Consider the following 288,358-nt stretch of genomic DNA (forward strand, 5'->3'; position numbering starts at 1 on the left):
CTCCTTCCCTCAAAACGACGCTATAGAGCACTGCACACCAGAACAACTAGACACAAGAACAGTTTTTTCCTGAAAGCCATCACTCTGCTAAACAAATAATTCCCTCAACACTGTCCAACTATTTACAAAGTCTGCACTACTATCACTGTTAATCTTCTCATCACTCCTTATCATCCCCTCCCACTTGTGATTGTAGGACTGTAACTTTGTCTCTTGTATCCTTACGATTTACATTGACTGTTTCCTAGTATGATTTGATTGTTGATTGTACCCTAGGACTATCATTAAGTGTTGTACGTTATGATTCTTGATTCTTAACGAATGTATCTTTTCTTTTATGTATACTGAGAGTATTACACCAAGACAAATTCCTTGTGTTTCCAATCACACTTGGCCAATAAAAATATTCTATTCTATTTTGTCATACCTAGGCTTTCTTTTTTTGTTATTTTGTGCCTGAATGCTATTCATTGTATATGGAAGCAGAACTACTGACATGGTACATAAAGTATTGCTTTCCTTTTAATTAATGCACATGGCTGATTTACTTGTCATATTTTGTACATAAATATCCCAGTTGTCCTGTTTGGAAGATATTTGTTTTAAATATACTTGATGGCAACATGTGCAAGGACAAAGGTTCAGACTGTAGTTTTGCAAATAAAAGTAATATGTTTTAATTGACTAAGCAAACTACTAATAATTCACATAAAAGAAAGCAATATAATGATTACTGGGCTATACATAGATTCTTTCCTGCTCTATAAGTTCTTCAGAGTACACCAGTGAAAGAAATCTCCTGTTTCCACATGCAGTACAGAAAACTGCAACAGATTTATATCTGTCTCAAATTGGTTAAAGTGCAATCCTTTTTAGAAAATCCTAAACTATATGTATCTTTAAATGTATGATCTCTTTGTATTAAGATGCTGGCAGAGATTTACTTAAAAATTGTACTATGCATTTTCTTCCCCCCAAAAAATGTAACCCCAAATTTAAACATAGCAGTTGGCCATAAATCATGATACATATGGAACATGTTGGGAAAAAGGCACAATCTCTTTTGAGAATTTCACATTATGGGACAATCCAACACTGAACATGGTTGGTAAAACCTTTGGCTGGAATTTATGGAAAGAAGAAGCAAAAGTTTGGACAGAGGTTTACAGAGTTCAAAAAAGTTAAGAAAGCAGCCATAACCATATGACCAAAATCCCACTCTTTTATATGTGTGTTGTGCTTTGATCACATAGTTGTGATTGCCATCTTATCTTTTTTTGACCCTTCTCCAAATTTGATCCAGGTTTAGAGTAGCTTATTCAGGTAATTTTTTAAAAAAAGTTTGAATTGCCTAATATATCCCTTTGAGACATATGTTGACTTCATTATTTGAACCTGGTTAACTTAGCTACACCTGAGTTTCTACATTATTAATGCAATTAGAAAATTTTTTAAAATGTTTATAACAGTAACAAAGAGTTGGGAGTCAGACAAATTTGTATTTACAAATGAAATTGGGGGAGATATGGGAAACACTCGAGGAAATATGGGAAACTTGCTTAAATAGGGATACTGTCTTGAAATGTTTTAACAAATCAGTGGGATGAAGTTTTGAAAAAAATAAATTAAAATCATGATATGAAGATGAGTTTAATTTGATAGAAGTCTCTTTTTTGAACATTTTAGGGATTATATTGCAAGAATTGGGTGTAACACCTGTATGTTTACATTTTGGCTTATTTTACATTGACACTATTTTAATTTAATATTTGTCAGATTGTAAAAAGGATATTGAAAAGGAAGTTAAAGTTAAAGATGTGACGATGAAGCTAAATTATTTCCTAAAAATTATGGAACATGTAGAAGCAAGAAGAATTTTGAATTTATTGAGAGTGGGGGGACTTTTTTTCCCCTAAATTAAATCCTGGTTGAGATAAATATTTATAATTTATATATTTTATATTGGTCAGACTTTCTGCATTGTAGAAAGTCTGATTAATATGAATTTTTAGTAAACATTTGAATTGTTATTTGAAATAATAATGTGAGCTCTCTCTCTCCACCCTCTTTATTATTTGTGGTATGGTATGATTTTTCTCCTGTTTATTGTTGTTCTGGTTTATTGTTATGGAGAAGATGTATTTTCATGTAAATTTCTATTTCATTATTTTTTTTCACCTTGTTATAGATTAAAAACAATAGAAATAATAAAATCCCAAAATATATTATGTACACAAGTCTATTTCCACCATTTCCTATCACTCTATAAAACTGGTTTTAGGAATTGATGTAAGCAGGTTTTGCCTACAGTTACAAACTTGCTTACTACTGAATAAATCTCATTAGACACAAGACAACTTTTTAAAAATAATGTCAAATAGGAAAGGGTGATTAAATTTTGAATCATTCATGCTGTTCCTCCATGAGCTGGAAATGCCCCTTCATTGAATGAATGCCTTTTTAGACTGAGTTTGAATTAATTCCTTGTAGAATGAAGCATTCCAGACTGATTTGCAGAACATAGATTGAACTAAAAGGTTTTGTAGAAGAGCAGGCAGAGCTGGAGGGTGGAGTTAAAGCCTAAGTTTAGAGTCTTTGCATTGCCAAAGTCCAGCCTATCCTTTGAATTTGTTGACTCTTATCTAGCACCAATTTAGTGCTAACCATCAGTGGACCAGATTCTCATGCATAGGCTTCAATAAATTGTTTATGTTGCAACCTACACGAATGATCCTCTTTCTTTGCACCTGAGAGATTTTAATAAAATCCATCGTAATTTCTAGAAATAGAGCTAGGAAGCAGGAAATCTCTCAATGTTTTTCAATCAAGCCTTTATCAGAAGGGAGCAACTTTGCAATCATTTTGGGTATGTGTGACTCACAAGATGGCTGTCATGAAGAGACTTGCACATTCACATGGTGACTGCCATGATGGGCATGGACAGTCATAACATACTCATTTACAAAAATATAAACTGGTGAGGTTTTCTTGCATCCAACTTTTAGGTTCCGAAGTTCTTTCTACCACTTTAGTATACCTTATTTATTTGTTTTTATCCATCAGATAGGCAGGTTTGAAACAAAGGGCTAAATGCTTACTTTTTAAGAATACCTATTCATAGCATATGATGATATGAAGTATAGTTTACAGCGGAGCCTGGAATATTGCTCTATAGTGACTCCCTTCCCTAATACACAAACAAACACATACACATAATGAAAGATTAGTGGAAATAAACAGGAGATAGTTCGGGGTACATTTTGCAGCTTGCTAGCTTACATCTAAGATTACATCTTAGATTATATTTAAGGGGACACGGTGGCTCAGTGGCTAAGACACTGAGTTTGTTGATCGAAATGTCGGCAGTTCAGTGGTTCGAATCCTTCGTGCGGTGTAACGGGGTGAGCTCCCATTACTTGTCCCAGCTTCTGCCAACCTAGCAGTGTGAAAGCATGTAAAAAATGCAAGTAGAAAAATAGGGACCACCTTTGGTGGGAAGATAACAGCATTCCGTGCACCTTTGGCATTTAGTCATGCCGGCCACATGACTACGGAGACATCTTTGGGCAGCGCTGGCTCTTTGGCTTTGAAATGGAGATGAGTACTGCCCCCTAGAGTTGGGAATGACTAGCACATTGTATGTGAGGGGAACCTTTATCTTTAGCTTACATCTGCCTAAAATTGACTTATGATAAGACACACCCTTTTAGCCTCACCTTCTCCCCATCCCATGCTAATTACTGTAAACAACTGGGTTGTTATAAAGATTACCATGACATAGTGTATGTTGAATAGTCGAAAACACTCTGTAAATCCTAAGTTCAATTATTTGCCCTAGTCATGCACTGGCTGTGAAGTAAGAAATGTTTTAAGGGCTTTAAATGTCTCCCCCATTTTACATGGCTAGATGTAAAATGTCATGCTCTGACTTCTCTGCACTGCCTTGTTGCTCCATTGTGAAACCACTATTTTTTGAGGTCAAAAACAGATGACACCAGCCTTTACTAACTTCCCTCCCATTGTAACTTTGACCTCCAGGTGAGTTTTCCTTTCTGTGCTTTAAAAGACAGTATTTTTTTCCTATGTCCATTTGAGCTGCATCACTTTAGTGCCTTATTGGCTATACCCTGCTGTTCATTTAGCTGCTTCACAAACAAAGAAACAACTCTTCCCTTGAGACAACAGTTGCCCTCTTCTCTAAGAGTTTCTAAGATATTTCCTTTCCCATCATCATTACCACAAGGGCTAAGAGCTTTGCTGAAGATGTTAAAAAGCACCTAGATCAAAACCCAGCTGAATTTGTTGTTAATTACTATTTTCTGTTCTTTAGTTAGCTTTTTTTCTATCTACCTGAGAAGTGTTTTTTTTAAAGATTTTTCAGATCCTTTTCATCTTCCTGATAAATATTATTACATCCTGAATGTAACATATCATGCATACATCTGCTCAGAGTTGCCTCGAACTGTGAGTTGGGGTGGCATATAAATGTAACAAACAAACAAAAAAAGATAAGCCATCTTTTTTTTAAAAAAAATCTCAGCCTAACAGTAGATAGCATACTATACTATGGAAAATGAGCTGAAGGGGCATTCTCTCTGCTGTGCATTAGCAAAACTACAGAGAATGGCCTAGAAGAAAAATATAGAATAGAAAGCAAACAGGGCAGTAGTGCATAAGCCAACAAATACAAGAAAAGACTTTCAAAGGTGGAAAACATGCTCAGAGGCAGTTTGGAGTAGTGATTAAGGTACCAGATTAGAAACTGGGAGACCATGAGTTTTAGTTCTGCCTTGGCACCTAGCCTGCTGGGTGACCTTGGGGCGGTCACTCTCTCTCAGTCCTCCTCAAGTAGTGGTAAAACCCTTCCAAAAAACCTTGCCAGGTTCCAGAGCAAAGACAGAATGACAGGCCCAAGATCATCTAGGAGTCAAGATTGACTTGACGGTATATATACAAAAACTTCCCTCCCTCCCATCTTTTTATCCAGCAAATGTCATTTGTTACTGCCTTCCAAAAATGGTTGTTGCCCTCTAATGAAAATTCATACATCTGGCACTGCAGATAGATCTTAGGAATATAAACTGGAACAGGCACAGCTTCAATATTTGTCACATTCCTCGTATTTTGTTCTTGGCATCTTCTAAATAGGTCAAAAGTTGAGGCTACTTTGTAAAACTTTTGATGGCCTAATAAATGCGCGCATTCAGACAATTCTGAATTTCACGAGTTTTAATATCAGCATTCTTTATTTACTTTGGAAATGGGATTGCAGAATGAGGGTGGGGGAGGGAGTCCTACTCTGCATTTTTCTCCTGCTTGGTGCATCAAAGTTAAAAATCAAATCAATACCATCTCAGTATTAGATGGTGGTGACAGCATGTGGACATCAGTGCTGTAATTAAAAAGCCATTCCGCTCAGTTGGTAAAATGTAATTTTAGCTGTAGTCACTAGCTGTTTCCAAGCAATCTATTTACCCCCAAAATATCCTGAGGCTTGGACCGAAGAGTGTGAAATGATTGAATTTTAGTTATGCCCATACATAACAAATTTTAATTATAACTCAAGACTGTAAAAAAAAAAGTTCTAATAATATTGCATTGAAGTTCCCCTGCTAACTGGCACCCATGATTGGGAAGGAGGCAGAAAATCTATCCATTCTTCTTCTTAGACATTAGCCTTTTTTTTCTGCCAAAAAACAAAAACAAAAAACAAACAAACAAACAAAAACCCTCCAACAAAAATGACTTCTACGAGAATATAAGGTTAAAAATAAACTGTATCCATAGTCAGGATTAGTAACAACAGTGGTTGTTAGATGACAAAAACTTATATATATATATATATAATTTTCTGAGGTTTTCGCGGGTATTTGTATGTGGATCTTTGGTTATTCAGGTTTTCTCCCATGTAAAATTGGAAGTATCTTGGCAACGTTTCGACAAAATCTCATTCGTCATCTTCAGGCTTGTGTCTTCGGCTTTGTGCTTCTTGGAGTAATGTGAGCTTGCAGCTGCTTCTTCCTTTTAACTGCTAGTGGGGGTGTGACTTGATTGGGTGGGGGCTTGGCTGTGTTCTGATTGGGTGGGTGGGTGTTCTCATTGGTTGGGGGTTTGGCTGTGTTCTGATTGGCTGGGGGTGTGTTCTGTTCAGGTGGGGGCTTGGTTGTGCTCAGGTTAGTCTTAGTTGCTGGGGGATTTGAGCTGGTGAGCTGTGATCCTGTTGTTTGGCTTCATGTTCGTGGTCGTGCCACATCTTCATGGTGGGCTTCCGTTTGCTTCATGTATGGGTCGGAGGGGTTTGAAGCGGGTAGTGATGCAGCTGCAGTACGGCTTCTGGTCCGTGGTCATGTCTCATCATCTGTGTGGGTGTGAGTCTGCTTTCTACGTGGAGGTGTGGTGGTAGCATCTTGTGTGGCCCTCGTGGGTGTGGGTCTGGTGTCATTCTTCATGTTAGGTACTCGTTTGTTAGTAAGGGCGGGTTTCCAAATGGCTGGTAGGTGGTAGGTATCATCTCGTTTATTCATGCTGTGTGGGCGTTTTTCTATCTCTATGGCTTCTCTGATTATTCTGTTGTTGAAGTGTTCGGTTTTGGTGATAGTTCTGGTATTTTTAAAGTCAATCTCATGTCCTGTGGCTTTGAGGTGTTGGACCAGGGAAGAGGTCGGTTCTTCTGTTTTGATTGAGTTCTTTGTTCTTCAGTGCATGCACTTATTCTTCTGTTGGTTTGTCCGATGTATGTGGTGGGACAGGCGGTGCATGGGATTTCGTATACTCCTTGGTTTTCTAACTCAATTTTGTCTTTAGGGTTTCTTAGGATGGTGGATAATTTTCTGTTTGTGCAGAATGCTGTCTTAATGTTGTGTTTTTGGAGGATCTTGCTGATTTTGTCTGTAGTGCCTTTTATATATGGGAGGAGGGCTTTGCCGTTCTCTTGTTCTCTGTCTTGGATTTTGGCTGGGGTTTCTTTTTGGATTAGGTGGGCAATCTTCTTTTTTTGGAATCCATTGGCTATTAGTACGCTAGTGAGAGTGTGTAGTTCGGTTTTTAGGTGTTGTTGGCTAAGCATTTTGTTCTGGAGATGAGTGTCTCGGCTACGGAATTGATTTGTGCTGGGTGGTGGTGTGAGAGTGCGTGTAGATAGTGGTTTGTATGTATTTTCTTCTGGTAGATGGTGTGTCCTAGGGAGCCATTGGATTTTTTGTATACTAAGGAAGGGAAGTTGATTGTTAGCTTCTGTTTCCATGGTGAATTGTATTTTGGGGTGTAGGCTGTTGAGGTGTGTGAGGAAGTTGTTCAGTTTTTCTATCCCGTGTGGCCAGATTATGAAGGTGTCATCTACGTATCTGAGCCAGAGTTTGGGTTTGTGATCATATTTTTCTAGACCTTGTGTTTCAAAGTGTTCCATGTAGAGGTTTGCGATGACAGGTGAGAGGGGTGATCCCATGGGTGCTCCTTCTATTTGTTTGTATTTTTGTCTGCTGTAGGTGAAGTATGTATTGGATAGGCAGTGGTTGGTCAGATCTAGGATGTGCTTGGTGGGGTTGTATTTGCTTTGGATGGCTGTCAAGGCTTCTTTTATAGGCACTTGGGTGAAGAGGGATATGACATCAAAGCTCACTAGTAGGTCGCTGGGCTGTAAGTTTTGTTTCTTTATGAACTCAATGAACCGGAATGAGTTTCTTACGTGTGAGTTGATGGATTCAGCATAGGGCTGTAGTTGTTTGGCAAGAAATTTGGCTAGGTTTTGTAGAGGTGAGCCTATGGAGCTGACTATTGGTCTAAGTGGGGTTCCTTCTTTGTGTATCTTGGGGAGACCATAAAGCTTAGGACATCTGGATGATTTCTCTCTGGGTATGATTCTTTGCTGAATTTCTTCGCTGATGGGAGAGGCTTTTATTTTGGATCTGGTGGTTTTTTCTAGGTAGGTGGTGGGGTCTGTGTTTAGGGGTTTGTATGTGGGGTCTTGGAGTAGGTTGGTTAACTTGGTTTGGTAGTCAGATGTGTTCATAACCACTGTTGCGTTGCCCTTGTCTGCTGGTAGGATGCTGGTGTCTTCTTTCAGGTTAAGTAGTGCAGTTTGTTCTTCTTTGGATAAGTTGCTTTTGGGTGGTTTGCTGGTGCAGAGGATGTTGGTGATTTCGAGTCTGATTCTGTTAGCATCATCAGGGTTGGTTTTGGTCAGGCTGGTTTCAACTCCACATATAATGGTTTCTGTGAGGATGTGTTTGGGAGTGACAGCAAAGTTGAATTCTTTCGAAAGGACATTGGTTTCGGCTTCGGTGAGGATCTTGTCTGAGATGTTGTGCACTGTTTGTTTCATGTGTGGTTGTGAGGGGGAAGGAGTTTGTTTCTGGCATTTTTGTAGTTTTCTGAGTTTGTTGGTGTGTGTGTCTGTCTTGAGGGTGGTCTGTGTTTCGGCTCTCCAGACAGCGAGTTGTTTGGATTTGTCCCAAAGTGCGGGGTGAATCTTGTCTCTGAGTCTGAGGTGAAGTGTGAGGAGATCTTTGTTGATTTGGTCTAGGAGGAATCTTTTTGTGTGAAGTTCATTTCTAATTAGGGCGAAGCCAAACAACAGGATCACAGCTCACCAGCTCAAATCCCCCGACAACTAAGACTAACCTGAGCACAACCAAGCCCCCCACATGAACAGAACACCCCCCCAGCCAATCAGAACACAGCCAACCACCCAACCAATCAGAACACAGCCAAACCCCCAACCAATGAGAACACCCCCCTTGTTTTCTGAGGTTCTCACGGGTATTTGTATGTGGATCCTTGGAAGCCATAGAGATAGAAAAACGCCCACACAGCATGAATAAACGAGATGACACCTCCTGCCTACCAGCCATTTGGAAACCCGCCCTCATGAACAGACGAGTACCTAACATGAAGACTGACACCAGACCCACACCCATGAGGGCCACACAAGATGCCACCACCACACTTCCACGTAGAAAGCAGACTCACACCCACACAGAAGATGAGACATGACCACAGACCAGAAGCCGCACTGCAGCTGAATCACTACCCACTTCAAACCCCTCCGAGCCATACATGAAGTGAACTGACACCCACCATGAAGATGCGGTACAACCACGAACTCGAAGCCAAACAGCAGGATCACAGCTCATCAGCTCAAATCCCCCAGCAACTAAGACTAACCTGAGCACAACCAAGCCCCCACCTGAACAGAACACGCCTCCAGCCAATCAGAACACGGCCAACCCCCCAACCAATGAGAACACAGCCAAACCCCCAACCAATGAGAACACCCCCCCACTCAATCAGAACACAGCCAAGCCCCCACCCAATCAAGTCACACCCCCACTAGCAGTTAAAAGGAAGAAGCAGCTGCAAGCTCACATCACTCTGAGAAGCACAGAGTCGAAGACACAAGCCTGAAGATGATGAATGAGACTTCATCGAAACGCGTTGCCTAGATACTTCCAATCTTACGGGAGAAACCCGAATAACCAAAGATATATATATATATATATATATATATATATATATATATATATATATATATATATATATATATATATATTCGGCTTTGTTGGGTATTTTCACGTCATTGTAGTTGCTCTTTTAAAGTTGTAGCAAAGTTTTCAGCAGAATCTCATCTGCCATCATCAGCGCTTCTGTATGGCAGATGAGATTCTGCTGAAACATTGCTACAACTTTAAAAGAACAACTACAATGACGTGGGAAAATACCCGAACAAAGCCGAATGCCATACATGTAAGTACCCACGAAAACTTAAGAAAAAAACACACACACACACACACACACACACACACACACACACACATATGCATTTTTGCCTTAACCCCCTACCCCACTGTTTTCTAGTGTTTCTTTTTGTTCATTTCTGACTACTATTGTGACCTCCAGCATAAATTATTTCCCATAAAAATTTAATTGCCCATTTCATGTTTTTGTTATATTAGCCAACATGGTTAATATATTCCTAACAGAGCAGTTGTATGTAGTGATACTATTTCTAAAGCTCTTGCCAGGTAAAGAAAATTTGTAATAATGAGGGTCTGGATCAAAGGGTTAAGTATTGATCAGAGTTGTCAGGAGCATAATTGAAAAATATCATATAGAACAAGTATTTTCTTAGTTATAAATAGATGTTTAATGTAAGAATTTGTGGTTAGCGCTTGGATTATAAAACATGGTGTCTTGGTCAATTTTCAAGAAAATCTTTTTCTTTCATAAATTGCCTCCAACTCCTTCCACACTGTCTCTTCCATACAAAATGAAACCCTGTTTGCATGGTGTCCTTAGCTGAATCAGGAGTGTGGTGCAAAGTCCCAAACTGAGAAAAATTGGCTGAGTCCAGAGGAAGTTACATTTATTCTGTGTTTGAATTTATATTAATTCCATGTCTCCATGTCAATTTATCTAATGGGTTTAACTGTTCTAATATTCACAACTGAGACCTTGCCATCTATGCTATTTTGCTACTTCGAATTTGAATGTGAACTTAAAATATATTGCTCAGCATCAAAGTGCTTTTCTCAGGTTTTCAAATGTTAATATCTGAAGCTATTACAAATATTTATTTATTTTTCCGAAAGGGGACCAAGAACATAAATCCAAACCTCCACTTCAGAGGTTTAACTTGTGTTAACTTTGTATTCTGCTACAGGCAAAATTTGCAACTCATGGGAGTGCAAGGGAGGATTCATGAAAAACTTACTTCTTCACATCTCCTAATGTTAAATGTACCAATTGATTATGCATAGAACAATACCAAATGCAGATACTACCATGTTTATCTCCGCCCAGTCTCCAGAGACTTTCTTAACACATGAAGAAGGTAGGTTGCAAATGATGTGAAGGACTGGGCTGTTTATCATCAGCAAGAAGGATTCAGGTCTCCAAAAAAAGTTGCTTACTATAGAGCCATTCATTCTCTGTATTTCCAGCTTGTCAGCTTATAATGCAGTTGCGCAGATTTGCCGTGCATATTAATTTTTTTTCTTGGCACTGAAAAAATAGCTCAGATGCCCATTTGAAGATCAAGATGTGATGCTGTTGATTAAATGACAAATGACACATGACATCAATTTTTATTAGAGATTCTCAAGGCAAGCAGTAGCATAAGCAGATTTGCACAGTCTCTGAAATATCCATCCTGCCCATATCTCAAAATGATACAGTAATTGTAAGTCAAGATTTCAGACAAAGCTCAGCTGAGCTGTGCACTTAGCTGTCAATCAAGAAGGATTTTTTTAGACAATGTCTGTGATAATGATCATGTTTTTTTCACCTTATACCTTACACTGAACATTCATAACCTATCCCATGAGTTTACTGAGTAAACAGCTGAGTTATCAGTTCAGCTGCTTGCATCATCATATCGGAAACAATAGCTAATTTTTACAAATCCAGTGATTTCCCAGATCTTCAAAAGGCCTAGTATCTTTGATGCATTAGTTAAAAAAAAAGAATAAAGAAAAACCAAGTATCTTAAAGAAGTATACCTTGAAAAAGAACTAGCTATAGAAACAAGGGTTGATCTGATTGTATGCACTGAAAAATTCCTTGTGTTCTGTCTACCTTACATTGCTATGGAATATTCTATAGTGCTGACACCTTAGGTTAAAACTTTCACATAATCAGATCTCCTCCATGTTTAGTCTAAACAAATGTAAGAAGGACTAAATTGTACCAAAAGACTTGATCTAGATCACAACCCTGTAGCGATCATCTTCATCTAGACCAGAGTGGTCAAATTCATGGTCCGTGGCCTGGATGCGTCACGTGCTGGCCACGCCTACACCTGGTTTAGCAAAGAGGAAAAAGTCACGATACATCATGCGATGTCTCCGTGACAACGCGAGTCTGATCTAAACTCTTGATGTTATTTCTATAGGCCATCTTGATTTCTTCAATTTTCAGTTGTGTTTTCCATTGTGTCATTGATCTTTGCTGAAATCTTTTAATATTTCTACTGATTCCTGTTTTTTCTAGGCATTTGACTATCCAACCATGTGGCAGGGAGTTGAATGCCTTCTAATAATCAATCCAAGCTACATCAAGTTGATCTTCCTTTGACTGCAGTTTTCCCAGATCATCCTATCAAGTAAGAGCTGATCTTTAGTTCAGCTGCTCTTTGAGCAGTTTCATTTCTGCTCAGGTGGATAGAGCTTGTTTTCAACCAGATGTTGTTGAACTACATTAACTATCAGATCAGTTAGCAACTTGAAAATTGTTCGTAAGAAGTAATTGGTCTGTAATTGCCTGTTGCTGCCCTTTTTTCTGGTTCTTTTGTTATCAGATAGGTTTTACTGGATGTCTCTTGCAGTATGTTGTTAAATTGCTTGGCAATGAATGTGGGTGTAGACCAGTCATGTATTTCAACTAAAAACCACAAACTTAAGTTTTAGTGAGACTGATCAATCCTTGCACTTTTATCCACATTTCTGCTATTATTACAATTTGTTTCATTTCAACTTCTTTTTTATTCTTGTCCACCTCCTTTATCCAAGCAGCATTCTTATATTTCTTTGAATTGTCTCATAGCTGAGTCCAGAACTGCACTGTTTCTTCTTTGTTATTTCTGATCCTGGATGTTGTTCTTTTCCCAGCTCTGGTTCATTTTTTCAGGTATGCTCTTCTTGTTTGACTTGATTTGTAATAACAGATCATTATTTCTTTGTTTTTAATCTTTGTGATGGGTAAACACCTTTTATTCCAGTAGTTCTGCCACTGCTGGCCCTGCTTGCTCAGTCAAAGTCCTAAATTGTGTAACCAGAAAATTTGTCACCAGATATCCAGGTACTCCAGCACCTTACATTGGGGGCTGACTGATCCAGTATGAGTGTGTGCATATTTTATCTCACCACAAAGTTTATGGGAGGGACATTTTTTGTCTGATTCCCCTGATGAGACCTATCCAGAATGTTTGAACTTCTGGTATAACTCTCAACTTCCTCAGAACCCCACAACCATACCGAGGTAGTGCCTCACTGAGATATTATTATTACCAATCCAGTTATCAGATTGGCAGATCACCAGGTTCAAGGTTAACTTAAGTCTTCCATCCTTCCGAGGTGGGTAAAATGGGGACCCAGATTGTTGGGGGCAACATGCTGACTGTGTAAACTGCTTAGAGAGGGCTGTAAAAAGCACTGTGAAGTGGTATATACTGTAAGTCTAAGTGCTATTGCTACCAACAACAATTTTATTTTCAGTAGGAGGCCCCTCATCAGCAAAGAGAAGCATTTTATCTGAATGGAAGGATACTCCAAAAAATGTAAAGGAATGGATTCCAGTTATGTTTGTTATGATGTTTGAATTTTCTCTAGGGTGAAAATGAGAAGTTGGAACAATATTTTTTTTTATCATTTCTAGATTTAATTATAAGTTTAAGGATTAAATTAATCTTATTTTATATGGAACTTTATTTTTTTGTTTATCCTAGTTTTCACCCTTTCAGTTTTTAGCACTAGAATATATGCAGATGCTGGCTGCACAGTCACTGGGTGTAATTTTTTTTTGTTAAACTTCATTAATAAAAATAATAAAAGGGTCACCTTGTGGAGATGGGCAGCAAATAAGTTTAATAAATAAATCCCCTCATCTGTAGCTTTTTTCCTTTCATTACTTTCTTTCATTGTAAGTTCTGCCCTGCTGATATTTCCTTCTTTGTGCCTTGTATGTCTTTTTAGCTCAATAAATATTCAGAGTGGCCTCTTAAGACATAGAGTTTAAAGAAAATCTCCAGGCACATTGAAGATGCCTCCTCAATGAAAAAGGATAGAGTTGAATTTGCTAGGCTAGGGCAGGGACAAAGTACCTTCTGGATGCTTTGAACTTCAATTCCCAGTGGTACCATCTAGCATAGCCAATTGCAAAGATTTGTGAGATGGGTATTATTAAACATCTGGAAGACACTAGATTGCCTCTTCTGATCTAGTCAGGCAAGAACAGTAGGTTCTGATAAGCTTCCATTTTGTAACATTTCAGATCCAGATTTCTGGCATGTTTCAAGTATGAATTAAAAAATTGGAATCTCCAATAATGCCCTATCAAAGGATTCATGTTCTTAAAAATGTAAAAATAGTAACAACTGATACTATTAAAGTTGAAGCTGATTAACCAAAAATTGTATTTAGGGTGTACTGGAACTTTCCAAAGAATGTATTTGAAAGGATGGACATCAAGTTTTTTATATTTTGCCCTGATTATATTATAGTAGTGTATTTAGTAGTAAATCAATGATTGTAACTAATTATAAAATTTACTGTAAGGTAAAATTTTGCTCTTTTTTATTTCTTAGTTTAGTGTGTGGTCTCTTTTCCAATTCAATTTCTTTAATGTTATTTTGTTAAATTTGAATGTTAAGAATGTTAAATTAAAAAAAAATGGAGACCTATATATGAGGGAGGATATATGTTTTGAAAACACTGTGACCAACCTTTGAAGCACTTGTGTCTTTCAAGCATTTTTCATATCAGTACATTTTTATTTCACCACTGTGATGTGATTTGGTTTGTTTTCAGAAAGAAGCACTCAAATACCCACTAGGTGGAATGTTTGCTTCTCCAGGGCAAACCAACACATGATAGTTTGTTGATAGCAATTTAGAAAATTACTGTCCAGATTCTTCCAATCTTATGCAGCATTTCTATTCTAGTTTCTGGCTTTCAAAAATAATATATAGAGTTAGTTGTTCCATCAGCGTCATATTTGAAGAAACTCATTTTTACTGGAAGGATGATACTCACAAGTAGACCAAAAGCAGACCTATCTTTCCCTCTTCCCTTTGCTTAAAATAAGCCACAAATCAGAGTTGAAACAATTTTATACCCTAGATAAGTTAGACAGTTCAGTAAATAACAGATGCTTCTGAAGAATAGAATGGTTGTATGGAAGTATGGAAGCCACTACCCCTCAAAGCTTTATTAAACTGTAATTTCAAAAGCTCAAGGACAGCCATCGACTCAGAACAAGTTTCACATAAAGGAAGTGCGACTAAATTGGCAGGCTCGTGGGACTGAGGCTGAACATTTCCTTTCCAGATCACTGGGCTGAATCTGACTAACTACACATTGAAACTATTTAACTCCTGCTCAGTGACCATAGTAGTTTGTCTGTTACACTTCATTTAAGAGTGATCTGTGTTTATTTCACATATAAACCTAAGTACACTTAAATCTACTGCAACTGCATGAGCATGTTTACCCTGGAAGATAAATTAGGCTTTTCCAAATTACTGAAGTCCCACAAAACCCATGGTCAGCATTTGGTCACAGAAAGACATAGAAAAATCTGACTGTAGAATTATGTGTCACTGTTACTTTTGCAGTACCACATCCAAACTATAGCTAAAAGCTATGATCTGCATGTTGCAGAATCAATGTATAGCTTACTTGAATTTATGATTTTTATCCTCTGCAAAACTTCTTTTCTATCTATCTATCTATCTATCTATCTATCTATCTATCTATCTATCTATCTATCTATCTATCTACAGTATCTATCATCTATCTATCATCTATCTATCTCTATCATCTATCATCATCTATTTATCATCATTTTCTTTCTTTCTTTCTTTCTTTCTTTCTTTCTTTCTTTCTTTCTTTCTTTCTTTCTTTCTTTCTTTCTTTCTTTCTTTATCTATCTATCTATCTATCTATCTATCTATCTATCTATCTATCTATCTATCTATCTATCTATCTATCTACAGTATCTATCATCTATCTATCATCTATCTATCTCTATCATCTATCATCATCTATTTATCATCATTTTCTTTCTTTTTATCTATCTATCTATCTATCTATCTATCTATCTATCTATCTATCTATCTATCTATCTATCTATCTACCTACCTACCTACCTATCTATCTATCTATCTATCTATCTATCTATCTATCTATCTATCTATCTATCTATCTATCTATCTATCTATCTATCTATCTATCTATCTATCTACAGTATCTATCTATCATCTATCTATCTCTATCATCTATCTATTTATCATCATTTTCTATCTATCTATCTATCTATCTATCTATCTATCTATCTATCTATCTATCTATCATCTATCTATCTCTATCTATCTATCTATCTATCTATCTATCTATCTATCTATCTATCATTTATCTATCTATCATTTATCTATCATATTTTTGAATCACCCATCTCCCTGAGGGATTCTGTGTGGTGTACAATAAAATATTAAAATATAAATACATTTATATTAAAATAAAATTTTAATATAAAAATTAAAAATTAGGAAATTTAGAATTTAAAAGGAGGCAAGGATGACTTAAATCTGTTCAAAATATTGCTTAAAAGGCAAAGGGCCCCAAAGCTGTGTGCTCTTCTGGGCTCCCTACATGAGGTCATACAGCCATGTTAAACTCCTTTGTGGAAGGCCAGAAAAGAGGAAGCCTGTCTCACACCTGGGAAGGGGACAGAGATGGTATTCAGCAGGTTCTGACCAGTTCTGGATAACTGGTAGCAGAAATTTTTAGTAGTTCGGAGAACCGGCAAATACCACCTCTGACTGGAGATTTTACAGTATCCTTCCCCTGCCATGCCCACCAAACCACGCCCACAGAACCGGAAGTAAAAAAAATTGAATCCCACCACTGGAAGGGGAGAATACTTTTATCAAGTTTTGGGTCTTGTTATGTGATTTGCTGATTCGAGGAAGCAGCCATGGTGGTACAGTGGTTAGGATGCAGTATTGCAGGTTACTTCTGCTACCTGCCGGCTGTCTGCAATTTGGCAGTTCAAATCTCACTAGGCTCAAGCTTGACTCAGTCTTCCATCCTTCCGAGGTGGGTAAAATGAGGAGCCAAACTGTTGGGGGCAATATGCTGTCTCTGTAAACCGCTTAGAGAGGGCTTTTAAGCACTGTGAAGTGGTATATAAGTCTAAGTGCTATTGCTATATGAAAGATCCAGAGGTGCAGAACAATGAGAAAACTGAGAGAAAATAGAGAAAGTCTTTCAAATGGGATAGTCTAAGTCTAAAATGGGAAAACCAAACCCCAAAAAACAGACACCACCTCCATATTTAATAAAGCTATATTGAAATATATCCCCTTACTGTTTTTACAAGGAAAACAAAGTGAAAATGCACAATAAACAGAAGACCATGACAGAGATCTTTCCTTATATTATTAGAACTTAAACATGATTTTATGATGCTACTCTTGAGGCTCTCTCTCCTTAATACTGAACATGCTTTGACATTTTATATTTGCACTACATTTATTTCACTGGTGGAAAATCAGTGATGTGCTAAATAATGGATTATAGTTTATTTTTGATCGATGAATATGTTAAACCACAAATTCTCCATCCCAATTTTTGGAATATTTAAATTTGACCCAAGACAAATTAAAGAAATATATTTTACTTTCATGAATGGACTCAATTTTACTGTAATAGAAAAATATCATTATTATTAATTTACTATGTTTGATCCAGTTTTGTCTAGTAATTAAGGCACTAGGCTAGAAACCGGGAGACACTAAATTGTAGTCCTGCTTTAAGCATGAAAGCCAGCTGGGTGACTTTGGACCAATCCCCCCCCCCCCCCCCCCCCCCCCCCCCCCCCCCCATTCTCTGCCTGCCTCTCCTTAGCTTGGGACGCTCCATTCATCTCACAAGGTTGTTCACCTTCAAGTCAGGGAAGCCCCCCCTTGGCGTTCTTCCTGTGCTGGTGGAGGAGCCGAGAGCAGACAGAGTGAAGAGAGAAGGACACCTGTGTTGCTCCCCTATGTTCATCTATCCTTGATCCCGTCCCTTAGGCTTTAGTATAACACCCATCAGGGGCACCCAAAGTGCGTGTTATATAAAATAGGTGGAATATAGATAAATCATTCTCAATACAGTAAGTATTTTTCAAACTGAAAAACCTGTGTGGCACAGGATTTATATAGGGTGAATCAATTCCCTATTGTTTCCTCAAGTCACATGGCTGTGGTGGAACTAAAATGCCGCAATTTTCCCTTTTCTCTCCCAATTGGTGGAACTCTTGCTTAGCTGAATGGGACTTGTCAATACATTATCTCAATATACACTATCCCATTGGGCTAGGAGTCAGGTATTTAATCCCTAGTCTCTTGACAGAGAAGTTTAGCTGTTCTGCTTCCAGGAAGTCTATTACTTCACAAAGTTGATTGTTCTCATTGGTAAGTTTTGACATGTATACATGCATGCATATGAAGTTTGATCATGTGAATCCAGGTATAGAGATAAGATTCTTGATTTGGTGATAATAATCAGCACACAAAAAAATCACCCGACACATCAGCACAAAAAAAATTCACCCAACACATTAAAAAGCAATATCAGGACACAATAGGTTATGGCACTCCCCATGAAATAAATTGTATACATTGCATTGTTTAGATTTCTGTGTTTGCTTCTCTTCAGAAATGCTGCACGGTGCCTATCATGTTCTCACAGTTTCCTATGCTGATTTACTGAATGTTAGCTTCAGCTTCTTATACAAGGCTCATCTTCTACTTAATATATTTACAATATTCATATCATACATATAATCTATCTAGGATAAAATGTCTAAGTGATGTAAATTATAAAATGATGCACTCAAGATATCATTTTGACTTTAGAAGAAATGTTTTATTTTGCATTCTTGTAAAAGCTTAGGCACCTTCTACTAAAAGCTTTAACTTATTTTTTAAAAAACAAAACAAAAATGATCAGCCTTAAAGAGCCTCATACAATCCTCCAAATCTGCTGGTGGAAATGTTCAAAATACAATCCAAACTGTTCAAACTGATTTCAAGGAGAGATTAAACCCACCTGTTCAACACTTTCCTACTGAAATTAATGGATAGAAAAGCGCTGATCTATGTCCAAATCATATCCCTACCTTTTAGAGATAGTTTGATAAAACAGAGATGGCATTGCATTGGGAAACCCGCTGGCCAAAACTTCAAACTTCCTTTACTTGCTGCAGGAAAATATATAGCTGTGGGAGAGGAGGAGGTATTCTGTAAACTGCATGTCAGCTTTTGATGGCCAATAATTTGTTCTGAATCCAAAGGCTAAACCAAACCTCATGCTGCTCTATGTCAGATGCAATTGGTCCAAAGTCAAAGTTTTACAGCTTAGACAGGGCTCACTTTATCCTTCAGGCCACTACTTAAGATAGCCATGACCCTGAGGAGAACCAGTCAACAAAACAGACAGACAAGAGGATGTGATTTGTATGCATCACAGAGCCTGCCCAAATCACCTCTGACCCACGGGTCAGGCTGCAAATGACAGTGGAGTGCATGCACCTGATCATCCAGCACATTCTCATTAAAAGCCTGGGAAGAAGGTGGCAGTTACACAGTGTTTACACACAGACCAAACATAATCTGGCCAGGAAATGAGAAAGAAACAAAGCAGGGGATGAAGCGGAGGTGGAGGAGAGATCTTGTTTTGATCCAAGGGAAAGATGGGGTTGCCGAGTTATGAAATATCAACCTAAAACTGCCCTCCCCTTTATACAAACAGGTTATTCACCCCTTTTGGAGGGAGGAGTAATATATGCAAAGCCAAAGAAGACAATCAGCAGATTGAAGAGGCAAAGCTTTTGCTGGATGTCATGCTTAAAGCTTTTGAGAAAGATCGGCTATATATTTCAATCACCTCGTATTGTCATCTGCCAAATAAAAAAATAAAATCAATCAATCAACAAACAAATAAATAAATGTATTTGTATGAAAAGAAACCTCTCTGTACATACAGTCATAATAAAGCATAGCTTATCATCCTGAAGGGTTCATTTTTGTATGCACAGGGAACAGTCCAGAGATAAAGCATCTTTAAACATTTCACTTGTCTGCTGCATCATGATGTGGCAGGTTTTACTAGTTTATTCTAGTATATTTAAAAATTTTCACCAGATTTGCCAATGGATATATTTCAAAGCTCTTAAAAATGCCTCTTCAAGCTGCTGCTGCATCTTTGCATTAATTGTGGTAGTGATGCAAGAAGGAGAACATCCACTAATATTTGCAGTATATTCATTTACTGTAGTAAAACTGGCTATAAAGGAACATATTCGCTGATTTCCTGAATCCTTTTGCAAGCATCTATTTCTACAGGCATATAGCTTCATATTACCTTGATAGCAAGAAGACCAACCTGTGGAGGAGGGACAGAAAATCCATGCTCTGGTCAGTTTGTGACCAACACAAGACCTATGTGCTTGGCCAACTGGTCTTCACAAAACATAGATGCCACTCAGGGTTTCAACAATCATGACAGACTGATGATCCCTAAAGCATTGTTATGCAAAGTTCGATAGTGCTTGGGATAGAAGAAACACTATTTTTGAGTTTCTGAACATTTAGGCAGCATTGTACTTTGAGACCAATCAACCTGAAACATATAAATATATTGATGTTGGAATATATGAATTATTCAGTCTTTCTAACATCCACATTTGTTGAAAAGATATCCCAATGACTGCAACATTTTTCCCCCAATGTGTGTGTCTTTGAGTTATTGTTGACTCCTGGAAAGTGACTGGACAGGTCCCTACAGTTTTCTTGGTAAGATTTCAGAAGCATTTTCTTATTTCTGTGCTATGGATTTGTAACGGGAGGAGCTTTGACTTGGGAAAAAATTATCCCTGATAACAAGCTAAAATAAGATATTAATTCCCTCATAATTATCTTTTAAGAATATTCTCAGTTTTCACAATTCAGAATGTCCCTTTCTGAATTCATTGCATACCGGCTATAATGCAACTCTGACAATGTATTTTACGTTAAGGTTGGCTTAGGACATGTGTTACATTGATGTCCCACAGGGAAAATAAAAATTGAGAAAAGAGCAAAGGTTGAAAGGGAGGTGCTAGGGCTTAGGGTTTGTTCTGGTAAAGGAAAGGAATCGTTTCTTTGTGTCCATACAAAATGTTACTCTGGTCATGAAAGGAAGGAGACAGAAGGTTAGTTCTATGGAAAAGTCTGACAGCATCTGACCGGCTCAGCAGGAGAAACACCGGTTATCTCAAATAAGCACCTTCTGTTACAAGAGACAGCTCTTAAACATATGCAAAGCCTTGGAGCCTAGTCTCCCGGGAAAATATCTTAGTGATCAAAGAACTTTAATGAGGAAAAAAAGCATATCTAAACTTTTAAGGAACGGCATACAGTTTGTATTGTAGAGCTTTTTTTAAAAAAATAACAAACAAAGAATACAGAAGCAAGTGACTTAGTCTAACATTAAAATTTGGCAGTAATTCTTACCGTATTTGACATCCCTACATATGAACTATAGTTAGTCAACTGATGATGATCTGCTTGACAGCCCATTGTCCCATTTTCCTTAATATACCACAATATGAACATAGCATATAGAATCTCCAAGAGGACTTATGAGGGATTGCAAAGTTGTTTCTTGGGTTTGCATTGTAATACAACTGATTTAATTCATACTTGTTTCCATATGAGAAATTGAAGAATTCTTCAGTTTTTGTCATTTGCTAAATCTTGTTTTATATTCTCCAGTGGGAACACAAGTGGGATGTGTGCCTGTGCAGAAAAAATCAAGAGGCTGAGTGTCACTCTGGAATTGGAGTCTAACCCTTTCATATATATGTACACATGTACAAGTGACAGGCTTCAAACCTGCTCACTATTGTGGCATTCCCCTTCCTCCCTCAGATGAGAATACGATTTCATTCATTCATTCATTGGAATACGATTTCATTCATTCATTCATTCATTCATTCATTCATTTCTATTCATTTCAATTTTTATAGCCACCCATATCAGTCAATGACTTTGGGCAGTTCCAAAACTATAATCAAACATTTAAAAAATTTTTTACACAGCAACTAAGGTAATTAACAGTTAAACCAAGTTATGGAGTCCTTAACACATTCAATGCTCCAGGCTCAGGAACACAGCTAAGTTTTTTAAAGTCTTAGGAAAGGCTATTAAGTTTAGGAAAAGGCTATCAAGTTTCCCTACTATCCAAAGGGGAGATGTTCCACAGAATAGGGGTACTGCAGAAAAGGCCCATCTTCTAGTCTCCAGCAGGTGACACTCTTTGGCTGATGGGATTTGCAGCATGCCCTGTCTGCTAGATTGAGTAGAGTGAAGACTCTTTGAAAAAGGGGATACCTCAAGTAGCATGTAGTTGGGGTGATGTACATGTTGGAAAAATGACATTCAAGAAGACTATTAGGGAATAGTTTGCTATCAAAAACAAAGACATTTCTCCAAGCTACCTTGTATAGTATCCAAGGCCAACCAATTGTTTTCCCATGAATCAGAAAATCCCATAAGTAATTTTTTTCTTACTCCTGTCACTATAAATACAATAACAGTAATACAATTTGCTTAGTTGTTACATGATCTGATGCCTGAGGCAGTTATCTTATGTTGCCTACTGGTAAAGTCATACGGAAATATATGACTAGAAAAATTGCATATAAAAAGAGACAAAGAGGTCAGGACAGGCACATATACAAGTTTATTCCTATGGTTGAGTTTAAAAAAAGGGAAAACAGGTTAACATAGAAAAGGATAAAACAAATGTTTATTCAAAATCTATGAACACTGGGGAAAGTGAAATACACATTCCTAATGCCTTAAAATCGAATTTGTAATTTTCTCTATTTCTGAGCTGAAGTTCTGTTACCTAAGGTTGCAATTTCTAGCCACATGGGTAATTGAAATAATGGTTTTCTGGCGGTGACAGCATTGCTTAACTGAGTACTCACCAGAGTAGAAAGTCAGGATAAAAATGGAATAAATAAATAATAAAATGTGTTGTGGGGTGTTTTTTTTTTTGTTTTTTTTTTAAAAAAACATGCTTTATCTGTACACAGAATATTGCATCTGGATTGGACAGCATCTCACCAAAGTGTTTTCATCCTTTAGGATTTTATGGCTTGTCATCTCACTTTATGACAGATCACAGTCCTGGATAAATGCCGGACACTTTCTGTAAGTGAGGCAGTACTCTGTGAAATATCAAGCAAATGGTAAAATCAATAAACGGAAGTTACCAAACAACAAAAAAAAAAAAAAAAAAAAAACCCCTCCCAAGTTGGGCTTGGGTGTCAAAATAAAATACTATCTGAGGTGATTTGAGGTATTTTTTTATTGTGTTGGATAGGTTTCTTTGCACAACCCAGACTGGTTGGGGATTAATTCTCATAATGGTATAGGTTTAAAATTTTGACCCTGTGGAATGTTAACTCACAAAGCTTTGGAATAATATCATTTTAAAATCTTGCTTTTTTTAAAGAAACAAAATGCTTTGCTTTTGTAACCTATGTATAAACAAAATATTTATTTATTTATTTATTTGATTTGATTTGTCAATCGCTTACAAGATAATAGGTAAAGGATAAACATAGTTATAAATACAAGAAATGAGTACATATAAGAAAAAATAAAAGAAACAATAGGACAGGGATGGTAGGCACTTTGGTGCGCTTATGCACGCCCCCTATATTTTAATAGTTAATGCCATGTGCTATCAGTATGCCCTGTGTATATAACAAAGAATCATCCAATAAGTTTGGCACCCAGAAAATTTTGGAAGCTAAATGGAGGAACACACTTACAGCTAGCTCTCCTCTTTCCTCCAACGTAACCCTAAATTGGGAAACCTGCAGCTCTCGGTTCAACCAGATGGTCAGTGTTGTTCAACACCAATGTTTGCTAAAAATCAATAAGCTGACTATAACTTCTATTAACATGTTAGCAGCTGCAGCATATTTGTCACAAATTTTACCAGACCTGGTCACTGATATTAGACAGAGTATGGCAGCTGTATATGTTGGGTATATTATGAATGGGAAAACATTGTTAATATACTTTGCAATCTTCTTGCTGGTTCTGCAGAAGTGGAAAGAGCTTCTACAGGAATTTTATGTCTCACAGAATATTCTTCATGAATTTTTCTCCATCTATCTTTAGTTAGGTCTATATGTTGACTCCAGCGAAGGAAAGGACATCACTTGTTCTATGTCAGAAAGTAAAAAAATGTTTGGCTCAAATATGAATTTTGTAAAACTAAATGCTTACTATATTGTGTAAAAAGTTGGACTTGCCTTTCTGCTTTAGCATTAAATGAGCTAAGATCCTAAACTCATTGCAAATTCTTGGCAGGAAGGACAATAAAAGACTTCCTGTATGAATTAAACCTTGTTAGCTTTAACGTACCTCCACTGGTTTCTGGCTTCATTGCTTGATATAGACTTCTGGACTTGCATTGCACCATTTTTGGACTTGCATTGCACCATTTTTATCATTAACTTCCTGGTTCCTATTTTCAGGCTTCTCTTGAATCACACTTGCAGCTGTGTAAGAAAGATGCCTACTACAAGGACTATTGTAAAGTAGCCTTATGAGCCTTGTAGCTTTAGCCTCTTCCTACCTTAGATTTCTGAGCAAATGCAGTGAAATGTTAGCCTTAGGAATTGGTGATACTTCTTATAGAAGCCCATAATCCGCAAAGGTTGACCAATTTATTATTTCACTAGTTAATAACTATATTTTATACTCCTGCATTCCCAAATGACTCATGATGCTGATTAATGAACTATGTTAAAGATAATAAAATTTAAATCAAAGCCTATCAGTTTTATTTGTTCAGAACATTTAACAATTTATTCTCATAAGGCAGATGACTAGCAGCTTAGTTTTTAAATTTACATAGAAGCTGGATGGACATTCTATGAAAATGAATAGAGGTTTGGGCTATTTGTTGCCATAATCTTCATTTACAGTTTACCACATTATTATTATTATTATTTTGCAAAGCTTCAATGCGTAGTTCCTATGAGTAGGACATCTTCCTATCTCACGTTAATACACTGCTCAAAAAAATAAAGGGAACACTTAAACAATACAATGTAACTCCAAGTCAAACACACTTCTGTGAAATCAAACTGTCCACTTAGGTAGCAACACTGATTGACAATCAATTTCACATGCTGTTGTGCAAATGGAATAGACAACAGGTGGAAAGCATAAGCAGTTAGCAAGACATCCCCAATAAAGGAGTGGTTCTGCAGGTGGTGACCACAGACCACTTCTCAGTTCCTATGCTTTCTGGCTGATAGTTTGGTCACTTTTGAATGCTGGCAATGCTTTCACTCTAGTGGTAGCCACACAACCCACACAAGTGGCTCAGGTAGTGCAGCTCATCCAGGCTGGCACATCAATGCGAGCTGTGGCAAGAAGGTTTGCTGTGTCTGTCAGCGTAGTGTCCAGAGCATGGAGGCGCTACCAGGAGACAGGCCAGTACATCAGGAGATGTGGAGGAGGCCATAGGAGGGCAACAACCCAGCATCAAGACCTCTACCTCTGCCTTTGTGCAAGGAGGACAGGAGGAGCACTGCTAGAGCCCTGCAAAATGACCTCCAGCAGGCCACAAATGTACATGTGGCTGCTCAAATGGTCAGAAACAGACTCCATGAGGGTGGTATGAGGGCCCGACCTCCACAGGTGGGGGTTGTGCTTACAGCCCAACACCATGCAGGACGTTTGGCATTTGCCAGAGAGCACCAAGATTGGCAAATTCACCACTGGCACCCTGTGCTCTTCACAGATGAAAGCAGGTTCACACTAAGCACATGTGACAGACGTGACAGGGTCTGGAGACACCATGGAGAATGTTCTGCTGCCTGCAACATTCTCCAGCATGACTGGTTTGGCAGTGGGTCAGTAATGGTGTGGGGTGGCATTTCTTTAGGGGGCCGCACAGCCCTCCATGTGCTTGTCAGAGGTAGCCTGACTGCCATTAGGTACCAAGATGAGATCCTCAGATCCCTTGCTGGTACGGTTGGCCCTGGGTTCCTCCTAATGCAAGACAATGCTAGACCTCATGTGGATGGAGTGTGTCAGCAGTTCCTGCAAGACGAAGGCATTGATGCTATGGACTGGCCCGCCCGTTCCCCAGACCTGAATCCAATTGAGCATATCTGGGACATCATGTCTCCCTCCATCCACGAATGCCATGATGCACCACAGACTGTCCAGGAGTTAGGGGATGCTTTAGTCCAGGTGTGGGAGGAGATCCCTCAGCAGCCCATCCGCCACCTCATCAGGAGCATGCCCAGGTGTTGTAGGGAGGTCATACAGGCACGTGGAGGCCACACACACTACTGAGCCTCATTTTGACTTGTTTTAAGGACATTACATCAAAGTTGGATCAGCCTGTAGTGTTTTTTCCACTTTAATTTTGAGTGTAACTCCAAATCCAGACCTCCATGGGTTGCTAAATTTGATTTCCATTGATAATTTTTGTGTGATTTTGTTGTCAGCACATTCAACTATGTAATGAACAAAGTATTTAATAAGAATATTTCATTCATTTGGATCTAGGATGTCTTATTTTTGTGTTCCCTTTATTTTTTTGAGCAGAGTATCTTGAGGAAACTATAATTCTTAAAATCTTGCATATCTCCAGTGTGTCAGGGTTCCAAGTAACAGCCCAAATGGAATCAAACCTCCAAGGCCAGAGGCTTCATCAAAGTATAGATTTATTAGGCATGTCATATTGCACAGCTGGTGAAAACCCGACTCTGAAGTTCCCAGGTTTTCCCCACTCAATTCAAAGTCCAAAGTTCTTTCCCTCATTACATACAACCATCACATGCCCCAATCAGGTCACATTCCCCATCCCGGGTGATTCCCCTCCAGGCCCTCCCAGGTGCTGCTGAGAGTGTCCTTGGTTCCCAGAAGAAAGAATGTTATTTTGGCTACATGTTCTCCCAACTATCTCTACTCCACCTTCCCTTTTCCACAGCTCCATCCAGCCTCGCTGTGGCAACCCTGAAGATGCTTAAAGATGGCTCCAGGGTTGACACAATATTTCTTACAACTGGTCATGTTAGTTGAGACTGCTGACAGTAATAGGTTGGAAGATCTGGAGAGATACAGGTTAACAAGCTCTGTTTTAACACATGAATGATCTGAATATTTTAACGCTTGAATATTTTAACACTTTTTATCATTGCTTTATTTATTTTCAATCAAAGAAATACTACACAGAAGAAGGACTAATTTCATTCATATACATGACAGATTCACACTTTATCTGCTGTCTTACTCCCCTGACCCAAGTTTACTGTACATTTGGATCTGCTAAAGTTTAATTAGTGGAAAAAAGCAGACAAGATTAATTTTAACATATTTGATAACTATTCTTTATCCCAATTCATGCATTGTTAATATTAAGCAACTAAAGTTATACCCTTATCTTCTCATAAATCATGTTGATTGAATAGGACTTTCTTTTGCAATTGGATTGCACTATGAGCTATAATGCAATCAACACATATACAACTTTAGGTACTCAATAATTTTGCTGTTGTGTCAGATATCGTGTGTCAAAAATTTCATGTGTCAAACCCTGAATATGCTCACCTAATTAGAGAAAAAAAAATAGATCCATAAAAGGAGCCAGTATCATTATTCCTACATAGATTGTGCAAATAATACAGCACAAACTTAAGGAAGTTCCAATTAGATTCTTTCCTGCTTGAAATTGACATACCCAGCTATAAAGCAACAACTAGCATTGTCAATGAGTCTCCCTCTTAGTATTTGTTTTGTAAAGCATTCCATAGTGGGTATTTAGTATTTAGGGAATTTTTTTTCCACAGTTTTTTCCTGGCAGCTTCTATAATACCTTTAGAATTAATTTAAAAAAAAATCCTACAAACCTTTATAATAACACGTTCTTTTAACCTGTCTTGCTAATATACTTTCATATTTTTTAAAAGGATTGCTACTGTTTTACTATAAATAAAAATGTGCAGTGAAAGGAGGAGCATAAGGTAATAAACACTGCAGGAACTACAGATAAAATTAAATAAAACATAGCAACACATAGATGTGCATCAAGTAGGTTTGTACAATTCTCTACTGTTTTTTTTTTAAACAATTAGTTGACAGTATGAAGGTATGCACAAGTACAGCCAGCGCTGAGGCATTCTTATGCATTCCTTCAACCAAAAGTCTTACTTTAACTTTCTCACAATTCTGTTGGTCTAGATGTAATTTTCTAATTTCTTTAAAAAACAAAACAAAACAGCTGGCTTCTGGCTTTCTCAGCATTGCACCTGCAATATTGCCTGCCTCCTGGGAATAATTTCAGCTCATTGGTAAACACAATCATAATGCATCAAAAGTTTCCATTTTCCCTCGCCCCTTTTCACACCCTGACCCCTCCCTTTCCCATAGGCTTCATGCATCCATCTAGGGAATCTTTCACTTTTTGTCCTTTCCTGACCCTTTGGCACCACATTCTACTTTTTTTATTCATGCCATCTGCTTTCAAGGAAGGTAAACCTCTTGCTGTAAAAACAGCTGACCTTCCCAGCCCACCAAACCCCGTTGTAAAAATTACCTTTTTCCTGAGCCTTCCCAATAGTAGCAGCAGTAGTAGTAGTAACTACCACCACCACCATCAACAACAACATCATAACAAGAATCATATTACTTATGCAAGATCTCAATTCAGAGTCTTATTTTTTGGGAGTGGGGAGGCGAGTGTATAATTAACACATTTCTGGCGATTGCCTTCTTTTAACTCACCTCCCCCTCTTTTCCTCCAGATAGTGGTATGATCTGTTTGTCCCTGACAGAAGTGTTTCTAAAGATCTGCTCAAGCCTCACTAAGCAGCTGTACGTTAGGTCATTTTCCCAGGAGTTTTACATGTGGAAAGCTGGGCAGTTAGCAAGGCCTCCGAAAGGACACCATCTGGCCCTGGGGAGGCCTGGAGGGGGAAGGGAGGATCATGACACTTTCAGGGGGACCCACTGGCCCTGATGAACCATAAAGGAATTCAAGCTTAGACAGTGATCCAATTGCAAGTAGCTCAACAGTCTCCTCCATGAAAGCCCAAGTTATCTCATGGCACAATGGACTTTTGTGCCAAGCTGTTTACCAAATAGTGAAAACCTGTTTTGACTCGTGTGCCTGTTCCAGAGTTTGTCTGCTTTTCCAGCAAGATGGAGCAGGAAAGGAGAAGGGCAAACTTGCAAAGCAAATGTCTTTTCCCATTCACACACTCTCTCTCTCCCTGTTTCTTTCTTTGGCTGTGCACAAAGAAGAGAAGAAAAATGTGTTAGATCTTTTGTGGACTAGGAAAAAAACAACAACGGTGGCAAGGTGGGAAGCTAAGACCGTGTATTTTACTGGAGAGGGAAATCCCAGTGTTGCCCTTTATAATTCAGTGTACTGTATATCTCCAAGTTGGTAGGGAGTTTTATTGAGCGGCAGTACAAAATAAAGGCATTTGAGGCTTAATTATGGAAATGAATGAAAGACTCCTTGCTGAGCACAACTCAAAACCTTTCTGCCCCATTGATTTGTTTCAGGCAATGTCTGGTCATCTCAGATTGCACTCTCACTAGCATGTTTGCATATAATTCGCTATACACATATTTATCTCCATCTCACAATAGTAGCACACATGTTTTTAGATCCAAAATTGCTTTGAAGAAATTGGGAGTGCATCTATTTCAGTATGGAAGATTCTCCTTTTATTTTATCTTTTTTCCTCCATTCTCTCTCAGTATACATACATCACAGTCACATATGCATGTTATTCTGTACAGCATCACAGTAAGTTTGCAGAGGGATTAATCCTCTTTTACAGAGGGCTGCCTGGGAGAATACTGTACATCTGTGCTTGTTTACATACTGAATTTATATATTTTTATTTAATTATAGATTTTCTTTACTGTATATTGTTTTATGGTTATTACCTATCATCTATATATCACCTATCATCTATCTGTCTACCTATCATCTATTCAGGTTCAGTTTTGGAGGCATATAAATAATCTGCACTTGAAAACCTTTTATTATAAATATGTGGTCATTCCTTGTTTTGGAATTGCCACTATTGACAGAATAGAACAATTTTTTGGGGGTGTATTACTCTGGACACTTTCAGAAGGAAGAGTGATATAAAAATCAAATCTATTTCTGTATGATTATGTCTGACTAAATTTTGTAATACATATTTATAGCAAATATATTTTAGTTGGTATGCCAAAATTATATGAAAAATTATGAATTTATTGTTCATGAGAGATAAAAGTGGGAGACCTTGGAAATTGAATATATGTGTATGTATTATGTCTATCTATCTATCTATCTATCTATCTATCTATCTATCTATCTATCTATCTATCTATCTATCTATCTGAAACATATTAACAAGAGAGATCAGAGCAGCAAAAAGAAGCTACTTTGAAAAGTTAAGGAATCAGTTCTCAACAAATGAACCAGCAAACATGTGGAAAACTCTTAAAAACATCACTGGCTTCAGCAAACCTCCTTCCCAGGCAGAAGGAAATCAACAACTAGCAGATGACTTGAATGTGTTTTACTGCAGGTTTGAAAGGAAACTACAGCCACCTATCTCCACAACTCACATCCCAAGCACACCAACAACAGCCAAGCCTCCTACAACTGACCCCAATCCATTGGGTTCACAATCTCTGCTGATCACAGAAAAAGAAGTGCAAGATCTATTTCAAAGACAAAAGCCCAGGAAAAGCACCAGGGCCAGACAAGGTAACTCCTTCTTGCTTAAAAGTCTGTGCTGACCAATTGGCCCCCATTTTTACCTGAATCTTCAATAAATCACTAGAGATGTGCTATGTTCCTTCTTGCTTCAAACACTCTACTATCATCCCAATGCCAAAGAAGCCCTTCACCAAGGGACTGAATAACTACAGACCAGTTGCTCTAACATCTGTAGTTATGAAAATCTTTGAAAGGCTAGTGCTGTCCCACCTGAAAACCATCATGGATCTGCTGTTACATCCCATGCAGTTTGCATACCAAGCAAATAGATCAATAGATGATGCTGTTAATATATCTCTGCACTACATCCTACAACACCTTGAATCTCCAATTACCTACGCAAGGGTCCTCTTTGTAGATTTCAGTTCAGCATTCAATACCATCATTCCAAACATTCTTCTAACTAAATTAAACCAGCTAGCAGTACCTGAACACACTTGTAAGTGGATCATAAGCTTCCTAACAGACAGGAAGCAGCAGGTGAAGCTAGGCGGAATCACATCTGATACCTGTACAATTAGCACAGCCCACCCCCAAGGCCGTGTGCTTTCTCCACTTCTCTTCTCCCTATATACCAAAGACTGCATCTCAAAAATACTGAAGTTTGCAGATGACACAACAGTGATTGGTCTCATTCGGGACAATGACAAATCCGCATACAGACAGGAAGTTATACAACTTGACTCGTGGTGTAACCTGAACAATCTGGAACTGAACACACTCAAAACTGTAGAAATGGTGGTAGACTTTAGAAGAAATCCTCCCATACTACCACCTCTTACAATACTAGACAACACAGTATCAACAGTATTCAAATTTCTAGGTTCTATTATATCACATGACCTAAAATGGACACCTAACATCAAAAACATCATCAAAAAAGCCAACAAAGAATGTTCTTTCTGCACAACTCAGAAAGCTCAAACTGCCCAAGGAGTTGCTGATACAGTTCTACAGAGGAATTATTGAGTCTGTCATCTGCACCTCTATAACTATCTGGTTTGGTTCTGCAACCCAACAGGACAGACTTCAGAGGATAATTAGGACTGCAGAAAAAACAATTACTACCCACCTGCCTTCAATCGAGGACCTGTATACTGCACGAGTCAAAAGAGAGCTGTGAAAATATTTGCAGACCCCTCACATCCCGGGCATAAACTGTTTCAACTCCTTCCCCTCAAAATGATGCTATAGAGCATTGCACACCAGAACAACTAGACACAAGAACAGTTTTTTCCCCAAACGCCATCACTCTGCTAAACAAATAGTTCCCTCAACACTGTTCAACTATTTACAAAGTCTGCACTACTATTACTATTAACCTTCTCATCACTCCTTATTACCCATCCCCTCCCACTTATGATTGTATGACTGTAACTTTGTTGCTTGTATCCTTATAATCTATATTAACTGTTTCCTAGTATGATTTGATTCCTTATTGTACCCTATGACTATTATTAAGTGTTGTGCCTTATGATTCTTGACTCTTGTTGAATGTATCTTTTCTTTTATGTATACTGAGAGCATTTGCACCAAGACAAATTCCTTGTGTATCCAATAACACTTGGCCAATAAAGAATTCTATTCTATTCTATTCTATTCTATTCTATTCTATTCTATTCTATTCTATTCTATTCTATTCTATTCTATTCTATTCTATTCTATTCTATTCTATTCTATCCTATCCTATCCTATCTATTCTATTATTCTATTCTATTATTCTATTCTATTCTATTCTATTCTATTCTATTCTATTCTATTCTATTCTATTCTATTCTATTCTATTCTATTCTATTCTATTCTATTCTATTCTATTTATCATCTATTCATATGCAGTTTTCTATTCTATCATCACCTATCTATCAGCTATCTATCATCTATCATCTATATAGCTACCTACCCATTTATCATCTATTCATATGCAGTTTTGGAGGCATATAAATAATCTGCACTTGAAAACCCTTTATTATAAATATATGGCCATTCCTTGTTTTGGAATTGGCACTATTGACACAATAGAAAGATTGATGAATATTAAATCATATGGTCAAGGTTTAATAGCTTCTTTAAAAATTAAGCTGAATTATTTTCACATGTAATATGATGCTTCTTTGTGTCCCATCAAAGGCATAATTTAAAAAGAGACAAATTCTCTGCATGTTGAAATATTATATTCTCCAAGTAGATGGTCATAAAATTTAATGACTTAATCCAAACCCATGGAGGGAATTCATACTAACTGTAGTGAGTGAGCTTAGATTTTTTTTTTTTTTAGTTTCAGATTGAAATGTTAGGCAACTTGTCACTTTTGCCATTTGGAGCTGTCATGCAAGCATATTCACATGATAACTTAGCTCTTGCTAATATAATTTTTTTTTTGCAGTGGTCTTCCTAGAGCTTCTTGATTAGAAAGCCTCCACCTCCTAAAGGTATTGGAAAAGTGGAAGCATTGTGCTATTATTTCCAGGCTGGCAATGTAATACATGTAATGTATGATTTGACACCAATAAGTAACCCTTTTATCCTTGATAAGAAGGCAGAACTTCATGAAACCTGAATGGATGTAGAGAAGGCTGTTCTCCTCTCAGAGATGTGTCCATCTGGGTAATAGTATTACAGAATTCAGGGAATTTATGAGCACCCTTATGATCTACACTGTAACATAGTGGTGACTGTGATAAGGAACCAATAACAGATTGTGCAAGATATTATGCAGTGGTTGATATGAGATTGCAGACTGCATATACAATAAGTTCAGCATCAGGCAATGGGCTTTCTTGAATTCTCTTAACAGTTCTCAATCATTGCCACAAACATCTCTCTTTGCATAACTTCTCATAACTAATATGGCCAAGCTAGGGAAGATAACATCAGTGGTGGTATGGTGATCTGAGAATAGGGAACAAGTGCACAGTCCAAACTTTCTCTGGATTCTATGGAACTAAGCAGTGTCATCAAATGGACAATGCCTAATGGATCCCCTGATTTTTCCCAAAGATACATGGGCAGTTCTGTTCAGTGCTTTATTGACCTCTGGAACATGATGAGATTGAAGGTGTTTGGCAAGATTGTACTTAAATTCCACCCCCCATACACATGCAATCCTCCTTGGCCTGTCAATCCAAGGGAGTTCTTGGTTTAATGAGGAATTCCAGATTAAAATAACATAAGAGGTATCTGGTGCAATGCTGGTACAAAACAAATCAGGTTAAGAACTCAATTTCAAACCTACACTGTGTCTGTAAGTTGTACTTCTCTGTCCTTATTATATCCATGGAGAGCTGCCCAACAGTATTGTTTAAAGCTACTGAAACAGAAACAGTGGCTGCTGAGCTGGTGAAGGATCACTGAGAGATGATGAGAAGCTGGGTGTGGGCAGTATTTAATGCATCCTTGGAAAGAATTATCCACCAGCCTTGAGGGAGGTGACAGCTACTGCTTGACCTATGTATTTTAGGTTTTCTCAGCTTTGACTATCTGCAGAACAAGTCCACTTCCTTAAAATTAACATAATGGGCACATAAATATCACATCACATAGGAAACCTAGAGATTACCTACACACTCCCAGCTTCCACCAGAACATACCACCAAATCCATTCACTATAGCCAGGCTCTTTGCTACAACCACATTTATTCTGAGGCACTTATGTAACTGATAGAATTAAACTGGACATTTAAGAGACTGACTATCCATCTATCAAGATCAATAGATAAATAAATAGAGCCAATATTGTTCTCAGGAAGGACCTATTAAAAGACAGATCATACAAACAGAACACTACTAGTTATCATCTACAGCTCAAACCTCTCAAATACAATTTAATAAGCTATAGCTCACACTGATAATGCATTGCACTTTGTCAGGCATTGGGTGACAGGTCCATATTTACACAACCAGAAGCAGATTCTCACAGGCAATAAGAAACAACAGGACCATGATCCTAACATGAAAACCAGACCTTGCAACAAACCCAGCTGTTTATTTGTCCCACTTACACCAACAGCATAATCACAGGTACATATACTAGATTAGAAGAGCCTTCATAAGCATTTCCTCAAATGTGACACATGTCATCAAATGTCCCTTTGGGTTCTTTATAGGACAAATACTGTGCAAAAGAATTAATGGACACACGTTGGGATTTTAATAATATCACCAAGAGACGAATAGCAGAACTCACATATATCCAAAGATTTTAGAGAATCTTTAAAAAACCACATTTTAATTATTAATTGACAAATACTTATATCCAGTCTCACATATAACCTGCATATGCATAACCAACCTGTCTTCCCTTTCTTATTCCATCTCACCCCAAATTTAAACTCCAAAACAGTCTAGCCCCTGTGAATGAAGTGATAAAGTGAGCTGCAGCTCATGAAAACCTAGGACTTTTAATAAAATGTGTTAGTTGGAGAAAGTGCTACCAGACTCCTAATTTTTCATTACTTTTGTTCCTGCTTGTTGTTTTCAAACTGCTTGAAGTCTGTGTTATATATAGCAATTTGTAAGCCACGAGTCTGGATTGGAGTGGTGTATAAAACAATTAAAGAAACGTGCAAACAATATTTTAAATTAATTTTGTTACATTAATAACTCACCACATGTTGAGAATTCTTTAGCTTCTCTGTCACAAGACCACAATGCTATCTCTCTCAAACTTTGTGAATCCGCACTTTGATAAAGAAGTTTGCTATTTGAGTTAACATAATTTGAAATTTCACCTTATACATGCTTACCTTTTTGTATTCCTTACTCTACAGTTTGTATTCCTTACTCTAGAAAGAATCCTTGGAACTGGTTCACAAACATAGTGTTCCAATAAATACAGTAGAATTGCTCAGAAACAAGTAGAAAACATTGATTCCAAAGCAGTTTGTTGGAAATTTTTCTTGAAATAATTGACCCAATTGTGTGCACTGTGCCACATTAGGATCATCTTTAGAGAGGTATCTGGAAATCCTTGGTCACTTCTAGAGATTTTTGGTACAGAAATAGAATCAAAAGATGTTGAGGGCCTTAAGAATATATCTATATGGGAATTCCTGCACTTAGGGCACTTTTATCCTATTATGAAACAAGATGAAATGGATTTTAAATCCACCCTATGACTACAAAGAGGAAAAAGAGTAGATTTGATATGTAGGACCAAATCAACTACAACTGTGCAATCACCATTCAGCAGAGTAGGAACTAAGCAAGTGTTCTTCTATATTTCAGTGAAAATTACAGGGAAGCTACCTCTATATTTCATGTACTAATATATCTGTTTTATAGCAAAGCTGGTAGTCTAGAAGTACTTTTAAAAACAGGTACAATGAAGCATGCCGGTCTGCTTAGCGCTGCTGTTTTGAATATGCCATCTAAAAAAGCTATGATGGCCAATCCATGGCAGTTAGATCTATACAAAGTGTCAGAGATCTTAAAAAGATTGCAGACATCATAGTGATTTTAAGGCCCTTGACTTCCACACTAACAAGAAGAAAACATCATCCATCACCAATTCCTTGATGTATCAGTATCTAATATGAAACAAACACATTCATGATACTTTTCTGTTAAAACAAGCTACTCTTCTGACTCCTCTGAGAGTTTTTAAGGAAGGACAGCAGCTCATCTCCTAGTTGGGCATAGGTTGGACTAGATGATCTAAAAGGTCCCTTCCAACTCTATTAATCTGTTAATCCTGTCAAGAAGGTTTTTGTGCAATTACACATAGAGTTGGTTTTCTCTGAGTTAAACCTTTTAAACTTTGCTTCTAATGCTCAGGTTAGAAAATTGTCAGTCTGCTTTTAGTTAAAAAGAGCCAGTAACATCAGTACACAAAGAATATCTGTGAAGAGCAGAGCTAAGTGGACATACAGAGGGGAGAGATTGGAGTTTTGAAAAGGAAGGAATGCAGATATATGTGAACAGCTTTTGAAGTCCACAAAGGAATATTCTTTTCAACAACTACTACTGAAAGAGGACAGGGCAAACAGATCAGAATTTTGTTTTAATTCTCAGGTTCACAACCACACAAAAGGTAATTCATCTACACAAACAACAAATGTCTTAAATCGAAAATCACAGATATAGCTTTTGTCATGTAAACACTTTAAATGTTTTGCAATCCAGGGATATGTACTCATTCAGACGTCTTTTTCAGACATTGCAATGAAAAAAATGCTGAGTTCTTTTGGGAAAGAATTACAAAAGGGACTATTCAGGAAGTTGATATATTGCAAAACCATTAATTTAATCCATCATCTGTCTGGTCACTGTTCATACTGGTGCTTTCACGATAAAACATGGTTTCAAGGATTACATGATTCCAAGGGGGATTAAATGCTAATTAAAAATAAAATAGAAATATCAATTGTAGAGATATCCAGCATAACTATTTATCTTTTAAATGGAACAATCAGACAATACAAACTCATCCTGACCCTTTATAGTTTGGATTTACATTTGATATAAATGCAAGGTAGTCACATAACAGATATATTTATGTGTCTCTCTGTGTGTGCCCTGGTTACACATTTGTTTTTTACTTCATAAATACAGAGTGATGTCCTTGAAAAACTAAAGGCCATTGTTAATAGATTTTTTTTCTTTTTGCACCAACTGTGTCTTTCTTAGTCTGCAAGTACACTATTCCCAGAGAGGTCCTTAAAGGGTTGGGATGAACACATTCCATGCAGCCAGTTCAGCTGCAATAATCTCTTTTCTCCTTCAAATCCAAGCCACATATGACAACACTCTTCTTCATTATTTGCCCCCCTTTTGTGTTAAGCAACAGATCCATGCTATTCCAGCAATTAAAAGGCCCAACATTAATTCACATTGAAAAACTCTGAGGAAAATGACATCAGACACCAACTGCTCTGTTGACTAGTTGGTACCTGATACTATATTATTTGTGTTTTATGAAGGAAGCAAATACATAGTTATATAGCGATTTGGAGCTCAAGGTCCTCAAATCAACACCCCACAGGGACTTGGACACGACGTTTGCTATAGTCTAATAATATATTGCTGCTGGAAATGAGAGACGGAAGAGAAGAAATGGATAGTTTTATAACATGACACAAAATGATCATCTGTTTTTAGACAATCTTGAATCCTCCTGAAGGACTCTATCTGCAAAAATACATTTATCCAAGTTCTTCATATAAAGAAATCTCCAGAAGAGAGAAGAGAAAAAGATTGTGAAGTCAGATGCCAGGACATTGGGTTACAGGTGTAGGATATTATACTTGTATAAAAGTTATTTTTATAGTGATTGTAAATATGCCATGAGGTGTACTGATATGTAACTTTCATATTTGTTTTAGCTCAATTGTTAATTTAAATTGTGGTTGGACTTTGCCCTGATGGGGGAATGCATCACAAATAAAATGTTAATTTGCTTTTAATGAGTTTACCAGATCCAGATTTTTGAGGTTCAAATCACTGCTGGAAAAGTTTCAGACTTTGAAGCCGTTTGGTTAGTTCTGTTTCCAAGGGGCAGAAAGGGAAACAATTTGATAAAGCCTATTAGATCTGAGAATTGAGGAAGAAATTTGAAAATGCTGAATGATTTATGGGAAGCTAGTAAAGAGTTGGCAATTTTTCTAGGCTTTGAGGCAGGGTGAAGAATGAGTCCTTGCTAGATGGGGCTTTGGGGGGAGGGAATTACATGATATTTTTGAGGATGCTCATTATGTTTATGTGTCTATATGTACTGGGAATTGGGTGAGCTAAAAAGTGAATGAATACATTTTAAATTATACATTTAAATAAATGAATTGTTCAACTTCCATTCAAATTACTTAACTTTTTGCTAAATTTATTGTCTTGCCAATTGAAAACCAAAATGTCTTAAACTTTCCCCCTTAATAAATTCCTAGCTTTTGCACTTATCTGGACACTTTCCATCTATGCAAACTTACAACGGGCCATGGAAATTGTTCCAAAAGTAAAAATTCTTCCTGTAGTTATTACTTTATTAGAGATGAATATCATTATATCAAACATTTCCATAACAAATATGCACAAAAAGAAACAAGAAGGTTGGATGCTTCTTTTTACATCCATCTAAAATGTAGATATGGCTTAAGCTCAAACTATTGTTGATAGATTTCATGTAATAATATACAGATAGCAATATCTATAACATTTTTAGTGGGCAATATATAGCTCTTGCATTGATTTATTGCCATAGACTCATAAGGCACATTGAGTTGGGAAGGCTTTGTCAGTGTTTATGGTCTCCTGTGAATAGCCTATTCTTAGGCTTTCATTTGGCATTGATTAGTATTGATATATTATTTTCTAGTAAAATGAATGCATGAATGAATGAATCAGTGAGTGAGTGAATGAATGAATGAAGAATAGTTGCACTGACCACCTTAATAAAAATGTGGTAGACCATTCCAGTTCTTTGTCAATCATTCAAAACCTAGTTATATTAATATTGAGGTCATATCCCAAAAATAAATATCACTTATTTACTAAAATATACTTTATGCTACAAATGTATATCTAAATAGCCCTTTCCTAAATAATATGTAAATGATCAAACTTCTACTAGAGAAATATTTTTTCTCTTTCCGTCTGCAACCAACCTTGTTTTAACAGATTATTGCAAATGGACAAATTCTGCTACTTAGATGATATTTTTAGAACTTGAAGAACCAAAGTAATTCTGTTTTGAATTTCCTCAACTTTAGAGAATGCTTAACTGTTTGTAAAGGTGTCAGTAGCAAGCTTTATAGTTGCTTGAAAGCTGCATCTAGAATAGTCTGTCTATTTTCAGTTTTAAAAAGCCTGGCTTGAATGGAACAAACAATTGAAGTGAGAGATTCAACAATTCAATGAAAATTGGGTCATACAAGTTAAATATAACTGCTCTTTTAATATTTTTTTGAAAGAGAAACCTGCTATGTTATAAAGAATGACAATAGGAAACATATATATATATATGGCATGTGTGAAGTACCATGACAACACTATGAAGTTATGAAATGTGATATTTCTGTAATAAATTGTGCATTCAATAAACCTTATTTAGTACTTCAAGATGAGAACTCCACTGAGTTTTCTGAAGCCCAGGCACTTGTTCTAACTAGCAGGGAAGGTTCTTTCATGCTAAGCATGCCATTTTTCTGGTTAAACATCATCATTACAATTTAGCAGAACGTAAGTGCTGCTGTAAGTTTTTCTTAAAAAAAAAACAGTTGTTTAAAATATAGAAAGGTCGTTGCTGTTCAAACTGAGCTGCATTAAGTAACAAATAGAAAATTACTCTTTCTATTCCTATTAGTGCTATTGTTGGTTATTTGTTTTCAGCAGATGGCAGCACCTAGCTGACCTTGGCTGATCTTGAAAAGCAAACCAGGGTCAGGATTGGTTTCTATTTTTAAAAAAATATTATTTATTTCTTAACAAGTACTTATTATTTATTTCTTAATAAGCTTTACCAAAGGAAGCTGCACAATTTCAAAACACAAAAAAGAGAAACAAGAAAAATGAAAACAATGTGCTTGAATTGAGAAGCTTCAAGAAGGAATAATAAGGTTGTAGTCTAGATTGGAAAATGTTAAAAAAAATCAAAGAGGAAGACAATGAAGCAGCAGTTCTGCATGTTGCAAGAAAAACAACAACAAAGCAACAATAAGAACCAAAATTTTTCCAACCATTCACGGGCATTTCTATGTACTGACTAGGACCGTGATGGCGAACCTATGCTATGCATGCTGGAAGTGGTACGCAGAGCCATCTCTCCAGGCATGCCAGCCATCACTCATTGGACTTCTGGATGCCATGTGCATTGTCCAACTGTGTGTGTGCATGCACATTAGAAAGACCAGGTGGCTGATGCACATGTGTGCACTGGGAAGCGAAGATTCTGGTTTCCAGTGCTCCCATGTGCACATACCGGGGAGCTGCTCTTCTGGTTTCCAGCATGCATGCTCCCATTTCAGCAGTCAATGCCTGAAAAGTTTCACCGCCACTGGACTAGGACCTCAAAGGAGATTTTCTTTATACTTACTACTAATAGTACTTAAAAAGGGATGCAAAACATTAACATGGTATTGTTGAACATAATTTACTTGTTGAAATAAAATGTTGACATTTTTCTTCTGCTTCAGCTTCTCCTTTTAGAAAATTCCCAACTACAGATGATTGCCAGTTACATTTTAAAGTCAAAGCCAATAAACATAGAGAAATAATGGAAAATCTTGAATGTCCGGAAGGACACACATAACATCCAAAAACACATCCCAAAGAAAACCCAACATGAGCTCAGTTACCGTACCTCATGACAGCAAAACTAGTTTTGAAACATTATCAGGGTGGCAGTTGTACAGAGCTCATGGGCAGGGGACAACAGAGAAAGCACTTTTCTTAGGTCCTGATAGGAGACGCTGGTTAAGGGTGAAGGTTCATTCTCCAAGCTTGTGGGTTGGCTTCCAAATGTTTCATTACCAGGCTAGGTAACATCTTCAGCAGAGTTAGGGGATATAAAAAATATATTTTTATGGCACTAAAACATTTTTCCTAGGAAACAAATGCCAAAGTACTAATTTTTTTTAATCAATAAAAGAACATGATAGAGGTCTACAAGAAAAGTAGATAAGCCTCAGTTCTCTCAAATTGAATTTATTCCCAATGTGTTAGAACTCTCAGAATTGGTTGGTATTCTACAGGTCAAATGGTATAGTACAGGCCCCAAGTTTCAATAGCTACAATAAGGTTCCCCACTTAAAAAAATAGAAGCGGGGATCACTCACATAATCTATGCCATTATTTTTAGAAGTTGGTTTTAATTTATAGTTTGTAGTTTTATCATTGCTATGAACCAGCTTATGTTTTAAGACATATGAATCAGGTAGATACAATAGATGATGATAGATAGATAGATAGATAGATAGATAGATAGATAGATAGATAGATAGATAGATAGATAGATAGATAGATAGATTTGGGGCAGAGAGAATGGACTACTTTTTTGCATGATGCATAGTAAATGTGTGTTAATCTTTGCTGTCACAGCAAGTGTTAACAGCTAACAACTTAATAGCTTCAACTGCTAGATCAGTACCATTATAGAGTCAAAGACAGAATAATAACCAGGCATTGATTAGAAGGTTTGGAAGAACCTGATGCCTGGGTGCTGCTTCATGATGTATTATGCCAGACAACAGAAGTGTCTGATTTGGCTTTGTGTGGCCTTCATGCCATGTAGCAGGCTTCATTTATGAGCTGTTCCAAAGGGCTGTGAATTTGTGATCATCAAGTTATTGGTGACCAGCAGTGTCCAACAGCCCCAGTGAACATGGCCAGTAATTAGGAATGCCAAGAAGTCTAGTTCAGTAAGATATAAAAGGCAGCCATTTTTCTATCCTAAACTAGATGATTTTGTTCTGCCCCACTGGGTCATTTCAGCTTTCACACAGAGAAAGCCTTATGGTTTGACTTATCATTTTCATAGTTTAATAAAGGAGTTGGGATTAATTATAATCATAATCATCTGGAATAAAAATATCATTTTCTACTGCATACATATTTGTATTTCATGTATAAACCTTTCAACATTCATTTACTGTACTTTCTTTAAAAAAAGAATATCCTTTTGGGCACAAAAAATATCTGGCAAAATTTCCCCACCTCACCCCATATAAACTAAGAACTGGAAGCTTTCTATTTAATTCACACTTAGCTATATCTAGAGTCTTAAAAAGACACGTGTGACTTGTTCATAGCTGACCCTGGCAGACTATGATATTAATAGGTTATTGACTTGCTAGGCCTTAAACAGCCAGAGGAAACATCACTAGCAGTAGCTGCAATGCACTGGAGATTTGTATCATTGATTGGTCTGTTTAACCCATCATCTCCAGGCATTTAAACAATGATATACACTTGACAAACCTAATATTTCATTTTCTGTCTGGGGACCACAAAACAGAAATTTAAGGAGGAGGTGGGGGGAGAGGCAATTGGATAGATACATACCACAACAATGACAAATTGAAGGGGAATTCTAGATAGCTAAGTTTCACACCGTTTTCTAGCACGTAAAGATTGAAAACAAGAAGAACTCCAAGGGGAAGGCATGTGACAATAGAATAGAAATAAAATAATCACATTATTTCTGGCAAAATTATTAGGAATTAATATTTGATCTCATTGTAGTTGACGCACAAAATGGAAGAAATAATTTTCTGTTATTGCAGCTGCAATTTACATGACATATGGGAAACTAAAACTGGGCTTTGGGGAAAGTTGTAGTGGCTTTCCTGTACAAGTGAACGACAATGGAAACCTAATAGACTAAAAAATTATGGAGAACTGTTGGAATGGGGTCAAAGATAAAGCCAAGTATTAATATCTTTCATGTTCCATCTCTTCTCCAGCAGTTACAACACAAGATATTGTCTGGCAAAGTTCGTTAACATTTCTCCACCAAGTAGTCACTAGCTTTGTAAAATATTCTGGCACAGCTACAAAATGGAAATCTTGTACACATTAGGAACATAACTTCTCCTAAGTGGCAGATCTTGCTGAAGCTCCTTCTTCTGACCTTGTGGGGAAAAGGGAGATTAAGGAAACCAGATGCAAGCGAATACCATGTGAATAAAATCAAATTGAAACTATAGGAGTCATGGAGAGATCATTGAGAAAGAGATTTTTAGCCTTATTTCCAGCATGGTTGCAGTTAGATTGCCTTCTCTCTATGTTAGTAAGCATTGCTGAAATTGCAGCTATATGAAATGGCATCTAAACTCTCACATCTAAAATCTTTAACTGGGCAAAATGGTGCATCATAGGGCAAAACCTTTCCAACTGAGGTTATTAAATTGGGTCACTTACACAATACCAGAACCCTCAATCGTGAGAAAATGAAATTTGGGGAAGCTGTGGCTGCTTCAGTGCTGCCACCACACTACAGCAGTCACATGATACTCATTTTCAATGTTCCCTGACAGTTTTCCAGTCATTCCTTCAATCTCTCGTTCGATCCTTCACCCAGAAGTACTCACTTTGGAAAGGAAAGGAAAGGAAAGGAAAGGAAAGGGAGTCACTTTGGAAAGGAAAGGAAAGGGAAGGGAAGGAAAGGAAAGGAAAGGGAAGGGAGTCACTTTGGAAAGGAAAGGAAAGGAAAGGGAAGGGAAGGGAAGGGAAGGGAAGGACTTCCAGTGATCACTTCTGTTTTCCCACAAGAAAATTCAATGGGGAAGCCAGCAGGAGGTCAGTAGACGCTCTTGCTCTGACTGATTTTTTGCTTATCTATAATCATTCTGTTTTTCTGTTTGAGAGAAAATATCTCTGAAACAATAACTTAACATGCCATGGGTTGTCTATTAACATATTCCATGTAGCATGTGTTTGATCCCTAGAATTTAAACTTAAGGAAATATTCAAATTATTTAAATTACTCTCTGAAGTTATTTTGCTCAAATTTCAATATGTTTGTTGCATTCTGCCACTTTGAGTAGCAGAAGATAAAAATTACATATTACATATTGATCTTGACACAAATACTAATTATATGCTTCAACTTCACATATATATTTCTATTGGTATTTCTGACCATAAATAATAGATGAGTTAATTTATAATTTACCATCTAAAATTTTACAACAATTACATGTAGGTTATTTTGATTCAGTATGTTGCACTAAAATTATTCTTACAACATGTAGTACATTCCGAGAGTTCACTAATTTGCAATGGGTGTATATGGTTTCAATGAAAGATTAGTCAAAAGTTTACTTTCAATCTGACATGTATTTTATGAAGTTCTAACTCATGTTTTATGTAAACTATATTTAAATAGGCTAACTGAAGGCATTGATAATATATTGGCATAGACAAGCAGTGATCCTATAACTCAATGTTGCCTTTTTTCCCCCCTCATAATCTGGTTCCTCATTTTACCAATCTCAGAAGGATGGAAGGCTGAGTCAACCTTGAGCTGGTGAGAATTGAACTTCTGGAGTGAGCAGTGAGTTAGTCTGCAGTACTGCATTCTAGTTACTGCGCCAGAACAGGTCTTCAAAGCAATGAAACCATAGAATAGTGGAGAATATTTTCTATGGATATTTTTTGTCTGTCCATTTTGGATAAGAAGAAGTAAAATAAGTGCTTTAAGTTTCTGATAATGCTCAATAGACCTATTTTATTTCAGGCCAACATTGGAAACATCACCAAGTACAGTGTTTGTTGCTTGCACACAAACTGTCAGCTGATTAGATGGAATTTGGTGCATATGAAAATATCAGGAATGAATCTAAACCTTCAGGGATAAATTTAACTCTCCAACACAACCCCAAGTTTTCTGCATTTTTCCACCGTGGTTTGTTGTAATGTGTTTGTGCAGCATAAAAGATAACTTGGCATGTTTTAGTCAGTATTTAGATAAGTTTTTCCTTTTCATATATTCATAATGTCAAGACATTTATCTATTGAATATTATATTAACATATGCATGTGCACATTTGTAATAGACCAAAAAAAGCTACATTACCAAGATGCATGTTAGCCAGTCCTCAGAGAATTTAACAACAAGATAGATTTTGTCAGCCTCAAGATCTCTTCTACACCTTTCCTATTGCTATGCTCACTATTCTCTTTCGGCTGTCATTAGTAAGGGGGGGGGGAGAGGGGGGAGCTGGAGGGGAAGAAAGCTGGAGGTGTTACATTCCTGTGCTGTAGATGAAAAGGAGGAGGGGGAGTATAAATTCTTGTCTTTAACTTTCTATTTCCTTGCCTAGCTTTCTTTCCTTTTGCACAGCTGCAAAGTTTTATCAAAATATGTCAAGGTCAATGGACAGAGGCCTCATCACCACCTGAAGATGCCCACATGATCATATTCAGAACTTTTAATTGGAAGAGTCTTTGGACTTTGGGGGGTGGGAACAATTCCATCCCTTTGTATATGTGATCTGCGCGCCAAATTCTTTAGATTCAGAATCTTCTCTGTAGCTTCCACTTTGAAATTTAGTAAAAGAAAAACCTTTGCTCTAACCATTGGAGTCTGAGTGTTTCTTTCTTGGATTTCGAATGGAGCACAGACTGACAGATTTTTTTTTAAAGAGAAAAGATATTCAGTGTGATTTAAATCTGTATGGTAGTCATAATTCTGTATTTGAATTGTATGGTCATAGCATACTCCAATTTGTCACTTTGCATTCATAGATTTGTAGTTATTCTAAGCATTGTAGGTTCTATTTTATGGGATATTTTATCTCTATCTCATGTTAGCTCCAGATATTAGAATGCCTTGGCTTTTCTGTTTGCTCCATTCATCGTGATTCCTTGCTGTGTCTGCACACCGATTGGCTTACACCGTGCCCTAACTTTTGACTCATCAGGAGTCACTGTCATCATCCATCAATGAGACAGATATGTACATACCTGGAGATCAAGTGAGAAACCAAAGGTGTGAATGGGTATTGGGTGCATTGTTTATTTATTTATTAGGCTTTTAAAAATCCTACTTTTATTACTTTATACATAACTTAAGACAGTGAACATACTTAATACTCCTTCCTTCTTCTATGAGCCATGATGGTGCAGTGGGTTAGAATGTAGTACTGCAGGCTACTTCTGTTGACTGCCATCTGCCTGCAATTTGGCAGGTCAAATCTCACCATGCTTAAGGTTAACTCAGCCTTCCATCCTTCCATGGATGGTAAAATGAGGACCCAGAATGTTGGGGGGGGGAGGGGCAATATGCGACTCTGTAAACTGCTTAGAGAGTGCTGTAAAAGCACTGTGAAGTGGTATATAAGTAAGTGATATTGCTATTATCTCCACAACAGCCCCGTGAGATGAGCTGGGCCGAAAGAGGGTGCCTGGCTCAAAATTGGGTGTCATGCCTAAAGCAAGACTAGAATACACAATGTCTTAGTTTCTAGGCTAGCACTTTCACCACCATATCAAATTGGCTGTCCGCTATTAATGCAGCTGATGGAGCTGCAGATAGTCTTTTCTGAATACCAGTGATGGCACTGATTAGAGTAAAGGGTGAGTAATGTACAACTTAATCCTGATGGCAGCCTAGTTGGATGGATGAGTTGCCTAATCTGGATCACAATGCTGTCATAACCCCTCTAAAAGTTGCTACTGAATTGTAATTTGTAAGGTGGCAGGAATTATGAAATACACAGGAATAATCATAGTTATGCTGTGTTTAAATTTATACCAAATGAAACTTAGGTTCTCCATCCTCCTTGAGCCCCAGTTTATTTTGGCTCTATCCACTTTTTGAAATGTTCCCGTGCTCCAGCTTTCCATTTAAATGAGGCCAAAAAGATTGTACTACACATGCCTTATGTTAATGGCAAGTAGAACTGGGCACGGTGTCAGCCACTTGCCTGTTTATTTCATTTACTTTGAAACCTCCATATCATCTTAGTTTACAAGATGCTTTACAGTGTAATTAAAAGCATAATTAAACACAATTAAAAGCACAGACTGAAACTGCAGTTAAAGCAAAAAAAAAAAAAAAAAAAAGCTCCAGTTCCAATGACTGCAATTTAAATTGAGGCCAGAGTCTAAAAAACAACAGCAGAAATGTTTGTCTGAATGACTACATCTATAAAGTGTTATTTTTCCCTGGGCTTTCTAGGAAAAGAATGGAGGTTGAAACTACAGTATATACATCAGAGAAACCCTCACCCCAATGAGATCTTTCAGAGGTCAATCTGAGAAGTGAATGGGGCTAGTGAGTGGAAACCTGACTCATTTGAACATCCACACACATTTATTTATAGACAATACTACACTTATAATCAGTGGGAAAGGAGGAGACTGTATGTGTTGCCTACTTCTATCACCCAGAAACACACTTATTCATATTTACCAACTTACAGGACACCAAACCAAAATCATACACTTAAATATATTGATTGGAGTGATTGGAGAAGAAGGATGCTTGGCATCCTTCTCAACCATCTAGCATCTGAATATAAATGATCTAGAAGACTACAGCTGCTCAAATCTAGTGTCTCATTGAACATAGTAGCTTTTCTAGAGTAGGCTTGTACTAAAAAGTATAGATGGATAGATGGATAAATATGGTAGAAGATAGAGAGATAACATTTGCAAAGATTCTATATTAGATCTATCCAGTATGAAGGATCTATAGCTACTAGATACTAGCATAGAGTTATAGTTTTGGTGTCTGTATGCTGTAATTTAGTAGTCAGCTACTTTTTTTGTAAAATTCAGGTCAGCACATAGTGCTTCTTCCTTTTTTTTGTTTTTTTGTTTTGCTTCAAGTCAGGATTGACTCCTGGGAACTGCCTGGATTAGTTTTTTATTTAAAAAAATAATAAAAAACTGACCTAGTTCTTGATATTGTTTTTCTGTCTGTCTTTATATGTATCTATCTACCTTTCTCTCGATCACTTTGTGGGGGAGAGGCTAGGAGTCAGTGTTGACTTCTGGTGACTGCCTGAAGAAGTCCCTAAAGTTTTCTTGGAAAGGTTTTTCAAAAGTGGCCTGTCATTGCCTCCTTCCTAGGGCTGAAAAAGAGTGACTGGCCCCAGGTCACCCAGCTGGCTTCATGCCTAAGGAGCAACTCAAAATCACAGTCTCCTGGTTTCTAGCCTGGTGTCTTAATTATTAGACTAAAATGGTTATCATTTATGGTAGCCCTTGTTACATGTATTTTTAATTTCCTATGGCAGCATTTTGTTTGAGTTTCAGGAAGTGCAATGCCAGAAAAAAAAGCTAAGTCTTGAAACATCATTCCATCAGACAATGCTGAAGCTATTTTAAACTAGCACGCAGTCTTCATGGATTTAAAAAAATAATAATTGTGAAATTCCAAGTTTTACTAAAGCCCTTCTTTAACTAAGACTGTAAGAAATATGATAACTCTTTGTTAACTATAACCTGTTGTGGGCTACAAAAAGAAAAAAAGAACAACAAGAAGACCAATAATTACTATAAATGTAGATATACAATGGGAGATACTTTCTGCACATAGCTTCTTTTTCTAAAGGTGAGTTGGAACAGCTGGATCAGTGTTTTAGCAGCATTAGAAATGTGAGAAAAAATATTTTATAAAAGCTCATCACTTGGAGGTACAAAATAGAATTATGAAGACCAGTTGCCACCATGTATTGCCCTGTTGTCACCCAGGGATCTGCTACTCAATCTTTTTTACAATGCCAGAATAAAGGAAGGAAACCTTAGAAAACCGTACAAATGAAGGCAAGCCCATCTTTAGTTGAAAGTTAGTCTAAAAAATATCTAGAGGACTTACTTCCAAGTAGACATAGTAAACAACTGTGGCCAAATAGTATTCAGAAGCAGCCCACTATCTCTCAGCACATATGTTCATTTTCACATCATTTCAGGTGCTGAAATAAGACTATGCTTGGGTTAACGGCAGGGAGGTCAAATAAAGCTACAACCCCCTTGGATGCTGATGTGCCTTTGCCCCAAACCTATGCACTGCTTTATGAGAAATCATTCATGGGTAACAGAGTCCTAGATCACCTGCAGAGAACAAGGGCTCATATAGATGATAAGCTACAATGTGTAGACCATTTCCTTTTCTTACATATATTATGCAAATTGTTTCCTCCATGTGCCACTGCCTTCTTACAAGATGGAAAAAAGAGGCTCAGTTACAGCAGACAAGGCTAGATCCAGCCATTTCTCTGATAATGGAAAGCAGTTGGTGACTGATTTTATTATTCCACCATTGACTTCCTTTAGCTTCCTGATGCACGAACCTGTCATTTAGAGTACTTTCACCCCTTCTGATAATTATTTGTTAGAAGTCTCATTCACTATCTCTTTCTTTGTAGCGTTCCACAACTCTCCTACTCTCCCTCTCTCTATGTTAATCCTCATTTACAGCAATTAATCTTGAAGAATAGCCCTACAGCAATCAGTTGGTATTTCTTATGCGAAGAAGCGCTCATCAGTGTGGGTAAGGAAATGAGCTGCTTTCAGAATGAATTTGGCAACACTCAAAGAATCATTTGACTCCCAGGCGGTGATTTAGAAAGATGGGTAGCCTGTTCTGATTGTCCCCTGCTCCAAGTATTTCTCATCAACTGGGTTGCCTTTTAGGATTCTTTCCATCTTTGCAGATCATAAAGATGTCAGAATCGGACCTCCAATTTCCCAGGTATTTTCTTCTCTCTTGAAAGAGATTTTTGATTCTCTATTTCATTTTAAGGGGACTTTGACATTCCTTTGGGGTTGAGTTTTTGAGCTCATTTTGCAAGGTGCTAGGAGTATTGAGTTTCCTCCACTGCATTTCTCACCATCATACTTCTAAGTTTGAACAAAGGCCCCTTAGGGAGGTCCTTTATGATATCTCCCCTTGGGACTTCATAGATGTGTGGGAAACAAGAGATAACTTTGAGTGTTGGAGAAATATTGTGACAAAGAACATTTACACAAACAACCCTTGAATATTTTATCACCAAGGAAAGAAACCATAAACATTTCACAAATTTTTGCGTCACTATTGAAAAAAAAATACTTTATATAGTGTAAGAGTTAATAGATAGTGTCGTAGTTAAGACATCAGGCTAGAAACTGGGAGACCATGGGTTCAAATTTCACTTTGGGGAGAAAGTTGGCTGGGTGACCTTGGGGACAGCCTTAGCCATAGGAAGCAGGCAATGGCAAACTACTTCTGGAAAACTTTGCAAAACCAGCCAACCTGCAGGCAGTTGCACAGAGTCAATACTGATTCAAAGGTACCAATTAACAATAACAAGAAGTTAAAATTAAATGAGACGTTCTTTGGTATAGCATTAACTCATGTTTAGTTTTCCTCATTGTGTTATACATTCATTCTTATTATTCATTGGTCCCCACTTTTAATTGTGCTATGTGCTTTATTTCTGATTGTATATTATCAAGCTCTAGTGTGAACTGCAACATAGAAGATCAGAACAAGGTCAGATTGAAATATTTATATATGTACTCTCCTGGGGGTTGGTGGTGGTATTTTTAAGATCTATGAGCTGACTATCTTAGTTCCTTAGGCTATTCCGCATAATGTATAACTTTTAAAATTGTTGTCTTCTTTTTATTTTTGATAGATTGTTGTCTTTTTCCTTTTCTTCATCTCAAAACAGATACAAAGGATGCATTCTTAACCTGGGGTTCAGTAATGATTTCCTCTTTGTCAAGCCTAGCACTCACTAATCCTAATAGGTTTGTTCCCAAATCATCATTTATCTGTATCATTTCTACTGCTGACCTCTTAGTCCATTGTACAAAGGTTACTTGAAGTTATAGCTTAGTTTTAATAGAAAACTTTCCACTATTCTAAAATTGTCCCTGCTTTTTATCTCATTTCTATAGCTCTACACCTATGTGGGAGAGATGTTTCCTTAGAGAGGCATACACAGATTCCACATCCTTGTAAATTAGAAGGTAAAGTCTTCCTTTAAAAAAACAAACAGAAAAATGTCTATTATTTCATGCAACAGGGAAGGGAGTGTCCATGAGGTGTGGTTCAAAAAGTGTTATTAAAACTCCACCTGTTCTTTTTTTAACAAAAAGTTTCAAGCACACCATTGTGATCTCCATATTAACTTTAAAACAAACAAAAACAAACCCTCAAGGCTGTGCTTACTCCTACCTTCCTTCCAGTGGGCAGGCAAACCTTAATTGTCAGAAAAAGTTGTAAAGTCTACAGGGTCTGTATGAATTGTGATGAGATTGGAGTTAATCCATGATAACAAGAAGAAAGAAAGAGAAAATGAGAGAGAGAGAGAGAGAAACTGCCACAGCAAAATAATTGTGTAGAGCAGAAAGGCAAAAATGCTTTCCTTTTCCCAAAGGAGTTTTCTAATACACCAGAAGAGCGAGATCTGGACTGTCTCCACTCTCCACCCCAATAATCAACTCAATGATAGCAGTGAACCTTTGGCCTATTCCTAATTGAAATACACCCACATATATTTAGAAAGAAGTGAAATTATGCCCTACTGTGCTTCTCTGCTGGTCTCCTACAGAAATGAGAGCATAAGCACTTGTCAGTAGAGATCAGTTTTTATAAAGATGACGGATGCTTTCCCCCCTCCCTTTTCTTTCCATGGGGAAAGCTTCAGAGAAAGAGCACACAGTGTTACCTGCTCTCATCCACTGCTCATCACTGCCTGGAGTGATCTCTTTGGATAATGGCAGGATTCCTTTCAGACAGTCAGAAAGTGGAAGGAGGAGGCATCTTTGTCTGTATTCTCCCAAGTCACTTTGCTTGTGAACAGGTTTTGACATTCTCCAGCTTCCTGAAGTTCTCAGAGGCCGTTGATTTCAGCAAGAATTGTTTGCAACACAGAAAGCCATCTGAAGGAAAATGGAAGGGAGGGAAGTGTCATTTCTACACCCCCCCCGCCCCGCCCTCCTTTGCATCCTGAAAAGGAAAGATGGTGAATTGATTGTTCTCAAATTGCTGGCAATTTAGTAGGCAATTTTCTATAAAAGTGTTAAATACCTAAAAAAAAAAAAAAAGAAAAAGAAAAAGAGAGGAATTGAACACAAGCATTAAGGAAAAGGCATGTATATTTCAATAAATAAATTACAGTTATTTACTTGTTTCCTTTCTTCCTGGTAGTAAAGATCTGTTCAGAGAGTTCTCATTTGAAGCAAATTGTTTTCTTGTTCCTAGTTTCTGGTTTGCTGGTATTGTGATGGCAGTGCTTCTCAGTGCAAGATTTTCCACCAATTCCCTTTCCGGGCTTAGGCAGGGAAACCAGTTGAAGTCTTAGGGCCAACCATTGTTTCTCAATCCCTGAAAGGTGGAAAGAGCAAACCACTTCCAAAAATATTGCCTAGTCAATTCTATGAATTTATTATTTATCATTATTGTTGTTATTTTCATTGTTATTATTACTGTATGGCCTTGTTACAGTAGTCAGGAGACCACAATGTGATTGCAGAGTAGTACTTTGGCTTGCCAAGATACCGGCTCTGTTGTAGGACACATTTGTGCACTTCTCACAGGAGGGTGAGCTGGCTTTGCACCAGAGACAAAGACAAGCAAATCTTCCTGCAGCATCATCCAAGGTTCCCTTCCTTCTTGGAGCTGCCTCACAAGTGGGTGCTGCAACCAGGAAGGTTTAGAGCTGTCAGGAATCTGACTTTCTGCACAGAGCACTAATTTGTCTCTCCACCAAAGGGGTACCTATCTATGTACTTGCATACAATATGCTTTCGAACTGTTAGGGGGATAGAAGTTGAGGCAAGTGACAGGACCTCATCCTTCCATGCAGTGTTAAGACTTGAACCGCCAGAGCTGAGACTACCTCCAGTGCCATTAAGTCACTAAGCTGCTGTGCCTCTGTACTTGATGGATTGAAGGGGGAAAAAAGTCCCAACAAATCAAACAAAATCCTATGACTGGATCCTTCTGGTTTCGATTTAACGTTAAATTGTATTAAAGAAACTAATCATGCTTGGCATGCACTCTGTCTCTCATATACGTCTCTGTGTATGGTGTAGATATAGAAAGTTACCAAGCTGCAATTAATAATGGAATTAGTTATATGGGGAATGGTATACAGGGAGACACAACTAGAAACAATGCAGATGATGTTAACCATGGTTAATTGAATTAACTTACATTGCTGGGTTTGTATTATATACCAAGAGAGCCCATTTGATGGAGTGGTCAAAGCACCAGACTAGAAACTAGGAGATTAGAGCAGGGGAAGATCATGTGCACTATCCCCAGATCATGAATTGTGTCCCACAAAGCACTCAGATTATTCCCTTAGGATAGAAATAGGTGTTGTAAGCTTTTATATGGCACAATAAATCCATTGCTACCCTTAAATTGTTATAACCTCTAAAAATATCAACGTGGCTCTTTCTAGTAATGTCAATATATCTAAAGACAATCCCCTCTCTCTGAAAATAATAGTACTAAAAAGTGGGGGCCCTAAATATAAAGCAATTGTACTCATGGTCATTATAGAATTGAATAAATGATTTTGGGTGGGCGGGTTTTAAGGTTTTTTAGCAGAGTGAAGGTAAAGTAATTTATATTTCCTAAAAATCCTTGGAGTTGCATTCTCTTGTACAAAAGGAACATGTAATATAGTTTATCATTTTTTTTTCTTAAAAGACCCAGTTAACATCAAGATACAATTTGAAGATTATGGATATATTGGTATCTTAATGAAAGGAGTTTTATAAATTATCTTAACAATTAACAATAACACCCCCTCCTTCTAATAGCTATCCAGAAACAAAACTGTTTCATCACTAAGGACAAAAAAAAGGTTTGAGAAAACTTTCAATTGTTCATATATTTGGATCATTGTGCTTAGAATTTTAGCAAGGATTCCCAAGTGAAATTGCTTTGGCCTAGTAGATAAACCCCAATAGGAAAGTGATCTGTGGCTGCTTTCAATACTATTAACTGCTCGCTCCTCTGATTCTGGGTTACCTGAAATACAGTACATGGGTTTTACCCTGGGAATGCTGTACCAACCCTACTTGTTGTGTTCAAAATATGGTGCTAGGAGGCTATGGCTCAATATCATCCCTATGGTGTTCTACATATATTTAAGGTACAAAGGAGATTGCTGGGAAAAATTAATTCAGAGCTTTGGAGTCAGGTGATGGCATTAAAAATTAAGTGAACTGGGAGAATCAACTAGTGAGTTTTCCTTTAAAAAAGGCAAATTTACTTCAGGTTCTTATTGTTTGTATATAACTAATGAGCATTTACAAGTTTTGTCATTTGCTTGCAGACATTTCATTACCCAGCTTGGTAACAATGGCAAATTTGAAATGAAAATCTACAGAAGAACAGCCCATACTAACCAAATGCCTCCATTACTAAAGTAACAAGTCACTCTCCCACAGAGGAGCTGTGTAAGAACATTATTCAAATGAATAATGTTATTAGCTACAAATGAATAAAGATATTAGCCACATTACATATTGGACATAAACACAATCGAGGGAGTCCAGAGATATTTCACGAGAAGAGTCCTCCACTCCTCTACTTGCAACAGAATACCTTATGCCACCAGACTTGAAATTTTAGGCTTAGACAACTTAGAACTACACTAATTTTCGTCTGACCTAAGCGTAGTACACAAAATTATCCATTGCAATGTCCTACCTGTCAATGACTGCTTCAACTTCAACCACAACAATACACGACCTCATAATATATACAAACTCAAGGTAAACTGCACCAAGCTCGATTGCAGAAAGTATGACTTCAGCAACAGAGTGGTCAATGACTGGAATCCTCTACCTGACTGTGGTTTCTTCCCAAAGCTGCAAAAACTTTAACCTTAGACTGTCTACTGTTGACCTCACCCCATTCCCAAGAGGTCTTTAAGGGCGTGCAAAAGTGCACCAGTGTGCCTACCATCCCTGTCCTAATGCTCCCTTTTATTCTTATCCATTTCATCTATTAATAATCATGTTTATACTTATATCTGTTTTCTAATACATGCTTGACAAATAAAATAAATAAATAAAAATAAATACAAGTGCTCTGATGCAACCCAGGATACCAGAACACCAGGAAAGGAAACGGATTGCCTATTGAACATCTCCTAACAAAATGGTATCCACTCTACTTTATCAAAAATCCCAACCACTCAATCCAGTTCAAAACAACCAACACAAGATATGAAAGGTAGAACAACACTATCATATATCAAAACCATCTCAGAAAGAATAACAGAGTATTACAACTGCACAGCATCACATAGTACAAAACCAACTAAAGCACGCCAAAACATCTTAAGTAAGTCAAAAGACCCAGTGGCCCAAGAAGGAAAAAAACAACAACAACAGAAGTCTTCTATAACAGATAGTATAAGGATTGTAATAGCCATTATTTAAGCAGACAGGCAGAAGGCTCGCAGAGCACATCCCTGAACACCAAGAAGCAGTTGGAGGACACAATGAAAACTTAATCTCACACATGGACAGATTCAATCATCATTTTAACAGAAAACTGTGAGCATCCTAGACCAAAGAAAATCCATAAACTCTAAGGAATTCCATCAAAAGACATATAGACAAATCACATTTACCCACCTTTCAAAACACACAATAAACAAAAAACCCAGAACTCATTTTTATCCACCAGCCTACAATCAAATAAGCAGGGATTAGCACCAGATAAATAATCAAGTGGAAAAAAATATATTAATGAAGGAAAAGATAAAATTATACTCCCACCAATCCTGGAGGGAAAGCTATGGTATATGGTATAAATAGGGAGCAAACTCCACCGTTACCAACTATGATGATGTTACTGGGTTCGGTAATGAAATGTCAGCAAAGCAAACCACCAAGCTCAGAGAGCATCAAGGGCTACAATTCAGCCCTGAGATACCTATATTCTCTTCTATTGTAGCAAATATTTAGTTTGCCATTAGACTGTAACCGGAAATTGCCCCAGCTTGGAGGTTAGTCTGTGGCAGCAAACCAAGGCAATCTGATTAGATTCAATTAGTATTCACTATAAAAATTAGTAACCAAACTATTAATCAAACATTAAATATTGAGAAATGGGGGGTGAACATGAGTTATGAGAAATCATTTATTGGAGGTTTGGGTTTTGTTTGCTTTTTATTTGGAAATGGGGGGTTTGGAGAAAGACCAAGGAAAAACTTGTGAAACCATCTAACAACAATCACTAGATGCCATGAGTTAAGGGATGGCAGATTTATGAGCGTTACTTGTTACCTTAGGCCTGTCATATTTTTTCCCACCTTTATGTTAGTTAATTGCACAGTAACATAAATTAACTTTGGAACACAGAAAAAAAAATTGGGAACTTTATTTATGAATTTCTTGGATTTCTTTACCTCAAGCCAAACAACTAAATTGCTACTTAGCATAAATTATTTATTGGCCTAGACTCGATACCATCCAACACCAGCCCCTGGAGGTATGGGAGATATAAAAGATTTAAAGCTTCTGCACAACCACGTTGGTGCAGCAGCTGTATTGGGCTGCTCTCCAGAAGGGTCCACTTTATTTTCTGATAAACAAAGAGAGCCTAAATTTCAGAGGAAGGCAGGGGAGTTTTCAAGAGGACCAGAGCACTTTGTGTGCATCATATTTTCCCTCTTTTAAGCAAGGCCCTCATGATACTGTCTTGCAGTGATTGTGTTAGAAATTATTCTCATTTATTTCCCATGAAATAAGCCAGATCCTAACAGAACCAATGATAAGATACAGTTTTGACTCCAGCTGACGAAATATAGAATGAACCATTAGTATAAATTTCCTTTGTTTGTTGTCCTTTGTTTGCTGAAAGCTGGCCTGATAACAGTAGGTACAATGTTGATTTTAGAGTCTAGACGTCCATATTGAAATTTTTAGCAGGAGAATTGAAACTGGAGCTGAGACTGAGTAACTCTTAATTAGACACTGTATTTCAGCCGAATGTATCTTACTGAAAAATATAGATAAAAGTCAGTGGTAAAGGAAGACTTATCAATATCATTCCAAGGATCATAGAGCAAAATCAGGAAATTAAACACTGCTTAATAAAAAGCACCAAATTAAAAAAAAAAAAACATAATCACATAAATGCAGTGTAATAATAATAAATCATTGTGGGTTTTTAAAAATTGTACAACTTAGAAAAAATGGCAAAATGATAATTTAGGGAATATACAAGTGTGGACTGAGTTGCCACTTATAGGAGAAACGCTAGGAAAAAAATATTTGTTTTTTTAAACAACAACAAAGAAAATGCTGATATTTGTCAGCATTTTTTCATTTTTCAAAGACTGTACAAAAAAACCATACTTAAATATGCTTACTTCTAAATAGGCATTCTTTCCATTGATGATATATTTATTCAAATCAGAAATTTTGAGAATTTTGAAAGCCAGTATAGAGCGAAGTTCTGATTGATAGGTTTGCTCAAAAGATGCAGATTTGATCAACTTTTATCAACTGTGTATTCTTCAAATATTCCTATTGCAAATTGACATTCTAGACCCATTTTAATTAAGAACCAAATGATGAGTACTAAGATACCACTGTAAAATAATGGGATAAAAAATAATAGAGGCAGGGTGAATCATAGAAAAAGGAATTTCAGGTATATGAGGCAGTGAAAGAAAAAAGATGAATGAAAATACTAGCACAAAGAATAAGATTTTTAATTCATGTAATGCTTTTTTAACAAAAAAATTGTGGATGCTTAGTTAAAGAAAAAAACAATAACTTGTGCTAAATATTAGGCTGTTCCCCAACTTGAGTTTAGGTTTATACTTCTCCAAGTTCCTATCCAGCATTTGCCTCATGTTCTCATACAGAAATCACTCTCCATACACTAAATTTATTAATTATAACTTTGTTCACTGTTGCTAATGAAAGTTTTGTAGTATAGGGAGCCCATTATATCATTGCTATATGTATCAATATCCAACTCTTGCCTTTGACTTCAGGAGGGTGACAAAATAATGATGATGCAAAGTTCTCTAGAAGCACATCTTGTTTAATATTGTGATTATATCTGACATGTCGCTGGAATGTACCATCTTATTTCAAATTTTGTGAAAATAATATTTATTCCATGGCAGAAAGAAACCCACCCATGCAGAATAAATAACACCTTCTCAGTGAAGGCATATAATTAGCTGAAGCCCAAGAAATGATAAACATCTTATCTTGTTGAAACTTTGCTTCATGATTTTCGAATCAGAATAATTCTGTAGAGAAAATGGATTCCTTCCTTCCTCCCTCCCTCCCTCCCTCCCTCCCTCCCTCCTTCCTTCCTTCCTTCCTTCCTTCCTTCCTTCCTCCCTCCCTCCCTCCCTCCCTCCCTCCCTCCCCTTCCCTTCTCCTAGTCTCCCACCCTATTTTTCTCTCTCTTTCTAAAATAATAAAATAAAATAAATTGCAGAGCACTGCAATAATATGGGAAGCATATTATACTTGAAATATATTTCTGTTATTTGCTGCTTGCACATCCAATAGCCACACAAGGTGGCTACTAATAGCAATAGTTTGGATTATTGCTTAATTATAGATGTACTTATGAATCTGAAAGCTCCAACACTTATACCACAATAAAAAACAGCTAATATCCATGGTGTTAATGATATGTTCCCTCCCTCCCTCCCTCCCTCCCTCTGTCTCTGTCTCTCTGTCTCTGTCTCTCTCTGTCTCTGTCTCTGTCTCTGTCTCTCTCTGTCTCTCTGTCTCTCTCTCTCTCTCTCTCTCTCTCTTTCTTTCTTTCTTTCTTTCTTTCTTTCTTTCTTTCTTTCTTTCTAAAATTGGCAATTCTACTACATGTTGTGATAGAATGCATTGGAGGCTGTTTTGCAGAGGCTGCCACAACATATTGTTAATGAGGCAATGGTTTCTTATATCAAAAGATTTCAATACAGCTGGGTTGTGGTCACAATAGATTGACCATTGCTCAATATGACATACTGTTCCATTCATTGGAGGTTTAACAGTTATTGGGTGCATAGACCTGAATACTGTCAGATCAATTTTAAATGTTATTAGAAATTCTGGAAAGTAGAAATGTCATTTCCCTATAATTCTTTCCTTCCTTTTATTTTATTTTCCTATCAAAGTAGAATTTGAGCATCAGATGCCAATACACCTATGCTATGTACTTTCTGTCCTTCCTAGGCCATTCCACAGAAAGAGAAATATGCTCATGAAAAGTTAGAGAGAGAAGAAGACAGCTAAGAGATGGAGGCAAACAAAATTACAAGAAAACACAAAAATCACTTTTTTTGAAGGAGGCAATTTATATGTTGGATAGAACTACAACATATGCTTTACAGCTGGAATAGTGTTCTTTCTAACACTCAAAACTTGCATTTGGGGTGTGTGTATTATAGTTTCTGCACTATTCTTGAGTTAAAATTAAAAAAACATGTAGATCCTTTTCTGGGAGTGAAGATGCCAGGGAAGCCTTTAAATACCTGCTAATTTCCCCCTGTCTAATGCTTCTGAATTTCTTCTTCCTTCACTAATCCTAAGAAATGTAAAGGATGGGGCTTTTGCTACTGAAAGGCCTCTGCTTACAGTCTTTTTACAAAACTCCAATTTCCCCAAACTCAGCAAGGACAAGAAAAGATACCCAATCTCTGCAGCCCCTTCTCTGTTTTCTTATAAGTTTATCTGGAGTAGAAGCCCCTTTGTATGCCAATATCAATATTCAGTGGTGACTCTTGCATTTAAACCCCATTTGAGCTAGATAATTTGGTATCCTAGGCAATGTGATAACCCGGCTTCTTCTATAGCTTGGCTCCATCTTCCAATTTTGTTAGAAATTTCCATAAGATGCCTTTGTTTTATTTAAGTTTTTGATCTTTTCACTTACAGTACAATTTTCAGCTCTAGTCATCCCCCCCCACCATCCCAGCTATTCCTGAATGTGTTCACCCTACTTACACAATAAGTAATTTTAATTATATCGGCTTTGTGGGATAGGATTTAGACTGTAATCTGAAATCTCTTTGGGGACATAAATGTTAAATTGCGGTGACAGTACAGGGAATTGGTTATCCCATCCCTTTGCCAGCATCCGTGCTTTCGTGGTCCTAGCATTATAAGGAGGACACTTAGTCAGGTTTCCCCCTCTCTTTCCCTCTTTGAATATTATAAACTATGTGCTATCAGCAGGCTTCACAAGGATTTGTTTCAAGTAAATTGAGTTTTAAAAATCTGTTGCCTAATCGGTTGCAGATATTTCTTCACTACTTTTAAATCAAATTGATCCATCTATTTTTTTCTCAATTAATTATTGCAATGATTAGTGTAAAAGAAGTTATTAACAATTTAAACCTTTTATATAAAAGTGCTGTAAGATAGAAAATCCTGAAGTCTAACCAATCCAAATTAAATAGTTTTTAATACAAGTTTTTATTTTTTCCTGCTTTCTTTCCTCATTTCCTTCTATCCACCTGTCATTTGAACACAAGATGAAACTTCATTTAGTATGATTTAATTCCAAAGCCCAATGGATTTGAATCTACATCCTTCAGTTGCCTTTTTTTTTCACATGTATTACTTTGACACAAACTCAGCCTCTTAATGTACATGTGCCTAAATTACTTTCCTTCCTTCCTTTCCCTCCCCTCCCCTCTGCAATTTGAAAGTGCTATATAAATGATAAATAGGACTAGGACATGCCAGGGAAAGAGTGTTCTGTAAGAGGAAGATTACATTGTGCTGGATTCACCTGACTGGGGCATTTAGGTTCTATATCTTGCCTCAGATTCTTGTGTCAAGCTAGGCAAAACATTGGCCTTCCTAGGATATTACATCTCCCTCATATTAAGCAGTGATAAATCATCCCATCATGTTTTAGTGGTGTCACTCACTTAACTTCCCCCTCACTTTATTGAATATCATTTTATTGAAGGCATAGGGGATGGGGTCTTCCTGTCAAGATTATTTTCCTTAGTAGTGCTTAAGAATGGAAAGTTTGAGCCAAGGGTCAGAGAAAGGAAGACAATGTTTTTCTTAAGAGCTAGGTGGTTGCAGACCACATGGGAAAGCCTAAGTGCAAGTGTCGGATATTTTTATTTATTTATTTATTTAGAAAATGTATATGGATGCACAACTCATGCATGGTCACCCTGGGTGGCTTACAAAAGAAACAAACTGCAATATAACCTTCCTGGCAGCAACAGTCAAACAAACCATTTGATGAAACCCCTATTTCCCTGTGCCTCCAGGCCTGCTGGCAAACCATGTCTTCAGATTCTTTCAACAGAATATCAAGGTGGAGGACAATCTTATCTCTGCAGGGATGGTATTCCTCATGGGGGGAACCCCCACGTAGAAAGCCTTTCTTCTTGGCTCCACTTGATGTATCTCCTTAATAATGGAGAACACAACATGCTGGGTAGATTTCTATCTATCTATCTATCTATCTATCTATCTATCTATCTATCTATCTATCTATATCTATCTATCTATCTATCTATCTATCTATCTACCTACCTACCTACCTACCTACCTACTTATCTATCTATCTATCTATCTATCTATCTATCTATCTATCTATCTATCTATCTATCATCTAATATTTAAATTAATGCTGTGTTTTAAAACTTGTGGGTTTAAAGTTGAAGAACATTCAAAACAACTGACTAGCATGACAATACAGGGAATGTATCAGGAAGTAAAAATTATGAGGTAAAAGAACTGCTTACATCTTAATGCTGAGGGAATATGCTTCAGCATCCAGCTGTTTTGGGGTCACTTTGGTTTCATGCTGGGAACTATGGCTGGGCTAGGTAGTTTTTGAGGGAAAAAATGTACCTCTGGTCTGCGTTGCTATTCTTTCTACTCCATCCTTATCCCAGATCTCTGATCTGAATGGAGGAGGGCTAAATCAGAAGAGAATGCTAAGATCCTTCAACTCTTTTGGCAGAGTACAGGTAGGTCTTGACTCATGACCACAGCTAGGACCAGAATTTCCATTGCTTGGCAAGGTGTTTGTTAAATGAGATGTACCTGATTTTAAGACCTTTTTATGATTTAAGCAAATTACTGGAGCTGTTAAATGAATGAAGCAACGTTAAGCGAATCTGGATTAATGTTCCCCATTGTCTTTGTTGCAACAGTTGTAACTGCAAGAACAGGTTGTAAGTCACTTTTCTGAGTGATGCTATAACTTCAAATGGTCATTAAGCAAATGATTGCAAGTCAAGAATGACTTGGGGTGAGATGATAATGAGGCTCAGGTTTGTTTTTACTGGAGCTTATAAAGTTATTCCTATGTTCCTAGAGCACCTGGCTTTCTACTTTTGCTTCCTAGGAATCCCTGCTTTATATATTCTTTCTCTTCCTTCAACCTTTTAAAATGATTGGAAGTGGTCTCCTTCAGGCATCCTTAAGTTTATGGTTTTTATTTTTAGTAGTATTGGTCTTGACAGCTGAAGCATTTATCAGAGCATGGAAACTCCTGCAGACCTGAACTTTTGAACATCCCCGAATACCTTCTTTTATCTGTGTCCATGCTGAGTTTAGGAACTATTTACTGCCTTACTGAGCTGGCTTTGGCTTTTATCACAGTTTATTTATCTAATAGATTTTTTTTATTATTATGCTTGCCTTCAACATAGAGTAGGGCAACCGATAAATAACCAGAAGATGACTTTATAAGCAGCAGCACACCCAGCAGGACCTTCCCCAACAACGTTGCTTGATTGTCTATTGTCTTAGCAGGTGAAAAGTCTTATTTGAATAACTAATCTGGATGCATACAGCATTACTGTTCGTTCTGCAGAATGGCAACTAACTAATCCTGCTAAACTGGAAATGGAAATTGATAGCACAGGAATGTATTTTCCACTTATTATTAAACAATACATTTAGAAAGCTGGGATGCCAATGTTTTCTTTTTATCACTCCCCTATCAAAGCAGAAGAGCAACAGCGAATGATATTCATAGAGTCTGGTGCAATACAGATCGAGCTGTATAGTATGAAAAAAAAATGTTAACAGCATAAAGGTGATCTAAAGCATTGGGGCAGATTTTCAAGTAGAAGGAGATGTGGAATGAAGATAACCCTTCCCAATTTGATCAGACCTGTTTCTTTCCCTGGCAAGACATATACTGGGGGTTGATGAGCAAACAGTTCAGGAGAAGTTCAGAAGAATGAAGGGTAGACCCTGACTTGTTAGTTCCTCTCTGCATATATGTCTTTTTCTCTAAACATGCTGGATCGAATTAAACTGCAGCCACAAGGGATGACTTGTAGTTTTGAATAGGTTGCAAAATACATATGCCTTATTATCCAAGGAAGTCTGTTCATACATCCAATGACTAATTATTAGTGGGGAGTATAGACCTCCTCTCTTCAGATACTGTATATTCTTGGATTACACATGGAAACTGGATACAGACATGAAATATTTCCACCAGAGTTGGGTTGTAGGTGCAAAATGAGGTACAGATTTACAAAATCTGCCTCCTTGTGCTTTGTGTGTGTGTGTGTGTGTGTGAAACTTTGGTAAGAAACACAGTTTTAAGCTTGTTTTTTTAATAATATGGAATAATTCTATATTATGTAATAATTAGCAGTGATGTGGCCATTTGTTTTTGGATGAACATTTGATTCCATTACTTAATCCCTCCATTCACTGGAAATTATGAATGACATTTTTAATCACTTGCTGTTTCTCAAAAACAACAAGGACATGAAATAATTGGCATATTTTTTTTTCTCAATTAATTTATCCGACCATGTGAGTAACCAGGATTGGAGTCAGGGGAACCCTTTATAATGGAAGAAAAGCAAGTTCTGGGACTCGATCTCAAAGCAGATAGATAGTTGTGATTTTTTTTCTTTTGTAAAACAATGACAACCACAGATAGAATTACATTATTGCAACGCAGCAGCCTACGATGCAACTGTTTGGAGCAAAGTAAAAAGTTCTTGTATATCCTATTCATTCTCATCATATTCTCTAGTGAGACTTTTCAAATCTCCCTGGCAGCTTTCCTCATTTTATATTGTAGCAGTAATCAACCACATTAAGCAATTCATTAAACAACAGTCTCATTGACCGCAGGGAGTACTGCTGCTAACATTCATCAGGCAACTAGTAACTCTATTGAAACAAATATAGAGCTCTGAAGTGTAAAATAAAACCTTTTGTCTTACTGGTTTGGTCTACAGGCTGCATTGTATGGGCCTTTCACAAACTATCTTTAGATCTTGCTAGCAGGAGCACAAATTTAAACAAGACTGGAAATGGGAAATAGAGGGGTGTGAAGGCTTAGAGGGAGAAAAGAAAAATCCTGGGAAATATTTTTCCCAAAGCTTTCTTGTTTTTGTCTCCCACTCTCATCTGACATATTGGTGGAAAATAATCTGGAAAGGTATAAGACTGTAACAAGCCTAAGGAAATGTTTTCTTTTAAAATCATGAATGGAGAATCAAATTCATGTGAAGCATTAGTACCACTTTATAAAGCCTTACTAAGACCGCACCTAAAATATTGTACCTGGAATATTACATCTAGTCACCAAATTACCCAAAAAAAAATAATAATAATGTTGAGACTTTGGAAAAAGTGCAAAGAAGAGTAAGTATGATGGTTAAGCGCCTGGAGACAAAAACATATGAAGAATGGTTGTAGGAATTGGGTATGGCCAGTCTAGAGAAAAGAAGAACTAGGAATAACATGATAGCAGTATTCTAGTACTTGAGGGGCTGCCAAAAAGAAGAGGGGTCCAATTAATTTTACTAAAGCACCAGAAGGCAAGACAAGAAACAATGGATGGAAACTAATAAAGGAGAGAAGGAACCTAGAATTAAGGAGTGTGATGACTTGGGACGTGGCATGAAGACAACACAGTCATATAATCAATTAGATTTCCTTTATTATCTCCATCTTTGCCCCCAATGTCCAGGTTATCTTCTGGCTGGAGAAAATTTCTCCCAGGAACAATCTTTGGCTGCAGAAAATTAAGTCCAAAACATAAGCAACACAAACTGTAACTTAAAGTCCAAACAAGCCAAACTGAAGTAATTAGTTTGGCAGGCCAGGAGCAAGAATTTCAGACTTGAAGGCATGGGTGAGTTTCTACCAGTTCGCACCTATTTGCTAGAACCAGTTGTTAACATTCTAAGCAGTTCAGAGAACGGTTGTTAGAAGAAATTATTGGCCTAATCCTGTAAGGAAGGCAGGAAGGAAACATTCTGGTGTTGCTTAAAGAAACTGCCTTTCCGTTAACCCTTATTACATTCTTGGCAGGACTAGACTTCCTGTCTCAGAAACTTCTCTGGAGTTTTTTCCCTCCTTTGCTGGTACGTTGCTTGTCTGGAGTGATCATTCAAAGTTAAAATGGCACTGAAAAAAGTGACTTATGACCATTTTTCACACTTACGACTGTTGCAGCATCCCCACAGTCATGAGAGGCCAGGCAAAGAGATGCGTGCCTCGATGTGAGTGATATTGAGTTGGCCAATAACATGACCACCAAGCTACGTCCACTCGGTCACATGACCACCAAGCCATGCCCACCAATTAAGCCACACCCACAGAACCGGTTGTTAAAAAATTTGAATCCCATCCCTGCTTGAAGGCGTTTGGGAAGATGCCAGGTTGGGAAGATGCCAGGAACACAGATAAGCCATGACAACACAGGATAAAGTCACATTTGCTCCCACCAGCCTGCTGCACACAGCCTGCCTTTCTTATCAACTGTCTTCCCAGCTGTGGCTAATGAAGCGAATCAGGGCCCTTTCCTCCCCCATAAGCCATGCAACCCACATTGCTCTCTTCTCCTTTCCACCCTGAATGTCCTAGGATGAAGAGGGGATGGGACTGGTTCTTCTGCTGAACTCCCTCTCCCTTGTTCGATCTCTCCCCTGCTCTGCCTAGACGGACCTTGCCCTTCCCCAGCCTTCTCCACAGCCAACGGAGCCACACTCCCATTCCCTGTCAGCTGTCCGGCTTGCTCCTTGGATTCAGCCTCCGACAGGGGCACGACAAGCAACATCTTCCTAAGAGTGAGGACAATTAACCAGTGGAATTGGTTGCCTTCAGAAATTGTAGGTGTTTCATCAATGGAGGTTTTTAAGAAAAGACTGGGTAGCCACCTATCTGAAATGATATAGGGTCTCCTTGAGCAGGGAGTTGTCCTCCAAGGCCCCTTCCAGCTCTTTTCTGATTGAAAGATAAACTACCTTTATGCTTGTACCCAAGCAGATAAAAATTAAGAAATCTGAATTCCACAGTTTATGATTCCACCTGTAATAAAATTTGAAAGCATTTTGAAGCAAGTGAAATTAGTAACTGTGATTATTGTATAGCTAAATTTTCCCTTTGGATTTCATTAATACATTTCATGCATATCAAATTCTTAAAACTACAAAGTGAACAGTAAAGGATGATGGCACAACATGAAAATTTTGCTTATATCAACTTCCCTCTATACATTCCTGTTTGTTCCTTTGGCTGCAAAATATCCTGCTGTATGCATTTATTCCTCCAGAGCACATAGATTACAACTAACTGATGGATTTTTCATGTGCAGTGTCAATTGTTAGAATAGGCAAATAAATTAGATCTGCATGTCAAAAGGCACAGATTCATGTGATTAAAACAGGCCCTCCTTTGTCCTGGGTTGAGAATATTACAAGGTTCAATTAATAAAAAGCAGCCAAGAGAGGGAATTTTAAACTTGAATACATCCAAAGCAGGTTTTAGACTTTGGCTGAGAACCTTGACCTCTAATTAGAGAAATCTGATATAGTGCATAGAATCAGCCTTCCAGCAAAATGATAAGCCACAAAACAGTATCTCCCAAAAGAATGGGTTTGAGCTCAGGGCTGGAATCAGCTCAGAGAGCTTCTAGAAGTATAAACTGTAGTAAGAGGAACAATTTCCCAAATGATTATTCTGTCTCCCCCATTTGAAATGTTATCTTCAGTTTCTAACATCTCACTGATTTAAAATTGAAGCTTTTAAAAATACAGTCCTTCTCCAAAGAAAGGAAGTTGATTCAGAGTTTATCTAAGGTACCGACAAGGATTGAGCTCGCTATATCACTTGATTTAATTTCTTATGATTTGTATAATTGACTGGTAGGCAATTGAAGCTTCAGGACTGCATCAGAGGTGGTATTCAGCAGTTTCTGACCAGTTCTGGAGAACCAGTAGCGGAAATTTTGAGTAGTTCAGAGAACCGGTCAATACCACCTCTGACTGGAGATTTTACAGTATCCTTCCCCTGCCATGCCAACCAAGCCACGCCCACAGAACCGGTAGTAAAAAAATTTGAATCCCACCACTGGGTTGCATGTAGCTCTCTAAGCTTCTTTGTGTGTGTGTGTGTGTGGCTCCCCAAGCTTCCTATGATTCAAAATTGCTGGTATGGCATCCTACTACACAAAAAGGGGCTCACCAACAGGGAAAAAAGGTTCCACAAAATATCCAGTTCTTTCCACTACATGATACAGTTATGACTGCTTTGCTTTGTCACCCATTTAAGGAAGACTTAGGTTCTTCTCCATATTGCCTGATTCCCAGAATTACCTGGTTAGGAATTATGGAATTTGCTTTATGCATGGCATCACTTTCTTTGATGTTTGAATTCTGAGTAACAGCTTCTGGGAAAAGGGGACCCCTGAACACAGACAGGGAAAAGAAGTAGGTTGTCCTGCTTCGAGGGAATAACTAGCCACATAGGACAAGGAGAATCCACCACAAATGTTTTGTTACAGATTAGACTTCTAAATAATGAATTGTACAGCATAATAAATGCATTGGCATTTATTAGCAGTACCATTCTAAATAAATTACAAAACAGGAATTATTCTGGATAAAACAAGAAGAAGGCAATTGATCTCCTTTACAGAGTTATGTATGCCTGACCTGTTACGGAATTAAATTCATCCTTATGAACCGAAGTATAAACTGGTACCAAGCCTAATATACTAGCATTATGGAGATGAACTACTACTCACAGGTATGTTGCCAAGAAACATATTTATGAATGGCTAATCTTGAGAAACTAAGCCATATACTTGGTTTGGGAGACGACCAGGTGGTTCCAGCATTGGTAGGCAAGATGAGGAAGTTGAAAAACCATTCCTAGAATGTCATAATGGCAAAACATTTCCAAGCTGTAATCTTTATATCAGAAGCCTGATTACTTTTCAACATGGATAAGATCTAGTGTAATAACAAATGAAAGAGACAAACCTATGGATTGTTTCCAGAGCCTGTTTATTTCTCAGTGCTCTCGGTCCAAGGAGGCAGTATACCAAGGAGGAATACTGTCATGTTTTGCCCTTAACCCATCCTTTTTCAAACTGTGTATATCATCTCAATTCACAAAAATGAAATTTCTGAGACTCTGGAGAACTGTATATAGCTCATCCATTTGTGTGGTCTGTGAGATAACCAACAACAAAACACCCCAAACCAAAAACCTCCACTGGACTAAGAGTAGGAATTTATTGTTTATTTAGTAATTCAATTTTGCATTGAAGATGCATATGCTGATTCTATTCACTTCCTGTTTTCTTAATATTTTGGAATATGTATTTCCCAATAGTCAATTTTCCTTTCTGCTGAGCCTTCTCTAATATTAACTATGTCACTGATTTGAAGAATTTGAGAGTTAATTTGTCTAGAATATGTGCAGAAGCAGTTACTGTAGAAGAAAAGCTGCTGTTATATAGATTATCTACATTATTCCTTACATAATCCCTTCTTGATTTTTTTCCTCAAGAGATTTATGCATGGTAACAATAGACAAATAATATTCCCCCCAAAATAAAAAAGAAATCTTCTCTGCTGTTACTGCTTATTAGCATTTGAAGTTGCTCCCTTTTCTCTCCTTTTACCATTGTAAATAATAGTAGCAACTGCAAAATTTGTCTAGTGGAATATGTCTGTGCCTCAAAACAACTATTTGCCTTTCAAAAAGTGACAACTGTCATGAAGCATCTTCTTTTCAAATGAGAATAGACAGAAATTATACTTTGCAATTTGGGACTACAAATGACTTTCTTTTCAAGTCACCTATTTATGATGGTGGAGGAGAACCATTGAATTAACTTAAGAATTGTACTTCCCTGAGGGGAAAAAATACCTAATTCAGTCCATTCTATTAGAGCAGTGCCGGTTGACACCTAAACTGTAGAAAAGCTCAGAGACAAGTCTAATTCCATTCTAAGTAACATCTAAGGTGGTGGGGAAGGAAAAGTGCCCCTCATTTGGCCTTTTTTCCAAATTAAAGGCTAGGTAAGCTGTGAGTTTACAAAGGTAGGCAAAAATTTATAAAGTTTAATGACAGAACTGCTTTATTACCCATATCTTGCATTAAAACATCAAGAAAGCTGATGTGAGAAGTGTGATCATTTATTTATTTGCCTATATATTTAAAATATTTGTTTGGCTGCTCGTTTTAAGTATACATCTCTGAGTGGCTCACAACAACAATAAAAACAAAAGCCTGGAGCCACAACTATCTTCCTCAGATGAATAGAATAGAATAGAATAGAATAGAATAGAATAGAATAGAATAGAATAGAATAGAATAGAATAGAATAGAATAGAATAGAATAGAATATTCTTTACCGGCCAAGTGTGATTGGACATACAAGGAATTTGTCTCCAGTGCATAAGCTCTCCATGTATGTATCCAAAACTATCTATAGCAGGGCTGTCAAACTCCCAGCCCTGGGCCAGATGTGTCATGCACTGGCCATGCCCACATCTGGTAGAGCAAAAGGGAAGAAAGTACTGATACATCACATGATGCCGCCACGATGACATGAGTTTGACACCCCTGATCTATAGGATTTTGCTCTTGTACTTAAATGGGATCCATGGCAGATGCACAAAGGTCATGAAAATAGCTTCAGAAAGATGCAGAAGTCTAAAGTTTCAGATTTGAGAAGGCTGCTCAGATATGGCTTTTCAAATAGCTTTGTTTACCTCTAAAAAGAGATTCATGTGGAACTGTCCTAATTTGAGTCAGATTGTTGATTTGTCTACCTACGAATGAGCAATTGGTTCTGAAATACATGCAGTGTCATCTGACACTGGAGATAGAGTAAAATAGATGGTAGTTCACAATAAAAAATAATAGTGGCTACATCTTTTTTTCACATCTACCTTACTCCCTATTAATTAATTAAAATCCCTGAAGCATTAATTTTCACTCCCTTGTCTTATTCTCTATAAATTACTTTCAAAAATACAATGCTGAGAAATTTATTCTTCAATTAATATCTATTCATTTCTTAACCATTATTTATTTTCGATCTATCCTTAACCAATTCGTAATGTTCACTTGCATTTACAAATTCTGTACTAATATTAATAAATGCACTAATTTTAACAACATTAAGAAGAAAATCTGACTTCTGTATGATATTGTTTTCCATAAAGAGCAGTTACTACCACTAAGGATAGAGAACACTAAATATGTTACTCTTGTATTTGCAGGAGAATCTCTGATTTCCAAATCTCAGAGGGATTAAGAAAGGAGTGTAAAAGGACCAAACTCTAGTCATATATATGAATAGTCTATGGAGAAAGAGGAAAAGCAAAGGGATGTGAAGACTAGCATATAAAAACTAGTAATAAGTTGCTCTGCTATCAAAAGTTAGTGATACTTTACAAGTACAAAAATTTACTTGCAAAAAATTTATTTACAAGCATTTCAAGCTTCAATCAAAGCATTTGGGCTGTTTGAACTGAAAATTTCCATAACTGTAATAATTGAGCTAACCTAGACCATTGTGAGGCACCTCTGTAAGCATTTGCTATTGCTTGTGAAGGACATGCCTCACCATTTCTTTACTGGTTGAATATATATTCTTTATCACACACACAAAAAAAGCATTTTGAGATGTAGTCTCTCAGATACCAGATAGCTTCACTGCTATTATGTATAATTGACTTGGGTACATAACATGTTAATATCTATTGATGTTTGCACTGAGACAATCACAGTTAACTATACCATCTGAGGTCTTTATCTCAGAGATAATAATAAGGTACTCCAGGATTCTACATGCCACTCCCCCCACACCAGATATTTCTTGAAGCACCTGGAATCATTAACCATTAATGTGTTTGATATAATAAACCTGTCAGGTAATTTTTTTTGTGGTCCTTGTATTTAGTTTATCAAGAAAAGGATGACTTAGCTTTTCATTGTGAGACATTGCCACAGTGAAGATAGTTGTTCCTAAATAAGCTATAATTGTATTTAATGACTTCAATGCTATAACCATAATTTGTTTCCATAAATATAGCATTATATCTAGATTTTCTAATAACAATGAGTATGAATTGTTTCTATACAGTTGGAAAATTGTTAGTGGCATCACATAGGGACATATTTTTTTGAAAACTCTTTTATCACCTTCTCCTCTTAGGCGAGGATAAACAAAAGGATGAATGTTTCCTTTTTATTCTATACTTCCTGGTAAAGATGATACTTACAGTCAAAAATAATGATCTTATGCATAATCTTCAGTTTTTTCCCCTTCACAGGTGAAATGTTGTTTGGCAAAGGCATTTTCATGCTAACATGAGGAGCATTTGCAAACCAGATTCTGAAGGCTTCCGTTAGATCTGGTCTTTATCCCAATAGTCTAATGTCTGTTTGCTCCTGTTAGATGAGAATTACTGGTAATTCTTTACCAATAACTGTTAAAAATGAAATGGTATAGTAGATAGCTGTCTACCTCTGTTAGCTTTTTCCGGATATGCTTGCTCCACTTTAGCTTAACGTATTCTATTAAGTATTTTCCATGCTCACTCAAGCTTCAAAATATTGAGAAACTGTGACCGGAAAGGTTGAGCTCTAACAAATAATTCTTACAAAAGAATCTTCTTAGGTGAAGCTGCTGCTAAAGAACACAGGTTCTACAACACTTCCTGTAATCAACCATAGATTAAATTAGGCATTTCAATAATTTAAAATAAAATGCAATGTCCCATTGTTCTTGCAACCTGGTACATGTTCTCCTTCACAAATAACTATTCCTTAAGAGATGCGTAAGAAATGGAGAAATAGAACAACCAAGTAAGATCTCTGTAAAATCTATCGCTGAATCAAAACTCTCAGAAATTTATCAGTCTCATGGAGACACTAATAGCACTAGCACTAGCACTTAGACTTATATACCACTTCATAGTGCTTTACAGCCCTCGCTAAGCAGTTCACAGAATCAGCATCCCCCCCCGATGTGATTCAACCGGTATAACAACCGGTTCAGTGAGCACATGGTTTGTGCACACACACAGCATTTAGAAAAGACAATTTTTAGCTATAATATTTATCTTCTGCTGCAGCCCCAGTGAGTAAAACACTGATGCATGGCAAACTGCTCTGCCATGCGAATCAGCTGTGCTCAAAAACAAGGAAATAAAGCACAGGAAAAGGGCAGGGCTGGGTGGGCGAGGTGAAATGATCACCTGAACTACCAGTTCTCCCGAACCGGTCTAAACCGGTAGAATCCTCCCTGCCCCCCCCCCCCAATCTGGATCCTCGTTTTATCAGAAGGATGAAAGGCTGAGTCAACCCTGAGCTGGTGAGAATTGAATTCCTGGAGTGAACAGTGAGTTAGCCTGTAGTACTGCATTCTAACCACTGCACCACCATGGCTCTTAATCAAGTTTTGTGGAGATTCTAGAATGGTCAAATATCTACAGCTCTGGCTTGTTTCTGTGTACAGATTCATGAGTTCATAAATGACAGCTGGGAGAATGAAATGTAATTCATTAACAGTGAAAAAAAAAGTAAAATGGACAATAATGCTCCTTATTTTTCCATGAATATCCCATGCAGATGTGTTAGAGAAACAGAGTTACATCAGTGGGCTTAAGTTGAACTGTGAGCAATGCATTTAGGGTTGAGAGGAGGGCTCATAAATTGTGCAATCTTCTCCAACTCCTTTTCTTCCATCAGAGGAATACACAGGAAATCTCCTCCTCCTCCTCCTCCTCCTCCTCCTCCTCCTCCTCCTCCTCCTCCTCCTCCTCCTCCTCCTCCTCCTCCTCCTCCTCCTCCTCCTCCTCCTCCTCCTCTCTTCCTCCTCCTCCTCTCTTCTTCCTCCTCCTCCTCTTCCACCACCACCACCACCACCACCACACACACACACACACCCTAAATCATAAACCTCCTCTGCAGTTTCAGCTTTTACCACTGATGCTTGAAACAATATAAAAACCCCTTGGCCTCAAACCAGAGAAGACCTAAATGCTGGAAAGTAAAGATAAATTAAAGTGACAGGGTCTTAGCAGTGGAAATTAGTAGAACTCTTCTAATTGTATGTCTAGTCTGAATGATGGGATACTTAATTCTTACACATCCCAGACAATTGCTTTATACAAACATGAGCTCTGGGAAAAAGGTAGATGCTGCAGACATATGGAGTGTTAGATGGAGTGGAAAAATAAATCAGAGGTTCACACCACAATGTAAAAAAATGTTGTATTTTCTTTGTTACATATATGTTGTTGGGAAGACCATGAATAAAGCCCCTTCGGTCCACTTGTACTCTAAAAAAATGACCTTCAGATTATTATGTGAATAAAAATATGACTCTGGACTATTTCTTGGAAGCTTTAGGCATAAGGATTATATTTCAGTAGTTGGTAGACAGATGCCTAAATATGAAGTCCCAAGAGATGCAGCTCAAAAGGACACTGTTATTCTTATAAGGGTTTCAAATAAAAGGCCTCAGAACTAGCATGGGTTCTTTATATCTATTTAACCTCTTGCCCTAAGAAGCAAAGAGCATCTGGTTAAGTGGAGAGTAAAAGTGCAGCTACTTTTCATTATCAAGGTTTACAGCCAGAATGTGCAGAAGCCATAGCTGCCAAGTCTGGGTTAAATGCCTGTTGCCTTCACTGCCTGAGGCCATCTAGCGTGTTTAGAAATGATTAAGTACTGCAGCCTAGAGAGGACCTGTCCTGAGCGTTCATCTCTGACTTTCAGCCGAAAGGAGAGGCTGGCAGTGACAGAGGCAGATGGATGAGTCTCATTAGTATGGTGAGGCAGCGAACCAGGCTGTCTTCACAGAGCTGTCTAAAAAGAGAGAGAGAGTGCACAAATTAAAATAGGAGCCAAGAAAACCAAGGAGCAAGTGTTTTAACTCTCTGGTACCTGGCATTCTCTGAAGCCATTTATTATAGCTTTCTCCCAGCTGCTAATTTTAAGCTTAAGAAGGAAAGAATTGCATGTTTTTCAGGTTCCCTGTATTGATTTATGTGCATTATTAATAACAAAACAAATGGTTAGATGCTTAGCATTGGAGGGCAATTTTTTGAATAACTAAGTTTCCTAGAGTAAAATAGTATCTCCTACCCTGTTTTCCTAGCTACTCTCTTTCCTATCATCCCTTGTTTAAGGATTTGCCTCAGTTCCCCAAACATGATTCAGTAATTAGTTATATGAATACTTACACCCCACTCCCCCAAAAAGGCTTGTAATGATATTGATGTACTATACATGAAGGAAACATTAGACTGAAGATCATCAGAATTTAGACTCAGAAATATATCTTTCCCCCAAACTCTAAGTCATAATGGTTTCCAATAACTGGATAGTTTTGGTTGTGTTCTTCTAGCATTGTAAGATTATGGTTAGGTTTGTCTCAGCTCCATTTCAAACTGTACATTCTTCAAGAAAGGAGGAAGAAGGTGCATTCAAAAATTGAGCAGTTGATAGCATCTGTCCGTTCCTTTTATTTTGGTCTCAAGGTGATCTCCAACCAATTTAAAGCAAGTATATAGCATCTGCTAATGATAATGAATACTTTAATACTAACTAGCTGAACTGGTGTGATGGGAGAAAATGTTCATAGGCCTAGGGAAGAGAGCTGCCAGAATGTGGCAGTTCAGATTGTTTTGAGAAAAAGGAAGATAGTACATTTGGCTGTGATTAAATCTCATTTAGCTCAAGTACACAGGAGGGAAATGTTTCTTAGATGTATATTTTGCATGTTTTATTCCTTTGTCATTGCTGATAAAGTGTATTATTTTGCAAAGAGCAAATCTACCTAGTTTCATATTTCTGATTTATTGGTGCTGTATATAAGAATTCCTTTCTAGGTTTTATGTTTTAATTCTGTGTGTTTGGGAGTAATGATTATAAAGGCTAATGCCAGTACTAACTAAGAAACTTGCAAAACTTTGAACAATAGCTGCTGTGCTTTTTGTTAAATGGAAATTGCCAAAATATAAAGTAAGGAAACTAATACCCCTCTATCATTTATTTTCAGGTGAAAAGGGGAAGGATTAGAATAAAAGGGCATGCATCACTAAAGTATCCGTAGGCAAAAACTTTGCAAATTTCAGATAGGGGCAGAGGCTACAGAGCTATGGTGAATGAAAAATAGTATAAAGATTTCTCTTTTTCTTGATGTTTTGACAGGGAAATACTAATACCCCACATTTTCTTGTAGTCTTTCCTTTCCCATTCCTGACTTCCTTTTCTTTTGGGATGGGACTCAATTAGGAGTGAGTCAGTTCAACTTTTGTATGTCACTATTTTCAATTGCATAAACCTGGTAGCATTGTTTCTTCTGTGCCAATTAATCTTTACTTAGTTTGGGCTTAACTTAGTTTATTTCATAAGATAGGCTGTCCTTGCAAAACCAAATGAAAAGTCAAACTGAATAATCAAACTAAATCAGATAGTTCTAATGATTCTGCAATGATTCTGAAAGCTTTGTTCAGGCATAGAAGTCTTCTTTCTGAAATGCCCCAGTGAACCAAATTGAATCAATCTGATTTTCTGAATCAGTTTGAATAATTTGATCAAACATCAGAAAACAACTTGCAATTTAAATAGGTTAACTAATCAACCTACTTCTAGTATTTGTTCCAAAACACAGATTTTTGTGATTTCTCCAAACCATGATCAAATTAGTTTTGCAAAGAAAAATGAACCAGGAACAAAGGAACAATTCCACATTATAGCTACTTTGAACTCCTCAATCAATTCACGGATATTATCTACTGTATGTCCAAAGACATTTTTTCTTTATGCGTTTTTTTTATTTTATAGTAATTGAGAGGCAAGAGGGAATCCAATATTGGAAATAGTGAGGAAAAATGTAACTGGTTTGAATGGCTTAGAAATGCAAAGTATAGCAGAAAAAAAATCATAATTCCAATGATTTCTTCATAGTTATCATGAGCTGGTCATATGCAAGTTGCAAATGAAGCAAAAACAACAACAACAACAACCCAGAAAGCTAATTACTTTCCACAATACAATCTTGAGCATATATCCTTCATTTTCAAGCATAAATTTTCAAAGCAATTCCTGGGTCTCATTGATAGAGAACTAGGGAAAATGAGGAATACCTAATGAAGTCATTAAAGGTGAATTTGAAAAGAGATTGCCAAAGATGAAGAGGAGAGTAGGGCAAACTAGATGCCAGAACAAACTGAAGATGGCCAAGAAGAAAAAGAAAAGCCAAAGTCAAGAAAGACAAAAATATTAGGAGACAACTTATTACAACAGTAGAGATTTTGAAAATGGAAGTAGACAGGGAAAAATAAGGAATTTTTTCAAAAAGTCTCAGAACCCAGAAGCGGGTTGCAATCAATAAGTTTATTAAAAGGACACTAATAGACAGATAGTAACTGATTGAATGAAGATCAAAGATGTATTGATATTCAGTACAATAAGATGTCAACACTGAAGATATTTTCTATTTACAACAACCAGAACTAGTAGAAAAATGAAGTTATATCAGCACACTGGTACCTGCCAACTTGGAAGATTATAAGAACTGATGGAATGTCCATGGAAATATAGCAAACAAAGAAAATAATAATAGTCTAACCAAATTGTACCAGCAAATCTAGAGAACAAACAGTAACCAAAGATTAGAGGACGTCAGTCTACATTCTAGTGCAAAAAAGATTTAACAGTGTGTGCAAATTATTGTACAATATCCTTAATTTCATATGCTACCATCCAACATAGATTAGAGCCATACATTAAAAAAATAGGACTTGTTCAAGCTGCTTTTAGAAAAGGTTAAGAAATGCCAGAAATTATTGCTCATTTGCATGTTTGAGAAAGCCAAAAGATACCAGAAAGAAGTCAGAATGTGTTTCATTGATTATAGAAAAATCTCTGATTATTTTGATTACAAGTAAGTACTTAAAAAATGGGAATCCCAGAACATCTCATTTTCCTTATGTGAAACCCAGGTACAGGTCAGGAAGTCACATTAAAGGCAGAATATAGTGAAACAGATGGGTTCCAGGCTATCAAAGGACTGACACAAGGGTTTATACGGTTCACTTATTTATTCACCCTACATGCTGAATATATATTAAAGGAAGCTGGACTGGAAGAAGATGAGTGTGGTTTTAAAACTGGAAGAAAAAACATCAATAACCTGCATTATGCTGATGGCTCTAGTTTGATAGCCAAAAATGTAAAGGATCTGTGAGCTCTGGTAATAAATGTCAAGGGGCACCGTGAAAAATTAGGACTGAAATTAAATATAAATACTAAACTTATGACAACTTGTACAGCGACTAGCTTTGGAACTGACAATGAAGGTATCAAATGGTAGATAGCGCCTGCTTTTTAGGATTAACTATCCATAACAAGGGAAAAAGCAGTAAGAAAATATGTCACATATTAGTATTTGGTAGAAAAAGGACTCCACAATTCATGCTTGAGATGTGTGTGTGTGTGTGTGTGTGTGTGTGTGTGTGTGTGTGTGTATGTATGTATGTATGTATGTATGTATATGTATGTATTCTCTTCTATTGGAATTTGGTAGAACAGTCATGAAGATCTTGGAAAATATATCTAGATGCTGTAATGTTTTATACTTACAAGTACATATATGCTTAGACAATCTTGAACTATGCCGACTAAGACTGGACTTAAGCATAGTATATAAAATCATATGTTACAACATCTTACCAGTCAATGAATATTTCAGCTTTAACAACAACAACACAAAAGCACACAACAGATATAAACTAAATGTAATTCACTCCAAACTCGATTGCAGGAAGTACGATATCAGCAACAGAGTGGTCAATGACTGGAACTCACTACCTGATTCTGTTGTCACCTGCTCAAACTCCCACTCCTTTACTCTTAAACTAACGTCTATTGACCTCACCCCATTCCTAAGAGGTCTATAAGGGGCGTGCATAAGCACACAGTCATGTCGACTGTCCCTGTCCTATTGTCCCCAATTATTAGTTCCTATTTCTTGTATTTAAACTTATGGTTATTCTAGTTTCTGTTATATTGTAAGCTTTTGACGAATAAATAAATAAATAAATAAATAAATAAAGTAAGTTCAAAATAATTTAACCAGTTCCTGTGGTATTCCATGGAAGCAAAAATTGGATCTGAAGAAGCAGAAAGAATACTGATATTATTTGAACTATTGGAGAAGACTCCTTAGAAAGCCACGACGAGCCAATCAACAAATCAACCAAAAGGTCTGACTCAATCAGGCTAGAAATTATTATTCTTTGGACACATTATAGGAAGACCTAGTCCTTTGGAGAAGTGAAGGACTGAAACAGATTCTCATGAAGAAAATCTATGTGGTAACTAGGAACTGAAAACAATTTTATGGTACATAATCAAAAGCCCACACACACCATGATAGGTAAGTAATTTAAGTAATTTCAACATATCAGTAAATGGTTCACACAAGGAAACAATACTATGCAGGATAAACTCTCATTAACTAGTAATGTGGTTGACACTAACTGAGAGTAATTAAGTGTACCATATTTTCACTGAAGTTGATTAGACTGGTATATAATGAGAAAGTTGGTATTTTTTAAATTTTGCAATTGAATTATATGAGCCTGATTTCATTCTCACATTAAGTTGAAGATCAGCAGATATATTAAGCAAACACAGACAGAGATAGTAATCAATGAGGGCATTTTATCTTCCCTACTGGAAAGATTATTTACATAGACATGAAAGTTCATGATCAATAGGGAAGAATATACTTTGCTCAGGGTTGAACCGTGGAGTCCTTAGTGCTTTCTGAGCTTGGTTGTTTGCCTGTTGATGCTTCATTACCCAACTAGTTATCATGATGAAGGGAGGGGTTTGATCCCTGTTTATATACACTAGCTGGCCTTGCCAGTGTTCAGGGGTAGATTTTTTCCCCTTGGTAGTTCCATAAGTAGGATATTGCTTTTGCTTGATTGTTTCTGTGTTATTAATCTCTGCTTATCTGAGGGTTGATTGCTGGAGATATCTGGTGTTTTTCCTTCCTTCTTAAACTTTTAATTATTTCTTCTGAATGGTGTGTAAGTATGACAGCTATGTGTGTCTACAGATAGCAGATTTGTCTGAATGCCTAACTTCCTGGAATTTCCCTGATGTTTTTGGAATTAGCTCAGTCAAGGTAACTCCAAGAATACTCACATTTTCCCAGTTGGAACTATCATTGATTTTGCCCATGTGTTATAAGATTAAGGAGTTTTCATTGTGTCTTCTGACTGCTAGTTAATGTTCAAGGATGCGCTCTGCTAGCCTTCTACCTGTCTATCCTACATAAAAACTGTTACAATCCTTGCACTGTATGTCGTGGATTACTCCTTTTTTTCTTCTTCTTAGATTATTTGGTCTTTTGGGTTTATTTAATTTAATAATATAATTTAATTATAAAATTTATTGACAACCCCCCCCCCCATGGTAAGGGGTTCTTACCATGTGCTGGATGGCTACTTAAAATGTTTTGGTGGGCTTTAGTTGGTTTGTGTGTTACAGAAATGCTGTATGGTTGTAATAGTCCTTTGGTTGTTTCTGAGACTTTTTTGATGTGTGATTGTATTGTAGTGGATCAAATAATCAGAACCTTTTTGATATCCACATGGGTATCTAATTTGTGGAAAGATGTTGTATAGGCAGTCTGTTTCCTTTTTCTGATGTTCTGGTTACTGCAATGAGTTTCTACTCATCTGAATATTGTTCTTATCCAGCTACCCTTGTGGGAGGTTGGGTTATAGACGTACTGCTGTTTAATTTTTTTATTGAGGTCAATGTAGCAGTCTATTTTCTGGCCCCTGTCCACAGAAATTTTTCATGACTGTTATAATTATCACAAATGCTTTCACATAGCAATCGCTTGATATTTCTTCATATCTTGCAAGAGACAACATAATGTTGAGAGAGAAAAACCTCTGGCTTGTTTTCCTTTGACCATATTTTGCTGTTGTTAATGTAAGTTGAGTCCATGTCTTTTGAAAAGTCATGGATTCTCCAGTCTTACTGATGTGGAATGAGATGCTGGCACATTGCTTCATGGTCATTAACTTTGGACATTTTAGTAGCTCTATGATGCTGGAGAAATTAGTATGTTGAAAAGGGCTTCACCAAGGCCAGTTATATCTTTGCAGCACTGCAAACTGAGGCAAAATACAGCTGCTTCAGACTTTTCAAATTTTGCTGTCAAAATTCTTTGCAAAAATTTGTGTTGTTCAAAAAAATTAGGCTGTGAGACCATTTCTATCCTCTTTTGACTGGGAGCGTAAAACAATACTCCTTTTTGCAAGCCATCTTATTAGGTTTTGATGTGTTTGGTGCTTTCAGATGAATGACTTCTAATCCCATCAGTCAAAAACAAAAGGAGGAGGTGGAGGCATGAAGGCATGCAGCTACTTTGTGTTAATTTTTTCCCTTTGGGTATATAGTAGAAAAAAAAGATGAAAAAGATAAAAGTAGAAAAATGGAAGATTTGTAAGTGCTGAGAACTACTTATTCTCTGTGAGCTTAAAATATAGTTGCAGATAACTTCGTATTTCAGGAAAATTACATGGTTGAATCCTTGTTTTTCCCCCATCCCAATATGCTGATGGCTTCTCCTGTTTCCTTTTTTTTTTTTTTGCTTTCCTCTGAAGTTTAATTTCTCATTATTCTATGGTTAATATTATATTTTTTTTAAAAAAGAAATGATTCTCTGCATTTTATCAGAGAACCTGAGCTAGACTAATTCCCCAATGTTGTCTTACAGCCCCTTAGCCATTCCTGGAGCAATATAAAGTTTGTCCTCATTGTTATATCAACACAATCATGGTCAGAAGATCCTTGAAGATGCAAAATGTACAAAAACTAAGAAGAAACAGCCTTACTCTTTGCTAGAGTTCCTTTGAGTCAATTTCAAGAGACTGATTGGAAAGTTCCTAGATTGTGTTTTCCTTATTTATATAAGTAATGGTTTCTTATTTCATTATATTTTACCTACAGGTAGTTCATGTCCTGAGTGGAAATGTAAACATTTTATCTTCAGCCATTTAGATTCAACAAAATCCAATTTGTAATATTATATTTCTTTTCCTTTTAATTCTGAGTTATAGTGGCCATTGTCTTGATCTTAATTTAAAGTCTCTGTCTTCCCAACTCTAAGCTCCAAATATCTTTAAAACAAGCAGACAAAAAAGTTTGAAATTTTTTTATTTTTGTAAGTATGGATTTCATGTTCTTTTAAAGGACTAAAGATGATGATGATGATAATGATGAAAGAAGCACAACAGCCAAGTATCCTTTGGTTTTTTTCCAGTGATGATCACAGGATTGAAGTTTTTCTCAAAATAAAGAAAGCAGCTCAGACTCTGCTCTTTTGTTTGTGTGTGCATTGTCCTATAAATACCATCTGACCTGGTACTTTATATTGTTCAACACCACAGAAGGTAGCAATTTAGCTTTTTTACAATCCATCTTCTACATGTAGTTTTATGCTGCAATTTGCTCAGATTTGGGTGGATGATGATGATGATGATTATTGCATACCACATAATCTCTAGGAAGTCAATTCTACATGGACTGAGGGTGATGAGGATTTTAATTACTTTCATAATGCTTCAGAGATCAGGATCCTCTTCTGGATCACCTGTAATTTAGCAGAGATCTGAAAATGACAAAAAGTCTAAAGTGTGTTATGAAGTTTTGGGAATGGAAATGCTATTGATGTTCCTAAATAAGTTAATATGGTTTTGTGATAGATAATTCCATTTAAATATATGGATATGTTTTTGAATTATATTCCCAAGATTTAGACTGGAGAATTAAATAATGTTTATAGTGAAAAGGCAATGTCACCCTGAATATTCATGGATTTAAGATATTAAGTACCTGTGAATGGTGTCCCTTGGTATAAGGGAAACAATCACCAATATAATTTCATTTGGTCCACATTCAATTCTTTGTTTAAAACTGTGTTTGAAAACTGTCTTTATATTTTCATTTTCTTTGTGGGGTTTTTTTTAACCCCTTTTCGTCTTTTATTTTTTTCCTTGTGTGTGTGTGTGTGTGTGTGTGTGTGTGTGTGAGAGAGAGAGAGAGAGAGAGAGAGAGAGAGAGAGAGAGAGAGAGAGAGGTCAAATTCAGAGCCCATTAGGGCTATTTAAGTTTAAGAAGTGATTTGGAAACACTAGTTTGAAATTTATGTAAGCATAACCCCTTCCTGCTATTCAGTAAAGAAGTCTCCTTCCCTCCCTCTCCCAAGTTTGGTGAAAAAGATGCACTTGCTTTAATAAGTCAATTTATTAAATCTGTTTTATTAGTAATGCAACTATTAGGGTAGCCATCTTATTTTTCAGGCTTGCTCAGAAATCTGAAAAAAAGATGTCTGTTTTATTGTGTAGGGTAATGATATTCTTATGCAAGTTTTGAAACACTTCTTCCAAATATTTTTGAAGTGTAGCCCACCCTAGTGATTCTTCTCTTTTTGTTCTTCTTATGTAGCTTTTATATAATAAGAAAAATGTGGAGGAAATAAATAGAACTATAAATCCAAACATCTCTGATGTTCTTTGATATAGATACAACTGTTCAATATAAAGGGCTTATCTTGACATTCCCCAAGTCACCTGGACTTCTTTAAAAGTTGATGAATGAGGTAGCTCAAATTCAGAGTCATGTCTGGAAGCACACTGAACCACAAAAATTGCAAGTCATGGATAAATTCTTGCTTTATAACAAACAATAAGGAGGAGTCTTAAGGAGATTGTTACTCAAAACAAGGAGCCACATTTTTTAAAAGAGCTAATTTTTTTGCTTCCTCATTGCCAAACAATCCAGGAAAGAAGGGAAAATTTGGAAAGAAGATTGGGCTGATAGAGTTTCTCTGGAGGAAAAGGAAGTTTAATATGACTCCTTCACTCTAAGGAACAAATGGAAACAGCCCCTCTTGTCATGTTTTTCCCTGGCAGGTGTACTGAAAACCACAGGCATGCAGGAAGCTACAAACTTCTCATAAACAGATAAAAAGCTGTTATGGAAGATCCAGTCACTTTCAGGTATCACATTAAAGCTTGACATATTTAATCAATGTTCCAATTCTTTGTGTCTCTTTCTTTTGCCTGTGCTATATAAAGAGATAAACCCAGTTCTCTTTGGGGTGGGAAATACATTTCCACCTCTCTCTTTTTCGATGATAATATCGTTAAATTTCACCATGTGAGAACTAATTTTCATATCAGCTACCCCACTAGCCAGGTGAATGATAAGCCACTGTCTTCTAGCCATTTGAATTCAAATAAAAAACTATCAGCTCCTGTTGGACCTGAACCACAACAATCAGAACAGGATCCATTTTGGTGGGCAGCCCATGTAGCTTGCAGCATATATTACTGTCAGTCATAAGAGCCAAGTAGCTATTGTTACCTTAGGTCAACTAATGGCTTTAGAGGCTCAATATCTAAATAAGTATTTTTTTGAATTCTATGAAATGTTATTTCCATATAACTGTATAGATTTTCAACCTTATCCAACAGGGGTAATTTTTTTAAAGTCCATTTTCCTGAATAACCCTACTACATACTGATACTGAGAAGGTTGAAGCCTTCTCAGCAAGATAAAGCAAGAAACCAAACCAGACAAAGGAAATATTGAAATGATATGTGATTCAGCATCAAAACAAAGATGCTTCTGAGAATGTTGAATTTTAACCTGATTTCTCTGATCAGCATGTTTGTTCCTCTGTGTGTGTGTGTAGGTGGATTCTTTCATAATACAATCACAAACACAGATGTAGGGACAATAGCATAACTTTCCCAGATGATCTACAAATAAAACTCTCTCACACACATACATTATAGAACTATATTGTTAGACAAAAAGAAACTATCAAGTTAGTACCCTAACATAGATTATCACTGCAGCTTGGGAGAACATATTTACTGGAATGTTTGCATTAAAAATTATTTTCAAATTTGTGATTTTTCTCCTTTCATGGACAGTCTATCCCCATAAAAAGTTTATCCTTAACAGTAGGATAGCCCATACATTAATAAAGATTACCTAGTAAGTAATAAGATTTTATTCTCATTGGCCCATGCTAATTGCCAAATATCGATCTTTGGCCTATATAAATATGCCACATGCTTTGAATTCCTTCTTCTCTGGCAGCTTTAATTATATCAAAAGAGGATCCACCTTTTTTGTTCAAGTTGATCTTATTCTTAATCAAGAATACTAGTTCAAGTTGATCTTACTCTTAATCAAGAATACAAGTTTGCCTTCTGACAGGGAATCTTCATCTGGCAGTCAGCAAATACTAATTAACAAGCATAACTGTATTAATTGCATTAGTCCATCACATATTTACTAGGGGGCCTGTATTGCCTATTTGTTAATGCAAATAGTTCTTACCTCTTTTGTGAAGTCAGCTTGCTAAAGTCTTTCTAATGCTAAATAGTAATCAATGCATATAAGATTTCTAAGATTTCTGTTGGGAATTCTGCATAATAGATGGATTCTGTCTTTTGAGGTATGTAGGGCCATTTAGTTTAATTATTCCTTAGAGCTGTACCTATCATATTATCAACTACTACAGAGAATAAAGAACATGCAACTTATTTGTTTAAGAACAAAGAGACATAATCATTTCCTTTAGGAGTCATTAAATTACTATGTTAAATAAAGAGTCATGATCCAATGAGAAACTCCCATTTAAAGTCATTATACTTTTTAGAGCTTCTTCAAAAAGTGTGCTGTTCTCTCTCTCTCTCTCTCTCTCTCTCTCTCTCTCTCTCTCTCTCTCTCTCTCTCTCTCTCTCTCTCTCTCTCTCTCTCTCTCTCAGAATGGTATTCTTGGAAATGGGAAAGTAAACAGGTATGGCTCGAAAGGGTATACTTGCCCTCTTCATGAGCTTTGCCCCCTGTCCTATTCTACAGAGGCCACCTCTAGACCCAAGAGGCACTGCTTTCTCCATATTCATTCATGCCTTAATCTTTCTAATAAGACTGCAAACAAGGATCCTGATTAGTGTCAGTTCTGAAGGCATTTTCATACATAGGCAATAGGCTGCCACTGGCCACAGGGAGACCACCCACTCATTTCACATGGTCTACTCTAACCATCACGTTGTACCAAAGGGGGTAGAATACCATTTAATGGGAGGCAATTATGCATAAAAATGTAGGAATTGAGTTCTGAGCATTCTAAATCAATTAAAGGCCTTTTGAATTAGAGCAACCTCTGGACAGTCTTGGCTGATCATGAAAAAAATGAATATGAAGTTAGGTCTAGTTGGCATTTGGACAGGAAACCACTAGGATATCTCAGGACTGTAGAATAGGGTGGAAATGAAAAAAAAAAAAGAAGATCCTGAAATAAACTGTATTTATTACATTGGCAAGAGAACAACATCAAAGTAATCATGTAGTCACCAGAAACTTAACTATTTCCTGAATGAATGTTTATATTAAATTTAATCCTCTACCTTTTTCCAATTTCAGTTTCCTTTGGTTGGGAAGAATGATACTGTTCACTCATGTTGATGCAACCTTTAGAAAATGGAACAAATAATCAACTTTAAAAAATCATTCATTATGTAAATGTAGACCATGTGCAATTTTAGCAATGGGTATGAGCCATGAACTCTGCTCTCTGATCATTCCTCAGCTACAATGTGTTATAATGCACAGGATTTAACTATCATTGGGTTAATTGGCCTTACAAGGGTTCATTATAAATATTGCTTTCTGAAATAACATTTTGTTCAATGAAGGCAGTTTAACATTAGGGGATGGCTATTGATTGGCCATGGATTGTCAGCACTGATCTCAGGTGCCCCACAGAAAGTTTCCCAGCTCTGCTTTGCAATGCCAGAAACTGAATCCAGAATTTTCTGCATACAAAATATATGCTCTACCCAGTGATGTTTTCAGTGGAAACAGAAGGAAAAACAGACAAGATTTCCTCATGGCAGTGAGATTGCAATCCCACTCCTTTGTACATGTATCAAGGTCACATACTTTTACAAATGGACTAAAACAACCAACTAGACCATGGGTGTCAAACTCATGGCCCATGGGCACAATGTGTCATGTGCTGGCCATGCCCATTTCCCGTTTAGCGAAAGGGGAAAAAGCCACGATACATTGTGTGATGACAATGTGATGGCGCGAGTTTGACACTTCTGAACTAGAATGTTTTGAACACTTCTCATGGATACCACTGGCTTCAATCCACTGAATTATGGCCCAGAGTAGCATCTGATCTGACTATTGATTCTTGATTAAAGTAAAAAAAATGTAAATTCATACTTGAGTAATTTCTTTACTAGCACCAATCTAAACAGCATAAAAGAAAGGAAAAGCTTTCTTATGAACTGTAAGATGTTACAAAAAACACAGGATGGGGGAAAAAGTGAGAAAGTCTCAGAATTAAGACAGGAGTTTCAGACAAGCAGACTCCTGCTTAAAATCTGACTTAAAATGCAGATTGTGAACCGACTGTATTTGTTCACCTGAGTCAAAGTTGCACTGATAAGCATCACCAGGCATTCAGAGACAAAAGAAAAATGGTTTGCTTAGTTTGATTGCTCTGGTTTAAAAATCCATAAATCACAGAAAAACAATGCCTCAAATCAGTGGGAACCCCCCCCCCCCCCCGGTCAGACATTTTGAGGTCTTTGCTTCTGTCCATATCCTACTGAATGCTCTGACCTCCACCAGTAGTTTTGGCCTTTCTATGAGCTATAGCTGTGGACTGACAGTAAAAGTGAGTCAATTTTTTTGAATCAGTGGTGAAAAAATGCACCCAATTGCATGGATTTCATGAGCTCTAATGGGCATTGACTGAGCAAAAGACGAAAGGCCCTATCTAACTATGCTCAGCCCCAGGTACAAAGCCATTAAACAGGAAAGATGCCCCCATTCTTCCTTGTTATGACCCCTTGCAAAAAAACTACAAGATGAGAAGCAGAGTCTGATGAAGGGTTTCCATCCCTCTGGTGCTGAGGGAAATACAACAGATAGGCCAAATCAGATGCTTCATGTCTTTTCTCCTTTATAAAGCCTCAGAAATTATCATCATAGTATTCTTACTTGGTATGAACTTATGCAGAGTACAAGCAGACCAAAAGGAAGATAAAACCACATAACACAACATTGCACATGCACACACATACACAAAACACCCCTCCATATAAAACAATACATTTTACAGACATTATCTAATCCCGATGCCACCAAAGGCTGTCCATATCCTGTACAGGGGCAGAAGACAATTGGGCTCTCCAGAATACTACATCATTGTCTCTAATTTTGAATATAAATGGAAACAGAAGCAATGTCAAAGGTGTTCCCTGCATACACATATTCTCCCCCTCCCTCTCCCCCCCAAAAACTACAATTGTTCAGGAATGACAGGTTTTGTAATTCCTTTCCTTGACACAAAAGGAACTCAGGTTTGTCAGCTGAAAAAAAAAGAGCTGGAAGGAGTCTGACACTTCTGTTTCATTATCTCTTCTATTTCCTGTTGGCATTCATTAAAGTGTCAGCGTTTTGAAGACATTCTGGTACAAATGCACTAAATACATCATAATTTCATTTGTAGTTTACACATGGAATTCTGCCATAGTCCAGAACGTGTGCCTGAGAAGCCTATATGGTGAAATATATTTTTTTTGTCAGTGGGGTTAGTACTGAGGTAGATGTGCTAATTCACAATCATCCAATGGCTGTTTTAAAGTACAGCCTATTTCTCCTAATTGGTGCCTTGATTTGATGATTATATCAAGGCAGGGAACCACAGGAATGACTGCTGCTCTCTTGGAAAGCCATCAGTATTAGTGGCTTCCCATGTAGCTTGAGTGATTTTAACCATGTATTATTCAAAATCACTTCAAGTGTATGGAAAGCCACTCATAAACAGCTTGCTGCATGGAGCCAAGTTTCACAGGGGCAAATTCACCGTTTTAAATAATTTGGTAGTGGTTGCACATTTGCTTATCTCTTTTTGTGGATGAATTTTGCTAATTTGCTGTGATGCTTACATAGGCATCTTAATGTACTTTTAATTTTTTTTTAAAAAAAAGGAATCTAAATTAGTTGAGAATTGAGAATTTTGATCTCTTTCTAACCACTCCTTTTGCATCCATTCTTCTTAGTCTTTTACTTGTGGAGTCCTTGGTACTCCCTGAGCTTGGTTGATTTTTTGTTTGCAGACATTTCATTACCAGTATTGGTGGGGTTATGGTTTTCTCTTTAGGTCCTTGATTTGAGTATTGTTTTCTACTTGTTTCTCTGGTATAAATCTCAGTTTATTTGGCTATAGGCTGCTAGAGTGGATATGTTCTGGTATTGTTGTTTACTGTCTCTTTGTTTCATTTCATTTCTATCTTTTTTTTGTTTCTTTTGAATGGTGTGTAAATGTGGTTTATCTATGTATTTATTGATGGCTGATTTGTCTGAATGCCAAACTTCCAGGAATTCCATAGAATTTTTATATTTAGCTTGTTCTAGGATATTCAGTTTCCACTTGAAACTATTTCTGACTCTGTCCATGTGTGATGAGGCTAAAGAGTTTTCATAGTGTCTTCTGAATGCTAGTAGGTATTCATGAATACACTCTGTTCGTCTTCTGCCTGTCTGCCTATATAGTGGCTGCTGTAGTCGTGTATATTAGAGATGACTCCTGTTTTTCTTTCTTGGGCTATTGGGTCTTTTGGTTTACTTAAGATGTTAAGTTAGTTTGTGTGCTATGGTGGTGCTATATAGTTGTAGTAGTTTTTTTCCTGAGTTGTTTTTGATGAGTAGTAGTATTATCTTTTTCATTATTTGTGTTGGCTGTGCTGCAGTGGGTTGAGTGGTCACATTCTATTGATAAAATTGTGTGAGCATCCATTATATTGAAAGATATTGTATAGGCAGGCAGTCTGTTTCCTTTTTCTGCTGTTCTGTGTTGCTGCAATGCATTTGCACTCATCTGCTGCTCTCTTGGAAAGCCATCAGTTTTACATAAGCCATCACATAAAAAGTAACTTAGATTCCATAAGGATTACATAGACAACTGTGAATGCAACATTTGGTAATATACTTAAAAGCAAACATATTCATATAGAAAGGAAATTGAGAAAAAATGCATGAATGAGATGGTATTAGTGACAATAATTGTCAGCATATTCTCCTCCAAAAAATTACCTTAAGTGATCATCATTCCGAATTTCCTAATCCTTAACAATGAATATCACCATCTGCCCATTACATCAAGGACTGGCATTTGACTTCTATTGATCTCATCATTGTAAAAAAGATACAATCATATAAGATACATGCCAAATCAGATTCCTCATAAATATATGGCCACATTCCCTGTACTTTTCTGGAGATAATTATCATTTTAGAGTGATATTAAAATTACAGGCCTCTTTGCATGCATACACAATCAAAGGTTTTTAACTTGTATTTTTCTTGTCAATTTTTTTTAAAAAAGACATACCAGACAGATATTTGTTCCATGAAGGATTTTTAAAATTTTAAAATATTGCCCAATGTAAATTGTTCAAAATGATAAATATAATCTAATTGAACCCTAATTTATGTCAGTGAAAAAACAGAGCATGTGCTTTCTGTGGCAAATGGGATCAAAAATGCAGAACGTTTGCTGAATTAGAACCTAATTCCTTTATTTCTTTATAGCTGAAATTATATTCCACTTTTCTAAAAAAAAATTATAGTTGATTAAAACTGATCTTCATTAAACTGGCTCCCAAATTGTCTTCTCCCTGTGAGATTCCTAAGTCATTGGAAGATGAGTTTTGTCATCAAAATTCTACTGTGGTAGAAAATAACCCAGCCTTCTAAAGCAGATTTTCCCAAATGAGCTAGATAACAAACTTCAAGAGGTAGGAGATTGGGGGTGGTGGTGTTGACTCTCCTTCATTTCATAGAAATAGTTGAATGGATACATTCCAAAATATTTTATGGAATGAAGCACACCAAACAGATTCCCTTGGATTGTGGCCAGAAAATATAGCATATATCATTTTAAAAAATCTCTAAGAGCATGAAAAGGCAAAAATGGAGGCTTTCAGTGATGTAGTTGAGATCATTTTCACAAACACTTTAGATGCCTGTTAGGCAGCATGAACAACATGATAACAGAAACCCTAGCTTGCTCTAGATACACACATACACACACACATACACACAGAGGGAGAGAGAGAGAGAGATCACAGTTTACAAGAATTTAAACAAAAGTAATTCATTTAATGTTATAGGTTGCCAAAAGATGGCAGTATTGAAAGCCAAGAAGCTCTAATGTGTTCTTTAGTGTCTGTTGTTTCATTTTAGTTGACAGAAAGTAGTTTGAGAAATTTTTTTTGTTGGAACTATGCCTAATGAAGGAAGCTAGAACATTCCTTTTGTTACATATTAAAACCCTCAACCTAAAACCCCAAAGTGTATTCAGTTAAAAGTACGTGGTGACTTGTTACAATTTTCTTGGAAAACAGGAACATGCGCCCAGGGCCAGGCAACAAGTAAATAAGATAGGGACATCCACCCAAAGCAAAGTCCAGAAGCAAAACAAGGTAAGACATCCATTGCATGAAAGAAAATGTCATGTCGACCCTTTAGCTTATAGTTTAGCTTATAGTATGGTTTAAGATAATAAGGGGGAGTTGGGAGGGCTTCTTAGACGTGGCATGCATTGTGTAGGGGTATAAATGTATTGCTTGAATATGGGATTTTGCACTTCATGTTCTCAATCCACTTTGGGAAGGGAAGGGATGTGAAGGCCTGCCTTTGCAAACACATTTTTAATACACTTTCTTTGTTTGTACATCAGAGTTTTCTGTCAAATTAGTGAGTATACATGTTTGAACGTTTTTAAAATCTCACACTAAAACCAGGCTTGAAATTTTGGGCTTGGACAATCTTGAACTATGCCGCCTATGGTTAGACTTAAGCATAGTACACAAAATTATCTGCTACAATGTCCTACCAGTCAATGACTACTTCAGCTTCAACCACAACAATACAAGAACACACAACAGATACAAACTCAATGTTAACCGCTCCAAACTTGATTGCAGAAAGTACGACTTCAGCAGCAGAGTGGTTGAATGCCTGGAATGCACTACCTGATTCTGTTGTTATATCCTCAAACCCCCACTCCTTCAACCTCAAACTATCCGCTATTGACCTCACCCCATTCCTAAGAGGTCTGTAAGGGGCATGAATAAGTGCACCATCGTGCCTCCCGTCCCTGTTCTATTGTCCCCATTTATTTGTACCTATTTCCTGTATTCTTACTCATGTTTATACTTATACCTATTATCTTGTAAGTGATAACAATAAATAAATAAAATAAAATAAAAACTGGAAGCAGGAAGTGCTTGTCACTGGGCTTTAAGCAATGAATCGTGATTGAGCTTTTCCTGAGGACAGTGTATTGCTGGACCAAAATAATTTTATAGATGGTGAATTGGAAAGAATTGATTTGTGTGATCAAAAATGAAATGCATGTCTTGCGACAGAGTTTCATGTGAGAAAAGTTGAAGCAATTGAAATTTGCCGGAAAATTTGCCAGCATGCTGGCAAACGACAGTGAGGAATTTGTGAAAGCCAACAAAACATGGGCTCATCATTTTAACCTAGGAATGAAACATCAATCAATTGAAGATCATCACAAAGCTTCCCCTGAAAAAAATATAATGAAGCTTACACCTCACAACCCACACAAGAGGCTATTCTGAAGTTGGATTTCATCTTCATATGCCACCCACTATATAGTCCAGACTTGGCACCATGCAATTTCTCTTTTCCTAAATTTGAAAGAATACTTTCATATGAATTTGTTTGATCATATTAACAGATAGAAACACTTCTGGATGACAGGATAAAGTTATTTCATAATGGTTTTAAGAAGCTTGTCATCATTAGCAGATGTGTATGGCTAATTATGTGATGATTATTCGGAGAAATAATACTAATAAATAAGAAATAAATACAAATAATAATAGTTTATTTCAAAGATTATTTTCTTGCTTCGTGTATTAAAATATCACTATTTAAACTAAAGTTCTGGAAGTGATAGTATTACTTTTCATTCTATCTCATACCTGATTAATTTTCTTCCAGATAGGTGAGAGAGATCTTCTGCTTCAGATCCTTTGCTTGATCAAGCAAATCCTTTTAATACAAACCATTTCAAATCTTATGAAGGATCAAATTATAAATGATTGCTCTTTTTTCAAGAACTAAAGTGATGCCTGGATAGTTCACAGTGTCCTGGAGATCCAAATGATGAGAAAATAACATAGATAAGAGCTGTCTGGACTTATGCAGTCCTATTTAGCAAATACTATATTTAGACTATTTAGAATGAATGAGCTGGAAGGAACCTTGGAGGTCTTCTATTCCAGCCCACTGTTCAAGCAGGAGAACCTATCCTATTTGAGATGAGTGGCTGCCCAGACCAGGGATGTCAAACTGGCTGCCCATGGGCCGGATGGGTCACACATAGGCCATGTTCACCCCAGCTCCACAAATGGAAAAAACATCATGAAACATCACGCGATGGCAACATGATGGCAATGTGATGTGAGTTTGACACCCGTGGTCTAGACTCTTCGTAAAATTATCCAGTGATGGAACACCCATGATTTCTTCAGGCTTCTGTATTGTGTTCGTCTGTGAGTCAGACTTTCACAGCCATTTCAGTTTTAAATTTGGGGCTAGCCTACTGCTGTGCCAGAATGGTTTTTTCTTCATCCTGATTGGTTGGGAGTCTTGGTCTGTGTTTATTGGTCTTGGAATTTGCTGTGTTCTGCTTGATTGGTGTTTTTAATATCTTCTGTCTGTTTTGTAGCTTTTTTTGTCTTGATTGGCTAGCATAAGCTGAATACCATACATACATACATACATACATACATACATTTGTTTTCTTAAGTTTTCGCGGGTACTTACATGTATGGTATTCAGCTTTGTTCGGGTATTTTCCCACGTCATTATAGTTGTGCTTTTAAAGTTGTAGCAACGTTTCGGCAGAATCTCATCTGCCATCATCAGGCTTCTGTATTGTGTTCGTCTATGAGTCAGACTTTTACAGTTGTTTCAGTTTTAAATTTGGGGCTAGCCTACTGCTGTGCCAGAATGGTTTTTTCTTCATCCTGATTGGTTGGGAGTCTTGGTCTGTGTTTATTGGTCTTGGAGTTTGCTGTGTTCTGCTTGATTGGTGTTTCTAATATCTTCTGTCTGTTTTATGGCTTTTTTGTGTCTTGATTGACTGGCAACATTGTGTTCCTGTATTGGAGGCTTTTAGTGCAGCTTGGCTCCGAGTAAATGGACGGCTATCATTTGTTAGGAAGCTAGGTTTCATCTGGGTGCCTGGTTGGGGTGTGTTTGAGCTGGAGGTATCAGGGGGGATCTGTTTGTGCCCAGGTGTTTGCCTGGCTAGTGGTGTGGAGATTTTTTTGTTTGTGAGTGCAGGCTTCCAAATAATTGACAGTCTGGTGGAATCATCTCTTCTATTCATGCTTTCAGGTCTTTTTTCAATCTCTATGGCTTCTCTGATAATTCTGTAGCTGGGGTTTTCTATAGTGGCTAGGGTTTTGGTGCCATTGAAGTTGATGCTATGACCTGTGGCTTTCATGTGATGGACTAGTGAGGAAGTGTGTTCCAGCTTTTTTACTGCATTTTTGTGTTCATCCAGGCGGGTACTTATTCTTCTATTGGTCTGTCCAATGTATGTGGCCGGGCATGATGCACAGGGGACTTCGTATATGCCTTGGTTTTCCAGGTCAATTTTATCTTTGGGGTTTCTAAGGATGGCTGCTATTTTTCTGTCTGTTTTGAAGGCAGTCTTATTGTGATGCCTGTTAGTATCTTACTGATTTTGTCTGTAGTACCTCTTATGTAGGGCAGGACAGCTGTTCCATACGTCTGTTCATCTTCTAGGTCTCCATTATGTCTCAGTGTGTTTTTGTGGATCAAGCCGGTGATTTTGCTTTTGTGGAAGCCGTTGGCTGTCAGTACTTTAATCAGGGTGCATAGTTCAGTCTTTATGTGTGTCTTGTCTGCCAGATGTTTGGTTCTAGCAATTAGTGTTTTGGCCACAGAGTTTATCTGTGCTGGGTGGTGATGGGATTGGGCGTTGAGGTAGCGGTTGGTGTGTGTTTTCTTCTGGTATATGGTGTGTCCTAGTGTGCCACCTGTTTTTTGGAAACGGAAACAAACAAACAACTACCATTCCTAGATGTACTAATATACAAAAAAAAAAAAAAAAAAAGACTGAACTATGCACCCTGACTAAAGTACTGACAGCCAACGGCTTCCACAAAAGCAAAATCACTGGCTTGATCCACAAAAACACACTGAGACATAATGGAGACCTAGAAGATGAACAAAAGTGGGCAGTAGGTATAAAAATGTTGACTACCCCGATGTAGACTCATTTGGGTTATTTGGGCTATGTTCCCAGAGAACAGACCACATCTGCTTTGCTGGCCATGCCTGCTCCATTTTTTGAACTTGCAGATCTGTGGTGTTTGCCCCTGGTGCTGTCTACTTTTTTGCAGTGAACATTTCTGCCCTGTGGTTTTTTTTGTTCGTAGTGGTTGCTGCCAAGTGGGATGCCTTGGAAACATTTCATCTGAAAGGTCATCTAGGAGGGATATGTTTGTGGTTGTTGGGTGGGAGGTAATGGTAGGCTGAAATGGTCTCTCCCTCCTTGTGAAGGCCATTTGCCTAACCTTCTGTTAGTCCCAAAGAGGAAAAGAATGATGTGACATTTCCCATTTTGGTGTGGGTTCTAACTATTGGCTGGGTTGCCTATATCTGTTGCCTGTGGATTTCCCACTGAAGACCAATTCTCATCTCTGATGAGAACCAGTGAAGGGGCCTGGTGGGTTGAGGTGATCGAAGAGGGAACCTTGAATCAGTTGTTTTTAAAAACTGTGCAGAACAGACTGCTTTTGAAATGTGCGAACCGATATATTTATAATTGGGAAGAGGGCAAGGTCTTCTCTTCTTGAAATAGTCTTCTTCCCTTGATCACATTTTGCTACAAAATTCCAACAGAACTATCTTCAAATAACATTTCAACTAAAGAACTAAAATGCTGCCCCACCATGTTCTAATTTGATACCATTTCAGCAAAACAATTTATTTTAATCAAAGTTTGGAATACCGCATTTAGAATTTTTCTCGGTCTTTTAAAGCATAGCTGCAATTTAATATCTGTTACCTTTCATAACCCTGTCCCCATAATAGCACTTTTTTCAGTAGCTTTTGGGTTACAGCTAAAATATCCAAGACAAGTTTTCCCATGTCCTCTGTGAATATATGTATTCTCTTCCTGAAAATAAATAAACAAATAAATAATAGGAAGCATATTATGTGAGCTCTTCTTTGAGGGAGATAAGTGGTTTAGAAATATTAAATAAATAAATAAATAAATAAATAAATAAATAAATAAATAAATAAATAAAATATTATGAAAGTTGTGGTCCTGGAATTTCATAAAAGCAAGCTCCTTTGTAGTAGTGTGTGAAAAAAAAGAAAAGGGGTGATAAAAGGTAATAATATTAAATATCAAGACATAACATGAACAAAGCCCAAATGACCTATTGTCACGAAGGCTTATTTTACATCAATCTATTTTAGGAGCAAGCTCCACTCCCATCTATCGCCTTGTTTTCCAGCTGAGGAGGAGGCAGCATGAGCTTTGTCATTCATCAGAAATCTTACTTCAAAGGAAGCCCCAGCCACATTTTTGGAACTATAATTTTGTTTGAGAGAGTCAGAATATGGCTGCTGTCTTTTTGCATTTTTTAAATTATGTATGAACTAGAAATATACAGCTTATCATATCAGAAATAAAACCTTTTAAAATCTTCATTGGTTGATAAAAACTGTGGGGTATATTTTATTTTAAAAAGCTTCTTCCTGTTCTCTAAATATTCTATCTTGATGAGTTATACTTTAAAAGATGCATTTAGGTAGAATTTTTTTTTTTTTTTTTTTAAAAGATCAGCAAACTTTTTTTGAGAAGGCAATGATGACTTCACCATAGCACACATTTTCCCCAAACTAGTGTGCACTATGAGTTTAGACCAGGCTTCCAAATCCTATTACAGATTCAATCCTATTAAAACATTCCCAGGTTTAAATCCCCTTTAGAGTTTTTCATAAGAGTGCACCCACCCCTCCTAAGACCCTACATGTGTGGTCAAGAGACCCACGGATAATTGTAAACTCCATGCCTCCCATTAATCTTAGCACAGTCAGATATTAGTGCTTGTAAATCCGTTCCTAAAAAAGGACAATAGCTAAAGCCATCAATAGCCTTTTAATGAGGTAGATTAAAAACAAATGGTAGCCACCAGGAGTAGAGGTAAAGGCAAAAACCCTTTGACAGATTCCTTACACAAAAAGTAGAAGGAATTAGTCCAGGTTCTTCCCTCTTAACTTTTAAATCTGAGGTTTTTCAGAAAATGCATTTCATTCACTTTCAGTTAGAAGAAACAGGAGGAGAGAATGATGTGTGTATGTGTTGTGTAGTGGGTACAACACTAATAATCATATCCAGTTACTGTAGGTGTGGTTGTGGCTATCAAGAACTGTCATAAATTATCTTGGTCCTTACAGGCGCAAACATCAGGGTTTGACAGACTCAAAAAATGCTATTTTACCATTCAGACAGAAAAAAGCAAAAGAAAATATTCTTTTACAGAAGTTTGTTGTTTAACAGAGGAGGAAAGATGATAAGAATCTTTGGTCTAAAGTGGCTATGGTAATATAAATAGCACAAGCACTTAGACTTATATACAGCTTCACAGTGCTTTACACCCCCCTCTAAGCAATTTACAGAGTCAGCATATTGTCCCCAATAATCTGGGTCCTCATTTTACTGATCTCAGAAAGATGGAAGGCTGAGTCAACCTTGAGCCAGTCAGAATTGAACTGCTGGTGGTTGGCAGAATTAGCCTGCAATATTACATTCTAACCACTGTGCCACCATGACTATTATGGTACTATGTTGTGGTATAAACCAGAACCAAAGCCATGGCATAATAACTTATATAGTAAAAGTATTGTGTTATGGCAGAATGAGTGAGTGGATAAAAATAATATTTGAGGTGAGGTAGAGTAGTAGGGTCTTTGGTGCTGTCTGAGCTTAGTTGTTTACTTACAGAAATTTTATTACCAAACAAGGTAACATCACCAGTGCATGAATGAAACCCTTTTCAAAGCACATCATTGCATTTGTATTTCTCCAGTTCCATTCTTGCAACATGGAACTGACAGTCACAAACTCTTTTTTAAGTGCTACCAGCCATAGTTATTTTTTATGAAAAAAGAAAAGTTTTTTTTTATTTAAAAAATGAAGAGATTTAATTTGCTTGGGTTCTTTTAACATTTTGGGGGCTATTATTGTGAAGTTCACCTTTTAAGAACTGTAGAGACTCTGTTTTAGCCTAAGGCTAAAGATAGGGAGTATTTATACTTCTTTTCTGTTCCAGGGCTTTGAGGAAACATCTTTCATTATCACATATTTTGCCATATTTTTTATTCTTTGTGTCCTGATTCATGGATTAAAATATATAGGTTTAAAAACTGAACTCTCATAGCAACAAAAAATACCACTTTTACTAAGTAAATATAATGCTATAGATCTAATTGTGAGAATAAAACCCTTACTTGTTGGCATAGCTATTCAAGAACTAAAAATGCTTTATATAAAGTAGAATACAATTGTCATAAAAGGAGATAACTAATTTCAGTGAGCCCTCAAGCTGCCTATAGTGGTCTAGTAATCTCAACATTCACATTTTAGGCTATAGCTGCCTAAAGTTTCAGTTGCAGACACACACTAAAGTTAAAAAGGGGGAATTATAAAGTCATTGTCAAGATAGTACAATCAAGCCATCATCATCAGCAATATTCTTATCATCTATTCAAGACATTTATATCCTTACTCAAGTCAAACAGAAGTTGCAGATTCCTTTAGAACCCTTGAATGTAAAACCTCAAACATAACCATAAATGGAAATGAGATGTCATCCTTACCTTCAAAATCAAGATAAAGAGTAACACATTTGTTGAATTCCCATCAAAATATAATTTGGATCTGCATTAATTTTGAGCCATTTTGTGTAATACCTCCTAATGCTGGATTGCAGCCTGACAATACCAAACTTGGTAATATATTGTGACCCAGGCTCTGGTCATTTATACTGGAGTGTTAGGGTCTGGATTTGTGACACTCCTCCAAGTATTGTAAGGTTGCTATCATGTCTCCCCTAAGCCTTCTATTTATTAGGCTAAACATATCTAGTTCTCATTGCTGTTCGTCATCAAGATTTAGCCTCCAGATTCCTTATCATTGTTGTTGTTCTTCTCAGCATCTTTTTTATTGTGGTGACTAGAACTATCATGTATCACTCCACTAGTGAAATATAGAACAGTACTTCCCAGGATCACCCTGCTATTCCTTTGTTGATGCAGCCCAAGACTCTGCCTGGCTTTTTTTGGTAGCTGCACTAGACTGCTGACTCATACTTAAATAGTAGTCCACCAATTCACTAGTTCCCTCTCACAGACATTGCTGATGAGCCAGAAACTGCCTTTCATGTACCTGTGCATTTGGCTTTTCTTGCCTAAGTGCAGGACCTTACTTTTCTTGACACTGAACTGCATTTTACTGGTCATGGCCCAATGCTCAAGTCTGTAAAGATTGTTCTGAATCTTGAGTCTATCTTCAAAGTGTTAGCAATTCCTCCCATGAACATCTTGAACTTCCCTTCAATTCTCTCATCTGGGTCATTTATTAAGATATTGAAGAATGCTGGGCAGAACCTTGTGATACCCCAGCGCATGCTTCCCTCCATGTAGATGTACAATAGTTCCATTGAGGACCACATGCTGAGTCTAGTTGTCAGGTCAACTACCAGTCCATCTAGTGTTCTATCTTATCAAGAAATAAATCCATCTAGTGTTCTATCTTATCAGATGCCTGTCTGAACTTGAAGTATAATATATTCACAGCACTTCCTTGGTCCATTAATTTAGTTACTTTGTCAACAAAGGTAATAAGGTTTGTTTGGCCTGGTTTCTTTTTAACAAACTCATTCTGGTTTCTATTAATCATCTTGCTCATTTCTAGGTGCTCACAAATCCACTGATTATCTTTTCCAGGTTTTTCCCAGACATTGATGTCAAGCTGATTGATCTGTAGTTTCCTCTTTTTCCCATTTTTTTGAAGATTGGAATCACATTTAGCTCTTTTCCAGTCCTCCTGCAATTCCTCTATTCTCTGTGCTCTAAAAGATTTTATTCAGTGGTTCTGAGATCATATCTGTGAGCTTCTTCAGTACACTGGGATGTGAACCATCTGGTCGAGGAGATCTGAACTCATCTAAAGCAGATAGGTGTTTTCTTACCAATTCCTTGCTTTTCTTGACCTGTATTCCTGTTCTGTCTCCCATGGTGTTGCCTTTGATAGGGTGGACAATTTTTCCCTTTTGCGTATTGACAGATCCAAGAAAGGAATTAAGCAGTTCTACTTTCTCCTGGCTGCGTGTTATCTTCTTGCCATCTTCGCTGATTAGTGAATTGATCATTTCCTTAATTTTCTTCTTGCTCTTTACTTATTGAAAAAAAAACTTTTTTGTTTTAATATCTTTTTACTTCCTGCTTCCCCACCTTTATAAAGGTTTATATCCCACCTTTATTATTTTTATAAACAATTCAAGTCAGTGAACCTATCCAACATGCCTTTCTCTTCCTGTTTTCCTTACAACAAAAACTCTATGAGGTGGGTTTTTGTTGTGAGGAATGGCTCAAAGTTATCATGGCTAAGGCTGGATTTCAACTCATAGCCTCCCATTTTCTAGCCTATTGCTTTAACTACTAGACCAAACTGGCTAATGCACCACATTTACAATTGCACCATTTAGCTTGCTGATACTAGTTGATGATTCCTTTTTCTTGCTTTGCTTTCAACCCTCTCTTGGCTCTTTACCTTGCTAGCTGGTGAATCAAAAATTAATTCTATTGAGGTCCAGACAGTTTACCCCAAGGTCAGCTTCCACAGGACTTGGGAAAATTTGTCCACAGCAGCCTAACTTTTTCCCAAGTTTCCTTGTAAACCTAACATAACTACTTTTAGGGCCACATTAATTTAAATGAATGGATGTGCTTATGCTTCCTGAGGTCCAAAAAACATCATTCAAATAATTTTTGAGTCATGTAAACCCCTAATGTTTATAGTTACATATGTTGAAGACTAAGCATCGGAAAGACTAGTAGTGTCTGATGGGAACTTGGCTAATGTGTAGAGAACTTTGCCTTTGGGCATGAAATTGGATGAAATGGTATCTGATCACATCCAGCCTTATAATTCTATTATATATTTCACAGATATCTCGCTCATTTGAAAATTGGCTGAGCGACCTAGTAGTCAGCTATGCATAGGGGCCATTGAGATATCTGGTGTGGCAGGAAGGATAAACAAGCAGGGGGTCAAATTAGACTTCAAGAGAATGACCCTAAAGTTGAAAACATTTTCCCCACAAAATCATTCTGACAGATGGGATCAAAAATTATGTTTATGATGATTGACCATTGGTTAATACATATGATTATTTTATACAATCTCTGAAGATATATCAAAGTAGGGAAGAAAACATAAGGTACATTGATATGTGGGTGGTGAGGTTACTTGTCATATATCTAACAGTTTAGCAAAATGTTGCTTGAACTGTGAAATATTAAAGATCCAAGATAAAAATATGCTTCCCAATCTGACCAACTCTATTACGTGCACTATTGAAGGATGAAACCTTTCTCCTAGATCAAAATGATCCTGAAGAATATGGGTAGTTTATATAAGGTTATCTTCATGAAATCTAATAAGTGAATAAGTGATAGAATAAAATATAAAATACACACTCTCACATCACACACACAAATATTAGCTGACTGCATTTTGGATTTTCAGAGACATTAGGATTTAACCACATTTATTGTGAGTGTAGCATTTGTCAAAGTCTTCCATTTCTGTCAAGTTTGCTATGTTACTATATTAACAGTGAATAAATATTGTTTATAAAATTACTTTAACCAAGCTGAGCTATGCATGGAAAAAAGAATTGTGTCTGAATCATGAATGCCAGGACTCAAACATGTCCAACACTGCTAAAAGTCTAGATTGGTCAAAATGTGTCACTGACCTTGATGGTTTCAAGCATGCATAAGAATACACAATCCTTTGCTATTGGTTGGGGCTTATTAGAGTTGTCGTCTAGAAGAGCTGGAGAGCTCCATTGATTTCCTTACACAGAGATGGTGTTTAAACTATGTCAGGAGACACTTATTCCTCCAACAACAGGTTTACTATACTATTGTGCTAGTCTAACTGTTAGATATGTTGCATACACGAAAGGTTATTTGCACTGTGATTAATTTTTTTCAGGAATACATGAAAAAAAAACAGGTTATACCTGTGATTATCATACGTGGCAAAAATGTAGCCTAAATGCTACCATCTTGACAGAAAAACAGAATAGAATAACAGAATAACAGAGTTGGAAGGGACCTTGGAGGTGTACCAGTCCAATCCCCTCCTCAAGCAGGAAACCCTATATTATTTCAAACAAATGGTTGTCCAATCTCTTCTAAAAACCCTCCAGTGTTGGACTGCCCAAGCCATAATTTTGTGTGCCCTTGCATTTCTTCAGTAAAGAAAATGAAGGTGCAATCACATCTTTATAACCGTGGCTTCAGAAGTCTCAGCTCCATTAAAATAGTGACCCTTGATTAAGGGGATGAAAAGGACTTTGAAGATGTTCCTTATTAGATGGGCCAGCCTGGTGAGCTGGATTTGACTTACAGAGCAGAAATTCTCCACCTATGCGATCTTAAAGTACAGTTTGCTGTACAGTAGGCCTTGACTTACAACTGGTCACTTTGTGACTTAGTGAAGTGATGATGGATTCCCCCACCTTCCAAAAGCTTCTTGTGCCCTGGTTTCAAGGTTCTGAAGTTTGCCCCTCTGTTGTAATGCAACTTCATTGTGGCTGCTTGGCAATTGGCTCAGTGGTGGGATTCAATTTTTTTTAACTACCGGTTCTGTGGGCGTGGCTTGGTGGGAGTGGCAGGGGAAGGATACTGTAAAATCTCCAGTCAGAGGTGGTATTTGCCGGTTCTCTGAACTATTCCAAATTTCTGCTACCGGTTCTCCAGAACTGGTCAGAACCTGCTGAATACCACCTCTGAATTGGCTCCCATTTATGGTTGCTGTAGCACCCTATCACATGACCATCCTTTATGATAGTTTTGTCAAAAACTGGCAATTACTTCCAGTTTCTTATAAAAGGAGAATGCCCAATAGCAGACAATGGGTTCATGTAGTAACCACTAAGTTTGCTTAATGGCTGCCACAAAAAAGGCCATAAAATCAGGTCTGGTCATGAGATGACCTGTTTTATGACTATTGTGATTTACAATTGTAATTGCTAGGCTCAATTATGGCTGTAACTTGAGAACTATGTTCAATTAGGCTACAATAATCAGCTGTCTATATTCCTATTTCTGAAAAGACATGTGTGAGATTGTGCTGTTATTTGGGTACTGAAGGGATGGATTGTGGCAGGAAACTTGGATGCCGGCTGCATGAATCAAAATGATGTTCTCATTAGGATCATAGAACAAAGAACTTGTATTTCAACAATAAAAAATTGAAGAGAACAAATGTTTCATGAGTTTCAGTAACTAGGCTCCTGCAAAGGTATTTAGATTTACTTTGATGAGAAGATATGTGCCATGGAGGCAACTCACTTCTCTCCATCAAAGGAAAGAGTGTTGTACAAATCACTCTGGACCAGTCCTGGGGGTGAAAGTTCCTCTCAAGGCATGCAAAAATGGCACAAATTGAGTTTGAGAACTCCTGTAGCATTTGCCTAGCCCCCTAGCCTGGAAATGCCTTGACCTATAGTAACCGACAAGGTTCCTCTCAGCTTTCTGAAAAGCTTGTTTTGTTGAAGAAGGCTGAGATGAGTCATGAAGCAGACCAGTACAAAACTATTATATTCTGGGCATGGGCGCAAGGAACGGAGATGAGGCAGTGAACGGTGAACTTCAACTCTTTATTAACGATCAGGAACAGAGCAAAAACCCTGGGCAGCAGCAGCTCTTTTATAGGGCTGGCTGCTGTCCCATTAACCAATGACTTACGTTAAAACGTTTAAATTGTACCCAATGAGAGGTGTTGTGCTAATAGCCAATCAGGTTGCTCCGTAAGGACCAATCCCAGCTCGCTATCCACGGACCAATCAAAAGTGCAGGATTACGAGCCTGCTTTTCTATCAAGGTTGTCAAGCTTTATTAAAATATGTTTATGTTAGTTCATAACACCCCTCCCCCCTAGGTTCCGTTTGAGGGGTGTGGTGATATAATCGCGTAGATATGCAGGTCGTTTCACCTGCCTGTTTGATTTTCGCTGTTCCACCGGTTTCTGTCTGCAGTCTGATTCCGGTGGAGCGCTTCTAAGGTTTTCTGGTACGGTTGGTTCCGTTTCGGTGCAGGAGGACTCGGCGCAGCTGCCATTGTTGTTATCCCAGTCTCCTAGGGTTACTTCCGGGTTCCGTGGGCTTGCCTCCCTTGTGGTATTTCCCCGCGGCAAGGCTACCCCGCCACCTGATTCTTCTTCAGTTGGCGCGCTTCTTTGGGTTGGTTGCTGGGTTTCCCTGATTACATAATTATCTATTTCGTTTTCGGTCCCCTCGATATCCCCTCCCCCCTCAGTTTGCGAATAAGGGGAGTCGTGGGAAATGGGTGGCAATCTGGAGCGAAGCTGATCTATATGGCGTTTCCATACTCCCCCTTCATTAGTCTGTAGGCGGTAGGATCTGGGGCCGGTGGGTTGGGTAATGGTTGCAGGGACCCACAATGGGTCACCGGAAAAGTTCTTAGCAAACACCAAGTCGCCTACCTTGAATTCGCGGCACTTCCTGCTAGACCTGAAGGGTTTTTCTGGTGAATAAGAAGGATGTAGACGGTCGAGGTGGGAGCGAAGTTTTTCGTCCCATTAACAGTTCGGCAGGAGTTTTATTCGTGACGCTGTGTGGGGTGATGTGTTGAAGAAGCAGGATTCGGTTCAGCTTGTCATCGATGTCCCCAGAATCCATTTTTTGTAGTGTTTTTTTGACGAATTGGACCATTCGCTCCGCCCTTCCGTTGGCTGCAGGGTGCGCTGGCGAGGTGAGCGCATGGCGGATGCCCCGGTCTGCTAGGTACTGTTCAAATGCCAGGGCAGTGAACTGGGGCCCGTTATCAGAAACTAAAACATCTGGTAACCCATGCATTGCGAATAATTTGTTCAGTTTGTTAATGACTGACTCAGTTGTGGTTGTCTTCATTTTATGTATTTCTAGCCAGTTGGAATAGGCATCCACTGTTAGTAGAAAAGTGTGTCCTTTGGTGGGTCCCGCAAAATCAATGTGGATGCGGGACCACGGACCCCGAGGGGTTTCCCACTCGGTTGGCGTCGCTTTAGGTGGGGCGTTGCTGACGTCTTGGCACTTCCGGCACATGGTTACCCAGGCTTCGATCTGTTTGTCGATGCCCGGCCACCACGCGTAGCTCCGTGCGAGTGCCTTCATGCGCACAATGCCCGGATGTCCATCGTGGAGTACTTCTAAAACTGTCTGTTGTAGCCTCTCTGGGACGACGACTCTATCTCCCCAGAGAATGCAGCCCTTCTGAGAGAAAAATTCTGTCTGCCGGTTTTTGAACGGCGCGAAGTTGTCATGGAGTTGGTCGAGTGGCCACCCTCGTTCGACCCAGCTGAGAACTCGTGCTAGGACAGGATCCCGTTTTGTCTCGATGGCGATGTCTCTCGCCGTTAGCGGCGGCGAGTGCAGCATTTCAATTTGGAGCGTCGTGAGGGTTGGAGCTGGGTCGTCGACGGCTTCCGGAAGTGGGGAACGGCTTAAAGCGTCAGCGTGGGGAATGGCTTTCCCCGGGCGATGTTGCAGTAGATAATTGTAGGCAGCTAGGAACTCTGAGTCATTCTTGGTGATAATATATAGGGGGTTGGCTTGTCTCCCGCTATAATACCAAGCAATGGCTTGTGATCCGTAATTATAGTAAATGCTCGTCCATACACGTATTCATGAAAACGCTTCACAGACGATACAACAGCAAGAGCCTCTTTATCGAGTTGGCTATAGTTCCTTTCGGCCCTTGATAATGTTCGTGAGAAAAAGCATAATAGGTGCTTCATTTCCGTTTGGTAATACATGACTTAAAACTGCTCCTACTCCAAACGGTGAAGCGTCGCATGTAATAGTCAAAGGTAAAGTCTCGTTATACTGCATCAATACAGCGTCGGAGGTTAGTAAGTCTTTCACTTGTCGGAAAGCGCGTTCCTCTTGATGTCCCCAGACCCAGGTTGCTCTTTTGTCGAGAAGTCTGTGTAGGGGCTCAGCTACGGTCGCCTTCTGGGGCAAGAAGATGTTGTAAAAGTTAATGAGCCCCAGAAAGGCTTGGAGGTCTGTTCTATTCTTAGGTGTTGGGGCGTTTTTAATTGCTTTTAGCTTGTTATCAGAGGGATGGATTCCTTGACTATCGAGAAGGTATCCAAGGAATTCCACTCTCTCAGTACACAGTTGACATTTATTTTTTTTAACCTTGAGGCCGGCGTCTTTGAATTTCTGGAGAACCATTCTGAGATGCCTTTCTAAAACATCTCTATTCGGGGCGGCAATTAAAACATCATCAAAATATGGCACAACTCCTTTTATGCCTTGTAAAAGTCCCTCCATCAGACTTTGAAAAATTCCCGGGGCCACGCTCACTCCGAATTGGAGTCTATTGCACTTAAAGGCACCTCTGTGCGTAACGATAGTTTGTGCTTCCGCAGTTTCCGCATCTACGGGTAACTGTTGGTATGCCTGCGCTAAATCCAATTTTGCAAATATTTTCCCGCCACCCAGGGAGTGGAGAGGTGTTGGACCACCGGCACCGGGTAAGCACTCTGCTGAAGTGCGCGGTTCAGGGTGGCCCGATAATCCCCACAAATTCTTAACGATCCATCCGGTTTGATGGGTGTTACAATTGGGGTTTCCCAACGGGCGTGGTCGGTTGGTTCTAAAACACCCTGGGCTAATAATTTATCGAGCTGCTCGTCGATCTTTGGTTTGAGTGCAAAAGGCACCCGACGAGGCTTAAGGCGGATGGGAGCTACTTCAGGATTAAGGCTAAACAATATTGGGGTCCCCTTGTACTTGCCTAGCTCTTCTGAAAAAACGTCCTGGAATTCTTGGATGAGAGACTCCTCCCAGTTGTTGCTCTCGGCTCGGTGAACGCCGGCTACCTCGATCCCGAGCGGGGCGAACCATTGTAGGCCTAACAAACTAGGCTGGTCACGATCGACGACGGTCAGCAGTAGTGATGCGGTACGATTTTTGAAGGAGACTTGGACTTGGCTGGAACCGATGACTGGGATTTTGTTGCCCTGGTAATCTTTGAGTATGATTCTTTGGGGGTTGAGATCCTGACGACGGATGGCCGGAATTAGTTGTTGGAGGGTCTTCCAGGATACCATTGAGAGAGATGACCCTGAGTCGACTTCCATTATGCAAGGTTGGTTCTCAATGGTGACCCTTACTCGGATCTTTCTCGCATCTAGGGATGATGCGTGACCGATGGTAATAGTCTGGTGTGTTTCTTCCCATCTAGTTGAGGCGGCAAGTGCTTTATTTCTGTAGTAGTGGTTCTTCCATTGGTGGTTCTGGTGATCTCGGCTCACAGGAAGATTTCCTGTAGACTGGCGGTAGTTATTTTCCTTCCGAATTGGGCTGGAACCTTGCTTGCTTCTACAGACCTTTGCGATGTGGCCTCTCTTTCCACAGGAACGGCAGAGTGCGTCGAGGAATTTGCAATCAGATTGTGGATGGTTTGCCCCACAACCCGCGCATTGACGCAGGAATCGTTGGTTTCGTTGGTCTCGTTCTGACCGGACTCGGTTGACCTCTTCCTCATCACTTTCTGATGGGGATTCTAGGTCCTCATGGTGCGCCGTTGTTGAGTGCCTCTCTGGACGAGGCGAGGTATCATTTGCGAATTGACGGAGCGGTGCGTTGGTGCGGCGCATTCAAGCAGCTGACTTTCTGGTTGCCTCTGCTGCAGTAGCATCTGCGATGGCATCTGCAAGATCAATGTCCCCTTTGGCCATGATCTTGCTCTGTGTCGTGTGGTCATCTAATCCCAGAACTATGCGGTCTCGTAATGCTTCCTCGAGGTTTGAAAACCCACAGAGGCCACCCAAGTTTTGGAGGTCAGCGATGAAGTCTGCAAGGCTTTCGCTTTTCCGTTGGTCCCTCTGGTAAAACTCGTGTCTACGGACAAGCGTTGGCACTGTGGGTGCATAGTGGGCCCGTAGAAGGGGCGCGAGGGTGTCCCAATCCATCGTTTTCACCTCAGCCGGTTTTGCGAGTGCTTTCGCCATCTTAAAGATGGCAGGCCCGCAATGGGTCAGGAACACTGCTCGCTTTTTGCCGGTCGTAGCGTCCTTTAAGTTGTTGGTCTCCAGGAACATCTGGAACCTGTCCATATACGAGTCCCAGTCTTCGTTTGCCGGGTCAAATGGAGCGGGTGGTATGGCACCGCTGGACATATTGCCGTTGTAGGTGCTCCTTCAGCCACGTGCTCTGTTTGTTGCTCTGTAAGTGTTCAGTCAGCTCTGATGTCTCCGCATCCCATCCTTGTCGCCAGTGTTATATTCTGGGTATGGGCACAAGGAACGGAGATGAGGCAGTGAACGGTGAACTTCAACTCTTTATTAACAATCAGGAACAGAGCAAAAACCCTGGGCAGCAGCAGCTCTTTTATAGGGCTGGCTGCTGTCCCATTAACCAATGACTTACGTTAAAACATTTAAATTGTACCCAATGAGAGGTGTTCCGCTAATAGCCAATCAGGTTGCTCCGTAAGGACCAATCCCAGCTCGCTATCCACGGACCAATCAAAAGTGCAGGATTACGAGCCTGCTTTTCTATCAAGGTTGTCAAGCTTTATTAAAATACGTTTATGTTAGTTCATAACAAAAACAACTTCATTTGCTTAAAAGGAAGGGGACCACTCATGGCACACAGCTTCAGAGTGGTACCTTTCTTGAATCTTTGTCAAAATGAAGCACTCCTTCAAAGACTTGCCCAGGGCTATTAATAACATTCAATCTGATAAACATAATGGTCTCTCCTTTTGACAGAATCAACTTAAAACAAAACTGTAAGCAATCTTATGCTTCATTTAGGATTTATAAAAGGCATTTAGTTGATTAATTAGTTAGCTGCTCAGTTCAGAGCTATGAGATTTTATTTTTGCAATGTATCATTCAAAGGAGAACATAATAGAGTCTACAATCATGGAAGGAAGTCCATTTTCCTAATTTCCAAATAGACACAAAAGCTGGCTCAAAGTATGAACCATTCATAATGGCAGTGAATATCTTACTCCTTCAGTAGTAATGTGACAAGACCTGAAGTTATGGGACTTCAAAGACTTAAAATAGCCCCCTGAAATTAATGCTCAATTAGACAAAAGTTATGCTCAGTAGATCTCATGGAAGTAAGTACTCATTATTTATTAACTTAACAGGGGAAGAAGGATACGTGTATGTTTTTTAAATACATTCATCCAGCAGTTGTGATTTGGTAGTAATACCCAGTTTCTCTGTTATACAATTTAAAATTACACTTACGTGGTTTCATGCAATAAGCAAACATAACAAAAAAAACAGATGAAACAGAGTTGAAGCTGAGGTGAGGTGGAGACCCATTTTTCTGACAACTGATTTTACAACATTGTACAACGAAATTAGGTTCTTATGTGTTAATATCTTGACAAATATGAGGAATCGTTTAATTAGTTATATATACAATGTGTTGTTACACATAAAGTTACAATTTTTATTATGAAAAAGTAAATTGCATATTACGATAAATTATAAAGTGAAAATGGCAAAAACAAAATATTAAATGTAATAATTTTATTATTATAATTTTAAAGAGATTTAAATACATTAACCATTGAAGTACATTGATACTAATAAAATTACTGACTAATTGAAATTCAGAATGCTTGTTTAATTGGAATACAAGTATAGTTATGCTCAGTTGTTTAAAAACATAATTATGATGAAGATGTTCAGTATAGAGTATCATCTACCTTCTAAGTACCCAATTTTCAGACTTTATATTTGATTATTATTTGATCGATTGGACCCAAAATGAAAGCTTTACTGAAAAGCAGGAAGGATCATGATATTTCTTATATCATTTTTGGCTAGGAATGTTGATCAATAATTCTATTCTTTATTATAACTTTTTAAAAATATAACCAATCCTTCTTTATAAACAATTATTTTAGGATTATTGAAAGGAGTAAAAGTGTGGCAAAAATGACAAAAGAAATGCAGAAATGAAAAAAGTATAGCTTATTATGACATTTGACTGAAATAACTCAGAAGGACCAAAAATGAGACATCATCAGGCTGAACACAATAATTTTGTTGTTACACATACATAACTATTCAATTTTCTTTGCAAAACCTCTTTTTCCAGGATGTTTTTTTCAATTTGAAAATCTAATCTAGAGAGCCAGTTTTAAACAGTAATTTCCCATATAAGTATAACTGGATATAAACTTGATTACTTCCATGCCCAGGAAAGATCAACTAGGTATCCCCATCTACTGGGAATATGGAGGATGGTTAGAGCAGGTGAACTGAGTAAACTTGGAAGCAAACTTTATCACGTGCGAAATAACTTTCATGGGTTCCATCCTCTTCTCTTCTCTTCTCTTCTCTTCTCTTCTCTTCTCTTCTCTTCTCTTCTCTTCTCTTCTCTTCTCTTCTTCTCTTCTCTTCTCCCCTTTCTCTTTCCCCTTTTCTTTTTGCTTTGGGGTTTGATATGAATTAAGAGATAGCAATGCCTTTCATCTGGAAATCAAGCCTTTTCATTATTTGGGATGGGAAAAATGTTATTCATCAATAATATTTAGGTAAGATATGGTACCTGAAGATAGCAAATTGGGAGACAGTTGTAGTATTTTTATTCATAACGTATTCCCCATACAGAGATACCCTGCTTTATTGCTTCACACATATTTACTAAACTTACTTTTGAATGTTTGTGTTTGGAATCCTGAAATAGATTGATTGGTTGTGTACCATAATGCAGTTGTTGACTCTTTTGGTACATGATGATTCCCAACCTAGTAGGATAATTTGAGTCAAGTCATTTGTGTCCTGAGTGAGAGTTCTGAATTGATTTGTCTGATGATCAAGATATAGCCATAAATCCCAAGCAGTCTGGCAGACCGGGAATGGGTGGCCTGCTACCAAAATACGCATTTATACATACACTGGGATTTTTGAGAATGGCATCACATATGAAAGTTTCTCACAGATTGAGAAATGACTGCTGTTAAAAAAATCTTTCAGTTTCCCTGCATTTTTGTTCCCATTGTTCCCCTCTTTATAATCCATCCTTGTAGCCTATAGAGAAAATGAGCATTTCCACACAAAAATTGCCTTCCAATTCAGAACTGAACTGCCTGGAGACTTCTGCAATTCTACAATATTAGCAACATTCCTCTTTGGTTTCTGTCTCAACTCTGATGCAATTCAGGCCACAATTAAACTAATCTTTTTTGGGGGGGAAGTCTTATGGAGCCAACAGCTGCTTTGCTTAAGTTAGCTGGTACTGTTTGTAGTGGAAGTATTTCAAAAGGAAACTTCTTTACATGCTTTAGGAAGTAAAATGGATTGAATGGATTCCAAAGTCCATCTGACATCTCTCTGGGGCTAACCTGATATATCTTGGAAGATGATTGATGTTTTACTGCCATTTCCAGCACCTATAAATTTATAACACCCTTTCCTGAGAAAACATGTGGACATTATGACCAGCAAAATGAGTGATCATCGCTACTTCTGAGGGTAACAAAGTTCTTATCTACCCTTAATTGCCCTGCCTTTAATCAGCTAAACACTTTAACATTTTTTCACAATGATGATTTTATCTCTCTCAACCATAGCTCTGTTTTCTTAAAATTTTCTAAACTAAAAATGCTTTTAAAAAAGTCTTCTTTTATTAGGAGACCTTTATGAACGCCCGTTCCTCCTATGTTTGCAGCATTGTAGTTTCCTTTTTGAGATGCAGTAACCAGGACTATCTAATCTTTAATTGTTATGTATTTATTTTAACCCAGATTATGGATTTGCGGAATTGTACTTCACTCTGAGTCAGTTGATTGGAATGGCCTCTAATCCCCATAAGGAAGCAAATAAATAAATAAATAAATATTTCCAGTATTGCATTATCATAAGGGCATTATGATATTGGTAATAAATTAGTTTGGAATTCACTCTCTTTATAGCGACACATTTGGCTGATATGGTGAATAATATACTCTTTCTTTCTCTATATCAATTGCTTACTCTGATTGTAGGACACTACAATCAATAGATACATTTTGCCTAGAATAACCCTTAAAGATATAGAAGCCCTGTGACCAGATGTGGTATTCAGCAGGTTTTGACCAGTTCTGAGAACCAGTAGCAGAAATTTTGAGTAGTTTGGAGAACAGGCAAATCCCACCTCTGACTGAAGATTTTACAGTGTCCTTTCCCTGCCATGCCCACCAAGCCACACCCACAGAACTAGTAGTTAAAAAGTTTGAATCCCACCACTGCCTGTGACCATTATATTTCTATCTTTGCTTTCCTTCAAGAGTTAAGCATGTGGCCTTACCAATGAAATAGTTGCAGGAAGAGAAGAAAGCTATCGGGCCAAGGTGATCTATCAAGCATTACAAACTGAATATTGATTTGAATCCCACCTTTCTAAATCTGTATACAGCGCTTATACCATAGCACTAGTTTTTCATGTATCTGCCAGTATTCAAAATTCTACTTTTTGCAGCGAGCGTAGCCATGAATTTTGAAGGATTTATAACCAGCCCTGAGAGCTAACCTGTTAATCTCTAATCTGTAAGAAGCTAAAACCTCACACGAGATGCACTAGAGAGGCATATGCAAAGTTTTGGATTAGGAGAAGCTCTAAACTGCAAAGGGATTAAGAATGGCAAAAGCATTTGTAGAAGATGACACTTCATGTCACAAACAGCAAATAAAGCTTCCTAATTGTAGTAAACCAGTACAAGTTTCCTGATCTATCCTCAAATCCAAACATGCATGTAGGTATATTTCTAACAGAATGTATTTATATTCCTTCTCTTTTAGTGTCTTTCCTTGTCCTCCAGAGGACATTTTCCAACACTGCATTGTGTACCCGTAACAATATTTCTTTGTAAGCATGGAAGAGTCTTTGTGTTCCACCATAAAGAAAATCTCAACGACAACTTTCTGCAACCTTCCTGCCCTCCCCACTCTCACACCCGTACACAAAGACCCTCCTTAATTGTATCACGATTAGGCTGCCCTTCAGCCCCTACTCAAATGAGGACAAGGCTAGTTCTGTATTTCATGGGATAACAATTTATGAGCAATTAAAAATGAAAAGACACAAAGCATTCATCACAGGGGCAGCAAGACCGGCAGAGAAGGTCAAAGGTTCCCACAATGAAGTGTGCACAATATATATATATTTTATTTCTGTTTTACTAAGAAGGAAAACGGGTTAGCTAAAAATTATGGCATACCATCCCTGGTTCAAAAGAGGTGCACTTAATATTTCAAGACATGTTATTCTTGGAGAGATGGGTGATGAAAGTATGATCATCTACACAAGGATAATAAATACAGGAAAAAAAGTTCCGGGTAATATTGGAGAATTCCAAATAATTACAAAAAGCAAAACACAATAGATGAATGAATATTAGCTTACTGCAATGACCGAGAGGAACTCTAAGTTAAAAATTCTCAAGTTCAAATCTTGCCTTAGCCATGAATTCACTAAGGATATGTGGTAAGTCATCGTTTCTCATATTCAGTGGCTTTCTTTAGCAATATGAAGACAATCATATAACAGTGCAATAACCATGACTCCAGTATGGTTTGCCCTCACCCTATTGCTTTTCTGAAAGACCCTAATATGTGATTTTGCCTATGTGACTGGGGATCACAAATGGAGATGGAGCTAATCATGTGGCCGATTTGATTGTGATGTTGTTGACATGGGAGTTCAGGTGTTCATTTGTTTTTTTAAAATGGATTTAATTGTGTAGTGGAATTTTTAAATTTTGTAAGCCCTCTGGAGTCACCTATGTCAAATATCAATTTGTTTAATTAATAAATAACAAATTATTTGGATCAGGGCTATTACTATAATTATACAGAATTCTGATTTGTTGGGATGTAGACTGGATTCCTTGATTGCTGGATTCCTTAACCTCCATTGAAATATCTCCTTAGAATTTAATTCAGGTACACCTCCCATCTGCAAAGAAACTCACTCTAAACTTCATCTCTCTTTGCACTGAACATTATCTTAGAAGAAACCAGAGCAGCAAAGGATTCTCTGTTGCAAATTACAGATGCTAAAAACTGGCCAAGCATATAGTGAGACTTACCTCTGTGGTTATAGAAGAATTTTATAAATTCCACCTTTTAAAATCTCAGTTCTCAGTTTCTACTTATTTTGCCAATAGATTCTGTACTTATCTTATAAAAGGGTGTGTGTGTGGGGGGGTTATTTTCTTGCAAGTAGGCATTGCAGAATTTGCACACTGCACAATTCTGGTCCTCAGGATAGAGTAGAATTGTCTTCTTTAAATACCTGAAATGCATCACTACAGGCCTGATTAATTTATGTTTCATGTATTCATTTATTTTTTACTGGCTTTAATCTAACTTTATTTTACAGAATAGTTGATATTGTTTTAATTGCATTTGCTTTTTGTTTTGGCTAAAAGGTCTGCTTTGATATTGTTCAGATCTTTCTTCTTACATTTATTGCTGTATGAGTGCTGTATATATTATTTATATACTGGGTTCCACAATATGCAATAATTGTGGAACCCAAAAGGAACGTATGCTGAGTATAATTTGAAAATGGCTTGCTTTAGCTGAAAGGGAGGCAGGATTTTGTTCCGTCGATAATATTAATTTCCAAAAGTGAATAGAAAATAATTTATACAAATTCAATGTTCTTAAAATCACCAGTCATAGTTTGATGGCTATTTCTTTGTCTCACAGAACTCTGCTGTCTTGTGGTCTCCTGTGAAAGAAGAACTTTGTGGGTGATCGATCTCAAGTCCTCTCCTTGTCCAGAGAGGAATTACAAACAATCAGTTTACATAAGAGGTGGTATTCTACCGGTTTGGCCCAGTTCACCCGAACTGGTAGCTCCGAGGACCATCTGTGAGTGAACCAGTTCGCTCCAATGACCAGCTGCTGGGCCCTCCCCTCCATCCTGGCTCTATTCTGACCTTTATTTCCTGGTTTTTAAACTCAGCTGCTTCGCGCGGCACAGCAGATTGCTGCGTGTCATCTGTTGAACACACAGAGTGCAGGATTGCAGGAGAAGGTCAATATCAAACCCTCTGTATGCATGCGTCTGCGTGCACATGCACAAAGTTTGCTCACTGAGTCACACCCACAGAACCGGTGGTAAAAAAATTTGAATCCCATCTCTGGTCTACATGTTGATTCTTTATTCTACCATAGCTTTTGGCTTTCATGCAGCTAACTTCAGTTCACTATGTCTTCCTCAGAAATCACTTTCAACAGATGTTAAGTGAATCACTCCAGTTGTTAAGTTCATGACACGATTGCTAAGTAAATCTGGCTTCCCCATTGACTTTGCTTGTCAGTTGGTCACAAAAGGGAATAACATGATCCGTGACACTGCAACCGTCATATCTATGAGTCAGTTGCCAGTCATCTGAATTTTGCTCATGTGAACATGGGGATGCTGCAATGGTCAAAAGTGTGAAAAATGGACATTAGTCACTTTTTTCCAGTGCTGTTGCACCTTTGAACAGTCACTAAATGAACTGGTCTAAGTTGATGACTATCTGTACCAGGAGTGGGATTCAATTTTTTTAACAACTGGTTTTTTGGCTTAGTTGGTGGGCGTGGCTTGGTAGTCATGTTATTGGCTGGGTGTGGCCCACTCAACATCACTCACATCGAGGCACTCATCTCCTCGCCTGGCCTCTCATGACTGTGGGGGTGTTGCAACAGTCGTAAGTGTGAAAAATGATCATGTCACTTTTTTCAGTGCAATTGTAACTTTGAATGGTCACTCCACAGAAGCAAAGTACCAGCAAAGGAGGGGGAAAAAACTCCAGAGATGTTCCAGAGACAGGAAGTCTAATCCTGCCAAGAATGTAATAAGGGTTAACGGAGAGGCAGTTTCTGTAAGCAACACCAGAATGTTTCTTTCCTGCCTTCCTTACAGGATTAGGCCAGTAATTTCTTCTAACAACCAATTCTCTGAACAGCTTAGAATGTTAACAACTGGTTCTAGCGAATAGGTGCGAACTGGTAGAATCCCACCCCTGATCTGTACCTTAGTGTCAGACAGACTGGAATATCCTAGGTATACAAAGAAGAATTTCTTGCCCTAATTAAGGCTGATTTGAGCAGAAATATTGTAATTTAGGCTTGGTTGTAAACCAGAAACCTATGCAGATCTTTGAAAACATGTTGTTGTACAGCTATGGCTAATATACACACGTAACTGCATTCTGTTCTGAACCATGCTTTGAGGTACAGATAATATTTTACCATAATCAAGGCTATTGGTAGATGGGACACTGTGCATAAACCATCTTTCTCAAGAGATAGCTACAGCTAGCATATTGAAGGGGATGAAAGATGGATTTTCTCACTCTGGCCTCCAGCAATTAGCATGATTCTCTGAACACTTTAAACTCCATTTAGAACAGACATGTCAAACTCGATTTCACTGAGGGCCATATCATGGTTGTGTTTGATCTTGGAGGATGGGGAGGAGGTGTGGCCAGCTCAACGTCATTGGCTCTGTTTTCACTGGCAGAGGGTTGTAGGAGGCCATTGTGGCTGTAAATGGAGCCTGGGTGGGCTGTGCATGGCCTCCCTGCATTCCATTTTCACTGGCAGAGGCACTGTGAGCTGGTCCTTCACTGTTTCCAGGGCAACCACATAGACCAGATCCAAACACCCTGCAGGCCGGGTTCAGGCTTGAGTTTGACACCCCTTTAGAACAAGCAAAACCACCCACTTCCTAGAACCTGAAATTTCCTGTTCATTCTCAAAGGCAACTGGAGTGTTGTTTCCTTGAGGAGGAAAAAGAAGAATGGTGCATGGTGGAGAGATGGAAGGGTAGGTTCTGACAGGATGGTGTGTGGGGGTGTGGGGGTGTGGGGGTGTCTGTAGTGGGGAGATGTAAGGATCTGGTTGTTAGCATACACACCCTCAGCATACAGTCACAATTCATAAAGCTTCTTCCGCTAGGGGGGGAAACAAAACAGTCCAGTTGCCTATTGAAAAAGCACCTTTGAGACAGTTATGACCAGGATGACTGAGAATCTCCACAGACATTTCTATCCAGTCACAAGGCCCCAATCTTATGAAGATTGTGTCCCAACTTCCTAGCTACCATTGAAGCTTGCCTAGAATCTCTGTAGTTCTTCCTAAAGCCTAAGTACATGCCTCATTTTTATGGAGGTTTTTTTTAAGGTGCCTGATGTAATTTGTAACTGACAACATGGCTGTAGCATTAAAATGGAAATATTCACTAGAACTACTGGTTTATGCTGTGCTGGATTAGCTAATTGGTCAATGACTCATGAAGCAATCAATGATCACAACCTCTGCCATTTAAGGAGATTCCACAATAGCACAATTCTGTTTCAACCATTGATTGAATTCACTTAAACTCACTTCATCTGCGAGCACTTAATTAAATATTATTTGATTCATAATTACAATTTTATTTTACTTACAGTCAATCCTTATTAATTTTTAAAATTTATCTTTGCATACCACAGACTATTCAGTCAATAATCAGATGGTATGTTGTTCTGTTTAATATCCCAAGGACAATAATGATACAGGCCCACTTTTTAAATGCAAAGTAGCAATGGTACTTTTTACCCTATCTGTCCAATCCTTGGGTATATTCACTCTGCAATTATTTAATTCTAGATGGTTTGTTATAACTTCTCATTCAAAATGAACGAGAAGAAAAAATTATAAAGGATTGTAGAATTTAACACATCTGCAAGTGAATCTTTTTCAACTCAGTGAAATCTGTTTATAGAAAGAAAAGTACATTTACTTCCTTTCTCCATGGCCAGTTCCAGTTGGTATTGTTTGGACCCATTTTTATGGGAAGCCACAGGTTCTGCTGTCTCTGTCTTCTTTTTCAATATCTGTATCAGATCACTAGGCAAGGTCATCTGCTGTTTAGGGATCTGGTATCATGACACCAGGCTAGTCAATTGAGGCCATTGAAGTTCTGTCCTAATACCTGGAGTCAGTGAGTTATGATGGGGAGGAACCATCTCTGACTCAATCCTACCAAGATGAAATATCTGTTGATGTTTGATCTTGGATGCTGTTGACTTTCCTGTTGAAGAGTGGTATGCAACCTGGGGGGGTATGTATATTCCTGGATTCATAGCTCTTCCTCAATGAGCAGGTGGCAGCTGTGGCCACAAAGGGTTTTGCAAATATGGCTTTTGTACCTTTTTGTAGATGGGAGACCCTTCAAATCATCCCTCTCACCTGATCACCTCACAGTTTGACTATTGCAATGTGCTCTGCACGAGCCTGCCTTTCAACCACACCAGGAAGCTTCCACTCAGAGGTGGTATTCAGCAGGTTCTGACCAGTTCTGGAGAACTGGTAGCGAAAATTTTGAGTAGTTCTGAGATCCGGCAGATACCACCTCTGACTGGAGATTTTACAGTATCCTACCCCTGCCACGCCCATCAAGCCATACCCACAGAACTGGTAGTAAAAATATTTGAATCCCACCACTGCTTCCATTACTCCAGGATAGTGGTGAAGGCAGTGATAGGCATGGCTCAATATGCCCATATAACCTCTGCTTTGCAAACTGTATTGGATTCTGGGAGTAATTCAAAATCAATATCTAAAATATCCTATATGGCATAGGGCCGTGATAGTGAACCTATGGCACGCGTGGCAAAGGTGGCACGCAGAGCCCTCTCTGTGGGCATGTAAGCCATCGCCCCAGCTCAGTTCCACCACACATGCACGCATGCCTCCCGCCAGCCAGCTGGTCTTCGGGTCTCTGCCTCGCATGTTCGGGGGCCCCTGCATGTGTGGGGATGCATGCACATGCATGGAAGATGCACAGGGGATGGGGCGCAATTTTGGGATGCATGCGTACATACACTTTGGGCACTCAGTGCCAAAGAGGTTCACCATCACTGGAATAGGGCCTGGTTACTTGAGGAACCCTTTGTCTTCCAGGGTATCTCCCAAGCTGATTCAATTTGCTACAATTGGAGTGCTCTGTGTCCCTTTGACTAAACAATGTCATCTATTTAGATTCTGTAAGCAACTTTGCTCTGTAGTAGAACCTACCCTGTGGATTGAGGTTTTCCCTGAGGTCTGAATTTCTCTCACCCTGCTGATGCTCTGAAACCTTGGCCTTTGCCTAGACCTTTCATGAGGGAGAGAAATTCCCTTTGCATTGGATGGATTTGTTTTGAATTTTTGTTCCTGCCAATTTTTGTCATCCTTGTCGTCTTTTATTTTTGTTTATTGTTATGAGTTTTTTCCCCTTGTGTTTAATGTTTTTACTTAGGAGTTGCCCAGATCTAATAATACATTTTAAAGAAAGTTTTAAAACTTTTGACTCTAAGGTTGGTGTCAGAACAGTTTCTGCATCATTCAACACAACTTGTTTATGAGCTCTCCACAGGACAATCGGGTAGCTGTGTCAGTGGTGGGATCCAAATATTTTTACTATCAGTTCTGTGGGTGTGGCTTGGTGGGCGTGGCAGGAGAAGGATACTGTAAAATCTCCATTCCCTCCCCACATCTGGGGGAAGGATTCTGCAAAATCCACATTCCCACCCCACCTCACTAACCTGCTTTCCAGCTCCGTTCTCCTGTGCAGGGCAACAAAAGAAGACCCAGCCGATCTGCTGGGACCCTGGAGACAGAGAATAGATGGGGGCAGGACCAGTCAGAGGTGGTATTTGCCAGTTTTCTGAACTACTCAAAATTTCCGCTACCAGTTGTCCAGAATTGGTCAGAACCTGCTGAATACCACCTCTGATCTGCGCTATCCTTTTCTTATGTCTGCTATTACCAAAAAAAAAAAAAAAAATGCTGCAGAAAATTTTCAAAATAAATACTGCAAGGCAACTTAAAGGCTAAATGGCTGAATATTGAAATTCACATTTTGGCCTATTTGCATAACCCATTGAAAATGACCGAACTAATAAAAAGAGAACGAAAGTAAGATGACAGGAAACCAATTTTGTAAATTGACTATCCAGTAATAATATCAGAATGAAAAGAAACATGATACAGAAGACATATTTCTTTTACTTAGGATAGCATAACCTGCAAAAATGTGCACAGTGCAATTTTTTTTTTTTTTCAAAATCAAGATACCTCACATTATTTCATTTCTTTATACAGCTAATTCTTCCCTTCTGCGAACATTTGAAAAAGTCTGTTTTCTATATCACTACAACACAAAAGTATAGCTGCATTATGGAGCTTCTGATCTTCAAAATGACTCAAGTCCTTACATTTATATTTTCTGCATTCTGCAAGCAACCCATCTATAGCTTTTCCTCTTTTTAAAAATCCTGCATTAGTTTTCTGTTTTTTGAGGGCTGCAGCTTGATCAAAAAAAGATTAAACAAACCAGCAAGTGTTAATCTGAAGCCATTATGGCAACTTTTTCTGCTCAAATGGCTTGGCAGCATCTATCTGCTAACTTAAATGCAGACAATCACAAGCTTCCAAACTAATTACAGAGTAGAACATTATAAGGGGTACGGGATTTGACAGCTATCATTACTAGGAAAAAAGATGGAATTTATTATGCAAATTGATTGAGCATTCTATCCAATTGAAATCGTATATTAGGAAGGGTAACTCCAGCACTGATCCCTACATATAGATACACCAACAAGTCTAGGAAACTGCTTTACTTCAGTGTTGTCTAACCACTGTTTACTTTGAGCTCAGTAATAGTCTTGTACAGCCATATGTACCACTGAAGATGTTACCTAGTTTGGGTAATGAAACGTCTGCAAGAAAACAACCAAGTTAAGAGAGCACCAAGGATCCCTCATGTATAACACGTACAGACCGCAACTGAGCCCAAAATTTACATTGCTAAGTGAATCACTGCAGTTGTTAAATTAGTAATAAGGTTGTTAAGCAAATATAGTTTCCCCATTGACTTCACTTGACTGCAACTGCAATCACGTGACCATGGGGATGCTACAATGGTCATAAGTGTGAAAATGGACATGTCACTTTTTTCAGTGCCCTTGTAACTTTGAATGATCACTAAATGAACTGTTGTAAGTTGAGGACTGCCTGTAATTTATTTGATTGGGGTTGTGATGATTGTGATGATCTATGAATACGTCCCAAGAAAGATGTGCTTTATTTTTGACATTTTTGACATTTAGGATGTATTTTGTTGGCAGTTTATAAATGGAACTTTTATTAGGGGGTGGTTGTTTTGATAAAATCTAGAATTCTAGCTGATTGAGAATTCCGGATCCATCATTGCAGCTCATCCCTGGCTGTTACTTGTTTGATTCTGCCCAGGTTTTAGGTATATTGGGAGGAAAATATAAATCAGGAATTTCAAAATGATTCATAATTATTTTGATCTTCTACAAAAGAGTCTGGCATATTCCATGCTTATTAAAAAAAGATGGTTGCAACAAATCCTGAGTTAATGTGGAAAAGGGCAACCTTGCGCACCTACTTTTTGCATTGATGGACAAGCCAATAGTCTTTTTCTTTCTCAGTTAATAGCAATGTTCAATTTGTATGAAAACCTTACTCTTGGGATGGAAAAGTTGCACACCAAAGCATACTTACAGCCATCTCTGTGGTCTTCCCCTTCTGAAATAATGTAAATGTTTCATTGAATTGCTATTATGGTTCAAGCTTAATCAGTAGTTAATTAACTCTTTCATCTACTGTTCTGAAGACCACAGAACATTTTAGACCACACACCCACCCCTTGCCCCATTTTATTTTGCCATTGAAAATCAAAAGTCTGGCTAGGTGCTGCCACTACTGCAAAAGCAAAACCAATAGTGTGTGTATCGTTATTTACACAACTTCACTTTTATGTCATCATGGTGTCTGTTGGATGCCTACGTGGCATATGGTCCATTCACATGGTTGAAGAAGTCACTGTCAGAGCTTTTAAGAAAGCTCACTACCACCCAAGTTCAGCTACAGGAAAACAACAAAAGCATTTGACGTAGAGGCCACTTTTTAAAATTATAGTATGTGATGAATCCATATTCCACATCTCTTTGTCTATATGTTACAAATATACTGCATTTATAAAGATACAAATATACTAATTTTAATTTCATCTTCTGTTGTTCCTGCTCAACAAGCAGGCAGCTGAACTATCTATTTTCTTCTAAAAATGCTTCTTCTGTGTTGCAGATTTTTTAGATTCAACAGTTGGGTTGAACCATGAATCCTCTGAAATACAGCATACACTACAGCATACATCATCCACTGATTAGGAATTATAAAAGTTATTGTCCAACATATTGGAAAGGCAACAACTCAGGGAAGGTTTCTTTCAAAGACCAGCAGTACTTAACATTTGTTCAAAGCCTCAGATATGCTTTGCTGTGTGAGAAGAAGATAATAGGTTTGTGGCATCAAAACCTGCAGATGATCCATAGAATGTATCTGAAACTGGAGCCTGGCACACCCAATTTGCCTTGAGGTAGTTTCAAGTGAGAAAATGTACTGTTCTTTAGAAGTCCTTGAGGAAGGGGGATAAATTAGCAGTCCTGCGAGCTACCACTGTTTCATTTGACTTTTATTTAATCACTGCAGACCTCAACATTGGTTTCACTTTATCATGTGATTAATTAAGCAATCGTCTCTTTTTAAAGATTTATTTCCTTTTTGTGGAAAACTGTGGCCAGGCTTTAATAAAATCATAAGCTATAGGATCAATATCCACAAATGTTACAAAAATATTGCAGGTCAGGGAATGAATTTTAAATCAATCATATCATACATACTTCCCCTCCTCACACATCCCCTTAAATTCTTTCTGCTTAACAGAACAGTCAGTTTCTTTTAACATTAAAAGTGTTTTATACTATATAAATAATAGATCCCATTTATAAAATATCATGAATGTGGAAAACTTATCATTTACTGATTGGATTAAATTTTGATTTAAACAATGGAACTTAGTTTTGTTTTATTTGCAACCATTGGCCTACAATAATGTAAAGGAGACATTAAGAATATTTTGATAATGAAAAAAAAATACATAGGATTAATAAAAGCCCAGATATTCTTTTTAAGGGGACTTTTACAAACCCAGTTTGAAGGAGAAGGGAGACAATTATAGCAAAGGGAAAGTAGATCTTGATTCTTCCATAATGAACAATTTTCTCTTAGAAATTGTCCCGTTGCATTATACTGCAAATTAAAGGAGCCATCTATTCCCAGAGTGATAGAAATAATTTTTAGGCTTTTGGGTGGTGACATAATCATAAAATAAAGTCCTCCCTGCCCAAATCCATTTTTTCTTTGACCAATTGTATTTGTATGTTCTCAACTAAAGAGAGAGAGAGAGAGATGAAAAAAAGGGTAGAAGAACAAGAATAAAATACAAAGAATAAGGAGCATGAGAATCAAGTCCATGTATTTTGGATGGCATTTTATTTTAACAGCATCGCCAATTCACTATAGGAGTTGCTTTCATTCCTAAACTTTTCTTAGTTTGGGCAAAGACAATTTCACACATGCTAAAATCTTGAGGAAATCTTTAAAATCAGTCAAGTTGCTAAATTGTTTTAGTAAGTAAGCATCATTCAATCTGTGTTTCATCAAGCATTTCCATGACAAGAAACTTCTCAGTGTAAAATGTCCTCTGATGGATGGCAATTAATTTAACTCTTAAAATATGAAGGCCAGTTGAACAATGCTCTGTGCTATGGATCATTGTAGAGTTAAAACCTTAGAACTTTCATTTGCATCAGGAAAAAAAAAATAGAGATCACTTTAAATTGAAAGGCAATTTTCATAATGTGAGTTTTGTGTTAAGCTGGAAACAAAAAATGTTAACAGTCCCATTGTACATATGTCCTGATTTCATTTGCAGGTATTGTTTGGGCTCCAGAACTAGACTGTAAAATTTCAAACAGAAAAGGTAGAGAAAGGTTAGAGTTCTCAATATATCTTTGTCACTAATCGTTTTCTCTTCCACCCCATCCTCCTCTTCCTCCGTCCCCTCCCCCTCTACCTTCCTCCTTCCTTCTTTTTACAGTGCAGAGCCAAAAGCTTTGTTAAAGTTTATGTTTATCCTTTATTTATTATTTATGTTTATTCTTTTCTCATTCTGGATAAAAAGGAGATGAACTATTTCCCTATGACCATGAAAAACCAAAATGAATTAGGGCTCAGAGGTATGTGCCCATTGTTGAGACATTCTACATTAAAGACCAAATGTTCTTCATCTCAGATCTATCTATCTATCTATCTATCTATCTATCTATCTATCTATCTATCTATCTATCTCTTCAATCCACTCATCCATATCTATCCATTTGTGCAATTATTAAAAACAGGCTTTATACATGTTTTCTGTGTAATTTATGTTGCATTAACATAAATAAATGTCCTAACGATATCAATTTGGAGAGGATTTATATAAGATAAATCCAACATTTTTCAGTTATTAGCTTTGTCTGATTATCTTCACCTATATTTTCAATTGTGGTTACAATGGACATTCACTGTTCAGTAAATTTTGTATCTATCGAGGTTTCTCCAGAAGCTAAATTACCCACTTCATAATATAAAACAATAAAAGTACAAAAATAAATACATATATTAATCAAGAAAAGTAAAATACAGAATTTGAGTTTCCTATTCTTTAAAATTAATAGGTTCAGGTTTTAAGAATGCTCAGGCTCCTTTCATTTTTTAAAAAATGGATGAATTGAACAAAAAATATTTTTTCTGACAAATATTTAAAAATGATTGTCTAATGTGTTTAAGCTGGATATGTTTTAGACATGTCCATTGCTAGTTTCTTATTTGTTAGATAATATTACTGTGCTAAACCAAGTCCTTGAAAATAAATTTATAACAATATGAACATATCTATTTATGAAGGACTTTGACCCTGAATTGTAGAAAAGGAGATTCTGTATTTTTCATACAGTATGTTTGTAGATTATCTGCCTTCAGCTCTGAACTGACTTTGTACTGATAGACAACCAATAAAATTCCATGAGGTTCAGGTTCATGGCTTAAAAACTGACTTGAAACTATTTGTATAATTATAAGATATTATTTATTGATACTGTAGAAAAGTAGTGGAATGATTTAAAAAAATATATGTTTAATTCAGTACTATATCATTGAATGATTGGCTTTCTTTTAAGGTCATTTTTAGTATTGTTTTCTATTTTCTTTACATCCACAGGAAAATCTTAGGACCTTTTTGGTCATAGGATGTTTCCATATGTGAAAGCAAGAGAGGAGAAACAGCATGGCAATGATGAGCCTGTTTCATTATTTGCTACACTGGTTACCAGTTGTCACCTCTAATGCCCTTGATCGCATAGGGACTGGTTATTTAAGAGACCATCTGTCTCTGGTTGTTTCTGCCTGATATCCCCCCCTAGAGATCCAAATAGCTCCCATCCTGATGGTGCTTATTTATTTATTTATTTATTTGTTTGTTTGTTTTGTCAAAAGCTTACAATACAATAGAAATAAGAATAAACATAAGTTTAAATATAAGAAATAGGAACAAATTGGGGACAATATGACAGGAACGGTAGGCACAATTGTGCTCTTATGCACGCCCCTTACAGACCTCTTAGGAATGGGGTGAGGTCAATAGATGTTAATTTGAAGGTAAAGGAGTGGGGGTTTGAGCAGGTGAACACAGAATCAGGTCGTGAGTTCCAGACATTGACTACTCTGTTGCTGAAATCGTACTTCCTACAATCAAGTTTGGAGTGGTTTACATTAAGTTTATATCTGTTGTGTGCTCTTGTGTTGTGGTTAAAGCTGAAATATTCATTAACTGGTAAGACATTGTAACATATGATTTTATATACTATGCTTAAGTCCAATCTTAGCCAGCATAGTTCAAGATTGTCTAAGCCTAGAATCTCAAGTCTGGTGGTGTAGAGTATTCTGTTGCGAACAGAGGAATGTAGTACTCTTCTGGTAAAATACTTCTGGACTCGCTCAATTGTATTTATGTCTGATATACAGTGCGGATTCCAGACAGCAGAGCTGAATTCAAGTATTGGTCTAGCAAAGGTTCAGGAAGCTATTAAAAGTCTGGTTGTTCTCCCAGATTTTGGGGCTCAATAGAAAGTACCCCCAAACCTGGGGATGGGTTTTGGTTTTTATTTTTTGTTTTGCATATATGTTGGTTTTAAGACCATTCATGATTTCCTTTTGTCTTTTGTAGTTTTTACCTTTTTAATTGTAAGACTTGAAGAGTTGTTGGAAATTGGGCAGCCTATAAATTGCATGTGTAAAGAAATGCTTCATGCAATGGAATGTTGCTATATCCTGTTTCTAGTATCCTGTTCCCACTGTGCAATATTTTCCATCTTTTCATTGCTTGCATAACTACCTAACCAAGTCTGTTTTTGAACACCTATGAATTTTAGGTATTGTATACTAAGTATACTTAGATCCATTGTTTAATTGAATATTCACTTATATGAATCGTGATCAAGTTTTATAGAATAAAATGTATTACAAGGTCTGTTAGGAATATAAGTCACCTAACAGGTATTTGGGTTAGAAATATATAAACCAGGATAAACATTTTAGTACTATGTCTTTAAGAGATTGCAAAAACTGCAATTGGGTGTGGTTTTTCAAACAGCCATAAGATGGAGCCAGAAACCTGGATTGTCTTAGTCTTAGTCTCAGAAGAGAATGTGTCTGAGTGAGTATCTCTGTTTCCTTCTGTTGGAAAGTATTGCTGTTCCTCCATTTTTCCTAACTGACTGATATTTTCTGGATTTAATGTAAGTCTGTTACTGAACTGTTTTTTGACACTGGACTTTGATATTTGGATTATCCCTGGATTGAAAACTGACTGATTTACTTGTGAATGACTTTGGATTGCTTATTTTGGACTTTGCTTAAACCTTTCTGGAAGTAAAAGCCTACATTTACTGTACAGTATATCTGTGTACTGTGTGTGTATTTTTCAAATACTTCTCTCAAATACGTCTCCCTGTATGCGCTCATTCTCCTAACGGGGAATTACCTCAACAAGGTCCACTCATTAATGCACTGAGTTTTAAAAGCCAGTACAAAGCAAATGACTGTTAAGAAATAAAGGATATGTTAGTTAAAAACCTAACAGCGAATCAGAAGAAAGAATTAGAGAAGGAAATGGGACTGCAAATCACAAAGAATATTAAATATCTAGGAATTTGGTTAACAGCGAAGTGTTCCTCAATAAAAGATGACAATTATATGAAACTGTTCCATCAAATAAAGAAGGATTTGAAAGTGTGGGGGAAATTACAGTTATCTTTATTAGGAAAAATTGCAACTATTAAAATGAATATTTTACCCAAATTACTCTATTTATTCCAAACAATCCCCATAAAATTGGATAAAAAGTTTTCCACAGATTTAAACAAAATAACTACAAAATTTGTTTAGGCAGGCAAGAAGTCATGGATAAAACTAATTGCATTGCAGGATGTAGAAGTAGAGGTGGCTTTGGACTACCAGCCTGGGAAATTTACTATAAGCAGCAGTTCTGGTATGGTTTAGAGAATGGGTAAATCTAAATAATAGAAGAATCTTAACCCTGGAAGGACACGATTTACAGGCAGGGTGGCATGTCTTCATGGGAATAGTAGAAACAAGTCACATTTGAATTTTTATAAACACAAATTGAGAGATTCCTTGATACAGACTTGGGAAGAGATCAAGAAAAAACATTACATAAAAATCCTGGGTTGGCTATTCACCATGGAGGCAATGATCCACCCCAATACATTAGATATAGGTAAAATGGCTAGGTATAATGAAATTTTAGATAATCAAGGAATATTAAAAACCAATCAGGAATTAAAAGATCAGGGAATAATTAGACTGGTGGCCATATCTTCAGCTACAATCACAATATAAAAAAGATACAGAAGAATATGGATTTGATATTGAATTAAAACAACTAGATAAAATTTTGGTAGGCCCAGAAGAGAAATTAATATCAAGAATATATAACTATTGACTGAAATTCAACATGGAAGAGGAAATAGTAAAAGGACCTATCATAGCATGGGCCAAAAATTTTGGACATAATATTGAACTTGAAGATTGGGAAAAAAATTGGAATAAAAACTATACAATAACAAAGTCTTCTGCGTACAAGGAAAATCAATCTAAGATATTTTATCGTTGGCATTTGGCTCCAACAAGGTTGGCAAAGATGTACTCAAATCTGAACCCAAGTTGCTGGAAATGCAAACAGGGACAAGGTACCTTCTTTCACTTATGGTGGCTATGCCCCAAAGTTAAAAAGTATTGGATTAAAATACAAAAATGGTTATACGAAATTACAAAATGTCAAATAGAATTGAAGCCGGAATTGTTTCTTTTAGGGATAATTAAGGGGAAATATAATAAAAAGATAAAATACATGCTCTTGCATATAACCACAGCAGTGAGAATCGCACTCGCACAGTGTTGGAAAAAGGATACTATACCGTCAGAAGGTCTAGTAATCCAAAATATTTTACATTGTGCGGAAATGGATAAACTCACCCTAGAGTTAAAAGTAAAGGAAGACTTGGAATATTATATTGTTTGGGAAAATTGGTATGAATGGTTGGACAACAGGAATAAGAATTGTAGAGACTAGAAGAAGATATAGAAATGTATACAAATAATTAGAAATGTATGGAAATGTGTATTACAAAGATGCCTCAGTACTGTTAAAGATGATTGAGTTTTATAAAAGTACAATATATATATATATATACACACAGTAGATAGATAGATAGATAGATAGATAGATAGATAGATAGATAGAAAGAAAGAAAGAAAGAAAGAAAGAAAGAAAGAAAGAAAGAAAGAAAGAAAGAAAGAAAGAAAGAAAGAAAGAAAGGATAGACACTGCAGAATAATCTTTGATACTGTTGAGCAAGCTTGGTGAGATTCCAGCCTAGGTTAGAAAGTTGTTTTGACACAATTGTCTAGTCATTATATTTTGGATTATAATCACTTTAAAGCAGGGGTGTCCAACCTTGGCAACTTTAAGACTTGTGGACTTCAACTCCCAGAATTCCTCAGCCAGCAAAGCTGGCTGAGGAATTCTGGGAGTTGAAGTCCACAAGTCTTAAAGTTGCCAAGGTTGGACACCCCTGCTTTAAAGGGAGAAAATAAGAACACTGTGCAGTGAGCTTATTTTGGTGAGGTTTTACCAAGGTACACATGGAACAAAAATCTCAGTTGCCTGCTACAAACTAATCAAACAAGTAGCACTTCCTGCCATGCAATATTAAAGATAAATAGGTGGTGAGAAAAGCAAGTTCTAGTCCCTATACAAGTTTACAATACATCAACATTGAACTTGTTAAAATCCTCACCTCAGAGACTTTATTCTGACACAAAATGGATTGGAAGAATAAATGAATTTATTCGCTCTTCTTTGTTTTAAAAAATTAATGAATGAATGTTTCCAGTTGGAAGATTTTTTTAAAATTAGAGACAGAAGATCCAAGGTAGAAAAATACTAATGTGCTTATATCTAGTCAAGAGTTGTCTGCTGATATATTTTATACTGACTGTTTGCTAAAGAAGGGATTGTAGAAGTGCAATAATTTTTATTTTAAAGCAATCATTTACAAATTTGTTAATATTATTATTTAGTATTATTTAATTAATATTAATCAATATTAGTTGTTAAAATGTGCCTCTGACAGCCAAAATATTTAGTGTCAATCCAAGCTAATCCCTAGTACAGACAAAGCATTTACCATGCTTTAAACTGCACTTCAGCATCTGTATTTGGAAAGATTAGAGAGTTGCTTCATACAAGAACAATATCTATTAAACACTGTTTGGAATACATTATGGGGGAAAGAGCAGAAATCTTGAGCACCAGAAGCATAGGTAACATGACTAGAATGGACTACATGTTGTCCTAACTGTATAGATATCTGAGAATAGTACCACTTGTTTACCAGTCAGGGTTTTTTTTGGCTCAAGAGCAATAAAATATTTCTTTGTTTTCGACATATTCCAGTAGGAATGCAGGAAACCATTGTTATTTCGAGGAGTTTAGTGACATAATTTGATAATTTCCTTCATATGAAGAAAAGCCTAAAGGTTTAGAGCTCATTATGAGCCGATTTGCTTGCTTTTCATTCTTGCTTGCTGAATAAAAGGGGAAGAGGGAGAATCTTTACATACTGTAGCTCAGGGGTGTCAAACACACATCATCACAGTGCTGTCACTTGATGTATCAGGATTTCCCCCTCACTTTGCTAAACTGGGCATGGGCATGGCCAGCACGTGACACATCTGGCTCGCAGTCCGGGAGTTTAACAGCCCTGCTGTAGCTGTTTTCACAGTAAACCTGTGAAAATCTCAGGCTCCCAGTTCCCATTCCAGAATCAGGCACCCACCAGAGGTATTCAGCAGGTTCTGACCAGTTCTGGAGAACCAGTCGCAGAAATTTTGAGTAGTTTGGAGAACCAGCAAATAACACCTCTGACGGGTTCTGCCCCCATCTATTCCCTGCCTCCTGAGTCCCAGCTGATCGGCTGGGTCTTCTTTTGTTGCCCTGCACAGGAGAATGGAGCTGGAAAGCAGGTTAGTGGGGTAGGGAGGGAATGAGGATTTTACAGTAACCTTCCCCTGCCACACTCACTAAATTTCTCCCTTTAAAGTGATTATAATCCAAAATATAATGACTAGACACTAAGCCACATCGACCAAGCCACACTACACCCACCAAGCCATGCCCACAGAACTGGTAGTAAAATATTTTGAATCCTACCACTGCTCTGAATCCAAAACAACCAATTGCCTAGACCTGATCACTGCTCTGACATTCGGCAAAAATAAAATAGAATAGCATAACAGAGTTGGAAGGGACTTTGGAGGTCTTCTAGTCCAACCCCCTGCTCAGGCAGGAAACTCTATGCCATACCAGACAAATGGTTGTCCAATTTCTTCTTAAAAACATGCAGTGTTGGAGCATTCACACTGGAAGATTTTAAGAAGAGATTGGGCAACCACAATAATAGGTGATGAAGCTGGAATTCAGTGACAATACCCTTCTGGGAAAGAAAATCTGCTAGCTTTTAAAACAAAATACAAGATTAAATTATACTCCATGAGCCTTTAATGTCACACCCTTAAATTTAGAAATCAAGCTAAATAAATGCCTCACATCCAATGTCCCATTAAGACAAATAGCAATGTGAAAGATGTGTGCCACCTATATTTCATTGTATATATTCGACCATCTGACATCAAATGTTTTACAGATAACAGATAATCAGAGTTGGAAGGGACCTTGTGGGTCATCTAGTCCAAGTGGGAGACCCTACACCATTTCTGGCAAATGTCAGTCCAATCTCTTCTTGAAAGTCTCTTGAAAGACGCTCCCACAACTTCCAAGGGCAAGGTGTTCCATTGGTTAATTGTTCTCACTGTCAGAAAGTTTCTTCTTATTTCTAGGTTAAATCTCCCCTTGTTCAGTTTCCATCCATTATTCCTTGTCTGGCCTACAGGCACTTTAGAAAATAGCTTCCTCTCTATGGCAGTTCCTCAAATATTGGAAGACTGCTATCATGTCTCTGCTATCATGTTTTTGCTACTTTTGAGTATCAAAGTAGAGTTCTACCATATCTTTAACAGTTCCCAAATTTGATATAAGCATTGCTTCTGAAATTATATAATCAAACTATGATTACTGTAGATTAAAAACCAGGAAATAGGGAAAAGAGTGATTGCAAGCTATTGCAAGAGTGATTGCAAGCTATCAGCTATTGATAACTGTTGTAATACAAGGGAGAATCCTTGAGTAAATAGCAATTAAGACTGTCAGTGGGTGATATTTTTGGGGGGGAGGATTGTAAATGAAATAGATTTGGAATATAAAATGCATATGAATTAAAGTTAATATGAAAAGAAACAGCTGGTGTTAGTGAAGGTTAACTTTTTTTCAGGATAACAGCAAATTTAAGTTAAAGGGATGGTTTTCTTTTACCAACATTTTTTTTTGGGGGGGGGAGGCAATAAATGTTTGTGATAATTGGATTTCCAAGGATAGATGTAAATGCAAAAAGAAGAAAACGGTGTTTTTGAAATAATCTTCATTCTTAATAGCTATTGCAACTGGTTTGAGTTTACAACTTTTTACTGTATCTTCACAAGTCAGTCTAGAGCCCTTTTTGCTGGTGAATTCCATGTGACCCTGAACCAGCAACACATTTATTTTAAAATGACCATCACTTGGCTTTGCTAGGTTTAACTAAACACTTTAAGAAAGATAATTTGACTACAGTGGCTCACCAATACCAATGAGCAAAAAGTAGTTAGGTATAGCAGAATGGCTTAGAGCAGGGGTTGCCAACCTTTTGGACCTCAGGGACCACCAAACTCATAATTTTAAATTCCATGGACCACTCATATGAATTTTGACTGACGGTGGCTTGCTGACATTGGTGGGAAAGTCAGTCCCATGTTTCAGGGCTGCAGTAGTCACAGGACTGGCCCTTTGATCATCCCGGAGCAGCTACTCCTCCACCCAGGTGAACCGGCCTGCCATGGACTGGAGGAGCTGCTCCAGGATGACCAAAGAGCCAGTCTTGTGACTACTGCAGCTCTGGAATATGGGACCGACATTTCCATCAACGTCAGCAAGCCACCCTGGGTGGATTTCCCTCCCCCACTGTTGGTCATACCCAATGGTGGGATTCAATTTTTTTTACTACCGGTTCTGTGGGCATGGTTTGGTGGCTGTGGCAGGGGAAGGATATTGTAAAATTTCCAGTCAGAAGTGGTATTTGCTGGTTCTCCGAAATACTCAAAATTTCTGCTACTGGTTCTCCAGAACTAATCAGAACCTGCTGAACACCACCTCTGGTCTTACCTTCCAGTTCCAGCTCACGTGGCTCTACTCAAGGTAAGGTTTGTGCTCAGCCGAAGGGGGGCCAACGGGTGGGTGGACCATGAGGGCAGATTAGCCTTTTGTTCATGCACAGCCTGGATTAATTGCTTTGGGGGGGACATTTCTCTGCGGACCACCAAAATTTTCTCGTGGACCACCAGTGGTCCCCAGCCCATCTGTTGGCAACTGCTGGCTTAGAGAGTAATCTATACAGCTCCATGAGCAAGATCAGCAGGACAAATAATGAGATGACATCATATCGTTAGTTCTGCCCTTTTGTATTAGAACGATGGTATCACTCATATGTATGCAAGGGGTAGAGTTTGTATCATGATCACACTTTTTAATCATCTTAATGAAAGCTCCAGTGAACATCCATGTATACCTCCCAGTTTATGTGCCAGGCATAAAAATATTAGTGTACAGTATCCATGGTAAAGTTTATGAAATAGTGTGCCTTCCCAGCAGAATGTTTGACAAGTAAATACAATAAATAAAGCCATGCTCTATTCTATTTATCAATGGTGGAAAATATAAATATGGGACATTATTTCATGATAAGATTTCTGTGATACGCCATATTAGATTTTTCTTGCACAGGGTAAATCTGCATGCAATTATTTAGACTTCCATCTTTACCTATTTTTCTGCCTCTTGATTCTTAAGGAAAGCTATACTTTTGCATAAGCAATAGAGGTGCTATTTGTTCAGAGTTTTTAGGGTCATGTTTTATTGTAATTCAGCTGCAATAAACTTAATGAACTACAGTAATTGGTACAATAAAATCGCACACAAGTGCAATATACACTGAGCACAAATACCAAAAGCCCTTGAGCAGCAATAATAATAATAATATGCAGAGATGTTTTAACCAAACAGCCTCTGCTCTTTCATTTGGGAAAATGCTGCAAAATACTTTAAATGGGATCTAGTCCCCTCTGGGGTCAGCCATGGAACTCTCTGCCAGCAGACTTTCAGCCTTAATGGCTTTATTTATGTTGCTTTATTATTTGTTTTATGGAGAATCCTAGCGTTTTATCAAACTATACTCTTCACAGGCATTGGTTATTTTCATTCAAGCAAATCAAGTGCACAGTTGAGGCAAAGTTGAATACATCTAGAGACTTTGGATACAAACTGAACAGAATTCATCATTTACATCACTGTCATTGACTAGATTGGTGAAATAGATAGCACTGGTCCTTTGTGAACTTCCTGCTTTCTTCATTAAATCTCTAACCGTATTTCATTTTTTTTTAATTTCTCCATTATTTTCTCCATTATCTGCAGTTCAGCCATGGTTGATCCTTTGACTGTTATATATTTACCAGCCCTTATAAAATGTAGAATACATATGATAGGTGGTATTCTCTTACTTAACAATTAATGACATGCTTTTAATTGCAGGATCTTGAAAGAGTGCAAGATGTTTCAGGTGGAATCTGAGAATCGCAAATGATCAAGATGCCACTTGATCTGCAAAGCTTGCTGATCCCTGAAATTAATAACTCTGGCAAGTTCATGTTTATGTGAGTTTTCTCTGAGGTCTTTCTACCAGACCATGTGAAAAAAATATAGACTGTTGAGTTGAATTCACTACTGCTGATGAATTCATAAATACATCTGAATATTTTTTTGATCGATATTGCTTTCTTTCTAGATATTTTTGTCATCAAACCTACAGTCCTGATGGGTTCTGATGATTTCCTACCCAAGTACTAATCAGGTCTTGCCTGTTTAGACTTCAAAATCATGTAAGATCAGAGGTGCTGTCCCTAAGCTAACACACCAGCAGAAGATAGATATTTATTATTTGGTTGCAATCTTTTGATCAATTTCAGGATTTTCTTGACAGGTCAAATATGAACCTTTCTTCTTTTCTTAGTCAATCCATAGACAATCATGATTCCATCTGAACTGGCCAATAATTCATAACTTAGAGAATAGGACAACAGAGTTGGAAGGGACCTTGGAGGTCTTCTAGTCCAGCCCCCTGCTTAGGCAGGAAACCATATACCATTTCAGACAAATGGTTGTTCAATCTCTTCTTAAAAACTTCCAGTGTTAGAGCATTCACAATTACTGGTGGCAAGTTGTTCCACTGATTAATTGTCCTAACTGTCAGGAAATTTCTTCTTAGTTCTAGGTTGCTTTTCTCCTTGATTAGTTTCCATCCATTGCTTCTTGTCTTGTCCTCAGGTGCTTTGGAGAACCAAATACAACTCTCTCTCCCTCTCTCATCTATCCATCTACAGTACATCTGACTTCATGTCTTTTCAAACTTAATTTCAAACTATAAATTAACAATGTCAAATGCATACAAAGAAAATTGTGTAAGATGTTTTATAGATGGCATCTTGCACCAGCGCAGTTGGCAAAGATGTTTAAAGACAAATCGGCTAAATGCTGGAAGTGCCACCAGATGCCTGGGTCATATTATCATGGTGGTGGACTTGCCCAAAAGCAAAAAAAATACTGGACAAAAATTCATATGTGGTTGGAAAAAAATGATAAAACAGCATATTGATTTAAAGCTAGAAATATTTATATTGGGGACTCTACCTAAAAAACATTGTATGGAAAATGCATATTTAGTGATTCATATATTAACTGCTTCTAGAATTTTATTTGCACAAAATTGGAAGAGTGAAGAGATACCTACAGATGAGAATGTGATTAGGAAAATATTAGAATGTGCAAAAATGAATAGATTAACATTGGCAATTAAGGAGAAAGAGCAAACTGAATATTATATGATATGGGATCTATTTTATCAATGGTTAAATAACAAAATTAGAAGTTAGAAACAAGGAAACAAAATAAAGAAGCTATGTTAAAAGAGAAGTAAATATTATGACTAGTATGTTGAATATTACTATTTTAATATTGTAGAATTAATATCAATGTAAAAAAATGATGTTGCAATTTTTGATTATTGTTCAGCAAAGATATTCATACCCAGACAACACACTGTTCAATTGAAGATGGAATTATTATATTAAAAATAAAAAAAATATTAAAAAAACTTAATTTCAAAATATTATATAAAGGACAAGAGCTGAAGAAGCTTCTTGGATGAGAAATGAAACATCTTCAAAGAAAAACCAGAAAGTTCAGTTGCCTCTTGAAAAAAAAGCAACTTTGAGACAACCATGACCTAGAATAGATGACTGAGAATCTCCATAGGGAAGGACATTTAGAGTTCATTTGCTAACACAAAAGCATGATGAGAACTGTTCCAGGAAACACATTTGAGAAAGCCAATGCCTTCACAGATGCTATGGTTATTTACATATTTTTCATGTGACATTTACTGAGGTTTTCAGTCAAGATCTTTTATCAACCTGGGTGATTTTCAAGGAGAGTGAATGGATATACATCAGGAACTCTTTCATTGATATGAAAATGCAATCTTTTATTATATATTCTCCTACTAGATGGAGATACATGCAGAAGAGTAAATAAACATAAAGGAACTGCAACATCTTTCACCTTGAGTTTACAATCTTTTGTGTAAGAGAGAGAAAAAGACAAGAAATCAGGCAAACAAGCAAGGAAGATGGTATCAGTTCCACCAAACAGACTTGGGGAATTTGTTTTTTTCGTAAACCTTTCCTGCAGACAACAGGCAAACTGCAGATCAGTGAACTGTTGCAATATCTATTTCAGCCTTTTTCTTATGCTGTGTGAAACAACCCAACATTTCACTGACCCACCCCAACTATGGTTTGGTTCCCTTGCTCAACTGCATCTACCTCAGCATCCAATGAACAATATGGTCTGTTCCAATCTACTGTCAGGTATTAGAAGTAAAACTTTTAAAATTCAGCTGAGGAAAAAAAATGTTCTGGAATGTACAGGAAAATGTAAGATAGCGGTTAGATACTTCAATTTCTTTTTGTCACTGGAATTCATTTCTGGGATAAGAACTATTGATGATGTGATAGACTAGGAAACCCCTGATCAGCAATATATGTGGTTTGCTTGAAAAAATAGCTAAGAATCTGATTTTCAGCAGTAGCTACAATTCTGGAAGGCGCTTTATGAAGGAGGTCAGTTCTAACTCATATGTTTGGATCTATGCTGGTATGCCTGCATGTATTTGTTTTAAATTTTTACTCTACCTTTTTAAAAACAAATCAGTACCTCCAAGTTGCCCACATCAGTGTAAGACATTCAGGCAACCCAGCTGTGCTATATTCCAGCTATGAGTCTGCCAACATTGCTTGGTGCTTGCCAAACTCCTTTAACTTTCTTTAGAATCTTTTCATTATTAAAAATGAAGCTAGTATGCTTAAAGCCAAATATCCACATGTATGTATATGTAACAATGATATGACCTAGAAGAACGGGGCAAACTTGATCTAGATTATTGATTATTATTTATTACTTTTGGTATTATTATTATTAATTACTATTTGTACAGCTGCTTTTGTGATTGAAAGACTAAAACCAGATTTCTAGTCTAGTCCTTTAAAACTAAGGGAAGAAAATAAATCGCCTCCAAATTATACAGCATTTGGTAATTCTCAGCTGAATTGCTCAGCTAAATCTATTGGAAAACATTGTGTTTGAAACAGGGATGAGCTGAAATTATATGAAAGCAATGGAAATTAATTCATAATAGTTTATTCATGCAAGTCAATAATTAAATATATTACCCACCAGCAGTAATATGAATCAGATCCAGATTTTTTCCCCTCGTATTTATAATAGATCCATTAAAATCAGTAGGGCTTGTTAGTCATGGTTCATTAAAAAGCATATCTTTTACTTTTGAGTAAACTTGACATTTAAGTCTTGTTGATTTCAGAAATGTATTTTTGACTCACAAAATACTTTGACAATTTTTTTTAAAGTTATAAGAGTAATACCCATGAAAAATGTCATTGATGAGTAGCTACCCAGCAGCTACCCTCTTGATTGATAGACTATATTTAGATTCTTTCTTTCTTTCTTTCTTTCTTTCTTTCTTTCTTTCTTTCTTTCTTTCTTTCTTTCTTTCTTTCTTTCTTTCTTTCTTTCTTTCTTTCTTTCTTTCTTTCTTTCTTTTTCCTTCCTTCCCTCCCTTCCTCCCTCCTTCCCTCCCTCCCTCCTCCCTCCTTCCCTCCCTCCTCCTGGTTTCTCTCCCTATCTTTCTTCTCTTTTTAAAACAATAAAACAAAATAAATTGCAGAACACTGCAATAGTATTTGAAGTATATTATAGTTGAAACATATTTCTATTCTTTGCTGCTTGGGGCAGACCCATCCAATAGTGACATGAGGTGGCTACTAATAGAAATAGTTTGGGCTAGGGAAAATGATGTGCTTAATTATAGGTGTAATCATGAATTTGCAAGCTCCAACACTCGAACCACAATAAACACAGCTGATATCCATGTTGTTAATGATCTTTTTTTATTATGCAGCATGTTGTTTTAGAGTCTGCATCAGTATTGTTCAAGAGTGATTACAATATTACTAGATATAATTTCCCATTCAAAGGGACACTACATAGCAAAAGAAAGCATTTCCCCCCTCTCTGATTGTCACTGGAATTTTTCATTTCTGTAGACCTGTTTTCCATAAATAGTCTACTAAGAAGTATTGCTTGGGCAAATTGATCCACTTTATTTAATAATGTCAATGGCATTGAATTTCAAATGAATGATGATGGTGTCTCTTTTATCTCATATTAAGTATGACAGTTAATAAAAAGACCTATTGCAGTAGAGGGCAACATTTGACTATCCAATTCACACAATCAGTTTAGCATTGAGATATGTGGGCAAGGAGCAAGGTCTAGATGTAAGTCAAAATAGCGGTTGGCCATACTGGGGTTTAACTCTTTGATAGCCCTACTCGATTCTCTCCTGTTTTCTTTTTTCTTACAGCACAAGCCTCGTGGCAGTTTACATCTCTGGACTGAGAACCAGGCCGTGCCATTTCCTTACCTAAGTCAATGGCTAGGAAGGATTAATTTTCATAGTTGACGCTAAGAGCCCAGAGACAGTGGATGCAGAGATTACAAAGACACAACCTGCAATTTCCTCAGTTTTGCCCTTCTGTCTGATTGCACAAGCCCTTTGATAAAAGCCCTATTTTCCTGCAAATAGATATGTTGGACTATGCTTTAATTGGGTGCTGATTTTTCTTGCTCCTGCACTAAGTGCCCCCAAACTGGATAGAAACCAGCTTTAATCACACAAATCTTGATTTATAGAGGTGAGAATGCATACAAATTCATTTGCAAACATTTGTTCAACGTTTACTTATTAAACCAGCATAGGGGAGAGGCTGCTTCTGTGTTACTCCCAGTTTGTGGAAAGTACCCTTTGGGAATTATATTAGCCTTCAGCCTCTGTGGCTCAGACAAGAAGGCGAGATGAATCTCTTTGACCCAGATTTTTATTATTAATTGCATTCAGTATCAGTTTATATGTATTTTTAAACTTTATCCGGTAATTTGTACTTCAGTTTTTGTTAGCTCTTTTTTCCTTGATTGCATAAAAATGCAGGATCTCTATATCAAAAGCAAATCAACTATAATAACTATAATAAATTCTTTCATAATGTCAAAATGCAATCACCACCTTTTAAAAATATTGTATTTATGCTTTACCTAAAGATAGGCAAGGGATACTTATTTTGTTATAAAACCAACATATAATTATAATGTGCTTATTATCAGGATTTTTATTATATTTCTTCTCACTATAAGTTAGATTTCTATGGCTGTCCAACTCAACAATAATTCTAGATGGCATGCAAATTAAAAATAACACAATACATTAAATAAACACACAAAAATGGTGATTATAACAGGGAATAGATAGGCACTATAAATAAATCCATTATAGTTCACCGCAACTAATTCCAGGAACTGGGCAATAAGCCAAGGCTTCAAGGTCCACTTCAAGGACAATAGGGCTAGGGCTGCTCAAACCTCTGTAGAAATGCTACTTTAGAGGGCAGCAGAGACTTTCTGCTTTGTAAGTCACATCAAATGGCAATGCTTATGAAGTGGAAAGTGAAGCAAGGCAACTTTGTCAGTTCTCATAGGATGGGCAGAAACAATAGAAGAAAAGCAGTCTTTCAGATGAGCAGATAAGCTACATAATGAAGGGTTTGTAAATGACAATCAGAGCCTTGAATTGTACCTGGAAGCCCTTTGGTATCAAAGCACGCTATTACTACTAGTGCTTCTACATTGGGGACTGGCTACAGCTTCCAAGTGATCTTCAAAGGCAACCCCACATGAAGTCTACCTTGCAATAGTCCACACTGCAAGATTACTAAATTATGAGTGTCTGGGAGGAAGGACTTTCACTCCAGAAAAAGGACAAGTGGTATACCAGACACACCTGTGCAACAATTCTGGCCCACTCATCATGTACTCTTCAAGCAGGAACAGTGAGTCAGGAAGATCCCAAATGTCACTCACCATTGCCTGGGGAAGTGAGATCCCATTCAGAACTAAAGATAAAAACTCTTGGTGCCAGAAGACTCCCAAACCCAAAGCTACACAGTTTTGAGAAATGATTAATAAAATTTACCTTAAAATATTATAGATGTCATTATAAATTGGAAAGTCTGTAAGAAAGTGACCAAGGGACTTATTCCATATGCTATTCAAATACTTTTTCTAATAAATGTTTCCAACTAGTTGCACTTTTTAATTTTAAAATTGCCACACTTTTTGACAATGTAGCTTCCCTTCAAATAAAATATTATTTTAAAAAATTGTGTAGGGACCTAAAAGTAGGGCAGATCTTTTGGAAATCCAGGAGCCATTTTTAAAATACTTGGAGATGTATTATTATCATTCTAAATTGCTCATCTTCTCTGATCATCCATAGATGATATTAGTCCTTGCTAGAAATAATACATATTTCTCTTTAGAATTTCTGTTTCTCTATAGAGAAATAGTGTGTAAGCAAACTTCTTCCTGGCTGTGAACTTGCACTTTTAAAAAAAAGGCATCATGATGTCACCGGAATAAGTGAGCTCAACCTTTTTAGCTATGTTAAGGATATTGTACAGGGTTTAGATTGGGTAGATTTAAGTATTTTTAAAAATCTCTGCTAAGCTTAAAATCTAATTTTCTCTGTAACCCCCAAACTCAATCTTGAATATTAAAGAAGAAAACCCCTACTTATTTTGGGAGCCCAAAATAGGTTGTGATGGCAAAGATATCCTGTGTGATGTTTAACCTGCTTTTTTATTGAAAGATTTTTATTTATCCAGACAATTAATGACATGTGTCATCATCCCAAGGCTATATAGGAAAATTAAAAAATTCTTCCTTAGATTTGCCCCAGAAAGCTAGAGAATTAGGATTCACTTTGGCGATTCATCCCATTCCATTCCATGTCCTTCTATGGAGTACTTTCTTATCTTAATGAATCCTATGACCAGCTTCTTCCTTTGTTTCCCAAAGATGCCTGGGCAGAGTCCCATTTTTCCATGGGTGCAAAAGCAGCTCCTGTTTGTAGATTTGAAGGTAAGGGAGATTTCCTGTTCATGCATAAAGGCTTGAACAGGAAAGAATCTCACACTAAATATTTGAACAGGAGAAAGAGATAAATAGGATGAAACATCATCTGCATCCCTTCATCATGAATATTAATGCAATTATGATTCCTGATAGTGTTCTTAACATAGTGGGCCAGTTTTGTCTAGTTGTTAAGGCATCAGGCGAGACACCAGGAAACCATGAGTTCTAGTACCACTTCAGGCACAAAATCCAGCTGGGTGACTTTGGGCCAGTCACTCTTTCTTAGCCCAACTTGCCTCACAGGGTTGTTGTTGTGGAGAAAATAGGAGAAGGAAGGGGTTTTAGGTACATTTGCCACCTTAAGTTACTGATAAAGTAAGAAAGGTACAATAAATAATTAACTATTCTGGATATTATAGTTTTTTTCTGACAAAAATAGAAATAAGAAATGAGATATATGTCGCATTTATTATACATTATACAGACAGTCCCTGAGCTATGACCCCAATTGAGCCCAACATTTTTGTTGCTAAGCAAGACAGATGCTAAATTAGTTTTGTTCCATTTTACGACTTTTCTTGGCCCAATTGTTAAGTTAATCACTGCAGGTGCTAAGTCAGTAACATGGTTGTTAAGTGAATCTGGCTTCTCTATTGACTTTGCTTGTCAGAAGGTCACAAAAGAGGATCCCATGATCCCAAGACACTGCAACCATCACAAATATGAGTCAGTTGCCAAGCATCTGAATTTTAATCATGTGATCATGGGGAATGATGCAGCAGTCATAAGTGTGAACAATGGTCATAAGTCGCTTTTTTCAGTGCTGTTTGAATGGTGACTAAATTAACTGTTTTAAGTTGAGGACTACCTGTACATATATGTATTATATTCTTCTTGGAGCCACAAGTTTGAATAACAAGTCTGTAGCACTAATAATGGTTGAAACTTATGCGATGACATTTGAACAGAGAGTGAAAGAAACATCTGCAGAAAATGTTATCTGAAAGAATCACATATCGTAATGAAAAGAAGAATTCAATAAAAATTTTAGATATTATAGGTTACATTACCTGAATGCCAGGTAATAGGAAGTGTCCATGCCTCTCCATTTCCCAGTTGTAGAAATGATGGCCTGTAAATTCTTGCTGCTTTGGGAAAGGTACAAAATGCATTTGCTTGTTCGCTTTTAGGACCATCCGTGAGGATGGGGGTGGGGATAAAGCTCACGATATATATTCTATCTAAATTAGCCTTTAGATAGCTTGGAGCTCAAGTAAATCATATCCTCCGTTCATTGCCTATTTTAAATAAGTGGCAGTACGATTGGGGGGAGGGAGGAAGGAGCTAATTTAATGCACTTGATTCAGGGAAAGAAAGTCAATTGGAACATTAAATACAAATACAATAGCCTGTTAGCTTTCTGTAAGAAGCTTCTCCTATTAAAAAGCTTTGTTCTGAAGCAGTATGTAGACACACACACCCGCATACACAAACACACACAATGAACGCAGTGCATCTTAGAGCTAAATTTAATATATGCAGGGGTATGATGTTTGCAGTGCATGCATTTCAGCAGGTCCCATTAGTGTGCCTTTCCCCTCCAGTGAAAACAGAATGAACCACAGCCCCTTCTGGTTTGCATAAAGCAAACAAAATTAGATTTGCTTTGCTGAATTGAAACTCGCTTGGGATTGTGCGCCTCTCTCAGGGACAAATTACTTCAAACAATCCCTTTGTACCATAACAAAATCAAAAAATTCAGGCCAATCAACATGGCTCAAAAACCCTTAACACAAGAATTAATAATACAACCTAGTCTATTTTTATTGCTTTGGTGCTACAGATCTTTGTTTTAATGTAATTACGGTTATTTGCTGTCCAAGTGTTAAATAAGCTTGCATATGTTAACCAGGGTGACATAAAACAACTTTTCATATTTGTCTGTCTAAAGCAAATCTCTAGATCATATAAGCCAAGCATAATATTGAACTGAAATGGGATAGCAGTCCTTTCCAGTACAGACAAAAAAATCATCTGTTTTTCTACTTATATAATAATGATTATCCAAAGTACATCCTAGTGAAATCACTGAGGCATATTTCAAAATATGTATGATTAGAACTGGATTTAGCAAAATTTAGCAATCAAAGTTCCCTGCTTTCTAAAATAATTGCAAAAGGATTTGAAACTCTTAATTTCACTACAAAGGATTTATTTGAGCATTACCAAGCTTGCTTTGAGCTCACTTCCAAATATAATTTCAAAATGTAGACAAAGATAACAACTTCCTTCATTCTGCTTATTCTCATCCAAGACTGTGCTTAGCACATGAGTAGTTCAGAAGGTTTTAGATCCTTGATTACTTTTTGCATTACACTGTTTGATCTCCAAACCCACTGTGCAAGATTGTAAAGCTGAATTTGTATTTGTCATGTCCATCATAAAAACTTAGCCTGCTTTAGCCACAGGGGAGATTTTTTTATAACGGCAAGATTTTACATTATTGTTTCTGTCAGTATTATCTCAAAGGTATTATTTGTGGGTACAGTTTTAAAACATGTGTTACACCCTATGATTTTCAGTAGCATAAAAGTCCAACAGTGAACAGTTCTTGGACTTATTCTCAAAGATAACTTCATATATGATTTAAAATATAGAAAGTTGATTATATTATCAGCTCAACAATTTACAGAATTTGTTTATACCTCATGAACAAAGAAACGTCCATTCTCTGTAGCAGCATCTGCCCTCTAGGTTATCCTTAAGATTTAGATAGCCTTTCACTCTGGTGTTGTTTAGAAGAGTCATGAAGACCAAGTTCTTCACCCAAGCTTTTAGTGAGGGAAAGTGAAACACTTGCTTCATTCTGCTTTCTACTTTCTGTGCTTTCTATCTTTACCTTTTATGTTTGGTTGATTTTATTATACTTTCTTTGTATGATTGTTGTGAGTTACCCAAAGTCATTGAGAGTTAGGTGGGGCATATAAGTTTAATAAATAATAATAATACCCCCTTACCATGTGTGATGAGCTTGTGATACTCTGATGATATTGAGAGCTATGCTAGGGAATGGGACAACTTGCTGTGATCAACTCACTATAGCCAACTCTCACAACCAACTCACCATGGGCCAATTTGCCACAGGATAACTGCAGGAAAATATAACAATTATATTTACTTGGAGATTCATTCCATCCATTCTATGTCCTTCTATGGAGTGCTTTCTTATCTTGATGCATCCTATGACCAACTTCTTCCTTTGTTTCCCAAGGATGCCTGGGCAGAGTCCAATTTTTCCATGGTTGCAAAAGCAGCTCCTGTTTGTAGGTTCAAAGGTAAGGGAGAGTTCCTGTTCAAGCACACAGGCAGAGGTAAGAAACTTGCACTAAATATTTGAACAGGAGAAACAGATAAACACCTTACTCCTAATCTAAATAGAATACTAAATTTTGTTATTGGTACTTCTCTATAAAACAGATAACAAAACACAAGATTTATTTTTTTAAAGTTGCATATAGGCAAAAATAAATCTTTTATCCATTACTGGTTCTATGTGTATCATTTACAACCTGTTTCTCTAAAACTGGTTTGAAAAGTTGGATGTTGCTGCCTTGAGTTATTTATAAAAAACACTAAAGGATACAAATAAATAGATATGACATATTCTTTGCCAGTTAGTTGCATACATGCTATTTATCAATTGTGATTGACAAGATACTGTTTGTCTTTCTAAAGAGCAATCCTCCTGACTGAAGTATTATGAGGCTATGAAGTTGCAAATGAATTTAGAGAAGTGACTTCCATTGAGAAAAATATATTGGATAACTTAGTAGCTACATTTTAGGGAAAATAAGATGCAACAAAATGATGTTGTGGTTTTTTTTCCCATTATTTTTATTTTTTTAAAAAGAAAATATGTTATTCTAAGAATTTTTTTAAAAAAATGCAAACTAAAAATATAAAAAAGGAAAAAAGAAAAAGAGAAATATATCTTATTTCAATTATCAATAGGTGGTTTATCAATGAATTCATTACAGTAATATGAACATAAAAATAGCACAGGATCTCTTCCATAGTCATACATATACATAGTCATACATATACATAGTCATGCATTTTAGTTAGCAAAAAAAAAAAAAAAGCCATTTCCAGAATAGAAAGATTACACATTTTCAAAAACCTTTCCATGACATCTGGAATAATAGCACTTTTCCAATTTCTTAATGTTGTGTTTTGTGCTTCTATTTTTCCAAGAAGCAAGTTTAAACAGTCTTTATATGATCCATTATTCCTAAATAGGAAATTATTGTTATTTTCTCAGCAGGAGTCTACCCAAACAGGTAATGTTACCCTTTATTAAAACAATGTCAAGTTTAAATGCTAACTCCTATCTGGCAGGCAGCTTAGAAGCTTGCCTTTAATCTATGTGTCTTCGAAGTATTTCAGTAGGCCTCTCTTGAGTTGATATCAGGGGTGGGATTCAAATTTTTTAACAACCAGTTCTGTGGGCATGGCTTAGGTGGTAGGCATGGCTTGGTGGTCATGTGACTGGGTGGATGTGGCTTGGTGGTCATGTTATTGGCTGGGTGTGGCCAACTCAATATCACTCACATCGAGGCACGCATCTCCTCGCCTGGCCTCTCATGACTGTGGGGATGCTGCAACAGTCGTAAGTGTGAAAATGGTCATAAGTCACTTTTTCAGTGCCATTGTAACTTTGAATGGTCATTCCACACAAGCAAAGTACTAGCAAAGGAGGGGGAAAAAACTCCAGAGAAGTTCCTGAGACAGGAAGTCTAGTCCTGCCAAGAATGTAATAAGGATTAACAGAGAGGCAGTTTCTGTAAGCAACACCAGAATGTTTCCTTCCTGCCTTCCTTACAGGATTAGGCCAGTAATTTCTTCTAACAACCAGTTCTCCAAACTGCTTAGAATGTTAACAACCGGTTCTAGCGAATAGGTGCGAACTGGTAGAATCCCATCCCTGGTTCATATCATGGCATGGCATTGTGTTGCATGATATCATGCACTTTCTATGATTTTGGATCAGGACAGTGCAACGGCAGAGAGTGGTAAGTGTTTTCCATTTATGGGAACATCTGCAAAAAAAGGAAGGCAATATGGAAACAATTGTCTTGGATTTATTAAATAATGGCTGTGTACACATACAAAATTGTTCTGCCTGTGCTTTTATAGCTTTTCTCCTATTGAAATGGTAGCCATGTTGCAGGAATGCAGGAATGCTATTCAAATAACACACCTAACAAACTAAGGAAAATAAATCCTCCAGATTTGGGGGTGTCTATGGAGATTCTCAGTCATCCAGGTCATGATTGTCCCAAAGATGCTTTTTCAAGAGGCAACTGGACTTTCTACTTTTTCTTGGTCAAAGAAGAGAAAGGTAGATGGCAACCTCCATCGTAAGCTTATTTTCATATCATTCCATATGCTGCACAGCAGCTTGAATGGTCTACATGGAAAAACAGTTGCCAATAAGTACTGTATGTATCCATTAAGATTCTGCTTTCATTGTGCCCTCATTTGTGTGTGTAGTGCACACAAGCACTCATACTTAAATGTAAACCGGCTCTAATTTGCTATGAATAGCAGTTAAAAGCATTTACAGATTTCTACTAATTTACTGTTCAAACACCAATCAGCTGTTAAAGGATTCAGAAGACTTCAAAATGTAGCCAGCTTTTTTTTTTAACAGCTTGGAGAGTCGAAAGCTTTTGCATACATTCATGTAGACTTAAATTTGTGTTGAACCAAATTAGATCCCAGGAAATCACAATAATTCATGATTCATTGAGTCTTTCATATATGAAAGTTGTATCCAGCTTCAGTATATATTCTTGGGTTGAGACAGTTCCATCTACAAAATATACAAAGTATTATCCATGGGCAATTACCCACTTCTACTCTCTTTCCAAGCCTGCGCTATTAGCAGCATAAATGATTCATAATATATAATGTCAGATGCAAGGGGCATGTGCTCTGTCACAAATTTAGCTTTTTATAATTACTTTTTATTATTAGGAAGGGCAAAATGACCCTTATTGGTCAGTAAGAGAGTTGTTATTTTGAGTATTCCCTAACTTTTATTCCTTCAGCTTTGCAGTTGGCTTTTAGAGGAAGGGATGTAGAGATTTTTAGAAAACTATAGACTTTGTAAGTTCCAGTATGACCAAAGCTCATCCAGAGAGATGAGAGAGAAGAATATAAGAGAGAAGAATATAAGAGTGTAGCTGTTCTCATACTTTTAAATACTTTTACAAAATATATTTAGAAAATCATATACTTTGAAAGACATAGGATTTCATGGGGGGGAAATGAACTACAGTATATTAAATATATTTTAAATGCATTGTTTAGTTAATGTATTTAAATTCACATTTATCAAAGAATGCATTTAAAATGAGTATACCATGGCTTTACAATTGAGCACAGTGAAAAACACCATGGATGGAAAAAGCCTGACTGACCAATCCTGAGTAGATTAGGGATTGTTTCTGCAGCCCTTCATACCAAAGTCAAATAGGAAAAAAATACAGATAATCCACAAACAGAATTGCGTTTCCCAAATTTTATTTTAGGGATAAGTGACTTATTGAAAATAGCAATTAGTGATGGATTGCAATGTCATTATTTTAAAGCCGTCTCAGTTTTTTCCTATGAATTTTGAATAGGCTTTAGTCTGTGTTCGTTTATCAGTCCATTCACTTGGACAGGATCACACTTATCATGTCATGGAGACAGAGCATACCTTCCTCAAATGAAGCTTAGACCCCGAGAAACTGTGGTAGAGAGGTGAGAGTATGCAACCAATGTATATGCAGTATATAAGCACACAATTGCTACATGCAATATGTAAGAACACAATATTTATGTCTGGACAACTGAGTGATGTGACATTTTCAGCTGCTTCCACCCTTTATTTCTTCACATTTCTTGCAAAGAAATAAAGGAGAGAGTGAAAAAGCAAGTCACTACAGTCATATAGTTGTAACGATTGGTGATGGTGCTGATCAACTTGTCTTACTGGTCACTATGGTTTTCTCTTTTGATCTTCAGTGACTAGAGGGCTTTCAACATTTTCAAAATCTTATGAGCAAACAAACCCATCCTTACGTAGACTAAAATAAAGGTGAGCAAATGGGCATTCCAGAAATATCTTATGACCCCAGAAATGGCAGTGTCTTGCCTGCTCAGTCTTCAGCTGCACCCAATAATAATGTGAAAAGTGTCTCTCTGGGACCCACTTAAAGGTTGCCTTCCTTTGTGTGTGGAAATTGCAACATGATGTTAAATGTATTATGGAGATATTAAAAACTTAGAAAACCACAAACCTTACTTTTTTATTATTTATAAGATACAGGATATCATAAGATTTTGAAAAGTGTACGTGTGCCAAATATTATGGATAGCGTGATCAGATTTAGAAGAGTAAAACTCAGAACACATTAATTTGTATACATTTATATAGCTATTAATATTAATCCAAATACTTGCACAGGTACAATAAATAGGAATTATGGAAATTGTTCCTATGCGGTGATCTGCACAAAGCGTTTGTTATTCATTCTCAAGACCTGACCCATGTTACCACTGGTTAGCAGAGATAGCCATCAGAAACTGGGACATAATCTTGGTTTTCGATGATGGCCTAATACCTTGGATACATCTTTCCAAATTAAGTTTGTACTGGGAAAAGCAGGAAGTCTGGTCGACCTACTTATGGGAAGAGGAGATGATTTTGTCAGCACTCCCTATTGATGTGCTGTTTCAACCTGACAGGTCATTTGACAACCTGTTATAGGGATTAGAGAAAGACATGGATACGTCTTCTCAATTACTCTTCAGATTGAATTGGGGGAGGGGGAGGAGTTGAGAGAGCTCTGAAATTTGTCAGAAAATATTTATTCTGAAAAATAAATAGAAAAATGATATTTTTCTTCAAGGGAGTGTTTTTTCTTGGCAACCACTGTCTCCCCAACCTTCACACACACACAAAAATCTCAAATACTTGAGCATTTTGGGAATGTGTTATGGACCCAAAATGGTCTATTTGCCAATACGATTGCTATTACTGTTACCACCTGGATTACCACCAGAAATTATAACAACGGTGATCATATCAATGTTGTCAGCTTGTTGTTGTTATTATGATTATTTACAATTCCTTGGAAATGTGATTTCACATTTCTATGCAAAGGAGTAGAGGAAGCAGAAGCTACCATCGTGTTGTCTACAGCAACCCTACAGTTTATATTTATGATCTATACAACATTGCAGACAAGTGATTAAATGCCCTTTTGAACATACCCAGTGAAATACCTCTTGTATAGCCCAAGGACATGTGATGAATGTTTTACCTCCCCTGCCAGTCTATTGGAAATAATGAACCTTCTTTTAAAATCAGGCCTCTAGCTCTCCTTGAAGGGATGGCACACAAGAGTTAAATTTTAAAAAATGAACAACAAAAAACAAAACAAAACATGGCTGTGAATTTTATCTGCATTTGGACAGCTTTTTCTTTTATGTTCTTTCTTTTCTTTTCAGAAAAGGTAAGTTTTTCTTCTTTTTATAAAAGCAAAGGCAATTGGAAGATTTTGGAGATTCAATATCAAGACATAAAGCTCCACATACTATCTTCATTATCTTCAAAGGTATGAGAATATAAGCAAATAAATTAAACCACTGGCTAAACATTCAGCAAGATGCTGATGTGGCTATATAGCTAAGCAAGTCACAGAGATAATGCAAATAAACCTCTCAAATGCTAACATACATCGAACTTAAATGTAATTAACAAAAGGTAACAGAAAATAAATAGCACTAGAATGAGTAACTTCTTGGGCCTATATTATCTGCCTTCTACGATATTTAATCCCGGCAGATCTTTGTAGCTAATCGGAGGTTTTTACAAGTTGCAAAAGTATTTACATAGACATGAATTATATGTGCAAATTACCAGTATAAGGCAGAATTGTTGCACCTGTGCTATGCCTTATGGCCTTAGGATGATAGTAGCAGTATTCCCATGTTTTTCTAGTTATTGAATAAACTGTACAATTAAAAGAAAGCCATTTTTACATGGAATTTTTGTTCAGATTAGCTTTCAGTTTCCTCAAGACCATAAACTGGAGAGCTAAAACACGTGCCCCAAGTCTTGCCCCTAAGTAAGAGGAAGCAACATGTCCCAAACTGGGGCTACATCTCCCAACAGCCACTTGTCCTACTAGAAAGCCAGACCAGAGCAGGTAGATGAGAGATAGGACATATTGTTGGACTGGTGAAAATAGTATGTTGTTAAGAACATATCATAGATGACCACACATGGATGGCTACTACTGAAGTAATGTTTTTATTTAAAAATTGGCCAGGATAGACATAACTGTTTACTGGTATATTTTTCTGTGTTTACTGGATTTCTGCAGCAAAGTGAGATTTTGTTCAATGGATGAGATATGCATTGCAACATCACAACACAAACACTGCCCCTTATTCACTTACATGACAAGTCACCTCATAAATATATAAAAGATGTGGAGCTTACACTGTGATCTCGCGGCACACTTGTTAACTTGTTTCCTCTGTCCCCCACTTCCCATGCAATAGCACTCAGACTTATATACCAATTCACACTGCTTTACAGCTCTCTCTAAGCAGTTTACAGAGTCAACATATTGCCCCCCCTCCCATGATGGATCCTCATTTTAATCACCTCAGAAGAATGGAAGGCTGAGTCAACTTTGAACCGGTGAGAATTAAACTGTTGGCAATCAGCAGAATTAGCATGCAATATTGCATTCTAACCACTGCACCAACATGACAGAGTAGTCACAGTTCTCAATTTGCTTCTATGAGGCCCAGAGACATTCTAGGAAGTGAAGATAATGTTGGAGGTTGATGCTATACTTTATTACAAGCCAAACTTCCTGATATTTTTGTAATGTATTTTTTAAAAAAGATCCTTTAGCCAAGGGAGCTAAAGGAGATTTCAGATTCCTGCTCCTGGAATATTAGGAAACTTTTTTTTTTTTTTTGCATAGCCCACAGTATAATTCCCTTATCATTTTCCCTTCAATTTGTAAAAAGTTAGGCAATGGCATTTCTTCTTGGAATATTGTGCTATATTTCCAATACTCTACCCAAAGTCAAGCAAACAAGCATAACACAGATATTTGTGGAATAACTTAATGTTGTTTCTAGCATACACTATAGGAATGAATTTCAGATCTTGTGCAATTATAACTCATGTTAGCAATAGATATTACAATTATGTACTGCATGATTTTCTTAAAGAGTCAAACTTTATGAATATTCTAATTTAACTAGACTGATTTCTAATCTCCCACATTTTATTACTTGGTGGGGTTTAAGTTCAAGCACATCAAATGTGAAAATCTAAAAAGCCAATACTGTAAGATTTAGTAAGTTCATGATGGAAATGGAAATTCAGTGGATATAACTTAATTTGTTCTGTGAATCATCTTAATGTGAATGCCAAAATGGATTTAATTTTTATTGTTGCCAAAGATAGAAGTGTTCTGGATTTAAGTAATTAAAATGTACATTCTGCAAGGATTGGAGTAAAGGAACTGGTACTTAAGGATGCAGGCAGTTATCTATAAGGTATGACTGCCAAATTACATATCGAAGTCTCTATAAAGAGATTTAAAACAAAGGAAACCAAGCCTTCAGCTGATCAGATATATTATAAATAATCAAACTCTATATATGTGATTTCCACCAGTAGTTTTATAACAGATATAGCCATGTCACTAAGTGCCTACTACAGCAGCTTTCCCAACCATCTAAATTGGCTTGCAAAATGCATTCTCACCGAAGTGGTAGTAACACCAACTGAATCCCATCTCTGAACACCAGGCTGAGGAAGGCTGACCTAGAAACTATAGGACCTGCTACACTTGTCATTCCCCCATCATTGGGAATGAGGCTCTTGTTAAAAAAAATGTGGATTATATTTCAATCCGTATAGTCAAGGCTATGGTTTTCCCAGTTGCAAGGTATGGCTGTGAAAGTTGGACCATAAGGAAGGCTGGGTGCCAAAGAATTGAACTACTTTGAACTATGGTGCTGGAGAAGACACCTGTCAGTCCCTTGGATTGCAACGTGATCAAATCGATCAGTCCTAGAGGAGATCAACCCTGACTGCTCTTTAGAAGGCCAGATCCTGAAGATGGAACTCAAATACTTTGGCCACCTAATGAGAAGGAAGGACTCACTGGAGAAGATTCTAATGCTGGGAAAGATTGAGGGCAATAGAAGAAGGGGACGACAGAGAATGAGGTGGCTGGATGGAGTCACTGAAGCAGTCGGTGTGAGCTTATATGGACTCCAGAAGATGGTAGAGGATAGGAAGGCCTGGAGGAATGTTGTCCATGGGATCGTGATGGTCGGACATGACTTTGCATGTCCTAACAACAACAATATAACAACTAACAACAACAATATTTCAATCTGGCATACGTGAAAAACATTGTAGTAATCTGAAATCTGTATACCTTATTGAATGGATGTAACTGCACACTATATGAACTCTATAACTCTATGGAAAACTCATGTCACCTCTTACATTACATCCTTTGATGCTATGTCTCACTGCCTTGGACCCTGGTCATATTTTCTCCTGTTTTGATCCTTTTTCCAAATGTGTTTTTACTTAGAGCAGCCTTCCCAGTTTGTTTGTACTATAGTTTCCAGTTTGTTTGTACTATAATTTCTTTTATATTTCCTTGCTGGCTAACTGGGAATGGAATTAACTGTTGTCCAATAATGCTTGTGGACTTCACATCAGGAACATTAAAGAGCAGCAACCTGCTTTCTACTGTGCTTTTCCATCTTTCTCACAACGTTCCCCTTCATCTACCCATTCCTTTTCTTTGTCTGGGTTGTATTGTGTGCTCTTTGGAGGCAGGGATCTTTTCTGTCTCTTTTTATTTATGTTCTAAGCATTTCTTGGTGACTTGAGAAGAGTTGGATGCATGGTTGGAGCTTGATGCATTTTTAATGATAATAAATAATATAGCACCCACCACCATTTCTTATCACAAGATAATGCATTCTCATTTGGCACTAATGGGTGGTCTCAGAAAGGATGCTCAGACATTTAGCTCCTCAAAGGCCCATGGTAGTGCAAACTGAATTTTACCAAGCGGAGCCTTGGGCAAGCATTGGTTCCTCGAGGATCAGGTAGCAAATGAACATTGAGATGGAAATGTGTTTTCGTCTGTTGATGATGAATAAGCAGAGGGCAGGGTTAAGACAAGATTGACAAATTAGCTTCTGGAACACTGGGTAAATTAAGCAAGCAGTCTAGCCATGACATTCTTGGTTCTTTTACAAATCTCAAGCATGAAAACAGGAAACAAATAATTTTGAAAATGAAGAATTTTCTCTTCATAGATTTTTGATAATATCACAATGTGAGGCTGGTTCTGAAGTTTCCTTGTTATTGCATTGTCTCCTTGATTACTAATGTGTTACAAATTATGGTTACATATGCATGTGTTGTCTACATGACTGGGGGAGAAAGAGCAAAAGGGGTGATGCGTTTTCTTAGGTCCCTCTAGTATATCAGCATGTCCAATTTGATAAAGGATCAATATATATAATATTGATATATTGATATAATATTCATCTGTGAAGTTCATTTAGCTAAAAAAAACCCCCATTCATATATTATTTTGGAAAGAGAAAATTCTTAAAATGTTGATTTCATGCAAAATGTTTTCATAACATGCCATATTTCATTTTCTCTGCTACTTGACTAGAGAAGGTCAGGATATTATTTTATCCAGCCAGGTAAAAGAAATTGTCTATAATATACAAGGTCTGTTTTTAAGTAAAAGGCATCCTTGAAACCACTATTACAATGATGCTATCTTAGAGTTCACCTCTTTCCAATTAAATCGTGACCTTTCCTTCCATATGCAAGTTTTTTTCCCCACTGTCTTTCTCTCTCTTTCTTTTTGCCTTAAATCCCAGAGCTCAAATGTCATTTCAAAGTTTATTTTGTATTTCTAACCTGTAATTTGGAAAATAAGCATGAATCCCTAAGAAAGTTAACAGTTCTCATCTTAATATATTGCAGTTTCTGCCAGGAGGTTAACCTGAACTAGCAGGTGGATGGATTCCTCAGTATGACAGAGAGACACTATGGCATCCTGATTTTTTATCATGTGTTAGAAAACTTGAGAGTAACAACCAAACAAAAAAAGAAGTCAGTAAGAGGATTTTTAATTATTTCTATTTTTCTTAGTCACCCAGAATTATATTACATAAAAGGGGCAGCCATATAAATGTTTTAAATAAATAAATATATTGGTATAGTATAAAGTATGTTTCTTTAATGTTTTTCTCTCAGGACCCTTTCCTCTTTTAAAAAATTATGAAGGACCCCAAAAGCTTTTGTTTACATGGGTTATATTTATTGTTGTTTACCATATTACAAAAGTAAAATTGATGCACTGGCTGCCAGTGCTGCTTCTTATGATTGTTTGATGAAATTTTAACATGGTGTTATTTTTCAAGACAAGGTGGCAAATTAATTTTGATTTTGCAGACCCCTGAGAGGGTTTCTTCACCCTTTGAGAAAGACTGATATAGAGATAAGATTTCAGACTACAGCTACATAAATCCAAAGTTCAATTATTCACTCCCTTGTGAAGATCACTGTGTGACCTGGACTAGTCATTGCCAAACAATTGTTATCAGGATAAAATTTGGAGGAGGGGGGGAAACTACTCTGTACACTGTCTTGAGCTCCTCAAAGAAAGATAAGGTAGAAACGTAATCAATCATCTACTGAAGCAATAGAAACACGATGCAGCCTTGTTCCACTCCTGCCAAATTTCATTAGCTTTTTCAACTACTTTTCAATGTATTCTGCCTGGTCCTTCATACTGAATGTTGCTTCAGTCCAAAGGAGGTTTTTTTAATCCATAGTTCCTATAGAATGAGAAGATTGGGGAATATATTAAGTTTACTTCTGGAGATGAGGCAAGATCTGGTGTAGAACCTATAGGGACATGTAGCACTACAATACTAAACAATATTGACCAAATTAAAAGAATATTATAAGAATACAGGTAGTCCTCGACTTGTAGTGGCCATTCAAAGTTACAACAGTACTGAAACAAGTGATTTATGACTTTTTCACAGTTATGACCTTTGCAGCATCTCCATAAACATGTGATCAAAATTCAGGTGCTTGGCAACTGGTTCATTTTATGAGCATTGTTGTGTCCCAAGGTCATGTAATCACCTTTTGTGACTTTCTGATAAGCAAAGTCAATGGGGAAGCCAAATTCACTTACCAAAAAGGTTACTAACTTATCAGCTGCAGTGATTCACTTAACAACTGTGGCAAGAAAGGTCATAAAATGGGGCAAGACTCACTTAATAATTGTCTCACTTAACAGAAATTTTGAGCTCAGTTGTGGTCATAAGTTGAGGACTTATGTAAAAGACTTGCTAGTAAAAGACTTGCTATCTGTTTATTGATCTATTCCCTGCCTTATCTTTGAGAGTCAAGGCAACATACATATTTCCCCCTGCAACAACAATGCTGAGAAATGTGTTTGCCTAAGTGGGAGGAACTGGTCCCACACTACCCAGTAAGTTTCTATGGCTGATTGTTCACTTGAACCTATAAATTGCTAGATTCTGGTTTGGTTTCCAGCAATTAAGTACATAAACAGACAAAGGAACTTGGTTCTTCCTGGTGCTTGTCTAACGTCTTAATTATTATACAACACAGAAATGTAAATATGAAAAGGTTTTGACCAGAGTCTGTCTTTTCTTTCATCAGCCACACACAACTTTCCTCCAACATTCACTGCAGATGAGGTTGAAATTTCAAAGAACAGAATTCTTTTATCCCTCCCCCCAAATTTTCAGCCTGATTAACTTTAAGCTGCTCTTCCTTCATCTTGCCTACATGTAGAATTTCACTGAAATAATATGGCAATTAAAACAGGCAACGTTATCTTAAGTGTGTAAATCACCCCAAATCATCTGCATGTGAGTTGAGAAGCTATATAAATGTGATAACAACAACAGCAATAATAATAATTAAAATAAAAATGAATTTTGTGCAAGGAAGGCAGAGCAAAATAGGAAAAGGGATCTGCTGTTACTTGGCTGTAAGTATTCTGGGGCTTGTTCATGATGAAAAGGGAAACTTAAGATTTGTCCCTAAAGACAGTACATCTCAGGAATGGGAAAACTTACTAAGATAATACATTCAAAGATATGAGCTTGAAGAGATGTTCACTTGGAGATGTTGTACCTTCTATCTACATAATCAGGCTGACATCAGTACTGATATGCTGCTTGGTGGTGTGGTGGTGCAGTGGTTAGAATGCAGTATTGCAGGCTAACTCTGCCAACTGTCAGTAGTTTGATCCTTGGGTCAAGGTTGATTCAGCCTTCCATCCTTCCGAGGTCAGTAAAATGAAGACCCAAATTGTTGGAGGAAATATGTTAACTCTGTAAACTGCTTAGAGATGCTATAAAGCATTATGAAGTGGTATGTAAGTCTAAGTGCTGTTGCTATTCCTATTATGCTAAGATCACCTATATAACTCCAAGTTACAAACTGACCCTTTCTGTAGAATGAAGATCCAGCTTGCATTATGATAAATGTGCATCCTTTCCTTGCATTTTTCTTTTACATGGATGATTTTCAGGTCTTCTAGAGATTTCAAGTTTGGTTCCACTTGTAGCGTCAGAAAGTCAACTACATGGAATATTACAAAATATTTCAGAGTTAATGATATTTTCATATTTTAAATTATATTTTAAGATATAAATTCTTTGTGTGTCTGATCACACTTGGCCAATAAATAATTATATTCTATTAAGTTCAGCAATAGTTTCTAACAAATTAGCAAACAATGTTGTAATATTGCTATCCTCACCCTTGGCCTTGGTCATTTATTAGTTGCATTATTTTTCTTGATTCTCTCTCCTATAAGAACAGATATACATACATCTGTTTGTGCTATTTAAGTTACTACAACTCTGAGACTGCATCAATGAAAAACATCTACATAGTACTGTTAATATTAAGATTAAGATGTGTAAAATATGAGAAAGAACAATAAAAAATTAAAAAAAAAACTTCTACATAGCTGGCTTTGGGTGATGACTCAGTAGATAAATTGATTCAAAAAGTTGAAGATGACCCTCAAATCAGATCAAGTCCCATTTTTTACAAAGATGTGATTTATAGTTTAGGCCACATTATTGCTCCTAGTTCTATACCAGTTTAGGTTTTCTTTTTAAAGTGTGTGGGGCCTTGTGTGTGCATGTGTGTATGTAAGTATTTCTCTGCTCTGTGTTTTGGAGAATACTAAAATAGTCAAATGTATTCCTATGGCAAACTGAGATACCTTTCTTCTATGCAAGTTTGAACTTCTTCAAATAACAAGTAGAATCTGATCAAGCATAAACACTTCTTGGTTATCTATAGATTTGTAGTATACAACCTTAGAAATGTCATTGGCACACTTCACAGTGTAATCAATATGTTCTTTTTAACCTTTGAGCAAGAAAGTTGGCTTCAGAGCAGCACTGATTGAGACATTCTTTTGCTGTGTGAAATGTGCAAATGAGAAAGTTATTTTTAAAAATGAAATTACATCTACAGAATCTTGTTAATAAGCAATAAAATATAGCTTTAAAAATATTTCATTAAGTAATCTTGAATTAGCTCTCCAAGACATTTAGTTGACTCATGTGTTATATTGTTAACATGTTTCTGTTGATATAGTGCTTTTTATTGTTCTGTAGGGTGTCAGAGAACAAACTACCAGCTTTTATTTTGCTTGCTGGACCATTACTCAATTATCACAGATATTTTACAACTATTACTTTGTTACTACTCAAATGCTTTAAACAAGTTGAAAGGTATCCTAACTACTTTAGAATGCTCAAGATAGGAATTATATTCTAATTCTTTTTACAAATAAATTTTCTATTTTTGGTATAAACTATACCAGGTAGATAGCTATGGCTACAATTCATTAACAAAAGTATTAACCTAGTAGTAGACCATGATAAAAATTAATAATCAAGCCTCAAAACTGAATAACTCTCTTTATTAGACCAACTGGTCTTGAATTAAAAAGCTGAGAACAACATGGATTTCTGTTCTAATTTAATTAATTTAGCATGCTTAATATTTAGTATGTGACACTAAAAAAGAGCATCATATTAATATTTATTGTTGCATAACACACTACAATCTTATATGCATTTATTTCAATGGGGTTTTACTCTTCACTAGAGATGATAGGGAAATAAATATTTCATTTATACTAACAGACAAAAAACATTGAACTGAATTGCTTAGAAATGCAAATCAATAAACTGTGTTTAGTACAGTAAAGAAATGATATATCTGAACCACCCACAACTGTGAAAATTATTTGGCTATTGATTTCGATATAAGATCTACAATATAAGCTTCTTTTTAAGTCATCCACTCCCCTGTGTACATCTACTGAATAGCGTAGTGAACATCCTCAGGATGCTCACAGGTGCTTAAATGTGTATCTGCAATATTTTAAGACATAACAATTCAATCATCATACACGTTGCATACTTTATGAAAGCAAAAGGGGTAAGAAGAAAGACAAATATTGGGTTGTCATTCTGTTATTTGGTTGTTATTTTTTAGATATTATTCTTGGTGAATATTGTAGGGGGTTTCTATGCTCTATTCTTGTTATTGTTTCTTCTGTTCTTTTAAATGTCTTGTTAGCTACCCTCAGTCACGTATTTGCAAGATGGGGGTGCCATATAAATTGCTTTAATAAACAAATAAAAAAAACAATTGATCATTTGGAATGATCCCTAAAGGAAGGGGACTCCAAATGGCATTTTGTTATATATATATTTATTATAATTGAATTAATGATTGTTGATGAGCAAGTACACTAAAATTATAATGTTGCAAGTACACAAAAATAAAAACATTTCCTTTATAGTATTAGATTTTAAGGAGGGGGAAGGCAGGTCCCAAAATGTGTTAAGATACAAATGTGAATCTGTGTCAAGAGCTGTGTGCATAAGTAGATAAGTTTTCTAAAATTGTCATATGACTAAAATTAGCTATCATTTAATTTCAGATTTGATTGGTATTTATATTATGCTAGTTATTCACATTATGGCACTATGTATTTCTAAAAGAGGAAATAGCATCTGTTTCAGAAAATGTTCTGCAGTAAACTTTCCATCCAACTTCTGATTTCAGCTAATAATGTTTTAGCACTGTGTTGCTTGATTCAGAAGATCCAGCTTGCATGATCTTATAGATGCTAAGTGCCAGCCATAAAGAGATAACTAGAACCAAAGAGTTCTCCTTGGCTAAAGACTTTTTGTAGGTTGAAACAAATGACTCCACATGATCCCAGCTAAAGTCTGATCATAACTATTGCCAATGTGGTTCAAATTGTTCACCTTGCTTTGTCCTAAATCTCATCTCTGATAGGTTGACTGGGCAATTTTCATAGTGGACTAATGCCTTTCCTAAGCCTCTATGGAGATGTTGTTCTGAGACTTGATCTTTCTTTGCATTCAACATAGTTTTCTTAGCTATAGTCACAAGACTATTCTTAACCCAAATCACAATTACGTTACATTTTTGAAATCTCAAAGGTGCTTTTTCAAGAGGCAACTGGACAAGAAAGTCCCGTTTCCTCTCGAAAAACAGGATGTCTCATTGTTTCTTGAAAAATCACCTTTGGGACAATTATGATCTGGATGAATGAGAATCTACATAGACATTTACATTTTTGAAACTGCATTAAAAGTTTTTGTTTTCATCAGATTGCATTCATGCCTAAAATTCTTCTAACTTACAATAGTGTTTTCATTCAGGGAAAGTGATATGACATATTCAGGTGTCATTATGGGCAGAATTGATGCTTGGCTAATAAAACTACATGAATGTTGAATATTATGGAAGATGTATACTCTATGGGAAACAGCTGGGGTTACTACTTGATCAACTTTAAAGCGACCCATATCAATTATTTATTCATGTTTTTATTTACTGCCACCTAACAATTTTTGTAGTTCAACCTCTATACTAGGCCCTGGTCTCATTTGTGCACATTTGCATAGAATTCAGGATTTTAAAATATGTAAATACACAACACTGGATTTTCTTTTCCTTTGGCAAAGCAATTCCTCTAGTCCTAAATGTTATTATATCTATAAGAAATACAAACACGTAAAGTAATGCTGCTACAGATACCAAATTTGTGCTTTGTAAGCTGATGCTTTTTTAAAAAAAAAAGAAAGAAAGGTAATTCATTTTTTTATATTTTTAATTTAAAAAGTATCAGTAAAGCAAGTTATCCCAAAGCAAAGTCTCTCTAAAAAATTTGGAAGCCTTTAAAAGCAGCTCAAAAATGCACTGACCAATCAAAAAAATTATCTGCAATATGCAAATGAATAGAAGCAAAGTCCCAAAGGGAGCATTCTATGACACACAAAGATAGTTGGCAAGCGATAATGATTTCTGTCTTAGATTTAATAGGCTTACACCCCCACTATGGACCTTGGCCAGTATGGACTTGCACAATGGATAGACAGTTGCATCTGGATTTTTCAGACTGATTTTCCAGGAGCAGCTTCCCCCAATGTACCAGCATGAGGTTGTTGTGCAAGAAAAGAAAGATAGAAAGACATTTAATGGAGTGTGGAGTTCTATGGGGGCAGCTGCTAAGGCCACAGCTATATTTTTTTTAAAATTGAAACAATACAGTATTGCAAATGGCAAAAAAGAAAAAAGAAAGAAAAGAAGGCAGAAGCATAGAAAGGTATTTTTCAGGCACATGAACTGTGCTATCAATTTGCTGTACTTGTTTTCCAGGGAGTAGCATTTCTCCAGAGTGCATTTAATCCAAATGTGCATTCAGAACTAAATGCCTGCACCTTTGAGAAGTGTCATGAATGTTATTTTCATGCTAGATTTCTTAACGCAGGTGTCTGGATATCTATCCATCATGTTTGTCACCCAAGGATTGCAAAGGTGCAGTCTAAATTAACCACAATGTCATTCTTTTATTTTGCTGATTGCAGCAAATCTTCACTATTCCCTTTAGGTGAGTATCTGAAGCGATCTATAAATGCCAATAACTAAATGGATAAAATAATTTTTAAAATTGCCCCTCCTCCATGTGAGATCATCATCTCACAAAAGCCTAAAGACAGATATAGGGCATTGGATCAACAGTTTTTGTCTTCCTTTACAACCAACTTTAGGGCATAGGGCATTGGATAGGGCATTGGATCAACAGTTGGATCATAGGGCATAGGGCATTGGATCAACAGTTTTTGTCTTCCTTTGCAATCAACTTTCTGCAAACATTTGTTTCCTTTTATACTGTATATCCACTATTATCAAATTATCCCAGTGTTCACACTTGCCTTATTGAAATCACTCTCAGAGAAGAACATATGGACTACACAACTCGACCAGGGCAAAGCAATAGATGCAATCTACATAGACTTCTGTAAAGCCTTTGATTCAGTGGTACACAACAAACTACTACTAAAACTAAAAACTTATGGTATCTCTGGACACCTGCGTAACTGGATAGAAGCATTCCTGTCAAACAGACAACAAATGGTCAAAATTGGGAGCGTCCTATCAAATTCTGTAGCTGTCAATAGTGGTGTCCTCCAAGGCAGTGTTTTAGGACCAACTCTCTTCATACTCTACATAAATGACCTCTGTGATCATATTAAGAGTAACTACGTTCTCTTTGCTGATGATGTAAAGCTATTTAACATCACAGACAATACTACTATCATCCAAAAAGACTTTGACTATGTATCAGAATGGTCAATCAAATGGCAACTTCAAATCTCAACAAATAAATGCTCTGTCCTACATATTGGCAAAAAATAAATAAATCAGAAAATAAAATACAAGCTAAATAGTCAAGACCTTGTTGAGGATCCAAACTCTGTCAAGGACCTTGGAGTACTCATCTCTAATGATCTAAGTGCTAGAGCCCACTGTAACTACATAGCCAAAAAGGCATTAAGAGTTGTTAATCTAATCCTACGTAGCTTATTCTCTGGTAATATCACACTACTAACTAGAGCATACAAAACATTTGCTAGACCTATACTTGAATACAGCTCATCAGTCTGGAACCCATATCATGTATCTGATATTAACACAGTTGAAAAAGTCCAGAAATATTTCACAAGAAGAGTTCTCTGCTCCTCTACTCATTGCAGAATACTTTATGCCACCAGACTTGAAACTCTAGACCTAGAAAACCTAGAACTACAATGCCTTTGGTCCGATCTAAATATAATATATAAAATCATACATTGCAATGTCCTACCTGCAAATGAATACTTCAGCTTCAATCATAACAATGCAAGAGCACACAATAAATACAAACTCAAGGTTAACTGCAACAAACTTGACTACAGAAAATACAACTTCAGCAACTGTTTGGAATACTCTACCTGACTCTGTGGTTTCTTCCCCAAACCCCAAAAACTTTAACCTTAGATTGTCTACTATTGACCTCACCCCCTTCCTAAGAAGCCTGTAGGGAGCATGCATAAGTGCACCAATCGTGCCTACCGTCCCTGTCCTATTGTTTCTTTTTATTTTTCTTATAAGTATCTATCTCATATATTCAAAACTATGTTTATTCTTATACCTGTATCTTGTAAGCGATTGACAAATCAAATAAATAAATAAATAAATAAATAAATAAAATAAAGAACCCATTTACCTCTCTAAATACAACAAAGTTTTGCTCTATTATTTGCAAATCATGACAAATTACTATCCAAGTAAGTGCTTGTGTTGAACAATACATACAATGACCTCTATGATTATACTACATTTTCTGTTGTATGACATGAGGTTTTAATTTTTTTCCCCAATGGTCTGTAACAATGATAACATTTATCTAAACTGATCTAGTAAAAGTGACAGAGGACAGCAGCATGGAGTGGGTTATGAGAGTGTGATCCACTTCTAGATTTCTAAAGCAGTAAAGGAGATCTCAACCTTCCCATTTCCTCCCCCCCTCTCATTATTTTTATGCTGCTTTTTCATTTTTCTGTGTATAATCTTTCAATTTTTTTAAAAAAATTATTGTCTAGTCAGAGAGCATTTTCTGGAGAGTCAATGGGATTAAAATGGTAGTGCAACCAGGTGATTGAAGTCCTGCCTATTTTTAACATGCATTGCAAACATCATATACATATAAAAGGAAGCAGTTCATTGATTGTTGTGGCCACATCCACCATTTTGACACAGTGGACCTCTCTACCAAGAAGCAATTCACAAGATTTATGAATGAATGAATGAATGAATCCCTTCATGTGAATAATTATATCTCTCCCTTATAAATATGATATAATTACACAATTATATCAGCAAGGAAAGTAAGAAAGAGATACTGTGGACAAACCCTAATTTTTGCCCTCAAATCACTCCAGAATCTTCCTCTATTTGCACAATGTGGTAAACTAAAAGCCTGTTGTATTTTAGCCAAGTCTACGTGTCAAGTATATGGTTCATTATGTCATGCAAATCCAGTAAATTAGGTCAACTCAGAAAACCATGGTTTAATTAGTTACCAGTAAGTATGTCATGTTAACACAGCTATAGAGATTGAATTTCTTATGCTTATCACTGCATGATAAAGAGACAAAATGGAAGAACATTCTGGTTTTAATAACTTGCTTGATTCATTTTCTGTGTTAAGGTTGGTGGAAGAGATCTGCCAGAAATGGATTGACTGGTCCTTTTGCCTTTTTGCTATAAATAAAAAGGTTTAAATCACCCTATAATTCAGTATAGAGTTATAAAATTCTATCTCAAGATTTCGGGGCAAATGGGTTTAGGACACAATTTTGACATTTCTCCTTGAAATATGTACCAGTTGTTTGTTTTGAGATATTGTTTTTGTGCAGATCGCAACAGAATCCTACTTGACTCTTAAAAACAAAAATCTTAAGGTCATTTTCCATCCAACATCCAGCATGAGACTGAGAAATTCTTCAAGTACTTCTTCTCTACATTTTATTGAAAGATATGAATTCACTTCACAGTAGCCAAGCACTAATCATTAATAAGATACAACAAGCACTGTCAGAATGAAAGTAAACATAGATAGTATCGAAATTGTTATGAATATTAAAGTCATAAATATAATAAAAGCAAGTCACTAAGTATCCTCAGCTACAATAAACCTAAAACCCAATTAAGTATAAGTGTTGACTTATTATTCCAAAGATTTTCAAAAATTGTATTTAGCTCCTTTGATACACTCATTTGCCTTTTAAAGATGTATAATCATTCTCTCTTTTTGCATATTCCATTGACAAAGATTCATTTATTTGTCTAATTGAATAATAAGGCATCTTGATTAATTGTTTCAAATAATTCCATATCACAGGCTTCCTATTGGTGAAATTCTTTTGTAATATTTTCACCAGCTGGCTTTTTCCACTATAAATTACAAATAGCCTGTTTTTGACTGCCAAGATTTTTAAAGGGAAGGAGATAAAAGGATTGCTTAGTTTCACTGGCATCCATTTCTTCTTTGGCTTGTATTTTCCTTTATTGTAATGCTGCCTGCCATTGATTCTGGGTTACAATATCCTGGACAGTCTTTAACAAGGGAACTAAAAAGCACCAGTGCTCTTCTACCATCTTGATTATTTTGTTATTGTGTACACAGAGCAGAGCTCCAGCAGTTTCCCTGGGGGTCATAGCTCAGGAGAAAATCCTGATGATAAGTGACATCTGAATGGATTTCTTCCAAATTAGTATATTAACAATTATACCAACCTGGGGCTCTTTATTAGCAATACCAGGAAAGCCACCAAGAATGGTGAAATTCACTACAGCTATAGGATCTTGTTATAAGAACGTTTTCCAGTATTTGCTGGTTTGGCCTGGTTCAGAGAAAATAGATTGTATATATGGGGGTTTATAACAGGATTTGGTGTACATATTAATGGCCCAAAAGAATATTACCAGGAGGCAGGTGTATGGACTGTATCTTGATATCTATTAACACGTATTCCTCTGAATCTTCATCTTTTGTTGGGTAGTTGGGCATTGCCCGTCATTGGGTTCCCTATATGAGCAGCTTTCTAACCTTTGCAGTTGAGACTTCAAGATGAATTCCTTAACAAGACAGTCTGTTAGCAATCATTTGTGGTTGTTCCACAATCAATATTCAGACAGATTCCAGTCTTTTCAATGGGTTCATTCCAATCCCTAAGAATCCTTCCATCTTTTTTAAAAAAAATAAGGGAACCAACATGTGTTGATAATAAGAAATATTAAGCCCCAAGATCCCAAATAAATAATGTGGCATTATAGAATCACAAAAATATGTCCTGAGTGCAGGAAAACTTATTAATATAGTGAACGAAAACCTGCTGTTTTTCCAGGGAAGGATCTTGATTCATATACCCTGCCATATTTGTACTGTCCTAGAATTTTTTAAAATCATACCATACATTTTAAAGTCAAAGATGTCATTAGCCACAATGCCTTTGCTTCTGTGTTATGCCCCATTGTTCTTCAACAGATGTAGGCTGTCACTCAGGTTGGTTGATGTATTATAGTGATAGTACAGTTCCTGAGGGAGAAATGGAGTCCACTTTATGTAAAGGAAGAGAGAATCATTTTAGGCTTGGTAGAATTTTGGGAAAGGATTGCAGATAACATAAAAGCTTGAATGGGGAAATTCTAAGTTTTATGTTATAGCTAGAAGAATAGAAGAATAAATAAACAAAAAGAATAGGCAATGGACAAAAGGAAGAAGAAATGGGGAAGTGGGGCTATTTCAGAGAAGAAAATCTGAAAATAAATTCAGAATTCATGACAGTTACATTTGAGATGAGAAAGGAGGACTGAAGAAAATCATATGTGGAATCTCTGGATAGAAAAGGCCAGGTTTAATGATCAGGAAATTGGCAAAAAAGAATATACTACTGATAACAGACCAGGGCTAAAAAGAGATATATGAATCATACATCTGGATTATCTTCCAAATAAGTTCTTCCAGTGATGACTTCCATTAGTGCTAAAACACTGTCATCTAATTATCTGAAGGAGGTAGCTAGGAAAAAAAGGAAGTGGTGATGAAAAAGTCTGGTGTTTAGATATTTATTTCAACCAACTCAGCTATTCCCCTGAAAGAATAAATATATATGAAAAATAATGCTTAGGTAACGAGCTATTACTAAATGCATCCCTAGAAATAAATTTCTTTGAAAAGTGGAATTAACTGTGGAATGGAGATGTTAAACTCTTTCTTCTGAACTTCCATTCCTTCTGCCAATGGGCACATACTTTTTTCATAGGATATAAAATAGCCTGTTTTCAACCCATATAAGTTTTCTACGTGCTAAATTTTAGGGTTAGAGGTTTTAGGGTTTTAGTTTATTAGGGGATGCCTGTTTTAAAAGTATCTGCAGATAATCCCCATCTTCTCCACATAAATAGGTATCCTGGAAGCACTTTTATACAAAATATGCATTTCTAAATGTATTTTAATCAACTGTATATATTTTATTATAAATTGTGTACAAATTACACATGTAACATGTGTACAGTCTAACAAACGCCTTGTAAAATTAAAAATTGCTAGAAAACCAAAAGAATAACTGCAGGCAATTTGCACATTATTCCAAAAAGTGTGGATCACATCAAAGTTCACAAAGATCAGATTTCTTATGCTTTGCTTTCCCCCTCTCCTTGCTCTGATTCTAGTAAGAACTGGCATGTTTCAAATGGAGGCAAGGTACTAACTCAAGTAGCTAGGATAGTGGACAGGAAATAAATACACTTTCCAATGAAGCTCACTCTATATTCAGATATAATTTGATATTATTTTTTAAAAAGTAATAATATTGATCCATTAAAAATATCCAAAAGTTGGATATTAGAAATTACTACAATGTTCCAAAAAAAGAGATCACATTTCTGAATGTGGCACAATTGTTTGGAAGAGAACAGAAAAAAGGGAGGAGAAAGAAAATCAACACTTCATATATCTGCAAAGGCTAAACATAGTGTTTTCTACTCTCCATATCTTATTGTTTTCCTTCCTTTCCTGGATTGAATGGAAATTAATCTTTTGGGAATGTCCCATTAGAACTATTTCAGCACACTGAAATATTGAGAATGGCTTTCTCATTTGCTAGCTATATGTTGAGTGGGGTTGATTGCTGGATAAGTAACATAAATCTGATATGATAAGAGTCATAAGATATCTAGTAAAGAAGAGGGAGAGGATTTATCTGTTTATTGTTTCGGAACTAATAAGTTAAACTATAAGGAAGTAAGTTCAGACTAGGTGTCAGGTGACTAGGTGATTCCTGATCAGGAGACTACAGCCAGAGAAGTAGGTTGTGCATTTGCCATGTCTAAAGGTCTTCAAATGGTTTTAATGGCCACCAGTCAGAAATGCTCTGGGCAGGAGCTTCAATTAGATGATCTTTATGCTACCATCCAGATCTAGGATTCTATTTTTTATGTTATGTACGCTAAAATGGAATATGAGAAAATATCATTAGATGCATTTGGATGTAAGGGTTTCATTAAGCTATTTCCAGAGGAGGTATTCAGCAGGTTCTGACCAATTCTGGAGAACCGGTAGTGGAAGTTTTGAGTAGTTCAGAGAACCAGCAAATACCACCTCTGACTGGCCCTGCCCCATCTATTCTCTGCCTCCCGAGTCCCAGCTGATCAGCTGGGTCTTCTTTTGTTGCCCTGCACAGGAGAAAGGAGCTGGAAAAGAGGTTAGTGGGGTGGGGAGGGAATGGGATTTTGCACAGTGGTAAGATTCAATTTTTTTTTACTACTGGTTCTGTGTGCGGGGCTTGGTGGGCGTGGCAGGGGACGGATACTGTAAAATCTCCAATCAGAGGTGGTATTTGCTGGTTCTCCAAACTACTCAAAATTTCCGCTACCAGTTCTCCAGAACTGGTCAGAACCTGCTGAATACCACCTCTGATTTTCCAGTATCCTTCCCTGGAGTGGGGTGGGAATGGAGATTTTACAGTATTCTTCCCCTGCCATGTCCACCAAGCCACGCCCACCAATCCATGCCACACCCACCAAACAATACCACGGCCACCAAGCCACATCCACAGAACTGATAGTGAAAAAATTGAATCCCACCACTGGCTATTTCTATATATTGTAAATATCATTCACCTTGTGTTATACATAGAAATAAGCAGTATGATGCATTCCTCCAATATTAAGGTGATAACAAATTCAATCATTTTTTTTCTTCATTCTTATGCCCTTCTCCTCCATTGGCTTCATTTTGATTGAAATTTTAAATATAAATCCTTGTGGATATCCGTGTGCTCAATTTGGTCATTTTCCCTACATAATTTCTGCCTCATAATCATCCCAAAGCCTCGTGAATGAAATCCAATATCAAAACAATTGATTCTGCTTGTGACACTTAATGTTTTTTTAAAAAATTCATCTCCTCTCTAACTTATTCTGTGGGTACCACATGATGAATTGGCCCTTGCTTGAACTTATAATCAACCATTCTTTGCCTCCTCTTTTAGATTTTGAGATAAACTAGATCAGGGATCGCCAATCTTTTGGATCTCAGGGACCACCAAACTCATAATTTTAAATCCCGCAGACCACTAATATGAATTTTGACTGGCGATGACTTGCTTACATTGGTGGGAAAGTTGGTCCCATATTCCAGAGCTGCAATAGTCACAGAACTGGCCCTTTGGTCATCCTGGAGCAGCTGCTCCTCCACCTGGGTGCACTGGCCTGCCATGGACTGTAGGAGCTACTCCAGGATGACCAAAGGGCATCTGCAGCTACTGGCTACTGCAGCTCTGGAATATGGGCGCGACTTTCCTACCAATGTCAGCAAGCCACCTGGGGGTGGATTTCCCTCCCCCACTCTTGGTCTTATCTTCCAGTTCCAGCTTGCATGGCTCTACTCAAGGTAAGGTTTGCATTTGGCCAAAGGGTGGGGGCCAGCGGGTGAGTGGGCCATGTGGGTGCTGCAGCCTTGTGTTCTTGCACAGCCTGGATTAATTGCTTTGGGAAGTGCTTTGGGGGTGACATTTCTCTGTGGACCACCAAAAATTTTTTGTGGACCACCAGTGGTCCCCGGCCCACTGGTTGGCGACCACTGGACTAGTTGACTATTAAAGAGAAAGAAATTATCCCATTGCTGATTCTCCTAACCAAATTAGTTCCATTAGCAGGATATTGGCTTTGGGTTATACTCTCTGTTAATCAATACTGTGGTATGAACTTATCATAATACAACGGCAACCAGTATACCCTGACTGAATAATTGCCAGCAATCAGTATATTTAATCAAACAATTGATCCATGATTGTTGACAACTGATATTTCTAATCAGACAATTGACATTTAGATTTAGGAACCTTGGAAAAATACCTAGAGAGATAAGTTAACAAAAAGTAAAATAATGTATGATATTATACAGTATATACCCATCATTTACTTTGAAAATAGACAAAAGCAGTTAAAAGAAGATAAACCAGGCCCAACTTCCTGTCAGTGTTTTGATAGCAATCATGCCATCAGCATCTAACAGGGAACAAATAGAAGAGCTTGGTGATTATTAAAAGCATCTGTGATTACAGAGTACAATTATAGCTATTTCAGTTATTGATTAACCTGTAAAAAATCTGTAATAACTCACTTATCATTTGCTTTCCAAGAAAAGAAACACATTTGCTTTAGGAGGCATAAGTAGGAGGAAAGATTATGGTAAGTCAAGTATCAGGACAAGGTGATTACTTAACATCTGTGACCACAAGTGAAAGGCTGAAGGGGGAGGGGAAAAATCAACCAACGTCTGCAATCTGTAAAATGCTTTTTTTTTGGAGGGGGGGAACAAGTGAAGTATGATTAATCACCTTGGATGTATGATTGAGTCAATTGACTTACTTCTTCATAATGATTAATCAGCTACAAAAATTATAATTGTCCTACTTCTAGTGGTTGCATGCTGTGCCTGATGACATCATTTTGACTACAGATACTCAGTGAGAAGCTTTCAAAAGAATATGCAGATGAATCAAAGAGGGTGGGTGAGTTGAAAGCTACAGCCAGAGACATGTTGGTAATTCTGCTATTTTTACCAGAGAGTTAGATATGTCTTTCAGAACATGAGAAGCTGCTTTAAAGAAGTTAATCCTTGGCCCCTTCTAGTTCAAACCTTCATATAATCATTACAGACTACTGGGGACTCCTGTGTGTAAAGTGCATCTATTAAAACAAACCAAACAAAGCATTACACATTGTAGGAGATTGATTTATGCCAGACCAGCCTATTTCTCCATCCCTCCAGTGTCATCTACTATGATGGATGGCAGTTTTCTAGATTCTTAAGACATTTTTCATTTTTACCTATAGACTTTCTACACAGAAAGTATGCTATAACATTTTGTGAAGTGTCACTCCAAACCCACTGCTCAAAACTTGGTGGTGATTTGTTTCTGAGCTTGTTGTTTAGTTTCTGAATGCTTCATCACCAAGCTAGGTGAGATCTTCAGAGGAACTTTGGATATAGTATCTTGTTTCGGTTTTCTTCTGCTTTTATAGGTCTTATGTGGTTAGTTGGTGACTGACTGGTCATGATGTGTGAGGGTCATATGGTGATGAGGTCACCCTGGTTGGTCACATGACTGGCTGGCCATGCCATGTGATGATCATTGCTGAGAACATCACTGCTGAGAACATCACTGTTCAGAACATTCCTCTAAACCGACTGCACAGACCATCAAACACAGCATTCAGTCAAAGATCTGGCATGGACACTTTCAGGTACTCCCCATTCTGCCTGGGTAGATTTCTGCTACTGGCAGCCTTAGTGCATGTGTAATCAATGCAAACATGTGCATGCCTAAGTGATGTGGGGAGGCCTCCATTGAGCCTTTCAAACATGGTGCTTCAGCATGGTTCAGAGGATGCTTCACTCATTTTACAAAATAACCATGACAGTTAGATTTGAGATGAGAAAAGAGGACTGAGGAAAACAACTGTTTTGCTAGCCCTAATGAAAAGAATATTTGTCAATGCTAAAGTAAACTCTTTACTAAAATCTGTGATCACTCTTATTAGAATTAAAAAGAGAACTGTGAAACAAAGTGGTCATGAATCATTACCCAAAGAAAGCTATACATAAGCCTGAATGCATGTTTAAGTCATCATTGCCCAGCTCAAGGCAATTTTCTAAATTCTGGAACTACATGATGTGCTATCTTTGAACCCTACTTTTCACTCCAATAACCTTATGGACTATGTAGAATGGGTGTGCAAATCATTCCAGATCCTATTTGAATCGTTAGTTCATCTTGATGAGTTGAGTCAACTTAATTTGATGGGCTAATTTGATTCAATTCAAAATGTCAGATTGAATTGTTGAAACAAATCAATTCAGTTCACAGTCAGATGTGGGAAAAAATACCTGATTCAAATATTTGTACAGCCCTACTATGTAGAACTCAAGCACTTGGCAATTCAATTGTTGACACAGAATTAGAATAATAATAGTTGCAGTATTTTGGCTGCATGCAGAATAGGCAGTATACATTAGCTCCAAGCAGTAGTTTGGTCTCAAAAAGGTGCTTTGGACATATCTGGGATTCCCAAAAAACATCAGCATTGTGTCCCAAGTTGATGCAGCTGCTCTTTGCAGTCCTACCTGGAGAAAATATATGCTTGGTTTAAGAAGCTGGTGAAAAATTCTTCCTGCATGTTCCAACATGGTTTTAAACACCTTCTCCTTAAATCTGAAGTGCTACACTTCAGCCTTGAATTCATAGACAATATAATCTGTATAAACAATGACAGCATCACTCATATCATCATAATTTTGCAGAAGAAGTGATTCTTATTTTCACTTAATGAAGGTATAAAAATTAGGCAGCAGCTAGTAAGAGAAGTCATCTCTACAGGGGTTTACTAAAAGTGATAAATGTGAAGACAGTTCTTTACTGGAAAATGTTGTTACTAAATCCAGAATCTATAGCTTCTTTCTGACATTTGTATGCCATGCCTTGAGATTTCTCTTCTAACAGGGAAAAGAGGCAGGCTTAGATGGATCACTGATGTAATCAAGTCTGGCAATTGTTCAGGACGATAGGCAACAGAACGTATTGCTTTTTCATGTAAGGCTTGGTAATGTCATCATTGTTGAGTAGTTAAAATGCAGCATTTTATAAATAGAAAGCCTTGAAGGCTCTTCAGAAAAGATTTTACATTAGAACCTTGGTTCATCTGTTGGGCTTGATGAACTAAGATCTGACACAATCATCTAAATGATGATTTATTCCAGGCAATTTTATCCATCAAGTCAAATTCAAATATACTAATGGACCACACAAAAGGGCTGTGCACTGCAAAAACCTCAACCTTTGTTCATTCACCCTTAAGTATAGCTTTGTGCTCAAAAGCAAAACACACACACACCTACACATACACACTTGACTTAGCTTTAGAATTCATCAAAACTTTATGTAGTTAGACATATATTTCCAAATGAAATATTAAAATAAAATTTAGGAAAATCATCTTCAAAATATCTTCTTTGAATTAATTTGCTATTCTTGTGCTATGTTTTTCCTCCTTACCCATTTTGGAGTCATATCTTCATCAAAGTTTTCATTAGTATTATTGCATGAATGTAAATCCAGCTACATTGTGTATTTTTTCTTTTGCATTTCAAATTCATCACTATTTTAGTTTGCTAATATTAACCTTACTCCAACCCAATACAAAGCACTTAGTTCAATTTTTTTCCAGACAGAGCAATATATTACTGGTATGTATAAATGGTATACATATTTTAAATCTATGAATATTTTGGGAGTATTAGTGAAGTAAAAAAACAACCATATTCTATCTTAGGGAATTCCATTTTACTATCTCTTTTAGTTCTAGCTAGTTCATACTAGCTGGATTCAGATATATGAAGCCATGTTTATCTATTAAATAATCCATAGCTGTCCATCTTTACATATCATATAATACAAAAAGCATAGTCTGAGTCAGTGGTGGGATTCAAATTTTTTTACTACCAGTTCTGTGGGTGTGGATTGGTGGGTGTGGCAGGGGAAAGATATTGTAAAATCTCCAGTCAGAGGTAGTATTTGCTGGTTCTCCGAACTACTCAAAATTCCCACTTCTGGTTTTCCAGAACTGGTCAGAACCTGCTGAATATCACCTCTGGTCTGAGTTCATAAAATGCAATGAACCAAAGCCAAAACCCAAACACCAGTATTTGCACACAAATTAATGTACATGTATCCAACCTTAGACCTGAAGGTTGCACAGAGTCTGAAAAAGTCCTGGAAGGAGATCTTGAAAGTTCTTTAAAAGTTGTCACATTGTCACAGAAGGAAGAAATACATGGTACATGAGGAGTAATGACATTAATTTAAATAATGTGGACACCATATTGCACCATAAGAATATATGCAATTATATTCAATTTATGTTCATATATGAAATATAGGACCAACATCACTGATCACACAGGAAGCAATCAGCATGAAGGTCAGACAAAATTACCCTCTTATCAGCCAAATAAGTAACCACTAGTAAAGGGTAAATCATAGCAAAGCAACAATTTTCTTCAGGACCATCGTGACCAAGAAAGCAGGCAAGAAAGAAAGATATAGATAACTCCTGCCAACCACAAAACTTCACATCTCCAAAATTTTTACACTTGATGATGATACCACCTGAGAGCCTTTCAAGGTAGACCAGGTCAGGAAACAGATTTCACAAGTATGATTGGAACTACACTTGTTAATAAAAGCCACAATAATAGAATCTTAAGGGTCTGGCTGCATTTTCCCTTCCTCTCTTCTTATATTCCAGTGAAGTAGGGTAGAGTCAGACTGAGCTTCTATGAAACACTTTTTTTCTGTGTCCTGGGCTTAACGCACGCTTTTGTTTTCACAACCATTTCTGCATAGTTTCTCCAAGGTCATTCCATGGCTCTCTATAGATAATGCTGAACTCTAACAATGCAATAAATTAGTGTTAAGCTTGATCATTATTACTTGATTTGTTTTATCTCTATACATTCCCCTTTGACTGTATTGAACCCATGAACATCATACTAACTCCAGGAATAGCACACAGTTCACACTGCTATGCAGTTCCAGCCTACTGTAGAACATGAACATGTTTACATGTTTCTCTAGTTCAATGAAAAACAAAAAAGAGAGAAGAATATTGTTTGTAAAACACAAGCAACTTCTTGTATTCAGGACAGACAATGGACCTCAAGAGTTTTAATACCTTTAGCCCTCCTAGATACTGCTAATTGTTAATTATAAGAGACTAAGTCACTGAAGAGAGTCCTTTGGCTGGTGTCTCAAATCCTGTCATTTACTACTACACAAATCAGCAGGGTGATAGAGTGTCTTTAAATTAGGTTACCACCATGCAGTTATTGGACAGGGAGTAATTGATAAAACCATTAGTAACACTTGTAGAGATAACAGCCAGCCAAATCATGCAACCATAATTATTCATAATGGGTACATGCTATAAATTGTGGCAAGGGAAAAAAAACCCTCATATTATCTTTCAATCAAATTTGACAGTCCTGGTAGATTACTGTAGGCTAAATGCTTGTGGGTGGAGGGAGATGACCCATCAGAATTTCTTTGCTCTCCTCCAAGCCACCGACTTTCACTTTTCCCCCTTCACCCAATTCATTTCAAAAGGGAGGAGGGATTGAGAGCAAGGAAAGGAGAGAATCCCTTTTGATTTGTACTGTGTGTCGTGCTTTGTGTTTTCCATCACAAATCAAACACATCAAGAGAGTTCATAATGTGGCGATATGAAAAGAATTTCCAGTCTGAATAAAACAGTGAAGATTATATTACTATTTTTTTCACCAATAGTAAACAATTATTCTTTGGTAATATATCAAGCTTTATTTATATATTCTGGTGTTAATAAGCATATGAAAAAATAAAGGATGGCATGCATTACTAGCAAAATAATGGCAGTAACCATGCTAAACAGAAAGCAATGGCCTTGCAGTCATTCTTTCTCTATTCTTCTTTCTTAATTTGTCCCCCGCCCACTTCCTGCATTTTATTCCTAAGGATGTCTCTTGTAAGATCATCAGTATAAAGATATTCTGGATCCTTAATACAACCTTGCTAACACACACTTTAGAAATATTTAGCAGGACACAAACACATTTAATTAACTCCAAATCAACCATTTTTACAGCGTAAAGAAAAAAGGCATGTACCAGAACAGAAATTGTACTATTTACTTGACCTGCAATCTGTTTTGGTGCTGTAGTAATTTCCATGTATTCTAACAATCAGAATTATTTGAGTAACTCTCTCATCCATGATTGCTCCCATATCCTGTCACCATCATGAAAAGCCCCATTGACCTTTTTTATTTCTAATTTATTTTTTAAAAAAAAGCCACGGAAGATTTAACACCAATGCCTCAAGCCCACAAGCTGGGACTATCATAGTTTAATATTTTATACTATGTACTGCGCTCCAGTGTTTCTTTGGTCCAGCATGGAAGGTAGGGTTCCAGAGCAAAACACCATCAAGTCGCTACCAAAATTGTTATCTCCATTTTTATTTTAATGCCGTGTCAAAGGAGAAAGTTGTGTGCAGGATGTCCTAAGAGCTCATGCTGGGTTTAGAAAAAAGGTATGATTCTTTTTAACTTCAACCGTATACAGCATCAGAATACAAGTGCTTTCTATAGGACTGTTCCAGGATTAGCAAGAGAACATACAGGAAGCATTTTGTTTTCATAGCAGAGAAATATTTGTAACAATATTTATCAGCACAAATGGCTTTGACATTTAGTCTGGATTTAGAGCCAGCCGAAGGGGGTAGCCTCAGTAATGAGCAATTGCTGCCAAGAGACGAGATGATTTTAATCCGGAGGGTCCTTGGGAGTCTGTCGAAGGCGTGGTGAACATTGCCAGCCTCGCTGTTGCTACTAAGGATTCCAGCAGAAATGTTTACATCCCCTAGAGCTACTGCTACAAATCCTTAATCCCTTTCTTAACAATCACACCAAAATGTACTCACATCTATAGCAGCATTGGTAGTTGTATGCCTGGAAATTTTTCTAAGCCCCTCTAGGATGCTATTATCCTCCTTAAAAAAAATCTGTTTGACCTAAACACACACACACGCACACACACAGGCACACACACACACACACACACACACAGATGTAAGCCTCTCTGACAACTGCAAGCTGCATGGAGTCAGTGTATGAATTTTGCTAGGCACCACAAAATGGCATATCAAAATGGTTCCTTTTACAAATAAGCATCTCAGCATTGTATTGATTTCCTGCTTGAAGATTTAATGAAAGTAATGCATAATTTTACTGGATTGGCATACCAGTCCTGTAGGATCAACTTAAAACTGCAGCATTGCAGGGAGTAACTGCAGATTCTTTGATTTAAAAAGAATAATATTTTCTCTATTGTACAGCTGCATCTCCTCCAACTGGAACTGCTCCCAACATATCTCTGTCTGTTTGTCCCTGTCTGTTTATCCTTGTCTGTCTACTTACTTACCTACCTATCTACCAACCTGTCTGTCTGTCTTTCTGTCTGTCTATCTATCTATCCATCTATCTATCTATCTATCTATCTATCTATCTATCTATCTATCTATCTATCTATCTATCTATCTATCTATCTATCTATCTATCTATCTATCTATCTATCTATTAACAGTCCCTCCTCTCTCTCCCTCTCCCTCTCCCTTTACCTCTGCCTCTGCCTCTACCTCTCATATCATCTATAATCTGTATCTCTATCTTTATCTCTAATTTGTATATCTGCCCATGTCATGAAAAGTGACCCTTTGTAGTGTACAATAATCAAATTCTAATAAAAGTCCCAGAATGATGTCTAGGTTCAAAGTCTTCTATGCAATGAGTTTCCAAAGTGTCACTCCAGATTTGCAGAAAACCTTGGGCAAAACAGCTTCACCGGGTTCCCTGCTTGAATTAGCTCCCATTCCACAATTGCTATCTGTTTTGAGTCCAATGTACCAAAGTGAAAGGATTCGCTATTATGAATGAATTTTTAAAATGTTTTTGATGGCTCTACTTTTATTGTCAGTCACTCTGCACACACCAACACTGTAAATCCTACAAACAATCAGCCATTGGCTGTTCAATGAGATCATGCAGGATAACTGATAGATGAAAATCCATCCATCTATCCATCCATCCATTCATCCATCCATCCACCCATCTTTTATTTTAATCATCTCTGTTTGAGCAAAGCATGGGGGCAGCCTCTGAATAAAGCAGTACTTGGCCTATACCCTGAAGATACTATCAACTCCAATAACATATTGGTTTCTTTATTCACTGAGCAAATTTAAGACATGGGTGTTGTAGAAAAAGAATGGTTTGGAGGAAATGGCATTATTTGAAACACAGAGAAAATGGTAAAGCCACAGACTGGAGGTTCATAATCCCCATTCTAAAGAAAAGATTTTGGGGTTGTTTTTTTGGGGGGGAGAGGTGTTTTTTTGGCTGGGAGTTATCTTTGCTATCATTTCCTTTGGGAAGTTATTGCTTGCCTATAAACATCCAAATTCAATGAACCAATGTATCTACCTATAACACATTTCTAACAATGATAGCTAGGCCAGTAGTTCGAGAGTTTCTTTGCAACCTGGTTAGGCATAATTTGTTTGTTTATTCATTAGGCTTTTATCTGTATTTATTATTTTATAAATAATTAAAATAGCAAACATACCTCCTTCCTCTTCCTATTTTCTTCACAAAAACAACCCTATGCGGTGAGTTCGGCTGAGATTGGCCCAAAGTCACCCAATTGGCTTTCATCACTAAGAAAGGATTAGACCTCATGGTCTCCAGTTATATTGGTGGCACAGCTACATTAATAATTGTTGTGAGCATCAGCATCTCCAATAAAGATACGTAACTTTATGCCAGAAGCAAAGAGGATTTATTGTTTCAATGCATTAGATATATTGCAGCAGAATTCACTGGGTTTATTTATTTTTCAAAAGTATTTTTATCATGTAACTGCAAACTGCAAACCCCAATAAAACTATAATTTCTGTTCTCTTCCACAATTGCATTTAGTTTGTTTTGTTTTACACTCTATCAATATATTTGTACACTTTTTTCTCTATCAATGTATTTGTACACTCTCTACCACTATACTGTACCTCTCTCACCCCCCTCTATCTAGAGAGAGAGAGAGAGAGGGAGAGAGAGAGAGAGAGAGTTTTTTCAGTTGTGGAAAAAAATCAGTTATGTCAGATTATTAGAGACTGGTTGGACAAGGTCCCTGAAGTTTTCTTTTTCAGAAGTAATTTGCCATTATCTCCATTCTAGGGCTAAGGGTGAGTGACTGACCCACAGTCACCTAGCTAGCTTTGTGCCTAATGTGGGACTAGAACTTCTGGTCACTAGTTTCTAACCTGATACCTTAACCCAGTGGCCCCCAACCTTTTTTGTGCCACAGCCCGGTACCGGCATCAGCACGCATGACAAGGCAAGGCGAGCCGAGCGACTGGCCAGCCAGCCATCCCCCGCTTCTCCCCGCCACTTTCAACTCCTCCTTTGTACCTTTGTCGATGGGCTTCGATTCGGGATGGCTTCGGGACGGTTGCTCGGCTCGCCTTGCCTTGGGTGCTGAAAGAATCCTTGCACCTTAGTTTCGTTCGAAGCCCCCCCTTCGATGAAACTAAGGTGCGAGGATTCCTTCAGGACCCAAACGCCGCTTTCCAACTGGAAAAGCTCACCCGGAAGCACTTTCTCGTCAAACAAGATGGCGGCGCCCAGCAAACTGGTGACCCGGTAGGAAATGTTCCACGGACCGGTACCGGTCCGTGGCCCAGTGGTTGGGGACCCCTGCCTTAACCCCTGCACCAAATTGGCTCTCGGAATTTGTATATAGTACATACTAAAACCTAGAGAATATATGTATGTCATTCCTAAGGAATGCATATTTGTTTTAAAGCTGACTTAATTCCTCCAGTTTTTTCCTTTTGTCCTGGACAAAACTGTACATATACACACACACTGAAAGGAAGATTTAAATTTTATTATGTTGTACAGTAGTTTTTTTACTACAAAATTTATGCCCTCAAGATATGTTAATTTCAGCTTCTGGAATTCTTAGCAATGGCCATGATGGCAGGATAGCTTCTGGAAGCTAAATTCAGGATAATTCTCACACCCCTGAAGGGTATCCAAATTGAACAAGTCTCCATTAAGATATCTTTAGTTTATGTGCAGTATCTGTACTCTTTTCCCACACCACAAAACTTTGAAAAAAATACTGTATTTCAAAATATTTAGACAATGATTCTATGGGATGGACATTAATTCATTATAGTTTTGCCAGATACCTGTCAAGATGCATGCCCTTTGTAAATTTGTACAAATGTGTGCTTTTTGTAATTTTCTTCCTTATTAATTGCCCTTATTTCCTCTCAATAATATAATCAGATAACTAATTATACTCCACTGTGCAGCATTTAAGAAGAAGTGGTTGAATTAAACAATTTAAGCAAAGAAAAGCAAATACTTGCACAGTCCACATATATTTTAATAGAAATTCTAATCCTTTTAAAATGAATAAAATAAAGAAACATTATTAATTATAGGAACACAGAGTTATTTCTTTGGTATCAGCAAAATAGCTTACAGTGCTACATATTCCCTGAGTTGAAAGCCTGCGTAGGATCAGGCTGTAAGTAAAAAAAAAAAAAGGGGGGGTGCGGATAAAGCCATTGCATTTTCCCGCTATCCTTACACTGGAAATTAACCCTCCAAGAATATATATTGCTCAATACCTCTGTACACTTTTAATATATCCAAAATTCATCCAAACTACATACTTCCCTGGAGAAAGTTGAATTTCTCAAGATTTAATTCAGGTTCCAAGGTCAAGTTGAAGAGATCTAAATTCCTTCTGAAAATGGGAGTTTCATTTCAATGAGGACTTGACTTCAATTTACTGCTTCTTCCTAATATGTAACAAAATGGCACAGAACATCGAGTACCGACAGCAAATCAAATGTACTGACAGCACAAAGACAAAAAAGAGTGCCCCAATGTCAGCCTAAGATGGAACATTTTTTGGTCATAGATTCATTTTCCCCCATAGACTGTGAATAGAGCTGTGCGGCTTTCTTAATAGGGACAACTACGGATTCAGCTCTATTTAAACTTACTTGGAAGTAAATTCTTTTAGACACCAGAATGTAAGCATAGAATTTATTATGCTGTTATTTAAACAATAAAAAGTAACAATACCAAACTCGGTCTTTCAGTTTTCCTGCAGGTTCCCCCACCCCATGAAAGAACCTTTTATTTTTCTATCTGATTCTCAGGTTGTGGTAGAATTTCTTTTGAATATTTTGAGTGGTATTTTGAGTTGCAACATCTAGGAGGACTATAGATTTAGTGCTAGAAATACAGATGATCATTAGTACTCCAGGATACTTAATGTAAATAACATCTTGCTATCATACAAATGATGACTTCCTTGTGTTTTATCTCTAACAGAGGATAGATAAGTTTGGTTCAATTCAAACACACACAAACACACACACACACACACATATACTGTTCAATTAAATTCAAACACACACATGAGTGCATGGTTCTCCTGAGTTCTGTTTTCACTGACAGAGGCACCACAGACTGGTCCTTTGTGGCCCCGATTCCCGAGCCTATGCTGTCAGAGGAAGAAGACCTGGAAGATGAGGAGGAGGAACTGGGAATGCCTTCCTCCCCAGGACCTTCCTCTCTGGCAATGCCTTCCTCCCTGATAATGCCTCAGGTTCCATCAGACAACCGAGAGGAACAGCCTGAGATTAATCAGGAGGAAGGCATATCGGAGCAGCCCCTGACAGGGAGTAAAGAGGAAGAGTGTTGGCTTGATCCTAAGCAGCATCGTAGGGAGAAACGTGAGCAGCAACGTAGGAGGTGTGGGAGGGTCAGAGAGTGAGCTGAGTCATTGAGCCACACCTCACAGGGGATAAAAGTGGGTGTGTTTTCTCCTGAAACTTTGTACGGGACAAAGTTTAATCTTACTTCAGATTTTCTTCGTGAATGATTTTTGTGGACTGCCTTGTAATTTTCTGTGAGTAGATTTTTATTTGTTATCAGTTTGGACTTGGCAGGCAGAACATGTTGGAATGCCAAGGATATTATCAGTTCCAAAGAATTAACTCTGTGAAGTCCAAGCCAGCTTGCCTGCCTGTGTTTGTGTGAGTTTGTATTCTTTCATCTTTTGGGAAAGAAGAAAAGTGAGACAGAACATGTGTGTGTGTGTGTGTGTGTGTGTGTGTGTGTGTGTGTGTGTGTGTATGTGTGAGTGATAAGACTTCCCCATTCACATGCAAATGCATTCATTGACTGACATAATTTTAGGCATATTAGCTTCAATGGGGAGCTGAAGTGTTACTGAAGGAAAAGCTGTTATTTTCCACTAATATAAAAGCAAGTTTTGCAACCTTATGTGTTTAAAATTTCCATTGATTATCCATTTTAGCATTGAATACGAACTGTTAATTGATAAAAAATCTGAGAATAATTGTCTGTGTCACTAAGGATTCCATAGCAATGTGACTAACATTTTCATTTCATAGTTACCTATCCATCACATTTCAAATATTTCCTGGGTTGATGAAAAGTACAAAATGACTCTTCCTTATGCTTCAAAAGCTCGCTTTTAGCACAGCTCTGGATCAGAAATGATTTTTGTTTACCATTCCTAAGCACTATGAAGTAGATCTTCTAATCCTGAATTCTGGATAATATCCCATCAATATCTATGTACCACCTTGCAAACAGTAGACCTTAGACCCCTTGAAGGGGGAATCTAATACATTTGTAAGTAAAGGCAACGGTCATTATTTACTCAGATGCACACTCTGGGAAGGTGATTCCCTGTGGAATCTTTGTACATGACACTCTGGGCAGGTGATCTATGTTTATCCTGGGGTAGTTTTCTGGCTCTGATCAGCTGTGTAGTTGCTGACCATGGTCCTGAATTCCTGCTGTGGTTCTTTCTTGAACCAGCCTTTTCATTAGGTCTATCACATGCTCTCCTCAGTGGTGGAAATGTGATGAATCAGGAGAGTGCCTACAAGTAAAAGCAACATTTTTCAGCAACACAGTAAACTACTGGAAACCTCAAATCAGAACTTAACACTTTATTCTCCCCATCAACCAGCATTCAAAAGCACACTTTCTTGGATACTGATCTATGTCATTAATATACTGCTGTTCCTTAAAATAATCTGATGTATTTTGAAAGTCCTGTAAGTTGTCACCACATCTTAGAGTAGTGAATGTCATAATATAGCAATAAAGCATTTGAACAAGGTTTTCCTTTCCACTGTCTTGAATCTCTTAACATTCAGCACCATTGCACAATGACTGCTTTCTAGCAGCTTGACTTTTCTGTTACTACTTTAATACTATGCATACTAATAAAAGAGAATATTTATAGCTCAGGGTTGACATGAGGATGCTCTCTGAGCTTTCTTGTTTTCTTGCAGATATTTCATTACCCAAACTAGGTAACGTTATCAGTGCTAGTCTAGCATTGGTGATGTTACCTAGTTTGGGTAATGAAACATCTGCAAGAAAACAAGAAAGCTCAAAGAGCACCAAGGACCCCTCACACTATGCATAATTTTATAAGTGCCTAATATGCAACTTTGTTATTGTAATCTTGTAAGAGAGTTGCATCAGCTTACTTCTAATTTCAATTGTCCTTTTCTGCCTCTAGAAATATGCCCAGCCAGATCCACATAGTGTTTGGATTGAAAGAGTACCTATGAAGCTATGATTTATTAACATAATGAGTGATGTTAGTTTTGATACTTGTGATAGTAACCATATTTATAATGATGTTATTGAGAGAAAGGGCATAAATAAATGATTCCCAACTCCATCTTTTATCTATGTTGCTTCTTATACCTCTTGAATGTAATATATAATCTCTCCTGCATTGTCATATCTGCCAGTGCATTGCCACTAGGAGACATAGCTTGTAAAGAAAGTAAGTCTTAGGTGAAGCTACAAGACATGGTCTTATTTTGTTTCATATAGCTGATTCAAATCATTGTGTGGTTTAGATTAAATGAGATAAGTCTTCCCTTTTTTGGTCCTTAACAACTTTTCTTAATTTGGAATCAGTAATTGAATAAGCACTTTTTAAGGACCCACAAATTAATGCTTTCATGAGTCTGGCAGCTGGTTTAGTCATATGCATAAAGATGCAAGGCAGCTGAACAAGGCAACAGTTACAGTATTTACCAAATTTTGTTCAGTTCTCAGGCTAATTTCAAGAGCTTTCTACAAACCTTCACTTGGTGTATTCTATTGCTTCTCTGACACATAGAAAAGAGAGGATGAAGTATTAGGAAAAAAATAAAAAAAAATGGAAGCAAATGAGATTGGTTGTCACAAAAGATGTTTCATTTTGGTTCTATCTATAATTTCTGCCTTTTCTACCCACTTTTGACTTGGGGCCCATCATAGAAATAAGATTTTTTGTTATATATTTCACTTGCCTCAGTCTTAAGTTGCCCTACAGGAAAATATAAGTTTATCTGAGACACTGTAGCAGTTGGTCACTATTTAACTATTGGTTTTCCTTCTCTAGTGGGAAAACAGCTTAGGAGTGAGTTAGAGTGACAACAGGAAGGAAAAGGATTATAATAGCAATTATTTCCTATTTTTTCCTTTCAATCTTACAATTCAACCAAAAGAATGGTTGAATCGTAAGTTTGGTCCACTGGTCAGCAGAAACATGTAGTGCAGGTAAAAACATTCATGGAAAAATGAAGAAAATGTAAAATTGAGACTGATGAAAGCATATAATGGGATTAAGACACTTCTTTAAGAAATGTCTGCCTCTCTATTTGTGTAGAAGAAACACAGAAAGATATACCATAGTTATTTTCCTCAAGGAGTTAGAATAATGGAATCTGAACATGTTCATATGGACAAAGCATCTTTGATTTCTGCAATAACTACTTGTGTTGTTGAAATTATCTAATTACCATGCATATTAAAGCATCTATTGATTCACAATGACTGTGTGTGTGTATGCATGCCTATGAATGCAAACACCTAGCATAGCCAAGACCAATGTAGAACAATGTAGGGGTAGGGTTGGAAGTTTATGAGTTTACACTAAGTTTTATACTGAGGATTTCTAATTTTGTAAGCCATCCAGAACCACTGTCTATAAATTGGAAAACTATATAAGTTTGTTTATTAAATAAAAAACCTGAGGGAGGTTTCCGGTTTGCAGGGTTTCGGAGGCAGGCAGGAATCCGTGATAGTGCATGGTTTCTGCCTGGGCTCGCCGCTGAAGCGCCCTGAGCCAGCTGGCATTGGGGCTAAGCCACCCTGTAGAGGTGGTGAAGTGGGGGGAGATTCCAACAGGGTCGAGGAAAGCCGCATCTTTCCTCCTCAGCTGGCTAAACTCCCTTTCCCGAAGGCAGTAAGAGCGGTGGTCAGAAATGGCCGCCTCAAAGAAGCACTCATCTGGAAAAGAAAGTGCAGGAGGAAGTTAAGAAGTGAAAGTTTTGGCTGACCGGGATAAGAAGCAACAACTAAGGTATCCTGGAATTTAAATTTTATAAAAGATACATCGCTCCCAAAGAAGATTCGGAAGCAGCAAATGAAAGTGAAAAGGGAAAGTTTTTTTTTCACTCTCCTTCCTTACGTTGACAGCGAAGAGAGATGAATGAGAAATCGGAAAAATCCGCTTTGGCACCAATAGGTAATTAAACTGGAAAATTAAATGCCAAGGGGACAATAAAGATTTCTGAACACTAAAATTTTTTTTTTTTTTTTTGCTGTAAGTGGGAAGGGAGAGAAAAAGAATAAGAGTAAGATTTGGAAGGAGGAGGCTGCCTGGAATCTAAAAGAATCTAAAGTTAAATCTTAATAAGACTTCTAAAAGATACATTTTAACTGGAACTTTGTAACTAAATAGTAACCCCAGGAAGAGAAAGTGAAAAAAGAAGAAAGTGTTAAAAGAAACAGCTTGTGTGTATTTGGATTGCTTGGTGACTTTGGGACTTCTGGAAATTATATTTGAATGATTAAAAACAATTGGGTGGTTGTTTAAAATATTTTTACAATGGCATCACTTGTGGATGAACTGAAAATGGAATTTAAAAAATATAAAGAAGACGAACAAGAAGGGAAGGGCTCTTTTGGCTCTGTTTTTCAATTTTTAGAAATGGTGATCTGTACCTACGAGAAACTACAAGAAAAGACTGCGCAACAAGAAGATTGGAACAAAGAAGAAGCCATCTTTAATGAACAAGTAACTTTAACTGGGGAAGAAAGGGGAAAGGGGGATAAGAGAATGGAGAATTTAAGACCTAAAAAAACAACCAAAAAACAACCAAAAAAGGGAAAAATAAGGTGAAAAGTGGATATAATGTTAGAAAGCAACAGAAAAGGGGAACACAGAAGAGGGAAATGGAGGTGGAGAGACAAGGGGGTAAAAAGGGCAGAGAGAAGAAGCAAGGGAGGAAGGAAGGGAAGAGAAGCTACAAAGGTTTGGAGCAAGATGTAAAGAAACAGGACTTATTCAGAGATAATGGGTAAAAATTTAATTGAAAAAGCGACTCTGTAAAGGTACATAAGATTGTATTGTTATATTAGTATTAGAAATAATGTTAGAAAATTGGAAACAACATATGATTAAAAAGTGGGATAAAATAGTGTAATTTAATGAAACTTTTGTGAACAAAACAAATGAAATAAATGAGAGAATTGAATTAGGAAGGAATGGGAACATTTTAATTACACAATGTTTTAAAATATAAGTGAAGTGGGGGGAAGTAACTATGGAAAATGTTTAAGATTTAAATGAATATTAATATTAACGATAGAATTGAATTGGTATGGATTGTTGTTTTAATTATATTATATATTTATAATTTTTTCTCTTTTTAAAATATAGTGTGTAGCATGTACCAAGCAGAATCCGAATGAAAGTTATGTATTATGTTAAGTGTTATAAATTTAGGGGAAAGATATAAAGGCGTCATACTCCAATCAGTGATTACAGGAGAAATTTTGTCTACTGAGAAAAGATAATAGACAGCTGAAACAGGAGAGACAAAGAATATAAGTATAATGATCTGAATTGAGATGAAATAAATAAAATAAAATTAAGAAAGTTAAAAGAGGGGAGAAGCTATATAGAAAATGTAGAATGGTAATAAGATATGGAATGGTATATAAAAATGAGCATGAACTTGAATTTGTGTCTGTATGAAGAGATGTAACCCGGGATCAAGCTGCTTTCAAAAAAGATGTTTTATGTTTTTATGTTTTATGTTTTGTTTGTTTACGCTTGTTTTTAAAAATCAATAAAATTAAAAAAAAACTGAGGGAGAGGATTTTCCAGTAATTAATGGGAATTTTTACCTAAGAGCTGCCTATTAAAATACAGATTTTCAAAGTTAGAAATTACAAAAAGTGCATGAAATGGGTTTTGGTTCATGGATGAGGAGAATGTCAAGAATACTATCCTACTTTGAGGACAGAGAAAAGGTATAAATTTTGTTAGCCATCATAAGGTTAAGAAACACAACATTCCCAAAAGGCAATCCCTTCTTTAAAGGCTTATTGGTTTGTTGCTAGACTATAAGCTCCCAAGCAGTAAAATGGAAGAGCTGTTGAAGAAAGAGAATGGAAGCAGTATTCATTATTTTTAAATCTTCTTTTCTTGAAACAAGAGAACATTATCATATTTCATTGGTGTTAGACTGTTGAGGGGGGAAAAGCTAACCAGATAGATGCCAGAATCCTATTGGATGAAATATATGAGCACCTGAGGAAAAAGAAACAGAGACTGAAGACAAAATTTAACTTCTGGCTTCCAAGCCAAATGTTTCCATTGTAGGGTTTATTATCACTGCAAATATCAATCCACCCGATCACAAAATTAAGTTATAGATGTTTTCAGCCACTATGAATTATGAATATTTCTTCAAAAGGTGTATTTCAAAATCCATAGCTTCATAAATCTTTGCACCAATTTCTAAAATCTTGGCAATCTTCATCCCTCTATAAAACTCCTTCTTTCTGGCAGAATTCATATAATTTCAGAAACAAACTAGAAGCAATGCTAAAAGTTATGTTTACTATTGTAACGGGAGAAGGGAGTCCTATTGCTCTAGAGTTAAAGAGCCACTCAATTTTAGAGTCATCCAGACTAAGCCAATTCATTTCATCAGAGTTCTGGACCAGACCCCTAATCCAGAAGAAGAATCTCTGCATGTATTATCATTGTACTGCTCTAATCCTGATTTAGCTGTTGATGAAATTAGTAGATATATTTATGCAATCTCTAGAAAAGAACTCTGTGGGCTACCATTTCTTGGCTGAAATCCTTCCCCAAAGATAACTAGATAACAGAATTAGAGTTTTCTGTGTCTTTTCTCTATCATCCAAAATTCATACAGATTTTCACAGTTCAAAAATTAGAAATTAACCATACAGTACAAAACATGTCTGTTTAGCAGAAATGTCCAATATAGGACTGTAAGTGTTTCAATAATCAATTCTATTTTAAGTAACCATCTGTGCCCCATCCTGTGATCTACTGAACAAGAAAGTAAGAGTAGTTTAAAATATTATAGTAAACTATGAATTTATGGCATATATGCATACCATTATTCCTAAGCATTCATTTTAAATAAAATAGCTCTAAGATAATGTGTCTACATTTCTCAGTGTTTTTCTCAGTATTTAGCAATCAGTGTTTCTACTGCAGAGGAAGAACGGTAATTATGACATTGAACTTTGTGGCCTCATTTCTTCATGAGCAATTCTATTTTCTCAAAGAAGAAAGAAGTACTAGCTGAGAAGTGAATGTCTCAGTCATTTTCAATTAGTTGTAGATTATTTCTTTACAGTAGCTTGGTTCCTACTTAGCTGACCAACAGAATGATGATGGCCATTTTACACAACAGAAACAGTGCTGACAGGTGGATAATGAGAGAAATTGTCTCAGAATTCCCTATTAAGAAGTTTAACCAAAGCCCCACTGGCCTTGTTAATGGATAATAAAATATTAGTCAATTGTGAAAGTTTGAAGAGATAAGAGACAAATTTCTTCATTAGTGGGATTGAAAGTATCTGTAGTATTGTCCTGTACCTGTAGCTTTCCTTAATTTTGATATATTGAATTAGTTCTGAAAATGAATTCTACCAATTGAATCATTCTGCTAAATCTAAAATGATAATCAAGCTATAGAAATTAGGGCTATGGAGTCAATGAAAATAATAAAAATGAGGCACTTCAGCCCTTGCCCAAGTCCAGCTCCTTTCTGCTGTTTGGCACCTAAGCCTGTTTTAATTGAATGAGTGGATTCCATAAAGTAGCAGAATCTCTTTCTCAGGAGGACACAGAAACCTGGAAAGGTGAACCTGGTCTAATGAACATCAGAGAAGTACTGAACTAGGAGGAGATCTGGAGCACTATTTTCAAGTGTGCAATGCCCTAATACTTATTTCTGTCACACTCAAATGCAACCTAACCACAGTTATGTGAATATGGAAGAACTGGTATTAATATTGATTTCCCAGTAAATCATCTGAAGCCCAAATGATCAAAAATCAAAATAGGTCAGTGACAGAGAAACAGGAGTATTGGCAAAGGGTGTCCTGTTGATTGGGACAAATTAAAAGATCATTTATTAGTGATTATGCTGCATAATATGGCCATTGCCAAATGAATGTAATTAAGATGAAACAGGACCCTGCAGCTACAGGGGTTAATAAAGACCAGATTTCTAATGATTTTACCATTAATTATGAAGATATCCACAAAATGCACTTCAGGAAGCAGCAACTACCTTGTGCCAACCTTTGTGATCTGTATGAGAATTCTTCCCTAAGCAACACTGCATTGGAATGTTCCCTTCAAAATGGTACAACATGGAGTGATGGAAAATGTGCATAACTACAATTATTTGGAGGAGGCTGAAGACAACCCTGATTAAGTCTCAGAAGTATCCTAGAGATTAAAATGAGTAGATTTCTATACAAATCATTTGTACAAAAGTAAGTGCACTTCTAGGTGCTAAAGTGTTCAAATGCCTGTGCCTCTCCAAACTGTGATTTGCTAAATGGCATGCATTAAACAAGAAAGGAACAAGAAAAACTAACAGCAGAACTTTGCTTTTACCTATTTCACTGAGAAATATATTGAAACCACCATAAATGGTGCCTAAAAGTTTCACTGCCCCATTTTCCATGAGGAATACATGCATTAGTCACAACTAATGTTTGATCTTGGGAAGAAAAGCAAGTTTTAAAAGGAAATTAGATTTCTTCTTTGAGTCACTTTACTCAAGACAGATGGCTTCTTTATAGCATCTGGAGCATCCATTACCTTTATCAGTAGCTAAGGAAACTTTAGCCAGACCTTTCCTGAAATCCTTTAGAATAGGGCTGTCAAACTCGTGTCATCATGGCAGTTTCATGTGACATATCGTGACATTTTCCCCTTCGCTAAACCAGGCATAGGCGTGGCCAGCACGTGATGCACTCCACGGGCTGTGAGTTTGACAGCCCTGATCTATTGTGAAATAACTTTTTAGATCCTTAAGCCCCTTTCATTTGACTCTGAAATGTACATGAATTTTCAGGAATTGCCAATAACAGAGACTCAGTGACATTTCTTATATGCTACATATTCAGTTATATTCTTATATCATGGCCACCATCTTAATTTTTCTAATCCTCTCCTGCTGATATTCCTATAAATATCTTTTGTTCCTCATAACATGAACAAAACACCTGACACCTATTAAAGAGGGCATTGTAAATGCAAATCAAACCACCAAACTAGATTGGATAACATCCATAACACTTAGGATATTTCATCCAGCTAATGATCACAGTATTTCATCACACTAAGTCCACAGTGTGTAGCTCCTTGAGGTATTTGAGCAGATACATTTATCCACAGATTCTATATACAATTTGTAGCTTAACCTTTGTCTGGAATAACCTGGAACTAATTACACAGAGTCTTAGAATCAAAACAACTCAAATTCTCACAGCTCTATACAAATTTATATTGTAAGGTGACATTATGTCCCGATATAATTCTGCTGAATTGTGTAATGTAGGACAAAAGATAGAATAGCAACAAATGTTGCAATGTATTTTCAGCATCCAATAAATTGTAGAAAAAGTAGTTCTCAGCTAGGAAATTCTGTCTACTTCAAGTTATTTCAGCCTAACTCCTTTTCATTCAGCATTTCATTGTTCTTTTCTGACTGATATTCAAATTTGTGTAGCTACTTCTCTGTTCCTACTGGATTGTTTAAAGAAAGTAGATGGGTTCTAATCCTGTTAGCACTCATCTCTTGTACTATTACTAGAGGGAGTGTCAACATCAATAAATACAATTTTCAAATAATGCAAGGTTCTTTGCTCGCTTTCTTTATATACTATATGTGCTTATAATAACCTATGAAGGTCAACCTGGAACAAAAAGCTTAAAAGACTATAGCTAATGGTCTGCATTCCAATTAAATCCATGGGAATGATAAGTGCAGTATACTACTAAAAGATTTCCAAGAGCCATTGTACAGGAACTAAACCATGAACATTTAAATATGAAGGTTATTGGAAGGCACAAGAATTATTAAGATTTTCATGTGTTGTACTGAGTTATATCCATAGACAGAACTAGCAAATTTGTGTTGTAAAGATCCAGATAATCACCAGGGAACAACAAAGAGTAATAGTTTTCCTGTATTACTTTGATGTTTGTCATCAGTAGTCAATTGGAATTTTGTAATCTGAGTCTGTTAGGCCTAGCATACAATAATAATTAACTAATTTTTACAGGACATTTCTTTGAAAAGCTGCATTTAAAAGAGATGTGTACAAAGTGGAAACATGAGGAAGATGGCCATATGATGAAACATCAATTGTGAGATCTTACATATTTGCATCTTATATTGGGTTGAAAGAACAAGAGTTTGTGTTACATAGCACATCACACTTGTGTAAAAGGATTGTCCAGTGACATCACCATTGCCCAGGGGATGCCCAGATGGAGGTTCGTTTCATGTCCCCGGCAGGAGCTACAGCAAAGGATGGGAGCTCACCCTGCCCCCTGACAGCACTCGGGTCTTGAATGTGGGCTCGCTAATCTCCAATCCAGCATTCTAACCATGAGAGTCACTGTGCTTTGTGTTACATAGTAAATTATGTAAATACAATTAAAAATAAGCTTCAAAGGTTACCTGTACTCCAATGCCTTTAGCATGGAGCCTCGGTGGTGCAGTGGTTAGAGTGCAGTACTGCAAGCTACTACCACTGCAATTTGGCAGATCAAATCCCACCAGGCTCAAGGTTGATTCAGCCTTCCATCCTTCTGAGGTGGGTAAAATGAAGACCCAAATTGTTGGGGGCAATATGCTGACTCTGTAAACCACTTTGAGAGGGCTATAAAGCACTATAAAGCAGTATATAAGTCTAAGTGCTATTGCTATGTTTAATTAGAAATTAAAAGTGAGAGCAGGTATATTGATATACCTTCCATATCTCCGTATAAGTAAAAAAAGCTATATTAAAACTTTGAAATAATAACAGTGAAACTGTAGCTCACCAAAACCAAAGGACCTTTCCACTCACCTTAAGGTGGAACTCTACTACTTCATTACATCATATTTTAATGTTACCTTTTGCATAAACAAGGGTTTCAGTTTGTACTATTACTAGACCTAATAAATGCATTCACAACATCATTCACTTGCTCATCTATCACATGTCAAAAATATCTATCTTGGACAAATATATTCTGCATTAAAGAAAAGGGAGCATCCAAATATTCACACATACCTCATGGATCAGGAATTCCCAAATACATATGGGAGCTTGGAGGACTTGAGTGTAAGCTAATTGTGGTGAGCTAAGATGGATCTAAATAAGAGAGTAGATCAGAATATAACCGTGTTCAGATGTTAACATTACTACTTTTTAAAACCATATATCATGTACTACCAGATAAAGAACAGTATGTTCTGTCATTATATGGGTATAAAATGCTATTCAAAAAAGTCAGGACTATTGCTTTGATTTAAAATTCTCTGTAAGCATTATATGTCAAAGGATATATTTTCTTCTCAGCTCTATACATTTCTAATTCTAGTCCAAGGTTCACACAATTAGGTATGGATGAATAAAGCTCACCTTTCAGCTGATCATGATGGTTCTCTAATTCATCTCTTACTCCAATTTTAATCTGAACTGTAGAAGAATTTATCTGATGCTGGTTTTCCATCAACCTGGTTCCATTCCCTTTCTTCTCCCACAGCAATTCTCATCACTACTTGTTGCTTTGGGGGGCAATTTTTATGCTTGCAGCCATTTGCAGGAAACTCCATAAGTAGGGAGAAAAAGAGTGAAATTTTCCTCCTTGCTCCTGTATCTGATGAACTTGGAAAAGCTACTCCAGACTCAGCTTTTAAAAGGTATCTGTTCATATAACACAACAATCAGAGAGAGGTGACATAGAAGACCTCTGTCCTGATTTCCTTTCTCTGTGGATTATCACAGTTTATAATCCTATCACTAGAAAAATATTACTGCCACTGTAATAGTAAATAAGGCTAGAAATGCGTTAGGAAATAGCATTCATTCTAACACTTATTTATCTACATATGTTAAATGCAGTCTTGCTAAATATACACAATTTTGAAAGCAATTACCAATTGCATTTCTAAATCAAACATTTGCACAGTCCCATTTAGAAAATACTGTTATTATCAGTGGACCTGAATTTATACAAATCAGGTTGATTTATATAAAACTATCAAATATATTTTCTCCTCCTTTATTGGGATTTTCACCACAAATACTAAATCCATCATCTTCCTTTAAATAAAAGAAAGTTCTTCTCTTTTCCAGAAGACTTATATCTATATTTTGCCTTCAAAAGTAAAGAACTAGTAAAGAAGTCCAGTCTGTAGCCCCAGGGCTGTATCAACTCTCCCACAAGAGCTTGGGTGTTGTCTCAAAAAATGTCATTTTTATTATGACAGAAAGAAGATAGCAATCATTTAAATATGAGCCAGCAGTGTGCTACAGCTGCCCAAAAAGCCAACACAGTTCCAGGCTGTATAAACTGAGGGATAGAATCAAGATCATGTGAAGTGTAAATACCACTTAATAATGCCTTGGTAAGGCCACACTTGGAATATTACACACTTGGAATATCCAGTTTTGGTCACCACAATATGTTGACACTCTAGAAAGAGTGCAGAGAAGAGCAACAAAGATGATTAGGGGATTGGAGGTTAAGATATATAAAGAATGGTTGCTGGAACTGGGTATGTCTAGTTTGATGAAAAGAAGGACTGGGGTGACATGATAGCAGTGTTCCAATATCTCATGGGCTGCCACAAAGAAGAGGGAGTGAAACTATTCTCCAAAGCACCTGAGGGCAGGACAAGAAGCAATGGGTGAAAACTAATCCAGGAGAGAAGCAACTTAGAACTAAAGAGAAATTTCCTGACGGTTAAAACAATTAATCAGTGGAACAACTTGTCTCCAGAAGTTGTAAATGCTCCAACAGTCAATTTTTTAAAGAAGAGATTGGACAACCATTTGTCTGAAATGGTATAGGGTTTCCTGCTTACGCTGAGGGTTGGACTAGAAGACCTCCAAGGTTGCTTCCAACTCTGTTATTCTATTCTTTTTTATATGAGGGAGGACAATAATAAAAACATACCAAGCTATCTTAATGCATTAGATTAGACTTTTATCCCAATTTCCCCCCAAGAGCTCAAGGCGTTATATTTAATGTTCTCTACTTCTCCCCTAACAAATCCTAGATTGAGCTGAGACAAAGTGATTGACCCAAAGTCATCCTATGACTTTCCATGGCTGAGAAAGATTTCAATTTGGTTCTACTCTAATTTAGATTCAGGAGGAGGAGGAGATCACATTGGCTCTCTAAATTATATTTTAATTAATTTTAGGCTTAGCTGGTCTTTAGGAGTTACAACTCTCACCATAACATTCAAAGGCAAATTATGGTCCTTGGCCTAAAATAAATTGGGAACCTTTGCATTTAAAATCAACTGTAGCCATTTAGTGATATGATCAACCTGTTTAATTACCTTTAGTACATTAAGAGTTGTTATGTCCTATGCATTTTGTGTCAACATGAAAACAAACCATGGGATTGGTTTTGTTTTCCCATTTGTAACAAATCCATCTCCTGTTCCAAGATAACAAGCACAACAAATGAAGCGTCCTGTTTCAGTTTCTAGTGCTGAACCTAACTGTTATACTTTATTTTCAGTTCTCAATATGCCCTTGTAGATAGATAGTAATGTGCAGCAGTAAATCAACAATAGCATTCAGAATAGCCTGAACAAAATTCAATAAATATTGTCTGCTTTTAATGTAGAAAGGGAGGGGAATGGAAGAGCCAAAGGTCAATGAAGCCATCCAGGAAATGCTAAAAAGTCTCTGTTTTATTTTGAATTAATGTGGCATAATTGCCTATCTAACCTTGAGGCATGAATAAGGGAGAAAAATATCAGGAAAATTACTAAAGATTTTTAAAGGTAGAAGCCAGCCAATCAGTGGTATGTTTTTATTTTTCCATTAATGATAGTTCAAAAGGGAGCACTGAAAAGTATGAGAATGAATACACTTCTTTGCCATCAATTTTCCACTTATTTCTAATTCTTACTGAGATGCAGATGATTTAATTTAAAGAGAAAATTCAACACGTTAAAAAAAAGCATAAAGGCACCTTTAACCAGCATGGTACAAATTATATTTGTTTAATTTATTACTTTGAATTTATTCATTTATTTAAAATATTTACTGTATATAGCCACCTCTTTGCTATCAAACTCTGGGTGGCTCATAACCGAGAGATAAAATTACATGTCTGTCCAATAAAATAAGCATATTAAAACTAAAAAAAAAACTGGTACCCTAACTAAACTTATAGCACACACTATCTTGGTGCTTAGGGGAAAGCTAGGTCTGGAGTGCTTTTTGGAAAGTTAACAGGGTGGGGGCCTACTGACTATCAGGGAGAAGGGGTTTCCAAAATGCATACAGGAACTGCCACAGGAAAGACACACTTTCTAGATCTCATAAAAGGCAACATTGACTGGAAGGGACTAGAAACATGCCCTCCATATCCAATCCAGTAGAACTGGCAGATGTCCCTCGGGAGAGGTGGTCCTGCAAATAACCTCAGGGCTTTAAAAATAATAACTGGCACTTTGAATTGCACCTGAAAGGAAACTAGGAGCCAGCGCAATTCACAAAAATGGGGTGTAAAATGGCTGAACCTAGGGCCACCTATCAATGTGTGCCTATGCAAAGGCCCTCCTAATGACCCTCCTAAAGGCCCTCCCCTGCCTTCAGGTACTATACCTGAAAAGTAAATAATAAAAAAAAATACGGTTAGTTCTCCTAACTATGGTTAGTTGATCAGCCAAATATTTAAAGTGGGTCTTTTTATCCACCTATCAAGTCCTTCCCAAAGACCTGCTCTGATGGTGTTAAAGGTATTGTCGTAGGACGTAATCTGTCCCAAGTAAGGCTGCCTTTTGTAATTGACTGATGGTAAGTTTGTCATTGCTGATGATGTTCAAGTGGCGCTCCAAATGTTATTATTATTATGGTTTGTCATACAATCAGCCAGATGTTCAGACTGGATTTGACATTTTTATCAACCTATCCTTCCCAAGAACCTGGGATAGGCAGATGTGGGAGTTTGATGATGTCAAAGGTATTGTCACAGGATATAAGCTGTTCTGACTAAAGCTGCCTTTTGTAATTGACTGCTGGTCACAATGTCAATATCAATAGTCTTCAAATATTAATATTGTTATGCTTCTTGACTTCCAACAATAGCAAGGGCAGGCATGGAGGAAAAAAGTAAATTGGCCACCTTTATGTTTATAGTGTAGAACAGTGGTGTCAAATTCACGTCATCACGGCAACGTCACGTGACATATTGGGACTTTTTCTTCCCTTTGCTAAACTGGGTGTGGGCATGGCCAGTGCATGACGCATCTGGTCCATGGACTGGAAGTTTGACAGCCCTGGGCTAGAAAGAAGACATGACAGGATAACTGGTCTCTAGAACAAAGGTGGGACAAGATATCCTATGAGAGTCCTTGGGAGCTTCATTTAAAAAGAATCCACCCTCTGAGAGGACATCCCTTGTTGGATAGGGCCATCAATTTTGAGACTGACTTTTCATGTTTGACAAGGCTAGAAGGGATTTATATTTTGTCTCATAAAGATTTAACACTTTCACTTTTATATGTGCTAAAAAAAAAAAATCAAATATCATGCCATCAGAAATTAGCTATTTTGCTGTTGAATTTCAGAAATGCAGTCTAGGAATTTCCAGAAAACTGCAGAGCAGCCCAGGGCCAGATGAGATTTTGGATACTATAAAAATATAGTTCTTAAAGTTGCATTTACATGAAATTGTTTTGAGTCTCATTATTTAAATTTAGAACAGATATTTTAACTCAAAATTAGATGTTTAGGGCTCAAAACAATTAATACATTTTTCATGCAACTATCTGGTTGGACATTTGGACGAGTCAATTTCTATTAATTAGGAGATACTACTAAATTAGGTTACTAAACTAGGAGGTTAGTGGCCTGTATAGACAAAAAAGTCAAGTTGTGGCTGACAATACTTAAATTCTATTCTATTCTATGCCATAATATTTTATGAAGTGACATAAACTGTCCTTGCTTCCTTTAGATCCTTCAAAATAAGGATACATGCTTTTTGTAAAGCTTTCCAAAATTTCTCCACTGTAATACAATTGATCTGAATCTCTTACTAGCTCCTTAGCAAAAATGCAAAGCAGTAAATGATTGCCAACACCCCTGGGCAAGGAACCTCATTTTCCCAAAATATGGCATCACACAGTTTAACAGCTACAAGCATTTTGCTAGCACTTGAGACATTATACAAGGAAAGCATTCAATTAAAATGATTATATGAAACCTTGGACAGGCACTAATACCAATTAGGGGACCAAAGGCCAAGTTAGTTAAGTACTTAAAAATAAAATCTCAAATTTCTAACAAACCAAGCAACTAAGCACTGCCTAAAGTGCTTTGCTGTGATACAGTAAGTAGATTGCATAAGTAAAACTGGAATAAAATGTGTAAGCATTATTGGCTATTTATTTAATTGAAATTTAATATCAAGAAGAATAGTTTTATACAGGCTGTAATAAGGCCAGTTGGGCACAGAGCCTTTGCATTTCAGAAACAAGTAAATATTATATCATATACAAATTTAATTAAGAAGAATGTCTTCCCAAACAGGAGCACCTAACCTGTTACAATGGACAACAGGTAATTGGCTAGATGTGATTTTAACAAGAGTCTTCTCAGAGACATATGCATGAGTCAAAAATATCAAGATGCCAGCCACGACTGTGGAAATGAAGCCCTGTACTTTCTCCACGTGTATTGCATGCCACCACCTTGGTGTTTTGATCCCTCCTAACAGATATTCCTAAATCTGATGAAAATTTATGGGCATTGTTGCCCATATAAAAAGATACAAAGTAACTTTCATGGGAGGAATTTCCATTAAATTATGATAATAGAATTCTGACACCAAAGTTGTGATTTTATCATTCAAGCTTCATTCATAGAACACCTAGGCATTCTCTCCCAGCATTTTCACATTTAAGCTCTCTTACAGCAGGGTTGTCAAACTTGCAGCCCATGGGTCAGAGGCGTCATGCTCTGGCCACACCCATGCCCCATTTAGTGAAGGGGGGGAAGTCATCATACATCACATGACATCACCATGATGTGCAAGTTTGACACCGCTGCCTTAGAATCTCACACAACAGCTCAAGCTATTTTTATGCTGCAAATGGAAAAATTAAGTGGTTGATGGAAAAAGATGAAACAACATACAAAATCATGACACTCGGTGCTCTTTTAATGATGCCCAGAGCTTCTCCATCTGAAGTGGGTTTTTCCTTCTATCTAGGGATAAGCTTATGTCCAGTTCCTAGGCATTTGTTCCCAGTCTCAAAGTTATGCTGACTTCTGTTTGCATAAGCTGTAAGAGATATACTGGGACCCCACAAATCCATAATTAAAATATTAAAAGAAATAAGACTATTCCTTGTCACTTGGCTTTGTAGAACCTTCTGAGATCTGGTCAATGGACATCATATCCTTGAATAGTTTGAAGTTCTAACTGTAGAGAAAATAAAGGAGGCTGTACAAGTCTATAAGACCAGTTTCTGACCTTGGAGAATGATGGAGACAAATGTTAATAATGTGACAGTGGAGGAAAGGGTGTATTTTCCCCCATACATAGTTCTAACCTTGAGCGAGGGAGGGATGGGAAATACCTGGATGAAGAGATGGATGAATGTAAACAAAGAGTTTGTATGCTGGAAGCCTGGTTAGAGTCTGGGACCCTCTCAAGACTTCAGATGATTCAAAGAGTTACTTGGTACTAGACCTGATCTCTGACTGATTTATACTTTTGGATTTTATTAATACTTTGTTACCCGGGTTTCAGTGCTTTGAGTAGACCAGACCCAAAAACAGAGATAGTAGAGATTCTAAGAATGCTGCTTTATAAATATAAGATATATTAACAGAATCGTGAGAACTCATAGAAAATTTTGCCACATCAAGACAATACCTGACTGTTCTCTTTTCCCCACTTTCTAGTTAGCCAGGACTTAGCTTCCATTTTTCCTTTCTTATCCCATTCACAGGAACAGAGCTAAATTCCTCTACACTGCATGAAAGTTGGGAAGTGGTATTGAATGAGTGCACCCAGAATAAGAGAATGGCGAATCACTTCCCTGTGACTAATTTTTATCGAGCTAGTTATAGATATAATTTTTATTAAGAATTTTAATTACAGCAATGAAAACTAATACAATCTAAACTGAGAAAAAAGAGTGAAAAAATAAATAAAAAACAAAATAATATAATAAGGAAAAAGAAAAGAAACATATAAACTGCCTGCCATCATCATAACAAGTAAAAAGAAATGCAATATCTCTTTTCCCTCTATACCAGGGGTCCCCGACCAGAGCTGTATTCAGCAGGTTCTGACCAGTTCTGGAGAAACGGTAGCGGAAATTTTGAGTAATTCAGAGAACCAGAAAATACCACTTCTGACTGGAGATTTTGCAGTATCCTTCCCTTGCCATGCCCACCAAGCCATGCCCACAGAACCGATAGTAAAAAAAATTTGAATCCCACCACTGTCCCCAACCCCTGGTCTGTGGCCCATTGAAAACTGGGCCACACAAATGGTGAGTGAGCAAATGGGTGTGGAAAGCTCTATACAATTACAAATAGCTATCACTTTATCCCAAATCTCATCCTTTATTTATAAGCAAATTCATAAAACATTACTTTTCCATCCTGGTGTCAGTAAAAAGTTTATAAAAGTTTGCCAATACTTTGGGAGAGAAAGTCTTATTTTAACTTTGATTTAATTTTGTACAGTATTCCTTCCTTTTTGCTTCTAACAGTGTTAATCCTTAATTCAATCAAATATTGTTTTAGGATTTGATTTCACTTCAGTTCTTCTTCACCTCATCACACAGATTTCTTCAAGGCTTTAACAAGCTTCTTTTGCAGATCCACTAAGAAAATATTTCCCAGGCATTCTCTTGCTATATTATTTGTGTTTCTCTTTTAGTTTTTAAAACTTTAGCCAGTTTCTTTTGTCTATCCAGTTATGTATCATTTCTCAAGTCATTTTCTTGGCCTGTCATTTATAGTTCCACTTGAGATATTTTCTCTGCCTTGTCAAGATAAAATTTGTTCCACATCTGTCATTCTTTCATTAACATATTTTAGACAGCCTAACCATAGAAGAAGGCATCATTACTGTTAGTGCTGATATTCTCGTTACAGGTAGTCCTTGGTTAATGATGATAATTGGGTTTGCAATTTCCAAAGCTTAGCAATGTGGTCATAAAGCACAATGTCATGTTGTACAGTACTTAATGTCATTGCTTAGTGATGGCAATCCTGGGTGACTTGTACTATCAGACTTGTAGGATTCTGTTACGGTAGTCTTACAATAAAGTAAAATTAGCTCATCTGATTCTGTTTCCTGTCTGGTTTATATAGGAAGTCTGACATCAATATTGCAAGTTTATTGTACAACTCTTCTGCTGTCTTTTTTACAACCTGAGAAGTAAGGGGGGGTGGGTTCCTTTCTGAGTCTCATTTTCTATCCTGTGTGCAGCTATGGCCCTCTTTTATCCGATCTTTCCCTAGGCGTCCCTAGGGGAATCCTTTTCTGATTCCCATCTCCCAAGGTCATTCCCACATACCATTATACTACGACACAGGAATAGTTCCTCCATAAATGTAGCCAGATCCCGAAAGAGGCTTGGAAGCATGAAAGGAACATAAGGCTTTTCAGAGGTCATGCCACTTAATGTTTGTGGGCTCTTATGAATGTTGCAATTTGATATGATTATTTGTATTGATATTTCTTGAGCAGCATGGTAGCTTAGAGATGAAGGCACTCACCTTTCTCTCAGAAGGTTGAAAGTTTTCAATCCTAGGCAGCAACAGGTGTTTATAAGGGCACAAAGAGAAAATATAAGCTGTGCACTCTACCTAGGCATCAGGAATGGCATCTGGCCAGTAAACTCTCAGCTCTCTTAATTGCTCCATCCCCACTTTGAAGCAAGGGATTACATGGTCATAAAAAGAAGAAAATGTATCTTTCTTAATTGATTTATGCATTTTTACTCTAGTTATTTTATACATATGTTTGTGTGTGTGTATGTGTATTTATGTTTATAGTGGTAAATCACTTAAGTCATAATATTTGGAACATACATAGATAAATGAATTAAATATTTTTGATTCTAAGTTTAGGGCACAGAAGGACTTGGTGAACATGTAAATATTGTATTATCTTTCACTGAACTTGTTTGATAGGTATCTGTTATGGTTGTTTATATCATAATTCCTATTGAATTGGCAATGCTTGTACTATAAAGGAACATGAATGTAACACTAATCTGCAATCTTTAATTTAAAAGTACATCATATTGGGATTGAACCATGTAAATTTGTATTCCCATGTATTTGTATTCCCATGTACTCACCTTTTTGTCTTCTAATCCAAAACATTACATAGTCCCAATTATCACCTGGCACTCCCTTAATTTTCCTCTTTCAAAAGACCATTTCTTGCCTAGTGAGCATGCTCAATTCTTATTTGATTGATTTAGACCATTAAGAAATTTTCTGATGTGGGGTGAATGTACTTCTGCAAATCTTGGGCTTCTCCTGAAACCAATCCTAAATGTAGATCTGTTTGGTTCTACAGTAAAATCAGGCAAACTCTTTTTATTTACTTATATTACAGGAAACCAACTATGTCAAATTTGTGTTGCTAGTGACCACATTTATATCTCAAAAACTCTGGACAATTCATTAGCAAACTACAATATCTAAATAATTTTTCTGATTGGCTCCGTTACCTGAAAGTTGCTAATTCCCAATGGATCTGGGTTGTTGCTTTTTTCAGTGCAAGGAATTGAATGACGGTGAAGACCCAGTTGATATTTTGTTCACAGATTCTTCAGAGGTTAATTTTATATATTCAAATATTCTAGCTTCCAGTGAGTATAATAATAACCCTGCCACATAACTTTTGCTGCTTCAGAGTTCCCATTTGATGCACCTTAAGTGAAATTGTAGTTGAGTTGATGTATGCATGCAAAGAAAAAGATAGAGCTCTCCAGGAGGGCTGCATTTGTGACCGCTTCAATCTGGCAAGGTCAAAGACTGATGTTTTTCTTAGGATGAAAAGTAGGACTTCATCAGTCTTCACATTCTTAAGAAGTAGGACTGTGGTGTTTTAGTGGCTGGGCAGAAAGCCATCCAATGAGAATGGAACACTTAAGCCCTTCCACTATTCTTCTTCAAAAACAAAATTTAGTTCTCGAACCTTTTTTGTTGTTGTTGAGGGGGAAAAAAACCAATGCTGAAATCCATACCATGAGCTTAGCAATGTTCTTTAAAAAAATCATATTGTCCTTCAGGCACACACACTGAAGCTTTCAAAAGAATGGGAAAAAATCATAGGTCTGTTCTTTCTAATTAAAGCAGAAACTCCGCATTTGTTTCAGATCAAAATATACATTTCTAGTCAGATATGTACATAGAAGTTCAGGGTTTGAAGACTATAGTTTCCTCAAACTTGGTGCAGTAAAGTGAAAACATAGTTGATACCTCTGAGAAGAAATAACAAGATAGCTTCCCATTCAGCAGTGCTGTCAAACCTCTGGCCCGCAGGCCAGATGCTTCATGTGTTGGCCACTCCCATACCCGGTTTAGCAAAGGGGGATAAAGTGCCGATGCATCATGTGATGCTGCCGTAACAACACAAGTTTGACATCCCTGCCATACAGTGTCTACTCCCACCCAAAAAAGGCTCAGAATATCAGATTTCAATCACCCAAGCAAATTATTCAATGCCAGTTCTTACAAAGAAAATTTCAGAAAACCATCATTTCTTCCATGAGAAAATAAGTTGTTACTTTTTCCAGCTCCTGCTCAGGATAGAAACTTACTTACTTACTTAACTTATTTAAGTTCAAAGAGTTTGCTGAACTTCACTGTTTACTAGATATTTAGACCTCCCTCCCCTCTCCCCTCTCACAAGCAAATGTTTTCTTCACTTTTAAACTAAAGCAGTTAGAGATAAAGGACAGCATCAGAGGTGGTAGTCAGCAGGTTCTGACCAGTTCTAGAGAACCGGTAGCGGAAATTTTGAGTAGTTTGGAGAACCAGCAAATAACACCTCTGACTCGCCCCGCCCCCATCTATTCTCTTGCCTCCCGAGTCCCAGCTGATCAGCTAGGTCTTCTTTTGTTGCCCTGCACAGGAGAACGGAGCTGGAAAGCAGGTTAGTGGGGTGGGGAGAGATTTTACAGTAACCTTCCCCTAGGAGTGAGGAGGGAATGGAGATTTTGCAGTATCCTTCCCCTGCCATGCCCACCAAGCCACATCCACCAAGCTAGACCCACAGAACCGGTAGTAAAAAAATTTGAATCCCACCACTGAACAGCATCCTGTACACCTTTTGAACCAAGAGAAGGCACACAAAATCTTTTTTAAAAAAAATTCTGACTCCATTTAAGAAATTGATCAACTGTTATCTATGTGGCTGTGTAATAACAATAACAAAAACAAGTGTGTAATAATCCATCTGAGTGACACAAACAAACAACTTTAGCGGAGGATTTTTAAAAGATTTTTTAAAAATAAAATATTTTCAATTTATCCTTAGTAACAACATTGGTTACCACAAAAACAGACAAACAAACAATATTTATATCAGAAAGAATAAAAACAAAGTATACTTAAGAAAAAAACACATTCATTAAAATCAAGGAAAAGAACATCAGCCAGTATGAGGACCCAAAGCTGTTTAAATTTTCAAATGTACCTGCTTGAATGGAAACCAAATTTACACTCATAAAGGTGACTTTACCCCATCCAATAGCCATGAATTCAAAGAGATGGGGTCACTTGATTGAGATCACTTGATTAATCTGAGTGGGGCTTACCATGAAAGCCCATACAATGAGAACACATTGCTAAACTCCTGAATAATTATAAGTAGATCAATACTAGTTGAGAAAAGCATCTTTAAAATTTTTTAAACAGGCATTCATTAATAAGATATATATATAAGTAGTCCTTGACTTGATGACCATAACTGAGCCCAAAATTTCTGTTGCTAAGTGAGATAGTTGTTAAGTGAATTTTTGCCCCATTTTACTTTTTCTCTTGCCACAGTTGTTAAGAGAAGCACTACAGTTGTTAAGTTAGTAATATAGTAGTAGTTTACTTAGTAACTTCCCCATTGACTTCACTTGTCAGAAGATTGCAAAAGATGATCCCATGACCCTGGGGTGCTGCAATTGTCATAACTATAAGTCAATTGCCAAGCATCTGAATTTTAATCACGTGACCATGGGGATGTTGCCTGGTCATAAGTGTAAAAAATGGTTGTAAGTCACTTTTTTCATCGCCGTTGTAACTTTGAACAGTCCCTAAATGAGCTGTTGTAATTTAAGGACTACCTGTATAACACTGATATTGTTATTAATTATGATGTTAACATTATTTTAAATAATTGAGGGCCCTGGTGTTTATTCCTGTCCTTATTACTACAAATCAAAGATGATGAAGGGGGTAAATAAGGAATTATGCCTAGTTTTAAAAACCACAGAATGATACTTTTCATAGAATGCTAACAAATGTGGACAAAAATACAATCCTAAATAACCACAATTAATGGCAAAATTGGTGATTGAGAGAAGGATCCATATGGATCTTGTCCCACTTAAGAACTACTCTCCTTAGGTGAGCGATTTGGCAAAAGAGAGGTTTTTTCTGAGATGTTGAAACATCTGTCAATATGTTGAAACACCCAAACTGTATTTTTCCCATTCCCTGCCTGTCTACCAATAGCAGCAGAGTGTGTAAAAGGCTGTTAAGTTCCATTGAGAAAGCATGATCATGAAAAGAGTGACTTCATAAAAGTTCAGAGAAGTATTTTAAACCATTTAAAAAAACCCTCCTTCTGCCGAATCACCCGTTGAAGAAAAACAGTCCTATCACACAACGGTTAAAGCAGGACAAAGTAATTCGCTTTAACAGTGGGGACATCTCTAGGCTATGGTTTGTATTTTGCTGAAGCAAATAAAGATAAGTTACCAAATGATCGAAGGAAATGAACCATTAGTAAACTGATGAAAACCGGAGCTCATCTTTTTACCAAATGAGCCACTCATGTGAAGTGCCCAGAATCAATGGCTCTGTATTTTTACTCTCTCTTTCTCTTTCACTATAGTGAAATATGTGGTGCCCAACTGTTCTTTCTTATACTGGGCTCCTTGTGTTGGAGAAAATTCAAACGATTATAAAGTATCTCCTTGAAACAACAGCTACAAACTCTCAGTTCACATTTTAAAGGGTTCAATAATAGCTAGTCATTGGTTGAAAACAAAATCAACAACTGGAACTAAAATATATCACAGAGAGCTGCCATTGTTTTATCCAGTGGTTTGTATCTAATTTTTCCTCAACAGGGCCACCTTTACATTTTAAAATTTCTGATTTCTTGCAGTTCCAGGGACAAATCTTATGCCAGATCAGTCAGCCAGTTCTGATAGGCAACCAAGAAATGTAGATTTGTTCTTTAACTTCAGTACCCTGCAAGTAACAAAGTAAAGCTGTTTGTACAGAAATTGGTTTATATGAGATTGATGGGATGGGTGGTGGTGGTGGTGGGAATGTATATAAAAATTCTTTTATATAATATATATAAAAAATTGCATGGACCCTACAGTTGGTAGTTTTGTCTTAAGGGACAGCTTTTCAAACTCAGGGTTATCCACTGTGAAAGCACAGAGAGAGAGAGGGAGGGAGGGAGGGAGGGAGGGAGAGAAAGAGAAGGAGGGAGGGAGAGAGAAAGAGAGAGAGGGAGGGAGGGAGGGAGGGAGGGAGAGGAAGACAGAGCAATGCATAGTTTTCCCAGTGGACTTGGGAGCTCTGGCATTTTTTCCTAGAATGTAAGCACTACAATTTTGTTTCATATTGCCCTATAGAAACAATTATCTATACACACTCTCTATTAAGAAAATGTAAATTTTAAAAAGACATGACCTCTCTAGCTCAATAAATAGACTCATCACTAAGTACCAAAGAAATAAATAGACAGGTAGGACTGGGGCTATTGTATTTAGTGGCTCTAAAGTAAATATGTTAGTTTTCTCCTGATAGTCACCATTGCTAGCTATAAATAATAAGTCTTGCAATAGGACAACACATTTTCTGAGCCTTAATTCTAAAGGGGTATTAATTTATCTCCAGCTAGCCAGGGGCTTACTGGTTAATTGTTTGTTATTACAGCACTTCTGGAGGAAGCATTGTAGGGGTTTATTATGGCTAGTACTTCTTACTTAAGCTCTGTTGCTATTTCTCATGCTGACTTCCACTGCAAAACATTGTAGCCTTCCTCCCATATTTCTTCTTTCCACAGAATATGCCCTGGAATTTACCAAAGAGCTGTTATTGTTCAATATAGTCATCACTTTTGACTTTATTCTCATCGCAACTTTATTTATAAGACTATACAGGACCTTGGTTTGTAGAAGGATAATTTGGCTATTTATGCAATCACAGCTTACAGGCGTCCTTTGCTGTCGAATAATTAGTGATGGTCCTATGGTATGTTGCCTGACTTTTGGGGTGTGTGGGTGTTGGGATGGGAGTTGGAGCAGAGAGATTAAAATGACAAATAGTCAGGCTCTGGGGTCAACTGCTTTGCCAGTTGTTATATATGTTTATGCCAAAATACATAAAGTAATGTCACTTCAGCACATGAGTGATGACAAACCCTCCAAGTGGGACTACACTGCATCAATCATTTCAAATGCACAGATTGAGTTTACCTTTATAAACAAAAGCAACAACTGCTCAAAGATTCACCTAAATTATTCAGTTCTGATATGCACTAGGTCTCCCCAAAGTCAGGCAAGTCATAGAGAACGCAGTTGAGGAAGCATGGTTCAAAATCATTTTATCATTCTGGTATAAGATCAAGAAATCATCACATAAAGATCAAGTTTTCAATCACTATCTCTACTTGGACTTTGGTGTTATAATAAGAAGATGGCTAGCATATTTATAGAACAAACTAAAGAATTTTCTTTCTCCATCTTCCTGCCCACTTTTTGCAGAGACACTATTGAGAGCGTTTTAACAAACTGCATCACTATTTGGTTTGATGGCAGCAGTGCCTCAGATAGAAAGTCCATACAGAGAGTGATAAGGACAACCGAGAAGATTATAAGAAGCTCGCTTCCTGTTATTCAGGATACTGCTTATAAGTGCTATGTGCTTAGAGCTCAAAGCATTGTTAGAGACCCCACACGCCCACTTTACTGTCTGTTTCTGTTGCTCCTCTCTGGAAGGGAGGTTTCAGAGTATTTCTAGCAGGATTACCCAATGCTGTAACAGCTTTGTTCCCTATGCCATCCCTCTGATAAACGTGCAAGATTCGTTTTTCTCGCCATGTACTGTGCATGTATACATCCAAACTAGACTGTGTTGTTTCTCTGTATGATATAATATATAATATAATATATGTGGGTATATGCATAATTTTGTATTTATTTGTTTATTGATTCTGTCATGGTTATGTAAAGTATATTGGAGGTGATGACCCTTTGAGAGCTGTATGCAATGAAATTTCATTTTAATGTATGGTGATTAGTGTACATTCAAAGTGACAATAAAGCTATTCTATTCTATTCTATTCTATTCTATTCTATTCTATTCTATTCTATTCTACTCTATTCTACTCTACTCTACTCTACTCTACTCTACTCTACTCCACTCCACTCTACTCTACTCCAGGCCAGGCCAGGCCAGGCCATTAGCAATTTTGTGAGGAATAGACTTGCTTGGTTCTTTCTTCTAACATACTACAGGTAGTTCTCAACTTACAACAGTTCATTTAGTGACCGTTCAAAATTATAGAAGCACTGAAAAAGTGACTTATGACCATTTCCACACTTATGACTATTGAAGCATCCCCATGGTCACATGATTTATATTTGGATGCTTGACAACTGACTCACGTTTATGATGGTTGCAGTGTCCCAGTGTCATATGATCATCTTTTGCAACCTTCTGACAGGCAAACCAGATTCCCTTAACAACTGTATTATTAATTTGAACAACTGCAGTGATTGTGGCAAGAAAAGTTGTGAAATGGGGCAAAATTCACTTAACAAATTTCTCACTTAGCAACTTAAATTTTGGGTTCAATCATTCAATTGTGGTCGTACATCAAGAATTGCCTATAAATGTCCCAGTTTCATAAAGTATTGAAAATTAAATATATTTAAGAAGTGTAGCTGTACCCCCAAGAAGAGCCATAGAGGCACAGTGGTTAAAATGCAGTACTGCAGGCTACTTCTGCTGACTGCTGGTTGCCTGTAATTTGGCAATTTGAATCTCACCAGGCTCAAAGTTGACTGGTCCTTCCAAGGTCATAAAAATAAGGACCTAGAGTGTTGGGGGAAATATGCTGACTCTGTAAACCACTTAGAGAGTAAAGCACTGAGAAGCAGTATATAAGTCTAAGTGCTATTGCTCAAAGGCCTCATTAGATTAGCAAAATCAGCATTTAACACTAAATGTTTGGACAGTAAAACACACACACTATAAGCTTTCACACTATAAGCTATAATTTCTTTATAGAACTTATTCAGAAACTTGAATTCTTTGGAAAAGGTCACCAGACTGGATGAATATGTGTCATCATGTTAACTTTTAAAACAGCCTACAGGCCAAGAAACTAAACTTTGTCCTATATGTCTGCTCAGCAGACTTTTACTACAACATGATCCATTCATTTTGCTTATCTTTGAGAAGGAAGCCGTGTTTTTTTGTGTTTATTCATTCAACAATTTAATTGACTAATTCCACCTAAAGAAACATTGCAGCATTTCATAGGAGAAGACGATGTAATTTTTAATGAATTCAGAATAGGGGAAAATCCATTAGATAATTAAAGTAGATACAACAAGAGTATACAAATGAAGAAAAGAATTGGAACAAATTAATTTCTTAGCTGTTGAAATCATTATAGTTATGAAACAGAAGGGGAAGAAAATGTGCAAGATATTATTCTTATTGCCATTTCATTATTTAATAATTGTAAGTTGCCAGAGACATGAAAGAACTTCAGAATTCAACAGAAATTCTATGTTTATTATCAAACACAAATTCCAGTGATTTGGCTCTTAGCTACAAACCCTAAATTACAATGTTTCCTTAAAGGTATACAACTGTTGTGTAGTCAAAATAATATCAGATACACTTTTAGATCACACTTGGATAACACAAAGCATGAGAAATTGCCCCTCAGATAAGTGTGGCATAAAAAGCCACTGAAAAGAAGATTCCCATTGAAGGAAATCAATGGTCCATTTCATCAAGCATGCCATTTTCCACAGAAGCCAAAAAGATCCCCTTGGGAATTTTGCAAATGGAATAACCTATTCCACCTGTTGTCCCCCAATAATATAATTCAGATGTTTGCTACAGCTTCTGAAGCCAGAGGGAATATCTGTAAGCCAAAGGTCAAAGGTTAATAGCCTGTTCTTCCCTCTTGGTAGATCCTTCCTACACATAACCATAAAGTATATGTCAGGCAACCTTTCTCATGTTTATTTCTCTATTAGTATTTCTTCCATGCAAGCAAAAGTATGATATACTAGCCATAATCTTTTTTTTAAAAAGGAATTTAAACTGACATGAAGGAACCTTAATGTCTCTACTGATAAGGTGGTGGAGGAGGCTTTTTGGTGAGAAAAGCAGCAGGTGCAATTCACATGGATAATACAGAGCACTGACAATTGATGATCCAAAGACAAGAACACTATTCAACATAATGTGCCTTATTCTGTTAAGAAAAAAAGAATTTTTTTTCCCTTTTCTGTAAATGAGACAATATGATGGGGAAATTAAATTAAATGGTGATGTTATTCCCCTGGGGCCAAACAATTCCATTCAATAAATTAATTTTACATCAGTAGCTCTTTCCTTTCTGCAAACTGACAGTAATAACTTGACAGCTTAAAGCTTTAATAAACCTTGAGAATGGTAGGGGATTTTCTCTTTCTCGGTGTCTGTGTGTGTGAGAAAGGGAGAGAATATATATGCTTGAAAAAAGAGGGGGGAAAAGGCAATAGTATCCAAGGTTTGACACATTAATTGTAAGGGCAGAAAAAGGACTGTAAACTCAATTTCTACTTACTTTTGTTATGTGAGGAAGTAAACCACATTAAAATGGTTTCTGACAGAATGCAGGTGTTCGCATGGCAGGATTTCTTCTTCTTTGGTGGGTGCTCCAAAAGCACAGTGACATTTCACATTAAGGCAACTTTAAGCAAATATTATAGGAAAAGGGCAAATGCACAGAAGGAACTGCTGGAGTTGGCAGTCCTTGTTATTAACAAAGCCAGAGCCATCGTGCTATGTCAACTGTAAAAGTCAAAAGCCAGTGGTCTCTCCACTCAAGAGTCTAAGGATGACAAGGGTTCAAAATGCCAGGACACTCTCTTGCAGCCTTTCCACCTCAATGAGGAAGCCTGATCTTTCACTCCAACTGCAAATTCTAGTTATCCTGCTCCCACAGAGGATAAAAGAACCTGGCAGCTAGAAGGCATGCTGTTGGGTGTTATCCAACGTTGCACAAAATGTTTGGGCGAAGGAAATGTTTCCGTTGCCTTCCTACTCAAGACAAGACAAAAAGACATTTGTTCTTACAATGTCCAGATGTCAAGGCTGATTTGATGGCACCTAATTTCCTGTGCAGCGCTTTCCACATGTCTTCCTAAAACCCAGTCAGAAGGAGAATTGCTCATATCTCCTTCATGAATGGAAGCAATTCCACTTATGCACTATTGGCACAACACTGACCCAAGTTCTGACTAATAGGAACTTGCATATTCTGGTAACCCAGTTTAAGTCATGTGCAGTTTTAAATTATTGTTAGTACCATTTTAATTGTATCTTCAATATTATTAAGATGACCCTTTCTCCAGAAAGGTAATGAACTGATTATCAGGGTTCCACAGGGCTAACCAAAGTGAAATGTAATTGTATGTGTTCTTTCCCAGCAACCTACAAAATGTAAACTTTAACAGAATAGCTACAATCATATATTCATTTACCTGGAAATTTGGTAAGTCCGGCTTCTTATAAGTGTATTACTTTCAAATTCATTCCCTACTTTGATGAGAATGCTAAGAATATTGGTGGATTTTAAGAAATTTTAAAACATTCAGTAGTATTAGATCAGGGGTGTCAAACTTGTGTCATCACAGCATCATCATGTGACGTATCGTGACTTTTTCCCCCTTTGCTAAACCGTGCATGGGCGTGGCCAGCGCATGACACATTTGGCCCGCGGGCCATGAGTTTGACAGCCCTGTATTAGAATATTGGTTAAAGTCTTAATTGTTAAAATTGTTTTAATTGATTCCATTAAATTCAGTTGGATTTTAGAGTTTGAAACTGCCTAGAGTTAAGTAATTAGCAATATAGAACTAGAATTATACTTCAATATAAAGAATTGTGTATTATTAATGGACAAATTAATCTAGTAAAACTCATAGGGTTATGATTCAAAAGTGGATTGAGAACATTGAGACATTGACAGAATTTAATAAACATTAGTAAATATGTAAGGTGCACTATATTTGCCTGGTAAATTTGAAAGCTAAGGATCTATATTTTATATTGTACTTGTCTGTGTACCTTTTGTTTTTAAAAATGGCACAACGTATTTCCTGTTATATTTTAAGAAGTTATTTATATCACATTCTTCATGGACATGTTTATTTATGCTTAATTAAGCAAACCATCAGTTAAAATTGAACTAATTAATCAGCCAGAAATACTTGAAGATAAACAGCAAATTACAATATAAATATCTCTGCAGATGATGCAATGATTAGGATAAAGATGTTCAGATCTCTTGTAAAAACTCTAAAATGTGCAGTAAATTAACAAATATCTCACAGAATGTAAGACTATCAATGGTTACCAGAAATAATAATTAGATGAGATGTTCACAGGAAATATACTGCTGAATCCCAGTTGCTGCAGAGCAATAGTGAAGATCAGTTGCTTTCATAGCCAATTTTTAGACTTTTTAGAGATATTGAGTCTTGTAGTCAAGGTGGTAGATGTCCTCCAAAATGTCCACCACCTTGGGCCTCATCATTAAAGTACAGAATTATACAAACCATTAGACCATTACTATTGCACTGATCTGGTTCTTTTGCTTAGGGAAATTGTAATCATGCAAATGGAAAATGTTTAAAAATTACAAGTATTAAATCTGATCTCTTCTGAAATCCTCTAGTTCGGTGGTTCTCAGCCTATTGTCCACAGATCACTGGGGGCCCATGAGGTCATCACAGAGGATTCAGGAAGTCTTGAAGAAATGTTATGGTTTAAATCTTGAGTTAAGTCTTGGGAATCCGTGACCATGGTCTGTGTCCATAAAAGGTATTTATAAGGGAGTATGTGGTGACGAAAAGGTTGAGAACCACTGCTCTAGTTATTTAACCAAGAATGGATCTATTTTAATATATATATTAAAGAAATAAAATATTAAATAAAAGTAGCCATATAGGATTTCTGGTAACTTCTTTTGAGCACATAGCTTCAGTGCCAGTCTACAAATATTTTGGATGAATCCAGCTGCATTGTTTACAGAATAACTCCTTTCCATTGAAGAGGGGATTCAAGGGTTATTTTTCTTAATTATTTTCTTAATTAAATGCCAAACCCACAATTGCAAATATTAATCCTGAGCCCTGCATGAAGCTCCCCCCCCCCAGTTCTTGTTATAAAAACTTTATGCTTCTCAGAACAGTATTTTACAACCATAACAGAAAGCACTTTGGCGACTTCCAGTAGAACACAGCTGCAAGAAAAATCTGGGAAGTCAGCCAAGTTGAAGAACAACTCACCTTTCTCCTCTACTCCACTCCATGACATCATCTCTCCATTAAAACACTTTCTGTGGTCTAATCATCAGATTGAGGATACAGCACAGTTTATCTTAATTGTTCTTCCTTTTTTTTAAAAAAACACAAAATAAATGATGCTGGCAGGTAACTTGAGAACAAAGAAAGAAGGCTGCACAAAGAGTCGATGAATCAGTGATTTGATTCAAGGGAAATTCAGCTGAATCTTCTTCAAACCAAATCATCCATCTGAAGCTTTGCACAGTCCTAATTCTTATGCCAAGGTTACTCATACAAAATAAAACTTCTGGTTGAAGCATTAATTAAGCCTACAGGGAGAAGAATTGGATTTAGGATTGCAATGATGTGTCATGTGAACCAAGATGAATCACCTTGCCATTGGGTTAAGCCCATAATCTTCCTTCTGTTCAGTAGCAAGCAGGATCACTTTTAGACTGTATTTTAAGTAAATGGCCTTTTTTAATTTCCCAATCCTTGCAAGACTGGAGCCTTCATAATTTTAAAAATGATTTAAAACAACAACAACAACAACAACACACATTTATGTAAAGAAAAATACTCTGAAAATGTTATGCCTTTACTGATGAAAGGCTATTTTATTCAGTAGAGCCTCCTAGGAGATTCCTAAAATATGGACTTTGTAGAGTATTGCTTTCATTTTTCAAGCATTTTTATAATACGATGTTTTTCACGCATGTACACATACACAAGCACACTTAATGATAAAACTTTTTGAAACTATATTTAAATTGCAAATTAAAATGTAAGGTTTGAAAAATGTGGGTTTTCCTTGCACATACACAGTGGGTTTTCTGTAAATTTTTAAAGTATATATGGCATTGATATAAAAAATAATAATGAAACCCAACTTACATCAATTCTTACTGATAAGACATTTTCTTATTTAAAAATCTGTGGCTTTTTTCCCCCACAAAGAAATAAAATAGACAAAATGAAAACACTAATTCAAGGAAGACCAGAATTAAAAAAAATGAAAATGAGAACATTAAGATTTATTGAAAGAATAAATCTTAAAAGCATATATTATACAAAATCCATACAGTAATTGGTATTTCTCAGAAGATCCATGTTTGACTTGATTTTTAATAAAGAAACTTTCTTATATAGGAAAGAAACAAACTTCCCAGTTAAAAGTAACTATGATTATTTTCATTGTTGGAAATAGGATGATACATGTCTTTCTCAATCTTAGGACCTCTACCAGAGGCCTGGGCATATGAGGGTTCTGCGCTCTTCTGGATAGAGAACTCTAATATTGTTGCTGGACTCTGTGGAGTACTTCCCAGTTTAGGAGTCACAGCCCCAATGCTCCTACCACCACTGAGACTTCTTTGGCCTTTACTTTTCACATCCTCTCTAATGCTTCCTTCAAGCCTGAAGGAAGGGCTTCTCCAACTCCTTCTTTAAGTTGCTGTCGCTTGGCTCTACTATATCTATCGCCACTGCTATATTTTTGTCCTTGTCCTACTGTCTTGTCTACTGTCCTTGTCTCTGGATAGTACCTGCCTATCTGTCTGAATTGGGAAGCCCCATAGGAACTTAACCCTTTTATTTGCCATGATCTTCTGTGGAATCTCTCATCTGGACTAGGGAAAGTGTAACCTATATATCAGGGGTGTGAAACTCGCGACATGTTGTCGACACATGATATATCACAAGTTTCCCCCCTTTTGCTGAACTGGGGGTGGGCTTGGCCAGAGTGTGATGCCATGGGCTCTGAGTTTGATACCCCTGCCATACACTGTGAAGATGTTTCTGTATGCAATGCCAGATACCTGGTTGTGCCATTCAGTATATGCTGTCCTGCCTGCCTCTTATACCTGGCCATATGTATTGGATTATCTCTGCATAGAATGCACCTTGGGTTTTGTCTAGTTTGGTAGACCTCTGCTTCTATGGATCTGGTGCTTAGTGCCTATTCTTTTGCTTCTACAATCAGTGTCTTAGTGCTGTCTTTTAGTCCAGCTCTTTCCAGCCACTGGTAGAATTTCCCAATGTCTGCCACATTAGCTTTCTGTTGATGGTACATTCCATAAAGGATCATGTCTTGCCATGATATTTTCTTTGTTTGATTTTCCTCCTATGTCTGCTGCTATCTCCTCAGCAGTTCATCATTGGGTACTCTCTTGCTCATAGGTGCTCTGTTTTTTTTTTCCAGGACAGTGGTTTTGATACTCATTAGAGCAGGGGTCCCCAACCGCCGGTCCGCGGACCGGTACCGGGCCGCGGAACAAGCCTTACCGGGCCGCTGGTTGCTGGCGCCGCCATCTTTTTGGTAAAAAAGCAATTTTTCGTCAAAAAGATGGCGCCAGCGCTGGTGAGCTTTTCCGGGTAGAATGCCATTTCTACCCAAAAAGCTCACAGCGAAGCGCCGGCCGCTTTTGACGAAAAATCACTTCCGTGACGTCACCGGAAGTGATTTTTCGTCAAAAAGATGGCGGCGCCCAGCTGACGCCGGAACCGGGCATGGCGCCAGCTGACGCCGGAACCGGGCCACGGCGTCGAAAAGGTTGGGGATCCCTGCATTAGAGCACCCAAACCATAGAGAGAGAGGGATTGCCAAGCAGGTTCTGTAACATTACTGTTCAAGCACTATGCTGATTATTAGGGAAGAAATTGTATTTTACTATTACAACATTTGTGCTACAAATCCGTAAAGTTTTATAAGTTATAAGTTAACTTTTATAAGTTAAACCAGTAGTAGGGCAATGACACACTGCTTAGGACCACAATACCTTCTACACACACACACACACACACACACACACACACAGAGAGAGAGAGAGAGAGAGAGAGAGAGAGAGAGAGAGAGAGAGATTCTGATTTGCTCATACACTCGTTCATACAAACAGCCTTTCTAGCATCTTATCCATCCTGATCCTGATAGCAGAGATTAGAAAACCGCATTCTTAATCAGAGATGCTGCTCTTTCACCCCAGCATGTTGACCTAGATTATGTATTTTTTAAAAAGAAAAATAACTCTACTCCTGCACCGTGGCTCACAAAATAGCAACTGATCAGCAGACGGAAGAATCAGGAAAAGTACGGATGAGGAATTCTGTAAGCACAGAGCCCTACTTGATGTCTAAAGGGCCATTTATTTCATTGTTCTTAAATATAATAAATTTCCCCGGGATTACACCTTCTATTTGTAATACATGATGCAGAGATTAATTTGACAAGTGAGGAAGAGAAAGGTCAATGCTATTGCTTAAAAAAAAAGGGAACTTGCATAGCATGACAACTTTCCCACTTGTGTCAGCTATAATTCACTGTCACCACCTTGACAAATTTCTTGTGAAGACTTTAATATGTTCAAAGCTAGGCAAGTGTTTTTCTTTTTTGTTTCACTGCAAGAGCCCCTCCCACTGCCACTAGGCACCTTGCCAGTCCTGGTTGCCTGACTTCTACTTGCCTTTTCAAATGATAAACATGCTAATATTAGGATGGGAAGGAGAATTAAGCCTACCTAGATTAATTGGTACATTATCCTCTTTAACATTTATTAATGGCTAAGTTCCAATTAAATTAATTCACTTGAAATTAAAATATTAGTTATATGATATGTCAGATGACAAGGGACTTTTGCTGAGAAATAGGTTTAGCCATTGCTCTCTTAGTGCATTTAATGGACATTCATACGAAGACTTGGCACTAAAAGATAACACACACTCAAGGAAGCTGAGGGAGCCTGAAAAGACCGTTTCTTTTTGCCAGAAAACATCTTCTCAGGGATTTCTCAGACCTGACACTCACTGGAGTCTCAATAGCAGAGTGTTTATTACATTTACCTGACATAGAGAATCTTATCACTGGATAAAAATCTAGCAATTAAAAAAATACAAATGAAGGCTCCCTCGGCTTCCTTGAGTGTGTGTTATCTTTTGGTGCCAAGTCTTCATATGAATGTCCATTAAATGCATCCGAGGATAATGTTGCAGGATCCAATCTGAGTTGGTCACTGGGACCAGAGGTTTTGTCTTCTAACCTTTCAGACTCATGCTGGAACACATCCTCAGGGAGCTTCTTTCTACAGGAATGTGTGGTAGAGAGAAGTTCCATATTCCATTAGAGAGAAGTTCCCTGAGGATGGACTCCAGTATGAGTCCAAAAGCTCAGAAGATTAAACCTCCGCTCCCAGTGACCGACCCAGATTGGATCCTAAAAAAAAAATTACTATTTTTCTTTGTAACATTTCATCATTTTGCTTGTAAATTGAGTCACCTGCAGAGGTTTTGTGTCATGGAGATTTAAAATGTGGTCCTCCCAACTCTTGATTTGATACTTTAACCTGTACACTATGTTGTTTAAATGTATTAAAACAACAAATATAAATCTGAAATGTACCTTCATTGTCATCATATGTAGCATTTCTTTTTCCCCTATGATCAAATGGTTTATGTATTGTTCTATGTTATCAAAACGGTATGAAGCAAGTGGATCATACAACTGTTTCTCGCTATATCAGTACAATTGAATAATATAGGGTTAAGCAGCAGGACAGTAAACCAAAACTGTCCCATAGCATTTATCTTCTGAAAATGCACATTTATTTGAATACAATTGCAAAGAAATGACTCAAATAAGTTATCATGCTGTTTAGACTAACCTGCCATTACTGAAAACATGTTCAGACCCAACTGATCCAATTGATCTTTTTTTTTTTTTTAAATGAAGTTGGACTTCTTCAGATATAAAAAATACTGGCCTGTAAACGGGAACAGCAGGGTATTTTTGAAAGTTAGAATTGTGATCTTTTAAAATACAATAAAAATTTGGAAGAAAGGAAAGTGTAGAGAAACAGTTATCCAAGTAAAGGGTCCCCCCCTCCCCTTTTATCTATAAGCATTGACTGATTATCAAAGATTATGCAATTTTGGATTGCAAAATCCAAGAAGGAACATCAGGAAGGAATATTTAGACAAAGAAGAGGGGGTCAACCTTTTCTCCAAAACACCTGAAGGCAGGACAAGAAGCAATGGATGAAAGCTAATCAAGGAGAGAAGCAGACTAGAACTAAGGAGAAATTTCCTGACAATTAATTAGAACAATTAATCAGTGAAACAACTTGCCTCTAGAAGTTATGGGTGCTCCAACAGTGGAAGTTTTAAAAAGAGATTGGACAATGATTTGTCTGAAATGGGTTTCCTGCCTGAGCAGGAGGTTGGAATAGATAACCTCCAAGGTCCCTTTCAACTATGTTATTCTGTTATTATAATGCCATTTTTAAATGATTTCATAGTTTTATAGAACTCGTCAGGCTCTATAAACTTTCTGTAGCATGGGGACTTTACATAGAGAGAGATAATAATTAAGTTACCTTTTAGCATTTGACTTGGTCACTAAGTCATCCTGTTTGAAGCTGATGTATTCCAGATGTGTTTGACTACAATTTCCATCATATCTTGAGCTGGTGGGAATTGTAGACCCACACATGTAAAATACAATTTAGAGAAAGCTGCTTTCGGGATTTTGGAAAGAAGAAATAGTCTTCCAAAATACTTTGAGCAAATGGTTTAAGAAATGTATTCCAATAACCAATCATACAAACATACTAAGATGCTACTCAACCACAAAACAAAATGTGTTGATAACAATGCTTCATTTTCCAGATTTAGAAGAAAGATCTCATTGAACTTAATTAGGCATATTTCTGCGTGTACAGGATCTAGATGAAAATGTGTTTTTAGAATCCCTTAAATCAAAGTGTCCAACGTTGGCAACTTTAAGACTTGTGGGCTTCCTGCTAGCTGAGAAAACCTGAAAGTTGAAGTCTACAAGTCTTAAATTTGCCAGGGTTGGAAATCCCTGCCTTAGATCATCAGAAGAACATGAGGAACTGTATTTCAAAATCACATACTGCTACAGCAAACTTCAGTAAATGCAGTAATAGGAAAGAGACCAGGTGCAACTTTTTGTGTCAGGGTTTTGTGTGTGTGTGTGTTTTTTTTTTTTTTTTTTTTTGAGGGTTAGATTTCCCTCCACAGAACTGGTTCCTGGTGGCCAAAAAGTTGGGAGGCACTGTCCTATAGTCTTAAGAGGGATCTTATTGTCTAAAATGGATCCAGTCACTGGATGGTCCCATTTACTAGGTAATAAAAAAATATCTTTCACTATGTATGAAATCTTTGATTTGCCCAGCAAATGTTTAGCTTCAATAACTTGTCACCAATTCATAAGATTATTATTAGCAACAGAGGAGGTCTTAGGAAGTATGATTAAGTCTATTAATAAAGGAAAAGTACACTAAATACAAAAGCTCTACCAAAAAAGCAATTGAATACTCTTTGAGAATGTTATTTTAAGATATGTATGTGCAAGGCATGGAAATGTTTGACACTGAAGTCAAAACAAGTTGAAAAGTGACAAGCTATAATGGATATAACTTACAGTGGCATGGAAAATATTATTTCTCAGAGCATTTTTTGTATGCTTTACAAAAGTGGGAAGGCTTCTAAGAGATAATCTCTAGTAATTAGAAGTACCTGGCAGTGTTTACACGGTTAGTAAGTGTAAAATATGGTGACCTGCTGAGGATTTGCAAACTGCTAAGTTGTAATGATGAATCGTGTGGAGAGGACAAGTAAGATTGCTCAGATTTCTGCTAGAAGTACTTCAAAAGTAAAAAAAAAATGGTATTTCCCTTGGGGTTGATAACACCTCTTCTGATTTAATCGGCTTGCTCCTCCTTCATTCTTTTCTGCTCTCCAGGATAATTTTTATGGCTTTCTCAGTATTAGGACAGTTAAGGGATAAACGTCTTCCTAAATTAGAACTCTTAGCTCACAAAAGCACCATAAAATCATCATCATGAAATCAATGGCTTGTAATAGCATAATATCGTACCTTGTCATCATCCAATGTGGATTTATTTAATATTTCTGATCCTCATTTTTTTCATATTGTTCTTACTATTATTATTTAGAATGTAATTCATGTAAAAATGGGGGAAACTGGAGAGCCCTTGAGTGACAAACCAAACAGCAATTGATTTAAAGTTGTTGAGAATACAGTATAATGGGAAGCTGAGCAAAAACGCATTTCAAAAAAAATCTTCACCATTTAATTTAGATTCTCACAGCACTGTGGCACATTATTCTAAGATGGAATAATGAATGCAAGCCGTGTTCACTGATTTTTGCAAGTAAGATACTTGAATGGAGTGATCATTGTATGTTTATTCTCAAAGAAATAAAGCACAGGGATGAATAGGATTTTCTTACTGCCAGCCATAGTTCCAAAGAGAGTAAGCCCCAGGGACCAATGTGATGTAACCATGCCATTTTTTTGAAATTGCAAAGTGAGGCAAAGAAGAAAGGGGTAAATGGTTCAGGTGAACTGAATCAACATTAGCTGCAATTAATGATCAAATATTATTGTTGATATAGATGGAAGGGGAGGGAGTGACAAGGTATATGAAACTATACATGATATAGAGAAAGTGGATGTAGGGAGGTAGGAATTTCTCTTTTCTTTGATATTCCTAGAATTAGAGGACCCCCAGAGAAGATGAATGGGGGAGAAAATACATAGTGCATTGTTGGAATTTACAAAGGCAAGATGAAATAATGGTCACCAGGTCGTGCCTCTTTAAAAGGAGATTAAATAAATTTATGGAAGATAAAACTACCAATGGCTACAGATTTTCTCCATTATTGGACACAATGGACTCTTAACTCCAGTTGCTGGGGATTATGAATAGGAAGATGCATTCAAATTATCCTATAAACTTCCCAGATCCATCTGACTGGATTCTGGAAAGACATAATGCTTTCCTGATTGGGCCTTTGATCTGATCTGACAAAGCTCTTCTTATTTTCATATAAAGCTATTTGTTTAATAAATTAATGGCTGAAATACAATGGAAAACAAGTTATGTTTAGATAAGACTAATAGATGATGTCTTTGTGGTCCAGGTCTACTTTTTATCTACTGAAGAGGATTGTGAAACTTCTGCATTCATTCTTTCCACCTTAAAGGTTTAACTGTTTCTCTGTCTAGTCGTGACCAACTCAAATGAGTGTTGCTAATCTCTGATTCTCAGACAAGGGAACCTGCATTGACTAACAGATGCTTCTATCATCATGTGGCTAGTATGAAAATAAGAAATACAATAACTTATCCTGCCAAAGTGGTATCTATTTAGCTACTTGCAGTTGCATACTTTCAAACTGCTAGGTTTGCTAGGTTGCCAGGAGCTGGAGTGAGTAATGGGAGCTCACCCTCGTTGCATACCACTTAGTCTTGAACTTGGGCTATCAGCTTTTCCAGCTGACAGGCCCAGCATCTTAACCACTGAGCCATTGCACACACACACACACACTCCTTTCCAACTTAAGTTTTCCAATACAGTTGGGCCAAAGTCATGCATCTAGAATGCATGTAAAGCATGTTAAGCTTTATGGACTGAGCAACAATCTTAATCTACATACCGTTTAATTTGAAGTCCTACTTTTTGCCACCTTATTGCAACAGATTTTTGCATATGCAGAAGGTGAAAACTTGTCAACTACGAATGATAGATATCTGGCATGCTATTTCAAATTTCATTTTAACTTTCCAAACCTGGGTATTTCCTTTCCATTCAGCCCTCAAGACCATCCACTATCCTGATTGGAGATGGTTAATAGAAGTTGATATCCATGTGCCATGGATTTTTTTAAATACTGTATATAGTTTGACTTGGTCATATGTACATTAGTTATAGAGGATTTGGAATAATTTTTATCATTATCCAATTCTACCTGTTTTTAAAGTTCTGGATAATCCACGAAAATTGGGGAGGGGGAGGCCAACCATTTTTCTTATTATTATGAGATGTGCTTGAAGAAATATATATTAGTAGTGTTCTATAATTTATTGTTGACCCCAATTCAAATATTCAGGATAGACATCTGCCAGATAACTCACAGCTGTAATTCTGTCTTTCTGTTTCCAATTAATTTATATATATATAAATCCTTTAATATTTTACTAATGGAGACTTAGTCACTTGTGCTAATTATTATTCAGGCATTTAGTACCCATTAGTCTGCAGTTTTTATGAAAGCTGGGGGCAGGGTAAATCAATCAGCATTCCAATCTTGCTTCCTTAGCAGAATGTCGTTATTGTGGTTTTCAAAATCTGGCAAAATGCCTAAGAAGAGACCCTTTTTGCCACTTGGACTGTCTAATCCAGACATCATTATTGATCAAACTGACATACACCTGCCAAAGTTGGTTGGGACTGTATTACATGAAAGACAGGAATCTGGAGCTGTCTAGTTGCTCTCAGAATTCTGATCAGCAAAAATAATGGGAAATTAGAATACAACATCTAAGAGCACAATATAGAAAAAAATATAAAGAATAACTTCATGGAAAAAAGGGAGTAAATTACATACAAAAGGAATAAGCAAATAGATACTAGATTATTTAAATGTGATACTGATGAGCCAATATTTAATTATATTTTATGCTTAAATATACTTTTATACATGTTGCAAATTCTTGTGACTATGTGAGAAAAAAAATTCAAAGTATGTATTATGGTCTAAGAATTTCTTGAAAAAAATCATACTCTTTTATTACAAGAGATTCTGGATGATCTACCATATCAATAATACACTGTTTATAAATAATTTATCATTGCAATGCAAGAAATCTATAAAATAATGCAACACAATAAGCCAATCACAACTGTTATGGTGTTTTTAAAAACCCAAACTCAACAAGTCAAAAGTCCAGTTCCCTTTACAAGTGGAAGACTAGCAGGTGAGATAAATGAAAATGCCTGTCCTTAAAAGCTATGAAATCATACAGTTGATAAATTGGAACCCAAACACACTTTTGTAAGGTTGTGAGATCCAATGCAGAAACATCTCTAGAGTAAACAATCTTCACTTTAGAGACAGTCTCTTACAGTGGACTTTTCAAAGAAAGGCCTTTAGATACTATTTCCACATAGAATATCAGGGCAGGAAATGCTAGTATGGGAAATGACATACAGGTAGAAGATTGGCAGAACAAATCCATGACACCAACTAGCAATCAGAAGACATGATGAAAATTCTTTAATTTCACAACATATAGACAGATTTAACTGTAGTTTCAATTGGGAAAATGTGACCATCCTAGACCAGGTTAAGTCCAAAAATGCCATGGAATTTCAGTAGCCTGGCACGCTGACAAATCAGCCATCAATAGACACATAGGCATTAACAACATCTATAGACTATGCACAAGAGATAATCAACAAGCCCAAAAGAGAAAAAGACTCCAGCACGTCTCCATCAGTAATCAGCACTCAGATCAGCATAGAATTACTCCAAGGTTAACATCAGACCAACAATCAAATAAGCAATACCCCAATCAAGAAACTGCCAAAGAGCCATCAGTAAACAGGCCAACCAAAGAATCTCTAAGACCAACCATACCCACACAGACAGGCAAGACACCAGAATATAAACTGATAGCAAACAACACTCCTTACTAGCACTGACGATGTTACCTACTTACGATAATGAAACATCTGCAAGAAAACAAGCAATTTCAGAGCTGTCCAAGGACCCCTCATTTCAACCCTGAGCTACAAATATTCTTCTTTATTGGTAAATAACATATAGTGCACCTGATATTGTTCTCAGCTATGGTTACCATTGAAAGTTGCTATAGAAATAGCTTCCCTTCCAGAATACTTCGTAGCATATAAACTAAATCTGGCCACACTGATACTGAGCAAAGCCAATAGAGCATAGTCTATTGCAAGGGGAATGGAGAATCACGAAAGTTGTTAGCTGCTTGTCTGTTTACTATTGATTGGCAGTTTGGCCCTTTGGCACATGGTGTATTGATTATGGTTGTCATTATTTTGGGGTATTGATAATTTTCTTTTCTTTTCTTATAATAAATGTTTAATTCACTGTCAGCTACATAGAGTAACAGTAATATGATAGGCAGCAACAAGATTAAAGATAATAAATTGTTTAAAGAAATGGATATTAAGACAAGAAACACTGAAGAAAAAGAGGGGAAAAAAGAGGGAAGTAAAGGTATGGTTTTCACTTTTAGCAACAATTTTGGAACAGCCCAAATAGGTGGAAGCTGGGGGAGGATGGGACCAGAAGTGTCCATAGACTCTGACTATTTTGTAGGAATTATTAGATGAGTATCACAGTGTATTTTGCATATTTATGTTATATCAAGACACATATAGAAAGGATAATGATTGTGTCCCAATACTTATTTCATTTTTGTGCTCTCTTGGGTCCCTCTGCAGATCCCTGGTGGGTAGGGAATACAGAGAATGCATTGGTACTATTTATTTACTTTAAAAGATTTACAGAGCTTCCCTTCTTACGTACCATAATCCTAGACAGCTTACAATAAACATGATAGCAATGGATAACCTTAAATAGGATTTGGACCTCACATGGCATCTGCCAGGATTCATTCTATAAATGGGGTTTAGGACATTCCCCTCAGTGTGGCTGAGGGGTCCCACATCAAACTGTAGGTCACATCGTGATTGGCTGTAAGCTGAGGGCATATACCGACCAATATCTGATTTTTTTCCACATAAGTGATGATATGCTTCAATGATGGCCTAAACTTTGGTATATAGATCTTTTTAATGTTCATATTTTAAATTTTTTTAATATTCATATTTTACTGCATTTTTAATCTATGTGAAATGTTAATTTATATGGCAAGTCCATTTATGATATATCATACATTAAATAACATAAATAAACATAAAAGCTATAAAAATCACTACCAAATTTCCCAGAGCCCCAAAGACAATATACCCCTGAAATGATAGAAAATATTTGTAGCTCTGGTGGTCAATGGTAATGGTGGTTTGTTCTCTGAACTTGCTGTTTACCTTCCAAATGTTTTGTCACCAGGCAAGGTAGTCCATAGTCCTAAGTCCCACTGATGATGTTACCTAGCCTGGTGACAAAATGTTCGGAAGCTAAAAGCAAGCTTGGAGAACAAACCACTGTCAGCACACATACACCTCTGTTCATCCATACTGAAATGTACCAGGCTCCATTCTCATTCTGCAGGAAAAGCCAGCTCTTCAAGGCCTTCCAGGAAGCTAGGAGTGTGGGATATACCAGATCTCAGAGGGAAGAATGTTCCACAGGGCACGGAGAAAGGGTGCTTTATAGCTCCCATAACATGACACGATTTAAAGACAGGGATTTGGAGTGTATTAGAACATGGGTCTCCAACCTTGGCAACTTTAAGACTTAAAGTTACCAAGGTTGGAGAACCCTGTATTAGAACACATAGAATAACAGATAATTCCAGGAAGAGCTAGTCCCACAAAGAAAATGTTTCTCTTAGGTACTTCCCTTATATAATGGGTAATATGTGAAGCTTTATTGCTGGCTAAATTGTTAGGAGAACTTTTTTTCACCAGGTTCTGATGCATTCCTTCAAAAGCATCCATTTTTTTCTAGAACTAAGTAGGTACACTCAAATTGAACTCCTTCTTCTTTCTTTCTTTCCAAGATGAGTTAAACACAGGAAAGAAAATACTGTATATTTGTTATACTGATTCAACTGAGAAAATGTCTAGCTTCGTTGGTTCAAATAAAACACTTCTGAAAAACTAACATGAAATATGAAGACAATTAAGATTTCCTATTATTGTTTCCAACACAATAGTAGTCAATAATATACTTCCATAGTAATCATGACCCATAATTATTGATAAACTTATTCTCCTTTCAACAGTTGAGTGTCCTTTTGAACTCCACATTTTTGGCAAAGAATTCCACAAGCTAATTATAAGCTGTGCTTATAAAAGTAGTTCCTTCTGTCTATGCTCCATGTGCCATCCATTTCATTGAATGGGGAATACAAGAAAAGCTTCCATGTAGGGAGTGAACATTGGGAAATAAATGGGACCATTTGATCTCTTTAGTGGGCATGCACTCTCATTTGGAACTGAATCCTGTGCATTCCTCTAGAATTTATTTTCTGTATATTGGATTCAGATTCATTTTATACCATTTAACGCGGTCAGGAATTTGTGGGATGCTTTTACTTCAGCATCTCAGTTTTCGTGAACCCATGACCACAATTCACAATGAAGTCTGAATTTCCATGCCTCTCCTATTCATCTCATGAATAGAACAATTCAAAGTAGAACAATTCAAAGAGGCGCTGTGTGTATACCATGGCCTTCTAAAATAAATGAAATCACTCTTTAGCTTTTGAGACATTGCTGATTCATCCTGGAGAACGACAGTGCTTTGTGCCAAATACTGAATACTGCATCTGCTCACTATCTAACTTGTTCATTTTATATGTTCATAAATAAATAGGGCTAACCCAAAATGTTACTCACTATAAATGTCATCTGAATTCACAGATGAGAAATGGGGAGCTGTCATCTTTTTTTCTTTAATGCTGTTCCTGAAATTTTATAAATTTTTAGGAGTGTCAGTTGCAGGGATAGTCTTTCCTTATCTTCTTTTTTTTTGAGATCCCTTATTATATCTACCTTGATGGCAATAAATCGTTTGCTTGAAAGCTGAACATGAGAAACAAGTTAAACAAAGGAGTCCTCGAGAACAGAGTAACAGCTGCCCTTTCTGTCCTGCTTCCTTCTAAGTATCCCAGAGGGACCCTAGCCATGAACTTAATCCCAGGAATTCTTTGCAAGTGGCCCTTCAGATGATGTAACATGGCATCATCTGAAGGGTCAACACTGTTTCCTGAAAAACATTGCTGAACTCACTCTGAAATTATTCCATTTTTAAAAACTGTGCAGCTGAGAGATTGAGGCTAAAAAGAACCCACTGTATGCCTTGATGGTAACATTTCTGTGGTTCACTTTAGTGGGGAGAATCTTGCCCTATGATAAAACCACTTATCTCATTTCGGAGCTGTCCCAACTTCAGCAGCTTTAATGGCTGCCTCTTTGCCGCTGGCAAAAAGAGCTTCTCCTGGATCTACCAGGGACTTTGTGATATCCCTGGGATCGACAGGATGCGCTCTTTACATTCACTGTCTCTTCGGGACAGTTTAGATCCAAATGGACTGTCCAGGAGCAAAGATATCAGCAGCGATCTCAGACCTCCAAGATCGCATGCCGTATCGTCGTGACGCCAGCTCTGAAAGAGAACGGAAGGAGAAAGTGTGCTGGTTTGGAGAGAACTTTTTCTTTATTTTAAGATTTGAAAGGACACCCTAAGGAAAAGAAAGAATCTGTAAAAGTTTTGACAGAAGTGATTAAGCGGCGATTTTAAACAGGAATGTCAAAGTAATTTTTTTTTCTTCTCATTGCCGGATTTTCTACACATGATTTTATATTTTGAAACTGGACTAGTTTTTTTTTTCTTCTTTCACTATTCTTTCTCTCCTTTTTGACTTTATAATATTCTAGGCTAGAGACTCCCTTTTAGTCATCTTTTTAAATATCTTTTCCCCTTTTTAATTAATTTTTATTATATTTTGTTTGGAAAAGGAGGGGGAAAGTGAAAGCAAAAGCAAACTTTGTAACACTGCCAACTAAAGGCTTGGAAATATTCTATTTCTTTTTCTTGACCAGACAAAGCTGAGAAAGAACTGAGACTTCTTTTCAAGGACATTGCTATTTGATAAGATAGAGGGAAGAGCATGGGAGAGTATTATTGCAGGTGCTCCTCTGGGTTTCTATCAACAGCTGAAGTCTGGTGTTGAAGCTTATAGAAAAAGAAAGGTGATAAGACTGGAGAAGAGAGTTATAAATTTTAACAAAAGCCTTGGATAATCAAATAAGGTGCAGTGTGCTTTTTTTTTTTTTTTAAGCTGTGCTATTTCTTACTTCAACAAACCCTCTCCTTACTAGTTTACTTTTCGTAATAGCTATTTGGATTTTTGGCCTTTTGGAACTTGTTTTTGTCTTTCTTTTTGTTTTTTGAAGTCAAATTTTTGTTTGCATTTTATTTTAAAGGAAAAGCTTTAGTATTAATTATTTCCTTCCTTTTCTTTTTAAGGGAGTAATCTCTTTTCTTTTTTCTCTCTCCCTCCCTTGTTTTTTTTTTTTCTATTTACCTTCCATATTGGTTTTTTATTTTTTATTTTTGTGGCTTTCTTTTTTTTATGCATCCTTTTATACCTGAGATCTCTTAATTGGATTAAGGTGTTGAAGAACCTGAAGAACTTTTCTGTTCTCTTTTTTAGTTTTTTACTTTTTACTTTTCTGCCTTTTTCAGGATTTAACATTTTTTTCCCTTTTTTGTGTGTGTTTATGGTCTTTTCTTCCATTTTTGAGTTTTTACTGCTATCTAACCAATCGATTGGATTAAAGTGTACAAGAACCTGAAGAAATTTTATTATTATTATTATTATTATTATTATTATTATTATTATTATTATTATTATTATTATTATTATTATTATTATTTGGTTTCTTTTTTCCTACTATTTTTATTTGGAATTGCAATTGGTTATTTCACAAGTGGATTAATGTTTAGAAGAACCTGAAGATTCTGAATTGTCTGAAATGAGTAGGAAACTAACAGCCCCTGGTTCCTCAACTTCTACTTCTTCCTCTTCACCATCTGGAGGACAACGTTCAATACAGATGTTGTTACAGCAAGAAAAAGAACAGGAAAAAGTGACCCTGCAGATGATTATGCAAGGAATTCAAAATATTCAAATAAGAACAGAGAACATTGAAAAGAGAACAGAGAACATTGAACAAAGAACAGAGAAAACTGATGAAAAGGTGGAGAACATTCAACAAATGATGATGAAGTATGATGAGAGATTCCAAAAAATTGAAGAAGAAGATTAACAAAGAGATAAGAAGATTGGAGATATTGATAGCAGATTAACTGTGGTTGAACAAGATAAAAGTGAGATGCTGAGATGGGAGATGGACAGATCAGAATTTTATCTCAGATTCCAAAACATAGAGGAAGAAAAGGGACAAAATCTAGTTGAGATAATGATATAAATTTTGGCTGAAGCTTTGGAAATAACTAAAGAGAGGATGATGGATGGAATAGATGAGGTTTATCAAGTCTTCACAAAATATGCAATGAGAAATAGCTTACCAACAGAAGTTCACATCAGATTTACAAAGAAAGCCATTAAAACGCAAATATTGCAAGTGGCAAGAGAGAAAACATTGAAATATAAAGACAAGGAGATTGTGGTCTTGAAACAAGTACCCAGAAGAGTGAGAGAGATGAGAAGAGAATACCGATTTCTGACCAAAATGCTACTTTAAAAAGAGGTGAATTATAGATGGCTGATAGATGGTTTAATGTTCTCATGGCAAGATCAGAGACATAGAATTGACTCAATTGAGAAAGCTGAATCAATTTACACAGAATTTTTTGGAGGGAAAGAGGAAGAGGCAGAAAAAGAAATCTCACTAACTGAATTCCAAGAGGACTGCCAAATGGTGACTGAAAAAGAAGAAGGTGCAGTAGGTGCAAAAGTGAAAGCCTAAGAAGAACGTGAACCAAGATCTACGAGAGCTGCTAAACCTAACTACAAAATATAACCATGGAAGAGAAAAACTGATTACAATTAATATAAATGGACTTAACTCAGCTGTTAAAAGAAGGAAAACTTTCCATAAATTAGAGAAATTAAAATTTGATATAATCTGCCTACAAGAAGTACATATCAAAAAGCAACATGAACAACTGTTGATACAGCCAAAATTAGGGAAAATATTTACTTCTTTGACACAATGCAAGAAAAGAGGAGTGGTTTTATACATTAAAGATATTATCCCAGTGAAATTGATCTATACTGATGACGATGGAAGAATACTAATGGTGGAAATAATGGACAATAATATGAAAACACTCCTGATTGCAATCTATGCCCCAAATGACAATCAAGAAGAATTCTATAAAAAATTACATATGAAAATAATTGAACTGGACTATGCTAATATAGTTATGATGGGAGATTTTAATGGAATTGTAGATAATAAACTGAACTATACAGAACAGAAAACAACAAAGCAAAACAGAAAGACTCTCCCTAAACCTTTTTTTAAAATGGTAGATGAAATAAACTTAAAAGATACATGGAGAGAAAGAAATGCTAAAACTAAACAATATACCTTCTACTCAAATAGACATTTACCATGGTCCAGAATAGATATGATATGGATGTCAACAGAATTGTTAGCTAATATTCAAGAAATAAATATTGAAACAAGTATTTGGGCAGATCACAATCCAATGACAATTAAATGGAAAGGACAAAGAAGAAGATTTAGATGGACGTTAAATAATACTGTATTAAAGGAAAAAGACTTCACACAGTGGATGGAGAAAGAACTGGCTTTCTTCTTTAGAGAAAACAAAAAAGAAGATACATCAATTCAGAATGTATGGGATACAATGAAGGCATATGCCAGAGGCTTGATAATAGACTATATAAGGAAAAGAAATACCATGAAAAGACTAGCCTCTAAGGCATTAGAGGATGAGTATAAAGGACTTGAAAAAGAGCTACAGAAAATGCCACAGGAAAAGGACATTAAGTTAAAAATGGATATAATTAAACATAAAATAGATCTAATAGAAAAAGAAGAATTAGCACAGAAAATCAGAGGTGCTAAACAGAACTACTTTGAAGATGCAGATAAACCAGGTAGATGGGTAGCATATAAATTGAGAAAGGAGAAAGAATCTAGGAAAATATTGCAATTAATAGATGACCAAGGCCAAGTTTGCTATGGTAGTAAAGAGAAGAAGGAAATCATATGAGACTATTTTGGGAAACTATACACACAAGAGAAGATTGATGAGGAAAGAGTTAAACAGTATTTACAGAATGCTAATTTACCCCAGATACCTAAAGAGATTGAAACAATGTTAGAAAGCAATATAACGATGATGGAATTAACTGAAACACTCAAGAAGCAAAACAATGGAAAGGCACCAGGCCTTTCAGCAGAATTTTGGACTTCCAGCAGAATTGGACTTCCAGCAGAATTTTATAAAACACTACAAGAATCGTTGAACCTTTGATTGCTAGAAGTCATGAATGAGGTTATGTTAAAGAAGAAGATACCTAAATCATGGTCAGAAACTTATATTACACTTGTCCCAAAAGAGGAGGCTGATCCATTACAAATCAAGAACTATAGACCTATTTCCTTACTAAACACAGATTATAAAATTTTTGCTTCAATATTGGCAGAAAGACTTAAAAAATACTTAAACAATTTTATCCATCCTGATCAAAATGGATTTCTGCCAAAGAAACAAATTAAAGATAATATGAGAGTAATCTTGGACACTTTGGAATACTACGAGGCACACCCTGAAAAACAAATGGCTTTGATATTTCTAGATGCACAGAAGGCATTTGATAATGTGAATTGGCGATTCATGTTATTACAGCTGGAACAGATGGGCTTTGCTAAAAAAAATTATTCAAGCAATAGAAGCTATATATCATAAACAAACGGCAAAGGTAATGATAGAGGGAGAACTAACAGACTCTATTGATATAAGAAAAGGAACAAGACAAGGGTGCCAACTATCACCTCTGTTGTTTGTTTTAACCTTGGAAGTGCTAAACAGAAATATTAGAGAAGAAAAGGATATAAAAAGGATGAAAATTAAAAAGGAAGAATTTAAGTTGCAAGCATTCACAGATGATCTGGTTTTCATTTTAGAAGACCCACTAGAAACAGCATCAAAATTGATAGAAAAGATAGAGGCATATGGAAAGGTGGCTGGTTTGAAAATAAATAAAGATAAGACAAAGATTTTGACAAAGAATATGCCATCAAGACAAAAGGAAGAACTGGCAGATCTATTGAAAATTCAGGTCACGAATAAGATCAAGTACTTGGGGATACATTTGACAGCACTAAAAGAGAATAATTATATCAAATTTAAGCAGCAGATAGCACTAGATTTGGCAAAATAGGAAAATTTACAACTGTCATTAATAGGGAGAATATCAACAATCAAGATGAATATATTACCTAGAATTTTATATTTGTTCCAAACAATTCCAATTAGGCTTGGAAAAGATTACTTTGAAGATTTAAATAAAATTGTGTTGAAATATATATGGCAAGGTAAGAAAGCGAGAATAAAGTTAAAACTTTTGCAAGATGCCAGAATAAGAGGAGGACTTGGTTTGCCTAATTGGGAGTTGTATTACCAAGCTACAAATTTGATGTGGGTTAAGGAATGGATAACATTAAGAAATACTAAATTGTTGACATTAGAACGACATGATCTATTGTTGGGGTGGCATGCTTTTCTATGGTATAAAGGAACTAAAACACAGGGGGATTTTAGAAGACATTATATACGGGAGTCTCTGTGGTTAAACTGGGAGAAGACTAAAAGACAATGTTATTTGAAAATTCCATTCTGGCTATCAACTATTGAAGCATTTTCTTATCCTATAATATATAAAAAGGAACAAACAGTTAGATATGGTGAAATATTGAATGAAAAGGGTGAACTTAAATCTATACAAAAATTAGAGGAACAAGGTATAAAGATGAATTGGTTTTCATATGCGCAAATACATTCAAGGTATGATAGACTCTAAAACAGATGGTTTCTACGATAAACTGACTGATTTAGATAAGATTTTGACAGGTACTGATGAAAAGGTGATTAAAAAATTGTATGGATACTTATTAGAAATTAAACTAGAAGAAGAACAAGTTAAAGAAACAATGATTGCTTGGGGGAAGAATTTTGGATATGGGATTGATTTAGAGAAATGGCAAAAATTGTGGTCTCAAAATTATAAAATGACAATGTCAACAGCATATAAAGAAAATTTTTATAAGATGTTTTACAGGTTGCATTTCCCCCCAACAAGAATAGCAAGAATGTTCAAGAACAAATCTGAAAAATGTTGGAAATGTCATCAGACACCTGGCTCATATTACCATATGTGGTGGACTTGTGCGGATGCTAAAAAATATTGGACTAAAATCCACAGGTGGTTGGAAAAAATGACAAAAAAGCATATAGATTTGAAACCAGAGATATTTTTATTGGGAATTTTACCTGAAATATATAGTAAAGAATTGAAATATCTGATTGTAAATGTATTAACAGCAGCTAGGATTGTATTTTCTAAAACTGGAAAAATGAGAAAATACCATCACAGGAGGAAATCATTAAGAAAATATTGGAATGTGCTGAAATGAGTAGATTGACATTTGAAATCAGAAAACAAGATGATAAACAATTTTATAAAATTTGGAATCTATTCTATCAATGGTTAGACAATAAAACATGGTAATGAAATATGTAGGTTCTTAGAAAATAATAAATATATAAAGATGTATTCTTTTCTTATTATATCTACAAAATGATTGTAGGATAGATTTGGGATGATAATATGAACTGTCATAAAACAAATTAAGTAAAATATGATTATTTCATGAAACATGAATGAATAAAAGTATAGTCAAATGATTGATTAATAATATATTTAATACTTGATTGAAAATATGAGAATATATACAATGTAATTGTAATTGAAGACTATGAAATGGAAGCACAAAACAATTTGTAAACCAACCGGCACACTGTATGTATATATATGGAAGATGGCTTGATGTTTTTATGTTTTGTTTGTCTATGTTCGTCTTAAAAACCAATTAAAAAAAAACCACTTATCTCATGGAATACTTGTGACCTCAAATTCAAGAAGGCTCTTTGCCAGTGGTGGGATTCAAATTTTCTTTACTACTGGTTCTGTGGGCATGGTTTGGTGGGCGTGGCAGGGAAAATATACTGTAAAATCTCCAATCAGAGGTGGTATTTGCCGGTTCTCCGAACGACTCAAAATTTCTGCTACTGGAACTGGTCAGAACCTGCTGAAAACCACCTCTGCTCTTTGCCCTCTTTCCATGTTTGATTTTAAAATAAGGAGGAAACCTCACTAAGGACAATATCATTTGACTAGAATCAGAAGTAAAATTGGATCTGATGGATGGGCTGTTACGCGGGCAAGAAGAAGAAGGAGGAGAAGGAGGAGAAGGCGAGGCGGGATCGGCGCCGCTTTCCTCCGAGCTGGAGCATTTCCTGCAGCGGCACCCGAGCTTGCGCGTCCTCCCTCCAGGGAAAAAGGTCCACTGTATGTTGACTGGCCATGAGCTGCCTTGCCGATTGCCTGAACTCCAAGCTTTTACAGCTGGGAAAGGAGGGGGAAGCCAAAGGGGACATTCTGGGAACCTCCCGCCAGTGATGAAGGGGGCAGTGAAACCAACGACAGCCTGAGTGACTTGTACCCAGCTGAGCTCTTTCCAAGGAAAAGTGCCACAGGCAAGGAGACCCCTGACGAATTTACAAGCGACAGTGATGAAGAGCCTGCAAGGCCAGGGGTGGAAAATGGCAGCCAGGTCGAAATGATGGAGGTTGATTCACAGACAGTCACAAAAAGGAGAAAGAAACAAGTCGGCCCTTGGAAGAAAAAATTTAAAAAGTGGAACAGAAAATCTAAAAAGCTTCGAAAGAGCAGTTGACAGAAATCCAGTCTTTCTGATGGGCCAAGCTCCAGTTTAGCGTGGCGAGAAGACTTAGAACACGAGAATGTTGCATTTTATTTAAGCATGGTCCTTTTTTTGGAGGGAGTCTGGAATTGTATACATGTTGTTGTACTTCCTTTATATAAAGTTGTTCAACTCTGCTGCATTCCTGAAATTCTTCACCTGACAGTCAAGGGCAAAATTGCCACAAGGAAATAAAGAGTTTAATGTAAAAAAATTTTTTTTTTTTTAAAAGAAGTAAAATTGGATCTATGAGATGAAAACTGCCTTGATTCATCATATGATTTAACAAGGAAAGTGATCACCTCCATAGTTGATTAAGATATTGAAAAATAGATAGATGATAGATAGATCAATATAAAATTAGATATAGACAGTGGTGTGATTCAATTGGTGTAACAACTGGTTTGGTGATTGCGCGCGCGCCAAATGACCATTGAAAAAAACCTATTTTATCTATAATACTTACCTTCTACTGCAGCCCTGGTGAGTAAATCAACTGAGGCACGCCAAAACTGCTCTGCTGAGCAAATCAGCTATCCTACAAAATAAGGAAATAATGCACAGAAAGACCAGGGGCAGGTGGGCAGGGCCAAATTATCACTGGAATTACCAGTTCACCCGAACCAGTCCAAACCAGTAGAATTCCACCCCTGGATATAAATGATATGGATATAGATGATATAGATATAAATACAGTTGATATACAGATATAGATAGACATGGATACAGAAGATATAGGTAGATTATAGATATAGGGATATTTTGGAGGGATGATATGTGAGCACTATTGTAACTGTTACAGTTGATTGTGTGTCCAGACTTGTCACGTGTAGAATATACAAAGCTGAATGGCACCCAAAGAGGGCTTTTCTGAGGTTCTGTGTTCATGCAAAGAAATGCTTGGAATTTACTTCTACCAACAAGGGCTTTGATGATGGAAAAGATGGCTGCCTTCTGCAATGCTAAAATTGGCCTATCTTGTTTATCGACTAATAAGAAAACATTTCTGCCTTAAAAACTTTTCTGCACCAACTGCTGATCAGTTCCCAGGGCTGCTGGGTTCTTGAAGGAGATCTCCTAGCTTGAAAGTAAATAGGATTGGAAGGTTCTTACAACATTGTTGTTGTTAACATTATTATTAAAGCTCCATTAGATAGAAAGAAAAAAAACCCCAAATAAAATAACTTATATAAGCACATTGACACATAAAAATACTAAACATCCACTGGCCATTCATTTAAGTTCCTAGGAACATTTCTGATATTTTTAAAAATCAGATTTACAGAATGGGAAATAGTGTAAAAAGACTGCTGGTGCCATCTTATCCAAAGCCACTGAGCTTTAGAAAGCTGACAGTTGCTGTAAAATAGTCATTAAACAACCTCTAGAAGAGACTCATCAGCAGATGCCCTCAGGTGAAGAAGAGAGAAAGCTGAAAGAGAGTGAAAGAAAATCTAATATTTTAGCATGACTGAATTAAACAGAGCATATTATGTTGATTTCCAGAGTCAGCCCAGTAATTTAATTTTCATAGTGATTCCTTTGATTGTAACAACCATTTTATGAAACATTAATTTTTGTATGTAGCACACATTCCTTTTCCATTTCATTAAGGGGGAAAAAAAATCAACATTTACAGATTTGCTGACCGTTCGTTCTGTAAATGGTCCTCCAAGTCCCCCTCCTTGAATTAAATACAGTCATTCTATGGCTTGGATTGGCTATTTCTGTTAAAGAACAATATTGCGTCATTATAAAACTCAGATTGTTAATACAAGAATGTTATCTTCAAACTACCTTTCACATTAAAATGTGTTTTTATCACTTTCATATCTTGCTCTGTGTATATGTGTGTTTCTGTGTTCATGCCTGTGTGTCTGTGTTAATTATAGAACTGTAATGCTGCAACTTTTTATGAGTTACAAAAATGTAATAACTGCAACCAATACTGGGGATTTGGAGCAACATACTATATAACCAAGGATCATCAGAAAAATCCATACAATAAAAGTTGAGCGTGATACTAATATTTAATAGCCATAAATATTATATAGTATAAGCATGATTGAGAATCATTTAGTTATTTCGTTATATCCCAACTTTGTTATTTTTACAAATAACTCAATAATTCCAAACACTTTCCTTCTATTTTCCCCATAACAACAAGAGAGAAAACGTGTGACTGGTCCAAACTGGCCTTTGGTGGCTAAGGCAGGACTAGAATTCACAGTCTCCCACTCAATATAAATTCTCCTAAGAAATTCATTAACTGTAGGGGAGAGAAAGCTATTAAAAAAGATCTACCTATCCACTAAGCAACAATAATTTGTGGAACATACCATCTCAAACTATGGGCAGAATATCATATGGAAATATATTTTATTTATTTATTTATTACAATCCTAATTCCAGTTTAAAAGAGATGCAGTGGCTCAGTGACTAAGACACTGAGCTCGTGATCAGAAAGTTTGTCAGTACGGCAGTTTGAATCCCTAGCAGTGTGTAACAGAGTGAGCTCCCGTTACATGTCCCAGCTTCTGCCAACCTAGCAGTTCGAAAGCATGTAAAAATGCAAGTAGAAAAATAGGGACCACTTTGGTGGGAAGCTAACAGCATTCCGTGCACCTTCAGTGCTTAGTCACAGTGCTGGCTCTTTGGCTTTGTAACGAAGATGAGCACCATCCCCTAGAACTGGAAACAACAACATGTATGTATGAGGGAAACCTTTACCTTTTAATTCCAATTTTTAAAAATGAAAATTACAAAGGCAAACCAGGTGACCTTCTGTCTCAAGGAATAGTACATTGGAATAGTATAGTTTTTACAGCTTTGTGAAACACATAACAGATGGGACCATCTCACCACATTCCACATCATGTTGGAAACTCCACTGAGCAAATGCATCTCCAGTTCATACCACCACTGCCCAAACGCACAGCATTGGAATTCAGTGTAGGATGGACTAATTCAGATTGGAAAAAAATAGTCCTGCAGGTAAAAGGCATATAACACCAGGTAAGGCTTCAAAAGTTAACAACAGCAGCTTGAATTGGTTCTAAAAGTCATCTGCTAAATAGTGCAATGACTTCATCATATGTGTTATACTCCTAAAGTAGCTCCCTCCTATCAAGGATACCAAGTACCTGGTACTTTAGTTTGAACCAGTTGCGAGCTTTGAATTGTCTTGATCGACAGACTCTGGTAAAGTGCATCATAGTAATCAAACCATAGGATGATGAGAGTGTGAGTCACTGTTTTAGGGCAGTTCAGATTTCAAAAGATCCATAACTGGTGTACCAGTCAAAGCTGAGCAAAGACCTTCCTGCCATGGTCTTTACCGGTTGAACAAGAGCAGACATGTATCCATGAGGACTCTCTTTCAGACAAAACACTACTCAGAGTCAATTCAGGGATTGGGATTTAACTAATTTATGGGAATCATCTCCGTCTTGCAGGAATCCTGCATGACTTCACTCGTAGAAGAATCAGTGCAAAACATTGGGATAATAGAGTTTCAGGCCTCATTAGGGGTCATTTATCACAGCAAACGATGCTGTTTCCAAACTATGGCCAATATGAATCCAGAATGAAAGGAACCCACATAATTTATTTCCTCTGGATCCTGTCAAGTGAAGCCCTATCACTTCACCAAAATCATCCTGAGAAAGAACAGAAGTTGTTTAGTTTGACTGGATTGAAAGATGGAGATAAGCAACCAGGTGAGTATCTCTGGAACTCAACTATATCCAACTTGCCCAAAGAATCAAGGCTGAGTATGGCTTGACCCATAGAAAATAGAATCATGCCATAAAATATTTTACTCACTTCTCCAGTCTCTACAAGCTCAGCAGAATGCCAGTGACCTCACTCGATGTTGCTGTAGTCATCTCACCAACCTGTGCCTAAATGGAGTGTAATTATGGGAGAATGCAGATGATTTTTGGCAAAAAGAATATTGCAAAAATGTACTGAGGGTAGATCTGCCACTTGGCTATTCAAAAGAGCATAGCTAAATCTAAACAAGGATGCTGGACACAAGTTTACTACATCATTAGAGCAGAGAAATCAACACGTTTTGCTACTTCTATCATCAAGAGTAATCCAAACATAGGTTTATAACTGTGTTTAGTTCAATCAGTCTTTACTTTTGTCTGCCATCATTCTTTAACATTTGGTTGATCATAAAAAAGTGGACTCTGTACTAGGGAGAAAAGAAAGAAAGAAATGATTCTTGGGCTAATTTATTACCAGAGGTATCCTAGAAAATTAAGAGCTCCTAGAATTTGGGGTCAGGACAGACCACCTGGGGCTAGGAATTATCACCCTAATAATCTTCAAATATACCCTAGCTTCAAACCATTTAGAGCTTTGTACATCAAAACCAGCCCCTTGAATTTTGTCTTGAAAACGTGAAGCCACTGTTCTAAAGATAGGATAATCTGATCTATAAAGAGCATTGTGTTTCTGATTAAATGCAAACCTCTGCATTAGCTGTATCTTTTCTTAGCATCTTTCAGGGCCATCTGCAAATAACGTGAGCCCAAAAAGTAATTATTACATGAATAATTGTGCCCATATAATCTACTGCCAGAGAATGGCACAATTGTATGCAATCATGTATAAACTAATGCAAACCAATATTGTATACTCTAAGGCTGTAGTAAGATATTCCCAGCCAATGATTGATAAACTAAACTTAGATTGCTTCCAATATGCAGCAGCAGACCCAAGATTAAGCCTATTTTGCATCTTTCATTCTTCATGGAAAATGCCACCCAGAACATGCCACATTTCCACTGCTTTGTTAGGACTGGTGTCATTTGGTTCACTAACATTCAGTCCCACATGCATTCATTCAATAATTTAGAACTTCTGCATCCTCTTTGCCCCTTGGGGTCAGTCCATATGAAACCAAAAAAAGAAGCTAAGAAGTAATCTCACAGGTTCAGTACCTGGGAAAGCTTACTTAATTAGGATCATAACTAAATTTAAATGGTAGCTCCCATATTGTATCAGCCAAACAACCCTGAAAGAGAAAGGATGATGCTTTAAAGTTCAAACTCTTCAAACTTGGCAAGTTTAAGACTTGTGGACTTCAACTCCCAGAATTCCTGAGCTAACATGACTGGAGGAGGAATTCTGGGAATTGAAGTCCTCAAGTCTTAAAGCTGTCAAGTTTGAGGACTCCTGCTTTAAAGATTTTTTTAGAAATTCAGCAGATCAACAAGGATATAGCCTCCATTATCCAATTCTTGGCAACTACAGCTATTTCTGAACAATGCCTGAAAGATAGAATAGCAGAGTTTAGTTCAGAGCTGAGAGGGTAGAGATTACTTTTGAGAGCTGCCAACTTAAATAAAATTTTCAGAAGGATATTCAGCAGTCTCAACAAATGGAAAAGCAATGAGACTGAGAGGCCATCTTAATTCTTACATTTCAGCTCAGTCTTTGATCTGAATGCTACTAGCAAAAATCTCCAAAGGATCAGCAATTCTAGGCTTCAAAAAGGAGGAAGATTTTCTTGGGGGGGAGGGGAGGTTTCCACCCAAAAGATGCGGAGGGTGTGTGGGGAGGAATCCCTTAAATATACATGTCTCGCCTGGCCAACATTTCCCTTAGTACTACTGTAACATGGGAGCACCACCATACAATATATATATCATGGCTGAGCAGTTATTCCTCTTTGAGGCTGGTGCACATGGAGCCTTGGATCAGGAGAATCTACTTCTGTTCCTTTTGTGTGGAAGAATTAAAAATCAGCCTTCTGCTTACATCAGGTGCTTGTTTCAGGTTAGGTCTATCATGATAAGACCAAGACTGTGGAATGAGGAAGCTTATACATTATGCAAGTAAGTAAAAATAAACAAATAACTGCTTATTCTCCCAAATGTGATCCAGAGAAACAGGTTCATATTATGTATGTCTGTATAAAAGTAAATGTTATAGTCTTCAAAGGCACTTACTCCCAGGTAACGAAGGATAGTACTGTGGTGTTCATATGCAAACCAGCTTGCCGCCTATAAAGAAATCGGTATAACAGATTTATTATCCTTGTGATCAATGATTTTCCTTCTAGCTACAACAAAGGCCTTATGCCACAATTTCTCAACCTGATTTTCTCCATTTCCAAGAGCAAAATTTTTTTTAAAAAACCCACAAAAACTTAACCTTGTCTATATCATAGCACAGTTGTGATCTAAGGAAGGGAAATACAAGGTTCTAAAGTGTAGAGCACTTCAGATGCTGGACGGGAAGCAATAACAGCATTCCTCAAAGTTTATTTTCTCTTTAATCTAGCCACTACCCTTACAATGTAACCACATCCTTCTCCAGCCAACAAGGAAATTAATTGCCTTTCTGTGTCACCGGCTAAACAAAACACACATCAATTTGGGGAGGTGATCTCCATTGCACAAAAAAGGCATCTGGCAGCATTTAGGTTTCGTAAGCCTAGGCTTTCAAAGCAGGCTTCTATCAGGCTTCAGCCTTTGTCAGATAGTCACAGAAGTTCCAATCGGAAGACAAAAGTGCCCAGGCACTGGATGAAGGGAAGTAGTTTTTCTTAGTAGGGGACAGCTGTGGTGCCATTTTTTTGTCTCTTTTGTTTAGAAAAGTGGATTATGTACACATAAGGAGAGCACAGAGGGGAATAGCACTGAAGCTGAAGCTGTCATGTATTTATCTATTTTGTTTATTTTTAGATAAAGGATTTCAGACCGCTCTTTAGTAAAACTCTGTAGCAGTATATCACAAGCTCAGTCAAAAAAGACACTCACCGATATCACATCTCTCTTCAATCTAAATGTGAAAGATAAGTAGCACAAAAATGTAAAGTATGGATACAGCAAGGCTGAAAAAGTCAAAATTCTTCATAGAAGGTGAAATTAGACTCCCAGAGTGAATAAAAATATCTCCTCTCAGTATGGCATTCTCCTTTGGGCCATCTGGGCCTCTCTAGGATTGACAATATATAACAAATACGGTATATTACAACTTGAAAAACAAAATTGGTTTCATGGCCTTGTTATTTTATCAGACTAACTAGAACTGATGAGCAATGAAATCCTTAGGCCAGGTTTGCCTCTAGTTCAATTAATTTCAATGAGCCTTAAACACAACTAGCTTGGTTTGGATCGAATTCCTTGTCTGCAGAACATTCAAAAGTTGTTTACAGTTTTTAAAGTTTTTTTTCCAAATTGGGGAGATCCTATAATTGCATCAAGCACATTAACTCTTTACTTTCCACTTTAATTAGTGGGTTTAATTAGTAAAGCAAATTGATTTCCCCCATAAGTAAATTAGAAAATTGGTATCACTGTCTACAAAGCAGCTCTACCTTTGCAAACGAGAGCATGTTGATGTTGGGAACAACTTTTGAAAACAGATTCAGAGTAAAGCATGACCCAGGGGAATTCCCTTTGCAAAAGAGAACATTTCAAATGTGCATTTGCAGAATTTGTATGGGATTCAAGAGATTGGGGGGGGGGAATCCGATAAACACACACACAAAGAATGTTACCAGCTTAAGTCAGCAATGATTGTGTTGCATTCTTTTGCCAAACTCCGTAATTATCAACATAACACAAACATGCTGCTTTTCTTAGCCTAGTTATAATTAGTCCAATGTTAGATTGCAGGAATAAAAGTTGCCCAGTAGGAGGACCACAAGACCCTATTCAATCCCAGTTTCTCAAAATCTCTTATGAAACCCCTTCCTTTCATTCTCTAGAAACACTTTCATGCATGTGTTGATGGGAGAATAGGATGAAAAAGAACAGAGTCCTACTGCACATGCAAACTGGCCCCCAATAAATATATTATTTCAATCTCTGATACATGCTCCCTTTGCCAAGGAGAGTGTAGAAAACCCCCTGAAAGTTACAGAAGATTCAATAGCATAATCTATAGGTAATGTCAAAGACTTGTAAAAAGAATACAATGACTATGCTTAGATCTTAGGTTTTACTGCAGCAGAGTCTTGCACAGTCTGCAAATACTTTCCCTCCAAATGAAAAGTGAGTCAGACTAGAGCTCTGAAAAAGACAGCCAAATTAAGATTTTCCACTCAATCAGCAATATTTCTTTTGCAGCAGCAGGAGTTGGGGTACAGATTTCACCTTGTTAAGTTCAACCCCTCCCCTTTTTTTTTCTTCTTTTGATTATTAACAAAGTGAGTAAGTCCTAACACCAGGAAGTCAGCTTAATGTGAAGAGCTGGATTCCTTCATTTTTCAAAAGTTTGCTCTCTCTCTCTCTCTCTCTCTCTCTCTCTCTCTCTGTGTGTGTGTGTGTGTGTGTGTGTGTGTGTTGTGTGTGAAAGAGAGGGAGAGAGAGAGAGAATGAGAGAGAAATACCTGCTGGCCTCAGTATTTTCTCCTGGCCTTATTTTTGATCAGAAACTTTGTGGTTACTTATGATACTGCTGAGAGACGATTGGCAGATGAGCATCTTTTGCTGGAGACTCCATCATTATTTGTCTGTCTTGCCTATTAACGAGCACTATCATCCCATCGTAGAATGACAGCTGCAACACGTACTCAGGCGCAATAAACAGCTAAATGAGGCGCACAGCAATTTCACTTGTCACCAGAGCCCTCGGCACGACTGGCTGCACAGCTTGATGCATAAATTCATGAGGCTGTTGCATATGATGGAGTATGCCTGGCTGAAAGAGGTGATGGATAGCAGGGCAGCTAAAAATGGCCATCACCTTGACTGTGTCAGGACATTTTTTAAAACTACCCCATCAGCTCTCTTGCATTCTGACTTATACACTATCTCCAAGTTAAACATTTCCTTGGAAACTGATCAGTGACTTTCCCTTAAAATATAAACCTTTAAGAAGGGGGAGAAAAACAAGGCCAAAGTCAAAGTTTCTTCAATGTGTAAGCTTAGACTAACCAGCCCAGTACATGATAAGACTTCCACCCATTTTTGATGAAACACTTGATTTTCTTTCATGCGAATCAAATACAAGACAGAATCAGAAGGACCAAGATGAATGGAATGTATCATTAATTTGGGTTTGTGGTTTTGTGTTTGGGTGAAATCTAGCCAACATATTTTTAAAAAACACGAGTGCAAGTATGATAACAAAACTGAAAAAAGAAGCAAGTGGAAAGTGTGAATTTATTTCAATTTAAATTGAGATTAACACAATTCTCTGATGTTAAGAAAGAGAAAGCTCTTATTCTTCTTGAGAAATGAGCAAACCTTGATTCTTAAACCTGGCAGACTTGGGATGCGTTTCTCAGTTACTTTTTAAGTGAAATGTATTTAAGCATACATACATAGCATACATAGATATGCTTATATATACTTGGAGAACTATCAATTCTTCCAGTTTCTCCTCTGCTATTCCCTCTCATTTTCCTATTTGTTTAAGATCAATATCTTATATACATTTCTCCAAAGATCCATATTTTTCTGTGGAACTGTGTGTGATATACCACAGTTTTTGTGAGTATTTTTCCTTAACATAATACAAAATAATACAAAAATATTGTAAATCATGTTGACAAACATACTGGATGCCTTTATTTAAAAAATGTAGAGTTTAGTATGCAAAATTTGGAGAAATGTGAATTTTGAGGGAGAACTGAATTATGATTTGTGCATTTGCTTTAAAAGAACAAAATAAGTTGTTCTTCCCCATCCATAATGGTGAGATACCCCGAGAGAAAAGTAAAATAATAAACTAAACTAAAATAATGTGTGGCCAGATATGATAGTTTATATTTTCTTAAATATTCTTAAATATTCCTTATTTTTATTGCATATATAAAAGCATACATAAAAGAAATATGGAATAAACAAGTTGCAGAACAAATTGGTAAACTAAAAGAGTTTCATTTGTCAAACTCCTTCATGCTACCCAAGTTTTTGCAAGGTCTGCAATGTAAATATCCACTTTAGTTTGCTATTTCATAAGTTTCATTTACTGGATCTCAATATTAAATGCTTCACAGAAAACCAGGGACAGATTACTATAATTGGCCAATGTTATCTGATTTCCCTTATTATCTTGTCTGTCGTTTAAAGTTTTATTCTTCTACTCACTTAAGACCAAACTAGCCCAGCATTGCTTGCATGAGTGCAGTTAAAAATGCGTATTCTTTTGTTGTTATTGTTATTCTTGTCATTGTTACACATAGCAGCTATGGGGAAAGGTCAGGAACCTCAGGACTGTGCAGAAGGATATTTAATTTGTTCTATGTCACCAAGGTTCTGTGCAAGAGTTTTCTAAAAATTTTATTTACATTTCAGGTTGTCACTATTTATGTTTTTAGCCTCATGTTTCCCTCTAGAACTTCTGGTTACTCACACAGCTCTCATGGATTTGAGTCCTAAACTGAGTATGCCAATCATGCCCTGTTACTTATTTTAAATTAAAATGTTTGCTTAATTATGGTTAGGAACACATGAGTTCCCTCTGTGATTAAATTTTAACAGACCCAGATTCCTAGCTCAAAGCGTGCAGAATTTCTACTCCAGTTCTAAAATAATAATTGGCATTCTAATTTAGCAATAGCAATAGCATTTAGACTTATATACCACTTCATAGCCCTCCCTAAGTGGTTTACAGAGTCAGCATATTGCTCCCAACAATCTGGGTCCTCATTTTCTTGATCTTGGAAGGAGGGAAAGTTGAATCAAAGCTTGAGCCGGTCAGAATCAAACTCCTGGCATTGAGCTGTGAATTAGCCCTGCAATACTGCATTCTAACCACTGTGCACCATGACTGATTTATTATAGGAACCATCTTAAAGAAAATGCAGATAAGCTGCAATAGCCACATAATCTGTATAGATAGTTCTGGACTTACAATCATTCATTCAGTGATTATTCAAAGTTGCAGCACCATTCAAAAAGTGATTTATGATCAATCACTGCAGTTTTGACCAATGCAGTGACCCCACGAAATTCAGGCTCTTGGGAACTGACATGTTTTTACAATGGTTGTAACATTGAAGAGTCATGTGATTGCCATTTGCAACCTCTCCAGAGGGCTTCTATAAATCAATGGAAAAGTTGGATTTGCTTAACAAGTACATGATTCACTCAGTGACCATGGTGATTCATTTAACAATTGCAGCAAAAAAATTCATAAAATCAAACACAGCTCACTGAACAACCACATTGCTTAACAACAGAAGTTCTAGTCCCATTTGTGATCATAAGTCAAGGGTTATGTCTATGTTTCTTTTCAACCCTAACCCTACAATAATATGTCTGGGGATAAACAATTTTCATACATTTTGAAGATATCCCAAAGATGGTTGGGATTTGCCAGATATTAAAGGTCTGGTAGAAAACTCTGAAATAATTTCTTTCTATTCCCTAGAATTTGTCTCTGTCCAACTGTCCTCTGAAAAATAACTCAAAATAATGCCATTCATAACTCAAAGACAATTCCTAGCCTTGATTCTGAAAGGGTTACCTTTTCTTTCTTTCTTTCTTTCTTTCTTTCTTTCTTTCTTTCTTTCTTTCTTTCTTTCTTTCTTTCTTTCTTTCTTTCTTTCTTTCTTTCTTTCTTTCTTTCTTTTTTTCTCTGCACTATTTATTTAGCACAGAGGTCGGACAACAAGCTTTGCCAATGGCTTTTCTTCTGCTGCCTTCCTACCACAGTGACTGCTGGCCAGTGCCTCTTTCAGAAAACCATTTTGTTGCCCTCAATTCATCCTTTAAACTCCAAACCTGCTTCTGAGTGACTTCATCCTCTCCTGGAGTACAGAAAAGAGAACCACTTTGCTCCATTCATCGCCTTGAGTATTAAGTCAAACAAGAAAACTCAAGGCTAGGCACACTTTATTAAGTCTGCATTACTATTACTATTAATCTTCCCATCCTTCTTTACACCCATCTTCTCCGATTTATGACTGTATGACTGTAACTTTGTTGCTTGTAACCTTACGATTTTTATTGCCTGTTTCCTAGTATGATTTGATTGCTTATTATAACCTATGATTATTATTAAGTGTTGTACCTTATGATTCTTGATGAGTGTATCTTTTCTCTTATGTACACTAAAAGCATTTGCACCAAAACAAATTCCTTGTGTATCCAATCACACTTGGCCAATAGAGAATTCTCTTCTCTTCTCTTCTCTTCTCTTCTCTTCTCTTCTCTTCTCTTCTCTTCTCTTCTCTTCTCTTCTCTTCTCTTTTATTTTATTCTTTGCTGTGTCATTCATCTCACTTTTCCCATACATTTGGATAAATGCACACTTTCAGCCATCAGAACTATCCTAGTATATGACATGTCACATCAAGCCTTTCTTTTCTCAGAAGGCATTTTCTCCCTGTTTTCTGCTGAATATTCATTTGTTTGTGCAGAATTTAGGTTTAGATTCAGTGATGTAACTCAGTTACTATTTGATTGAAATCAAACAAGAAGATGCTCCCATCTGTTTAATTGCTTGGAACTTTATACAGCAAAGGATGGATATCTGAGCCTATTACAAGCTCTTGGCACATGTTATGCTCCTACTTCATGGAAAAGTATTACATGTGGCTTTCTTTTAGAATGTATAACTTGTAAGCAAGTACATTATTAATTTCTAATTGATGATAGAAGCATGGGTACTAAAAGAGATAAAGACAAGTTACACACACACACACACACACACACACACACACACACACACACCAGCTGTCCTTAAATCAGTTTCAGCTCTTATTCATTCAAACATAAGCCATGCTTGGTTCCAAGAAAACTTTACAACTTTTGGAAATATTCTTCCATACTTTTCTTTACAATTACAACCTTTGTCTTTCATATGAATGAGATTAGTGAAAGAACTAGGGTTAGGGACCCTAAATTCCTCCAGATAGCACTGCTTGTGGTACCACAGCTTAACCAAGCTATATGATGTCATCTCCAGGCAGCAACAAACTTGCCCAGAGGGCGCTCTTGTCATGGCTGGGGACTTCAGTCAAGCCTGTTTAAAGACAGTCCTCCTTAAGTTTGTGCAGTACATGCAATTTTCCACCAGAGGGAAGAACACTTTGGACCATCTCTAACCTGAAACAGGCATATAGAGTAACCCCCTCCCCCACCTGGGTATATCTGACATCTTTCACTTCTGTCATGCCTGAAGTATGTTCCTCTCAGGAAAAGAACTCAGCCAGTCATGAAAATGGTTAAAAACTGGCCAGAGGGTGCTCTCAGTCAGCTGCAGGACTGTTTTGAAACCACTGAGTGGGGTATATTTGAACATCAAGACCTGCATGAATACACTGATGCCGTACACTCTTCCATCAAAGTATGTACTGACAGTGTAACAATGGACAAGTGCATTAGAGTCTATGGGAATTGTAAACCCTGGATGACTGCTGAGGTATGGTCACTTCTGAGAGCCCGGCATTCTCCCTTTAAGGCAGGGGACAGGGATATATAGAGAGAGGCCAGGGCAAACCTTAGAAGAGGCATTAAGATGGCAAAACAACAATACAAATATAAGGTGGAGAACCACCTAGCAGCTTATAACCTGAAGCAAGTGTGGCAGGGACTGCAGCACCTAACTATAAGGGCAACATGAGGAACATGGTCAATGCTGATGCCTCATCGGTAGAGGAGTTGAACATCTTCTTCACCTGCTACGAGGTGAAAAGACCAGACCCTGTAGCCTCTGCCTGCCAGCCTTCTGATTCCCAGCCACTCATCTTACATGAACATCAAGTGAGAGCTGCACTGAAGGCTGTGAATCCCAGTAAAGCTGCAGGTCCAGATGGGGTGCTGGGGATAGTGGTAAAGACTTGTGCCAATCAATTAGCAGGGGTCCTGACAAATATCTTTAACATCTCCCTGCAAATGTCCTGTGTTCCATCATGCTTGAAAACAGCCACTATTTTCCCAGTCCCCAAGAAAACAGCAATTAACCATCTAAATGACTACAGAACTATTGCGTTAATGTCAGTAGTGATAAAATGCTTCAAAAGACTGGTTCTCCAACACCTTAGGACATGCCTCCTACCAGACTTTGACAAACATCAGTTTGCCTACAGGGGGAACAGGTCGACAGATGATGCCATAGCTACTACCTTACATTCTGTAGCAAGCCATCTGGAGAAACCCAGAAATTATATCAGGATGTTTTTCATTGACTACAGCTCGGCCTTCAATACTATCCTGCTGAGCATCCTTATCGAAAAGCTGACTGACTTGGAATTTCCCTCTTCCATCTGCGACTGGATCAAAGACTTTCTGAGGGACCGACCACAAACAGTGAAGGCTGGGTCTGTCACATCCACCTCCCTGAAGCTTAGAATTGGCTCCCCACAGGGCTGTGTGCTTAGTCCCTACCTGTACTCACTGTACACATATGATTGTGTATCACTGTGATCATTAAGTTCGCAGATGATACTACCATTTTGGGTCTCATTACAAGTGGAGACGAAACAGTGTACAGGGGGAGGTGGAAAAATTATCCTTATGGTGCCAAGAAAACAACTTGCACATTAGCAAGACAAAGGAGATGGTATTAGACTTCTGGAAGAAGACAGAGGAACCTGCCCCACTTTACATCAAGGAGGGCTGTGTGGATAGAATTTCCTCCTTTAAATTCCTGGGAGTTTTCCCGATCTTACCTGGAAAATCAACACAAACCAGATGGCCAGAAAGGCCCAACAGAGACTCCATTTCCTTAGGGTCTTGTGAAAGAATAAAGTGGAACAATGACTGATTACCTCCTTTTACCAGTCCACAATAGAAAGTGTCCTCACATATTGCATTACTGTGTAGTATGCTGGCTTGACAGCTGTGGATAGAAACACATTACAGAGGGTGGTGAGCACAGCACAAAACATCATGGGCTGTTCCCTGATACCACTAGATGACACCGCTAGGGCTCGTTGCCTTAGAAGAGTGAGGAAAAATCTCAGGGATGACTCACATCCCGGCCAGCACTTCTTTACTCTCCTACCATTGAATAGGAGATATAGAAGTATACCCAACCATACCACAACAGGCTGAAGAACAATTTCTACCTGTGGGCTGTCAGACTTTTGAATGGAAAATAACTTCATGTGAAGATAGTATGATATTTATCAAATCTGTAGAGCCACCCACCACACAAAAAGTGATCCTGGGTGGTATACAATAGTCCTACAACATAACAAAGTAAGTAATTAATTACTTGGTGTCGAAAATAAAACCAGAAGTCAGTATTGGCCATTCTAGGGAAATACATTATGCACTCTCCATCTATGCTCCTGGAAGTCACCTAAGGAAGACAAATATAAAGGCAACAAAATCAATGAGGCAGTTTCCTGCAAAGCTTTATACATTAATCTCTATCACCCAGAAAAAATATACAACACTATAAGGGAAGGAAGTCACTTGCTCTCTAATAAAAGAGAAAACTGTTGGTAATAAGCAATTAATAAAATTGTCATGAATAGTTATGCAACTATGAATCAAAGTGGCTACATTCATTGTTTTTCATACCTGTCCTTCAATCATACTATAAAGTTTGGTTGGTTTGTTTGTCTTTTCAAATTTTTTCTTCACTGAATTTTTTAAAAATCCATCTGACATTTTTTTAAATACTGAACCGTACTTTGGATGGAACTGTCTTCATGCTTGCATCTGGGAAAAATTGTCCTCCCCAAGTGGTTCCAGACCTGGATTCCATTAGGTGGCCAGAAAGAGATTTCTGTCTTCTGTAGAACATTTTGATTATTTTATCAAATAATCAAAATAAGTCTAGTTCTTTTTTTAAACACATACACATTCACAGATCATAAGTTCTTTACCACAATTTTATACATATTGGGGGCTAATCCATTTATGATTTACAGAACTTGGTTAAACTATAAATTCAGTTGAAAAAAATACATTAAGCTAAATTATTTGTCCATTAATTATGTTCTTCTGATTTTTTTGCACATAAGGAGTCCTGTGGTTTTCTTTATCATGCCCCTCAATATTTATTTGTAAACCCAAAATTCACACAGATGAGATGGGCATTGTAGGAATGTGATAAATAAATCATATAAATAAATGAATAAATAAGCAATGCTCTTCTAATTGTTGAATAAATTATTGTTAATTTTAACACTGTGAGGGTAGTGAAAAGTAGCATTCATTTCACAGGTGCTTGGTATTTTCACTCTATGGAAACTCAACTCCCTTCCCTTGGATTATCAGTATGGATAACTGCTAAAATGATAATCTCTGGTCACAGACCTAAGCACCAAGCCACTGATAAGTGGCAGGAGTGTGTTGGGGGAGAATACATTTCAGAAATGATAATGCAAAGTGCGATTAAAAGCAACAATAAAATCTACATCAACTATCTGATTTTTTGAGGCACGCAAGATAAAGTTGTCATAAAATCCATTGAAGAACGTACACTATAACTATACAACTTAATATAACCACTTATTGCTATTTTTGCCATTCTCCTTTATTTTTGAGTACTGCAAAAGCATCCTCTAGGGAAAACAAAGTTTGCTTTCTTGTAAAAACTCTTAAATAAAGACAAAAAGCTGTAAGTCATAGATGCTCGTCATATAGAATAATGGAATCACTTTTCATTATATATCTCATAAAATTGTAATTCTTTACCAGTCTACAAGCTCTTCTATACCTCCCATTATAACAATCAGTGGATGCCTTCCTTGAAATTTAGTTTTATGAGAGCTGGGGATAAATGGAAATTCAACAAATCTGGGGACCACCAGATGGAAAAGGTGGGAGAAGTCCAACACTGAACAGTTTTCAGTCATTTTATTAATCTTTTTCTATCACATACAAGAAAAAGAAAATAACCTCACAAAAGTATATTGGAAATAAAAAGAAACATCAAAACCATACCATGCTGCTCACAATAAATCATTTGTCCTAGTTTTTAAACAAATCATTGACCACAAAGAATCTTTTTCATCCATCTTTCTATTATGGCAATAAAAAGCCATCTTACGGATTTTTTTTAAAAAAACCCACATCTGTAAATGAAGATAGTAAATCTTCCTTTACAACACTGAAGAACAGAGTTATTTGCTGATTTATTTTTGCTTTCCCAATGCTGGAACCTTGAGTGGATTTCAATATTGTGGGATCTATTGTACATTACTGTCACCTAATTTGGGGTAAATAGGATCATGATTTTCCCATAAAATTTAAGTATTAACCTTGTAACTTAAACAACCCCCCAAATGTTCCATTCTTTCTAGTTGTATATTTATCGTAAAACGGTTTTAAAAAAAAGAAAAATATTTTATGATTCGCTATTGCAACTGACACCTATAATGAGGAAAGAAGCAAGCTCTGATCTTGACCATACATGCTGTATCTCGTAAGGAATTTAAAGGATATTGCTTCTGCTTCATTTTATTCTTTTGCTTTTCTTACATAGCCTTCCACCCTCCCTTCAATTTCCCATTCTGGGCATAATTCACACATTAGGCTGCAAAAACTGATCATTCCATCTTTAATAATGGGAATAAATTTTCCCCATAGTGATGGAATTATTGTGGCAGTACCCATGATTTGGCATAATTAACTTGATAAATGTAATGGAGATGGAAGGAAGGGAAACCTCATTGCAAAGGGAGGGGGACAATGAGAAGAGTTGTTCTATTTCCTAATGATCATTCCCATCTTCTTCCAGTCATCTCACCATTTTCAAAAAACTAAAATAATTTTTATACTATGCAATCCTTTTCTGACTGCCCCTTCATTCTGGATAGCAAATGTACATCTTTCTTTTTGGAGTCATCCACTCATAACTTATTGGATATAAATATTATTTAATATTTCAAAAACATCAACAATTGCTCCAAATATTTCTGTATACATTATTGACAACACCAGGAGAACCTACTAGGAGTTCTTTTTACTTTTTTCTTATACCAAACATTATCAAGGCATCTTATACCAAACATTATCAAGACCTTTGCATTTGAGTTTCTTTCTCATGCGATCCTTTTTCTTAGGTCCAAGTTGTTGTTTTTCTCAAACCCTCCCTTAACCATTCACAAATTCCTTCCTCAAAGTCATATTTTTGTCTTATTTTACATGGTTAGACTAATCTATAAATTATAAATATTACTTATTAAATATTAAACTGAAGCAGAATAAATGGAATATTTCTTTCACAGTTATAATTTAATTGCACTTTCTGAAGGATGACTATGATCTGAATGATGGCTATAATTGAAACAATGATGGCTCATGGTTCTAGAAGTTTGCTTTGGTCTTTCTAGGACAAACAAAAGCTCCTTTCATTGTCCATTTCTTAAATAAAGAAACTGATAGAAAATAACATTTCCAACACAACACAGGAATTGAGCCCACTGACTAAGCTATGACAATTAGTTAATATACATGGGATTTTTGTCAGACTGTATACACTGTTAGATTCTATGTCAATAAATTCTTAGCCCTTCTTAAATGTTTGACTGTTCTTGTAAATTGTGCATATAAGATGAAACTGCATAAGGCTATCCTCCCCATACATAATATTTATTGGGAAGTCTGCAATATATGTACTTTTCTAGGCTGATTTGGTATTGCTGAAAGAAATATGAAATAGTACAGTAGAAGTAATATCTATGCACAGGAAAGCAGGTGCAGTTCAATGCCTTGAATTCTATACAACTACTATAATACCATCATTATAAAGATTGAGACAACCCATGTCCTATTGGGTTATTGTTTCAGGGATATTTCTTTACCTAAACAATCAAACAGGATCACCTCAGACAGGGAAAAAAGCAGTGGGAGCAGGATCAATTTCCAACTTCTTGCTGGCTTCACCATTGATTTTTCTTCTGGGAACCTGGCAGGGAGCATTGGAACTCCTCCCTCCCTCCCTCCCTCCTTCCCTCCAAGATGTTCAGTTTTAACTACAGCAGTGCTGTACTTTAGTTGGTTTGCTTATTGCAGTGAGTTGGTGCTTATATTTGATATTACAGTTTTAGTATCTTTTAATACTTGTGCTAGCTGTTTCTTTGGAACAAGCTTCCAAAGCTTCCATGTAGGCAGTTTTATTCTATTGTTTTTGTACTGTTCCAGATGCTGTTATTCATTGTTTCAATTCATCGTGTTGTTTTTATTTAGAGTGCACTGCTTTTTCTGAAGAGAAGTTAGAGAAGGTATCTGGTTTGGGAATGAAAATGATTCAATAATTTTGCTGACTTACTGTACTGCCAACAGCTCCTGGTTTGCCTTTATGGTATGTCCTACTTCTGGCAATGATTTGATTTCTTTGCCCCATGTAGACCTTTGCATTTCTTTCAATTCTACTGCTTTGAATACTTTATTTCCTATTATAAATCAATGTTCATCTGCTAGTCTGTGTTATTTCAGATTTGGGATGTTCTTTCCAGAAGAACAGAAGTTCTTTCCTCTTTTCATTGGACTTGATCTGTAACAGATCATTATTTATTTGTTTTCAGTCTTCATATATTTGTGTTGGGTAAACAACTTTTTTTCTAGTAGTCCTGCAGCTGTTAGCCCTGGTTGCTCAGCAAAAAGTCTTGAGTTTTGTAGCTTATTTGTCACTAAATATCTAGGAACGCCAACACCTTTGGCAGTCCTTGTTGAAAACAACTAATCCGGTATGAGATTCTGTAAAGTACATCTCACCATATTTTTTTATGGAAGAGGTATTCTTCATTAGGCTACTCTGATGAGACTTGTCCAGTATGGTTGAAATTCTTTCAAAGCTCTTATCGTTCTCTGAAGGGATGCAATGTAGACTGGGCTCCTCATGGTGCACTTCAGGTATTGTGACTGTCACAGCTAAATAGTCTACATATTCTGGCTGCTGGGCCTCACAAGGATCTCGCAGCAAGAAGAGGGAACATGAGTACTGCAAATAAAAACAGTGGTTAATGCTGTATTCTTTCTGGGCCATATGAAATAAATAATTAAAACCTCCTCTGAACATGCAAGTTACACAACCATGTCAAGTGTGTGTTATTGTGGCTATAATTATCATTGTACAATTTTCACTCTGATATCATGATGTACATGATGTTATTTTGGCTTACCACAGATGCCTCTGCTTTTCACACTAACAATGATAACCTAAACTGTGTACTATGGCAAGAAGAAATGATTCCCCCTACTTTTTACCAAATTTCATCACTGTCTTCTTTGGGAACATATAATCTTATATCACATACTTCTGAAACTCTAATAACCCTAAAAATTTCCATTGCTTTTCAAATATAGATTTATGCATTTTCATTTAATTTTATTGAGAAAAGTGTGCATATTTCTACTTCTGTTACTATGCAGACTTTTCAGATTCTTCCAGATCTTTTGGTTTGAAAAAGAAATAATTAAAAAAATAATAATATTTACTTAAATATCCTGAAATTGGTATCTTCTATTCTAGGCATGGTTAGCTTATGTGTGTAATTGGGAAATCACAGCAAAAATTCAAGCCAACAATCAGGACCTTTGGCAATATTCTTTTCCTAGAAAAATTTGCAGAGAAGCCAGAATAATAGAACATGGATTTTGGCAAAGGACTTGAGAGATCTGTGACAGGAGCCAAGATATGAGCACTGAAGTGGAATAAGCTAGAATTTTGGCTAAAAAAAACAAGCAAAACTTGCTTAAGGTTCATAAAAGCATTTGTCCACTCATGATTATTAGGTTTATGAGGTTGACTCAGCCTTCCATCCTTCTGAGTTGGGTAAAATGAGGACCCAGATTGTTGGGGGCAATATGCCAACTCTGTAAACTGCTTATAGATGGCTGTAGAGCACTGTAAAGCTGTATATAAGTTTAAGTGCTATTACTATTCCTCATGAGGAAGCCTCATGTGTTTGTTCAAGGTTTCATTTCACTAATGTATATAGGGATTGGAACTGGGACATCACCAAGGAGTAGAACAGTGTTTCTCAATCTCTACGGTGGGTTGGGAATTCTGAGAGTTGAAGTCTACACAGCTTAAAGTTGCTAATTTAACAAACATAGGGATAGAGGAATAAGCAAAAGGAAGCTTCATAGGCTACAGAGGTGATTGTAGGATTAGCTTCTAGAACAGAAGAACCTGGAGGACAATGTATTTTCCAGTATTTTTCTTTCAATATGCCTTCAATATTGTTAGATATTAGCATAATTTTATTTTTATTGCAAAAACTATTGCCAAATATCAAGAAAAGAGATGGGAAAGGAATAATTTGTTATCTGTTAAGTAATTCTGTAAAATATCAAAAGTATCTGTAAATATATAACATTTACTCTTTCAATGAATGAATTACAAATATATGTATGCTTGAAATATATGGTCTACTTCCAGATCAGAGGTATCCCACTATGTGAATGACTGCATAAATGTCACTGTAATTCAAAGTGTTCTAAAATGTCAATTGTTAGTATTTTCAATAGACTTTCCCACTGCAGTCTTGAACCCTTAACAACTTTTATGCTGATAGTTCCAATGAAGCTCAGAAAAACAAAAACAAAAAGCAGCCCACATGAGACAGCAGGCTTACACTGGCTTATACCTTGAAATTTTCCTTGGTTATCTGTGATAATGTCCAATTAGTGTAATGGCACTCATGCATATGCAACTGAGTGCAAGACAGCCATCTAAGAAATAACTGATCTTTGTTGGTAGTGGCTGTATATCTAATATATCAAGAAATGTCCTTGCTCTATGTCCTAAACTGACATTTGAGGATTCCCCCCCCTTCTAACCAAGGTATTTGAAGATCAAGCCTAAGGGCCACACTCTTCTCTCAGTTACACGTTCACCTGTGTAAGTTGACAGCAGCACTTGCCCTTGGGAATTTCAAATTGATCTGATATTTGATGGGCAGTCACTACATCCATCTGAACACCAGACTGATGTGCTCCTGTCAACCTTGGAATCACAGGAACTGCCACACTTGTTTGGAAAGAGGAAAAAGCATCAAGAAATAGCTCTTGAAAGTTCCCACATGCCTCCCTCCTCCCTGGGATGTTTTTTAAAAGCAGAATAGAAAGCTTCTGTACTTCTAATAAAGCTGTTGGACAGCCTGAATCTATTCATTCACTGCAACCCAATGGGAAAAATGAAGACTAGCTTTTATAACTGCAGTAGAATGCACTGCTTAGCTAATAAGAGAGGAGGTGATTCTTGCATATCCATTACAAGGTGATTCAGTTCTAACCCTGAAAATATCTCATTAGAAACAGCACATGGAAATTGAGTACCATACCCAATTTTCTCTAGTTCTCAGGTCTAGAAAGATGAAGGGCCAAGAGATAAAACTGATCATGGGCATTCCTTGAAGGATGTGATGGTCCAGTGTAGAGGAACCAACTATACAGTCAGACTCAACCTGCAGCCAGTGGTTTGCTAGAACCAGCTTCTACTAGCTGATGAGAACTGATTGTTAAATTTTCTGGAATGTTACAAGCCAGATGAATACATAGGTGAATCTTGACAATCAGTTCTTTTGTGGCATGGCACATGGGCAGCAATGAAGCTGGCAGAACCAGTTGTTAAACATTTACTAGCGCTTCACTACCTGCATTTCAGTACAATAAGATGTCCTAGTAAAAGAAAAACCCAATCTATATTAATCAGAGTCTTAATAACAGAAGATTATTTGGGAAGAAACATAGAAATGGCAAATGATTTCGATTATCAAGGAAATGGGAAATAGATATTTGTTTATTCTATGCATGATTGGGATCATAGAAGTAAATTTTCCTTGGAGATTGTAAATCAGCTATGATTTGCATCCTTCAAGTGCTCTTCTTTCAAAGAACTGTGAGAGGTGGATTAACAATAAAGAAGAGGTAAAAGGGGGCACTTGCACACAATTTGGTGAGACCGTAAGACTGAGGAGTTACATGATTCTGGGGGCTGGACCTTGGGATTCAGTGATTGTTACTGTTGGATTCCTGGTTAGGAATCAAGTTGTTGCCTGGAGTCCTTCTCACTCCAGCCATATAACACAATTGGCAACAAGGGTGTTTTATTAGCTTCAGCTGATAAAAAAAAGTACACCCCTACTTGGAGTAGAATGATTTGATGTTGATGACGTATTAACTAGCAATGTTTGTGCTATGTGTTTTTGATAGGCAGTCCTTGAAGAAAATCCATATTTCAGAACCGGATATGAATGTAGCAGCATGGATAGTCAGTAGTGATTTCTTGAGGTTCAGGCTCCACCTTGTATTGAAATAGCTTCAGTGGCTACAACTTGAAGATACTCATTACTGTGTAAAAGAAAAAAAAATCTTACAGGATTACCTTCCACGGTCTGCCCTGCACTCTCAGGCTTTCAACCTGTCCCATCAGAGTCCGTCATAAGTATATCTAATATCAAGAGAATTTTCTGCTGGGTCTTCAGAAAAGCAAATAGATTTTGCAGTTTGGGCATTTTACCCAGGGATCTTTAGAGACTGTACATATGTTATAGGGTAGGGTTTAAAATCCTTAAATGCTTGCTTTAATAGAGAAAAAGAGTGAGAATATGCACTCAGGGCCATTCAGAAGTGTATGAGAGATGACATATGAACTTATAAATAGTTAAACCGAACATAATGTTGCAGAATGTATGTGCCTTGTACAAAAAATTGTGTGAATCTGAGTATCAGCAAAGAACATTAACATTTTTTTTTGTTAATTCATTAGTACTCCTTGATCTTGATGTCTTTCTTGGGTATATGCAAAACCAAGCAATCTAGTTGCTTGGATCTGCAGGATTTTATTTAAATTCCTAGAAAGTGTAATGCTGTAAAAAAAAAAAAAAAGCATGGATAACAAGCTCTGTTTCTGACACAGTTCCTCTCCTTATTTTGTTCTTTCTCTCTTTTTCTATGAAATACACTCCCATTTGCTTATGTTGTCCTTCTGGAAATTGATTACATTTTTAAGGGGAGACAAACTTTAGTTGCTGAACTTTTTCTGTTCTCCATGTTAGATCTTCTCTAAGAGTCTCAAGAGTACTGGCGCCTGTTTACATTTCTTGCCTGCCTGCAACAGTCAAGATAAAAGAATCCAGAAAGGCCCTGAGCTTTCTTCCCATTGAGATAGACAGGAACAATGCCTTGCAGGGATAAGCGGTAGATGGAAAATAAATAGGTTCATGAGTACTGGGAGAACAAGTCAGTGCTGCAGGCAGAGGAAGCAGACAATGTAAAATAAATATAGCTAAAGAAGAAGGAAAATACATTCACTTGCTTTCCTCTAAGCACTGTGCTATTCAGAGAAGCAATAAAAGTAACCTTGAAACATAACAGTACAGGAACCTAGTCTATATCTACATTTGATACTTCTGACCCTGAGAGAGGAAAGTTGGTTTCTAAGCCAGCTTCATGTGCTGAATTCAACCCAGTAAAGGAACAAGGATGTCAGGGAGAAGTAGAAAATCCAGATGTGCAATTCTGAAAGACATTGTGGTAACTTCAGTCTAAACCGTATGCTGAGACTAGTGTAGATTTGACACATAAACAGGCTTCTTTTTCTCTACACATTATTATATAAAAGCAATCACATAAAAAAACCAGCCTTATACACCAAGGTCCTTTATTATAGCTGCCCGTCCCTATTTTCTTTCCACTTTTACTCCGAACTCCTTTCCATTCTAAATGTTATTAGTCCCTCTACATTTTCCCTCAATAAAATATAGAGTCAAGTGGTCTGTTCTTTCAGGAAATAGTAAACAACCAACTCAGCATCACATTGGGAAACTATTTGAACAATTATTCCAGTTAGAAAATCATTTGATGAATATGCATACCATTTAGATCACATAAAATTTAGGGTGTTTAGGGTGTCAAACTCAATCATGTCATGTGACGTATTGAGAAGTATTGTGACGTTTTTTACCTTTGCCGGGGTGAGTGTGGCCTGCACATGATGCATCTTATATATAGTTTTTAAATTCCATTTTAATACCAGCATCAGCATCAGAATAACATAAGGAGAGGGGAAAGATCTGTCACAAAAAGAATAGGCATTTCAAGCCCATACACATTTTCTTTCCATGTTTAGAATAAACATCTTGGGCCTGTCAGAATATATTCATGAAGTGGAATAGAGCATGGTAACAAGGTCAGCCAATGAATAGGCATAGGAACTAAATCAGCCAATGAGGACTGCTTGGAAACTGAAACTAGAAGTAGCCTAGGTGTGGCTCTATATTAAGCTCTGCTCCTCTGAAGCTATGTTAAGCTCTGAGTCTGTCTATTGAAATGAAACTGCTTCTCTCCTTTGCTTGCCTGCTGAACTAAGGTGAAACCGATGTCTGTTTCTGAGAAGTTGAATTGCTGTTCTGCTCTGAACCTATAACATGTCTGCTTCTGTTTGAGTTTGCTCCATATTGGAGAAATCTACAACTGGTATTGTAAAAATTTACTTAATATGTTTATAAAGACATTAAATGAAGCATCAGCCATCTGTGTTTTATTTTTCTGGTACTGAATTTATTGCTGCAAAACTCCGCTTACAGTGCAGAAAAATTCTTCAGCAGTTTTTCTTCCCATTTAATTGGATGAAAGAGAATTTGCTTTATAAATATCTTTAAAGTGAGAGCTTCCATGAAATTCTTGTTGATGGAATGTGATATTTTGCATTTATTTAGGTAGAGGATGGGCAAAATATGTCTGCAGCCTCCAAAGGAAAGATGCTGCAAAGGAAGTCCTTCTATTAGTCTTTTCCAGATTGGTCAGCCAAAGATGAATAACAAAACAGACCAGCAGAAGTACTCTCTACTACCTCCATCAATAAAGTTGAGATAAAAACAAAAACAAAATTTGAAGGAAATTCTCAAGTGGTAAGGAAGTTGCCTAGTTGGGTAATGAAAGGTTTGCAAGCAAACAACCAAGCTCAGAGATCACCAAGGACTCCACAATTCAACCGTGAGCTACATATATTCTCTTCTATTGTTGGGGTTTATATTTTCTTTACAATTTCTTTTTCTCTATATGTTGGTCCAATCTAAATTGGGTCTTTGCTTTATTTTTCTTCTGAAGAAAGTACACAATGGACAAAACCACAGGATCATGTGCATGCGATCTCATTAATACAGCATATCGTTTGACCCTCAGGCCTCACAAATCTTACATTGGAGACAGGTTTGATGGCAAAGCAGCAATTGCATGTTGTGCAAACAATATTTATTGTCTTAGAAAAAAGCAGGGAGTTGCTGATTAGACAGAACATTACAGAAATTCTGAGTATCCAAAAATTACTTTTCAAAATGCAGGATGTATTTTTTTTTTATTGGTGGTGGTTGTTTAAAATATGCAACAAGACCAAAAAGGCAAAAGGGAAAAAAGAATGGCAAGAGTGACAAAATAGAATTGGGTCAATTGAGAGTAGAATCTAAAGGGTTTCTTTTGGTTTCTTGTAGGAGAGATGCATAACATGTTATACAACTGGGGAGCTGTTCTGATTTTTGCTACCTGACATTTCATATTCTTCGCTGCATCGTAGAATACCATCATGTCCTAAAGGCACCTGCCCACTGAGAATTGACTCTGTTTTGCTTGTGCCATTATTACAGGCCTAGTGTCTCTGATACGTGATTGAGGCCTCACTCATAAATAAGATGCACTATAAATTTAAACCCCTGCCTGGTTTAATCCCCCCTTTGCCCACACAGCTAGGAAGCTGAACAGAATTTATTGCCTTGTGTATTCTCTCTGATTTATGCAGTCATGAAGCTGCTGCATTTCCCTCTGTTTGACATTATTTTACATTTCATAATAAGTTTCTTCATCACATTATACCCACCACCTTTTTAAAAATGTAGTGCATTGTGCCTTTGCTGTCTTTGTATTTTTATTTCTTTATTTAGGTATTTAGTCTGCCCAGCCTAAGATACCTTGTTCAAGCAGAAATATTATATATATTTTTTAAAAAAACAAAGAGAAATCAAACTCATATTACAAATAGTTAAAAACATGAGTCACCATGTTCCGTCCTGTCATTTCCTATTTTGTTTCATCAATTTTCATTTTCTTCATTCAGAAGAATCCCCTCTGTGGTTCAAGTTTTTTCCATTCCTTAATCTCCTGGAACACACACACACACACACACACACACACACACACACACACACACACACACAAAATCAGGAAAACAGTAACATTCTTTAAATACATTCCTATTCCTTTCCATCAAAAACATTAGAACACCTATAAACACATTCTAATAATGTCTGAGTGATGGGGCCAGTGGTGGTATACAGGGACTTCAATAAAATTTACAGGCCTGACCCCTGAATCCTATTCATTGTAACTAAATCATTCTGCTTGTAGATTTAGACAAATGACAAAGAACACTACTCAGAAAATAGATTCCTGTCATTTTTGTTGTTGCTGCTTTTTGTTCTAATTATGTAGAGATATCCAGAAAATTAGCAAGTGCTATGTTGATAACTTCCACTTTTCAGGTGGACTTACATGGCCCTTCCAACACTTTTGTTGTGTTACAAAAAATATACAACTGTGTCAGTGGTGGGATTCAAATAATTTAACAACCGGTTCTCTGCCCTAATGATTTCTTCCAACAACAGTTCATCAAAACTGCTCAGAAAGTTAACAACCGGTTCTCCCGAACTGGTGCAAACTGGCTGAATCCCACCACTGAACTGTGTCATGTGTCTTGGGCTTCATTGCCTCAACATAGCAAATGTCTATGGAGATTCTCAGTCATCCGGTTGTCCCAAAGGTGCTTTTTCCAAAGGCAACTGGACTTTGTTTTTCCTCAGAGACATTTCGCTTCTCATCCAAGAAGTTTCTTCAGCTCAATTCTTCTTCAGAATTGAAGAAGCTTCTTGGATGAGAAGTGAAACGTTTTCAAGGAAAAATAAGTTGCCTTTGGAAAAAGCACTTTTGGGTGTCACAGAGCAACTTCATAAGACCGTGTGTTTAAGAATGGAAAGCTACCAACCACATAAGAATATCTGAAGTCGACTCAGTCCACATAATGTTCCATGGCGAAACCCACTTCCCCCACATGTCTTTCACTCTGTCCAGTGTCCAGACACCAAACAATAAATGTTATTGTCCCCTTAGCTACATTCATGCTGCACCACAGCACCCCCTATCTGCACTCTTGCCATGCTGCAACACCAAAACCCTGCTCACCCATACTCACGCTAGGCTACAACACCCATCGATCCCACCCACCTGCACTCCATAGAGCTCTCACACACCCTTCCCCCCTACTACAACCATTTATTAGTTATCATGCTGGTAATGTAAGAATAAAATATTTGCTGTAAAATGCCACTTTGAATTTAAAACTGTGCATTCTTTGATTTGATCTTGGTTTAAATCAGGTTTGTTCCCAGTTTATTAAAACAAGTTGTGGGACTGGGCCACAATCTGTGTTTGGCATTTTGAATTCTGCGGTCAGTGGAAATGTTGAGAAACAGTGTAGTTTTTAATTTAAAGTCAAGAAACACAATCTGCTTCATTGTTTGCCATGTTCCATCAGCATTACAGTTTATAACTTGTGACTCTTTTGTGTGTTTTCTTCAGGATTTGCTTACGATATTTGATCCATCTAGAAATGTACATTTGGAAGCTCACATAATCCCTTTCTGAATCAGACAAATCCTTATATTAGCATTATAATTGCTTTTTGAAACCAACACTTGATAAAACCATTACATACATGTTATTTTTTTCGTAACACATCCTAGTAGATAAGACATAAAATTGCTAGAAGTTTATTAAAAATAAATAAATAAATCAGGCTGAAAATAGTTTCAAGAACACACTGAAGAATTTAACCTATTTTTAAACAACTTAATATCCTGGAATTTCCTATTTTATCAGCCTAATTTTAGGAAGGGAAGAGTTCTTCAGTATTCTACACTCTAATATAATAAATTAACATAGAGAAAGCATACAACATAGAAAAATATGTTGACAATATATTGTTATTTTTAATGATTGTGCTATTAAAATGTCTGTATTTAAGAATCAGTACAATTTAAGAATTGAAAACCAATTGTACTATGGCCCATTTCTATGCCGAGAACTTCTGTGTATCTATATACCTATGTATTATCTATCATAGCCAGAGCAAGTAATATAGTCAGCATAGTAGCAGTTTAATGTGTGTGTGTGTGTGTGTGTAATAAACATAATCATTACCAATATTAGTGACCATGCTGTTAGTTAAAGGTGTTGGTGACTATGGTGGAGCAACTGACAGTGATTATGACTGATCATTTGGCACATATCTTCATTCCGTCTTCGTTTTGACTAATGCCTAATATTTTATTTTGAAATAAATTCCATTGAATTTTGCTTTTGCATTGGCATGCTGAAACTTGAAGTCTATAGTGTGGATTATGGATTTCAGTAAGAAAGATGCATCCATTTATTTGGGGGAATGTCAATAGTTCTACAAACAAGAATTAAACATTACATTTTACTTGATTACAAAGCAGCATCCAGAATCAGTTCAATCTGCTCGATAATCTTCATACTATAATTTTCAGATACTATTTATCAATATGGAGTACTATGTAATAATTTCACATAGGACACTGTGCGTATTTTACTATATGGCTTTCACTTTTTAAATGTTTTAATATTTATTTGCCTTTTCCCCATACACAGCTCAAGACTGCAAACATACCTAACATTCCTTCTTCCTCCAATGGTCCCTTCAATAACAATCTTCGAGGTGAGCTGGGCTAGAGAGAGCGACTGTCCCAAAGTCATCCAACTGGTTTTTCATACATAAAGCAGGGCTACAGCAATTTCCTGATTTCTAGGACACCACCTTAACCAAAGTAATTCTGTCTTGTCTTTGTGCAATTATTACACATTTCAACCAGGGCGAAGTAGCATTCTTGTAGCACTAAGCAAATGTCATACAATGTTTCATGTGAGGAAGAAGATAAGGATAACCTTGGTAGGACCAATTAATTTGAGTACTTATGCCTAGAGAAAATGAGTACATCGGCTCCTACAGAATTACTCTAACCTATCTCCAGTTTAAGACAAATTTAACTGGGCTTAATTTTCCTGCTTAATTCAGTGTTTGTATGATTTGTACTGAAAAAGCAATACCCCAGTTCCTAATTTGAGGAAGGTACCATACTTAAATCCATGCATCCTATAAACGATCCTGACAGAATGATCAGCAGGTCATTTAGCTTTTCATAACTTTAGATTTCATAGACAATATTCCATTCATATTCTCCTTCAATCCAATAAGTGTCTTCAATGAGTGCCTTGTGTGATAGACAACAATACAGCGATATTATTTAGATAAGCCTCCTTTGAAATAATTGAGGAATTGCAAATGAAACAAAAAAAACCTCATTGTGCTACCATTTCCCCTTCTTCTCCAGTCTTTGTGACAAGAATGAATAGACTCAGTACCATCACCCATTTCTCCCAATCATTAAAGATCATTCGGAAAATGCATGTTTCCAGATCACATTTTTATTATATTATGAACTGAGACCTATTAGTAAACTATTTCCATATTTGGAGTGAAACTGAGAGTTTGCCAAACATTAATATACAATTCAAAAGCCATTTACATAGTCTAGATTGCCATCATCATCATCATCATCATCATCATCATCATCATCATCATCATCATGCTGCAAAGCACGTAAGCATGTTCAAAATAATGTAAGATAATGGGGGGAGGGGCACCCAGTAATAAAATGATATTTAGTTATAATTCAGAGAAGAAAATAGTTTGGAATGTACTCCCCAGCTTAAAATGGCTGTTTTGCTTCTTAACTTTAGAAGCCATATAAGAGATATTGACTCTGACTGAACAAAAATCCATCTGTAAGCTTTAGAGGCTTCACTGTCCCTCAGAAATGAGCCTGCTGTCATTTTATCCAGGTGCTGCTGTGGTTGCTGAAAAAAACAGAAGTTGACAAGGTTCTTCTGACAAAACTTTCAGAATGGGGTATATTGGTGAGATGAGGAAGGAAGGAAGGAGCTGACAGAAGAAAAGTTTTGCCTTCAGAATAATATCACCTAGTACACTGTAGCACAGTAATGTGTCCATACTTTTGAAATTTTACAGCTGACCTAATGATAGAAACCACATTTCTAACACAAATAGGTGTATTTTCTTGGGTGATTTATGTTGTTGAATCAGAAGCATCCACCGAGGGAAGTTTAAAAAGAAAAAAGAAAGCACAAGAAGGTACTTGTGCCTGTGCAATCCAGTTACCTTTTTGTGCCTGTATCAGTAACACAGGCAAGTCAAGAAGGCAAATTTTCAATCCCCATCCACTGTGGATATCACTGAACTGTATGTATATTAAGGTAGAGACAGCTGGAATGGTTCTGCAGCTAATTATTTCATTTTTGGCAGCTGGACTATGTCCTATGAAGCCTGGTTTCAAATCATCCCTCAGATGGGATAAATAGCTGGGCATAGTTGGCTTCTAAGGAAATGATATTAGGCAGCTAGCAATGCTTGCAGAGTATCACATAATCAATAATAGCTGATCAGAAAATAAAAGTCTCAGGGGAGGGAATACTTTAGGCAGGTCATGTCGACATTTCCAGCTACTGATCAGCCCCAAAGAGACAATATAAATTATTTGTATGCAAGCAAGTCACAATTGTCTCTAGCGTTCTTTAACACTGAACCAAAATAACGGGTATTTAATCTTGCTATTGCATCCTACCTTTTTTGCATGATAACCCAAAACATGCTAAACATAGCTAATCCCATGCAGATGCTGATCACTGCTGGCACCCATACAGATCTACTTAGCTAAATCAAAGTTGACGCATTCTCTGCATTGCACTATCCAATGTTCCTATATGTTGCCATCTTTTTGGTTGTGCAGATCCAATCCAGAAAGCTTATTCACATGTGGAAATCTATTTTGGCGCATGACATGCTATAGCTGGACTCACCAGCTTATGACTTTTGTATAGACTTTATTTGTTGTGTAAATACAGTTAAGGTATTACAACCGAGTGCTGGCCAAACCATTTGTGAGCCTATAAAATTTGATTGATGGTTGCTGGGGGAAAGAACTGAAATATCTTGTACCTAGAGATGATGGACTGAGTGACTCACGGTGGTTTATGATGATGTTTAAAGCCTTAACAGCACAGCTTGTTTCTATGTAAGAATTGATTTTATTATTTGGATCAAAGGACATAAGCACTTTGTTTCTAAAAGGATTTTTTTTTTTAATCTGCATCTATTGCAACAAGTTTATTTTAGGAATATCAAAATGGAAACATCATGAGACAAATATTAAATAATGAGCACATTAAAAATTAGCTGATTAGTACAGAAGGAAATAGATGAAAATTGGGGTATCACTCAGCCACTTATCAGCTTTAAATTAAAAACGCACAAATACATTTTAAGTGAGCTCAAAAATATGAAACCAATATTTTCCACGTAATAAATAGAGATGTTCTTATAAGCATAATGAAACAAAGTATATGCAAAAAGAAGGCAGAGAATTTAGAATTTCTGAAGTAACTGCAATTTAGTACAGCTAAAGGAAAGGAATGAAACATCTACAGGCTTAATTAACTCATGCATCAAAGTTGCCATCCTTCGAAAAAAAATGTGAATCTTAAAAATAAGTTTTTCACCAAAAATCAGGTGGGATTGTGCCCTTCATTTCTGGGCTTTATGGATGTGAGACTTTTCCACGGGAGGCTTGTTGTGATATCCGTGCTAAAACACATTTGTCTTCTTTCCAGGAATAGTAGGTCAATTAAGTGTTCAGGGATTATATATACACATATACACACAGGTACACAGATGTATGTATATGTGGAAGTATGTATTTGCCAGCAGTTGGAGAGGAATAATGATATATTCTTTGTAGGATGTTTAGTTTGTTTCTGTTGAAGGTCACTGCTGGGTCCAAGCTGATCTTAATAAACAGTTAATTCACCTCCTGCATCATTGCCTCCTCATAAATGAATAACAGAAGATACATCTTGAAGGATTACACGTAATAATTTATATCTAACATGGAAGGCTTATTTATTGATAAATGTTTTTAAAGTAATGATTTTTAAGTTGCTTTTCTTTATACTTCAAAAAACAAAGCCTTCCTTGGTTTGTTTTGAAGAAAAAGCAGGTGATCATCTATGCTGGTAATAGGCAGTAATTGTCTATACAAGGCTGTAGGCAGCATAACACCATTCAGATCCATTAGCTACAACTATTACAGGGTTAACAATGTGAGCAGTGGTCCAAATATTTGGTTCTATTTTGGACACTGAAAAACCTGAAAAAATAGCCACATATCACTTCTAACAAGTAAATGGTAATGGAATGTAGAGGATTATAGGTTCCTTAGTCTAAATGGGAGATGATTAAAATATTACCCCTCAAATTTCATGCAATGGCGATGGAAAATAGAATTAAATATTCCACATTATGCTCAGAGGTACATCTAATGTTGGCTTAAAAAACTCATTTTTTTCCCTCTAAAGAAGGATGTGATGGCATCAGAAAGGGGGTGGTGGTGATATTGATTTTAGAAGTCTTATATCAACCCATAATATAAATATGACTCTACTAATAGTTACTCCAAGAATTATCAGCACAATCAGGGGTGGGTTTCTACCGGTTCTGTCCACCTCTGTAGAACCGGTAGCTCTGAAGAGCAGCAGACATAGAACCAGTTCTATGTCTGCTGATGTTTTTGCCCACCTGCCCACCTGGTCTCTGATCTTTATTTCCTGATTTTTCAACTTCAGCTGCCGAACAAGGCACAGCTACAGTTAACAAAGCAGGAAAAGAGGGCTGTTTCAAAGGCTGCGTCTCTGTACACAGCATGCTGATGACGATTTACAGGCGCACGGGTCACAGTGTGCAGGGAAGCTCGTAAATCCCGAACCAGTAGTTAACCCTGTCGTATCCCACCCCTGAGCACAATACAGATAGCCTGAGTGTATGACCACAATTGAGTCCAGAATTTATGTTGCTAAGTGAGAAATTTATTGAGTTTTGCCATCTTTTTATGACTTTTCATGCCCCATTTGTTAAGTGAATCACTGCAGTTGTAAAACTAGAAATGGATTCTCCATTGACTTTGCTTGTCAGAAGGTCCCAAAAGGTGATTATGTGACCCCAGGACTCTGCAACTGTCATAAATGTGAGTCAGTTGCCAAGTCTCTGAATTTTGATTACATGACCAGGGAAAAGCTGCAACAATTGTGTCACATTTTTCAGTGTTGTCATAAATAAACTGTTGTAAATTGAGGACCACCTGTATTCTTTGAATGTTTCTATTACACCATAAAATAATCAATTCTTCTCCCCACTAAAAAAAATAGGATCCATCCACCTCCTTTGCTATAAGATGTTCCATCTTGTTGGCAGTCTTCTATGATCCCCTTCAATTATTCCCAAACCCATTTCTTGTGCACAGATATAGATCACCAGCTCATTCCTCTGATCTGAGCTGTCTATTGAGAGTAGCCAACTCAGAGTTGCCTTGTGCCGAGATGGGTGGCAGACAAATGCAATAAATAAAAATAAAGTCAAAATGTCTTCCCATTTGGTATCTCAAGGACATCGCACAGAATAAGAGTGTTCAGAAACTACTCTGGCCCTATCTAGCAAGGACAGTGGAGTCATGCTTTTTGTCTCTTCTCAGGATTTTGATTGTAAAACAGTAAGACCGTCAGGATAGTAAGCAGGACACACACACACAAACACACACCACAAACACACACCACAAACACACACCACATACATACAGCCACAAACATAAATAAAACTGTTATTGTGATCCTTAATATACATGTCCCCAACATGTATTGACTTGATAGTAGGGTTTTTAAAAAGTTATATTATCTCTGTGTCTGTGTAATAGAATTTCATGGAATTTATCTCCCAGTAACTGACTTTACCATAATAGATAAGCACACATCAAATCACATCTTTATTATGGTCATCATCCAGCACAGATAAGCATAGATAATTGTGAGTAAATCCCATCTGCTATTTTAAGTAAATAGTGTTAGAATAATATGATACAGTATTTTGATATTAAATGAAATTAGAATGCTTACAGCTGATGAGGAAAACGTATTACTCACTACATTTTAAAACAAAACTAGGTATTTAGCAATGAAGGATTAACTAGAAAACAATATTTTCTTGGCTATCTAAGCAAGGCTGAAGATCATTTTAACCAAGACTCTCGTTTTCCTGATAAAAGAGCCTTGAAATGTTTATTTAAATTTCTTCTTATTTAAGATGCTGATCCTTGAAATATCCTTGTTTTCAATGCCAGATCTTTTGTGTCCATTTGCCTTCCTAAAGAAAAAAAAGAGAGAGGAAGAAACGCTGTTATTTTTGAGATACAGCAATGTGACACAAAGTGACAAATGGGAGAAAGTGCCACAATGAAACATGATACATTACAGCATTATGCAATGCTGATACCTAAAGAATCTATAATAAGATTCCCCCCCGCCGCTTGTTTTGGCCGTACTTCAGCCTGACTTTCTCCTGCTAGATTAAAAATCCACAGCAATACTGTTACCAACTCTAGAAGCACAACATTAAGCTATATCCCATTTCATTTATGCCCCGTTCCAGGGAATTCTGCACCGTTGAATATTTCTGTATGCAAATTAATTAGATTTTCTGCTCTTGTCTGTGTTATTACATTAGACTGTTGGGATCTCCCAGTTCAACACAATAGCAATAATGAGAACGCAAATTGATAAAATGAAGAGCATCAATATACTAGCTACCCGATGGCCTAACTACCTGTAGGGTAAAATACATACAAAAATAAAATATTTTTAAAAATGAGGGAGAGTGGGGGAGAATCAGATGCCAGAAATAGTACTAGTGTCTGGATCAGGAAATAGCTACAAAGTCTTCAAGTATTATAACACCATGTAAGCCACTTGAAAATCCAAACAAATGGCAACTTCAAATCTCAACAAATAAATGCTCTGTCTTACATATTGGCAAAAAAAATCAGAAAATAAAATACAAGCTGAATAGTCAAGATCTTGTTGATGACCCAAGCTCTGTAAAGGACCTTGGAATACTCACCTCTAATGATCTAAGTGCTAGAGCCCACTGCAACTACATAGCCAAAAAGGCATTAAGAGTTGTTAACCTAATCCTACGTAGCTTTTTCTCTGGTAATATCACACTACTAACCAGAGCATACAAAACATTTGCTAGACCAATACCCGAATACAGTTCATCAGTCTGGAACCCTCATTACGTATCTGATATTAGCATAATTGAGAAAGTCCAGAAATATTTCACAAGAAGAGTTCTCCACTCTTCTACTCGTTGTAGAATACCTTATGCCACCAGACTTGAAATTCTAGAACTAGAAAACCTTGAATTACGCTGTCTTCGGTCTGACTTAAGCATGGTATATAAAATCATACATTGCAATGTCCTACCTGTCAATGAATACTTCAGCTTCAACCATAACAACACAAGAGCACACAATAGATACAAACTCAAAGTAAACCGCACCAAACTTGATTGCAGGAAATACGACTTCAGCAACAGAGTGGTCAATGTCTGGAATACTCTACCCGACTCTGTAGTCTCTTCCCCAAACCCCAAAAACTTTAACCTTAGACTGTCGACTATTGACCTCACCCCTTTCCTAAGAGGTCTGTAGGGGGCGTGCATAAGCGCACCAACGTGCCTACCTTCCCTGTCCTATTGTTTCTCTTATTCTTTTATTTTTCTTATATGTACCCATTTCATGTATTCACAACTATGTATACACTTATACTTATTATCTTGTAAACAATTGGCAAATCAAATAAATAAAAATAAATAAATAAATAAATAAATAAATAAATATGTGGGAGCACCATCACTTGAAACTTTCAAGAAGAGATTGGACTCCCATCTGTCAGAAATGGTGTAGGGTCTCCTGCTTGGGTAGGGGGTTGGTTTAGATGACCTACAAGGTCCCTTCCAACTCTGATTATCTGTTATCTGTTATATATACGTGTGTGTGTGTGTGTGTGTGTGTGTGTGTGTGTGTGTGTGTGTGTGTGTTTGTATGTATGCATGTATGGTATTCACTTTGTTCGGGCATTTTCCCATGTCTTTATAGTTGTGCTTTTAAAATTGTAGTGACGTTCTGGCAGAATCTCGTCTGCCATCATCAGGCTCGTGCAGTGGTGGGATTCAAATATTGTTGCCACCGGTTCGGTGGGTGTGGTTTGGTGGGTGCACTTTGCCCGCATGCACACACGTTACATGCATATGCGCACTAAATGCGCACTTTGCACAGGCGCAGAGGCGTTTGTGCAGGCGCAGAGGCATTCTACCTCGCTTCCTGCAAGCCTGCACGATCTCCCGAGTATGGGAACCCAGGTGGGGGGTGGGCCCAACAGCAGAGCCATTAGAGCAGCAGAGAGAACCGGTTCAGTCTCTTCTTCTCATCGCTCCTACCGGCTCTCTAGAACCGGGCAGAACCAGTCGAATACCACCACTGGGCTCGTGTATTGGGTTTGTCTTCGTCGTGTGTGTCAGGCTTTTGCAGTCATTTCTGTTTTAAATTTGGTGCCAGCCTCATGCTTTGTTTGAATGTTTTTTTCTTCATCCTGATTGGTTGGGAGTCTTGGTCCATGTTTATTGGTCTTGGAGTTTGCTGTGTTCTGTTTGATTGGTGTTTCTAATATCTTCTGTCTGTTTTGTAGCTTTTTTTGTCTTGATTAGCTGGCAGCATTGTGTTTGGTGTATTGGGGGCTTTCAGCACGGCTTGGCTTCGGGTGAATGGCCGGCTATCGTTTATTAGGAAGCTAGGTTTCATCTGAGTGGCTGGCTGGGGTGTGTTTGGGCTAGAGGTATCGGGGTGTGAGTGGGTCTGTTTGTGCCCAGGTGTTTGTTTGGCTTGTGGTGTGGAGATTTTTTGTTTGTGAGTGCAGGCTTCCAGATAATTGATGACGAAGATGAACCCAATACACGAGCCTGATGATGGCAGATGAGATTCTGCCAAAACGTCGCAACAACTTTAAAAGCACAACTATAAAAGACATGGGAAAATACCTGAACAAAGCTGAATACCATACATATAAATACCCATGAAAACATAAGAAAACACACACATACACACACAGATACCTCTGTATGGATACTTGGGCATACTCCTTCCTTCTTGTGTTTCCCCTGAAAAAGCTTCCGGTCAACACATGTAAATGGCTCCTAAAACAGTGTGTGAAAGATGTTGTACCCATTCAGAGCTTCAGGAGCCAGTAGGGTGACGACATGGGCAGAATGTTATTGCCAAAGGCCAGACAAGGAACAATGGATGGAAACTGATGATAGAGAGATTCAGCCTAGAAATAAGGAGAAATTTTCTGACAGTGAGAAACATCAACCAATGGAACAGACAGCTTGCCTTCAGAAGTTGTGGGTGCTTCATCACTGGAAGCTTTCAAGACTGGAGAGCCACTTGTCAGAAATAGTATAGGGTCTCTGACTTGAGCAGGGGGTTGGACTAGATGACCTACAAGCCTGTTATTCTGTGAAACACAGAAGCAAAATATCCCAGGTAATGCTGTACACACACACACACAATATCTGCAAACCAGAGATAACCATGTTTCAAACATTCTTTTGGTCTCTGCGTCCTATGGAGGCCGACTACCATCCCTTTGAATCTGGACGAGCCTAAAGCCAGGTTAGGTGTAGATTTAAAATCTAGAATTTATTTTATAGAGAAGCATATAAGAGGAAGTTTCAAGTTGTACTAACAACATCAAATTTATCTGCACAAAACAGGATCCCCTCATTACCCCTGAGGAAGTAATCTGTATCTCATCAAGATAGATACCAATAACCATCTAATAAATCTTCTGTATGCTTGGAAAAGCACACATAGAAACTGATCTCTCCTATGACATATATCTCCTCTTGTGAAGAGGGATAATTCACAAGTGTCGTAGCCACAAGTGAATTATTGTATCTCTTCTCACAAGTGAAGATAAATGTAATAATAGAGATAAGCAATCATGCTCACATAGTACTGTTTGTGTGTGCATTTTTCTGTCTGTTATATACAGCAAGATAAAATATATTAAATACCCAGTTAATGCAGGAAGTGTGCTGTTTTTGAATTCATACAAGCTTAGTCCAAACTATAAAATTAAACATTTTAAATATATATTTAGAGAAAAACTACATTTAACACTTTCTAAAATGGTTTTTATCATATCATAACTAAACTGCAGTAGTGATATTATGAGGATGATAAGTCCAAATTATGGTTATAAACCTACCTCCTTCCCTCCCTCCCTCCCTTTTTCATCCTCATCCTCTTTCCTCACATATACACAAGAACAACACTGGCAAAATGTCAACAATCAATTCTTCTGCAGGTTAGTGTCTATGTAAAACATTTGAATGTAGTTTTAAAAAGTATGACAATATCTTATGAATAAAAACTTCCTTGAAATAAATCAATTCTTTTTAGCACCAAATAGAAGAAAATTGATAAATAAGGAATAGGCCATTACCTAAAAATCTTACAAGTTACTGCCGAAAACTGGATTGAAAAGTAACAATGTGAAGCCTATTAAATTCCAGATTTATCCACAACTGAACTCACCGCGACGGCAATGAGAAGTAATACTTGTCCTGCTGGGAGCTTTGTTCATCACACCAGCATTTTATCCTCATTCTGAGATCGGGAAGAAGCATACACTCGCTCCATGCACAGGCATCTAGAGTTTTATCTTCAGGAGAAGCACAATTTCACGTATTCCATAAAAATAGCAGAACATCAGGAACTTGGAGAGTTGAGTTGAGAAGTGCACGTACTGTATCCACAGCTCTCTTAGGCTAGCTCAGCTTGTAAAAGAGCAAAGCAAAAAAAGATGCTTCCACACACTTTTTTAAAAGAGGATTTTCAGAAAATAGATTTGTTGCCAAAACTAAAAAAAAAAAAAAACCACAGAATTTGGGAGGGAGATTTCAGTGCTGTTTCAAATGCTAGTGCAGATGCATTGACAGACTCCACCCATTCCCACAATGCCAACACTCTTTATTTGCTCATCATTGTGTGACTAATGCTGGAAGAAGCAGACATGGTTCATGTACTCAGTTATGACACTAAGGAGACATGGAGAAAGGGTTATTTCCTTCCACCGATGAACTGGCATGCGCCTCAGCAAAAGTCTTCAGTGTTTAGATGCCCCATATTCAAAGGCTAATGTAGTCGCTAGAACACATATGCCAGTAACAGACTACATATACCAGCATAAAATAACTTTATTGGTTCTTAACAAGTTTCAAAAATGTATTTTTAATCTCAAATTCTGGGTCCTGGATGTCTTAAGGATCTGAGGCCTGGATTTCTTAAGGATGCCTTTTATTGTATGAACTTGAAAATACTCTTCAGAAACCTTATATTTTAACTTTTGATTAATCAAAAATCAGGATTAAAATAAAGGATTCCCTAGGAGAAGCATGGTCATGTCCATTTATGTTACAATAATAAAGTCACCTATGTGAGTGACCAGATTTCCGGTAGTCATTAAACAAATCTACAGTTGTTAAATGAAAACAGTTTCATTATTGGGTTATTATTGGGTTATTTATTATGGAGAATTTTTGCTGAAAACTGAAAGAAAATCACACTTACGTGACTGGGGATGCTACAACAGCCATAAATGTGAGCCAGTTGCTGACTGCCTAAAACACAGTCACATAAGGTAGAGGGAGGCAGTCATTGGAACTTTGGAAGTGGTCATAAGTACCTTTGGGAGGATCTATCATAACTTTAAATGTTCACTAAGTGACCACTTGTAAGTTGAGGACTACCTGTAGCATATTGTGAAAACTGAGAATCAGAAAGCTGGAGATCAGGCTGAAAAGAATCTAATTGATGAATATGGTACCTGGAAAGGACAATTTCTACAACTCATCTGTCAGCCAAAGCTCAGGAAAAGGTCAGAAAGAAAACCATGTTCCTGAAAATTCAGTGCAGTAGATTGATTCCTTGGAGCCAGCATGGAAGTTGTCCCAAAATGGAATAACTAGCTCATGAATAACCAATGGAACAAATTATAGTAGCCAGGAGATCTACATGAATATAATGTGCACAATTCATACCTAAAACATGAATGTTCCTTCAGGAAGACTTCTGAAGAAAACAAACTATAAAACTATAAAACCCCACCTTGGAAGAACAAGAGAAGAAGCTAACATCTTCATCCAGGCTACACCAGTTTCCTTCCTTCCTTCCTTCCTTCCTTCCTTCCTTCCTTCCTTCCTTCCTTCCTTCCTTCCTTCCTTCCTTCCTTCCTTCCTTCCTTCCTTCCTTCCTTCCTTCCTTCTTTCATATCATGTCTATTATTTTTACAAACAACTCAAGGCTGTGAACATATCCAGCACACCTTGTTCCTCTTGTTGAGAGAGGATGCATGTATTCAAGGAAAGGACAGGAAACTGCTAAGGCAATGTGTAAATACACTCAATCCTTAAGATTTAACTTCAAGAATCTTGTTCTCTAAGGACTACTACAAAATAAAGTAACAAGAGTTACCACTGAAAATATTCTAACCAGACTGGGAAATAGACAAACAGCACTGGCTGGAAATATGACATACCCTATTTATGATATGGATTGATACTGTAAAATATTTATTTAACCAAAGCAACCTCATCTTCATCCAGGTTAAGCTCATATTTTTTCTAAATTATCATAAAATGAAATGTACATTATACTCAGGGGTTTTTAAAGTATAACTTTTTAATTGAAAGTTTTACAAAGAGTATAAAAACTAACAAACTAATAATGAGTAAAAGCAGTAAAGAAAGGCTGACCATTGGCTGACCTGTCCTGTATATCCCACTTCTCTGTTAGCTGCTCTCTCAAAAATATTACCCAATTGTCCCTTGTGCAGGTTCTTAGTTAAGTGATGGCACAACATTAGCCTGACCCTATTGTCCCTCAGCCTCAAAGATCTAATGCCCATTAAATCTTTTTTGGGGGGCTGTCTATTGATTGAAAAGTATGGACTCTCAAGCTTCAGTATTACTATAGAAGGTTGAATGCAAAACTCACCAGCTAGTACATTTTGTCCTTAACTGCACTTGGTTGATTAACTCTTGAACTAAACATAAGATCTTTCTTGGCAAGCTGCAATGGTATGTCTCTGAGGTGAAATTTTGATTCTAAAATAAAGCATCAACTCAATAATGGTAAAACAAAAACAAAACCACAACATGTACTTTGGTAAATTAAAAACATTCCAGCTGGATTTTGAGTATGTTCAGCTAATCGCCAAGTTACAGATATTAACAGCATTTCTTTTTCCATGAATGATTTTGGGGCTGGTGGTCAGTTTTCCCCTTTCCCTTGTCTTGCCTCTTACTGAATAAGTTACATGTTTTTGTTATTTCTTTTGTTTGTTTCATGTATTATGGAGTCGAATTTTACCTTTTTCAGAACTGAAGTTTAGATCTAATTTTTTTAGACTCAGAATTGAGAAACAAGTATTTTCATTTCACAGTGAAGCATTCCGTACAGCAATGGTGGTAGTAACTTGATATTTGAACAGATGTTTCACATCATATCTTCAGGCACTCATGCCATGGTCTCCTCGAGAATGAGTTACTGTAATATGTTTGAAGAGCAACTAGATGCAACAGCTGGTGCAAATTACAGCAGTGCAAGCAATTAAAGGACTTCCTCATTCAGTGCACTTTACACCTCTGCTCCATGAGGACCATTGATTGCCAGTTTGCTTCCAGGTTCTTCCAAGTTCCAGGTTCTGATTATAAAGTCCTACAAGGGGGTCAGGTTAATTGAGGAAGTACTTCCAGCTATCCCATCAGTCTGGCAGGCAAAGCATGGTAAAAGTCCCATTCATTAGAGAATGCAATTTAAACAGACTTAGGACTTAAACAGACTTTAAACAGACTTTTCTGCCATAGTACCTATCTTTTGGAACACCATCCTCCCCCATACCAATTGTTGGCCTTCTGGGTTTGTCATTTGACTGGGGATTCACTGGTGGAATGGAGACTGTTAGCTGGTTGCATTGTAAATTATTGTATGGATTGTACTATCCCATAAATAAAATATTACATTTTAATTGTTCATGTAATGATTTCATTTTAGTTGTTTGTTTATTGTTTTTGTTATTTTAGTCTATGAACCTCCTAGGGTCACATATGTGAGATAAGCAGCTACATAAATGAATGATTAAACAAATAAATAGAATAATAAAACATTTGTTTTCAAAACACACCATGTATGTTCTTCAGGTTCCTTATAAAACATTTAAAATACATTGTGGATGGCAAAACAAGAAGAAATATGGTCAAGAATGACTTTCTGCTGCCTCCAAACATCTTTTTTTAGCAGGAGAATTCCTGAAAAAGTAGAGAAAGTTTGCTTTTAATATCAAAGAATATATTCCTGTGTGAACATACAGAAGCAGTTCGTTCATTTATCACACAGATAAACTTATGCTTTGATTTTAAGTACATTATGAAATGCCATAACTCATTTATTTCAATGAAATCTATTGGGGTACATCTATATTTAGGGTTTGGAAAGTTTCAGCTAAAGAGTAACAAACGGAAACATCAACACTCAGTTTCACAACTATATCCCCATAGGAAATTAGATAATTTATTAGCTTAGGTATAATTAAAAAACAAGAGTTTGTTTTAATAAGATTGTGCAGCTGATTCTAAATCTCCCTGCTGAGAAAAATATTTAAATAATCAATATTGCCTTAATAAAATTGTAATTCAAGTTCCTGATACACACACGTGCCTGTGTATATTTTTCTACACACACACACACACACACACACACACACACACACACACACAGAGGGAGAGAGAGAGTGTATTCATTCACCAAAGGTATCTTCTGATCTATCTTCTGGTAATTATTTAAATTCTTTGTATATTAATGGTCAGTATGTATGTGTGTGAGTTTGTGTGTGAGAGAGAGAGAAAGAGAGAATGAGAAAGTATCTGCATTTTCTGATATCTTAGAACGAGGAAATAGCTTTATATGATGGATGCTAATGAGATTTATGGTCTGAGTCAAAATCCAGTACTAGTAATACAGAATGCTTCTGCTATCATTTAAAACTATGAGCGAGGGAATATTTTAGGAGAGCAATAGTTTTCACTAATCTCCCTTTATTCAAATCTCTTTTGCCATTCACAAAAGAATCTAAGCTTTAAAATGGTTAAAGGACAGAGTATTCCCACCTACTCTCGCCATGCTTTCTTAGCTGGGAAGTCTGTGTGATCTACAATTCTTCTTGATTAGGGATCTAGGTCATATGGAGAACTGTAATGGGCACAGGCCAAAATAGATAATCCTATTTTTCAGTCCTCTTGGCTGAATGTGTTAGATGTCATTTCTCTACCCATTTTCAAGCCTTTATGTTCAAGTAGATCACAATGAATTCAAGTTCAAACAATTCAGTATTCAATTTAATGAGTTTAATACATTGATACTAAATTGCATTCAATGTGAGCCCAGATTCAGTTAAGATGAACTCCATGTGCTGTTGCCACTACAGTTTTAGACATTAATTGTTGTGTGTGCAAAAATGCCATTTGAGAAAAACTCTGAAAAGAAGAGACTCCTTTTGAAGCAGCTTTTAAGAGGTTGCAGATATGTCTTGGATATAGATTTATAATTTCATAATTTTAGTATGTTTATTAATGAAAAGTTGTAAAGTAGCAAAGGAGGATAAATAATAAGCATTGTTTAAAAAAAATTAAATTGCCTATTTCCACCATGCTGGAACCCATTACCCTATTTTCCACAGAAATATCACTTGAAATAGTGCAGATTTGAAACGTGTTAATTCAATAATGTGAGAATTTCATGGGATTAATTAACCCATTAATAGAGACTAACCTGTATTCACTCTGAAGAAGGCTGAAAATGGCCAACAGAAATGCTGTCTGTATGATACAGATAGCAAGAAAATGTAATTTTTTCACAGATCAATACAACAGAATATGATGTTACCTTGCTTATACTGCTTATGAACAAAACAATAAAACATAATACCAATCCAGATGATAGGTATTGTACAGCTAGTTCAACTGGCTGTATACATTCTATCAAATAAATCCCTAAATAGGTTTTTTTCCCAGTTTCCTTCCAAAATAATTTTATTCTGATAAATCAACAATGTTTTGGGGGGTTGTGGGGTGGAGGCAAATCAACCTGAATGCTAATAGCTTTCACAAAGCCTATTTAGAAATTTCTTTTCTTCTGGAGCAAAAGAGCAAATGATGACCAAAGCCTAAATTAAAACAAAAACAAAAACAAAAAACAAATCCATGTAATTTTATTTGGGCTTCTAACATCTATACCCAACAATGAAACTTGCATGCTTCAAAAACTCAGATAACATTTTAATCGATTTGAATTCTTCTAATGAAAGATATTATCGTTCTCTCTGGTATGTCTCTCTCTCACACTCAGTAATTCAGTCAGCCAATTAATCACTTTGATGCCACAAATAGGCAAGTTTATCTAACTAAAAGTTTATCTAACTAAAAAATCTCGTTATGCCTTCAACAATATATGCAAAGTCAATGTATTCCCTCCATGATAAAACATAATGGAGGGTCTCAGTGATAACTAATATATACTGTATTTAAAGATTTCCTCATAGCAGCCATTCCTACAGAAAAGAGTAGTCAACGTGGATATATTTTGTTGAACAGCTACTTTTCCAAATGCAGATTAGAATCTAGTATCAAATTGTTGGAGTTTGTTATCAGTCAGTTACTCCCCTTTGCAAATCAACATTTCAATTATATGGGAAAAGATGGGCAGAAGATTTCTCACAGTGATAGAATTTGGAGAGAATTAGCAGCTCTGAAATTGATTGCTGCTGCTAGTCACAAGACAGGAAAACTCTCTTTTCAAGGATGACAACCTGCCCCTCTTAAAAACAAAACAAAAAAAGAGGAAACAAGAAATAATAAGGAAGGCATAGGGTTAATTATTTTCCTTCCACTATTTTTTGCTTCCCCCAAAAAAACATCAAAGGGAGGAAAGTGATAGCTTGAACTGTAGCTTCCAATCAGCCTCCAAGACATTGCAAATCATTTTACATTCAAGGCCAGATTGCTAAAAAAAAAAAGTAAAACTGAATAGGAATACAGTATCATAATTCCTTTCATTTAGTTGTAGAACTCATGATTGCATGCAAAAAGTCTCAGATCTATGTCCTTGAATCTTGAAATAGTGCTAGAGAAAGACCACCCTACTATCAATCAATGTAAATAATCCAAAAGTACATTGGCTAATTTTAAACCAGCTTGCTAGGCTAAAGATCCCTTGCCTTAACTACTAGAGCCCATGTTCTTTGTCTCAAATAAAAATGAGATTGTGGTTCAATTTATCTATACATGGCTTGCCTTAGGTCTCCAGAATTGTGTGCAAGCTTTCTACACACTACTACTGTAGTAGTAAGGTTGCCACTGTTTTTTAAGCCAATGGTGCAGCTTTGCTTCTTTAATTCTAATATGTGTGAACATTTGAGGTGTTCTTTTGTTCCTTCAGTTGAATACATCTATAGAAATTATGTTCAATATTTACTTTAATTCTGAAGAAATGTCTGATATTATGAATTCTATCCTTTGTCTGACAGAAATAAATTCTGTTACAAAAGGTCTGTCTGCTCTGAGGATCAGGATTAAATTAGTCAGTTACTCTGTGTACCATAACCATTCTGAGCTCATATCTTGTGGAGTTGTGATATATTAGCTTTGTCTTTAAAGTATTTATAGTTTTACTAAGTTGTATGTGAAGGACTATTAGCTGCATAATAAATTATTCGATTATTTGCAAGGAATGGGATATGAATAAAATCTACCTTTCTGAAGAATATCTCTTTGCCTATAAAAGAATGAGGTTTGCTTTGTGCATTCTTATAGAATGGAAACAGTTCCATCTCTTGATCTGATCTGCAAAATTAACAACTCTGCATTCTTAATCTTATATTCTGTCAAACTGAATATCTGCCATTTCCCCATCCATTCATAATGCAGTTGTTAGAAAACTCTCTTTTCCTAAAGCATTTAATAGGCCATTTAAATCAAGGCTAGGCAATGTTTGGGACTCAAGCACATTGGTATTTTGAAAGCATCTGATTATATTAAAAAAGCAGCTGCCATAGGAAATTTGCCTATTGAATTCCATAGTAGTGTCCTATCAAATTCTGTACCTATCAACAATGGTGTCCCCCAAGGCAGTGTTCTAGGACCAACTCTCTTCATACTCTACATAAATAACTTCTGTGATCATATTAAGAGCAACTGCGTTCTCTTCACTGATGGTGTAAAGCTGTTCAACACCACAGACAATACTGCTACCCTTCACAAAGACCTCGACTATGTATCAGAATGGTCAAACAAATGGCAACTTCAAATCTCAACAAATAAATACTCTATCTTACATATTGGCAAAAAAACAACAACAGAAAATAAAATTCAAGCTAAATAGTCAAGACCTTGTTGATGATCCAAACTCTGTCAAGGACCTTGGAGTACTCATCTCTAACGATCTAAGTGCTAGAGCCCACTGTAACTACATAGCCAAAAAGGTATTAAGAGTTGTTAATCTAATCCTACATAACTTTTTCTCTGGTAATATCACACTACTAACTAGAGCATACAAAACATTTGCTAGACCAATACTTGAATACAGCTCATCAGTCTGGAACCCACATTACGTATCTGATATTAATACAGTTGAGAAAGTCCAGAAATATTTCACAAGAAGAGTTCTCCACTCCTCTACTCATTGCAGAATACCTTATGCCACCAGACTTGAAATTCTAGCCCTAGAAAGTCTAGAACTATGCCGCCTTCGGTCTGATCTAAGTATAGTACTGTATATAAAATCATACACTGCAATGTCCTATTTGTCAATGAATACTTCAGCTTCAGCCATAACAATACAAGAGCACACAATAGATACAAACTCAAGCTAAACCACACCAAACTTGATTGCAGGAAATACGACTTCAGCAACAGAATGATCAATGTCTGGAATACTCTACCTGACTCTGTGGTTTCTTCCCCAAACCCCAAAAACTTTAACCTTAGACTGTCTACTATTGACCTCACCCCTTTCCTAAGAGGTCTGTAGGGGGCGTGCATAAGCACACCAACGTGCCTGTCCCTGTCCTATTGTTTCTTTTTATTTTTCTTATATGTATCCATTTCATGTATTCATAACTATGTTTATACTTATACCTGTTATCTTATAATCGCTTGACAAAACAAACAAACAAACAAACAAACAAATAAAAATTTTCCAAAGTTAAACTGCCAGCCCTAAGGAATGCTGGAGGCCAAAAACATGGTGCAAACAATGCGATGGTAAGGATTGATGCTGTGTTTTATAATGTCTGCTTCATATTTATTTAAATTTCTCCCATCTTTTAGAGCTTGATCTAACACTATCACAGGGCTCATGGGTACCATATTGTCTCCCCTGGTTTAGGTGTTAATTCCCAGATAGTTATTGTCAGAAATTGGCAAGCCATATGTGATATCAGTCAATTCCTAAGATGCTATAATATGGTTCTAGTTTTGTGTCATATTTAGCACACTTTGGAATCCTAGAAACTATAGCTTTGCATTACTGTTTGTAGATTTGTGGACTTTCACAAATCATGTAGTAGAACTTTCCTGAAGTGATCCTTAATGCTCTCTTTAAACATGAATAACTATTAATAATGTTATAACTCTTAATAATATTCTATTCTATTCTAATAACAAAATGTTACTTTATAACCAATAAGTTATTTTTGTTTTTAATAGTATTTTGTGTTAAAATGCAAGTTTTTAATCGTACTACCCACACCCATGAATAAATATCAATTTTTATAAAAGACAAGCATGGATAGTAGTTCTGACTTAAGGCTGCCTAGTAAAATATATGAAAAATAAATTGACACTCAAATTCTATCATGATTTTCCATGGCAAATTGCAGGCATATGTCTAAAATGTCTAGGATATGAATTGTGCAAGTTTAAATTAAGTTTATGTTTAGAGATATGTATATGTTTAAGGTAGGATTTTATCAGAAACTGGTAGAGTTAGAAATAAAGCTCGCTAGAAATAAAGATAAGCATAATGAAATACAGAAACAAAAGGCATTTGCAAACTTATTACTTAAGATACTCTTCTTAATGTTAGATCAGTTTAAGCAGAATATATCCATACTTCAATGGATTGGCCACATCTTTAAAAAAACACAGTCCAGACCACAAGCTACTATAGACTCCCAATGTCAACCCTCAGCTACAAATATTCTTCTTTATAATAAGTATACTTACAATTTGAAGCCAAATATGTACCTTGCAGTAGGTATGGGTAAATATTCCATAGCTATCAACATTTCTTTAAATGAGTTATGTATTTTCTAAGACCCACAGAGTAGTTGCACGATCTCAGGATATAAGAGGCAAATAACTTCATATCCTTAAATTTATTTTTATTAATTGGTAATTTTGCTAAGCTATGAGACAACCAGAAATGTAAAATTTTAGAAATATAATATTTGCACACCATAAGAGGGGATTATGATGAAGCACAGTGGCTCACATGGTTAGGACACTGACTTGACAAACAGCAAGCCTGTGTTCAAGATCCCAGTGCTGACATAGGGTTGTGTGTAAGCTCCCATCCTTTGCTCCAGCTCCTGCTAGGAGTTGAAAGGAGTCCTCAACAGGGAGTCCTCAACAGGGCATCCATCAGGCAACAATGATGTCACTGGTTAATCCTTTCAACCAAGGTGCTTCCAAAACGAGTGAAATGCAATAACAGGAGAGAGATTTATTTTGCAATTTTGGTATAAAAAGAAATGTTCTTTGATATTTGTTTTAAACTGTTACAATTTATTTAAAAAGGACCCTACATTGTTGCCAGAGTTCAGTTATATTTCCTTCTCACATATTTAAAAACCTAACATTAAAACAATCTGATTTTTTTCTTTTCTATCAGGGATTCAGGGATTTCTGCTGAGACTGCCCCACGATTTCTTTTCTTCTGGAGATGCAACATTTCTGGAAGATTAACTCTCTAGAGTTCCATCTCACCTTTAGCCTTTTATGGTTTTAGCTCTGTTATGCTGTCTCTTCTCTTGAACATATTCTACAATGGGGAAATTTCATCCCTTAATTTCTTCGTTTGCCTTCGAGTTCTGAACTGATTGATTCTTAGCTGAAAATTTCCCTTGATAATGTGATAGCTGCCCTTTTCCTCTTCAGCCAGAACCCTACCCATTGAAAAGTAACACACAATCAGTTGAATAGCATTGACTTTTTTTAAAAAAACCAAGAACCAATGATTTCTGATAGCATGGTTACTATGCTATTTATTACAGCCTGGTTTATCAACTCTAAAACAAAGACTCTTGGACAACTTGATGTATCTTGATCAGAAAGATGATAGATCTAATCTCTGCATTCTTTGTCTTCCTGCTAATCAAGAATTCTAGAGTTCCAGTCAACTGAACATAAATCTTCACCACTTATGCTAAAAAAAGAATGTAGTGACTTACTCATATTTTATATTGAACTTCAAAAGTTTTGATATATCCATTATCACCCAGATAATCATAAAAGCTAGGAATGAGACATAGTGTGTACCTTATGGAGTGGGAGAAGTAGAGTTGATGGCTAGGGAGAAAATAGAAGTTGTTGTTCCCTATCACAAGTGTAGGACTAAAGATGGGTTAAAGTGAGTTGACTTAACTGAGGACAATGTGTGTTACCATCCACTGGTTAGGAACAGAATAAACTGTTTTGTGAAATGTTTCAAAATGTTTAACTTGGTTAATGGCAGACAAGAAGTGTTATGGAAGATGACTATAACTAGATGCCATTGAAAATATTAGCTAATGATTTGTTCACAATCTTAATTCCCATAACTGATTTAAGTGCAATTATAATGCAGTCAATTGTCAAAACTATTGACAATCTCATTTTGAGCATTCTTTGACTTTTGGAATCCATTGACATATTAAACTTGAAATACAGGAGTAGCAAATAAGGTATGATGTTCATATACCAGATATTTTGGATCTTCTGGCATCTTCCTGAAAGGAACTGATCCTTTTCTAGATGGGCTACTGGTTTGATTGATTTTTTTCCCTCTTAAGTAGCATCATAGTATTTAAAAGCACACCTTATAGGAAGGTGAAGAAAATTAAGTGGATACCTAACCACAATATAATATGATATTGGATCAAAAAGTTAGTGAATTTCATTGCTCATCCCTTTTCCTGCAAACAAGATTCAGTACTGTAATTAATTAAGCAAAATAATCTATGTGCAAGACAAACCATTTTTCACTTCTAATTAGTTGATAGTAACTGCAAGACTAATGCACATCACCATCGTTAAACAGAAGCTAGAATATTTTTTTCCAATAGGAATTACACAATAATGGTAACAATGAACCATTGGTTAAGTATATGATGCTTCTATTAACATTCTGCCTGCCAAAACATCAGATACTTTTCTTAGGAATAAACATTTTAAGCTTTAGGGCAGCAACAAATAGCTAACTTAATGAAAACTGGGAAGGAGCTTAATCATGGATGGGTTATTCTATCATGGCAGTATGTCTTACCAGTCTTCTTCCAAAGCAGCTGCGTCATCAAAATATGCTGAATTAAATTGATAACCAATCTTATTTGGTTCAAAGATTGGGAGTATAATTAAGTATATCTTATCTTTACTCAACAATGAATTTATCAAGTGGCATATTAGTCTGTATTTTAATCGCTCCTTCACTATTGTAGTTGCTTCATCATGTTGCTTCTTCCAATATTATTTGAGGTTTGCTTTCATCAATTAATCTTAACTCCTTTACAATTTACAAAATTTAATTCTTGGTCTTGAATTTGCTATATTTGTTTGAAGTTAGTTATTGAACTTTGCCAATCACTCAATATCTTATCTTCAAATCCTCTTGGAATAATTTGATGGAAAGTTAAAATATTCCTTTTTTACCTTAATATTCACAAATGATATTTTATGAAGAAGCATTCCTAGGTCTTCATTTTTTGTTATTGTTAAATGACAAAAATATTTATTATTAAATAATAAATAATTATTAATATTATTCATTCTAAATAATCCCTTGCATAAGTAATTTTAGATACGACATCAGCAGCATATAGTTTATGCCCTTAATTTGCCCTTTTGAGTCCTGAAATTTTATTATCTTGCTGTATCTTTTTGCCAGTGGTTATAATGTCAAGAAGGATAGAAGAGAGGATCATCTGTATCAGTATCTTGGATTGTTGTTTATTACAAATACTCTGCGTGAGAAAACTCTAGAATTAGAATAGAATAGAATAGAATAGAATAGAATAGAATAGAATGGAATGGAATGGAATGGAATGGAATGGAATGGAATGGAATGGAACGGAACGGAACGGAATGGAATGGAATTCTTTATTGGCCAAGTGTGAATGGACACACAAGGAATTTGTCTTCGGTGCATAAGCCCTCAGTGTACATAAAAGATATTAGTGATGAATCATGATATTTAGAAAAACATGAGCTTAGAAAATTCTAAGCAGCATTTATCTTCCACAAAGCCATGAATAGAAAACTCAATTCCAAATTATCAAGCAGCCTTCCCCGCATTAAGAAAAAAAAATATCATTTTCATTATTTTTCTGATTAATATTATCCACGAGATTCAAAATATACCCAATATTAAGTTTCACCGATTCAAAATAAACCCAATATTATGTTTTAACCTGCCACTTTAGGGCAGATTAACTCTGTCCAAGATGAGCTATATCTGGTAATAGGCCATTTCACCTCTTTGTAGGTGTAAATTTTTATAATCTACCTTTAGTAAAAAGATGGACTTGCATGATTTTGAATGGGTTGGCTCATTTCTATCTTTTTAAATCAAAGAAATAAAAGCCATTTTCCATGAAGAATGATGTTCTTACAACAGTATGTTCAGTGACAATTCAGAGCTACAACAGCACTGAAAAAAGTGACATTACCATTTTTCACAGTTATGACCTTTGCCGCACCCTGTGATCATGCAGATGCTTGGCAACTGATTTATATTTATGATGGTTGCTGTGTCCCTAGGTCATGTGATCACCTCTTGCGACTTTAAGTGGAACTGGGAAGCCCGATCCACTTAACAACTGGATTACTAATTTATCAACTTCAGTGATTCGCTTAACAACTGAGGCAAGAAAGGTTGTAAAATGGTGCCAAATCAACAAATGTCTCACTTAACAACATAAATTTTGGGCTCAATTGTAAGTTGTAAGTTGAGGACTGCCTATACTTCATTCATTGTCTGAAGTAATGGCCTCATCAGAATTCCTTTAAAAGTCTTTTACATCGATTTGGAGATTTGCTGAATTTATTTTCTATATTGGTTCTTTTTGTTTCATCTTTTGTGATTGGCTTATGGAGAGCTTTCATCTGTTGACCTGTGTATTTCATGATATATTTAAATAAGATATTTTAAAAACTCTCTAATCTTCTCTATACCGTAGGGTATCTATTTTCCATCTATTTAAAAATGATTTGTAACAAATTGGTTGATCATCTCTTCTGGAGTTGAGACATATCTCTTTTCATTTCAAGCTGAAGTAATTATTCTTTTCTCTACTTCTTTCTCAATAGATAAGCCAACAATTTGTCTGTTTTTTAAAAAATATTTTAATATTTCTCAAAAAATTTCTGTTTGGTAAAATTGATATTATTGTAAGTCTTCTTTACTTTGGCTCACTAAATCTGGCTCACTGAGAATCACTTTAACCTTTTGTTCTAGATCCAACATTATTTAATGTTTGCATTATGATCCCAATTGCTTCAGTTCACTCAACAAGATCTCCTTTTAATTTTATTTTTATATAGCTTCTCATCAGGGGTGGGATTCTACCAGTTCACACCCATTCGCTAGAACTGGTTGTTAACATTCTAAGCAGTTCAGAGAACCGGTTGTTAGAAGAAATTACTGGCCTAATCCTGTAAGGAAGGCAGGAAGGAAACA

This window comes from Notechis scutatus, chromosome 1 (assembly GCF_049901735.1).
Source record: "Notechis scutatus isolate UNSWTSFEM ecotype Mainland chromosome 1, rNotScu1.2, whole genome shotgun sequence".
Classification (NCBI taxonomy): domain Eukaryota; kingdom Metazoa; phylum Chordata; class Lepidosauria; order Squamata; family Elapidae; genus Notechis; species Notechis scutatus.